Below are 260,359 nucleotides of genomic sequence, written 5' to 3' on the forward strand. Positions count from 1 at the left end.
TTGCAGGGAAAAGAGTTGGAAGAGAGAAGAAAGTCTGTTTCCTCCCACCAAATTTGCTACAGAAAGCAAATCCTGCATCGAGCAAGAAGAAGAGATACAAGAGCCAAGACCCTGTCTGGAAGCTACTTGTCCTGTCAGCTGAGCAATATGTCACTGTCAAACCTTTCCACAACCCTGCTGCTACTGGCTCTTGAATTAGGTGCATGCAGCATTAGCATCCAAAAGTCCTCTCTGGACTGAGCTCATACTCGGGAGGCCTGGCAATAGACCACACCAAGGACCAGCTCCACATCTGCATCCCACAGAAGGCATTCTCTTAAACAGAGCTGGTGCAGCACATGGGGTCAAGTCTGTGTCCTGAAGCACTCTCATTGCAGTTGACTTTTAACTGGAATGGAGATGACCCCTGGAGTCAGAGGCAGAATAAGCTCTGCCCTTAGTTGCATCTGAACCACTTACATAAAAAACTGGCAGAGCCCTGGGAGAAGCAACCTGAAGGACTATGTAAAATTTTATTGAGGGAGGAGAAACAAGAAGGATTTCACTAGCTAGCTACCAAATATACACGAGAAGAACACAATCCCCGTACTTCAACTCAGATTTAGAAATACTGTTTTGCCCTGAACTCCACTTACCCCTATTTTCCCCAAATAATAGAAAAATATGAGGTTTACAAAGGAAGAAGGCAGTTTCCTGGAATACATCAGCTCCTGTCCTCATTTTCTATGCAGTCACGGTCTCAGTCACTGAACGTCTTCTGAAAGCAGGTATGATTCTAGCAGCAAGAAAAATGATGTTTTTCTACAGTTTTAAAGTTAGTTCCTGAAGTTTACAATCCATGCTGGGGCAAGAGACAAAATTAAAATGTGAATTTACCATTCAGCTACCAGGGACGTTCTTTCAGCTCAACACAAATTAAATGTCAAGGAGATGCAATAAAAGGGGTACAAAGCCGGAAGCGGTGAAACTGTATCTCATTAACATCATTATTCACCAACACTGTAACCCATTGATGTCCTTGCAGAGCTGGTCACATACGGTGTAGAAGAGATTTCTTTCATTAACAGGGCAGATAAGAAAAAATGAAAAGATGCTGGAGTGCCGGGGCAATGGTAGCTCGAGGCTGCCTGACGTGATACATCCTAGGGATACCTGTGTTTGTGAAACAGGCAGGTTGCTTTCTGTCCTCATAAGGGTGTGCATCTGTCTTGCCAGATAAATGGCAGAGAAAAGCATTTATGGGTAACAAATGTGGAGAAGGGACTCACTTGGAAGCCATAAGCATGGGCTTCTTACTAGGGTGTAAGCAAAAGAGAAGCACTGTGAGCTGCCCCAGCTATGACTTGTCTGTGCCAGGGTGTACCTCAGCCTCACACAGCATCCTCCCGGAAACAGCTTTCCCAATATTGTTAGGGGTTTTCTTCCAAATAGGAGAAACACATATTGCAGACCTTTCTTAAACTGCGTTTGGGCATACCCTGTTAAATGGGTTCTCTGACAGGGCTGATACTGTAATTATGGCATGTGTTGTGCGGTAGCTCTTCCCAGTCATTCCTAATCTGCTGGGCCAGAGGGGTAGGGAGAAGCTGTCAGTGGTGGTGTGCAGCAGCATAACCCAGCTCCCTGGCTGCCAGCCAGGGTGGATAATAGACATTTATTCAGTAGGTGTTCCTCTGACGGACCCCAGAGAAACTTCCCAGCGCATTTGTGGCACTGGAGCAGCAGTTTTCACCACCTCCACTGTCCACAGGTATTGCCGCCTCTTGCAACACCCTGCTGCCACCTCACTTTGGAGGACAAACCTCCAAGACTCTCACACTGCACAGCGAGGCTCTCAGCAGCCACTCCTCTTCTACGAGGACTGCTCTTGCATCTAGTCAAGTGACCCTTGCTTGAAGATGTGGACTCCAGCCAGATCATGGATGAGTTTCCATAGCACTGTGGATTTATTGCTTGAATCGGTTGCATGCCAAAACCCATTCCTGCTGCAACTAACAGGCATTGTTATAAAGGGAGTAAAATTTGGCCTTGCACACTCTTTGGTGAATTTCAACAGGAACATTCAGCTGATAGCAGGTTACTTCTCTGCAAGGATTTCTCCTGCACAGGGAAAAATCCCTCTTCCACAGGATTCCCAGGGAGCACCAAATCACACCAAGCTCTTAGACCTTATCTCCAAGGTGCCAGCAGGTCTCTCCTCCTCTCAGAGGTCCAAGGGTCGGACGTCAACAGCTGTGCTCTCGAGGCATTGCAGAGCTGTCTGTGATAAGGGTGATGTTCACACATGCATAAGGAAGAGCTACAGTAGAGGCCAAGCCCAAGTTCACCAAGGGTATAACCCAGGAGCTGATGGCCACCTCAGATCTCAGTGCCTTCTGCTCAGGGAAGAGCATGCATCCTTCACCTTGCCTTTGCCATAGCAACAGGTACCCAAACCCCACATTTGGTGTCCTCAAAACAAGCTTGAGAAAACCCTATGCTGCTGTTGTCGAGGCGGCTCTGTGTGGGTGACGGCTACCATGCTGATAACGGCTAATGAGTTTACAGAGTATCTCCAGCATGATAGCAGCAGCTGCAGCCGATCCCAGGGACATTCCCCAGCCACTCAGTGAGTCGGCAGAATTGTTAATCCTGGGGCATTAGTAATCTGAGGAGGAAACGATGGAAAAGACACAGGCTGGTGCTTGGTCAGAATTATGGGTTTTTTTTCCCATTCCCACCCTCAACATAAAACTCAAATAGAGGAGCTGTAAAGGCTCTGCATGTGGCAAGCTTGGGAGGAGTGACGGCAAACACTACACTTGCTGCATTGTCTTGGTTTCTAAAGCTTCTGGCAGATTTAAGACAGGGTTTTGTGAGGCAAAAGACTGCTCAAGGGCGGTGGGTTGTCCAGGGAATGCCCAGACCCAAAGTTTAGAGAAGGTGGGTGGGGATGTTGATCATGGTTGGGATGTCGATCATGGCTGGGGAGGTCTTGGCCACAGGTCTCGGGATACCTTCTGCTGTTTCCAGACATCACCTGCAGTTTCAAAAGCAACTAAAATACCAACATTGCAATTCCCAGTCTCTCCTCTAACATGTAGGGCTCTGTTTTTACATGTCAATGACTGTCTTAGACACCACTGTAAGTTTTGAATTCTTCTTATTAAACACATATTCCCTTCAGGAAGCTGATGCACGTGGAACTGTCAGAGCAAGCACTCTTTTCCCACAGGTCATGCTAATGAGCATTGCTGAAACATCCTCACCCCTGAGCCACCCCAGCAGGTCACTAGCCATGCTAAGTAGTATCATGCTCCTTAGCAGAGACAGATGAGGGCCAGGCCAGGCCATAACATTCAAGTTAATGGATTTGACCTTCAGCTGATCTTCAGGACACCCCTAACAGCCCATGGAGCAATGCTCTGCCATGCAAGCTTCAAAGATGCTGTAGCCTCTGTTGTAATCCAAAATATTCCCAGCATACTTCTTCGGTAAAGCTTAACACTTCAGGGGATGCCTGCATGGTGTGGCTCTACCACAGCTTTCACTTTCACCAGGTGTGACATCTACTTGACAATTTATTTTCTGAAAAGCCTCAATCATTTAAAATCCTAGGGTGCTGCAGAAAATAACTAGGTGGGTTTTTTTTCTTTTTTTTCTTTTTTTTTTCTTTTCTATGGATAATTAAACTTTGCTTTATTCAAAGCATTTCAAAGAACAGCTGGCAGAAAATAAACCCTCAAACTCCAAGAAATTAAGGAAGGGTTGCTTTTACAGATACATGTAAATTACATCCACTTCAAAAATGGAGCACTGGAACCAGCAAAAAGGAGGCATTAAAATAGGGATCCCTTGTTCTGTGGTTGCTAACAAAGATGTTACTGGACAGTGCTGCAAAGCCCTTTTTTAGCTTAATATAAAGAGCCTTGTAAAATCCAAAGAAGTCTTTAAAAGGTTATCAAATTAGGGTAAGAGAAAAATTGTAGCTACATTACATTGAAAGCTGCTCTAAAAGCCAAGGGGAATGTCTCATGTTTTTGGCTGTATTTGCTTCTACAGTTGTTACTCGTCATTTCTGGCTTACCATTAGTCACGCTGGGATGCTGTTCCTACCAGACGCATCTGCTGAGAAGAGGCAAATACGAAGGGCTTCCCCTCCAGCACGGTGCCCGAAGGATACCTCACCATCTAGCTATGTAAAAGGAAACCTCACCATTTTCAGGTAATTCCTGCATTTTTTTTTAAACTCTGGTGGTGTTCACATCAAGCTTGAGGAAGAGGAGGTGGATTAGACACAAGCTTTTGTTTGTGGAAAGGATTCTTCAGACTCGTGAGCCTTTTTCCATAGCTGTGTCCCACAACTGACTCATTACTGCGGGTAAGGAGCATGGAAGAGATGTTCAGTAACACAGCCCAGCTTGATTTAATCAGCAGCATTTTTAATTAAACTTTACCATTAAAGCTGTAGCAGGAGCACACTTATATAAAAAACATTTAATGAAGATTTCCTTGGCATCAAAGAGGAAAGGTGTGACTTCAGCATAATTACTTAGCCGAACAGAGGTAGAACGTGGATATATCTGAGAATTGGTTGCAGGCAGTGTTCATAATTCAACCACTAAATTAAAGATGCAAGCAAAGGCATTTGCCTTCACCCCGTGGCTGTCCTGCAGCATTTACGGGCATGGCAGCTGTACAATTTGATGGCAGCTGAGATACAGCTCTTGGGACATTTTTACTGTTTACATTAAACGATTTATTAGACCCACAGTTACATGGTGATAATTGCTAGCCAGGAAGAGAGACTTCTGCTCTAAGCAGGCAGGTAATAGGACATGCCATAATATTACGTTCCCTTTAAATTCTTGAACCAAGAGCCAGATTTAGGAGTTACCCAAATCTTCCTCAAATGTAGCTGGGAAATTTAAACCTCATGGATCCTACCATGACCAAGGTCCATTATCTCTGTTGGAGGGCCTTGTTGCAGAAAAGAGGAGCTGGTGAAGTTCCCCCTTCCTAGTTGTCCTTCCAGAAAGGGGGCATTTGTCTGATTTGTGACTCATTGCATGCCTGCAAGTAATGTCTAATTTTCCTGCTCATTGCCAGACACATCCCCAAGCTCGTCATTTTCTACCAGGAGGCAGAGGGAACAGCCATTAAACCCAGCAGTGAAAGAAGAAAATCACATGCACAATTTGCTGCCTGTGCCTCTCCCCTGAGACTCCAGAGTTTAATGCAATTTGGTGTATCCCAGCCAGTGGTGCTTGGCTGCTTTTAATTAAAAAAAAATTAAAGGATTTATGTTGGGATTAAATGGGATAATTATTGATTGATCTCTGCCTTCTAAATTGAAAAGCATTTGGATTAATCAGCTTTTAAGTAGGAAATCACTCAGCTCTGGACAGGAAGCCAGCCTCAGGCCCTGCACTTTGCCTCTAGCAGTGCTTTATTTTGCCCTCGGCCCCCAAACCCAATGTGAAATGTTTCCTTTCTTCCCTTCTTCTTGATTCATACTCACAGCTCAGAAGGAAACTGCTTTCATTGAGACAGGCTCTAGGTCACAAGTGTTAAGATCACCCTAACTTTGCAGGTTACCATGCGCTACCCACAGAGAACATGTGCCAGCCTCTGTAGCATCCCGATGCACCTGGCCAGGAGGTCTGCATCCTCCAAAACCCTTGTGCTGGGAGCTGGGCAGGCTGCCTCCCAGACTGGTCAAGCCAGCCCTGAAATACTCCATGGATGGAAAGAGGATGTTTGTACCAACAACGATGCTGGTAGTTCTGCCTTGTAAGTCAAGCAAAGCAGATGGCCAAATAGACAGCTCAACAGTCATAAGGGAATTTTAACTAAAATGGTGTAAAACTTGCTCTTGGTTTAGTTCTTGGACTGTGTATATCACCCCATCTCTTCAAGCAGTTGGAAATTAGGTTAAGCAGGTGAGGAAGGTGGTAGGGCAATATGAACTAAAAATAATAATGGCACACTCAAAATAATAGTGTTCTCCCTCTTCAGCTGCAGAAGTAGGCTGCTGACCTCAGCACTGTGTGTTCAGGTTTCCGCATTTATGCTGGAGCAGAAATAGTGTACTTGTGTGACCCTCATCTCTACTTGGATTATTCCACCTGCATGAAAACAAGTCATGTTATCTCCCAGGAAACCCCAAATGGAGAATTTGGAAGAAAAGATTTGTTGTTTCAGGAGAAATATTATTTTTTTAAAAAATGGGGAATTTCAATGGGATTTTTCAGCCTCTGGATAAGATTCTTAGTTCCAGTGAGTCATGTTTCCAATGTTAGAACTTACAAGGAAGTTCTAACTTTCCCCTTTGTGAATGAGGAGAGTAATGTCCACATCACAGTCTTTGTTTTCTAATTTATCTAGTGTTGGGAATTTTTCCTGTTTTATTTTAAAAGGTTCCTCTTTCCTCTAAAAAAAGAATCCTCTTTCAAAACTTTTTTTTTTTTTAAGATTCCCCATCAGAAGAAAGGAAGATATCCATCCAGGAAGACTACATTTTTCTAGGAAGCATTTCTGCTGAAGTACTCCAGTCACTGCGATGCAGCTCCAGCATTGATTCTCCCGCAAACCTCCTCCACAGCTAATCTACCAGAGGTAGGTGACCTGGCAGCACAGTGGCACGTTACATCCCTCTGCAGATGTAAGGTAATTCATACCTGAAAGGATTATTTGAGTCCCTCACACAGTAGTCAGCTCTATATTAATTGGAACAAAAGACCTTGCCTCAGCTCAGTGAAAGCCTCTTCCATGGACAACCAAACTCAGAGACCAAAGCACCCACATTGTTGCAGTCCCAGTCTCTGAGCACCCTGAAATTATTACTGCCCTGGCCTTAACCCCTGAACAGTCCCTTCTGCAGAGCTTAATTAGGAAGAGTACTCAGAGCCGATCAGCCCAGATCATGAACATGTCAAGAACTACTGATGAGATTAGGTAATGATGATATAAAAATGGGTGACCTGTTAGTTGAACTCTGAAGTCACTTGTCTCATCTCAGTTTGAGTGAACAGCTAGTGCATTTTCTAAAGCAGCCAGATCCTCAGACTTCACACATCTTGGGTACAGGACTGCGATAGGTTCCCTTCTAATGGACGTCAAGAAATAAACGAGCTCTGCCAAATGTTGACCAACTCCTGCTGTGCCAGTCAAGCCTCTCTGTATCATAGTCCTGCTTGATGTACTGGTTTGCCTTTGGGGAAGAGCACAAGGGAGACCAGTCTTGTCTACACGTGTATGAATATATGTATAAGTCTATACGCACAAGTCTATGCAGGTGCATGAGTGCCTTAAGAAAGGGTCCCTGCATGCCTGCGTGTAGCCAGCATGTCTCACCACTCTGTCATATAGCTATTTCCAGGGCTAATTTGATCAGGTGCAGCACTCAGATGCAAAGCTGCACATGTCTCTGTCCCCAAAATGCTGTTCTCCCCAGCCCTGGTGCTGCAGAGCATGTGGTGTGGGATGCAGACCCCAGAGGGTCTGGAGAAATCACTTCAGACTCCGGAGGGCTTGCTGGGCCCTGTCGTACCCCAGCTCCTTCTGGGCAAAGCAGCTCAGGTATTTTCACTAGTTTCTGTTTATCCCATGATGGTGACAAAAAAAGGGACTTTGGTTATCTTTCTAAGAATAGACTAAATAAAACAGTAAGGCACCATAAATTGAATTGTTTAGAGAAGATAGTTGAACATACTTTTCTGCATAAGAGTCAATACATTAAAAATATGTACAAGCCAGTAACATAAAAAATTGAAGGCTAGACACTAGACATGCGACTTCAAGCAGGCAAGAAGGTGTGAAATCGACTCCTTTTCTTGTCCTTTTTCCAAAGTAAACAAGTGGAGGAAGACTAAGGAACTTGGATTTTAACATCAGAAGAGTGCAGAACCAACATGACCACCTGCTTGAGGGAAATAATCTTGCTCAGGATCTCTTCAGACCACTTCACTGTGCCATTCCCCATGGTGAAACTTAAACCCACTCTCAGAGCTGTCAGTCAAAAGTAACTGTCCTCATTTAACACCTGATAACCACTCATCTAATGACCTCCTGGGCTGACCAGGGGGAGGCAGCACATTGAATCCTTAGTCCCAAATCAGCTCCCCTGCCTGTTTTGGGAGATTAAAGTCACCTGGACCACCCAGGCAGCTCTTCTCCCAGACTACACATGGCAAGGAGAAGCTGAAGCACTCCTTAGAATCTTCATTGGACTTGTCCTGAGACTTAGGAGACTGGGACCGAATTTTACTTTATCAAACAATGTGTAGCAGAATATTTTCTTAAGTATCTTAAGGCATATTTTGTCCTCATCCCCCCAGTGCTTGCTGGGAGCCTGGTGTTGTCACCTCAAAAAGAAGCGGCACAATCCTACCAGTCAATCAATGACCTTTTCGAATTTCCTGCTTTCCGATCTCAGAAGCTATACATACCAGGCATCAAGTGCCGTTTAAAAGCCTGCTCATGTGCCAGCTATTACTTTCCCTGGAAACAAGGGGAGCAGACAGCATGCTGGAGGTCAAAGCTGCCATTCAGCCAGAGAAATGGGCAGACAGGACCCTCACAGATTGCAGCAAGAGCAAATGCTTTTGCAATTTGCTCAGCATGAGCAAATGTCCCAGTCCTACATCTGGGGCAGAATAACTCCACACAATCAGACCAGCTGGGGACTGACCAGCTGGGGGAAGCTTTGCAGAAAGGGTCCTGGTGGGTAGCGAGTTGAACAGGAGTCTACAGGGGTCGCTTGCAACAGTGAAGATCTGCCACATGTTGGGCTGTATGAGCATGAGTAGAGTCAACACGCCCCGGGATGTAATTGTTTCTTTCTCTCAAGCCTCATAAGATTATCTGGATTACTGTGTCCAGTTTCAGGCTTCCCAATTCAAAGGGCATATGACAAACTGGAGCTCATCCAGTGGAGGGCCATCTTGATGGTTAGGGTGCTGGAGGGCACAGCATGTAAGAAGAGGGGAAGAAAGCAGGTTTTCCTCAGCGTGGAGGGAAGAAAAGACTGAGAGGGGAACACACTCCTGTTTTTATCTACCTGATGTGGGATCAATGAGAAAATAGAGCCATATTTTTGACCAAGGAGCACAGCAAAACAGTAAGAGTCAACTGCACAATTTGCAGCAATGAAAATTTCAACTATATATAGGGGAGGAAAAAGTCTCCAAAAGATTGATGCAACCTGTAACAGGGTCCCAGGGAGGCTGTGCCTGCTCTGTCCTTGCTGATATTCAAAACCTGAGTAGACAGGGCTCTGAACAACCTGATTTAACATCAAACGCTTGAAGCAGACCCTGCTTTGAGCAAGGCATTGGACCTCCAGAGGTCCTTTCCAGACTAAATTATCCTATGATTTTATGGCATATTACTGACTTCTACTGCAGAAATCAAAGTTATAAACAATGGATTTTAATGTAAGAGCTTCAGGCAATCTTTCACATCCCTTCAGTTCATCCTTTTAAGTGCCTGTGAGGCAGGGACTAGAGACTGTGACTCTGATCTGATATTCCCTGGGCAGCATGAGAAGCAGAGGAGACCTAATGTGTGTGCAGGAGCTGGTACCACCGGGGAGACACGCAGCACCCTGCAGTCTGGGATTCCCCATGTGCTGAAGCCTGTGTGCTGGGCATATTGCACTACAATAGCTGAGAGGTAGTAAGAAGCATTAGCAGACGAGCTGGGTCACTGGTCCGTAGAAAAGGATATTTGGGCAGAAAGAAAACAGAAAGACTAAATTTCTGGGTGATGCTCATTGTGGGTTTAGCAGGTGTTGCTCATGGTAGGAGGACACTGTGCCCAAGGAGCCTTCAAGGCAGCAATGGAACTGCTCCTGCAAGTGGCTGTAGCACAAAAAAAAAAAAACCTTTACACTTCCTTGCAGGCAGAAATTGGGCCAAGCAGCAGCTACAGACATCCCTGCCCACATCACTGTAACCTGCTTAAGCAACTGCCTCTGCATTTAGAGCCGGCTCCAGTACAGGTTGGCTGCACGCAGAAGGTAACCTTCACCCATCTCCTAGGAGCCTGGCAATGCATTTCTTTCTTCTCCTCCCCCATCACTTTTCCATGACCTCAAACTCCCCCTGGGGACTGTCAGAGTTCTGAATGATTTATTCCAGTAATGGCAAAAGCCCTGCAGAGCCCAACCGCTTCCTCTCAGCAACTGCTGGCTGCTTGGGACAGCTCAGGTCACCAGAGGGTGCTGCTGGGGCCCTCCGAGAGCCGGCCTGGCAGACTGAAAACAAAATAAAGGTGCTTTTCTGCCCCCGCTCCTCTTTTTCTGTGCGGTGACCCGTGTGTTTTCAGGCAGGTTGACCTTTTCTCCTGCGCACTCCCCAGTCCTGCGAAGGTAGGTTGTGTAAAACCACCTTTCTTTGCAACCTCAGGGTTGCAGCATCCCGGGGAGAGGTGGTGTATGCTCTCCTGAGGTTTTGCTCATGCTCTTTCAAAAAGTCACCTGGCAGCCCCTTGGTGCGGGAGGAGCAGGAGGGTCTGTAGGGCTGAGTGGTTGACCAGGGTTACACATTAAGAGGGTCTTCCACCACCCCAGAGAGGAAAGGAGAGGAGGTGTGTGTATCTGTGCACGTGTACTGTGCACAAGCACACCCAGAATCACTTAGAGCCAGTAAAAGCCAACGCATTAGTTCATGGAGCGGCAGGGAAGTCCGTCTGGACCTTTTGGCTTCTCATGCCTAAAGCTGCTGTTGTGACAGATTATCCTAGCAGTTTCTGAGGCATGCTTGAATTTAGTCTTACATGCTTCTATACAGTTTGGTTTCAGCCAAGTTAATCCTGGCTGTCACTTGAGTACAGTTAATGATGTTCTACTCAGGGATTTGCAATTGTGCATAATGGGGCTAAAGTCCCTCCCTTCGTTCTCGACGCTGCTTTCAGAGAGCTTCTGTCGGGCACGCAGGAGTCACCAAGCATTTTGCAAAGGAGTGCCTGAAAATGAATTCTGCAGTCCTAAATGAGCTGCTTTATAATCCTTCTATCTGCTTCAGGCTGTCTCAGATTAATGCTATTTGCTAGTCACTTCCCCTTCTCTCTAAAAAAGACACATATTTTTAGCCTCTCAACAAATCTGACACATTGGAGTTTCCCTTGCGTGTAATCCCACCGTCATCATTTCTAAGTATTTTTTTTTAAACTCTTCTTCATGTAGTCCAGGACTGGGAATTTAAGATCAGTAGTTCGAGCAGATAGTGCCTATGGATACATGTACGTTTATAATACATGCAAGAGACACAGTCCCCAAATTGCACCAGGGGAAAAAACCAACAACATAGGTTTGCAGAGTCACAGAAAGGCTCTTACTCCAGACAAGCTCTGCGGTGGAGTCAATGGCTCCCTCCTGCCCATGGTTTTAACGTGTCCAGCGCAGGCCAATTGCGGTTATATAATACTGGCTCCGGAGCAGATGCTGCCGTGTTCGGGCCGGGAGATTATAGCTGGCATGCACGACTAATGGAAGCTCTCTGACAAATGCAGCCATCCCTGCCAGGCGGGGGATCGCGGCGAGGCAGCCGCTCGCCAGCCTCTCGCTCGCCGACTCTTCCCCGCGATCCTGTGCAGCTGGGATGGAGATGGGGAGCGGAGCCGGCGTGGCCACAGCGGAGGTTGCAACGGGACAGAGTGCTCCGTTGGGCAGCCTTCCAAAGCAACAACAAAAATCCCCCAATAAATTCAGCAAATACTGTCCTGCTCGACCCGTGTATGGCTGGAGGTGTACTAGGGGCTGTAACTGATGGACTGTAACAGTTGTCAGGCACGGGTGTCTCATTTGGAGGAAGATGATATACCGTGTCCAGGATGGTTAGTGTGTTCCTGTGGTTGAGTATCTGATTGAATATTTCTTTGTGTTCCTTTGTGATTCACCACATGTTTGGTGTATCGGGTGTCTCATTACCTTTTTCAGCACCGTGACTTGGCTTTGTGGCATGTGCAGCATAATGCCACCACGAAAATGGAACAGGCCCTTATCGCAGTGTTCTCGGTGCAGCTCCGAGACAGGCTTTAACACTTAGGTATCAAAAGGCTACCGTAACAATCCCAAATCCGCTCTGACTCTGCTTCAGAAGATCTCATGTGCCATCTTTTGGTGGCATGGGCTTTTTCCAGGCAGGTAGGAGACAGGAGGGAAGCAGAAGGAGAGCCTCCAGCTGCTGTTCACTACAGCGCTACTCCTGTCCCCATCCTTGAGAGACTTTCTATGTCTGATTGATCAATGCCAATCCCTCCTACCCTCCCAAGCATCCCAAGCGTCCTGCAGTGTGACAGACATGGCCGTTGCGGTCTGCTGACTCCCAGCACATCCCTCCAAAACCCTGGGCTGCTACATCATGTTAAAGTGATGGACAAGGAAGACCTGTACCCAGCTGTACCCAGCAGATTCAAAACACTTCTTGTTAGTGCTTCCTTCACATCTGTATCCCATTAAGAAAAACCACCCAGTTTGGATACCCAGTAAAGCTCATCCAGGCATAAGACTAAATGAGAAAACATTTCTAGTAAGACCAGTATTGTCTGGCTTGAGATATGTGCTGCCAGTGATGCCCTTATGCTACCTTTACAGAAAAAGCTAAGCCATAGTAGGAATAGCAGCAATCTGGATCCTTTTCCTCATGAAAAGAAATAACCAACAGGCCACCTCTTACTTATCCCCATTTAACCGTTTCCAGTTTCACCTTTTCAGTTGTTTTCTGATGTCTAGCAAAACAGGCCTTTTGCTGTCACCACCTGCATCTGAGGAAAGCAGGGACATGGGAGGGGGTGGTACATCCTCACGGCTTACACCATGGGACATACAGAGCTGTGGGAGAACTCCCAACTCACCGCATCCATTTCCTAAATCCCCACTGAGAAAGGGTATTTCTGAGAAGGAAAGTAAAAGGGGATCTGAAGGCATGCAAGTGCCTTAAATTTGCCTAATAATGTCCCTTGGACAGGTCTGCCTAGGAGATTCTTCCTGCCTTCTAGGCTCAGCTGAGTAGCCACTTCTCCATTTAAAGGTCAGATATTTTGGAGCCTCAACCAAGGGAAGATTGGACCTTTCTGGGTTGCAGACACATGTATTAACTTTTAATTAACACTTCAGTTATTCCTTTTTTCCCTTCCACCAACTCCAGGCACCCACACTCCATCCACCTATTTCACAGAGGGCAGAGAAAGCAGATAGATCCCTCAAGGGGTTTATCTGCAATGTAATTCTTTGGTTGCACTTCAAGATCTTCTAGGGCTAGGTACCAGTGGTACCTGAGCTTGTTTTAAACCTGCTGGCTTGCAGCAATCTAGTTAAAACAACACAGAGGTCAGAATGGGCTGCATAACTTACTCAAGAAAGCAGATGAATCAGTTTGTAGAGGGGTCTGTGCTCATGTCTCTGGTTACATTGCCACCAGCACCTGAGCTATGTAATGCCCATCTTGCAAAGGCATGTCTACATGATGCTGCAGCTCCCAGCAGTGGTGTTACCAGAATAAAATCTTGGGCTCCAGCCACTGTACAAACCACAAAGCCTCCCTTCCCTTAGTAAACAGCAGCTGCTTCTCTTCCCAGAAGTGACCACATTTCAGCAATGGCTGTTGCAATGTAAATGTTTTCTAACCCACTAGAAACGTGTGGGCAGACTGTACTTAAGGGTTTGTATTCTTAAAGTGAGAGATGCAAGAGTGGAGCTGGATGGTCTTACTGGGTTTATTTGTCCACAGGGCACGCAAGAACAAGTATTTGCTGTTTAAGAGCAGCACTGTCAGCTGAATCCAACTACAAACCATTCAGTCAGTTACTTACGCAATAATATTAGAAGCATTGAACCACAGGAGGAAGAGCAGCGACCCTTTCATGAACTTAATTGTAGCAGAAGAGTGGCAGCTCCATGAAGCCCACGGCATGTGTTTGCACCCCAGCTCTTGTGCTTCACTTGGAAAGCAACAAGAGATGGGATTGCAAGTCATTGTGACTGCATAGGCTCTGACAGTCCCACAGCCACAGCAATACCCAGAGGCAATATTTCCCTGTGTAGCTGGAAGGAGGCTACGAAAGAGATTATTAACATGACCACTACCACCAAAATCCTCTAGGACTGTGGTCATTTTCTTAGGCTTTTCTGGGGAAAGAAAACATGACAGAGGAGCCAAAAAATGTGATGGTAGGTCAAGCAGTCTTCAGGTAATAGCTTTCAGTTGCTGCTTCACAGCAGGGTACTTAACCCTCTTTTTCAAATTCGTACAAAGCTGGATGTAGTTCAATTGTTAATAGCATATGAAGAATATCTCCAGTCATTTGAAGAGATATTAGATGACCTTGGTTCTTCATAGCATCAGCCACCTAGGGCAAAGACTGTCTTTATTCATGGCCAGGGCCGGGCTTGACATACGGAGTCCAGCGGTGCATTTGCAAAGGCACAGGCTGGATCTGGGCAGAGCTGGGGCAGCTCACCTGTCTCTGCAACCAAGTCTGCACAACGCTATGCTGCAGCAGCTCACGGCTCTCCGCTCACTGCTGCACTGAGCAATGTAGGGGTGCTCTCAGGTGCTACAAAAACCCCAATGGGCAACGGAGACTTTCACCTCCAGGACATGGTACAGCTTCAGGCTGCAGAGCTGCTAGAGAGGAATTAAATTTTCTGCCCTGTAGCACTGAGAGTAGCACCAGGGACATCTGACGTGGGCTGAGTGCCCAAGCCCCACTAAAATCTAAAATTCTTTTAGCCTGAATCTTCATGAAACAAAAGGCAGATAAGGAAACTGCGTATTCAGAGACAAAACTGAAGAGTCCAACTATTTGTGCATGATATTTCAATATGATGTCTTCAGCCAAAGCTGCCCTTAATAAATATACGTGTAGTTTTGGTTCAGTCAAAATGTTTAATATAAAGTTGACGGAAATATTTGAATTTGGGACTTCGTTCAACTATTGAAAGAAAAATGTCTTTGGCTGCACTTTTCTCACTGAAAGGCAGGGAAAGTCCTGGCAGAGAATCATTATTAACCAGCAATAAGCTGGAGACCTCCATGCTGAGAGCTGGGGGGACAGAAAGAGAAGAGGAGCTACGATGTTTCTGGAGAGCACGTCAGCATGGCTGATACCCCTGGGCTGCCATGTGGCCTTCTGGGAAACATCCCATGGCCTCCTGAGCCTCAAACATCATCCCTTGGCAACGCAGGACTGCATCTGCCCCGTGGCTAGAGGACATCAGTTGTCAGTGCTCTTTGGAAGGCATCTTGCAAAGAAAAGGGGAATCCTTGACTTATTTCCCCATCTCTTGCCGAGCATGCAATCTTTATAGAGATTCCAAGCGTCAGCAGAAAGCTAACTCCTGGAGCTTGCCCACTGCTTCTCACGCTGATTTGTGGCAGACGATTACAGTTGCTCTACATAAAAGCCTTTGCATGTGCACAGCTGAATGATTACCCATTTTTAATGTGCTATGACAAGGACGACTGGGTCTTGAACCTTTTGGCCCTGCTGCAAGATCACTTTTAGCCTGCAGTGCAGTTTGAGTTTTCCTGCTGAGTGTGGCAGGAGACATACCAAGATTTCTTAGATGCCTCTTTGCTCTGCACAGAGGGACAGCTGCTGTTACAAGAGATGCCCAGAGCATCCTTTATGGATCAGCTGTAGTCGTGCTGTACGCGGGGAGAGGAGTAAAGCTGATTTACTGCTGAGTCAGATGCATTTGTCTCACTCTGGCCTTGGGTCCTGTGATGATGTTGCTGTCACTAGCAAGATGAGTTGTCTCTAGCACAAGGAGCCTCTTGCCTCCCGCTCTCATCCCCTGTAAACAGAAAGGAAAGAGATTTAGCAAGCAAAAAACAAAGATAGCAGCAAACTGCACTTACATCTTGGGTTGCCAGCTGCTTGGGGCAGGTTTCTAGCCCAGCAGGTTTTCTCCCCAGGAGTGGTGACAGCAGTAGCCAGACCATACTTTGCATTCCTTGTGGTCATCTTCTTGCAAGCCAGCAGACATGTGAACTTCACCAATATCAGATTTTGTGGTGACTTTGTAATACAAGTGTAATTGAGCTCTTCTGTGGTTTTGGCTTCATTAATGTTGCACTCATTTTTAGAGTATAAAATAGCCTATCTTCTCCATCCTCTAAAAATGAAGAGCATGTTTTGGCTTAGATAAATATCCTCAGATGCAGATGTGGAGTCTTCTCCAGGTAAATTGCTCTCAGAAATTCCTCCTGCAGCCATGCATTTCCATGTACACATATACACACGCACGCATGTACAGCTTTGATTCTCTGGATTTATTTTTACAGTATGATGAGATTGGTGAGACTTCTGGGGGGAAAAAAAAAGTCATCAGACATCCATTTTCCAAAGTCCGCAATTCCAAGGAGCCTGCCAAGGAGAACTCTCAAACCAGAATACCCCACACTTCTTGGTGACTTGACAAAACAACCAGGTTTCTCACTGGGACAGAACAGATGGAGAAGCAGCCTGTCTGGGGAACTTCCCCGGTTGCTCCCCAGGTGTATGAGCCCTTTGTCAAAGTGGCTATTCCTATACCACTAAATGAGACATGGCTAGGTGCAGACCTCAGTGCTGGCATACTATCATCTGGACTACAAAATTGCTTTGAGCACTGCACCTCTTGCTCCCTGTGTGATTTCTGGTGGCAGTAGCAGCTTGGCAGCGTCCCCAGGTCATCCTGTGCCACCCATATTTAATCCCCCTGTACCCTCACACCCCTTCCTGTTTCTCATTCATTGTCTTCCATCATCAGCTTCCTATTCTACCTCCATTTCTTTTACCAGCAGCTGTTTCCCCTCTTGGGATGTCTTGAAGCTTTAGTAGAGGCTGGTCTAGCAGCAAGCTCTGACAGGTGAACAGCGAAAGATCCCTAGAACTGTTCTGATCTGGGTCAGCCTGCACCTCTCAGACATGTTATTCAGGGTTTAGACTGGCCAAGGCCTGCTCCAGCTAAACAGGTTGGAAGGTGAGACCCTGCCCAGGGAGATCAGAATTTAGTCCTGCCATGGTAGTTAGCCTCTGTGACTCATTGGGGTTACCAGCATGGATGTAACCTCTATGAGTTGGAAACACAGCCCAAGGTGTGGCCCACACAGATAAACAGACCTGCCTGGCTCACTGCCCCAAAACTACTGATGTCTGAGGTTGACAGGGAGCACCTTTTGATTGTGTTCACCTAAATCCTACAGCCAAAGTAAAAAACCCAAGAATCAGAAATTAATGTATATCCTTACAAACAGGGAAATCGACAGAAAACTAGTGCTTGGAACCATTGCAGGGAATCTCAACCATTTTGGAGGGGTGGGGAAATGAAGTGTGTCTCATGCTGGATGTGTGGCATTGCTTGTGCACAGTGGCATAGCGAGGGCTGTAAGCCAAGGAACGCTTGATTCGTATTGAAGGGACCACCTTCTCATAGCTTTTGCCAGTGATATGACACCCTTCAGAAAATCTATGTCTTGCAGGCAGACCTGTCTGACCCCGTTAGCTTGGGAGGGAAATGAGCTTTTGGAATGGAAACTCTCATCCTGACTCTTTCACAGACCAATAAGACAGAGCACCAAGGTGCAAACATCAGAGTGACTCATAGCAGGCTGAGCTGAAATAGAGATGATAGCGAAGCATTAACAACTGCATCTTTGCACCGCAGCGTTCAGAAAACCAGCTTTTGTGATGGCAAAGCAGAGTAGAAAGCAGACTTAGAGGGTAAAAAATGCTGCTTGGGGGCCTGGCTGGAGAGCATGAAACCTCCCTCCTTCAAAAAAGGGATTTATTTGCTGAGTAGGTGAAAACATCAAACCGACAGCCCTGGAGAGACAGAGCATCCCAATTTAGGATAGTGTCACGAGTGTGTTTTGCCAGTCGCTATGAAGGTATTTACATGCATTTAATCCACGTAGTCAGCTGGTGTGAGAGTCAAAGCTCTCAAATTAGAGCTGGGTAAGGACCTTAAGTTTCAGGCTTCAGGGATTTGGACACAGCTCTGCGACCAGAACCGTGATACTTGCAGCCTTCAAGTACCTACACAAAGAACGGAGAGGATTACTAAAGCTCAGATTGCTAATTGCAAACATCATCAGATAAAAAGATTCCTATCAGATCATGTTTTATCTCATTCTTTACTCTGGGAAGCTCCCTTTAACTTTATTTGGAGTTTGCTCCAGGACCGATCGCTAAGGAAGACACACCCTGGCTGCCTTCATGGAGGCGATAATATGGTTTTACTGAAAATCCCATTTTGCCCCAAACAAGTTCTGAGCACATGAACTAAATTCCTTTCAAAGGAAACTAAGGAGGATGGCCCACTCTGAGCGCGAAGGGGTGTGCTTTGTCCACCCTTCCCAACTCACGTTGTTGCGACACTGAACTGACTGGAGAGGTGTAGCCAGCAAGCCATCCCCCGCTCCCCATGTCACGTACAACCTTATAAAGCAACAGCCCTTCTACCCCTGTTAGATTTGGACAGGGGCCACGTTTACCACCTTCTGGAGCCTGGGTAGCCCTTCACCTTCCCCCTGTCAGTGTCTAGGAGTGTTTCTACACCAAACACTCCAAGAATGTGAAGGCCAAGTAATCTTCAGGCTGATCTTCCCACTCTTCCCAGGGAGGCTGAGGTGTGAGGAGATCGCAGCTGCCGGCTAACAGGTTCACACTCTGGCCCCTGAAGCTGTTAAGTCCTTGAGATCTTACCCAAAAATAAGCTTTGCAGCCTTTGTGGATTACGGTTCCCAGCACGTGCACACCATATATGAAAGGTAAGACCTTCTCCTTATGGAGCACAAGAGCATAGGTCAACAGCAGGGTGACAAACTGGGCTTTGTCCCTGGTGGGCACACCTGACCCGTGGACCCTGACAGGCTCCCCCCTGCACCATGCAATCCTGTTTTCACAGGGGACAATTTCTTTTCAGCTACACTAAGGCAACCCAACGTCAGGCTCAGAATAGGATCAGAAACATCACTTCACCGAACTGAGCATTTGTTTTTTGGGTTATCCACTAAAAGCTTGTGGCAAAATGAAGACGACCTCCCTGGAGTCTAGCAAACCTCCATGTGAGAGAGATTAGATAGTTTCTCTGCTGGCCTGTTGTCTTCTCAGCGGAAAAAGTGGTATCACTCATTTAGCCCAGCCCTATTGCAAATGCTATTGCAAGGAGCTGCTGTTTTTGCCAGGCACACCACTCCTGGCAAAAGAAATTTCACTATGGCTTGAATGGCAAAAAACTTAGGCCTTAAAAGAGGGCATTTTAATTGTGTTTTCTCTTTCTTACCATATACCAACATCCATCCAGCTGTGCAGTGTGCCCTGTTATATGGAAAGGAGAGAAACAGCTTGGCTTACAACTAACAGGAGTACCAAAACTGGGGTTGAATATTAAAGGGTCTCAGAGGGGCTTCCCTCTGACAATGAGGAGAAAGAGGACTTGAATCCAAGTACCCCAACACAGCCCTGAGTTTAAAGAAGTAATGAAAGGGGATCTTATTTCCTGTGCATGTTTTCTAGCCCAGCTCACCTTCTCTTTTGACTTACTGTATCACAGTACTTTCTGACACACTTTCTGGGAGGTGAATCCAGCCATCAGAGCCCCACAAGCAGGAGCACATCCAGACTGCTGCCCTCTGCACCTCCCCACTGCCTGGAGAGGACAGTCAGGGCAGCCTTTTGTGCAGTGAAACCCTCAGGCTGGAGAGCCTGCCCAGCTAAACCCTGCAACATTTCTATGGGGATAAATGAATACTGGAGTGCCAGCCATGCAGATAAGCAGTTATCTGTGCTGTGCACACACAGAGGCATCCGTCACGGCCCTGCACGCAACCCTGAGCTGCTTACAAGTCTTCATCGCTACTGATGTTATCGAGATGAACATCGCCTATTGCAAGCGATTTATGCCAATGCCATCACGACGGAGGCACCGCTTAGCTTGCCACCACACTATTCAATAACTGCCTGTACCAAAGCAAATCAAGGTACTGGTATTCTTCTACCCCCCACCTTGCTTCTCCCCATATTTTCTCAACTCCTCAAACCCTTGATGAGAAGCACTTCACAGAATTGTGGTGAGGGAGAGAGGCACGCAGGCTGATCTTACTCCTAAGGTGCACAGCCATCCTCCTGGCTCCTCACAGAAAGCAAAAAGTACAGTAGGTTCTGCCTCAAGCAACTTCCCATTCAATAGCAAAGGCAATCCAAACAAATGTTGAAGTACCAGAACTAACAGCGTCTGATTTCCTGTGTTTCAGGCCATGGAATTGATGGTCCCTGGTGGTTAACAAGTGCAAATTAATTGTTTCCCCCACAAATTGAAGCAATTATAAGATCTGCCCTCTCTGTGAAAATGTTCTGTCTTTCCTTAAGACATGAGTTCTTCTATAACCTTTCCAGCTTGCTGAAGCCTCACAGTGGATATTTCCCCAGCTGCTGATTTTCACAAAACTTGTAGGAATTCACCTATCTTTGAGACTCCCAGCCTTCCATCAAACCAGATTGAAACAGGCCAGGGGGAGAGACCCAGGCAGATGGACACGGACCCTGTGAGCATGCAGCTTGTCTCCACAACAAGCCAGACAGATCCTCAGAGGCACCTGCCCTCCTTTGAGAGCTGATATCGCCATCAGCCTTCCCATTCTGGGCAAGGGTACCCTTCTATTGCACAGCAGCTATCTTCACCCCATTAAACCACCGGCTTTAGAGAAGACCCTGCACACCTGCAGCACCTCAGCACAGTACTGCAGAGGCACTTTTCCCAGCTACAAACCTCCTCCTGCAACATCCAGAGCAACCCACCTTCAAACCACAGCCCAAACATGTCGTCACAGGCTCAGGAGGACCACCTTCTCTTCTGCTTCCCTCAAACCAGCAAACCTCACACCAACTCTAGACCCCACAAGAAACCCAGCTAAGCCCCAGAGCATCCCTTCAGTCCTCACTTCCATAATAAGAGAAAGGAGCTTGTTTAAAGCTGCCTAGCTTTCTCTGCATTGCTTAACCTGTAGGGTAAGACAAGCACAGGTGGAAGTGATTTCCACTCCTCTTTAAAGTTTAATGTGGCTGTGACTGCAAGTTGTGGTCTGCAGTCTTCAGCTGAGTAAAAGAAGATTAAATTCCTTTGAGATCAACAAAACACCCTTCAGAAACAGTAGGTATGCCTTCCAAGCATCGCCGTGCTCTGCTGTGGGAGAACGCAGCCCTTTGCACCAGCCTGTGGAGCAAAGCAGCCCTAGAGGTGCACTGGGGATTTACCCTTCCCTGCAGACCTCGCCCCGCTGGGGCGCAACTGGGGAACAGCTGCAGGATGGAAAGCATCCTCCGTGACATAAAGTTGCAGAGCAGACATGGGGATGTGTGGGAAGGTGTAGGGCTTTTTGGGAGAGCGTCTGCTTTAGAGCACAAAGCGTGAATGAAAGCTCTGCCTACCCTGAAGCTCTTTAGCTCAGCCTGTAGCACTTCCACGTCCGCTGGGAGCGGGTTCAGAGCAGTACCTGCGGTCACGCAGCAGGTCTGCAGATCCTGCAAAGAAAGGGTGTGAACAGATTTGCAGTGGGCATGTGGTTTTGTCTGGAAAAGGGCCTGTATAAAGGAGACTTAGGGTCAACTTTTTCTTGTGCCTGTCTGTAATTGCACAAATATTTCCTAAAAAGCCAGCCCTGCATGATGCAGTGGAACTTTTCTCCTCAGACATCTCCAAGACAAACCATGCTCCTGGTTTACCCCTGGTAGGACTTAGGTGGTCCTCAAAAAAAAGCCAAAAATTTATTTGCCCTCCAAGATGTCACGGAGGCCACCAAGGTCTGAACTGTTCTATGTTGCCTTGGGCTCCATGACTCCAGGTTCGTATCCTCCGTAGAAACCTTTATCACCTGCACAGCTTGTCCCTGAGCTAAAAATTAAAATTATTTTATTTGTGCTTGACCAGCAGGTCTGGGAAGATTAAAAATTAAGACAAATATGAGCAACTGGGACAGTTTACATGAAAAAAAGGGGTTGGAAACCTGGCTTCCCTAAGGGCAACAGCTAAATTCCCTTTGGTTTTAGAGTAACTGAGCTTTTACAGAAAACACAGATATTTTAAAGTACAGGTACATCGTTCAAGTAACCTTTTAGCAGAGAACAGTGTTTTAATTCTTTTTAGGAGCATTTTGTGTGGTTTTATCATAACTGTCTCAGTCTGTTCTTTTTTTTCTTAAAGCCCCAGTATTTTTCTTAACACAGTTTTTAGGAAAAACAGAAATATGAAAATATGACCAGGACATACCCTTGAAGGAAAAAAAAAAAAAAAAAGAAACAAAAAACCCCAAACCAAACCAAGAGGCATTACTTTTGAATTAAAATCTCACTTTTTAGGCCACTCCGGTGAAGTCTGAGCACTGGATTGTGATTTCTGGGGCAGTGCAGTATTCAATATAGTTATTTTCTAGGGGAAAAAGGCCTCCCTGGTGCCATGGCCCAGCAGGGACTCACTATCCAACGTACAGCAATGAGATTCCAGGGACAACAGCCATGGCAGCGGTCTCGGAGACTTTGCCGGGGCGAAAGCACGTGGCCAGGAGCTGCTCAAAGTCCTGCTTGTCAGCTGGCTAAAATAGCTCGGGCAGAGGTGCTGACAAACCCCTACCCACACTGCAGCCCAACACCTCCAGCCCTCGCGGGGTTATCGGTGACGTTTGACTCCGAAGCATTTTTTTGCTCGCTGCCAGTAGCTATTCCCCTTAGACTATTTGCTTTCACATGCTTTCCCTTTGACACGGCTGCTATTTCTTTGTAATATGTAAACACTCAGAAGGATTTCCATGTTTGTTCTTCACCCAGCATGGAGAGTCTTTCGCAGCTCGCTGGGAGATTTGACGTGAAGAAGCAGCCGTTTCGCAGGTGTTTGGTTTTTGGGTTTTTTTTCTCGTGTTGCGCTCCTGTCTGTTTTCTGTTGTTTTAAATCCAGTTCTGCTCTTGTCTGAGCACCCCGGCGCACAGCAGAAAAATGCATTGCTGTTGTCAGAAACATGACACTTACTGTCATCCTGCATGGGCGTCCTTTAATACTAGAGCCCAGCGGAGGCTTCGTGCAGCAAAGCATTTATTTTTTCTCTCTCCTCTTCCTACAGAAACTTTTGATGGTTATAAAAATCCTCTTTAAATCGAAAGCAAGCGGCTAATGTGTGGCTTTTTCTAAGAAAACTGCCTGAGTTTGCCTGCGCCGCTGTAACTGTCTATCTTAACGCAGACTTGTTTCCAGAATGATCCTAGTATTTAGTAAGATAATTTGCTTTGAAAGTAAGAAGGAACTGAAACCACTGAAAAGTCGCAAGACGAACATGGAAATTGCAGGCCCTGACTCCAGTCTCATGGATTTCATACAGACTTGATTTAATAGCTTTGAGGCTTTGAAAAATCAACATAATTCGACTGATTTAAAAAAGAAAACAAAACCAACCTATAAAAATTAGCATTTACAGAGGAGCCAGTCCTCCAGGTTCCTTGCTAGAGCTGGAAAACAAGAAATCCCTTTGGCAAAATTGTTTTAAAAATTTCATCCTGAAAAATGGAAAATCTGAAAGCTTTTAGAAACTTCCACAAGATCTGTATGAAAATAAGGAGAGTCCTGTGACCCAAAGCAGCCCCTCGCAAAGTGATGGGAACACATGTATAGGAGTTAGGTGATTCTGGTAAACATCTAGGCGTGGACGTTTTCCTGGTAGGGATTATGGCCCTGAATTTCCTTCCTATGGGAATTTTGACCACAAATTCTAACCAGAGCTTTCCTTAACTAGCCTGACGTGTCTCCGCAGAGAGGTCTCATTTCAGCAAACTGCTCCTTCCAACCAAAAATATCTTGCTGCAAAGTCTTCGGGCAGATTGTCCTATACACACGATTACTCAGAAGTCATGTTATTATATGACATATTTCAGCAAGTGCTTATTTAAAAAAAAAGTCTTTTCCACAAGTCAGACTGCCCCAGGTTAATGTAAAACATGATTATAAACTGATTTTATTAAACCAATTCAAAGGACTAGGTGGATTTTTTTTTTTCATTGCAGTTTAAACCAGCTCAGTTTTGTTCTGTTTTAATATGATTAGGAACCTGCCACATTTAAATAAAAATCAGAGCACTGAGACAGGGTAACCAAATTGGTGCTAACCTGGGTGAAGATAAGGCTGATTCAGTCAATGCTGATAACAGCTAAGGGTCGTCTGTGTCTCTTCTGAAGCTCTTTCCAGAATTAAGGCACGCATGAGTTAGGAAGGATGTTACTCTTTGTTTAGTATGAATTTTAACATATGACTAATATAATAATAACCAAAATGAAAATCAATATAATTAAACTGGAAAGACATACATATTATCACTAAGAAAATCTCATTTATGTATATATTTTTTAATCTCTAGGTGTGATCCCAAGTTTCCAGTAAAACCCTTCCTCCTCCAGCTAATTCTACTGGGCAGCTTTGGTTGAAATATCAATGCCGGACTCATCCTATAAATTACATTATTTGAAGAGCAGCTTACATGCCTGCTTCAAATTCACTTGAAGTACTCAGAAATTATCCACCGATTTCAAAAAGCTTCGGCTCAAGCCTTTAATGCCCCGTAGGTAGCCTTACAATGCAAGACGAACTGGAGGGGTTTTCACTGACAAGCCTTCTAACAAAAGTCACCATGCATTTCCCAAACAAATGTGCTGGAAAAAAGTCAGAGAAATAAGAACATAAATGTTGATACAATAACAAAACAAAACAAAAAAAGCACAGGAAATATTTGTTATCCTTATTTATTTAATAAAGAAACATAATAAATTTGATTTTTTTCCAGGTACAAACAGCTTAATATGTCCTATGATATTGGCTGATATTTTCCTTGCTCTTTTCATAGCTTGAGTGATTCATGTGGTAGCATTTATTGAACAAACCAACAGAAAAAAATGGTAGCACTCACCATGCTTATAGACAGTGTGGGCCAACTATTGAGTTAGTATCTTTAACTAAATCACTGCACCGGGAGGTTGTATCATTGCTAGACTTGGATCGGCATCTCCATTAATAAAGATCTGCAAGTGAGGTTATTTGAAGTTTTTGAGGGGAGCTCTGCATACCATACAAAGATACCATTCCCTCTTCAGCTCTAAAGAAATGTGCCACAAAACAATAGAAAACACGATAGAAAACCAACCTTCCAGTTACAAAGGTTTTGAATGTAATTTACAATTCGGTTTTAGAAAGTTGCACTGTAAACATCTATAGTTAAGACCCTCTTTCGGATTTTTTTGCATTATGTATTTTTTTTTAATACAAGTTTTGGGTAGAAGACAGAATCATTTGTAACTGCATCAGTACTATAGGGTCTCACAGCAATGACAATAAAGTGTTCAACGCAAGGGTGAAATGACCAGGGGAAGAGCTCTTATCTACTATGATCAGTGACCAGCTCATCGTCCCATTACATCCCGTTCATTACTGGGCCTGACTCTTAATAAGAATATCAGCTGAATATTTTCTAATTAGCTGCAAATAATTAAAATATTTTTAATACAGCATGACCGACACTGCACTGCTGAGTGCAGGCTGGCTTTTCCCTTGGGTTTTGAGGAGTTTATATTGTATGTGAAAAATTGCATAAGAAATGCTCCTTTTTCTTAGTATTTTCCCCTCTTTCTTACTCTAAAGCTTTGAAAGAAAATAATTTTACCAGTTGTCAGCCAATAACTGCTTGTTCAGCAAGTAATGAATGTACTATTTCCTAATTAAACAGTTTCATTATAGGCAGCAGCTCGTTGCTAATGATCAATAAATCCCATTGAGAAGAAAACATTTTAATCCTTAAGTCGTGTCCTCTGAGTGTCAGCCACTCTATAAACTCACAAGATACATATATATGTATAGATATACGTATGTGTATATATATATGCATATAAATATAAAAATCGCATACTCTTTCTGGGTGATATGTACAGTCAGAATAACATTACAGCATAAATACACAGGGAATCTGTATAAAGTTTCTCTAATTTGAGAAGCTTTGAATTTTGTTTTGGGGTAGGAGGTTGGCGGCGGGGGGAGGGAGGAAAGAATAAAGAATGTTTTCACTTCAAGGAACAAAGAGTAGTTCCCTTAAGTTAGAATCTAATTACATACAAGATTTAAAGGCAACAAAATCCCGAGAGGAACAGCCCTATGTTATACACCATAGACATGGGGTTAAAAGGGCAAGAGAGCATGATTATAATAATACTTATATAGTACGTTTCATTCCCTTATAGCACTTTGCAACCAGAAAGTCTTACAACACCCCTTTGAGGTAGGTAAGTATTATTATTCCCATTTTACAGATGGGTAAACTGAGGCACAGATAGGTTAAATTATTTGCCTAAAAATCATGTAGTAAGAATCAGGAATAGACCCCAGGAATCCTGATGGCAAATCCTCTGAATTAATCGATAGACCACTCTCAAGTGAATGCCTGAGACACCTCTCAATGAATGGAGAGAATATATTAGCCCATATTTACACAGATACATCGTCATCCTTTTGACTTGTTGCTATTACATATTCTGACTTGGGACACATAACAATGGCCACAGATAAACTTGACTGTAACATGTTGCTTTAATTCTTGTTGCCAACCCCGTGTGGATTTTGACTCCTTTACAACCTGGGATGTAACTAAATGTCAGTGACAATACACCTTAAATACATTCTTGATATCTTTGCTTCTCCAAGGTGAAAAGCACAATTACTCTTCCTTAAAGTGCAATGGCTCATTACAGAAATCTCAAGAGTTTCCATGAAGTCCAACCAAACCCAAGTGCAATCAGTCTGAAGGTGAAAAAGAAAGAACTTGTCTGTAATGACGGACTTGTCTCTATAGTCCATAAATACTTTCTCACATTCTATCGAGGCTGAAAGTTTAATAATAAATAATAATCCATTAGCACGTAAAACCTCTCATACTTTTCTACAGCCACACATCCACCTTTCACCCCGTTGTCATTTCTTTGGCCTGAAGCTGATGGACACATCTACAGTAAATTTTACTTTGCCTACAGGAATGAGGATATATCTATGTTCTAGTAGATTCTTTTTATTGGTTCCTGCACTTCTTGTCCTTCCCCAGTAATTTAACTGTACCATCTGAGGAAAGGAAAGATGGACACTGAGTAGAAAGGATTCAAAACCTCAAAATTTACATACAGATCCAGAGGCAATTCCCCTCCCACCTTCTTGATCACACTGTCGCAGCCGTTCTGCACGGTCCAATTAGCATTCTTTTCACTAGCAGTACTTTTGGAGTAATATTGATGCACAGAGTTTCCAATAAGGCTGCTTAGCTCAGCGTTCCTGGGGAAAACGGAACCTATCCCACTACCTTAACAGAAACTTTGCCAGCGTAGATGGTGCTTTGGAGCACTACACACAGACGTGATGCACTACTTCTATGGCGAGTTTGATTGCAGTATTCAAAGCAGATTCTTGAAACATACTAAAAAATTAGTGCTTTTATTAACAATTTTACAAACAGAATCCATTACTGCCTAGTTTCCTGAAGGATAGAACAAGCCATTTCTCTCATTATTTTGACATAATTTCCTTCTCTGGTTTTTTGTACTTCTGCTGATGAGCAGTTGCAAGTCCCAAGAGGGAGGGCTTAGAGTAATAAACAGTTTAAACGTTGCTAATTTGGTAGTTTACTTTGCAACCACTTTCCTCTTGAAATGATGGGGATCCCACAAATTCCTATTACCTTGACTCAGAGTTCATCATGAAGAGTGTAAGGATCATTAATCTTCATGGAAAAAGAGACTTTTTTTTTTTTTAAGTAAAAAAATATCAAATATAATAAATTTATGAAAGACCATTCACAACATATACAGTAAGTGTTACATTTTGCTACAGCAGCTGTGATATTTTTTTTTTTCTTTTTAGAATGCAAGGTCATACATCGCCGTAAGTAAACACACTAATATGAGTAAGACCTTAAATGAATGTATACAGCCAGGCTTTATCTGTGGATAGATATACACTGTGTTTACTGTTTTACAGTCTAGAATATTCTTATTCACACCATTGATATAACAGCTGTGACCCTGCAAAGATTCTTCCTGTGCATGTATAAATATAAATATTGAGCCAAGTCAAAAAGAGCAGGGTCAAAGGTTATATGACTTGTTAGACTCCTGTAGTTAAGGGTAAAAACTCCATTGTTTCTTTTGCAACTAATTTTTAATAAGAAGGCTGCTTCAATCATTGTGTAGTTACAGCATTACATTCTGTAAACAATATTTTAAAGCATTCTAAACAAACATTTAAACAATTGATTCTTTATCCTTGTCTGGTGAGAGAAGACAATCTATAGCCTCATCACTTTTACTTGAGTCCGTCATCTTCAGCTGGAGATTATCACTCGTACCTCTGGTGACGCTGTCATAGGATGGAGGGAAAGATGTCGAGGATAGAGTTTCTGATTTGTCTATTGGCCTGCCGTAGTTCTCGTTCATCATGAACGCAATAAGACCCTCCTTCTCAGGTGCATCGTCCTCGAGGATGCTGCCGTCAAAAGTTCTGTGCCGGTACAAGTAAGATGCCTGCTTCATGGAGCGCCGAAACAGATGTCTCCTGTAGGCCCGCTGGATGATGGTGGCGGAGACCTCTTCTTGTTTCCGTCTGAGAGTTGTTGTAATCGGTTCATAAGAGATCTTAGACGGATTCGCCGCCATGAACTTTTCTTCCATCTGTATTTTAAGGGCATCCATCTCTCCGGATTCTCCTAGCACCCTTTTTGTAAAAGCAAACAAAATATCCAAGCAATGGATCCTGTCTCCACTGACCATGGGCAGGTCCATTGCTATGAGTTTGATTTTGTTTGGTTTCGCTATGCGCAAAGGTTCTGACAGCGCATCTGCAAAGTCTGAAAGTGCAGAATACTCAATAAACTGAGTGGCTTCAGGGTCAAACTTCTCCCAGATTTCATAGAACATATCAAAATCATCCTCGCTTAGAGGCTCTGTACTTTCCTCAGTGGCTACACTGAAGTTCTCTAAAATAATGGCTATGTACATGTTTACAACAATGAGAAATGATATAATGATATAAGTAACGAAGAATAAAATCCCTACGGCTGGGCTTCCGCAGTCTCCCTTTGAACCATTTGCATTCAGAAGGTTTGGGTCGCAATACGGTGGTCCAGTATTTAAAATAGGGTTGAGAAGACCATCCCAGCCAGCTGATGTTGTGATTTGGAAGAGACAGAGCATGCTGTTAGCAAAGGTTTGGAAGTTGAACATGTCATCAATCCCATGCTCCTTCTTAACATAGGCAAAGTTAGCCATGCCAAAAATGGCATAAATGAACATGACCAGAAAAAGCAAGAGGCCAATGTTGAACAGAGCAGGTAGGGACATCATTAAGGCAAACAGGAGAGTTCGAATTCCTTTGGCTCCCCGGATGAGTCTTAGGATCCGGCCAATCCGAGCCAAGCGAATGACTCTGAAGAGTGTGGGAGAGAAGAAATATTTCTGGATTATGTCAGAAAGTACGGTGCCTTGAAAAGAAGAGAGACAAACAGTGAGTTATTACATGGGAAATAATCCCAAGCTTCCCTTTAAAGCAATTGGTCAGGATTATGGACAAAATCAATGAAAAATTCCCCAAACGGAAGACCTATGAAAACAGAACGGCATTGTTGTTAGCATTTTCATGCCCATTTAATCCATGCAAACTTCTGAGACTATGAGCAAAGATGTCAATTGTAGACATAGTTTTATTAAGAGAAAGTCAGTCAATTGGGAATGAGAAACCAGGATCAACTCAGCAAGGACATACCGATCTGCAGCTTTTGGTCATGCCTTTTTGTCACCTGAGCTACTTATTCTGAGTGTAGCTGGTCAGAAATTTTCTGATTTGACAATAGTTTTGTCTCTAAAGTGTTTGTGAGTCAGCACTGAAAAGCTGCTAAGCTGGCCCTGTTTTTCTGAGCCACCACCAGAACAGTGCAGGTTTCTACTGGAAATCCACTTGGTTGGTTGGTTGTTTATTAGTTTTTCCAGTTTCTCTGATGTGCTGGGAGGGAACTAAGGGCTAAGGTTGTACTAGCAAAGAAATGAGCTTGCACCCCTGTAGCTAAACTCTTCCGCAGAAACAGAACGGCTTAGTCCAGAGTACCTAATGCCCAGAGTGCCTGGCTGCACTGAGCCATGCTGAGCTCGTGTCTCCCAGGCCAGCCTGGGAGAGGGCTCACTGGCATGGCACAAGCCCTCTGACACTGCAACAACCTGGTTGATCACGGGGCAGCGCTATGACCAACGTGACAGCTCTGGTTAACTGGCTGCTATGGGCATATCCTGAGCATCCAGCATCAAGGCTCTGATGACAAGCTGTATCGTAGTGATGTTCGCATGGGTGACCCAAATCTCTGAAATTCAGGTGCCCTTGGCTGATGCAAGGCCCCCGAAGCATGGGCTGCTCCCTGGCACTAGGGATTTCCTGCACTGGGACCTTGCAGGTTCTCCAGTCCACCAGAGAGAGTTTAAAGTAACAGAAGCATCAGTCGATGAGAAGATGGCTCTGTTTTCCTACCATGACATTTTTTCATTCACCTATTCCCTCCTTCAAAAAGGAAGCTATATTGGAAAAGTCAAATTTCTGAGTTCCTTCTGCTCACTGGATCAGTTGATCATCTTCCAGTTGCTACTTTATTTCCAACCTCAGTGAAAACTCTTTTGGCAGGAATTGAGATTCATATTCGACCTGCACTTCTGTAGCACCTGATAGATGATCTGTGGTCGGGGCTGCAGGACAGCAAAAGGCACAAATCAACAATGCAACCATGTGTCTCTGCTTTGTCCCTTGGGCTGACAAGGATTTAGAGCTCCAGAGACAACAGGGCTGCGAACAGCCACACTCACTGCATCTGCCCACACCTGCCCTGAAGGGCTGTTTCATGCTGATGTATTAAAAGGTAAATAGCAAACCAACAGCAGCCTGCATGTGCCCTTTTCATGCAACTCCTTCACTTCTCTTTCTTTGGCTGTTATGCAAAACTGGGGTTAAGTGTATGGTGCCAGTTCTGGACCATGTTTTATCACCAGGAACCATTAGGTGTACAATGAACCAATACTGTGTACGACAAACCTCATAATTTCACTGATCACCCAAGTTATTGTTAGGCAGTATTATGTTGTATTATTTAAATGTTAAAAAAATATCACGAGGATTGAATTCTCTGAGTTAAAGTGTATTTTATGGCATGAAGCCTTCAACTTTGTATAATTAAATTTATGTCTGCCTTTTTAACTTCGGAGTTTGAGTGAAAATCCAGATTCACCTACCTACGATAGACAGAATCACCACAACAAAGTCAAATATGTTCCAGCCATTGGTGAAGTAGTAGTGTCGCAGAGCCAGCATTTTGATGATGCACTCGCCAGTGAAGATGGCAACAAAAAGCATGTTGATTTTATGGAGGATGTTTACTTTTTCTTGACTTTGGTCATCTGTTTCCACCATCATGGTAACCATGTTAAGGCAGATGAGAATCATGATGGAGACATCAAAGGCTTGTTTCGAGACGACATCAAAAATAAAACCTTGGTATTTATTCTGGAGGAAAGGAGAAGATTTAGTTAGGAAATGTGAACTGTGTCAAAAAGATGACATCATTGTCTCCTGATTATTCAGAAAGTAGAGGAAAATAGAGAAGGTACTACTTCTGATTAGAACTTCATAAACATAAAGATGATGATGGATGGTTGGATGATAGAGTTTTCAAACCCATTTACTCTTAACGTTTCTTGAAACTACTATAAAAAGAGCTTGGACTGGGGCATGAATTCATTCAACGCAGGCATGTGGCCACTGCCATGACGGCATATGTAAATTGGACTTTTAGTCAACATTGCAGAACAAAGGGAATTTTGTACCACACAGGTCACTGGACTTGCAAATGCCATCCAAAATCAAAACATGTAAATACTAAGTGGCTTTCATCCGGGAGCAATCACTCTTCTTACACTGGGAAGTTGAATTGCATTCATTCTATTAAATAAACAGCTGTTACATGTAGTTCAAGTGAATTATGCCATTCTTACCAGTGGCCTTGGGATTGGTTTTTGAGGTTTCTTAGATCCCAACTTTTTCATTGCATTGTAATACTTTTTCTGTTCTTCTGTCATAAAGATATCCTGGCCACCTAAGTATAGGGCAAAAACAAAGCTATTACTTTTGATGAAAAGAGGTCCACTGCCTCCATCCAAAGTTCAGGGCTTCACCCTCTTCTGTTTTCTTATTTCCCTTTCCATGTAGCTTTCATCAAAGTATCTGAGAAAGGCTTGATGAGGTGCAGCGCTGGGAGCTGCTTGTCGCATGGAGGTGAAGGGCAGGAGATGCAGAGCAGACGAGGCAACCAAGGAGGAGCAAGGCTCAGATTCTGTCTGCACTCAGGGTGGGTCCAGGGCAAAAGAGGAAAATAGAAGCAGCTCAACCCTTTGTTTAGAGCCTACAAAGCAGCGAGAAACACAGCTCTCAGGCCAGGCTGCTCCTCCCTGACCCTGGCTGCACCCTGGGACAGGGAGGTGATGGGCTGAGGAGAACAGGCTGCCCTGCTCTGAGGGATGGTGATGTTTGTGCATGGGGGACACCAGGGTGGTCTGTGTCTCTGTGGCGGAGTTTGTGCCAGAGATTCTGCCTGGAGCTGCTTCACTGCTTTCTGCGGGGAATAGAATTCCCCAGCCTGTGTTTTCAGGATGCTCATCCAATGGAAACATTAGAGACTGCTACAACTGTTTCTGTAGAAGCCCTGAAAAGTGGTTGCTGTGTCTGCTCTGTCAATGCTAATCTCAAGGCTGAGGTGACAAAGCCACTGCTTGTAAATCTGTCCCTTGCCCTGGTCTCTGCAGCAATCACAACGTGATGTGTAGCATATGCACTACTTATCTTTTTCTTTTGTTGGTTAAAATTGTCAATGATGACACCAATGAAGAGGTTCAATGTGAAGAAAGACCCAAAGATGATGAAAATCACAAAGTACAGGTACATGTATAAATTACATTCCCATTCAGGCTGCTCCTCACACTGCAAAGGGAAAACGCAAAAAATGACACCATCTCTGCACATATCACAATATTAATGCAGTTAAAAGAAAACTGTCCATCAGCAATAAAGATGATGAAACAGGAGAAACAGCGTAACTCCCACTAGCAGAGTCAGCACTCCATGGTCTCTGAAGTTTACTACTGGCACCTGCGATGTCACAGTCATTTCAGCTACATTTCACATCATCACAGCGATCACACTGCTTCAGGAAGTGCAACGTGAGAATAAATCCTATAAAATGTTCCCAGTCTGAACCCAAAAGGGGAAAAGAATCAGTTTTCTGGTTACCGCTTATCTTACTTGAACGAATGGTACTTACAAAAAAACCCCAGTATGATGGCAGGATAATTAAATTCTACTTAAAAACACTGTATTGAGAGTCAGTACATTTAGAAGTAAGATTTTTCTTTTATGAAGGGAGGAAATGAATAAGATATCTTGCTGAAGGACCGAGCCTCAAAGCACATGTACCACATTTGGCAAAAATGCTCTAGGTATCTAACCAAAATGCCAGAAGCTCGCATTTCCCTAAATGCCACATTTTCTCATGGGTAACCCATGTGTTTCGTTCAGTAGTGGGGAGGGTACACACACCTGTACATGTAGTTCAAGAATAAATCAACATCACGAGCTGTGTTATGCAGAGGTACTTCTCCACTCCTTTGATGTCACGAGGGGTTTTCATCCTTTATTTATCCATTTAGGGCTTGACTCCCTGTTACCTAACTCAGACTGCTAAATTCCCAGTACCCAGTGCAATCTTGTCCCTTTAATATTATTAAAAGAGCTATAACATCTCGTTCAATAAAGACCAAAACCAAAACCAAACCATGCGTGATACAGCAAGGGAAAAACCCTATTTTAATTTTTGTGCTTGTTTGTTTTTAAAGGAAACCTGAAAGCTGGATGGGATGTAGGTGGGAAACGGTTGCCCACGCAGGGCAGTGACCAGCACCCAGAGCTCCAGCACGTCTCAAGCCAGAGCTGGGAGTTCACACCATCCCCTTTCCCTGGTTACAGACAAAAAATTGCTGAAGGTGAAGTTATAGGGGGGGTTGAGGGTGGGAATTACAAGGGGATGTAATTTAAACCCAGTGCTTTTAAAGAGGTTCCAGTTATCACAAGTTAGATCCGCAGAAAATATGGCAGTCAGAGGGGAGAGTGGAAGAAACAGAGAGGACAGTTTAGGGTTTTGGTAGACTCAGTCTCACTGTGGAGGTGCCTCTCTGTGCTGGGAGCTTTGCAGTACGAATAGATAAATCAATTCTGTAGAACTGAGGGCTGCATTTATTTCAATCTCAGGGTCATAATACTTCAGTACCAGCTGCTTAAAATGAAGGTCTGCAACTGTCTCAACCAGAGTAAGACAGGGACTGGCAACCTGCATGTATTTTGTTGTTGTTAAACACCATGAATGCTGCAAAAAGCAATGGAAAATAATAATTAGTGACCTACCTCCCGTGAATCCACTGCTGCATACATAATGTCCATCCAACCTTTAAATGTGGCCTGAAAGAGCCCCACAAAATACATAATTAGGCATATTAAACAAGCATATCTTGAAATGATATCACCTCTGTGATGAGTTTTCAAAATGCAATATAGAGCATGCTCTTCACAGTTAATGAATTGCCTTTCCTTTAAAGCAATAGGTATCCATGAGTTTATGTTCATTTAGACATGTAAAACCTTTCCAGTTTTCTGTTTTTCTGCAGTTGTAGGGATAAACCAGAGGTTTTTAAAAGAGATTTTAAAAAGGAAACATAGCAATTAAGCCTTTGGAAGTTTTGACCTTAAGAAATTCAAGTAATGAAGAGAGATGGCTACGCAGGACAACTCAGAGTGCTGTCCTGCACAAGTCTCAGACCAGGTGAGATGGGGCCCAGCCGTGTTGCTTGCTCAGACTGATGGGCAGTGGCTACATTGCAGGATCCCACTGAAGCTTGGATTCTGCCCTCTTTTAAAATGGGGTAAATCAAGGCAATGTCAAAGCCCAGGGAGATGCATAAATCACAGCTGATTTGAAAGGAGCAAAGGCAATAAACACCTCCTGTGAGCCTGGCCCTGGAAGCTCCATCTGCTTTACTGCCCAGAATTGCTTTAAGTCAGGGTTTCTGATTATATTTTTTTTTATTGTTTAAACAAGGAGGGACTCCGCAGAAGTCAGTGCCTGTTACTGGAACCTGGACTGGAGAAAGGGCAGTGACAGTGCTCCTAGGAGAAACACGCAGCAGTGATTTTTATTACTCTGTAGTAAAACCATGACTTTTTGCTCTCAGTATGTGCCTCCCATTAGACCCAGCCTGATGCCAAACACACCTGGCATTAGGTCTGACTCTGGCCTAAGCCATATTGCCTTTTGTTAGTCCTCTGAGGTTGTTTCTCATTTGACTCCTGACCCGTTTAGACCTACCCTGGATTTAAAAGCAGCGTTAGCAGATAATGAGGCATTTTTAGATTTATTGATTTAATCAGATTTACACTGGCAAGCATGAAAGATCCATGCCGAGTATTATTTTGAATCCTACTGGCACTTAGGTTGAATTTTCTCCGTGGTGTGCAGGCACGCAGTTCCAGGTAACGTTAATAGGAATTTGGCCAATGGTTCCTAGGAGAAATCCAGGCATTTGTGTTGAGCTTGGTACATCCAGCGGTTTTAGAAACGCTCCATTATACGCTCTTTATTATTAAATTGAATCCTGGAGGTAATGCTGCCTTCCAGTTTGCCTCTGAATGCTACTGAGCCAGGGGAAAATGTTGTACAATGATCTTTCTCATGAAAGTATATATAAAATCATGTTTGAAAGGTCGCATTCATTTTTATCTACTGGTTAAAAAAGATTATGCCTCCAAAATCAGAACTCTTTGGAAAATCTGTTCCATGGTACTTTGTGTTGGAAAACACTTCAGATGTAAAGTATTTATAGGAAGGATCAGCAGTTTTATTGAAACAAAAAATTATTTCAACCTCTCCTGCTACTCCTCCTCAACTGTTCTAATATTTTCCTTTTTTGCTGTTCTCTTTCTAATCTGATGAAAGATTTTCTGGTGTCATTAGTGTCACTTGCAGCTTCCAGCTCAAAATGCCGTTCAGGAAGTGTGGATGGGATGAAACAAGAAATCTTTTTCCCTGTGCAACAAAACGATATGATCTTAGCCTGTACTTTTCTCCCACTTGGGAGGAAGTCTTTTCTCTTGAGTAGCTATTTTACCCCTTGATGTGTACCACAGGCACAAGAGACTCTACTGCAAGACACAGTGGTTTATAGCAATAACAGATGATGAAGTGATCTGACAAAAATTAATATTAAAAGAATGAAGTACTGTGATTTTCTGTTTTTCCTAGTTGTCCAGAAGTAAGAGAATTAAAAATCCCCAAGGCTTCTGGAAAGCTTCCCTAGACACTTCATCCGCAGAGGGTAAAACATACTGAGAATGAAAGAAATACAACACTGGGAAAAGAAATTATTTATCTGGAATTAGTAACCACTTACGCTCTGGATAAGGAAGTGACAAAATCTTCATGGGAGTGTTTGTGATATTATCCTGCCTGGAAGCTATCCAGAGAAACACCATTTTCTGCTGAAACTGTCATGTGATGAGATTATCTACTCATAAACTCATCTTGGGATGGGATTACATTTTGTTATTTGACTTGTGGTTAGAGCTGCTATGCAGTAAGTGAGTGGGGAGGAGGATAGGTGGGATGTCTCTGGCTGCCCTCAAACCATTTATTGTATAACCAAATGGTGCCTTAAAATAAAACAAGCCCTTAAATCTGTGAGGGGATTTTTTTTTTTTTTTCGAGAAAAGGACTGCAATAGTGCAACAAAAATGGTTGCTTTTGACGGCAGAAATACCGGTCTTCACATTTCTGAAACGTTTCATTAAGCATTACTATTGGTGAGAGAAACTTCTTAAAGCTAAAACAGCCACCAACAGCACAGCCGAACCGCACACATTTAAGCTGGCTACGCTAACTCCACTATCTGCTGGCTTTTCTGTCAAATTTTTCAGTTTTTTCAATTTCAGCATGGCAGCAATTTTATACTGAACATTTGTTTTATGGGATTTTTTGTGTCTGTGTTAAGATGATTTTCTTGGGAAGGCACCGCTGAGCATTGGACCCGCCAGAGCACCCCAGAGGTCTGCACCGTGCTCGGTTACACGGGCCCCAATGGCACTGCCTCTGCTCCCCTTGTATTTCCACCAGTAATTCCTCATGGAAATACTGCATACCCCTGATCTTTGGACACATGGAGGAGTCTACCCTGGTGCACCAACTTATGGTTTGTTCAGAAGTGCAGAATTTTTTTTGCACATTTTGCATCCACAGTGAAAGTAAAATCTAGTATTATAGTTTACAGAATTGCAAGAGATCATGTAACTCAGTAACTTTAGACACACACCGCTGTCTCATGACCATTTTGTAACTGATTTATGAGCCCAGTCACGACTTCAAACCTGGCATGAGGAGTTGATTTAACTCTACAGCTCCTGACTGCTGTACTGGTCTAGGAGTGCTTCTGTTATCTTCCCATTCCTTATCTGGAGTCCCAGAGTGACAAAGAATTGTAGGACATATTAGATGTAAGTCTGTTCCTGTCCAAGAAGAACTTTTCCAAGCAAGCCAGACGCTGCCTGAGAGACCACTTGTTTGCTTGGTGTACTTCAATAGGTTGCTGAAATTTCAAGATATGTTGCAAAAAAAAAAAAAAAAAAAAAAAAAAAAAAGGAGGTGATCATAACGTGAAGGGAAGGATTCTGTGACAGAAATGAAAAACACCTATTGGAAATTTAAGATATTTCTTTGTTCAGCTCAAATATCAGATTTATAGAACGCAGGTGCTGTGGTCTACAAGGCAATTCTGGGAATATAGAAAAAGCATTACTGAAGCACTGGGTTGTAGCAATAATTTTTCCTGATAGATTAGGGTGTTAAGGGTGTTAAATCCCCAGAAGAGTGAATCATCCTTCTTGCAAATTAAAAAGTCATGGTAATAAAGGTCTTTTTCTCCCTATGAATGAGGCATTTCTCTTGCTTGTAGAGCGAGCAGAGGCTACCTCCTAGTTGAGTAATCCGTTGTGAGACGGCACGTTTGCTAGTTGGAGAAGCCTGAAACTTGACCGGCCGCTTCACATTAATGTTCCCTCAGACTCATTAATTCAAAATGGCATCTTGAGACCAACATGATGGGTCCTAAACAAGGTAGGAAGAGAGCAAAGGATATTTGGGGAAAGTTCCGTGAAGCTCTCAACCGCATTGTCTGAAAGTTTGCCTCTGGATAGTAGTAAGCTGTGAAGTTTCCATAGTAGGAACTTCTCATTTCTTTCAAGGATGGCGTAGAAACATAGACAGACCATTAGGCAGCCAGATTTGTTTTACGTATTTCCATTTGGATTTTCAGACACATTCAGTCATCCAAAGGTAACTTCAGAGTCATTTAAAGGGTGCGTTGCAGCAGCTGAAAATGTCGAAAGACAGTCAAAAGTCAAAGTCCAGCTTAAAAGCTCCTGTTTTGGATCCCAGAGGGTTGTAACCAAAATGCTTATCTCGTCACTACTACGCACTGTCTCAGCATGCACCAAGATGCATTGCTGTGTCTGTCTCTTTAGGAGAGCTGAGCTGTTAACTGATCCCCTGCAGCTCCTATGGTAGTTTGCTCATGAAATGCAACCCCACATGGAGGATATTTGGCAAGGAGCACCTGTAACTGACACTCCTCAGCTCGAGTCTGGCAAAAGATATCCAGATGTTTGAGCCCCTTCTCTATGGGTGTCATCTTTACACTTTATTGCTTAAGACTGTCATTAGCAGCAGACATAAGAGCTCCAGGTGCAGGATGAAAGTTAAAATCAATCCCCTAATGGCATCTGGCTCCTGCCGTTCCTCCTGGAATAAGGAGCCAGCACCTGCCATAGAAGCTGAGCAAGGTTTTAGGGCTCCCTCATTTCCTGTCATAATCAGTTTGTCCAGCCTGCACAGGCTGTACATTTATGGTACTTCTTTTGTACTTCTGCAACTAGAAAGCATACTTATCTGCTACCCAATACAGGATCACAGTTTTGAAAGAAACCTGCAGGGTCGTCAGGTCCATTTTCAGCTGGAAAACAGCAGTACTAGACTGTCCCTCCATAAATGTGCTGAGATCCGCCTTACGACGAGTTATGTTTTTGCTGCCATCACTAATCCCAACAGAAGGCAGTCCCACCTGCTGAACGCAGCCAGTATCACCAGTGTCAAGTGCCCAGGAACTGATACTGCAGAACAGCAGAAGAGGCTGCCTCAGACACTCCTTAGGCAATGCCAGTTTATGAAAAGTTCTAGCTCTTCAGAAAGCTGGAGCTTGAGTCTTATAAAAGAAATGGTGAAGGAATAACAACTACTCTGATGGAGTTTTTTCATCAAACAAACTAGGCATCTGTTATGCAGTCATGGAGGAGATAAGAAGGTGAGGCATAAACCTGGAAATTTTTGCTCAGCTAGATTGGATGTTTAAATAAAAGACAAAGAAAGCACTGTATAGAACAGAAAATCTAATTAAAAGACATTCAGAATGAATTAATCTACCCTGCATGCATGAACTGAATATCATAATTACATGCAGAAGATAAAAGCTCTTGCTCTCAGCAAGTTCCTCTTCATGCCATGGAAAGAGCCAAAAGTGGCTGTGCCCATTCACACCTTTCTGCTTTCCGGAGGGTATGAAAGTGAAGACTTGATGGACAGTGGTCCGAAGATCTCAAACTTAAGCCTAGGCGTACCAGAGACAGAGTATATATGGATAAGCATTTCTACAAGAAAAGAAAGCTACTTCATGGAGCTATTTCATGTGTCTGTGACAGAGAAAAAAAAAAAACTGGGAGAAAGCAAATTTGCATCATAGGAAGGAGAAGGGCTGGCAGAGCTGATGGGGGACCTGTGGGAGGCTCATGCTCTCTTGGAAGGGCAGGTGGGGGCCTGGGGCAGTACCCTACTGCATTGCAAAGGGTGCATGACTATATGTGACAACTGAATTGAGCTCCCAGCATGCAAGATTTTATCCCAGAAGCAAGGAATACCATCACAGGTGCTTCAAGACAGTAACCTCCCTGTCCAAGATGTAGTGAGGGACTTGTTTCACAACAAACAAAGCAAACACTTCTAGTGCGTATCAAGACCTTGTCATCACTTCAGAGCAAATTAGGAACAATAGAAATAAGTATCATGACCACTATTTCACATGAGGGCCCCGTGGAATTGAAACACAAGGCAATTTATCTAAAATCACTCAGCAGTCCAGCAGCAAAGCCTGGACAAGAAGATGGCGTGTCCTGTGGCTCTATCCATTAGGTTGCATTGCATCACGACGCAGTAAATCTCTGTACACACAACCCGGTTATCTGTGGTTTACATTTGCTGATGAAAAAGGTGGTAAACATGGCTTACTTCTGTAATATTGCCACCATCTTTGAACCTCAACGGTCCCTTCTCTGGCGTGCTCGTGCCACCTTTCCAGAGAGAGCAGGCTGCATGGAGCTACAGCTATATGAGCACCACCGCATTTCATAGCTAGGTTCAATGCGACTCATTATGTTTAGCAGGTGGAAGTGAGGTGGGGAACCAGAATGAGAGGCGCCAGTGGCCTCCTTGAACATCTCTTTGGAAGGTAAGCAAAGGACTGTAAATTAAGAGTCCCCTGTGACTCGAGCTTTAGGCAATAACTTCATCTGACTAACTGAAGGTACTGTAACTTCATTTTTTCCAAGCAGGGTATAGTGAAGTCCCAGGCAGTTCAGGAGGGCCAGTGTGACTCTGTCTGCATCAACAGTCCTTCCTGGGCTGTCACTTTTTTTTTATGGAACTGTACTTTGCTCTGGATTACAATACTGACAAAATGGTCTTTAATCCACCTCAATATTCCAGTCACCTCCCAGAGGACTACATTAGTGATGCACCAGAAACTCAGATTAAAACCACAAGCTGCCATAAATATCTCTAGGCCAAAATAATACGCCAAATATGACTCATTTACACTTGAGGAAAGGCATTCCCCTAACAGGTAAGGCTGAAAAACCCAGAAAAACATAGAGGTTAACCTGAGCCTTTAAGCTGATTATTTCAATGGGAAAAAGGAACATTAGCCCGTTAGTTTAGTTTCTGGTTGGTCACACTTACCACTTGTAGCAGAGCCAGGTAGCCAGCACCAACATTATCGAAGTTAACTTTAACTTTTGTCCAGTAAAACGTGCCTGACACATTATAGAGTATACAGTCACTCATATTGTTTATAATTTTAGAGTCTAAAGGCATATCTCCTTCTGTCTTATTAATGCACTTCCCGAATTTCCCAGCAAACAGGTTCACTCCCATGATGCTGAAGATGAGCCAGAAGATGAGGCAGACGAGCAGAACATTCATGATGGAAGGGATGGCTCCCACAAGGGCATTGACCACCACCTTGGGCGAAACAGGAGAGAGAAAACACAATTAATGCCAGCACTTGTACGGACACTTTCCTAACAAGCTGTTGTGCGCCCTTGGTTAAGAAGGCTGAACCCTCGCACAGTGACAGGCGGCTAACTACTAACCCTACCTAAGGAGCCAGACCACCATTAAAGGCTTCACACATGATCATTTTTTACCTTCTGTAATTGAAGAGCTAATCTGTTGGCATCCCCCTCATGGGATGATGTTTTTTCAAGAGGAATCTTTTAATTCAGGAGCAATCTGCGAAGTCATCATGACCTCTCAGATCCTACTGGATAACACACTTCAGTCGAATCATCTCTAATATTCATACGATTAATTGGAAATGGATGGGGTACATCACAGTTCCTCAAAATAGACCAAAAAAGATTTCTGAAATCTTTTACTGAACCATAGTCCTTGGGATATGAACTCTAGCTGTGATAAATTTCACTTATTTAAATAATTACTGATTGAGACATACTGTACTAAGCCAACTTCCCCTGTGTGATCAGTGTGCAGGATTAAAACAGTGAAACCATTCTAATTTAACAAAAAAAATGTACTTTTTTTTCCTGTGGCACGCTGTAAAGTTCCTGCGCACCAACCTAGGCAGGGCTGTAAATCCCTGTGTAAAACCATACATTTCCTGAGGGAAGCACACTGTCATAAAATGTAGTTTTCCCCTTCCTATGTCAGAACGGTTTCCCCATATTCACAGCTTTTGGAGATGCTGCCGTGGCACGGTCCAGGCAAAGGTGCCTGACAGCGTTGCTGCAGACACCAGCCCCACTACATGGATTTGTCTCCATCTCCGTCTCATGCTCGGGAGGTTAAAATCTGATAGGCAGACACTAAGCTCTTCTTCTTCTCCATCTACATTTCTGAAACTGAGACAAGGTGATATTGATCCATAAAAATTAAATTTTATTCAATTGTGAAGCTGATTATGGAAAATGTCAGCTCTTGTTTTCTCTCGTATTAGTGTCCAATTTTCTGACAAGCTAATAATGTAACATTCGTTTCCCCATCATTTTTGCATTGCCGAGGAAGAAAAATACCCGGAAGAGTGAAACGGTTTTCATGCATCTATAGCAGCAGCTTCATCTACAGTACACAATACAAAATTATGTAGATCTTTCAAAACCCAGATTTATATTTTGTGCTTTTATGAATGAAGCTAATTTTCACACAGGAAAAGCTGCTTGACCAATTTCTTATTTTTTCTGTATAGGCCCACTCCTGATGACTTTTCAATTTCTTTTTTTTTCTTTTTATCTAATTTTATCTCTTAGTTTTGGATGTTAATCAATTTCTAACTTCATTGTTTTAAGACCAAATTTACTGAGTTAACCGAAGTGCGAAATAATTTCCAAATCAAGGGCTCGTTTGGATATAGCCTTGGCCCTTGTCAAAGTAGTTTTCGTTTGCTGCTGTGCGGGACAATACTTTTGTTCAGTCTTACTCCATGCAGCACAAAGGCACTGCACTTGTGTTACACGTACTGCTGAGCCCAGCTCCCACCCGCCAGCCCTGTGACAGGACACAGACGCCCAGGTTTCAGCAGTGCAAGCGATGGCCATGCCTGCATCCTGCTTTTTCCCTTCTGCTGCAGTATGTTCGACGGCGTGTAGATAACAGGACACGACATGAGGCTGGAGCAAATCCTGTAACACCTCTCCAAATGAATTATTAACAGGGGGTTTCATTCTTCGCTCGCTGCTTCTGCTCTTACACCGGCATGATGCCATTTGGTCTGTTGGAAGCACTCCTGACTTGCACTGAGACAAGTGAGGGGACTTAAAGACCTGAATACATAAAGGCAAGTTGTTATCATAAATTTGTGCTAAAAGTTCAGCTGCAAACGTTGCCATGGAAAGGACTGAATTTCTGGTGCATCTAGGAACAACAGCCATGTATAAGAAAAAGTTACATACCTCTTGATTTCCATCAATACCTTTCTAGGAAAAACCACCTCCCAGGCCACTTCTTTAGGGATAGCTGAGAAACTGAGCCACCCTCTGCCCTAAGCCACAGTGGTGAAGATCTGTAGCTTGTGGCCTAGCTATAGATTTGGTGGCCCACCTCTCCTGATCTCTTGGCCCACCTTTTCAGCCAAAGCTGATTCAGATTTAAAAACCAGAAATAGACTTGCACAATGCGTTAATCTTCCCTTTGCCACAGCAGAGCCCAGCAGGCTTTCCTTAGTAATTTCAGGCCCAGGCTTTAACTCCTACCTAAGCCTGGGCACAGCTTTTGCAAAGACGTCTGATTTACGGTGCCATGATTTCAAATAAAGAACAAAAATTTTATTATTAGATAATCTATTCCTGGTGTCCTTTGCCCTCACTGATAGAAACAGGTGCTGTATATTTAGGTTGAATTTGTTGAACTTGAGACAATAGTCATCTGCTCTTAGACAGCTTCTCCTATCACACCAGGCTTCACTGCGGGTGAGTTGCCACTGAACATTACTTTGGGTAATGAAAACAACAGAGCTTCTTTCTAACTGTCATCATTCCTCCAGGTTTCTAATCATGCTGCAGAGACTTTCCCATCTTTAATACTCCATTTCCAGCAGTTTGGTGGAATTCCAATACTGAAGCATTGCTCGCTCTGTCTGTTTGTTGGGTTATTTCCCTGTGTATTGAGCGATTGTATTAGTTTACATTTGTTGAGGGATTGTTTAGTTTATTTATCACATCTGCCCAAAAGCTTGTGTCCCGTTGAACAGTCATCCCGATCCCTAAGTCCTTCTCAGCTGCTCTTTTCCAAGAAATGTCCCCCCAAGTGACCTACTTTCCTCTTCCCGAGACATACGATGGATGTGGTTTTATTAAAATGCATGTTGTACCATTGATCTGTTTCTCACTGTGATCCAGATCAGTCAGTATAATTCCCTTATCCATAATATCACTTACTTCTCTGCTCACTTTGTGTGTTGTCAGCAAAGATTTTATATTTTCTCCCAGGTGCTGTTAAAGTCCAGATTAAGGACAGTTCTTATTCTGAAGGATCCCTCACCCTGAGACACTCATCACCGAATTTACAGTGTCATCACTATTTACAATTACTTTTCAAGATCCATCACCCATTTTAAATTAATTTAAAATATGTTTACTTGGCTTGGTACAAAGCTCGTGTTTTCATCACAATGTCCCGTGGTATCAGATTCCTCTCTGAAATCTAAGGATATTATATCAGTGCAGTTACCGTCATCAGCATAATTTGTAATCAAATCAAAGGACCATATCAGTTTTACAAGAACTATTCCCATGAAATCATGCTAACTAGCATTAATTATGCTATTTCTTTCCTGCATGTATCTTGTAGCAGCCTCACGATGACTTTGCCTAGTATCATTTTCACATTAAATGGTCTATCATCATCCTGATCATCCTTTTAAAATACCACAATAACCTCCCTTGCTGGGAAGAAACTTGAAGGGAAGTGGCACCTCTGAAATAATTCCCTGATGGACAACAAATGAGGAGACATGGGAGACTTCATGATTTGGGACAGACAGACCTAAGTTAATTTATGCTGGGCTCTAATATGGCCTGGAAAGTGGTGGGTGACACAGGGTGGTGGCACGTGCGTGGCACCCCCAGGGTCTGCAGTGACTGTCAGGTGGGATACTGGGCTTACTGGGGTCTTTTCTGGGGACAGAAGGGCAAGATGGCAACAGTTCAGCCTTATTTTGCAGACCATTCATGGGATTGGAGCTGCTGAGACTTTTCAAACTCAGACAGGCCCCAGCCTGTTCGAGATGGAAAAGACTGGACTCTGATGGTAACAGGTCCTCTTGGCCATCCAAGTGCTACTCTGTGCCTTTGCCTCAGACCGATTGTTTCCAAAATGTAGGTACAGCATCAATGAAATAAGTCTCTTACTGCAGTGCAAATGAGAAGTTTCTTGTACTATTCTAGCCACGCAGAAACCTTTCAGTTATTTAAGAAAAATACATTAAAATAGAGCAAACTATTATTATTTTCTTACTGTCAGTGTTTGCTTCTCAACATTATCATTATTTAATCCATCACTGTGCTGGCAATTTTCCTGTGCATTCTGGAGCATACGAACTCCTAATAATGAAAGGTCTAACTGTCCCTAGTCATGTTAAGTGTGGTTAGAGAAACTAGAAATAAAATTATTTGATTTTCCAATAGCACGTATTCTCAATTACACTTTATCATAGTTTACAAGCTAATTCACTACCTCCGATAGCTCAGAAGGACTGAATATATTTCAGCTGCAGCAATGGTAAAAGGGTAAAAAAGGGGTGTTGAGTCAGGGACCAGCAAAGCCTACAAGTATATGTTAGAAAGAAAACTTCCTGGCCTGATCCGTGTGTCTGCGCCATGTAGGATCTCCACCAAGCCAACCTCTTGCTATTCGCAGAAAACCTCTCGACAGAGGCGTGAATTTTTCACATGATTTCTTTCCTATTTCAGTCTCACTTTTCCAATGCTTTGGTCTAGTCTTCCCACTGCTCTTCAGGTCTGAAGCCAATTTAGTTAAACTGATGCAAAGTCATGAGTGAACATTCTTATGTCAGCTTAGAATATGTTAAAGGGGTTTCACTTGAACTCGCAAATCCACCAGTAGAAGCTAAGCTTTCATAAGCCAGATTTAAATTGATTTAAGGGAGTCTGTGCACAAATCACTCTGGTAATTAAACTAGTGCAGCTTTTGCTGATATCAACATTTGCCCAATTTGTGTATGTTTAATAAAGTCTTGGAGTGAGGTCATCAGATGACATAGGAGTGAGAGCTTTAATTAATGTCAGTAGTGCAACATCGCTTTGTGCCAGCTGAAGATCTGCAGATTGCTTTTGTTTTATTTTGTGAATAACCTTTAAAATATTGCCCGTGTATGCTGAAAAGATCATGGTGAACAGAGCAATGCAGGCTCGGGTGCCCAGATTAATAGAGCTTCTCAAGTCTTTTTGTCTTAGTACTAACACAAAGGAGAGTGGTCTGCAACTAGATTTGTCTGATTTTCATCCACAGAAATAATGTGATTTAGACAATCACAAGGTCTGTCAGACAAAGCCACAGATCCCCAGTTCTGTTCATCCACAGAACAAAGTATGGGTACGGGGTCTGCATAAATTGTTCTGTCACCATATTTCCTGGGTTATCTCTGTCATTAGGCTCTCTAGCCTTCCGCCTGTCTTACTGCAAGGTTATTGCAATGAGAACAGTTAATTGTTCGGAGCTCAGCACATGAACTACACATTTTAGTCAATGATGATTCAGACCAAAATTTTGTCTACAGAAAGCTTTACCCTGAATATACCTCAGCAGTAGCATTTTCTTTGGCCTAGTAGAGAGATTTGGGCTCATCAGACCATGTAAGTTGTTTTACGTGTAATTTTGTCACAGATTTGCTTTAATTTACTACGCAATCTCAGGATTAGCAGTAACCTCAGCTCATACAGAACACAGTTGTCACCATCTGCAAGTCATACATGGTGAAAGGAGTTAAATAAAGTGTTTATCTAGACAATAATTGATTAATGTAGCAGGTAGGCTTAACAAATAAACAGATGTGCTATGCTGATATAGCCACTCCGGCAAAGGAATGCAGAAGGGAAAGAGATGGGTGCAGAAGATGGAGCAACAAACACAAGCTACATGGTTTTAATGTTAATCCTGACACTCCATATTAAAACTGCAATCTGTTCAAAGTAAAGATTTTATATAACCATTCATTTGCTTTCCCATCTTTAGCATTTCTAATTTTTGCTTTAATTTTTAGTGAAAAAGTCCTTAAGAACTTTCCCAGTCAGTTTTGTTTTAATGCATGTCAAAAGCAGGGAGCAAACTTGTAGCTTGGTTATTCCCCGGATACACCTTATAATTGAGAGGTAATTGTTAGCCAGATGCTTCCTTGGCCCAAAAAGCTGTTTTTTAAAGTGCAATATGACAAGTTAGGCAGCAGGATTAGTTTATCATTAAACCCACCAGAGGATAAAGCTGTAATGATACAATTGCAATCAAGACAAAGGAGTGATTTCTGATTTTGTTGTTTTGGTACAGCATTATCATTCATTTCCTTTTGCAGACCAAACAAAGGCAAAAGCACATGCAACTGTTCCCTGTTACATGCTTGATGTCACACAGTTGAGCTTTGATTGATGCTTTATATACTCTTACCCTCATCCCTTCAAATCGTGACAATGCTCTTAATGGTCGCAGGGCTCGCAGGGTCCTGAGGGATTTAATGGGACCCATCTCAGAGTATCCAAGTGTGTTGGCAATGAGGCTTATTAAAGAGACCTGAATGGAGACACGAAGCAAAAATCAAGACTGTGAGTACACTCCTGCCACTTTCTTTTCTGACTTTCCTTCCTGAAAAGAAACATCCAGTTAGTTGGAAACAGCTGGAACAGTGTGGGGAAACAAAAAAAACCAACTCACCTTAAATGGAAGCTGCTAATTAGACCAGCACAGAAAAACAGAGGTTTTTACAACCACACATACACAGAACCCTTACCAGCCTACAAAACCTCTGTTTCCAGTCTAATGCAAGGTTCATAGAAATACGGGCATTCAAAGTGTCAGTTTTCTTTTAACTAAGCACACAGAAATCCTCTTAATGTCAGCTTGCACGAAGCTGGTGAGAAAAGAGATCACTGTTTCAAAACCACCCCTCTGTGACATCCGTGCTGTAGGTTGCTGTACACTCCTCGAGGTGTGTGTGTCGTCCGCTATTGAAAATATGATGAGTCATGTAAGTGTTATAATTTAGGGCTTTCTAGTTGAAAGCACCTGAAAGATCCAACCACTTCCAGCAGAGATAAAAGATTTTAGCATTAACATTCAATTACCGATCTTAGACTTACTAATTACAAACAAGTCTTCTAGACTGCTGATAGACATGACTTTATGCCATAGACTCTAAAAAAATGATGTGCACGACTCTTTGATTCTGTACTTTTTCACTTTTTCTGGTTTTTACACAGCCTGTAAGGGACAAAGAAACTTGACAGGTGCTCAACGTTGAGGTTCATACCTCTCAAAGACTATTTCTTTGAAGTAAACTATGTATTTCCAGAACTGGAGACAGCATGGATGGGTTCCAATGCTCTTCATGGTCTCAGAGCTTTTGTAGTGCCCAGCTGGTCAGATATGTCAGTGCTAGAAGGCACAGGACTGCAGTCTGGATGAACTGAGTGGCAGTGGAGATTACGGGTCAGGTTAACCAACATGTGGAACAACTGCATTTTGCAAGCTCAACTCGGTGCTCACAGCCTGAGAATTTAGGGAGTGAGAAACAAACAGCTTTCCAACGCCATAGGAATCATGCCAATTTGCATGGATTAAAAAAGGAACCAAAATTAATCCTCACATATTATAAAATACCCTTTTCTTAGAAGAGAGAGCCTATGCATATTGCTCATCACAGCTCCCTTACTCCCATCTTTAGCTGTTTTCGCAGCCCCAGTTATCGTGGTAGCGGATTGCCTCGCACTCACCAATGTGAGTGTGCAAAGCTTACCCGGAGGGGGTGTGCTTTATTGTCATTTTAAAGATAGAAGTGAAGTCTAGAACCAGGGATTCTTGTACACTATATAAAGAACAGATGCTTAACATAAAAAGAATCTCTACACTCTCCCATGAAAACAGACAGCTCTAGTGGGAAACCTTCCTTTCCATTTTAGAATGGGATGATTTTTCCTCTGGACCCCAATGCTGGCTGACCAGCCCAAGCATCACCCATGAGGTCTGTGATAAAGCAGGGTAAGATGAGCCTGGTCCCCTAAGTCATGACCTGTTCTCTACGGAGCAACCTTTCTCCTGTGTACTCATTTATTTATGCTCCAGCACCGTCTGCACAGCTAAGCATCTTTGTAAAGCTTACCCAATTTGTTAAATTATTTACCTATTGGCTTTACTGCAGCATGTGGGTGACAGCAAGCCTAAGGGCAAGAGATCTGAGAGACCCCGAGCCTGGGCTGGATGCAGCGGGCTGGATATCTGCCAGGATAAGGCAGCCGAGGTCTGCAGATGACGAAGTGGCACAGAGGCTGACTGTCATGCTTTAACATGTCACTCTTTAACAAGGAGTGACACAAATTCACCTCCCATGTACAGACCCATCAGCTGCTGTGGAAAGAAGGTCTTTATAAACACTTCTGCATTTTATTGGTGAGTGTGCTATAAAAACGTCACGCTAGACAGGCGGACTGGATTCAAGGTCTCATGTCTTAGGATCTTTAGACACTGGGAACTAAAAATCATCAGTGAAGCTTTTGCTTCCATCTCTAAGAAAGCAGATCTGAATTCATGATGTAAGTATGCCTAAGAAGTTACTTTAGAGTAAGGAATGTTAGAAGTTTGACATATATTCACTTGTAATGCTTTTTTCACCTAAATCCTGCTCAGTCAATGCTCACAGATGAAAATCTGGGTTTGACTTCAAAACCATCCTAAACTCACCAACACTTCCAAACTGGGGCAGCACCCATATTCTGTCTCCCCTGTTTCTTACCAGCCTTCATTACATCCTGTACTCTAAAGATGCATTAACATACAGTCCAAAGCCATCTCCTGCCATTCACTCTCCCAATTGACTTAGTTGCCTAAATAAGGAGAAAGGGCTGAAGGATTTGTCTAATGGCGGTAAGCAAACGCACAGCATACTTATACACTAAAGCCATTCAACTAAGGCATCTTAAAACTGTAATATAATTGGCATTATTGACATATTATAGGAATAATGGTGTGGCACATGCTTCTGTCTTTGGTCAAAAATTTAGTGTAGAAAATGGCCTTAACCCCACAAGGCCTTGGAGCTCCCTATCCAGAAAGGCTGGAGGTATAAGAAAAGCAGCCTAGCGACAGCATGCTCAGTGATAGAAACCAAGATCCATACGCTCACATACCAAAGGAAGCTCATTCATTTGTGAAATAAATGTAGAGATTTAAAAGAAAATTAATCAAATACAGAGCACCCGACACCCTTCTTTGCCAGCTTCACCCACAATGTCTGAAAGTCAGACCTTCTCAAGGTCTTCAAACTGCCTTGGTTGGTGCATCTACATGCTTCCTCCCTCATATCCTATAAACCCCCTTTCTCTCAAGGCAGAAGATATTCTGTTCAAATCCTGCAAGGCCAGACTTCAGGTCTGAGTGGGTTACCATTTTCTTTAGAGTGCCGTAAATGTCACCCTGAAACTCATCACAGGTGCTGTTGTCCTCCTGACACAGATTTACACAGCATTAGATATCTCTTCAGAGGATTAGGTCATGAAGCTGTGTGATACCTGGCAATGATTTACAAGGCTGGAGTCAGAACTGAGTTTGAGACAACTTGTTTAAATGCTCGGCTATTGGTTTTGGAGGTATCCCCATCGAATTTTATTCATAGGATAATTACTGACGCGGAGACTTGGCCATTTGGACTTGATTAAAAGTGACCTGGAAGGCTATTTTTAGGGAAAAAGTCAAGCAGTTTTCAAAATTGGTGCTGACTGCCCCACATAATCACAGCAAACGGTGAAGTCAGCTGTTTCTGTTACTTTTTTTCCCTGTTAAAAGGCTGTGCAGCCCAGAGCTGCTCAAGGTTCTGCTTTGCGCTCTTCTTGGTATCAGAAACTTGCTGGTACCCAAAAAACACCTCCAGGGTCAACTTAACCTCTGGATTCACAACATGGCACATGTTTCTCATGTTTTCTCTTTACTGGTTTTTCAGGAAAACAAAAATACCTCTGAAGACCGAGCAGCACTGTAACATTGTGGAAAGCAGGAGAATCCTAAGGAATCACTATCACTTAGAACCATTTCCCATAAAATGTACAGCCTGCTGTTGGGCTTGAGCTTTCACATGGCATGTGTGCTAACAGGTTAAGCTACACTCTGTCATCCTCCTGTGCACTTCTTCTGACCCAAGAAGCCTTATTACTGTTCTTATATGCAGATGCTTTGCTTCTAGCTTCTCCCTTGAGGGTCTTTGCAGAACCTGCTAGGTCTTCCTAAGAAGCTTTCACAGCTTTCTGGCTAAACCTTCCTTCCCTAAACTTAATCAAGTAATAATATTCTCCATATTAGGTCTAGATGGTTCCTTATCCCCTTGACTTATTGTTTATTCGGCTCCTCTGAAGTCCTCAGGGTGATGTCCTCTCTGCAATTTGCTATCCAGCATAAAGCCCACTGTACAACCTGGCCAGCAATGAGGGTCACTAAGGTGGAGAGTGCTCCTCATAATTCAGTTATACAATCCTGCCTCCACAGACATTAACAGCAAAACTCACCAACCCCATGGGCTAGGATTTCAATCACGTGGCAGCTCTTCCCTTTTGCTTCCCTCAGGCCATCTCAGCACACCCAACAAGAGCTCTGCCTTAGTGCTGTCAGTGACTTCCCAAAGTTTATTCCATCCCGAAAGAGTGGGAACCTTGAAAGAGTCAACATCTACTGACTGCCTCAGTGGAAGGGTTTCCCAGCAAAGCCCAGCTGCAGGCAAAGCCATGTCGATGCTACCTGCACACCTTGGCCTCTTCTTGTCATTGTAGACACACAGGTGGTGTTGAGCTCTCTTTTATGCTGGCATTTAAAGAAGTTTGTTGCCCCATTCCTTACCTTCTTTGCCCAAATATAGATATCTATATATCTATATAGCTATCTATAAATATATACTATCTGTATACCTATATACCTCTATTTCTATATTTCTGTACTCCTACATGCAAGTTTATCTGCACAGATTTTACAGTGGTTTGTATGGCAGCCCCCTAGAGCTGGGTAAAGGGAGAGATAAATGAACCCCACAGCTTTCATTCTTGCCATTTTCAGTGTTATGCTCAAAGGAAAAATGAGAGCTTTTAAATCTTGTGACTGCACTGAACACTAGTAATACGAGCCATGGGGATTACAGGCCCTGTGGCTGGTGTTTTGAAAGCCAACCTCTTGCCATCTATATGGCTTCGCAGCTCGGGTCTACAGGGCCCCATTGTATGACTTTCATATGTGTTTCCAGGGCAAAACCAAGAAGAATCAATGAATTTAGACTTCTAGAATACAGGCAATGATCTCTGAAAAAAGACTAGCCTCACTGATAACTGTTCAAATTATTGCTAATATTTTCTAATGAGATTAATGCCTGAAATTCTTAATTATTTTGACAATCTACTACTAGATTATATTTGACAAAAAAAAAATATCTTGTCCAGGAACCAGGACCTTTTTTTAGTAAATGCCACTTTTTTCTTATATTATTTTAGTAGAATATTTTCATTCTTGAGATGAGAAATAGACTCACGTTTGTACGCCGGCAGCACCCATGTGGTGTTAGGTACCCGGAGTGCTCACTTTGGCGCTCACAGCTATGCAGCATTTCTGGGCAATTAAAATCGTTCACTATGAACACACAGAGGTAAACTTATACAATGGGTATATATGCGTTCGCTTTCGGACAGTGACTTAAGAAATCAGTGCTGTAAACCAATGTAAACCCCAGTAAAACTGTCAGAAGAGAATTTTAAGGCTGCAGAAAACCAATTATAAAATAGGAAATGCAATAATGCAGCTTCTTTTCAGCGCACACAGGGGAAAAGGTCTTTAATCAAAAGGTCACAGACTTTTCTTCAAAGGAGCTACTGCATTTATAACAGTAGTGGGGCTCCCTCCTATATAGATACATTTTAACAGCATATTAGTAGCACGCACAGACTCCCGAGCCATGAAATTGTGCTGGCAGCCGTAAGCCGAAGGGTGCAGCCTTTGGGAGCGATGTTTCACCTGAGTATGACAGAGTTTCCTATAGCGAGGAAGTGGGTTTGAGCTGGAATAGGGGCTGCTGCTTTGTTTTTCATGTCCCTTCCCACCAGCCTAACAGCACATCATTTCAGATAACAAACGAGCATCCGCTGGACCAAGCTGGAAGCAGACCTGGGCAGCACCATTTAAAGGCACAGGCTACTTGGCATATACTGCATTTTTGAATTAACCCCAGATCACCACTGAGATGAATTACTAGCAGAGCCCAGGGAACAAGTAGTTCTGCCCGGGCAATGGTCAAAATCCTCCTTGGCTGGCCATATACAGACTAAAACCCATGAGAACAGAAGAATCTCTACTAAAGGTCTGCCTGTTGCAGCACACATCTGTAAGCGATATCCTGCAAGCTGCTGTCTCAGAGAAAAAAGAGACCTCCTCCCTGGCTTGGGCCACAGCATATGTTTTATACAGCCAGGGATTTCATCAAATTAACCTGCTTGTTCAAAATAGAGGGGAGAGAGCGGGGAAAAAAGGGCATCTGAAAGGGAACACAGCAGCTGAGTTGAAAGCTCTGACCACTTACTTAAATAAGCAGTTTCAGCTAATGCAGGCACCCAGTGCTTTCAAATAGCTTTTTACATGCTCCAGGAACACCTGTCTCTCCCTCTCCCTAATTGTGCTTTAAAAAAAATGTAAAAGAAAGAGAACTTGGACTACTTTGGGTGCCTCTTTTCAATCCAGTCTGGTTTCTCCTTTCTATTGCTGCCAAGGATGGCATTACCCAAGGAAATCTTAGCCCAGGCAGCAGCCCAGTGTCCTTTAGAGCCAGGTCTGGGGTCCCAGGTTGCTCCCCTTGATTTGAAAAGGGGTAAAATTAGGTCTGCATCCCAAATTCAAACTGGAAAAACTACAGGGAAAGGGGAATTGCAAATAAATTGAAATACATGGAACCTCTTATTGCCACTGTGAAACACTGTTGGGAGAAAAGGGCTTGTAATGAGGTGGTTATTCCCTTTAGTATCTACCATTTCCGAGCAGATGTTTATTATCAACATTTTTTTTTAATATCTCTTTATCCTTTCACTCTGACATCGCATTTTCTGCCATATAGATGCCGAACTGTATGATTATACCTGCCAATCCAGAAATTGCATTTTATGAATGAAGGGCATCAAGTTAAAGGAAAGTCTTAAAATTAGGACACTAGAGACAGACTAAGGTGACCTAAACCATCGCTGCTGCCTGTTTCCTTGAATCACAACCCTCACGTCCAGGTGAAGGCTACAAACGCCTCAGGGCTGCTCTGGAGTTAGCCCATGGCACGGAGATCAAAGCATGTCTGCAAACCAGTTAATGAACAGCTTCCCTCACCAGCAGCGGAGTTCATTACTGTTTGTGGAGTGCTCTCATGTAGTATAATATGATGGGCTACGTGAGTGCCTAGCTTAATTATAAACAAAAATTATCTCCTGTAAAGCCTGACACTACTTCTTATAACTCAGGTTAAAAAAGGGTTTTACATCATCCACTGACATTTTTTTTTTTCTCCAGGATATTTCCTCTTCTTCTTTTATGTTTTTGTTTCCCCATCTACTACTCAAACTAAGGCTGTGAAACTTTGTTAATATTCCATCTTCTCAGCTTGTTTCCTGGCCCTGATGTCCACACTTTTTGAGGCAATGTTTCCTTTTCAGAGGGCAGCCTTGTTACAAACAGCATGTGCCACTCTTGTTGGCTTAAATGCTTTTAAATAAATCATTCTTGCATCCTAATTGCTTCCTGGTGGTTTCCAGAAGAACCTCTTTACGTCTCGCTGTTCTCTTAATCTGTCACCTCCTTTACACCTGCTTAGGCTTTTCTAACACCACCAGTCAATCCCCAAGGCAGATGGCAGCGAATCAAGAATTAAACCTCAGCTAATTTCTGAGGGCAAGTCGAATAACCTGCTGCTGCGAGCTTACATCCAGCGAGACGGCAAACTGACTTATTGATCTGCAGTTTTCCCACCCCACCCTTTCCAAATGGATTTTCAGCCTGTCTCAGTTGACCTTTTCACCACAAACAGACAACCTTGCCAGACCTCTGAGTCCCATTTACCAGCACTGGGTTGGGATGGATGAGGGATCACTGTGACTTTTGGGGACCACGTGGCACTCCTTGATCAGCCAAACTTTGGCCAACACCCAGAGTCTTTCTCCTTCTTGCAGCAGCGGTAGCTGTGTGGGTGCAGCTGCCTTGAAAAGTATGGTATTTCCACCAGGATTTAGAGCAGAATTTCTTCATCATCAACTACATTCTGCTTCTCATCCAGCCGCCATGCAGAGGCGGCCTTTATTTAGGGCAGCTGAAGAAGAAAGGTATTCTCCCCTTAAAAAGCTTTCCAAAAACACTGCACAATTCATCCCAGGGTTCCTCCTTGATGCTGAATGCTGTTGTCGGGAGTAGATGGGTATATGCTTGATTATTATTTATTACTTGAAGATAGCGTTATAATGCCGGGGTGTGCACAGTGATTACTGAGAGAACATTTCCCTGGGGGCTCAGCCCCATTGACTCTGATCCATTTCCATCACAGCCGGTGGGTTTAGGTGCTGAGCTGAAGGGATGCTTATTTCTGGGCAGGATTAGGATCAAATTTACTTAACATATGACATGATGCAAAAAAAAAAAGAAGAGAAAAATTTGTTTCGGCTGTTTCCACAAGCTCTTGATTTGCTTGATTCCCTAAAGTATTTATTTAATCAAATGTTCCAAATCAATATGAAAAATACCAAGTTGGTGTGGGAAATATGACAGTCTTGGCTTGAAAATCATCTCTGTTTAGTTGTACTCTTGAACCTGAGTTAATCCTGATATTGTATTGAATATGCTAGGATGGAGAGGGACTCTGAAGAATTATATGTTCCTTGATTTCTGCCAGCAAGGACAATGGTACAAGTTGGAGTACATACTACAAGTCCTCATCTTTATTTGCCCAAAGCCAGCCATACCAGGGTAGGAGGCCAGCACAAAGTCTCTAAACCACTGCCATACAGCTTTCAGGTTACATCCCAGTTCCTTCAATCACTCACCCCACTAATAAAGAATCCCTGACCCCTCTGTGGGCTTCATCTCCCCCTTCCTTCTCCCTTGTCCTCCCACCAGTCTCTTGAGCAGCCCCTGGCCATCCTGGATGGAGCCACAAGGGTGGTGGGAAGATGCTTTGCAGTCTGCAACAGTTGGGATTGTAAAGGTGCTGGTCTTCAGGGAGAGGAACTGTAGGGGAATCCTCCTCGGTCCCTGCAGAGAGTGTGGGACGTCTGGACAGTTAAATACAGTGCACATGTCTGTCCCAGGTCCGATCCCCTGTGCAAGGGAGAACATCTCTGTATAAGGAATTTGGCTGCTGCACTCCCAGCAATGGGAAGGGCCAAGCAAGCTGCATCCAAGAGCTCAAGGGTTTTACTCATTATTTTCTTTTTAAGCATATTTTTCTAAAAAGGATATTGAAATGTGTTCCATCTTTAAATAAATTCAGGAAATAAAAATGGCTGGTAAACCTAGTTCAGCACAATCTGAGCTGAGATGGGTCTTTTACACCACTTTCAAAAGTTGAATTTCTCCCTCGGTAATTGAAATTCTTCAGTAATTCCAGTAATTCTTCATATTGCACCCATTTTGCAAGGCGTAGGCAGGCAGTGAGCTAGGCCTACTGCTGGACTTTTCTCCTCACCTTCATTTACTGTCCCTTTTCCTCCAGCTGCAGCATGCTCTGCCCTGCTGTGCCTTGTTTGAATCTGAGCTTGTACTTCCACTTGGCAAAGCCTAGTTGCTCTCCTTTTAGCATCTATGCAGTAACTAACATGAGGTGCAAACCAAGATAAGACAAGACATTTGGATGTTTTTGCATGTGTTATGTTGAGATAAAGCGTGGGGAGGCAGAAGGAGATTTACAGCATCCGCTGACCTGCTAACACACATTAAAACCGCTTATCTCATCTTCATGGGGAATGTTTTTTCTTTCACTTATCCTGAATTAGCCAATATGTAGTAAACCAGCATTTTTTTTTTTTTCTTTCTTTTTCTGCAAAACCAGGCTCCCTGGCTTCTGGAGAGATATTCTATTTCCTATCAGTTGTCTGCCATCAGCAGAGGCCCAGAAGATTGAGCACTGAGACATCTTCAGAAATCCCACGAGTATTTGCTTTGAGGAACTGGAAGAAAACTAGTAAAAAATGAACTCTGAAGTAATAATTCTCTGTTGTTACCCGTGGATTTTTGATAACTCACAGAGAGCACTAATAAGTTCACTCTTAAGATGCTTCTCTGAGTGACAAGCTGTATTTTTTTTTACTTTGCCTCAGCAGTATTCTTGTCATTCTGTTCCTGTGTGCTTTCCTGAACAGAAACTAGATGAAATTCACATGCTTTTAGGATAGCTTCCCAAGAACACAAATTGGATTTCAGTGCTGTTTGGGAACAACTCATTACAGCAGATTGTGTAATTACTGGTAAAGCAAACAGAAATCACCTTGCTAATCAACAGGGGCTACAGATGGAAAAAAACAATTAAAGTAATCAGAAGTCATCAATATTTACTTCACACAGCACATTTTTAATTGTCACTTAAAGACAATCCAACACAAGGGCATAATTTAATTCAATTCCATTCAATTTTTAACTAGGGATAGGAAGATTGTTTTAAATTGTTCACCTCAAACTCAAAGACTATTAGCTGCTTTTTAATTTGCCTGGCAGAGAAGTATCCTAACTAGAAGTCTTAGAGGATGTGTTTTCCAGGAAACTATCTTGGAAAATGTAATATCTGTATTTTTTTTAAGGATTCAGTGAAAATGCTGGTGCATGTAATGACTGAACATCCATGAGAAGTCCTCAAACAAGCAAACAGGAAATTTGGCAGCAAACGGGAAATTTGGAAAGCTGCTCGCTGGGGAATACAGACCTCTAGGTACAAACCCAGCAGCTCCAACAAAACACCAGAAGCCTGTTGCGTTATAACCACTCACAAAATGCAGGGGGGGAATCCTACATATTATTTTACGTTCATAAAAGCATTTACAAAATCCTGCCTAGTGGACTTCTTGAATAGCTCATTTAAGATGTCTGGCCTCAAAATCCACTGCTGAGCCTTGCCTGAACTATTCTGCAGACAGATATACTGCTTACGGCTGCTGCGAGCCCCTGCCTCCACGGCAGCAGAGCAGGCTCTCTGGGAAAAGGGATGGAAGGAGCAATCTTGCTGCATGGTGACTCAGCTGGAGAGAAACTGGTGGGCATCAGGGCAAAAACTGAGAACTGGAGATGATCTTCCCCTCCCCGCTGCAGGACGTCGCATTAAGGCCCATTGCTGGAGATGACTGAAGGAACAGGCTGCCAGCATCTTTTAAAAAGCAATTGCTTAAAAAATTACCTTTCCCAAGTATCAAATCTTGAAAGATGGGCTAATCTGAGAAAGAATTGGCGGAGAAACCCTCACCTCCCCTCACCTCTGAAATCAGGAAATGGCAATCAGTTATTTTTAAGCCTGGGTTGGGACTAACTTTTGGTCAATTAAATTGAACCTAAAAACTGCAATGGAGACGATGGATTTGTGATAGTGGACTTTTGTAGAGAGATGACATCAGTGCCCATTTAAGGGGATTTTTCTGCGTATGCCACAGGCAATGAAACTTGTCTGTGACTTTTTTTTCTGAGCATTCTTACTAAAGAGTTTGGGATGTTACGTCCCTTTCCCAAGAGCTTTCTCATGACATCTTCTGTACGGTACTGGTGTCTCCCCTCTGCCTTCAGTGCATGAACAGTGAGCAAAGAAGCTGTTGACTGCAGCACCTCCCATCTTTGAATGATGCTAAGCTCCGGATTGTTGCCTTTCCCAAACTGACCACTGCAATGGAATAATCCATCCCCTGTCAGCAGAGACTGGGACATAGCTCAGAATTAATTGGCTGAAGCTCAAACTAGATAAGCACAAGATAATATTTATAGGTCAGAAGAAACAATTGAAAGGAACATCAAACATGAGACCAACATGCACAGCCGGAGGAGTTTATCTGCCCCCCCCAACTGTCTGCCTGTCGCAGAACAGGCCTGGTTGGGAGCAGTTTTCATAAACATTTGTTTTGAATGCCATGTGCCTCTGTGTCTGGCCAAGTTCAGGCTCCTTGTTTAATCTGCTTTGTATGAAGAGGTTTTGATTGCGTGAATGCTTGGAAAATATCTATTCTTTGTAAAAATATTTGCCTGTGCATCCTAGTAAAAAGGGTTGTGCATAAACACCATTCATGATGGTGATGTTGATGTCATTCCACGCTTCAGATATACTACGTTCTCTGCTTTTCCCTGATTTGAAAAAAGCAGTGGACTGAGCGGCCATCACGCCAGCTCCTGTGCATAGAGAAGCTATATTTGCAGTGTAGAAGGGGGTTCCTTTTAGTAACCTTAGTTACTTTAGTAACCTTTTAGTACACTTGCTATTTGCAGGGAGGTAACATATAGGTATACATTAATGCTTTTTGTTCAGTATATCCAAATTTCAGCAGATATCTAAGGCATCTTTCCCAGGTGCGCCAAGTTGAGATGAGCCTGTATTTTGTGGTTTGATTACTCCTTTCTCCCTTCCTCCCACAGAAATCTGTTGCAGCCTTGTTGATAAGACTTTATTTTATTGCAATGTATTTAAAAGCGCGCTCTTATGGTTTTGCTACACTAGCACGCTTCTTTGAGATGCAGAGAAGCCCATTATCAGAGATCATCCTTTAGGGATTCTACATCCAGCAAAAATAGCTCTCAGTTTGTGGATTACTGGGTGTTTTGATGTTCAGGCTTTGCAAGACAGAATTTTCTTTAGTAATTGTGAGATGGAGCCTTTGCTGCTCCACAGGCCCAAACCACTGTCAAAGGTCTCTCACGGGCAGGGTAAGTACAAAAAAAAAAAAAAAAGAAGTAGCAATATGCCTATACCCCCTCTGGGTTCACTTCCCATTTAGAAATAGTGAACACTTGCAAATTTTGAGCTGGTTTTATGAATTATTCACAACAGAAAAAGGATTCTGAGCTGCATTTGTAAAATGAGAAAACACAGATGATAGATGGTTTCACATGTCCAATGAAAAATCAACCACCACAGCTTGAATTTTGAATACTGATACCAAACTGCTAATGAATAATTTGCAGATCAGGAATTTTTAAGTGAATAATTTTAAACAAATAAATTTGAGAAAATCAGACAAGTGGTTCATCTGCTTCTTTTGGAGCAGCTAATTCACCCATTCACTCCCTTCACTGCTCAGTTGCAGTGATTTGGTTCTCAAAGGACCAAAAAGAAAATGTAAATTGAAGTAAAAAGTGTGCTCGAGAAATGATAGCGTGTTACTCTGCCAATTCAGAGTGACAGGGTGGGTGAACAATAAGGTAGGAGAAGAGCATCTGTGAAACCCGCTAAAAATATAGTACCAGGTTCTCATCAACTGCATTGGGAAATGACTGAAGAAAAGAATGGAGCATAGGCAAAAGTTTTATTCACTGAGAACACTAAAGGGCAAGAGATTTCCTAGAATCAATAACTAAGACAACTCAAGGGTGGAGCAAAGTTTTGGCTAGATTGGGAGCCTGCAAAACCAACATTTAAATGTGCGTTAAGAAAATAAAAACCTCTAGGTCAGTAAGAAAGCTCTGGGGTGGATTTGCTGGGGATACGGGGAGTCGCAGGGGCCCCTTTCCCCCATAGCACTGTTTTATGCCATAAGTGCTCTGGATGTGTGTGGGGGCAGGTAAAGCCCCTTTCCCCAGCCCAGCTGTGGTTGCCTCTACAATATGCCATTGTACTCACAAGCCCCACACTTAAAAAGCAAACGCGTGCCTACATTTTTGGGTTACGTACTGACTTTGCATTCTCATGTCCCTCCCAGGGGGGCTTTTTGCATGGAAGACAGGATTTAGCTTAGTTACTGGTTTACTCTCTTTGATATTAATTAGCTGTAATGCTATAAAGTATGTATTTCTAACAAGTGTGGAACTAATTTCAAACTTCTAGTGATTCAGCAGAGCTCCAAACCGATCAGTGAATTCATCGTGAAATTTTTCCTGTCAGGAAGACCCCTACCTATAGCCATGACAATATTCAGCCCTCATCCAACCCTTCTAGTTTTCAGAAGCTCATTAAAATGATAACCCCAATAACAAATTCCTGGAAGCCCATGTAACACTTCAGGTGAGTCCTATTAGTCCCATTTTACAGATGGAGAAACCAGGAAAGAAAAGCTCTGTCACTCGACCCAAACCGCAGTGAGCACAGTGTTCAGGGTTGGGCTATAACTTAGGACCTGGTGGTTTCCAATTTTGTGGTTGGATAATTAAACCAGGCTTTCCTCTTCTGTTGAATCTAATCTGTGAAAAACGAGTGCCTTCCCTTTAAGAGGTTTCCAGGCACGTATGCAAAGAGGAATTTATGATCTACAATTTATGTAAAGAACTTCCTTTTCATAAATCAATTTGTTAAAGCTCTGGAGGAGCTTCCAAAGGCTCTGGTCCAGCAGCGCACTTAGACATGTCCATAACATCAAACCAGTAAATTGTCCCATTGAAGTGCTTTCCTGGACTGGGGCCAAAGAAAGTGCAGTTCTCCCCTGAGTCAAGGTTCAGATGTAAAATGGGGGAAAATAATTTATCAAAAGTTTAGTAAGTTACACAGTCATGTCAGAGCTCTGCCAGCCTTCCACATTAATACCTCAAGCTAATAAGAAATGGTCTCAGAGAAAGAGTTGCCTCCTTATTGATATGCTGTGGTGAAATGTTAAACCTCACCTGGAGGATGCGGTGTTGCTGGCTTTTCCTGAATTTGGCAGATCCCACATCCAGGCAATGAGAAACTTCAGAGGGGACATGCCTGGTACTGGCAACACTCCTGGAGCACGAGCTCCCTTTTCTTCAACTATTACTCCCTTTTATGGGCTATTCCTCATAAAGGAACTAAGCATTGTGATATTTCAAGGGTTTAGAGTATTTCGTAAAGCTTTGTAATAGTGAAATCACTTTGACAAGAGAAGTATTCACACCTTCTTCTGGACTCCTTCACTGGTAAATACCGGGAGGCGGTACTGAACATACTGTTATGTGCCGCTGGCAGCCTCGGCAGGAAACTACGCCAAGGACAGCTTCTCTAATCTGCTGAAAGAGTTGTGTGTCGAGGTCATGAGCGGAGCAGTCGGAGGTAACCGGACCTTGTGCTAGCCGGGAGCGTGGAACGAGATGTTAAATGCTAAAAGAAAGAACGAGTTCCTAGGGACGAGAAGGGAATGTGACTCAAATTAGCAGGGTGACACCTCTACATAATGACACAAAGCTGTCTTCTCTGCTCTGGCACGCTGATTCCTGGGGATGCACGGTTACATATCAAGGCCTCCTTCGAGCTTTGCCTAGGGTTGTTACTCAGAATCAGAGTGACAGCTGTCATTTTGCAAATGCAAAGCTGCCAGACTTCAGAGCCCATTCTTATGCATTATAAAATCCAACTCAAGAAGCATCACAGTTCCAAAATGATACTTACATCTACAATAAGGAAGTCAAGCCAGCACCAGGCATTGGTGAAATACTTCTTGAAGCCATAAGCCACCCATTTCAGGAGCATCTCCAGGACAAAGATATAAGTGAATATTTTGTCAGCATATTCCAGCATGGTTTTTATGTTTTTTCGATCTTCAAGGTAAATATCTTCAAAAGCCTGGAAGTACAAAAGATTGATTAAAAACTTCTCCTAGGCTGTGCTGGAAAGCATCGGTCATGCACTATAGATCTGTAGTAGTATTTTATGGGATATCATGTACTGTCTGTGATTTCTGATATATTTTAATGTTACCATCAGAAAGAGTGCACAGGCACAAACAGGACTGATGCTAATCTAACAGGGATCTGTTCAGCTTTCCTTTAAAATGGACACATCTTAGCTGTCTCTCTCCAGCCTCCACTGGCTGCACTGACTAGATGTCCCTCGAGCGTAAGAGCTTAAGCATCCTAAATTTGGGAACATGAATCTGTGAGCAGGGTGCCACCCAAGCTGCCCAAGGGCATCCTGCCTCAGCTCCCTTTGGCTGTCAGGGCACCTCAGATGTCCCAGGGCATAGGACGCCTGTCTTTAGGAGGCAGAATCTGACCCTTACATTTAGTCCGATACATCTTATTGCTAATGATGACAAATCGGGTTATTAACTTGCCTGTGTTATAGAGTACTGGAGTTCCCTGGCTTCTGTTCAGCCATCACATTTCAGGTAGCTACAACCATCTCCCTCAAGAAATGCTTATTATTATTCACTTAACAGAACAATTATGTTTTAAAGGTCAAGGTATCTGTCTACCCGTCTCATCTGTCTCTCTAACTAATCTTATGCAGAGCATCATCAAAGGACTTTCAGCATCTGTATCAAATACAAGCAACTTAATAACCCCTTTAAAATATTTAAGATATAAAACAATATGCCTATTAAAATAAAACAAATAAGGTTGTCTCATAATTTAGCTTTCACTTTATAATGTACGTCAAATAAAATACAGGCTCCTAGTGTCAGGGTTGCATATATACAGCCCTTTTTGGGGCTTGAGTCAAGCAGTGGTTACAGTCTGCTTCCCCAGCTGCTCTGGCGGGTGTTGTTGCACAGGCTGCTCCCGTACCCCTGTAACCTGCATAACCCCAGCTTTGACACTGCTGTCGTCCCGTCGTGTGACCCAGAGAACTTGGCAGCAAGAAGAAACATTATTTGGGAGGGTCTGTGCTAATCATCTTAATTACCGGCATTTACATATTTCAAGATCTGTATCTCTTTCTGAGGAATTTCAAAAAGTTAGCAAACACCCAGTGCCTGGAGATACAAGAAGTGTGTTACTTGTCACTCGAGCAGTCACACTGCTCTTTTGCCTGCCAGGGAACAGTAATTAAACTGACAAGAAAGCCTTGGCAGCCTGTGCTAAAGCTTGTCCGTTTGTCCCCACACTTTGGGGTGACGTTCTCACTGCAACTCCGTCTCCTATCTTGCCTTCAAAAAAATGATATTTCAAAGGTGTGAAAGAGCCGTTGGAGAAAGCCAAAGAAAACAATACACAGAGCGACTGGAGTTTATCATGTCTCGTAGGGGCTCACTCACTATGTCAGGTGACTTGCTCTGCTTTGCAATTACTGCAAAAATAATAAACTGTTTAAAGTGATTTCCTCCCCTCCCTCCTTTGATCTCCCTATTTTCTACTAACTTGTCTAAAAGTACATTGTGTTTTGTTGACTAAAAGCACACCGTGAGGCAGGAAGCAGCTTAACAAGGGATAAAAAATATGTTACCTGAGTGCCTCAGGTGCACTGTACTTCTGCCCGAGCTGTGGATGTTACCCAAACGACAAAACTCTGGTGCTTTGCATTTTTTCACGGTGACAACGGATGAAATCTTTGCAATATAAAATGTCATTGAGGGTTATTTCTTCTGCTTTGCTTTGTGTGTTAAAAAAGAGTTAAACAGGATACCAGTCTGGGTCCTTACGGCTTAAGTGCATAAGAAGGGTTTTTGGATCTTTTGCGGTAAGTTATAGATATATTTTGATGGTTTAACTACCGCACACAAATATATACTGGCTTTTAAACTCCCTTAAGAACTTAGCATGTCCCAGGGCTGTAGCCAGATGAGCTCAGTTTTTGGAAGAGCTCACCCCAGAATAATAATAAGAAAGAAGTGTGTGTTGCCTCCAACATCTCCAGTCCAAATACTGAAGCGCAGTGCTGATACGTGAGAAAATGATGCATAATTTGCCCTTATACAGAATTGCACTGGCTAAATTTGCAAATCACAAAAAATAAATGAATGCATGCAATGAGAATTAAATGAGATTTATATTGCAGTGTTCAGTATCTAAGGCACTTTTAATTACATGTGTAAGGAAGTGTATTCATCTAAAGTGTATTATAGCAAGCGACATGCCCCCTTTAAAATGTGTTAAAAAATTAACATGCTGATTCTCAAGCTGGTGCAAAAACTGTCAGACTCCATTGATTTCAGCAAAGCTATGGCAATTTTCAGCAGACTACTGTTTACCCAAGTTTTTCAGCCTCTTACTTTTCGTAATAAAATAAAATCCCCTTGGGAAATTTCAGCCCATCCCTGGTGGACCTGGAGAACAGTCCATTCCTTTCCTTTTTGCATCAACATTTATGTGCTTCCACCTCCTTGTCTCCCTGCAGAGACTTTCTTTAAGCTACACAAACCCAGTACTTCTGCGTTTTCCTCTTTTTTTAGGCCACTGATAATTTGTGTTGCTCTCCTCTGGAGTTTCTTCAATTAGCCCATGTCTTTCCCAAAGTGGAATGCCCAGAGCTGAAGCCAGTGCTCCAGCTGAGGTCTCCTTGATGCCAACTGGAGTGGAAGAACATGCTTATTTTTATAGCCCAGTGGGGTGTTCGGCTTTCGTGCGGTGCTGTGATGTAGTTTACCCTGCCTTGTTTGTCACCTGTTCTCTCTCCAGCTCTTCTTAGTAAATCTGCTACCTTGCCAGTCACCCTGCATCATGCCTTTCTGCCTGTGGTTATTCCCGACAAGATGAAGCAGGCACCTTTCTAAGATGATGTTCCTCTTACTGTTTAAGGCAGGTTCACCTGTTTGGATGAATCTTGACCTCCAGAAAAACACTGGTAACCTGTCCAAACATGGCACTGCCTGCAAATTTAGTAGGTGTATTTGTTATTCCATCATGGAGGAGAAGATCAGTGGCCACCAGCCCAAAGCCTGGAGAACGCTTGATGTACCCCTTTGCTCTCTGCCCGGATTAAAACCGGAGCGAAATCCCACCAACTTCAGTGACATTCATGACAGGTACACGAGCAACACAAATATATGCTGCCATTGCTACGAAGGGCCCAGGGCTGATAATACAGATAGGATAATGCCAGTACGCAGTGGGACCTCAGGAGGAGAGGATCCCTTTTCAGAGTCCTGGGCAATGACCAAGCAGCCTCCATACATACGCATTCGTTTGGGTGCAAGCAGGAGCTGTCTGTGCGTGGAAGGTACGGCAGATTAAGCTAAGGAGTATTCAAAACATGACAGGCTCCCATGTGCAGCACTGATTCAGTGCCCCCTGTGCTTTTATGATCTTGCTTTATGATTTTTTTTTATGATTTTGCTTTGCAGGTTGCAACATGTGCCTAAAAAAAAAAAAAAGAAAGCAAAGAAAAAAAAGGCATCCCTGGAAGCACAATACAAGCCTCCAGATGGGAACTACCATGGAGCAGACATGGGATGCTGAAGTAGTAACTCAGGGATACTTCCTCACCCAGACCTTCTTAAGGATTTGCTTTTCAAAACATGTGCACATCATGATTTTATGTTACAAGAGAAGAAAGTTCCCCCCCCCCACTGTAAAGGCAGGTGAAATCAGAAAAGCAGATGACCTGTTTTAGCCCCAAACATGCTTTGCTTTGAGAAGCGAGCAGTAAGGGCTCCTGAGATGTTAGAGATAGCTAATTGGAGAACACCTTCTCTGAGACCCATGTCTGCTTTCAGCCAGCTAGGAAATCCTGTTACATTTACCAGGGCTCCACTGCTCAGCAGGATCATGAATATGATGAAAGTTTCAAACCAGTTGTGTTCGACAATTCTGTAGCAGGTTTTCCGCAGCCTCCACCAAATTTTGCCTGGAAATTTTGTGATGTCCACTAAACAGCATGGGAAGAATCGCACGCAAACTGAAAAGGAACAAAACAAAAACAAAGCAACTGTTTAAAAAGCCAATTTAATTCTTAAAGCTGCAGTAAGTGATTTCTTCTAGCAATAAGTTGCTGTATGGAGTCTTTCCTCCTTGTTTTTCTCACCAACCTCTTCTGCTCTGCCTTCCGTTTCCCCCTCTCACTCGTCTATTGAAAAGATACATACAAAATCACTTAAAATGTTCCCCAGTGATTTCTGCTAATGATTTTTATGATAGAGAATTTATTGGCCATGAGTCACCTGCGCCCTAGGTCGATGACACTGTGTTAGCTGAGCTCAGGCAGCACCCCTGCTCGGGACTAATGACTCTAGCAGGATATTACCAACAGTTTCCACACACTTTTGGATGGAGGAAGGATACTACCATACCACTGGAAGTGATGATTAAAAGTGGCAATCTGATGAAAGGGAGGTGAGGAGAGGAGGCAGTAGAGTGCAGATGGGACCAACATGCTGAATAGACTCAGACAGCAAAAGCAGGAGCAGATTTTGATCTCTTGGACTCTCATGAGCTTAAAGGAGGCATTAGAACAACTTTGGAAATATTTTTAGGTGGTTAAATCCCCTTTGATGTCAGCAGGAATTCAGATATCCAGTCCACAGCAGGTTCCCCACGGGTGCTTCATAGCACTTTCTGACCTTAGTAGCAAAAACTGTGTAATAGTTAAATCCTGTGGTCATAATGGGGACCGCACAAGGATTTCTGATAGGCAAAACCATGGCCATTTGTAGTTTCCTTAGCAACATGCATTTGTAATAGCAAAAGGATATTGTCATTGGCAATGGACAGATCCATCTGCAGTGCCTTGTGCTGGGTAAGAACTTAAAATTGTGTGAGGGGACACCTGGTAGCAAGGTCTCATCCTTTTCCAGGCTGGCCATTCAGCCTTATGTCAGATAATTTGACTCAAATTTCACAACATTTTCTGACGTGAATGACCCTCAGAACCTACTTTATTTTCAAAAAGCAAGCTTTTTACCCTACATTTAATCCACGTGTTTTATAGGGACTTAGCTATGGAGCTTTATCAGTCGCATCATGAGAAAAAAAAACACAGGCCAACTGCTTCCGTAGCTGAAATGTGGCCAAGGTCACTAACATGTCTTGAAGCATACAAGAACTGCTCAGGAGTGACAAGGGAGGACATCTCACTCTAGTGATGTAATGCAATGTTATTGCAAGTAGAAATAATATTTAGGCAAGGAAGCTCTGGAAGGAAAGAAAGTAAGTGCCAAGGTTACGCAGACAGCAGATGCTGCTCGTTCAAGGTGGCATAACAGAGGTGCTTGAGCTGCGTGTGATATGTGAGGAGACCAAATGCGACTCCCAGGATGCTGGAAGTGGGGTTCTGCTGGCAGCAGGCTCTGCCAGGAGGAAGAGAGCTGCTAAGCCTGCTGTGATCCTCCTGGCATTTACTGTAAGTTTTTATTAGCCCAGATCCCTGCTACAGAGCAGGGTGTTTCATACCTGAACCACTCCCAGACCTCCCTTTTCCCTCACATTTCTGTGACTTTTGGTAGGTGTAGGCTCTTGGATTTATGAGGTTTTGGTATGGGACTAACAGGAGAGTAAACTATTTTTGCAAAGGTAATGGTATAGTGATGCAAGTAACTGCCTGTCCTCTAAGTGCCTCCGTCACACGGACCCACACCCATTCCCTGTTTACCACCATATTCTGGAATTGGAGAAATTCTGGACTAGGCTGAAATACACTAATTTAATCAATCTTTTTGAGAAGATAATGCTAGGAGAAGATAGAAGTGTAAGAACCAGCTCTCTGCGTCTTTGTAGGTCAGGTACACTCCAACAGAGGAAAGCTGCATCCCTCTAAGCACTGTTTTATCCCTCTAAGCACTTCCATGCTGAACACCAGAGAATCATGTCAAGGGAATGAAAGGATACCATGTTAGTCACTATTTTTTGCTAAAACCAGTTCAGTGGTCAGAGACAGTAATGAGTGTGATTTGGGTATATTTTAGGAAGCAGATACATGGAACAGGCTTCAGGCATGGATTTCTGCTTGGTACCCGGATCCCTGAGCTAACTTACTCATATGGCAGCTCTGCTTAGAGATGCCATGCAGGACAACCCCACCAGCATGACATGGCCGTGGGAGCTACTAGCTGTACCTCTTAGCAGTGCTGCCAGAAAACTCTTACACTATTTCTCACCCCACAACCTGTATTCAGGTGTCTGGGCCACACTGTGCTGTTATGCAGGTACACTGGCCACCTCATTGTCAATGCAGCTTTGGATCAAGAAGACCAAAGACTTGGGCTCAGATCCCTTATTCGTCAAGTGAACGGCCTAATGAGCAGATTGTTCACTATGCAAGTGGGGATTTCTCCTGTTAAGCAGAAATCCCCTTTTGTACTGGAAGGAACCATTGTTTCTAGCAGAATAAGAATTCCACAAGCTTACCTTGTGCCCATAAACAGTTTCAAGTTGGGAAAAAATCAACTTTTTTTCTGACTTAAAAACATTTCTCCAGAAACTTTCCCCACTTTTCTCCTAAATTACTTCCTAGATGGATACTTGGCTTTTTAGTCTCTTAGATGAATGCCTAGGCTCAGCTAGTAACAGGCGTGACATCCTCTGTGATGTGCTTACGGAGTAGAAATTCTCTGTAAATACCATCGGGAAAGGTTAGGATCTTTGAGGAAGTGTTTTTCCCAGCTGCAAGATGGTTGGATGAATCATTCCCTGGAGGAGTTTGCCTCTGTCTTTCCACTACACAGGGAGCCTACACGATTACCTGAGCCCAGGCACAGCTAAAATTAGGGGATCACCTTCAAATTAAACACTAATGATCAGGTCACCATGAGTTCCAAAGTCACTTCATTTGTGATGGAAGTTATTTACAAAATGGTAAAAACAGGCTATTGCTGATTCAGCCAGCTTCCATCTGATAATCTACAGGTACAGAGAGGTATTTTATAGACAGGGAGCCAGATAGGATTGCTAACATTTTTTTAATGGCTTTCATGCAACTCTGATATGAAAAAAAAAGAGTCCTAGTTACTGACAGTAGTACCTTGAAAAATCCAAAATACCTTCTCAGATGAGTCAGCGCTATTAAATCCCATACTTTTGATTGGGCCCAATTCAGAAATGTTTAGACCTGATTCTGAGACAATTACTAATGTCAAGTAGCACTTCCGTGAATAATCATGCTGACTGCAATTCAGGTGAAATGCTATTTTTAACTATTCATAAATCAAACAGAAAAAAGAAAACTGAAGGAAAAAATAAAACTTACCACAAATAGGTCTTTTAATGAATTAGTAAAGTTCTATTTCCATTTCAGAATTTCTGATTTCCCTCACTGACTGTTATTTCATGCCTGTGCTTTTCTGAACTCTCCTGTAATGCTGGTAGCCTACTGTTCTGGTGACCCTGACCCAAACTTAAATGCTGAATTAGAAGCTTCACATAACCCAACAAAAAAGTCTACCCGACCTTGGTCAGCATTTTTTTTTTGTTTTTTTTGTTTTTTTTTTTCAATTTCTGTGAAATCAAAATATCAAAAACATTCCAATGTGTCTAAGGCGTGACTTAGTGAGGGTCTGAGCAATCACAACGCCAGATGGCTTCTACAACAAGGCAGGTGGTCAGCAGAGCCCAGCTTCAGGTTTTGAAAGCTACTTTATCCACAGGAAGAAAACTATGCATTAACAAGTTTTAGCATAGCAAGCATCGAGGCAGGAATCGACCCTTTGGTATTTCTTATTACAGCATTACTCCTACTGCCTTGTGTAATAGATTTGTGCTGTCCCCCTGAAATCAATGCTTGTAGGGAACAGGTTGTGCGGAAGAAGCTGACCACGTTGTGATTTAGTCAGGACTTAGTTTGCAACCCTAATTCATGTTGGCTACATCTTTTCTGAGAGCACTGGTTCTGAGAACTGACTCATTTCCACCACGGCCTTTTGGGTAGTAGTCTACTGCTCAACAGAAACAGAGGACAGCCGAAAAAGTCCCCCACAAAGGGTCCAGTTATTTGCTGGTAAAGCAGTGAAGCTATACTGAGCTGGCTGCATTAGTGGTGAACTTGTCCTAGGACAATGTCTGTTTTCAATTCATATTTGAACATTAGACACCATTTCTCTCGAAACAGAGAGCGATTAACCAAGAAACCTTTCCAAATGCATCAGTATACTATCATATTATTTACTTTTCATTTGTTTTTCATAACAAGGGAGTTGTTCCCTTCAGTCACAGGGGTGTCTTACGGCACAATCACAAAGTGCAGATTAAAGCGTGTCATAAACCACAAAACCACAGTCTCTACTGCAGGTGTGACAGAGAAAGGTTTTACTGAAGCATCTGCAACAATGATGAGCAAGTTACCAAAAAAAGAAAAAAAAAAAGCAGGAGGAATTTAATATACGATGCATTTTGTGTGAATATTCCTTTGGTTCCACATTCCCATTTTCTAGCCTGGTGCATTATAATCACGGAGCTGTTAGACCTGATTGCATTACCTCGGTGCACTGGGGGAAAAATTTCTTTGCAAGTGGGGGAGCTATACTGCAAAAGCTTTTTCCTGCATGCATGACAGCCAAGCCTATTGATTTCAGGCTTATGAGTAATGACTTTACAAATCCACTACTTGTTCACACCAATATATAAATTTAAATTTACATAAAATTATTAGATATGTTTCGGATGGATTGGGCTGCTGATTCTCTTCAATAAACCAGGAAGACCAATTAATTTCTTCTATACGGTGGTCCAGTAAGTCTAGTACCTTGTGTTCATACTGCAGTAATTTTGTAGCTACTTTGACACAGGAGTTCCCAATTATTGGGATATTCATTTTTAGAACAAAAATATTTTTCTTAGCTTTGAATGCTGATTACAGCATTGCTTGATTTGACACAAAGAAAATACAGCTTCTGCAGCATAAACTCAAGCAGACAGGTATTCATAACATGGTTTTAATATATATATGTCTGCCCAGTTGGGTTTCTAATGATCATTCTGGCTAGCTGTGTATGCTCAAGCACGAAAACAAGTCCGGTTGTGCTGTCCCTTCACAGGCCCCAGCTGTCTCCCCGTGCATGGAGGGAACCGATCCCTGCAGACCCTCCTTATTTAACCCGGTTGTCATCTTCTGGCCCCACTAACCCACTGGCACACATGGCTGGGTTTTAGCTCTAGGGCCAACACAGATTTGCCATCGCTGTCTCCAGCATTCGGGTACCTGAGACACACATGGAGATTTGAGTCTTTTCTCATGTACTACAACCGGGTGCTACCAAGACAGCATCTGACAAAGCCACAGTCTACCAGGTGTTTTTACTCTTCCAAGGGCTTTACAAGGGTACATTTCTTGTTTATCTGCTACTCTCCTCAAAACATATCCTCTCGGAGGTCACTACAAATAACGATGTGATGCCTTGAAGCAAAGGCAGTGGGCAGCCTGGTCCGCCACCAATGTCAGCTCCGCTTTGAGCAAGGGGGTGGATGAGTTGAAATCTAGAGGTCCTTTCCAACCTGAATTAATTTAATTCTGTACATGCGATAGGACTGTAAGGGTTTTATGACATCTGAAAACTGAATACAACAAATAACTAACGTGCCCTTCCTGATGGAAGAAACCCACTGTATCTCACATATTGCAGCTAGAGGAAAAAGATACTTTAAAACTTGTATTTTCCTGTGAATTCTTTACCTAGGATGACAGTTAATACACTTTGTTGGGCTCAGTTTAGTTTCACTTAGCTTTTAAACCTTATCTGGTGGCATTCCCCATAGTTTAGTTTAGATTTGTTCAGTTTAACAGTCTGCTTGAGCTCCTCTTCGCTTTTTTATTTCTAAATGACCGCTAACTGTGGTTGGGAAGGGCGTGTCACAGATCCCACCGTTAATCAGAGTAACTTCGCTGTAGTGCATGGCATTTCCAGCTGCGATAATTGCTCCTACATGGTCACGTGAAAAACTGGTTGCGGGCGTCCTCAGTGTCACGAGTTGCGATCAACCGCGCGTTGAGCAAGGTAGCTCATTCTCGCACGCCCATCTGATGATACTCCTTTGAAACCTTTGCCAGTGGGATGTGTCCGGGGAATTACGCTTGAGGACTTGGTGAAAACTCTCTCCTATTAGGGTCTGGGAGAGAGGAGCGTGCTGGGGCCAGGGGGCTCTCTTTGGATGACCTTCTGTGAGACACAGAAGAGAATGTCCAAACAGATAGCAATTTTTGATGCAGAGAACACATACCAATGGAGGTAACAGGACTGGAGTGTTGCAAGGCATCTGGAGGAAAAAATACCCAAATAGCTGGCATTGCCTAGCTGTTGCTTTCCCGTCAATGGCAAAAAGAACCATCTCTCCATTTCTATCAGGTTTTTCCCAGCAATACTTGCTAGCTGCCAGAGCTGTGACCCTACCTTGGCTTCACATTTCCTGACCCAAAAATATTCCCCATTGACCCTAATCAAAGCTATTTTGAGATGATAATGAATTAACAAGTCTCCCCAAGAAATACGACCTGTGGCTTATCTGGGTCACCCAACTCCCGGAAAACTGTGACCTCAGCAAACTTTCAGCAACTATTTCAAGAACATGCGTTATCTTTGTTGCCTTTGTTATCTGAAAAAGGGGGCTGAATCCGGAACATATTTGTTCAGGACATAACCTATGCTGGATGTGTTTAGAAATGTCATAGTTTGAATTTAGATAGCTGGTGAGCTAACAAGGTAATAACTTAATTCTTCCCCTCTTGCTCTTCCTCGTCATCTCACCTAATATCCTTTCACAAATATTAGCTGTTCATTCTCCCAAATATACCAAATATTGTTGTATCTCTGTATTACAAGACAGTAAAGGCAACACTAGATAAACTTGTGCAGTGCACGCCCCTCAATACTTCCATTTTAGTACTTTATAACCTTGTCATCTTAGCTAACTGGACTGTTGTTTGTTGGTTTGCTTGTTTTTTAACTAGACTGAAATGATAATTGCATGAGGTTTAATTGCAATGGTATGTTTGGGTAAAAATATCGGAAGGTATTTAATAGAAGAAGATTATAGGAAAACACTTTGTTTCCCTGCATAAATAAAAACAAATAATAATGTCATTGCAGTAAGAATCATTTGGACTTTCAGTTTATGGCATTTTGACTTGAAATTTTATGAGCAAACATTCAAATGTCAAGTTTATCCATTTTTGCCAAACCCATGAGGAATGTGATCACATTTAGCCTGCACAGTAGCCTCTGAAAAATCCATATGGACATGTGCTGCACAGGAAAGCAGAGCAGGTATGTTGGGGAGGATGTCACCTGCAGCTGCATCCGCAGTGCCCCCAGACACCCTGCACTGGGCCAAGGACTGGGAGCAGGTTCTCCTTCAATGCCCATTCAGAGCTCAAGGATCAGCTGGCCGTACCCTGGGAGGAGAGGAAAACACCCAGACTTGGACAGGGACTGGTGAGGAAGTAGGAGAAATGAGGAATAAAATGCAAAAGGCAGGAGCAGGGATGTTTAGGAGGATGGGAGCAGGAGCCAGCAGGGTGGATGTAACCCAAGGGTAAGCCTGGGGTTCAGCCCACAAAGCCTTTGCTTCTACTTTTCTCTGCTGCCAGGGTGATGAGTGGGCTTCACAACTGGCTTAATGTTTCCAGTGATGCTTCCAGAAGAGCACCACTTGCTACCCTGTGTCCCGCTGACAGCAAGGATCTGACAAACTGGGTTGGTCCTGACGCGGTCCTGCACGATGGCGTTTCAGGCATTCTGGTTATTCTAAGACAGAGCAAATTACAGAGTGCTAACTGCTCTGGGAATGATCAGGGATGGGCACTGAATGAAGTGATGGGCTGTGTGGTGTCTGTCTTATTTCTTTTAAAAACTGGAAGGCGATCGTGGCCAACCACTGTTTCAGAATTTGTAAACAGGCATCTGACTAGCACTGCTCTCACAGTCCTGGCTTGTTTAAGCAATTGTAATATAATTTCTCACTTTGCAGTGCACAACATAGATTGCTGCTCACTAGCCACATTAAGAAATATATTGTGAAAGAATGAAAACACCGGGTCTAATTTCTAAATGTTATTGTATGGGCCAGAGTAGTTACACCATTCTTTCTTCTGTCAACTGCATTAATTTTTGGCTACTGCTTTTAAGCAGAGCTGCCAAAAAAATGTTTAGATCCTAGGGACATTTGTAAGCCCTGCAGGGCTCCCTTACCTCATTCAATCATCTTTCTCACAGATATAGAGATGCACATTTTTGCTGACTTCAGGGGCATTCATATACCCAGCAAATCATCTCTGTCTGATCCCATTTGAGCAGCTCTGTTTTTATTTAAAATAAACCTTGAATTTACAAGGAAATATAGTACTATTCAGCTAACCCTATTTTTCCTAATCCATATTTAAAGGAAAACGAGGACTCTGACTGAAGTAATATTTGGAATAGAACTCACTCTAAGAAGAAATAACTTAGGATGTTATTTGCCTTATAGATTTACTTTAATAGGTCTCCTGATGTAGCTGCATTTTAAACCTGTGTTTTGGATCAGGTTGGTGTTAAAAATTAATAAAATGATGATGCATTTTGGTATTAAAAGTTATGTAAATGTGAGTTATTGTCATCTAAAATGATTAAGTAAAATACCCTTTACATAGTGCATCCCTGGTCAGATGAAAGTTACTGGACATGCTAATCTCAACACCCTTTAAAATAAATGGAACAGAGTCCCTGGGACTCATGAACTCCCCAGAGAGTTTCTGTTAACTGCCTATATACACTTAAGCAACAGAAACATCCTGATCTGGTCAGTTTTCTGCCAAATTTGATCATGCACACACGCTGGAAGGCAAAAATCTTAATTGGCCAAGTTAAAAAATCAACATTTTAAAAAAAACCCCACAACTCTTTATGGCAAAATTATGACCAAAAAAAAGCCTAGTGCTTTAGAAGCTGCACAGCCTTTTAGAGCATGCTTTTGGTTATCTCACCCTGGAAATCCAAAGACTAATGATAAAAAGTGATTTTGAGTGTGTGTTTGGAGCATCACACTATCTGATAAATGAAGCGCATCTGGTGAAATACTGCTGCAAGCAGCCAGAGCAATGTGGTATGAAGGTGGAGAGATGTTCATTAAGAGAAGAGAAGGTTTCTTGCCTCAGCATTCCAGTGAAATATGCGGGTCCTTACCTTCAGGGAAGCAATCTTCAGGCTCCATCAGCTCCTCAGCAAACTCGGGGATCTGCTCCAGCAGTTCCGCAGGATTTGTCAAATCCACTGTGCTGCCTTCAGAAAGACTGATTTCATCAAGCTTGTTGTCAACAAGAGCAAAGACGAGGAAAACAAATTGATCAATCGCCCCGAAGGAAGTAGCTGAGTTTTTATTCCACTGACCAATACCCCAGCTAAAGCCACCACAACAGAGACATCGCCATGCACTTCACATGGTGCCCGCTCCGCCACTGGCAGCTCTGCCCACGCTGCGGTGCGCCAACAGTTGACCCATCAACAAGAACAACAACAAAAAGTTAACACGTAAAACTTACTTTTTAAAACAAAAGAGAAGCGAACCATAGAAAGATAGTGAACAGCCATGGGCTATCAATGGTAGGTGGAAGCTTGGACTGACAGACCCACTCATGATTTTAAGGCTTGTATATCTTGAAGGCTCATGCCTTCAGGTGGAGGGGACTAGAAGTGGGTCCTGAAATGCTGAAGGATGAATTTCATGACCTGTGCTGGATTCCTGTCTCTGGGGCCTCATTTCTGAGGCTCCCCACCCACAGCCGATGGGTGAAATCTGCACCCTGTCGGTCAGGACCGTGCTGTGCTCCCTGCTGCCACAGCTTCTCCTCCAAGATGAGCAGAAGTCCTTCTGTCTGAAAGATTTGACACCACCATCTTAGGCGCGTTGTTTAAATTCAGTGTTTCTCAAATCCTCCTCTGCAAAATGGGGACAAGAATATTCCCACTCCCTAAAGCATTGGTTGTCTTATCTATTTAGAGCAGGAACTCTCAAGCAGATTTGGCTAAAAATTTCTGGGGAATATATTATTTAAAAAAAAAAAAAAGCTTTAGAGGCTGAATTTGCTATTAAAAGAGATATGATACATGATTAAATAAGCCACCCAAAAATGAAATAGAAATTTCATTTCAGGTCAAAACTTCCTTTTAACAGAATCAAAACGTTTTCTTTAGAAGAAAAGAGGAATTTTTTTCCCCATATTTTATTTCACTAGTCAAAACATTTCTATTTTGTGTTAATCTGAAATTGCATTTTACTTGATTATTCAGCTTGGCCACTAAAGTAAAAGATCTAATACCTGCCCAGCCCTGCTCACAGTTTGTTTCTGACTGTATTAGAGCACTATCTGGCATAAGTGGGCAACACCAAAGCTGGTATCTTCTATGGGTCATATCAATGCAAAATAGTTATAAGCAGGAGTCAGGAAAGGTGGGTTATTTGTTAACTGCCTTATTCTGTTCTCTGAGTACTTAAACCTTTTTGTGCTTTATCTTGCATTTCTATTGTCTCCATTTAAAAAAATGAGGACAGTAATACTTACCCAAGCTTTTAAACAACCCGTGAGATAGTTATATGAGAGACGGCACGTATACATAAAATATTATTTTCACAAGGATGATGGTGATGGAGTTAGGGAATAGGTACAGCTTTATATATTTATTATTAATGTGAAAATGGGCCCTCTGTTTTCCAGTATACACAGTCAATGCAAAATTTATAGCTGAATTCAGAGAAATGCTGAACCTGGGGTAAAATGGGCAAGACTGAACATTCCAGCAATGCTTGCAAGCGGGGATGGAAGCTACTTGTTTGCAATTAGCTGCAGCATCCAGAAGGTCATAGTCTTGGCTAGGGTTTTTAATGCTCTACTCAAAAGGACTGCAAATAATCGAGAAGAGACCTTTTAAAAAGAGTCAGAACAGAAAGCACAGGTCAAAGACATGGATAAAGCTTCTAAAAAATCTATATTCACAATGCAGCTGTTGTACGGAGCCCATTTTCTACAGACTACCAACGGCATATGATGGTGGAAAAAATATCATACCAAGTTTTAGCACAGTCAGAACTTTCTGATAGTGTTCATTAGGGAATGCATTTAGTCATTATCTATTCTGTTATGAAGACGTCAAAACACAGATCACTGAAATAGTCCCAAATCATATACAGCTGTAGGATGTAGAAAATAGTGGTTCCAATGAGAAAAGAAGCCTTGTTGGATATAATTCTTACCAATAGACAGAAATCAAAGAAAACCACGAGAAGAACGTCAGCTCAATAGCATTGTCAATGTGAGAGCTGGGTTTAGCAGAGACAGGTTAGGAAATTCACAGGAAATATGGTGCAATTACGATAGACTAGAAGGGAAACATCTTAAAGAATCAAGAATTCTCGAGAGTTATTTATCAGGAGTTTTCAGAAAATGTTAGAATCCATCAGCGTCAAAGGGAGATGGGGAACATGCAAGACAAAACAGACAGGATTTCTTCTGAAAAGCCTTCAAAGAAGAAGAGGGAGAGAACATGGATTCAGAAAACGTTAGACAAAGGTTTAGGGTCTGAACTGGGACTAGAAAAAGAAGGAACTACACAGATGAGAGAGGAGGGAAAGATTAGGAAAGCTTGTAGGGAAAGAAGCGAAGGTTACTCTTTGCCACAAAGTTTAAAGGGATTAAGAAGGTTTTAATGAACTCAGTAATGGAAAGAAAAGAGCTAGAGACATAATAACAATTGATGAGGGAGATATAACTAATCAAAATTCAGTTGCCTCAGAAAATAAACTCTTTTTAAAAGAACCCAACAGTGGGATCAATAAAAAGAGCAGGGAAAGCCTGCTAGAATTAATAGAAATGTAAGTAGAGAAGTATCTAGAAAACCTGAAACATATGCAAATCAGCAGACCTAGACAAGGCATATTGTAGGGCATAAAAGGATCATATACACCAAGATGACACACCATTAGCAGTCAGTAGTGAATGCTCATGGAAAACTGGAAACGACACAGGAGAGCAGCAATAATTAAACACAATACTGAGCTTAGAGAAGAGGAAAAGGGAATAATCATGGGAATCACGGATCACTAAACTCTCACTGTAGCTCATGATTAAAGTAAACTAAATAAAGATTTGGAGGAGGAAAGGAGAGTGTGTTCTCGGAGTGAAGTGTCATAGAGACATAAAGGTAGTGAGGTGGTTCTCCTGCTACTAGCACTGCGCACAAACAGGGTGCAACAAGGCCAAAAGACAGCAAAAAGGGCAAACACAGAACATTGTCTTTCTTTCCTGCAGTAAGCGAGTGGAGGAGGTGTACTAGGCAGCGATGATGGGATCCATCAGTAGACCCTTTGGGAGAGCTCCTGCTAGTGCATAAATTCATGCCGCAGAGGGTAGTTTTAAATGTGTTTCTGGGTGGAGTGGCTGTTCTAAGTACCTGGGCAGGGCTTCCACGCCCACTGCTGCTCTCTGTAATAGTGGCAAATTGATCTGAATGGTTTCTTCCAAAAGCCTTTAGCACTGAGATGCTGAAATCTCACTGAAAGTTGATGTTTGCTCAAGGCTTAACTCTCTTATCTCCCTTCCTCTCTCCCCTACCTCTGAAGATCACAGCCTTAATCTATCAAATTGACATATGATATATAAACTTTAAGAAAATATCTGGATGTCTACTATAGAGAAGTCTACTTTTAAAATAAATTGTAATTGACTTGGATTCACCCTTTGCTGCGTGGAGAAAAGCCATCCTAAAGACTCAAATATAGCACAAACTTTGTCTTCAGATGACGATATCTGTAGGGATTAGGGTCAGCATTATCTTCACTAAAGATATAGAAGAGGCACTGACCAATGTAATCCTCATGTTAGCCGCTAACATTGAATTGGAGGGAGTATTGAAACAGAGCAAGCAGAAAGGAAAGGAGAAGTGAAACACGGACAGGATATAGAAAAATGAGACTTGACTCAAAACAGTATAAACAAGACTGTTCAGGGAAAATTTCAGTGGGAATCCTGGAAATCTGTAACCTCAAGTCACATGGAGTAATATTAAAAAATTAGATGGGATTTTGCTATGGGCTATAACAATGCAGAAAACCTGTATGAAAGCATCATGGCTAGATAATGAAATACTATTTCCTGTCTTTACAGTTCTGTGGAAGTTGTATTTGTAATATTGTGATTACTTCTTGGCAAAACAACTCCAGAAAAGAACAGTTGAGGGAGTTGCAAAGAAAGAGGTAAAAATGTCAGATAAAGAGCACAGAGCTAGTCATTTACAAGACATAATGAAATGACAGAACAATGGTGTGTGACTTTAGGGGGTGAGCCAAAGACAAAAGGAAGCAAAGAACAGGTTATTAAATTAAGTGATATTAATTCATAAAGAGAGAATGATGGATACAATTGGTAAAAGAGAGTAATGAATTCATACTCTGAAAAGGAAAAGAGAAAAAAAAAAAGGCTGGTTGTTACAGCAATATGCCCAGCCATGAGATTTTTTACAAGCAAGTGAATTGTTCCCTGTGGTAAATGAGGAAATCCAAGTCGCCTGGTAGATTTAAAGGCAGACTCCACGAAGCTGTACAAAATATCATATGGGGCAGTGTTTTGACAGAGAAGCAGTTTGTTCTCTGAGGTCTTATCCACCTGTGACATCAATGATTTTATTTCTATGGTGTCTTTCTGATGATTTATCTAGGATGAATTTTTAATCATATCCTTTAGTGACAGCAAAGTGTTTTATTCAGAACACATTCAATGCTTCCTGTTATTGACGGAATCACTCAAAGCCCTGCCTCTTGGGCATACCAAATCTGTTAAGTTACTTCCTTGCAGTTGCTGGCTTTATTTGGCTAGTCGCAAGTTCTTGGGACATTCATCAAAAAGATGATTAGCATGTTCTTGTGTGCCAGCACAAAGATTACTTCTGAATAGGAGGGCTGTAAGTATGTAATGTCCACGCAAGATCTGGCCTTCAAAAATAGCATCCTTCGGGCTTTGCTCTTTCATGTTGGTATTCATAGCCTCATGTGAACTTCCGTTTGATTTCAAGTCATCCCTGGATTATTGCCATATTCCTCCACCTCTTTCTAAGCAGCCGCAAATAGAATCAATTACACTCTACTATAGAAAGGTGACATTTGTGTCCCAGGATCCTTTGAAAGTAGAGGGAGGAAATGGGGATTATTTCTTTATCACGATGTTGCTGAATATATCAAGGCTAGAATGTTCCTGTTTTATCATGACATTTCATTATAGCACTAAAAAAGGGCATCTCCATGTTAGGATCACATGGTTTATTTAGCTCAAAAAGATGCTTAAACATGAAGGATACCTAATCCCCTGACAGAAAAAAATCCTGGAACGGTTTTCTAATTCCTCCTGGTTGTAATGCTCCATCTCATTATTTCAAAGTTTTGGATTTCTTTGGTAAATATATATATATTTTTTTTCCCCTGAAACTGAGTTATCAAACATTTGAGTCTCCTTCCTCTAAAGTTCAGGACCTTCTTTTGTCTGAAGATGAAGTTTAATATGCCAAGAAATGTTCTGGCAAGGAGGATTGCTCCTTACAGAAATGCTTCATGGCTAGAGGATTTCTGGTTACTGTGAGTGGAATTTGTCTCACCTAAGTGTACAACTCACGTAGTTACCCTGGGCTCCCTTTATAGTCAATGGAGAGAAACAGGCACTTTTAGATGATGATTCATCTGACCTAATTTAAATGTTGATTTCAGTCGAGATGAGACGCATTTACCTAACTACATTGGCTCCAGATCCTCATTGACTATAAAGGGACCTCAGCTGACAAGTTCAGATGCAGATGTCCACATTTAGTTCAGTAAATTCCACCCCGTATGACAATATGAGTCAGCAGGTCTGGAGAAGATGAGCTCTGGCTCTGTGATGGCTGTTTCCTGTTGTCCTGTCAAGACTTCTCCATGGGATTGCTCCTGCTGGGCACAAACTTGCCAGCAGTTTTATAGCAGAACTGGGGGAGGTGTGATGCATGTTGATACTGTCATCCTTTTACTTTCACTAATTCAGCTCCCCAAAACCACCACTAGTTCCAATCTCAAGGGGCTGTAGAGTTCCCCAAACTCCCAGGACATCACACAAAACCTCCAGTTCCTGATTTCAAAGAGAGGAATCCATCACTCTCTAATAATAAAGGCAATGTTATGTCAATAAAATGCTAAATCTGAATGGGAAAAAAATCCCAACAAATCAGCAAGTAGGATACAAGGGATTTAAAGCCTGGAGTCACTCAGTGTAGAGTACAAAGACATGTATCTTATGGTATTTCTGTTTATAAGGACAACATAATCCTACAAATGGAAAATAAATGTCAATGGGTACACACTGAGAAGTAATGAGTGAGCTACACTTGGACAAATATCAGCTGAATGATACCAAGGCTTACTATTTAGTTAACATCTTCATGTCAACTACTTAAATTGCTGCACCTTTTTTGGGTCTATGTGTTAACAGGAAAAGAAATGGTAATCTGTGACAGATAGCAGATGCCCTCCAGTGAACTCAAGGTACAGACTTGCCAAGTCAGCAGATGCCATTCTTAGAGGTACTTTTCAGTGGGAAAACACACACATATTTGCTCCTAAAATAAGACAGTAACATTATAGATGACTGTGGTTTTTCAAAGCCTCTTGGAATCCCATCTTAATTTATAATGTACTTTTTCCAAGCTTTCCAATCAGTTTTACAACAACAAAATCCTCTTCTTTACTAAGACTGTAATACCTACTATGTACTATTGCTTTCCTACCACTTGACAAACATGTATTTTTTACAAGCCATAAACCCCACATAAATTGGTGACATGCACTACGGAGATGGTGCAATGAATTGCATGCAGTATCAGGAAGCAAAGTTGTTTCTGTTACCTCTTTTTGCCCTACTGGAGGTGGCGGCTCAGCCTTCAACTGCTTATCCAAGTGCAACTCACTTAACTCTTCACAAATCTCAAAGTTCTGACTCCGGACGCCTGGGCTTTGGCATCGCTGCCCCCTCAGCTGCAGCTGTTTTTCCTGCTGGAAATAATCCTAGATGGGTTTATTTTCTTTTTCTTTGATAACATGCTTATTCCTTAAGGAGAACTCCCCAGCTAGAAGAGAAAATAGCCTAGACTATGCTTGTCAGAGGATGACATCTTAACGAAAAGTGGCAAGGAAGAAGATAACACAAGCTTATGCTGTAACTTTTGAGCTTTAGCAACTGGATATGTCAAGATATATGGCTGTAGAAATGAAAACACAAATAAGCCAACTTTTTTTGTGCTATTGTTCCTGGGGCAGGAGGAAATACCCTTGCAATTTTGATTCTGGTTTTGAGACACAAGTTTCCTCCCGTGACCCAAGGCGCACAGAAAGGTGCCTGCAGTTCAGTTGAATGACTGAGGGGTGTACTCTGAAGTCGCTCCAGTACTCGGTGTTACAGCCAGAGACAGGCCTGAGTGCAATACCCAATGCTGTGCTTGAAACAGTGCTTGAAACAGTGTGGGAAAAACCACACCCAGAGGAGCCACGATACACATTGAAGGGGAGGAAAACTCAAAGTTCACAGGAAGAGATAAAAGGTACCTAAAAGTAGATGTGGAAAAACTGCAGGTAAATACATAAATGTGTGCGACTCCTATTCAGCAAACACTTAAGACTACTTTACACCCACTGGTGCCAACGGGACTTAACCGCAGGTTGAAAGGAGAGCACATCCTTAAGTACTTCACTAAAAAGGGATGGACTCTGGAATCCGAGCAAAAATTTTTTTTCTGCAAACACATCTGACTAGCCCCAGAGCGTGCTAGCATGAGTGGTGCCATTAAATCCAGCCCCTTCTTCCTGGGGTGATGATTATTGCTGCTGAGTTCACTAGAAGTACGCCCAGGACTAACGGCAGAGGAGAGCATGTTTGCAGGGTTGGTCCTACATCTGGAGGCCCAGGTTCTCTGCTGGCGTAAATCAGTGTGGCTTTATTGATTCACCTAAGACAGGGATTTCTCTGAAAACTCCATAGCTCATCACAGCACTACCATCGTTCATGCCATTACTAACGCTACTACTAAAATATTAATAAAACTCTAGCCGGTCTCAAATGTTTGTGCTGAATTGCTTACAGAAGGACTTCCATGCTGAGAAAAAAATTACAAGCATAACAGGATTTCAACAGTAATTGTTTAAACCTATTTATCTTTCACTTGTCCACCTTTTTTTTTTTTTCCTTGGCTTGACTGACATTCGGTGTTATTCGTGTATTAAACGAGTTTCCCTTCCCCAGGGAGCCGCAGCCTACCTGCCTCAGTTCTAAAGCCACATCACCACAGGAAGTCCCCCAAGAGGTACGAGGAGCTGAAAAACACTGTATTCCAAATATAACTATCTGAAAGTACAGATGACACAAAGGAAGCAGTTGGTTAAGCAAATTGCCCTCCGTATAAATACTTTCGGGCTGTCAGGTTTGTACCAGTCCTTTCAAATGTCGTTCCGTGTTTCTAGCAAATTAATTTAAAATCAAATTACTTGTTTCCTGCTTCAGAGGGCATGTGGTCTGAAATATATTCTAACTTTAATAAATTAAATTATGCATGCCCAAGCCTGTGCCCTCTGCATAAGAATGTATTACATACAATTTCTAGGCACAGTTTAGCACTGATCTTCACAGGCCAGAGATCGCTCCATAATCATCAAGTTACAGTTCTGTTCCTGTTCATGTTCTGTTTTGTCAAAAAGTAACACTCTTTAAGGCGCACCTTTGGAAATGGTGTAATATTCAGGGGAGAAGCTAACATGGAAGGCACAGTATGCACGAGTAAGGCGCTCAGTCATAGAAAGGGCGTTTTTTAATGCTATGTACGTACAACCTAGTACCAAGCAATCTTAGTGGCATGATATTGGTTATAGCACTAAAAGAACAGAAACAATTGTTTCATGTTAAAAGTGCAATGCAGTCTGCGGTGACATCTCAAGTTCATTTACGCAGAAAGGTTGCGCCCTCGGATTCATTAGCAACTCTGCAGTGTGTGAGAGCAGGCTGTGTAACTCGGTTGATCTGACGAATGCTCAAGTGTTAAGCAAATTATTGCACTAAGCTAAAGTCAAATGCCAAACTTACACCAATTCTCTCTTTACTAACCCCCCTGTGTGGTACCAAGACTTAGCAACATTCTCCTAGAGACTAAACTCCAGGAAATGTGGACCCAGCTGCTTCCCAGAAGTCACACTTGTACCAAGTAGCTGGTGAGTTAACATTAATTAAAATTGACGAAATATATCCTGGCAAATTATGGCGACAACAGGCACATGTGCTTGGGCAAGGTTTTGGTTCATCATCGTGTGTTTTCAGACTTGTCCTGCAAATTTATAAGGTGAGAGATTATCTTTAAGAGAAATAGACTCTTCAGAAGAATCTGATTGTTAAGACTGATCCCAAAAGGAGCGTCAGGGAATCCACCGAGTTTTCGCAAGCAACTGATGCCAGCCCTGGTAAGCCACTCTCATGGGATGCAGCCGTCTCATTTCCAGCACACAGCCCCTGAAGATCAGCGCAGACCTGTCTGGGGAAAGGTGCCTTTGGTTTATGTTGTTTAACTTCGGACTGTTTGCTTTTGTTCTGATTCCAGATGATTCGCTCTTCTGGCAGCCGCGGCAGCAGGTTTATCTCCTGCAAAGCTCCCCACCGTGGGTGGTTTATATAATTTGTTTTTAATTTTTGTATCAAGTGCGATGTTGCCAAGGCAATACACATTATGGTAATATTTATTGATTCAGTTGTTTTCATGATTTATAAAGTAAAACCATTCACCAATATAAAAACTTTCTGTGTGCAAACAGAAGGTTGGGAGCCCAGGGCAGACCTCAGCTCCTTTAGAGCATAAACTAAAAGTTTTCTCATCTCTGCTCTGATCTGGGCCCTAAAAAGAGGTGATCTACCAACACCGTAGCAGTAATTAACGCATGGAGGAGGATGGACCCAGCGTTGTCCCTGTGCGTGCTGTGGGTCCGTTGTAGCACCAGAAAAACAGCAACCAGATTGAAAATAGAGCTAATCTGGGTGACATCTCAAGTGTGTTTGTGCACAGACCCACATACTTGTTTGCTGACACAAATAAATACAAAGGCTCCACACTGCGTTCTGCCGCTGAAAAGCACAGATCGGCTAATTGTTTCAGGCTCAAATGGGGATTAGTGCAAATGCGGCTCCTTTGGAAAGAGGACTTGCTGTTGGCAAAACAAGACAAATACCTGTCATCAGCACAGATTCACTTTATTCCTTCCCCACGGAAATATCACTTTTTCCATCCTGTACAAACAAATTTAGAAAGAGGATGCCAGGACCTGTCTTTCAGATGGTCGTCAACTCAAATGGGTTCTCCTGATGCTTCACTCACTCTCTGGATCATGACCCTGGCTTGTAACATTTGTTCCCTGATTCCCTGGCCACGGCTGTTGTGGGAAAAAAGACGTGCAAAGCCTTTGATAGCAGGAAGCTTCCTCTCCCAAGCAGGTGGGGAGGCAAGAAATGGGAATTGGCTCTGGAGCCCTCCTCCCTTGCAACTGTCACTGCAGAGCCAGCAAGCAAGGATTGAAGGATGTGGCAGGATAAAGCTGATTTAAGCTATTTTTATGAGCTGTACAGGGTATCCCTTGTCTCTGGTGGGACAGTGCAAATGCAAACTACCGTACATGGTGCAATGGGAAGCTTCAACCCTACATATCTTCTCTGCTCCCCACCAGGCTCATGAGTCCTTCTGCCTCTTTGAAGGCCAATTTTGAGCCACTAATGGGATCTCAGGGATGTCCAGGTTCTGCAGTCACTTTGCAGGAATGAGCTGGTCAGGACATTTCTAGCTCCAGTTTCAAAGTAGTGGAAGCTTGTCCTGCTCCCCCCACATACAAATCTGCACCCACTTGGCCGTACAGGTGGGACCCTGCGTCACCACGGGACACTGCCCATCAGAGGATGCATTAGCAGCAGCTGAGGATGCTGGAGATAGTGATGTCTCTGCTTTAGCCATTCATAGATGACTGACACTATGAAATTGAGCCTCCTCGAGAAATGCAGCTCAATAGAGCAGCAATTAGTCCTTTAATAGATGACAAGATATTTTAACATGCAAAGCTTCCTATAGCTGATTTTTGGATACCATAACCAGAGTCTGAGGAGCTTTTCATGCATAGTAAACCCAGTTCAGCAGGGTGACACACATAGTTACGAGAGGACTGTTTACTCTGTAAAGTAATTGTTGATGTTTGTGTTTCTCCTCGCAGACAGCTATGGATTTCATAAAATTGCCGTGCCTGGTAGCAATTGGCATCCTTTCTCAGCAACAGTTTGCGTCTAGTAACTGGCAACCTTCCTCTGCAAATGAGCCAAGAAGTAAACGATCGCAAAACCCAAACTGTTTATATCCTACCTCTACATAAGTGGAGAAGCAAGCAGATTGCAATGCTGCTGAAATACGGCGAGCTTGCATTGCTGCCTGGGTGGCACCTGTTTCATGTGTAAAGTAAACAGGAGACTACTGTCTGCAGAGCTGTCGGGCTGACAACTCTCAGATATGCTGAAGTCAGTCTTTCTGAAAAGCCTTGAAAAATCTGAGCTAAAATAGGAGAGAAATAAATAACCACAAACTGGGGAAACAAATAGTGGGCTCTTATTATCAGAACAGACCGTTTCTGATCTTGCTTCTCCTTTTTCACAAATAAATGTAAATCCTTGTAGCACCAATAAAATCAGCAGATTTATTTTTCTGCACGTTTAGCATGAGAAGAAGAATCACCAAATGCATCAGGAAAATCCCCTTGCTTCCTTAATATGAGAAGGGAAAGATTAATATCACTTATTCTGCTAGGAATAAAAGAGGGCTGGTGTGCAGCTGTCAGTTTGAAGTATGCACATTTGAGAATCTCTCTACCCCAGCTTGAAGAATTGCCTCTGTAAAGCAGAGTTGCTACTGCTCAGTTTAATGAGAAACCGAGGAAAACCTGGCATGGTACCACACCACAGCACTAGGATTGTAGCTAAGACACAGGGAGGACTCGTGCTACACTACGTTCATTTACAAGTGCACTTTATTATCAGTCTGAAGTGTTTGCAATAGTAATATAAAGCTTGTGAAGTCCTACTTTATGTTTGCAACACATGTACGTAATTTAAGAGCTGCAGATTCCTCAGAGGGGGTATCAAAACAGGAAAGGGAAAGTCTACTCTTGATTATTTGAGACTAATCATCCCCACTCTCCATCCTACGCCACCTGGTCCATCATTCCACTCCAGCAGAAACAGCCAGACGTCAGACTAGCTTAGTAGACTGATTTTTGTTCAGTTTTTCAGTCCTCATCTACCCCTCCCAGTCTTTCCTCTTGCATTCATCTATGTAAAAGCCAGAAACAGTCTGGTGCAAAGAGAGCAGTCAAACATCAGGGTAAGAAGGTGCTGCCATGTGAATACATCTGGGTTTTGTTTTTTTTTTTTTTCTTGATGACCCAACCTTTAAGGGACCTTGTTTATTAAAACCCAAATCACCAACACATGCATGCAGAAGATCAACATGGGCAAAACAGGTTAAATATAATAGTCTCCGAGTTCAGAAACAGCTCAGGCCTGTTGCCGAGCTCCCGGTGAATGTACCAGTAGATGAAATTATGCCCCTGTACTTGGATGTCAGCAGGTCCCAAGGGAGTTTCCAATTGAGCTGTCATCTGTCAGAGTTAATGCCACTGTAGTTTGAACTTACACCTATGTAGCTAAACACAGAACTTGCCCTCCTGCTGGGCCTCAGACACACATTTTTTTCCCCTGAAAGTTGTAGGATATTTGGAAGAAAGTAATGCACCTGTGAGTACTTAGCTGGATAAAAATACCAGAATCTGGCCCTTAAAATTCAGAATGGTAAAACTAAGGCTGGCCAGAAACCACAGCTGCTCAGCAGAGGATGTTAACAGCAAAACCTCCCCTGGAACCAGCCTGCCTGCGTATTTTCTTTCATTCTCAATAAGGGTGAATTAAACTTCACCAGGCAAACATCATCACAGCCACTAACTGCTGGTCTCTGCACAAGCACTGGAAGCTTTGCCAAACGTCATCCCTCAAGGAGGGAAACAACAGCTTAGCAGCGCTCCTTCTCAGATTAATCCAGAATGTTTTAAGCATTTGAACTCTGGCCACGGAGGAGCAAGGCACGCTGCTGTAATGGCGTCTGCCTTGCCGGCCTCAGATCTTTCCCCACACTGGGCAACACACTGCCCATAATAAAACATAGATTCATTATTCCAAGGGTTGACTCTTAAAATTAGTCTAAGTGGGAGAGCTTGGCAAAAAGATGGACTGCCAAAGTTAATTTAGCCTGTTATCAATTCAATAGGCTTAAATAGGCAGTGAAAGCATTTCATAAGTGTTCATTGTTCAGAGTTCAAGCTAATACCTTCTGCTAAATTGCATTTTGAAGTTTAATCACAACCTACTTTATGTTTCTTTTGGTAATTGGGATCTCTCCGCAGCATAATATGACGAACTCAAACTAATGGGCTCCTCTGATGGAAGTTTAAGTTTTGGAAGTTTGCCTCAAAGTGCAGTAAGTGACAGTGCCTGAAATAACCCGGAATCTTTCACCCAAATAAGGTGTTAATATTTTGATTGGTAAGGAAGTATCATATTCTTACAGGCAATAGCAACAAAATAACCATTATTTTAAATTTTGTTATTTTGGAGCATAACTAATGGGAGCAACCTCAACCCCCCGACGCATGCACGCACGCACTGTCTCCCTTGGCACAGGAGCTGTTGGGGATCTGGCTGCTGTTCATTTTGTCCAAAATGTTAAATGTCGGCATTTTCTTTACCAAAGGGGGGAACGACGAGAAATGCTCATTTCTGGGCAGCATTTTGCTCTAGGGAGGGATATGGATACTGGGAAATGGCACCCAGTAGGCTGTGACTGACGTGTAGTCCACGGTCTGGGCACTTGTCCAAATGCATGTTGTCAAGTCCGCTACGCCTGATATCGCTTCTTTCAATGCCAGGATGCTTTTTTTTTTTTTTTCTCTCCCCCCTCTTTCTCTCCTCCATTAGCTCCCTGTGTTTCCTGCACCTTAGGCATTATGCTGTAGACAAATATATTTCCCTGCCACCGTGCACTGAATAAGCACCCTAAAACCTTTGTTCGCAGTGTGACTGCTCTAATCACGTCAGCAGAGATCTGACATGGAGTCTTCTCCTTCTGCCCCATCGTTCTGAAATAAAATAAACACCAATGTCTGCCCAGATGTAAAAGCAAAGACACAGACTTAGGTGCTTTAAATCTGCCGTGATTTACAGTCCTTTTTCTTTCTCTAATGGCCTTGGTGCTACTCTTCTGAAGACAGTAAATACAGAAAGATTCTATTGTATTGCTAAAAATGATTAGCAAATCCATGCAGTTTTCAAGAAATGCAAAACATACAGAAGGGAGAAATCTGGGCAAACTATGTATGTAGTAATAATGAAAAAGCCATGCTATCTGATATAATGTTCAGAAAAATATTTGCCCAAATAAAGCTGACAAGGGGAATGCGGTAAGATTTATTGCGTGCTGCACACATGTATACATGTGGGCTCACTCTCCCGCCAGTAAGAACTGGGGAGTCATCAACTGACTTCAAAGATATTTTATCCTGTTGCACTAAAAGAGAACATATCCCACAGACTGAAACTGAAACCAGATGGAATATAAATACTGTCTGAAAGGGCATTATGGTTGCTGACAATAAAGTATATTTCCTGCAGTAAAAGGCTGAAATTAATGTACCCTGTCAAATAAACACATGACTTCATGGTATCTCTGATTTATAGATGTTAGAATTATTAGGAGCATAACACATTGTCACAAACAATTTTATATCAAAATCTTTATGCACTGGCATTTTTATGGCAATTTGCAATAATTCCAGCTACACTTATGTCAACCTGGAATAATTCTATTGACTTTTAAGAATCAATTCAGGTTTCGGAGCAGGTCTGTAATGCACAGAAATTGTACGGTAAAATTTCCACTGTATACAAAGGAAACAGATGTGGGTCCAGATGCAGGTGATGAACTCTCTGTTACCTGAGACATTTCATTCTTTTCTCTGCCTTACAAATGATGTATCATAGTTAAAATAAACTCCCAGGCTCTGTGCAGAAATTATCGGTTGAAGTCTTTGAGTCAGTGCTATGAGAAAGCAAAAGCATGATGATCCTAATGGTCCTCTCTGATCTCAACATTATGAATCTCTTACTGGTAGAAACATGCAAAACAGAGCTATCAGAAATAGTTTCACCTTGTCAAATGAAATAAAATGAGTCAGTAATTCTGAAATAAATAAGGGGACGAAGAGAATAAAAGCTTGGGGCTTTCATCCATTTCAGAGCAATATAGAAACTGTACAATTTCCGTAGTGCCTGTAGTGGCAGCCAGCTCTGTCACTGACATGTACAGAGGCAATTACTCGTCTAACATCTGGAAAACTGGTTTTCCTGGCAGATGTGTTTGGTGGAGCCCAGGCAAGGGTATACACGAGGGGAGAACTGCCAACTGAGAAAAAAATCTGAATATGATTGAGAAAGCAGGGTGATAAATACTCACCCTGTGTGCAAAATCCAGACAATGTTATTGACTTGGGTCTTCTGTGCAGACCCAAACCCCCTGACAATCACAGCAGAGGTGCTGCTCTGCCTTGGAGGGGTCTAGAGAGTGCAGCTGTGCAGGTGGGAAACTGGGCAGCCCTGAGAGGCAATCAAAGACACTGCCCCCTTCCCGCAGGCAATATTCCCTGCCAGGTCATGGGAAGGTGAGCCCTAGCAGGCACAGCAACAACTCTCTGCTATTTAAGGATTTCCACAGCCAGAAGTAAGCCTTGGGCAAGAGGACGGGCCAGACCTCCGCCTGCTTTGCAGTCCCAGGATGGCACAAATCAGCCATGGTGGGAGCTGGGATGCGGCCGCCGTGCACGGAAAGGCAGCACTCCTGCAGCGTGCGTGCCTGGTGTCGAGGAAGGGGTAAGAAGCTGCAAAGCGCTCCGTCCTGGCAGCAGGCAGCCAGCACTTTCCATATGACCCAATTAGGCACTCCCTTGGAACAAATCAATAATGGCATTTTCTGAAGACAAGCAGGCAAGTGCTGCTGCCTCGGCACTACGCTGCATGTGAAAATACAAAGGTCTTATCTCTGCGGAAAGCAGCATCCGTGCCTGGCTCTGTCACTGCAGAGGGGGCGAATGTGAGGTGTGGCCAAGAGCCACTAGCCACTGCAGCATGGATTTTCCTTTCAGTGTCATGCTATAGAGATCAAGTCGAGGGCAGTAGTTTGAGTAAGGCAGGCCATGAAGTAATTAAATTTTAGAAGGAGGAGAAAGCAATAGCAGCCTCATTGGGCTGACTCAAAAAACAAGGAAAGGGTAAAGCCATTTTCTGAGGTTGTACTAATGAATTTTGCTGACTGTAGGAACTCATCAATGCACAAAAGGATCCAGATACCGTGCAGAATGACTTGGATGTTGTTGATGCTTGGAGTAATAGAAACAACACAGAGTTCAATGGAATAAGTGCCGGGCACTGTACTTTGGGGACTGATTCAGGACACCCAGCGTTACTCATCTGGAACCTCCTTTTAGTCTATCTCAGGATTCCTCTGAACGACAAAGTGATGTCACTGGAAAAGGCACGCACCTTCCTGGGCTACAGCAGTGGGCACCTTGAAGGTTAAGAGATACTAAAGTAGGAATTTTGAAGAATTAAACTTTGCCTTACATGACTAATCTAAATGGTACGAACCCCTCTGATTTAGGAAACTTTCAGTGTAGTTAAATTGCAGGTAAGTCCTGGTAGGATCATCTGTGTCAGGTGGACTGGACTGTGCATGCTGGATTGTTCCATCACCTTACTGCCCCATAATCTGGATCTTACTCCTTCAAGAGACTGAAAGTTGGTGTCAGGTATGAAGAGGTGGTCTTTATAAGCAATTACAAGACAGTCTATGGAGTTTCAAATAAACAATTTCCACATTTTAGTAATTTAGGAAGCCAAAATGAGAACCCAAAAGATCCTTAAGAAGATGCAACCAGCATGTTGCTGCGGTTGCTGCTGAGCTTTTGGGAGCTGCTTTCCTGCTAGGACAACCCATATTTGGGTTACACATCTCAAAGACAGAGGAAAAATGGAAGGTAGTTTTAATGTAATAGAAGGTTATTTGGACACCATGTCTAAAGAATGACTGGATGGATAACATTCATGTTGTGATTATTCTTGTTCTCGTTATAAGGCTAAACTTCTCATCAAATCCTGAAGAAATCTTGTGGACTAACAGAGACTTCTCCAGCACTATGAGCAGAGCCAGGAAGGGGTTCAGGTAAAGCCCTCAGTTAAAATGTGGCAGTGACTGGCATCAACACACGTATCACATAATAAAGATTAATTAATTAAGTTCAAGGCGGACCTTTCTCAGCCCTCTCCTCTGCTGCCAACTTTTTGCACCTGTGCTGACTTTTATTGTTCAGATTCTTTCTGATCCTTTCACCATATACGTCGGCTACAGGCACATGTCTCCTGGCTTTGCCAGTCGGCAGAGTATCTCACTTGCATCTCAGTAAAGAAAGGAGATTTAGAAGGTATCAGGTGGTTCTTGCTCCTTCAAAACCTTCTCAATGACAGTTCCACAAACTGGTAGCTTTCGGGAAGACGGCTGCTGCCAGTGTAAGCTTTGATAATAGAAATGGCAGCTGAAGTTTAAACTTAGACATTTCTATTACTCAGACGAAAATGTGCAGTCACAGAAGGATTTCTTGTCATCTGAAATTTCAAACTGCTGCGTGTAATGCTGTGGGGCCATTTCCCATAGCCACAATGGCTTACTTTAGTTTTGTGACTTTCCGGGAAGAGCCCAGCGTTGGTACAGGAGCTGTAAGCTGAGCTGATCATCACCCTAAAATACCCCATTGGGATCAACAAGTCTGTGGTTCTGCTTGAAGACCAGCCTCCCTTTAGCCTCTCTGTAATGACGGATGGGTCTGGATGGCATGAACACAGAGTGAATAGAATATGGTCCGGGATCTTCATCTGACAAAGTGTAAAGAATATGTAACGATTGTGTAGAGTTACCTAGCCATGCACTTGAGAGGCATGCATACATATTCTCCTTGTTTATGCATCTCTTTTTGCCTCTTCTCCCATGCTATTGCACCAAAATCTACATGCATGAGGAGAAAGGAAGGTCCTGGCAATGTTGCCAAAGGGCTGCTAAATCCAGGTCAGCAACAACTTTAAAATGAAGCAGGGTACGTTGTCTTCTCCTGAGAAGTAAATATACGTACACATTCTCTTTGTACATGCTAAAATATTTAAATATGTAAAAATATGGATTATAATTAGGGGAAAGTTAGAATAGATTTGAATGTTTAGTGTACCCTTGGTAGTTCTTGTTTCATTTCTGTATGATGCCCTCCACACAAAAAGATACTTCACCATAATTGTGCCCTTTCAATGCAATCATGTAAATTTTGCTCTTGTTCATGCTGTTCTTCTGTTGCGAGCTCTGCCGCGGTTATCGTGGCCATTGTGGAGGGGAGGAGGTAAGGACCCCCATGGAGCTGGGGCTCGCAGATGTAAAGCTTCTGGGACTGAGTGGGGAAGTTTATTCCCCAGGGTTCCACAGGGCTGCCCTTGATACGAAGGTTAGCAAGCTGTAACGCTGACAACTCCAGGGAACTGGGATTTCATTCCGATGTCCAGGTGCAACAGTATCTTCTGCAGTAACCTACGTGTTAACCAAGACACTTTTTTGTGGGCCCAGAGATCATACGTCTTTGGGATGGGCACCGTTAAAAATGGCAGATCTTTGAATCATTTGGGATCTGCTTTCTCACAGCTCTGCTCCTTATGGAGACACTTACAGCTGCACAAATTTATTAGCATTTTACAGGAAAGCAAACGCAAAGCTCATTACACAATTAGAATTTCTGCTGTTGAGCTTCTTCCTATTTTTATTTATTTATTATGCCAATGTATTTTGAAACTTTGAGTTGGAAACCCCTCACGTGCACACATTTTCCTCTCTAGAAATTTGATAAAGTTGTTTACTGGATATATAAACTGATTTCTGGTTTGGACCTCTTCAGCAGTAGACCCCTCAGGCCTGTAGATGAAGGCTGAAAACCATTGGTCAAGGCTATGTGCAGGGGAACAACAGAGACCTGCAGCAGCTGTTTGTCAAAGCTTGGAAAACGCTAGTGACAAAGCTAATTAATACATTTCTCAAGTCCATGCCTTCTATTTAATGCACAGGCTAGCAGTGAGCTCTATTATTTCACTGCATTTCAAATATGTTGTGGTAACATGACAATGCTACTCTAATGTTTATTGCAAATTGTATTAAAAGATACAGTGTGAAAACAGTATTTTGGTTTGCTTCTCCTACTGGGTTTTGTTTCCTCCTATTTTGTTTCACTCTGATTCCTCAATGTTTATAGTACAAAGTTTTAGCATTATTGAAACAATTTGAAGAATTTTTCTTAATATTTTCAAATCAACTTTTATTCATAATGTTCCATTTCACTAAAATGTCTATATTTCTACAGCAGTTCTCTCCCTCTTGCCTCTAACAGATCTCACTAAAAGTCTAATTCCAAATTTACTTGCTGTTCAGCATGAAATGAATGGCTACCTGTTCCGTCCACTATTATAGACACAGGCACCTACATGGGCACGTTGTGCAGCTAAACAGAAACCCACATCTATACTTTTAAGGTCCTGTAAGATGTAAAAATCCCAGACCCACCATGATCACAGAATCCCAGAATCCCAGGCTGGAAGGGACCTCAGGGATCATCTAGTCCGACCTTTCTAGGAAGAGCAGAGTCTAAACAAGATGGCCCAGCGCCCTGTCCAGGTGACTCTTAAAGGTGTCCAACGTGGCCGAGGCAACCACTTCCCTGGGGAGATTATTCCAATGGTGACTGTCCTCACTGTGAAAAATTTCCCTCTCATGTCCAATCGGAATCTCCCCAAGAGCAACTTGTGTCCATCCCCCCTTGTCCTCTCCATGGGACTCCGTGTAAAATGGGAGTCTCCATCTTCTTTGTAGCTTCCCCTTAAGTACTGGTACACGGTGATGAGATCCCCTCTGAGCCTCCTTTTCTCAAGGCTGAACAAACCCAGCTCTCCCAGCCTATCCTCATATGGCAGGCAAACTGATCTATGCTGCAGTTATCTTGCAATTCTGAACATTGATATTTATCTTGAGGAAGGTGGAATACAGTGATGCAAGATACACACGTGTGGCACACACATACGCGTGCACACACACGCACACACACAGACACACACACACGCACAGACACACGTTTCCAGACCTCATGGACACTTAAGTGCTGAGTTTCAACAAACTTTTGCTTTGCACTGTGAAGGAAAACTCCCGCACTAAACACATTTATATACTATTAAACATATTTATACTAGTCAGTGTTTGCAGATTGGCTAATATCAAGAAACCCATCTACTGTATTAATACTTCATTTTTCAAGCGTACTCTGCTTGTAGGTTTAACTAATACAATGCTGGGAATAGAAAAGGACTTCAAAGAATAAAAGTAGATATTTTCCATGTTACCCACACCGATCCACAGGTCATTTCAATAAAAGTATTCCTTAAAAATGATACAAAATGTCCTTAAAAGCATTTACCAAAAATTTCAGACTTCTTTTTTGCTACCTAGGTGTTTATTTGGACAGTGGGACTTGGTGACAAAGTTTTCTGACCCCTTGCCTTTCAGCTCCCCAAGGGGATGGTCAATGTGTAAGACCTGCTGGTGAGTGGATGCACTAACACTGTAAAGATTTCCTCAGTGAAGCCAGAGAAATTAACATTTAGCAGCCAGCTTGTGCCCACCTCCTGACACAGAGTCCTTCCTTGGGGCTTTTTTAGGACAGCCCGTCTCTAAGGACAGTTTTGCTTCAAAACTTTCTTCCCCCCAACTGAGAGATCGGGGATCCCTCCTGACAGCTGGATCTGAAATGGGAGCTCTGATCCAGTGCCTGCTGAACTCCGCGGGTCTCAGCCGGCGTCAGAGGATGTTGGATCAAGGCTGGAGGGTCTGGAAAACTTTAACTAGATATGGTGTGTGGAGCCAAGAGATAAAGCTGGTAGAAAGGGGAGAGGGGGAGGAGAGAAAGAAAAGTGTTCCCATGAAGATTTTTCTTCTCTCTTTTACACCAACACTTCAAAACACACAGAATTTTTCAGCCTTTATTACTGAGTTCTCTGGGGAATATGAAAATCTGCAATGTCACCCCAAAGAACAGGCAAATAACTATTTTTCCTGTCTGAATATATACAGTCACATATCTCCTCTCTTCCTCTGGTGCCCTGTCATATCAGCCTCTGCCTCGTTGTATTTCTAAGAGAACTACGTGGCCCTCGATTCTTGCTGCACAAATCAAACAGAGCCATTGCCCTCTTTTGCACACTGAGAAAACCCCCTGCTGTACTCAGAGGACCTAAGATTTGTTCTGTAACATTCCCATGATTCAGCTGAAATTAAAAAAAAAAACAAAACAGGCTCCTGTGTGAGAAAGGGTTTAACTGCTCTGGTTAGAAAAATTAATCTAGACAAGCACAAGAATACAAAGGGAATGCCTCTTGTTGGAGACTGAATTTTGCTCTTAGATATGCACGCGTAACTTCTTCTGAAGTTAACAACATATCAAAGGCAGGATTAGGCCATAGGAGTTTTGCATCATAAGCCATGGATCCAGAGCAAGGGTGGGAACAAAGACCAGCTTAATAAGCTGCAACCAGTAAATATTTTAGTTGCCTACCTGGTCCATTTCCGTAAAGGTGCTCTGCTCCTCATCTTCCTCCTCAATATCCGACTCTCCCACAGCAATAGGAACACAAATGGACAGGTCAGGATTGGTCATAAAATCATCGTTGTCTGTAATTCCTAGGTGTTTCTCCCCAATTTTATTCATCCCATCCTCTGTATGGTTCTCTTTGTGATTCTCCATGTCTTTGCCGAACTCGGCCGTTGTATGACTGTTCACACAATTGTTCAGGGCACCTGTGTTCTGGGCAGCAAGCTTCATCATTGCCTTCTTTTCAGCCGTTGTCTTGGGGTGCCGGAGGACATTGCAGCAAAAATGCCACGTCGTGTGTTTCACGTACTGAAGACCCCTGTTGATCCGAGCGAAAGCAAGCTGCAAGTTGTTCATCTCCCCGTCCTCATCTGGTGCCGAGAGGTTGTCGGCACTGAAAGAGCTTAGCAGCAAGGCAAGGAACAGGTTGAGCACCTGAAACCAGTAAAGTTAAAAGGAAATCAGTGATTAATTTTGGAGGGTCTGAGTCTCATCTACTCTGTGCCACTGGAACATCACCAGTCTTCATGGAACTATGTAGGTGATTTCAGTAGGAAAAGAAGGCGTGCAGATATTTCCAAACACTCTGATTTCAGGTGCAGAAATTTAGCATGGACAATAACACATTCTGACATTCCTTTCCCTCTCCAACACCCCAAAACACAAAAAAGGAAAGGCAAAGCCTAGAAACAGAATATGGGATAAAATTTTAATTGGAAGCTACATAGTGTAAATATTCTTATAAGTGGTGGTATAACGAATTTCCTGTAATTGCCAGTATTCCGTCTTGGAGAAAATCACTAATTGCAACACTTATTGACATCCAGAAAGGTACTGCTTACATGTAGAAAAAACTATAAGAAGAACGTTTTCAGGATCTTTTTTGTTTTTACTGTGTGAATAATGTTATTTTTATTTCATAGCATATAAGGATATTCATATGCATGGCACTTAAACCAAATAGTATATCTGGAAACATTTCTAAACATTTGTATGTGTTTTCACCAATAGTCTTGATTTAAATATCCTCTGGGCCATGGAGAAAAACTATTACGACTGTGAATAAACACCTAAAAGGTCTCATAGTTTCAAAATGTTTGCCCTCCAGGCAAAAACAAGCCATCACACTCAGGATTAATGTGGCTAAATTGGAGCAGGGCTCACCCCCAAAGCAGGTTTGGCCTGGAAATGCTGCTACTAGTAAGGAAAAAACTATTAGAAGATTTTCACAGATGTGTGAGAAGATCCAAACTGAACTGGAGACCATAAGTTGGCTTCCTCTTGTTTCTGCAACTTCAGAACTGTCTACCTTTGCTCGTAGTGCCCTGCAAGATTAGACACAACTACACATTTGGGTGTCATATTTGGTGATTTAAACCTCATTTTACCTTCTAGCTGGTTTTAAATTTTTTTTTCCCAGAATATACAATTATATCCAATAAATAAAACCGGTTTCTTCTAGAAGGGTATTCCCAGTAATACCTCTTGCAGGCTGATCACCAGCTGCTCTGTATGGGAAGTTACACCTGCTTGTGGTCTGAGAAGGAATGAATTACAGCTTTTGTGCCAGATTGACAAGGGCAAGAAGCTCGTACTGGAGATAGGCGCCTGGGATGATGAGAATGGAGCAAAGGTGACTCAAACCAATATTTACCCAAAATAAGCTAGGACCAAATTGCCTGGTATCAACTCATCTGCTGCCTGTACAAGGTGGGTGGGCGCCAGCTCTGTGGCACTGCAAGGGAGACATCAGTGCTGCAGCACTCCTGACATTTTAACAATAAAATGGACATAATGAAGATATTTTCTCAGTGGTCTCTTAATGCTACGAGAAATACTTGTAAGTCCCCTAGCTTCTGTCTTTCTGATAGCATTTTAAATGGATAAACTCTACTGGACCAAAATAAACGGTGTAAACAGTACTGGGCCTTACCAAATAGATTTTGCTATAAACCCCTCACCCCGTTCCCCTTATTTTAAATATTCAGAATATATGAGCCGGAATTTTGAAAAGTAGCCTGGTCTTAATCACTCTGGTGACACTGTATTTGAAGTGTCCCGTCAGTCCCGTTTTGTAAAGTACTCTCTGCAATCACCATGATTATAAATGAAAGCAGTTGGTAGCGCAGCAGATGTCCGTGTCCGTTATGAACTGCTGAATAAACTATTGCTGCACTGAGCAATACCCTGCTCTAAAGTAAAGTGAGATTAAAGCTAATTGTTTCTTAGCTGGTCCATCTCACTGGGGTGTCACTGACAGCTCATGTGGGTCTCCTCTTAATCACAGTGGCGGTCTCGTATGAATCGATCTTCCATTACATAGCCCACTCAGAGGTATTGCAAGCGATGTTGTCTGATAGGTAGTTGAAAACCAGAGTATTGGATATACTGCCAAGCAGGTGGGAGTCCATCAGCAAAAGAGTCACCGGCAGAATCACTTTAGCCATTTTCAAACAAATCTGATAGAGGGATGAGGTCTCAGAGATAACCACATTGCTACAAGCATCTTGAAAATAAGCATGTGGGTAAAGAAGAGACATTGCCCGGGCCACCAGTGCAGACAAAGCTTGGAACAAGCTGCAGCACATGTCTCCTTCCCATTGGCAACCTATGGACATGGGAAGGAGCTGGAGGAGGGAGTGGATAAAGAAATCCAGAATAAAAATCTTCTGGGCTTTATAGGTTTAATTCAGTTTCCTTAACAGAGGTGTCTACAGTTGTTTGAGGTTATCGGAGACATCTGCACAAGACCTACAGGAAATTTGTGTCCTCCTAAAGCTGCAGGTTTCATCTAACAAGGACATGATGGGGTGTCACAGCAGGCACCAGATTGGTGGCATTTAGGGAACTGAATAACACTTCAAGGATGGCAGCTGCCTCCAGACTCAGACACCAAAGCTCGAGTGTCTAATGGGGCATCTAAGCCCAATTTCAATCAAAAGAGGTTCATCGTGTAGACAAAGGAGCCTGACCAAATACAGGTGACCACATTAGGGCTGCATGCAGCTGCCAATATGTAGTCATCTAGTGCCAACAGACCTTAGCGTGCCCAAACTATCCTGAGGCAACTGGCTGACACGGCACACTATTATGGGAGACCTGTGCCTCGCTGCATGCCAGGATGGATACCTGACAGCACCCCCAGTGGCATTAGACAAAACTGAGTCAAGCCCTAGATCCCTGTCAGCCTGTAGTGGTAGCTGAGATGTGTTCTCCATACATGAATACCTCCATGTAGGCACCCAGATTTTGTTATCTGAAGCTGAATTTCATCTTATACTTCATTAATTCTGCTCTTCACAGAATAACTTGTTTGAAAAGCCTTGTTTTACTTTTCTGTATTTATTTTATATGTCAAACTACAGTTCCATAAGTTTATCCAGATACACCTGCAGTTATGTACAATAGGTGGTAACATTCTTAGTGTTGTTATTTACCATGGATTATTAAGGCAATGTTGTTTGCTTCCCAGAAATGCAGCTGACATTTTGCACAAAGAGCTATTTGCACTTCATGCTTTTAGCCAAAAATAAATCTCAAATATAATTCCCTCCTTCCTTTATGAGCAGGTAACCTCAGAGGTGTATTGCTGGGTGTTCAAATAGAGTGAACTGCTGTATAAGCACTTTATGTTTACTTATTCCCCCCATTTCACTGCACACTGCATTTTCCACAAAAATATATGCTCAACCCATGACACACCACATTTCCTGTAAAAGGTTACTAATAATATCCAGTCCTCCTGGCTGCTAACGCAGTGCTTTCAGTTTAAGTAAAAGCAAACTAAAGACTAATTCAGATTTCAAAAGCAATGGCATATTTGTACATCGTATGGATCCCCTTAAAAAGAAATCTGCTTCCCAGTGACACCAAGCAGCCAGTCTCTGAAAGCAGGTAATTTTTTTGGTCTTTAAGGTTAGGAATCAGGTGACAGATGCACTCAAAGAAACCCCAACTCCTTTAGCATAACGATGTTTTTACCCTAGTGACAATACACCACGCCTTCATAGGCTTTCTCACTTTTAATGCCTTTCCAGACCTAGTGACTCTGGTTATGCCATTATAAAGCACAAAGGATCAGACCAATCCAGCTTAATGTCAGGTGTCTCCCTGAAGTGTTTAAGTTGGAGGAGTTTTCCTAGGATGTCCATAGATGATGGAGACAGTCTGGCATCCCAGAAGATGCTGAAGAGCTGAACCATTGCTGGTGGTGCCTATTGAAGCCTAGGCTAGCTTGGGTTTAGTATGTCACAGGTAGATTAAAGTTAGGGCACTTACTGATGCTGATCAAATAACTAACACAGAATCATAGAATATCTCAAGTTGGAAGGGATCTATAAGGGTCATTGAGTCCAACTCCCTGCTCCTCGCAGGACTACCGAAAACTAAACCATTTGCCTAAGAGCATTGTCCATGACTTGTCAAGCCCAGCCAGGTGTCCAGAAAGTCCTTCTTCATGTCAGTCTGGTACTCCATGCTCCAGGCCAGTGGTGGCCAACCTTTATAACCAAGCAACCTTCACCAGGCGAGAGGAGAGCACAGGATGCTTCAGCCCTGTCCTGAGCTGAGCTGCAGCACACAGGTAGCAAGCCTGGCATTGCACAAAGTGCTTGCGGTCACAGCAAGTGAAGAATATAGAGGCATGGAGCCATGAACTAATTCCTAGGTCCCCAGCCATGGGGAGAAGGCAGGCTGCTGGAAGGACCACCCCTTCCCAAGGAGCCCTAGGCAGGGACTGCTGGTGGGGCCTGGGAGCCACATACACTGCCATGGTGGGTTGCAGTCTGAACACCTCAGGTCCATCCCCTCCTTTTGCTTTGGCCCTCACAGTACAAAACCAGACAGCGTAATTTCAGATGACACCTTCTGATTAAACCCTCTTTGAAGATATCTGTCTGCAAACTCTGTTGTTGAAGTTAAAATACTTTTGGAGAAAAAGCATGTGACTGCTCCCTCATCTCCCTTCCATTCTTGTGTTTACCTTGATTTGTCAAAAATGGAGGGGTATAAATCTTTATGCATTTAACCTTCCACATGTCATTCAGTGTCCAGCCCCTGCAGTCCTCCTGCACTCCTGTGAATTTATTCGGTAATGCATTTGCTGCCCTGCACTCTCACTGGGGTCACGCACTGCACTGAATATGGGCTGAAACCCACTGGAAAGTCCAAGGACATTTCTTAGCAGATTGAAAATAGTTCTGTATTTTATTTAGGTAGGAGCAAGAATGACGTTGCACCTGCACAAGTTCAGAGACGAGGTTAAGCCATCTCCAAAGTGAAGTCCTCAGCTACTGGACTTGCTTGACTGCAGAGGACCTAATATTTGTTCACCCATGTGGCTTTTCCTGGAGGGGGATCTGTCTTGACCACACACTGCCAACAACACAAGGGACTTCGATTTTCAAACCCCATGTCCTTTCCTGTGCATGAAGTTTAATGAACTTCACACTGAGCAGAAATTAAGGCCAGATGTTCTTCTCTGCCCAGACCACACAGGACAAATCCTAGTAGGCTGGAGTCAGAGATGGGATCACCTTTTCAGGTGGGAGGTTCATAAAGCAGAGAAGTTCAAGAGCTGCTCTCATCAGGTCTTGTTTGCTTGTAAGTCCACAGGACCCTTCAGACAGCTGAAGATATTCAGACTGCAGATGTGTACCGTCATCTCCACTGCAGGAGATGGTGGATAGGAAGGACAGCTGGGGGCACCTCTGAGGGACCTGCATCACCAGAGGGTGCTTCCCTGTGGAAGAGGAGTCTCCTAGGAGCCAGCTAAGCAGGCTTTTCTATAACAGGATCCAGAGCAGAAAACACATCCCATCAGTGAATTCTGTCATGCAAAAAAGAAAGCAGTTAAATCAAATTGTATCCCCGTGGCAGCACGTCGTCACTGCCGTCACTCAGCTGCATAGAAAAGCCCAGGCAGAGCAGCATGGCGAGGTACCTGCCAGGATCATCAACTACTCATCTAATCCTTTTTCTGTAGATAAAACAAGACCCAAACACCTCAAGCTATTCAGACTCGCTTCTCCAGCAGTGCCTGTTAGACACAGAGCAGCAAGAAGCTCTTCAGACACTCTCTGACCAGTGGAAGAAACTGTTTCTTCCTGTTTGTTTTCTGATGGCGGTGGGAACCTGCACTGTTCTTTGGCTAGCACAGATGGGAAAGATGCAGGTTTCTCTTTGCAGACCGTGATGACTTCTAGCAAGCCTATTACAATATGTATCAATTATTTTATCTCATTTACTGTAGCAAAATCCATAAAGCTGCAAAGAAAAACTGCTCATAAAGGGGCTTTCACTACATCAAGGAAGTGAGAGATCTAAGTTGAAGCCAGAGACCTGCAGTATTAGGTCATCTAGTCCATCTCTCCACTACTGGAGGATTATTTCTTCCCTTGGAAGTGTATTTTCCAACCCTTTGTAAATTTTCGTCCCAGGGCAAAGTTTACCAAGAAAGACTGCTGCAAAAAGCAATTTACATGTTCAGTGTTTTCTGTATTCCCTTTTCTATTATTTCAGCTATTTCTGCTTGGATAAGAGGCTTATATCCTCCCAGTCCAGTTTCTCTTTAGCCTGTGGTCAATCTCATAATCCCATTTTCGTCATATCTTAATTTCTTAAGTTGAAATGATTGCGACACCACAGTATGTCAGGAAATCCTTGTGGCCAGGGTGCAGGTGGGAGATAATATATGTTTTTTGCCCACGGTCAGCTGGGAAAACACATGGAAATGGGGAGATGGATTTCCTGCCTTGCAGCCGTACAACTTCCCAAGTGGACTGTGTTTGATCCTGCAAGGCAGGCTAGCAGTTGCAGATGAGGGGTTTGTGGGCCACTATAGTACCTGTCTGTTGTAACAGGAATTTTTTCTTATCAAATCCATATTAAACTGTTCTGTGAAATAACTAGTTTATCTATTTAAACATAAATAATAGTATAAATAATTTTAATAATATAAAAATAAAATTTATTAAACCAATGCCCCAAATTAGGTTTATTTCCCATGTAAGATCCCTAAACTACTTTACGCTAGTAATGAGAGTGGATGTTCTCCACAGGAAAGAAAAATGGCAGTAACATGGTAGGAATAATTTTCTGATATGCAAATACAGAAGTGATTTCATGCAAATGATTTCCATTTTCCTGAAGAAAGAGGAGAACAGGGCCTGTTTTTTCCCCAGCCTCGCAGCTACCATGTGCATTTCCCCGGCCTGTGCAGAACAGCACTCGCAGACAGTGTGCTTGGAAAGCGCAGCCTTGGGCATGGCTGGCATTCACACTCCCTTTAGGGGAGTCAAAGGCATCTAGGGATCCCTTTATAAACAGGCTAGATCCAATCATATGGTCAGAGGAGCTTGGTCCCAACATGCCCCATCCTAAAATCGATGGCTGCACTGGGTGAGATGAAAAAAAGGAGTAAAAATGTCTTTTCTTGCCATCGACTGTGAAGAATAGGTGCAGCTGTAGCTGTCTGCACAGTAGACTCTAGAAACTGGGTGAGATGAATGTCATCCCCCCCAGTGCCATCAGTCTTCTTGTGGTATTTACCATAAGTCTAAGAGTTTTGCTGACTGCTCTCAACTTCGGGTATTGATATTACATTTCCTCGCAGTTTCAGTGGTCTCTTGTGCAGCCGGTTGTCTTTAAGCAGCACAAGGCAGAGAAGTGATGCTGGATGGCAGCTGTGCTCGCCCATGTTTGATGGTGTGTGCATGGGTGGGGGGAATGGTCACCCTGTTCCTCACTTCAGAGTTTAAAGGCATATGTATAATTAATGGGACAGGTTCCTCGGTGCCATTCTCACCACTTTGCATAGGAGTAAATCTCCTTGAGTAATGGAAGGGTAGATTAAGCCCGTTAATTACACTTCACAGCACCTTTGTGTCACATAGGAGTTTTCTGAGGTCATCTAAAGCTGCCATTCATCCCCCCCTGCTTTCACTGGAGCTGCGCTAGCATTGGGGTACGTCAGACCTGGCACAGGTACATCCTATTGAGAGCAGGGGGCAGGCAAAGGGCACCACAGCAACATTGTTCTTGCCACCCGTCTGACATGCTGGACCACACGGTGAAAATGCCTCTTCAGAGAGGGACGCTGAACTGGGAAGGGAGACTGGTGTTTGCCCCGCTCCTGTTTCGCAAGGACCAGCCACTAGCCTCTCCTCTCTCCCAGCCAGCCTCTGCAGCACTGTGAAAGCAGGCAGAACGAGGGGACCTACGTCCTTGTCACCCCGAAATACAGATCTGAGGCAACGCACGACACTTCTTACCACAAGCGGGTGGAACCCTCATGTTGACAAGACTTTTTCATTTTCTATCCACCTACGTGGGTATAAACGTGCACACAAACTGGATCACTCCAACAGCTGGTCAAAAGCTACTGAATTAAGGTTATGGGTTTTTTTTATTTTAGCTGATTTTAGTGTTTAGCCAATCAGTGTTTTTTGAAAGTAAGTCCCTTAGAAGTATCAGAAGACGAGTCTCTGGAAACCAAGTGCTTCCTGTTCTGAAAATCTTATTCTCCAAGTCCGATTTGAGAGAGGAAGGTGGGATGGTGAGTGGAGGCAGAAATATTCTTTCCATACAGCTTAAAAGCAAACATGTTCCCACAGGTTTTTCATCAGATATCAAAACCACACTAATTCACCAGCATTGCAAGAGCTCCATCAGAGCTGCTGTGGACTTCTCAAGCCACTGTCTAGATGGCCAAACAATGCTATAGGGCAAGTCCAGTTGCAAACCTCTCCCAGCAAGACAGCTGTGTTCCCGATGTTAAAGGCTCAAGATACCCCAAAAGCAGTAGGAAGACTACAAAAAGTTTATGGATTACAAACCAAGAGCGAATTACCTTCATGCTTAGTCAACAGAAGTATTTGGCTGTCATGGTGGTGAGGATGTCAAGACAACTAGAGAGCAAGACAGACTGAAGAGGCTTGGACTGATGGTACACACTTGAGAGTCTTTGCTATTGCTGCTCCCAGCAAGGAGTGATGATTGGTGAGAAATGCCCATATTATCCCTGGAATATTTTCACTATTTGTATGCAAACACCACCTCATCAGCTGCGCTACCACTTATTATACAATGACTAGACTCAAGATAACACCCCCTAATTTTGGAAGTTTAAGCTCTGCAATTTTTACCCAGAGGCCACACCAGCCCTAACCCTGTATGACTGGGCTTATGTGGAGGACACTGTCGGGTCAAGGCCAAGTGGGATCCCTGGAGTCATCCCTTTAAAAGTCAGATCGTACACCTCCCTGAGCAGGGGACACCCAGCCATGACCAACGGCTGCGCTCAGATTTGCACTCAGTCATCTACAGGCCATTGTGTCCCTTGGGCAGTCAGGGCTGGAGATCAGGAGGAAGAGGTAATTCCCATTCACACATGGCAGAAAACGTCTGGGGAAAGGAAAGCCGCAGGGAACCAAAAGGACAAAAGCGCCCCTGGAAACAGAATAGCAGAGAAAGAAAACCAGTGAAAACGGCCATAGTAAGGAGTTACTTCCCTGCATTGAATATATTACACCAAAACAAAATCCATAAGGGGTAGGCCCAGAGACTAGAAAATTAAATCAGAGAGTCAAGAAATAATTTACTAGCTTTTTTTTTTTTTTTTTTTTTTTAATAGGGAGGGGAACACTATTTCCTTTAAAAGTTTTCTAAGCCATTTCACAGGCTTGATATTTTAACTTGGGCTCCATCACAGAATCACACTTTTCTCTTAAGTGAAATGTAAAAAGGATGCCTATTCAGTGAATTTGGGGGGTGTAAGGAGGTTCTGACTGATTGCATTTTGCAAGCGCAGATTCCTGGGAGGGCAGGACAGTGACAGAACTGTCTGCCAGTCAGGTGGGCCTCTTTGAGGAAGGCTACGAAAGAGATTTCTACTGGTAATTTTGCACAGTATAAAATCTCCTGCCTTCACAGCACACGGCTGGGCTTGCAGCTTTCACATACCTCTGCTGGAGAAGACCGATGACTCAAAAGCAGAACAAAAGCCTATATTTAAAGAAACGGGGCAGGAGGGTTTACGGGCAGTGCTGCCAGTTACATCTCCAAAACGAGAGCCACCCTATATTTGCAAGGCAGGAGGTGCTGACACACGTGCCTCACTGCTGTCCTAAAAAGTGACCCATTTCCTCTGCCACCATCTGCCCCTGGCTGCCATGGTGTCCCCCGTCTGCAGCCTGTCCCCTTCGGTCTCTGGCTTAGCTGTGGCTACTTCTGCAGCTTTCTTAGTGTTTCCAAAAGACCCAAGGAGATATCCTTGTTCTTTTGCAAGGAAGGGAAGGCAGTGGATGTCCTTTCTTCCTGCAATATATGTCTACAGGATAAAGCTGGCTCTGAGGTGTGTTTTGCAGAGAAGCATGACTAAAAATATAAGAAAAGCACTTTGTGGAGGACTGGCTACCAGCATCCTTCAAATCAAGTCATGCTCAACTGCATGATCAAAGCAAACTCTTCTTTCCAGGCATGTTGACCTCATCTTTGACTACCTTCTTATATCAGGAAATACAAAGGTATTTAGCTAATGTGGAAATTTGTAAATTATTTTATTTCTTAATTGTATTCAGTGTGCGTGGCTGAAATCCCAGCAACTGGGGTTGGTCAAAATCTTCTTTAGTGCAAGATGGAGATAAAATTGGGGAAGCAAAAGAGACAGTCAGTGGTGCAAGTTGTCCATAAGAGCATTTTTATGAGTTTATGCTCACCGTCAGTCCCCTAGAGAGAAGAAAGGAATTGAGACCTAGGCAGCTAGTCCATTTTATGATATAAAAATTGCATCTGCAGTAGTAAACAAAGGCAAGCCAAGGCCTGTTCTTCATCCCTGAGGGTAGGCAGCTGAGGTCCCTTCCCTGCTTTTCCCCCAGGCAGGACTGATTCATGGCTGCTGGCCCCAGCCGGGGCTGTCCCCTGAATTCCCAGGCACCAGCTGCAATGGGTGGCCAGGGAATGTCCTACCGAGACAGGGAAGGGACACATTTGAGTTCATGCTCTGGACAGTTAACAGATGCAGCCACCTGCCTGTGTTTTTAAGCAGAGAGGCTTCAGGAGGTATTTTGCATTTGCTGAATCTCTGAGAAATGGGATGGCATGACATCTAAATGTGGGAGACGAGAATTACAGGGGAGGAGAAGGGACATGGAAGTCCTCCTAGAAGAAACATCCATACAAAGGAGTTTGTAGCACAAAGAGCATGAGAGTGGTCTTAGTTGTGCGGTTGCAACAAATAAGTATATGTGAGAGGGGCCAGAAAGAGAAGGGAACTGGTGGTGAGGAGGAGGAGGCAGCAAACAGAGGGGAAGAGGGATGAACTGAGAGTAGAGCTGCTAAAAAAATGCCAACCCCCAAAGACAAATATAAGTGCCTCTTTTCATCTCCATGAAAATTCAGTGTGGAAAATATCAACTATACTTCAAGCCAAACCCTAAGATCAGTTAGCACGTACTCTTTTCCTCAGAAAATATGACTATGACCCACAGAAGGCAGAGCTTCTGTAAAGAAATTGTCTTGGTCAAAAAAAAAAACAACCAACCACTTTTGCATTGAAATAATTACAAGAATTTCAAATGCTTCAGGACAGAGATTTGGAATTTTCTCATGCATTGGGAAGGGTGAAGTCAAGATACACAATGAGATGGAGCTTGCAAAAATGTCATGAAAGGCAGAAAGCAAAGCAATGTTGAAAGTGGAGATTTGCTCAAAGCATGAGGCCAGGAAGACTACAGCAGAGATATGTAGCAATGCCAAAGAGGCGACTGCTATAATCAAGGCCAGAGTTGACCAAAAAGAAAGAAAATACATTTTAGGTAGAAGAAAAGTGAAGGAAGGGCAGATTTGGGTCTTATTCAATGAGAACTAATGTAAACAAGAACCTGGCTAGGGATGACCCAAACAAAACAGGAAGAATAAAAGACAATGCATGAAATCAAAGACAGTGAAATAGAAGAAAAGAGACTTAAACAGCATCCAAGGAAAAAATTGTTAAGAGGAATGAAGATACAACAGGTCTGATTCTCTTTTCCTTCGCACTGTTTGCAGTAATACAAAAGCGATGGAGCAGATCCATATCTGCTGGGGATTCTCCTTGGCAAATGTGGGCCAATGGTTTTATTGGATTTGAAAGAGTTTAACAGACTAAGAGCCAGCCAAGCCGACTTTTGGGAACAGGATGAAATGTGGAATGGCAGCAGGACACCAAAGGCAGGGCGTCTTTGACCACAGGGATTTCTTACTCTTCAATAGGACCCAAAAAGACAGGAAACTGGCATCTAGTCCTGTGTACTACATTTAGCTTCTGAATGTATTCTTCAGCATATTTCCTTGGGAAACCACAGACCATGTTGCCACTTATATTCTAGGTGGAGAAATGCAGGTATGAATACGCACTGTACATGAAAAAGATAAATTCTAGTCTCCTTTAAAAATCATACACCTCCTAGGAAGGTTAAGGTTGTCACGACTAACTGATTGTTCACATATCCCTTTTAACAAGCTATTTCTAGAGGCAACTGTTAGGATGAACTGCTCACTGCTTAGTTTTGGTGGGGAGAAATAATATTAACTGATTTTATTTTTAAATATAAAAGTATAAGATATTTAGGAGTAATGAATAATATATTAAATTTGTACCACCTGGCCTATTTTAGTATTAAAACCTTGTCTACCTTGTCTTTTTCTCAGTGCACACTAGGAAGAATCCTGCTGTCATTACCCTTTCAATGACACCCAGACAACTCGCACAGTGACATTAATAAAAAGAGACACATTTAGTTGTACCTACCTTTGCACACTCTTGTCCAATTAAATTTGACTCAGTGTCTTCTAGATTTTTAATAACTACCCAGCTATTAGCAAGAACTTAACCACTGACAAAACCCTACTCACACTATTAACCAAGGACAGATGTAGTACAAAAAATGGGCAGTATTTTACCCTACCCTACTATTTTAACAGAGCTGCGGTTTTTATTTTGAAAACTCAGCTTCTCTTCAATCCCCAGAAAACAACTAAATCACAACAAAAAATTCACTGGAAGCGTCTTCACAAATAAAATATATATATATGTACATGTATGTATGGTGGATCCTATTAAAAATATTTCATCTTGCAGCAGTTCATGTAATGGAGTCAATGCTTAAGCAATATTTTTAGAGAAATATCTCTGACTTGGAAATACAATTAGAACAAAAGGCATAAGGATGGTTTCCAAGGGGCAGGTTGATTGAACTAATGTATTAGCATTCTTCTTCCTCTGTATTTCTAATAAGTCTCACACCCGTGAAGGTTAATGAGATATAGTTTCATATTCCCTTATATACATACCTACAGAAAAGCACTAGCATTATTATCAGATCTTATTCCTCTCTGACACATCTCAGTGACTCATTTATAGATCAAGATGCAATACTTATAATTCCACTGATGAAAATCTGCACCAAATGCCAAAATCTGTCACAGCCCACCAGTGAACCTGGTTTGAATTATTGCTTTTGGGAATGCCGTATTTCACAGATGAAAAAAGAGCCTAAGTCCAGTTTTTGTTTTCAGCCTCCTTTGAACTGCATCAGAATCAAAAGCTCGCTCCTCTTGTGTACACTGACTTTTATTAGGATTCTGGCTATTTGTATTTAAAAAGCCCTACCTTCCTGCAGATGGATCTTGCAGGGAAAAAAGATGACAGATTTTAGTATATATTCAACATGGACACCATATAGTACCTTGAAAACAGGAACTGAACGCACTTGTCCCCTAATACAAGATGTGTGCTTGGATTTAGTCACCAAGTGCCAAGCAAGATTCAACTCTTCAGAAGAAACAACTGAGCCTGTGGCACGGTACAGAAACTCATAAATCTGGAGTGACAGAAGGAAGCAGCTTACTTTTAAGGGATACATTTTGAAAGTAGTTTCTCCTCCCATGTGTTCTCAGGGGCATTTGCCTCACATCTCTTGGGCAGAGCAGCCCTATACCTCCCAGCTTCGAATGGACTCTACTTAATTTACCATACAATGGCATTTTTGAAACCCATCAGCCTTTGATGGACCATCATAAATATCCCGACACTAATTTACCCAGACTTTCTAGCACCAGTGTGTGGTGTTATACATGAAGGTAGGATATATCTACTCAGTAAAATAAATGATAGATATTTATGTGGGCACTGATAAATCACACAACTTTTAAAGCCTGGAGTCTTAGGGAAAAAGTTTGTCTTTAAAGTAACCGATACGAGGATGCAAGCTTTCCATCTCTGCTAGGAGGCATCAGAGGCAACTGGACTGATTGATGGTTGGTGTCAGGATATTTTTTTTTATTCATGACATGATGCTGTTTCTGGTGGGCCTTTCTTTACTCTTGAGGATGTTTAATACTTAAGTAGATACAGCCAGATGTTTGCTCAAAAGTATCAACTATCTGAGTGCTCTGCTTCCCGGACACTGCTCAAGCAAGGATGGATAATGGGGAACACAAATAGCAAAAATTGCTCTGGGACACATGGACTATGCAGGTAGCTGGCATGAAAAATATGAAGGGAGAAGCGGGGATACATGCTGGGGTTTAGCTACTTTCCTGTGAAGTTTCAGTTCTCCAGTATCACACTAAATGTACCTCCTGCCAGCCGTAAGCATGCAACAATGAAAGCAAAAAGGATGGTAACATGCTGACAGTTGATTTGACTCTATTTTGTGTGTGTCCCCAAATGTGCTTATTCATATATTCTGGGCTGCTCTTCTGCAAATCTGCTCATGACTCGAGACAGAGAATTCGCCTCCCTTATATAAGTGTCCGAGTTGATGAGACAGACCCAAATGACACTTCCACTTTTCACTAATGATCCCTTGGGCTTCCTGGCTTCTTCTGGACCCTCTAACTCTCCAGGCCCCATCTCCAGTATTTCCCCAGTTCTCATTATGGCTCCTGCAGCTTTCTGATGAGTCCTCCTCCTCCGCGCACCCCACACGCACTCCGCTTGCCGCTTTGCAGATTTTGTGTGTCCTGACGATGACTGTTACTGACATGCCTATTCTCGCCTGTTTGTCTAGTGGCCTTCTCAGCTGATGTAACCAAAACACAAATGCACATTTCCAGAATGTTGGGAGCTGCTGAAAGAGCAGATAAGGTGAACAAAGGCATCTAGGACACGAACATAGGGATGCAGAGAGAGCAGAGGGAAGGCAGTGCTCATGCAAGACTTGGGACAACATGAACTTCTCTTTGAACCTTCTGTGGATGCTCCTTTCCTTGAAAAACACCATAATTCCCCAGCTTTATATAGTTGCATCTTATCCCCTATTCCTTCCATCTGGCAAGAAGTGGAACTGGTGGGCCCCAAGAAGAGCACCTGCTTGGTGGTAGAAGTACAATATACAAAGCTTGAGGATTCATACCTCTACTGTCATTTGAAGATCAAAAAAATAAAACCTAAAATGTTGTAACCTAGGCTTGTAATATCTTCTCTCTAAACTTCCTTGGATTTCCAGCAAGCAAACCTAACCTAGTATTTGCAGTTAGAAGGCACACAATATTTTAAAATTCCAGTTCATTTATATTAATTATCAGATGCAATATAAATACCACATTTCCCTCCAAGGAGATTAACCTTTATTCACAGAGTGGATGTCTTCAGTGACCCCCATGAAAAAGAACATGTTTGTCAATAAATGCAAAAATAATTGACTTGATTCAGGGCAGCAAGTCTGGCTGCAGCTCTTGAATTTCACATTTCTTTAGGAGTAGACAGTAAAAACCATGAAAATGGGGCTTTGGCAGTTCTAGATTTGTATGTAATTTGAAAAGAATATAAGAAGATAGCTGGAAATGCGCTATCATATGTCATTAGTGTTCCATTTTCATTCATTTATTGGTGCAAGAAATCTTAATGAACGAGTCCTCGTTCCTTTGCGGTAAAGCAACCCTTAACCACCCTGTAAAAAGTTTCATGGTCTTGAAAGCCCCTGGTGTAATGCTCCATGTCTTTTAGAAATGCCAGAGTCTTGATGTAGCTTCTTTCAGTGACGGTCCCTTCATGTCAGGAAGAAATACAAGTCTCATCTGAAGACCTTCTTTGACCATCATACGCTTTTGCTGTATGAACTCTTGAAATATAAAATTGTAATCCACTTTTTACTGAGGCCTGTTAGGTGCCTAGCTATTTTGCTATTACTTGTGATTTCACCACAAGGGACAGTGATAGTTCTCTATATCCATTTCATTTAAGCAAAGAGAAAATCTGACACATTACCATAAACCTCTTTCAAGCCTGGCTGTGATGTGCTGAGAAATTTGCAGTGATGGAGATGTATCAGTATTGGGTGAGACAGGACTTTATGGCTACTTCTACACTAACAAATTAAATGTGCCCAGGAACATTTTATGACACTGAGGACAAATGGAAAAGGTAATTTTGCTCCATATTATTAAACTTCTTTACACCCTGTGCTGACCACAAACTTCCAGCTGGGATAGTCCCTTGCCTGTGAAATTTTTGTTACATCCATACAGTTGGCCAGCTGATACACACTTCAGGATGGGCTACCAGCCTGCCTACACAGTGGTCACATACACTCCCTCTTACGTTCCTCTGTTAGAGGTCGTGGTCCCCAGGTAGTAGCACTCAGTAATTAACTCTAGGAAATAGTTTTACAGAAACAAATCCCCCATGCTGACTATAGCCCCGTCTTACATGTTTATACACTATACACCACAGCTACCTCCTTTTTGAGATTTTGGTTGTTTGCTTGACTTCAAACACCAAACTAAAGTCAACATTAGCAAACAAAGCAAAAAAAACCCAAACAAAACTAAGCAGAATTCAACATTTATCACATGCCTTTACTTTGTTCTTAATGTTAAAAAAATAGGCAGGAAAGAAAACAATTGGTCTGAATGGACAAAGATTTGCAGGCACACATAGGAAGCGACTGCCTAACTGTAGTACAGCCACAGCTGCTGAATATTAGCCACATGGGACCCAATGACTCCTTACGTTACTTGGGGACTGCCACTTAGGAAAGTGGTCCAGGATAGGAAATTGCTATGAATTTCTTCTGATAGACTAAGCTTCACAGATAGAATCATAGAATCGTTTAGGTCGGAAAAGACATTTAAGATCATCGAGTCCAACCGCTAACTTAACCCTGCCAAGTCCACCATTAAACCATATCCTCAAGCACCACATCTACCCATCTTTTAAATACCTCTGGGGATGGTGACTCCCTATGCCTGTAGTCACTTCTCTTTGCCACCCAAACAATCCTCCCCATCCCAAATCTCTCTCTTGCACATCTGTCAGGCCAAGATCTGTGGTAAATGGCCCTTCATCCCTTGTGCCTTCTCCTTCTTCTAGGATATTTATTCACATCCAGATTGCATTGGTGGTGCTCAGGACAACCTTTTAGTGGTAGGAAGGGAGACTCATGCTGAAGTAGAATTACTAAGAAGTTATGCACTGCTCATATTCCCCGTACACTTGATTTCTTTCTCTTTCGCCCTGCTGCAGAGACATGTCTCTGTCAGAACAGTTCTGCTAATGTGTCATTTTATCAAGAGATTGTGGCTGTTAAAGATCAAACCGGTGGTGAATGAGGCCTAATGAGTTTTTTTCTGGTGTCTGACCTGCTTGAGGATGCACAGGTTTTAACCAGATGGAGGGTTTTGCAACATTTTCCCAGAATACCTGTTCAAGGAATTGTCCTATACTGACTTGCAGGAAGGGACAAACCTCTTTTTTCCAAGAATGTGACATTTCAAGATTTCTGTGTGTTACAGTCACAAGCTATGTTAAAACAGAAAAAATATCCATTCAAGTTTCCTGAGATACAGAAGCAGAATAAAAGGACAGGCTCCAGGAGTACCTGACTTTTTCAGAAAAAAAGTTTCCATTGGGTTTAACCAAAGCAGGCCACTTCAGATCTCACCCAAACCATGCTGAGCAGCTCTGCTGCCAGGCACTCAAATTACCATAGGAAGACAGGACTGGAAGGTCCTCTTGGGTCACCAAGTCAACCCCCCTGCTAATGTGGGTTGTTCCTTTCACAAACTAATCAAGCTCCATCTCACACGCTGCTGGTTTGGGGCTACTCAGTCTTGCTGGAAAGTCCTCCTTAACAACCTCACTGCACTGACAGTCAGAAGCCTTCTTTCCAATCCCATTCTAAAGGTACCTGCAGTGATTTATACTGCTTTGTTTTGGGATGAGCAGTATCCTGTCACTTAAACTGTTCTCCTCCCATGCCTAGCTCTGCATTCTCCTCATTAGTTATCTCAGATGTAGATGTTCACTGTGACTGATACGTATACTTTTATTATCCTCTCAAACATTTTCTGTTGGTAAGCTACTTGATCATAACATAAATTCTTAAACAGGGAGGAGTGTATGACCTTACGCTTTGTATTTCATAATTCTATGCATCACACATTAATTCAATTATAATGGTTATGTAATTCTTCCTACAGGGTAGCCTGATACCCTAGAAATTGGTGGTGCTTTCTACCTTTATGTACTCAGAAAATGTCATTAGTATTTTCCTGAGTGAATAGCATTTCCATGGACAGTAGGAAAAAAAAAAAAAAAGCAAAAAAAAAAGCATAGGACTCATCCTAAAAGAGCACTTCCAGCCTTATATTTCACCTTTCAGGAAAATTCTGAAGATGTCACTTCCCTGGTACATCTCGGTATGCCTGTGACTCAGGAAGGCAAAATCCAGCATGGAAATGCAGCAGTGAATTACCAGCTTGTGGTGGATCGGGGAACGGTGGTGTATGGAAGCACTAGGGGATGTTCATAAATCAGGCAGAGGTGAGACAGCAGCAGTCCTGAAACTCAGCCCTGCGGGTGAGTTAATGCACCACAGCCATTAGCTTGGGTTAACATAACACTAACTGGTGCTTTTTGGGTGCTGTCTATGTCATAGGCAGCCAAATCGGAGCACGGGCAAAGACAGTGAGTGCATGTCTGTCCTGTGTCAAGCAGCCCTTCAGTTGGTGGCATTTCAGGAGAAGCTTGTAGAAAACAGGCTTCACCCGGGTGACTGGGAGAAGAAGAAAAGGGTGGCTGGGCCAGCGTACGTCATGCGCACACAAAGAGGTTGGAAGGTTGTCCCTTCTGTGATTGAAGTGTCAGTTTTATTCATGCACGTTGTTAGTGCCCAGTACACACAATTGTCCCCTGAGAAGTGGCTGCTGTCACACTTGACTCCCGCACTGGCTGACCCACCAGAGTAGGGGCCACCGGGGCCTGCCTCGCTACCCAAACTCCCCTACATCTTCTTAATAATTCCTGTCTTGGTGATTTTCCTTATTAACCTCAGTAACATAAACATACGTAAGAAATACATTAAGCCCTTTATAAAACTTAACAGTAAGTGTAATTATTCAGTTAGCAATTTCAGAAGCTCTTTCTTACTAATGAGGGAGAAAGTGTTTTATTATCTCTCTGGTTTGGCTTTACCTTCCAAAGCAGCTTCAGTGACTCTAAAAATGCATTCTGGCAATAGTAGCACAGTGTTACTGGGCAAAGGGCAGTTGCATAGCACTTAATTTTCCAGCTATGCTGTAAAGTTTAGCTCTTTGAAGATGACTCAAATATCAGCTGACTGGTAATAAACATAGTTTCATGCGGCACTGCACTGGTCCAAGACATTTTCAGGATATATGAATACAAACCAAAGATTTAAGATTTACTGAAATCCCTTTCAACAGCTGGACTGCTCTATGACATGAAGTTGCCCAGGACACTTACTAACTTTCCTTGCTTTTCTTCCACCGTTCCTTTGAATTTATGTTAGTGAGGCTCGGTGAGACCCGCAGACCAAATCACTGAACCTACCGCAGAATCGCAGCGGTTGTAGCTCTTCCAGCACACGTCCGCAGCCATTACTTTACAGTAGTTAAAGAGCAGGTCTGCTCTGCAACAGTTAGCCTTGCAGTTGGGAACGTGACCACAGATCCTACCATAAATACTGACTTATATGACAGATAAAAGCATTTAATCTAGATGAACACGTAGGCCTGCTACATAGGGAAAAACAAGACAGGATTTCCTCCATGCCTTCAGCGACTAAGGCGGCATTCAGAGTCCGCATGAGATACAACCTCAGGATAATATTTTCCTTATCAGAAGTGATTCTTGAAATGCAGAGGAAGAATGAGGATCTCAGCAAATTAAAACAGAAATTCTGCTGGCACAGATTGCAACGCAGTTACAGGTAAAAGACTCAGCGCTTGAGTCTTCTTATCTTAAAGGGTTCATGGTGCTTTTCAGCTACAAAAATGTTTGGGTCTGATGATGTTCAGCAAATAAATGAGTTTGTGAATTTAATCCACTCTCTCTAATGAAAACAAGAATTTTGCTGATACCAGAGGAATAAGATGACCTTCTCTCTACCTGCTAATCAACATCATGGAATCTCCGTGTAATGCAGCTGACACTGGATGAGTCTTATGATTCAGACTCTGTTGTTCTTTTAACACCTATGAATCATTTCCTTTTGGTTTTTTTTTTTTTACAATAATCATTCCTATTTACCAGTCTTTGCACATGCTTAGAGAAATGTTGGCTGAAAAGGATAAAGCTAGCATTTTTGCTTTCAGCCAACCAATAACTTCAGCTTATCCAGGCTGACAGAGGTTTTCAATACCTGGTTTTACATCTGGGACAGCCTTTTTTTAGCACTGAAGGTTAAATATATGTAGATATTGTTAGTACAGTCTCTGCTGAATCAGATTTTATATTTAACGGAACTTATGCGTGCTGATGAGTGTTAATATCTAAGGGTATCAGATGTTGCAAATTCACATCTTTCAATAATCCATGAATATTTCAAATGTTAACATTCTCCCCAGAATTTATCACATATTATTTTCAGGTTTCATTACCATACACTGAATCCATTGCTTGATGGCAGGGGGAGATTAAGTTTCTGGATCTCAGGCTAAACTCCCCCAAAATATATGCAGAAAGTAATAATTTGCCTCAACTCCTCTAATCGCATTTAGTTCCAAGAAAAATCTATAAAAACAGGAAAGTAGGGAAAAAAAAAAAACCCAAACATAAGTAATTTGCCACTTTCAGAGTAATTATACTTTAATCTTTTGACTTGTGTAAAAAAAACTTATAAAATTTAATTTGCTCTTGCAGTCAACATTTTCTGTGCAAAACTGTGACAATATAAATTAATGTAAGTAAAACAATGTGCTTTCTTTTTCAACTTTCAAGCTTTCAAGCTCTTTGAAGAACTTTTCTGTCCCAGCAGCCGAGAACCAAAACATAGGGTACTTAAAAGCAAAACAACCATTAAAAGCAAACGGCAGCAGACCCCAACATTTTTTATAACAACAACTACTGTTAAACAACTCACTACATAAACAGTAAGTCCATTAGAGCCACGATGTCAAAGATGCTCTGTAAGCTGAACAGGCGAAACATTTCCACAATGACTGCAAGCCAGCAAAGCGCTCCATAAGATGTCAACAGGGAAATACAATTCAGTCTTAATAGGTTCAGAGCTTATGTAAGCCATGCTTATGGGATACTCTATTAAAAAAAGCAAGCGAGCAAGTGACATTACTGTAAACGCAACCTGCAGCTTCCTAGAAGATGCAGGCTAAAGACATTCGAAACTCCACTCAGGGACACTGTGCTAGCTGTTAGGCTCACGTGTTCTCGACCAGAAATGAAGGGAAATCAAAATGTCTCCCGATACAGTGACCACTGAGGTGATATCCACCCCTGTATAGGAGAGAGACGTGGAATCCCTTCAGCCCCATGAATGGCTTAAGAAATAAAATCATTATAACCGGCTCATGTGCCTTTCTTCTAGTAAAACATCATCTGCTCTGCAAAAAACAGTCACCCTTCATTCCTAATTAGTAATGCAATGCTACCAATTTCGTACTTGGGATATGAACAAGTTTCTCTCGCTGACAACTCGGTTCATCTAATTAAAGCCATGGAGCAATACGAGATTTGCCATTTCTGGATTAAAAAAATGGTTCATTTGCACACGTCCATCAGAAAAGGGAGAAAAAACACCTCAGGAACTCACCACCAGGTTTCCTATCACCATGACCAACAGGAAGACGAGAAGGCACAGTGGCTGCCCAGCTACTTCCATGCAGTCCCACATGGTCTCGATCCACTCCCCACACAAAATTCGGAAGATGATGAGGAACGAGTGGAAGAAATCGTTCATGTGCCACCGTGGCAAATTACCAGTTGTGCTTATCTTCTTCACGTTGTCCATGTAGCTTTTCCCAAAAAGCTGCATTCCTACCACAGCAAAAATAAAGACGATGATTGCCAGCACAAGAGTGAGGTTACCGAGGGCACCCACTGAATTACCAATGATTTTAATGAGCGTATTTAAGGTCGGCCAGGACTTTGCCAATTTGAAGACTCGCAGCTGTGAACAAAACATAAACAACAGTGTCAGCTCGCAGAAGCAACAGACATTTCAGCCAATTAATTATTAAAGTGGGTAACGTGAAAGACGTTAAATGCCACAGTGTGTGCGGTACAAGGTGATTTTAGCCATACTTCCTGTTAACCTCACTTCAGCTATTAATAAAATATCAGCTGGCTTCTTGGATGAGAATTAACCTTTCCAGAGCTATGCTCTGCCTTGTAACATAGACATGCTTTTAGAGGCTCATTCCCCCAATATCATGGTGGGGAGAGGATGGAAGGAGGAAATCTCCGGTCTTAATATTTTCTTTTACATTGTTTTTTCTCCTCAAATTAAACAGCCTGGCAGGCACCCGGGGAAAGGGGTTTAGGGTTCAATCCCACAAAGAGAGAAGCAATTCCTCTGTGTTTCTGAGCGAGCCTCAGCCAGATGCTATTAGCTGGTAGCTCCCAGGGTGAAAATCACCTCTGTGCTGAGGATCACGCAGTCTCCGCACAACCCACGTCCCACTTAAGACCTATTTTAAGAACGTAAATGATTCCCAGCCCTTGTGCTGTGTTTTCAACTGAAGGTTTAATTTCAGCCCTATTGAAGAGGGGTTGCTCAAAAACTGACAGGAGACCTAGCAGCAGTGGTGAAAAATTTGCATTTTTGAGCAGCACTGAGAGATTTGGAAGAAAAAAAAAAAGGTATTCTGCTAAATGTAACCATAAGGGCTTATTTTCCTGGTCTTTCCAAGCCGTGAAGCCATATCATGGCCAGAATGATTAGCATGGACATCCTAGTACATGAAGTGCAACATAAATGTCAGGCTGGCAAGGAAACTACTTTTCTGTTCCAATATGTCAACAGTCTCTCATTAATAGAATACCACTATCCTGTGCATAACAAAGGAGCTGACAGCTAAGGAGTTCCCGTGAAAGACAGATGCTATGTTATGCTGATCAGTTCTAGAAAAAATAAAAATCACTCTGTGAATAATTCAAAGGCATTTTCTTTTGACAACATTTAGAAGAATGGTGGCATGTTTATAACATAATTTAGGAATAACAACTTCTAAAAACGACAAGTTACTGGCTCTTGCATTTCTTGGGCTATCAATTATCCTCTGACTATGCTAACAGGTGCACAGGTATAAAATGGCAGATTTTTATTACAAATTGGATCTCAAACATTTTAAGTGTGCTACAAGTACCTGGCACATCTAGGAGGAATCAAATTATGTTCTCATTTACCCTGATGTAAATCTGGAACAATTCCATTTATCCCGAAGACTATAATTACTGTCATGTACTGTTCAGGAGTTTGCAGCAATTAAAGTCTTTATCGGTAGATGCATTTTTAAGAAAATATGTTGCATTCATGTTGGAGTTTATATGTAATAAAAGACGAGGGGTAAGAACAGAGTAAGACCGTTACCAGTCGAAAGGAGCGTAAAACAGATAGGTTTCCCATGCTGGACAAACCCAGTTCCATCAGGCTTAGTATAACAATTATGCTGTCAAAAATATTCCAGCCCTGCTGAAAATAGTAGTAGGGGTCAAGGGCAATTACTTTGAAGATCATTTCTGCTGTAAAAATCCCAGTGAAGACCTGCAGAAAGAAAATACGAAGTCAAAGTAACCTTTTAAGCACGCCTCCTTGCTTGCAGACTTTCCACTGATACAGGTAAACACAGCAGAAAGCCAAAAACATTCTACAGGCAAATGCTTTATTCTTCATGGCTGATTCTTTATCACTATTACAACTTAGTGTAGTCTTTTCACAATAACATTTGATACTGTTATAAACTTACAATGATATCTGAGTTCAAGCTCTGGACTGGAACATACATTTCCACCTCCTTATGTCATCTGAATAATCCCAGTGGTAAAAAAGAAAGTGAAAAGGTGCCTTTTATAAAGGTTAAATCTATTCATTTCAGTGGAGAAACCCAAATGAATGTAGTGGGAGTGTTAAAGGGGTATTTGGGTTGTAGTGTACCCGCTGTATTATCCCTTTTTATTCTGTTATTATTATCAATACCAGGGCAATGCAAGCCTCCAGTCGTTCTGAGGTTATTGCTGGCAGCGAAGGTGATTAGAAACTCTAATTTCAGTCCTAGTCTTTTTTTTTTTACAAATAGTCACGGCAATTTTCTTTTCACAGCATCTTGGGAACACATTGCTTGTTTATGACCCAGTTCAAATGTCGGATGGTGGAAGTTCTAATTGGAATATTTTTCTTTAAAACAACATATAAATATTACTTAGGAGGCAGAAGGAGAGGGAGAGGGAAGGCTGCAGACAGCAAATTCAGTTTTAATACATTCCTGCAAAGTATCTCAGACAATCAGATCTTGTCCTGTCATATGCCCTCCTTAAGTACCAGTCTAAATGCACAACGCAAGGCTACAGTCAACTTAAAATAACACAATGTGCACATCAAGTTCTTCATATATTGTTTTACTTTTGTTCCAAGTCCCAGTACAACGCGCACAGAGCTTTGTGTTTCTGAAAAATTCTCTATTGCACTTTTCTATTAAAGCACGTGGTTTTCCACAAAACAGCCAATATCAACGCACTGTGCAGGTCAAAAAAGAGGGGTGAATCCAGAGCTCACGTATCAGTAACATAGAGTCAAGGAGAAAAGCTTTCCTTCCAATAAGCTGAATATTTACGGCAGTATCCCAGCAAAACTGATCAACTCTGATGAACAAAGATGAGAAACCCATTAAGATTTAGAAGGGAAAAGCTAAGATTGTATAATTAAGATAGTAAGAACAAAAATAAATTATCATAGACTGCATTTGAGGAAGGCTTGGCTTTTCTTTGTAATGCTTCAAGGATTAATTTTTCCAAGTGGCCATTTGACACAATTCCTTATGTAAAATACCTTCTTTTTCTCTTCAGGAAAATAAAACCTTGGGCTTCAACAATTTTGGCTGTCATTCCATCAGCGTCTCATACCAAGAACCCAACAAAATGACCTGTCTTATATTTCTAACTAGCCAACAATTTCTGAGTCACGGTGGTCAGATACCAAAGATCCCCACCAGAATGCTCCTGTTTCCCTTAGGACAGAGAACAAGCTAAACTGGATGTCAGTGAAATTGTATCCAGGGGACTGCCTTAAAAACCACGATACCATGCTGTGTATATTATGCAACCATCTTGCTGAGAAAAGACTCAGGAGGATCACTTTCTTTGCCTGAATCATTTTAATCAATAGCCTTCTGAGAAGGAAATGTCACAGTAAGATAGCAAATGACTGAGTCTTCCTAAAGGCATCAGAAATCATGTACGCGTACCAGCTACGAATTTCAAATGGCAGTTGCCAAATCACCGGCACCTGGTACGTGGCAACTGCACTTGTACAAGAGGCTGGATGCTCAGTATGGTAAAGGCTGGAAAGAAAACAGGAAACTTAACATCCCACTGGTGCAAATATGACACTGCTGATTTGGAGGACTTTGCCTTAAAAAAATTATTTGTTTATTATTTCAGCTATTTAAGGTCTAATATTGCATAATGGTATCTCAGTTTCTAAAGGAGAACAAAAATTGGGAAAAACTTGTTCCGTCTACCTATTTTTTAAGTAGTGGCACTGCACAGGCAGATGAACCGTGTAAAGCTGTTCATGTGCTTGGCTGGCTGCCTGATCACATCTGAAAATGCTGATTCCTGTAAGTGATGAACTGAAGGAGTCTGAAGGTAGCAGGTGCTGCATGAAGTAGACGGACAATCAGAGCAGGAGATCTCTGATGACTGGCAGCAGACAAAGAATTGCTCTCAGAGAAAGGGAATCCATATTCCAATTTCATTCTTTCATTTCTCTCAGAAACATTTGTTTTGAGGAAAAAATACCAAAGATCTGCCCTTTTTAATATTTCCCCCCATTTAATGCTAGTATAATCACTCAGAGAGGGTTAGATGCAATGGGAAGATGAGAGCCAGCGTGGGGGCAGAGGAGGGGTCTGGCAGTCTGTGGCTTAGGGGATGCAGTCACCCAGCAGCCTGCCCTGGAGCTGGGACTCCCTTCCCTTTCAGGGGGGGTTGCAAAAATTCTCGATTTTCATTACAAATGACTTTGCAAAATCCCTTACAAAATGGAATTACCATCCTCCGACCTGCTCTACTCGTAATCAATCCAGTTATGCAGGGATTTAGTAAAGCTTGTGAGGGGAACCTGGGACAGTCTGGCCTCTCACAGATCCATCCTGGGATCTCAGGGGACAGGGAGCCCCGTGCCATCAACCTACTGCAAAAAATATTAACAGGCTCTTTTACTTATTTTACACTTTAGTACAGAGAAGAAATAGCTCTAGGCAATGCCGAGAAACTCATAGTGAGGTAATTATATTTTTTTTTTTGCAAAATTTTCCTAAATTTGCTTTGCAATTCCTCCCTCTGCTCATTGTCTCTATTTCCTTGTTGGCACCCAGCACAGCCCCACTCATCCCCAGAAGGTCTGCGGGAGCTGTGTTGGCAGGTGGGATGCCAAGGGCTAAAGTTTCACTGCCTGTGGTCTGCAAAAGGAGAAGCTGATATGACAAAAGCAGAGCAGGGAGCAGACACATCTACTATCCCCTGTGCCAGAGGGGGAAACAGCAGCATTGCCACCTGCTCTGATGGATACTGGGTCCAAAGGAGTTTTTTTAAGTCATCGCAGAAGTCCGCAAATTGTTGAGCAACAGCAAGGAAGGCTGGCTGCAAAGTGGAGCTGGATGCACTCCTGTGAGATCACTTTCAGAGCTACCCTTATCTACTGCTTTCCACAGAGGGCAAGAGCATGGGTTTGAAGCAAGAGAGACCCAAACAGATTTTTGCTTAGCACAACAACAGAGGGAGATTTCCCACGACACAGGAGCTGAAAAACGGGAGGCTGGTCCCACAGCCTGGGAGAAGAACCTCAACGTGCCCAAGGAGGCCCAGTGCTAAAAACGACAACCAGGGTAAAGAAAAAAAAGCAACCTACGTTATGTACCACATACTCTAGGACTGATACAACAAGTCTGATCATTGCTACTACCCACCTAAACCTGCCAGTGTAAGACGCTTCCCACTAAAGGCAGACATCACATCTGTAGTGTCTCTGCATACTCCCACTATAGTCCACAGCCAGTACAGTCACTGGCCTCCAGGACATAGTTCACCTTATCCAAAAGTAAATGTCTTTAAAATATCACATTAACTGTGCTTTAAAATTGTCCATTACTCTCCATTGACTTTAAAGGGAGACAAAGGCAACCAGCTCTGACAGAGACTCCCACGCTGTAAATACTTAAAGTTAGGCAAGGTGAATCCCCCTCTGAGATACTGCAGACTTTGGTTTTATAGAAATCAACGGCTTTTCTCATCTCTGCTATCAACTTCTCAAATTCAAATTTAGCAGCATCCACGTTCCAGGCTACTCCAGACTTACTTATGGTTTCCTATAGGATATCTCTCCTTCTACCGCAGAGATTTTAGGGATAATTTTATCATGCCATAACTAGATGGCATGTGACTTTTCCAATACAGACTACTCTAATATTAAAAGGGTTTTAAACAATGAGTTTTAAAGCAGTAAAACACAGTAACTTTTAAACATAAACACAGAGAAAGATGATTAAAGAAAAAGCTTCCGTTTTGTAGTAACTGCAGAATTTTAGTGGTCCCCTGGGTTAACAAATTGTACCATATTGCCTCTGGAAAGGCTTTTCTGCTGTCCCTGCAGCTTGGCTGTAGATCTGTCACTCTGCTTTTCCTCGGAGAAGTGCAGTCTCTGCTTACTTTGCAGCTCTCTCTCTGGCTGCTCCAGCTTGCACATTACGAGTTTCCCCTCGAAGCATCGGCCATGCTTTGCTCCACGTCCCCTCTGCCCTGGGGTTTGCATGGGACACAGCACATACAGCTGGACAGGGCAGGGAGGCACAGCAGGGCACAGAGGGACCTATAGCAAATGTACCATCGGCGCCTTCTCACATACATATCTAAATATGCTCAAACACCACTCTATTTCCCTCCAAGACCTTGTCTTGCTATTTTATGTAGGGTTTTTTTTAAACTTAAAAGTCACTATTAGTCATCAAGGACTGATCCTTATCATTGCTTCAAAAGAAATCCCAAATAAACCTCATTAACCTTTCTCTTATTTCATTTTCTTAAACAGATACAAACTAGAAACCTACTGGGAACAGCCCAGAAATATGGCTTTAATGGTTACTAACAATATTAGAATATGTTAATTTAATAAAAACAGACCCTTGTCCTTCATTCATTTCTCTTCACCCCCAGAAAGAAAGCCCAGAAAGTGGCTATGTGGACTCCCTTGACATGTCATAGGCAAAGCGATGCTGACAGCATATCAAAATGGGTCTTCCCAAGCCACAGCCAAAACTCCAAAAAGCAGGAAACAGACTCCTCAGGTATCACGTCAAGTTCACGTTCACTTACCAAATTGCCTATATAAAGCATGTGGTCAAACTCCTTCGTCATCTTATAATGCTCCAAGGCCATGAAGAGCGTGTTCAGCACAATGCAGAGGGTGATGGTGAGGTCGGTAAATGGGTCCATTACCACAAACTTGACAAATTTCTTGATTAAAAGCCAAAGCGGGCAGCAATCCCAAATGAGAAATTTAACAGCAAAGTGGTTCCAGCAGGGAGGACATTTCTGGTGTGATTCCTCAAGCTCTAAGTCACAAGCAGTAAAGTAACGGTCAATTCACACTGAGTTATATGACAAGGGAACACTTAAAATGACTCATAACATAGAGGAAGGCCCCTGAATTACCCCAAACTTTTTTTTGGGATGAAAATATTTCTGTCCTAACAGGCTGGCAAATTACGCACTTTGGGTTTTTTGCCAGTCGACCTGCACTTAAAAGACAGTGACCTATTCTGAAAGTAATAACCTTTTAGAAGTGTCACAAGCAAAAATGGAGAATCACACTAAATATGTAAAGTCTAGTATTATATATAGGCTCAGTTTTTCACTCTGTTTTCCATTTTGGCAAGTCCAAATGGATAAGAATACACTACCTTCATTTAACTTAGATTGGAATATATTTTTTTCATTCCCAGGTTGCATTTTAGAAGTATCTTAAATCAGTTAAGAGATGAAAGACATTAAATCCAATATTTAGAGCTGATTTAAGTGCTTGAGAGCCAAGGTATCACTGGTTATCAATAGGGTTTCTGTTCTTGATGTATAGTGCAAAACGACATTAAGCATCTGTTTGCTTCTGAAAGGGGAGTGCGTAAGTCCGTTTGAAAATGCTGCTAGAGCTCCGGCGTTCTTTTGAAAGGTGTTTTTAAAATATTACCTTAAATACAACTTTTATATGTTCATTTCATTTGAGAACCAAAGAAGTGAAATAGCTTCATAAGTATAATTTGTGCTAAACAGTGAAAAAGAAACGCCAAAAAAGACAGTTAATGGCTGGATGATAATGATTAGAGGAATTGCTTAATGCTTTCCTTTTCCGATTCCTTTATGGGCATGGAATGCTGCATAACGGTTTTAGTCTATATAATTAGAACCTGTACTGATAACAGGAAAACTTCAGCCATGGCTGTTATTTCAATCAGTTTATAAACAGCCTCCTCTCTCAAGCCAGGATGCATTCTCTGTGCATTTTCCTTTATTGGACAACAGAACTGTGGTATTAGGTGTCTTCTAGTGAGCTTTCAAAATATCGGATGATCTCCTCCATGCACAGGTTTTGCAGGAATATCTACACTGCTCTGAGATCTCTGCGAAACTAAATTACTCCCAAGAAGCAACTACATCTTTCCAGCCTCCAAACAGAGCATTTACAGGTGATTAAATGATGTGAGAACAATCTGTACCCCAATTTCAATGCAAAATCCTAATTTTGCATTTTTTTGGAAACCCACCTTAAAGGAATAAAGACTTTGGGGAAGTCACTTCCTAAAGGAAGTAATTTTCCAGGCAAATCCAGAACACATCTGTCTATATCCATACTCCTCATAATCACTTCTAACTGCTTATACCACAGTTATTAATTCTGGGACCTTCATGGTGGATGCACATCAGATGTGTGACTCTTTCTCTGAGGCTCCACACTCGACACAAGCCTTTTTATGTCCAGGTTGCTGCTGAAAGGGGTAGTTTCATCCCACTCAGCCACAGTGCAAGGTCCTGCACTTGGGCCAGGGCAACCCCCAATATCACTACAGGCTGGGGGATGGAGGGATTGAGAGCAGCCCTGCCGAGAAGGACTTGGGGGTACTGGTGGGCAAAAATCTGGACATGAGCCAACAATGTGCTCTTGCAGCCCAGAAGGCCAACCATCCCCTGGGCTGCATCCCCAGCAGGGTGGGCAGCAGGGCGAGAGGGGAATTCTGCCCCTCTGCTCTGCTCTGGTGAGACCCCCTGCAGTGCTGCCTCCAGCTCTGCAGCCCCCAGCACGGGAAGGACATGGAGCTGTTGGAGCGGGTCCAGAGGAGGCCACAAAAATGCTCCAAGGGCTGGAGCACCTCTGCTGTGAGGCCAGGCTGGGAGAGCTGGGGTTGTTCAGCCTGGAGAGGACAAGGCTCTGGGGAGACCTTATTGCGGCCTCCCAGTGCTTAAAGTGGGACTATAGGAAGGACAGGGTGACCTCTTTAGCAAGGCCTGTTGTGACAGGACAAGGGGAATGGCTTTAAACTAAAGGAGGGTAGATTTAAATTAGATATAAGGAAGAATTTTTTTACTGTGAGGGTGGTGAAACCCTGGCCCAGGCTGCCCAGAGAGGTGGTCGATGCCCCATCCCTGGAAACATTCAAGGTCAGGCTGGACAGGGCTCTGAGCAACCTGATCTAGTTGGGGATGTCCCTGCTCAATGCAGGGGGGTTGGCCTAGGTGGCCTCTAAAGGTCCCTTCCAACCTAAACCGTTCAATGATTCTACATTACTTCTCTGTCCTTTTGCTAGCTTTTTTTGCTCCTGGACCTTCTGCGTGAGCTGGTTCTGCTCACTGATCCAGGTGAAAACCAATTGCATGTACAGTCAAATCAAACTGCAGGAACACAGCAAGGGGAGGAGAAAGGTATGACTGTCCTCTTTTGGCAGTGATGTGGCATTAAAATGTTTTAAAACAATTAAGAGCCCACATCGTTTTCCCAAAACAGGTGCTCACAATGGGTGACCTTTAGAAATCACAACAGATTTAATAGTTTTGGAAAGACATCTGCAAAAAGAAAAGTAAAATTAGACTGAACTGCTTTTAATCTGCTACTTTATATTGTTTAAAAAAATCGGTCAGAAAAACACAAAGTATGTGTTGGAGGGAATTTTCCTCTTATGTTTAAAAGAAATAAACCCTAGGTTCTTCCTTGTCTGCAAGGCTTTGCAATATCTGGGTAAAAAATCGGCAGATGAAGACTACCCAATTGCCAGGAGCAGAAATCAGGTAACTGAATGGGAAGGGATTTCTGGTCTGTCTGTTTCACACAGTTTGGCACAAATCATACAGCTATTATTACAGTTAAAGCCTGTGACACATTTTATTCTGATTTGATATTCCTCTTTTTGTTAACAAGTATTCAATTTCAATGACTAATCAAAGTCTGGGAGTTAGAAAACCTTTGATAAGGATTGAAACATCTTTCTTCTGTATGAGGCTAAAGATGTACATCCTCTGAGTTACCCTAGACTTGATGGTCTTTATTTTTGTGGTAAAAAGAAGTAATAGGAAGTACAATTAAATAAATAGGCAGAAATTCAGCTCAGGCCTTTTAAGCATTCTTAACACATTACAAAGAAGCAAATCCATCACAAAGCTAATTGCTAAAAACCCCACAGAAAACAAATAAAACTTTTCCAGACTACACCAAACACTGGAATATACTGAACTGATTATTTACCTATTAAGAATACAACTCTTTATTTATTTAAACATATATATATATCTGTTCTGGCCACAATACTGCTGAATATAACGACAGAGGATGGTAAAATGCTGAGGACGCAGAAGGGCTTTGTGGTTTCACGCTGGGCTTTCTCCAAAGTGCTATGCCCAGTCCCTTTCTGGAAGGCATCTCCCAGACAAGCCCCTCTGTCTTGCTTTGCCTTCCTATTCATCAGTAACACAGAGAATAAGGCTGCAGGAGAATCCAAAATTTCCCTTGCTCCACACTGCGTTCCTGAAAGACATTTTTCTATACTCTTAGTTGCTACTTCCTATCTCATCTCATTTTACATGTAGGAGACACGAGGAACTCTAAGAAGCCCTTTCATGCTGCATGTAAAGAACCTAGAAACGTCATGTCTTGCTATGAGTTGTCTCGCTATCAATAGATTTGTAAAATGGAAATGCAAAGTTCCTGTGTATGGAAAGACAGAGAAGGGAAATTATGGAAAGACAGAGAAGGGAAAGCCTCCTGCACCTAGTGAGAAGCCTAATGAGCAATGGAAAAATTTGCTGAGAAATATATGAACGGACAAATGGGTCCTTTAAGCATCCTTAAATTTCATGGTGGGATTTAAACACCCCCTAAACTGTTGTGTTCCACTAGCTGCTCTGCAAGGAGAGACTTTCCTCCTTCACTGCTTGGAAGTTCTGCATGTAGCTGGTGACTGTACGTGCCAGGCTTCCCATCAGCTCCAGAGAGATGAGATATAAATGTATGTACAGTCACCCAAACAGTCTGGTGCCCCACTACCCTGCATCTTGGTTAGCCATGTGTAATTCAAATGCCATGGGGGCACAAAACATTACCAGATCTGACGCTGACGGCCAGGATTTTGTCAGGATTTTTACAAGTCCGTGGGTAAGATAGTGGTTATATTGCCTTCTGTTACAGCTTCACCTATGTTTTAGGGGTTGCAATAGCTACCTATAATGCCTTCTTGCAAAACAATAAGAGTTTAATATCAGGGTCATTTATGTCACTTTGTTCCTGCCAGTCAACATGCATATGGTTTTGAGTCAGGGAACTACAGATGTGTCTTACCTTCCAGGGCACTGGTGATGATGCTGACAGCACTTACTGCCCTCTGCCTCTGAAAGGGTTCGTCCGAGTGGTCCACCGACGGGCGGTGGGGCATTAAAAGCTGCTTCTTGCTTGCCTCGTCCGAGGGAGAGGTCTGCTTAAACGAATGCATTGGATCAGCAGAACAAAACCAAGGCCGATATGAGGTAGTGTTTTCAAAATTGCCTAAGCGCTGGTTTTCCCATCTGAGAAGTCCAAAGCTCACTGATTTCCCAATTAGACACAGGCTGATGGGGTACTGTTTTTGAAAATGGTACTTTGAGCAATTTTGGAAACTTTGCCCTGCCCTTTACTTTCATGTAAATAGGAGAAAGATGCAGGTGAAAATAAAAGGACACTTCTGATGCCAGAGAAACAGCTGTGCTGCTTTACCTTGCTCTTTGCTTGTGAAAGAAGCCCTGCTTAATTACATTAATTATTCCATTATTTCTGAAATGTGTTCACTGTTTAATTATACTGCTAGAAGAGGAAAAGGGGTGTGGGTAACAGCTCCATTACAGGCCTCCGATATCATAGCAAGCAAACTGACTCTTCAACGCATGTTTTTTCTTATTCTGAAACACTGCCAAATCTCAGGAACATATTGTCATCCTGGTGATCTTTGGTATCATGGATTCTGAAGCTCCATAATTAGCAGAGAATCTCAGCTTCTTTTTTCCTCAGGAAAAATAAAAAATAACCCAAACGATCTAGTTCTCATCTTTCTCAAGTAGAAGCTCATAAAAAACCCCAAAGAAATAAAATACCAGGAAAACAGAACTCCTGAACTGCCTTTATCTAATGTTTAATTTCAAATTAAATTTTTGCTTTTGGAAGGCTTGGGTTTCTGAAGTCAGCCAGAAACACAGTATAGCTGCAGACACATAAAGTATTAACTACTTTATATTGTCACCTCAGAGGAGCAAGATGTTACAACTTTTATTATTACAAGCTCCCACTTCACACAGAGACAAATCCTGCTTGCTTTACTCCTCCTGCTCTCCCACAGGTAGGAGGAAACATGGTGGTTAAGGTGTAAGGATCTGGGAAAGCCAAGTTCAATGCCATGCTCTGTCTCAGACCTCCTGGTTGAGACACTCAGTCTCCCAAAACGAATGTTTTAACAGCCCCCATCCTGCTCCTCCAAGCATACAGACTGAGCTCCGAGACACTACGTAAGGAGAAGAGATGCGCTGTAGATAGGTTGGTCCTGATGGCTTTTGCTATATAGCTCCAGGAAGTGTGAAAGGAGAAGAGATTCCGATCAAGATGGAAACCTCTGGTTTATACAAATGTAAGAGTAGCTGCTTTTGCTTCTCCGTAGTGAAATGAGCTACAGGAATTGGATTCAGTCTTCTGGATCTTCTCTCATTACTTGGGTCTGAAATGGCCCTAACCACCCTGAGCAGCAGCCAGGATGCAAACCAAGACTTGCCACGGGCAGCAACTCCACAGCTCTGCTGTGTGTGCCTGGGACATGCACCCAGAGGGACTCAGGATCCCTTCTCTCGACCATTTCTCTGTCAAAAATGCTCTTCAAGAAAGGCAATTCCATGAGAATGGCAGGAGAAAAGCACTGAAGCTCTATGATCTGTCTTTCTGGAGTGTGACCTCTTCAGGACAGGGGACATCCCCTTGTCAGGTGGTTGCAAAGGACAAAGCCACTTGGCCACCAGTTGACACTGCAAATAGCCAGGATACTGGTCTCAGGTCACTTTGATATTGCAGTTAAAAATACCAATCACTGCAAGATGAGAGAAGAGTATGGACTTTTAAAGCAAGCACTTCAAACTTTAGCTAATCCAGAAAAGCAGGAAAGCATTAATGCTTCAAAACCGCTTCATTTTTTTTTTTATATAAAATGTTCTTTATTGTTAAAACAATTGTCTCATTGTCCATTGAGTTACTGACGCAATCATCTCAAAAGGAGTGGTGTAATCAGAACCTATTCAAAGAGACTCCTGCTTCTGCATAACATAACAAGAAAACACTATCCTTGGCATAGGAGCTGGGGAAACCAGGAACGGTATTTCAGATACATTAGTTCACTTGATTCCCTTCACCTCAAAAACTTCCAATAAAAGACAAAGAAACAACAAATGTTTTATTAATGAAGAAAGCATCTACAAAATTTCATAATAATTCGTAGCAGTTTGGAGTACATAACAAATACACGGGACTGAAAAGAAATAACTAAACAAGGAGATAAAAAACATGACGGGGATAAATTTCTAGGTAGAATAAACGAAAAAAGTAAAATCAAAGAAAAAGGAAAAAAGCCAAATAAAAACCCAACTCTGGCAGTTCCCTTTGTCTGTAGAATGAACCATATGAAATACCTCACGTTCCAAATTCCTCTGGATCATCTAACTCTTTTTAAACTGTTTTTAAACCTTCCCATCCCGTCTGACCCAAAGCTTAGGACATACCAGTAACCTGTGTTTAGACAACCTCAACCCCAGAAGTACTCATCTTCTGACTGTCAGGAAAGATCCTATAATTCCTACTCATGCATGCAGAAGTGCTTGCAGAAGTTATGGGCTGGTGGGCTTTGTCTGAAAGCCACCTTTTATTCACAGGTGCAAAGAGAATTCACTGCAGAGGTAAAAAGTCAAAGGAAAAACATTCAGAGATTCATTCTTCCTATTTTTTGATTCAGTTAAACCAGGGTAAATGAAAAGCCCAAGTTAAACAGGTTTGGCATAATCTTCATAAAGAAAATGACAGGGCACTGACTTTTTCCCCAGGTTTCATGTGATATTCCCAATCCGACAAGTTTGTAAAGTCATTTTAATTTTCTTTCCAGCCCAGAATCCTCAATTCTGCCACCTGTGTCATGAGAAGCAGTCCCCAAGACTTCAGGAATCCTGCTGGAGTCAAGGGCACCGTTTGCAGTGTGGCATCCTCCGTGTGCAAAGGGGTATTTCTGAAGAAGACATGCACGGCTCCTGCTTTCCTTCACCTCTACAGGGACGAGGCGGTGCAATTTGCTGCTGGTCTGCATTTGAACTAATGCTGCCACACGTGACAGCCACCCAGCTGCATGTGCCCCCGCCGGAGGGCAGAGCCGAAGCCTGGGCTCCCTGCCAGCGGCTCAGCAGCGGGCACATGGTGGACATTCATCCCCAGAGCCGGGACGCGGTGCCCGGCAGGCAATGCCCGGGTGTAAGGAACACTCCTGTGCTCTTGCAGGTGGATGTGGTCTCTTTACCAACAGGGCAGTAACTCTACCACACAGCAGCTTGCAATTTACTATAGAGTATTTTTCCAGGAAAGAAAGTTTCCATCCAGGTGAATTGCTTAAAATTACTGAAGTTATTTAGTGAAGTTTATGAGCTTTTGTTCTTTGTAAAGAAAAGAGATGTGAGGGTGTTTTTAAATTTACTTTAGAACAGTTAGTTAATAGTCACCCAAGGAACTGGAAGGTTTTGCGCTCTGAGATAGAGCAGTTCCAGGAACTGGACAAACAAGGCAGCATAAAGGCTATTATCATTAGAGAGAGAATACACACAGCCACAGTTGTTCTTCGTACTCATATTTCTACAGAAATTAAGCAAAAATAACAACAGTCCCTACAGTTATGCAAGGAGTCTCCTTAGGATCCAGGTGGGAAATCACAATGGCGTTAAACACAGGCACCTCCAACAGGACAAGATTATTTGTGTTGCTCCCTGATTGACTGGAAATGCTTCTCCTTTGGATTAGCTAAATTCTATAGGGACAAACATACTATGCAGTAATTTACATGTAAATGAGGGTGCATAACATTGAAGAATTATTTTCTTCTGAGTGCCTACAGTTCTGAGTTCTGTCAAAACTGTTATGTAAAGATAGGCTTATTCATGGCAGCATTTTAAAGACCACATTGGGGAACTGGGACAGGTTTAATTTTCCTTGTACAGTAAAAATCTTTTCAAGCATAAAAAGAGGTGGAAAGGCCACACCATGAACAATGGACCCAGTAAGGTACTAATACAAATATTTAATGAGATTGAAGATGACCGTAATAGCTCACAGCATTAAAAAGAAGACATTTAATTTTGTGGATACTTGATTTTTTAAAGAGAGGCAATGTAAACTGAAACCACTTGCAATATTTGTGTCAAATATGAATGATTTATGCTTAGGATGTGCTAAAGCAAAGTCTGAAATGAGCAGAAACTAGTGCCATGGTGACAACTCTCTGTGTGACAGTGGCAGAGGGCTAGCCAGCTTTCATCCCAATGACTTGTTGGCAGTCAGTTTTTGATGACTTATTTTGTTGACATTTTTCTGAACATGGAAAAACTGCTAACACTTTGCCTTTTCACCAGTCCCATGGCAAAGCAAGAAAAGGAAAAAAGAAATTTTACCTCGAGGTGGTTTTAGGGTGAACAAGAAATCCTCAAACCATTGTGGTCAGCAAAACAGTTTTATGCTTTGCGAGAATGAAAGCCAAAGTCTCTTTTTTTTTTTTTTTGGTATAAAAAACCAAAGAAGTTTATTTAACGATAAGCTTCTAAATCATTAGTTCAGCACCTCGATAAGCACCCTGGCCTTTCTTAAGGGCTCGTTCCTGAGTCATTTTCACTCCTGTCAAACTAGCAATACTTGGCATTTCTAGTTTTCTAAAAGAAAAAAGTATGTGCAACCAAAAGGAAATTCAGGAAGGATTGTATGTGCAAGAGGAAGACCCCAAGTGTCTCCAAACTCCACCTTGCTGCTCTTCCCAAAGCCATGCCGTGGGTAGCCCTGCTTGCTGCTGGGCTGATGGGAAGCTCTGGTAAGTGAGAGAAAATAAAGCAATGGAGACCACCAGCTAACAGCCAGCTGCCCACTTGCAGACAAACACCTCCTCAGTCCTACGTCCATTTCTCTGCCACTTCTAATCCCCAAAATAATTGGAATTTCAGGCTAAACCAAGAAACCCCTGTGATAACCCTCCAGAGTTACAGATAGGGCTCCAGTTGGATTTAGGAGGCAGGAGGGGATGCTGCCTTGTGTATTGTTTAACCCTAAAGAAACTCTTGAAATTCACAGGCAGCATCTTACTCATCCTCATCAGCCCGCATGGATAAATTGAGCTCCAGATAACAGCTCATTAACTTAATCCAATTCTGTTCAAACAGATCAATACCTTGTTGAAGGGAGATGTTATTCTAATCTCTTAGTTATCTAAGAAACACCAAGACACAACCGAGTAATACCTGGCTACAAATAAATACTACAAGAATGAGTAGAAACTTTAGTTTGTAGTGTGCCCTGAAGTTACTCACATGATGTATAGACTTTCCCTAAAAGAGGCAAAAGGCCAAATTCCCAGCCCAGCAATCAGCACGAAAACTTATCATTTTTCAAACTCCTCAGCCTCAGGACAAGCCCCAGAAACTTAGGACTTAAAGCATAGTGACCAGGTCCTGCCTGTGTCTTATTTACACTGGGGTAAGTTTGATGAAATTGGCAGGTGCACCACTTGAAGAAAGCTGGTAGGAGAGCAGGACCAGTCCTGATACAGTCCTCTGCAGGATACAGCAGAGATTTCCAGGGGAGTGACTAGGACTTACCATGAGTTTCTTGGGACAAGCTCCCTGCACCCCTCAGACTTGAATACCTGTTGCTCTTCATGTCCAGGCAGACTTCCTGGCCCAGAGCCACCTTTCTGGAGGGTGTTTGCAGACCATACTTTCATATTGCACTACTTTGCTCTTCATACGACCACCGGGGGCTTCCTAGCTTGAACACTGCCATGTAACCCTCTGTGCTGCCAAGGGCAGCTCCCCAGCAATGCTGCCACCACTCCCTGTGGCTCCTCTTATGTGACACGGGATCATCAACAGGTGTAGCAAAAAGTGCAGAGAAATGTAGGATTCCTGCAGAAGAGAGGATGTCCCTCCTCTTGCTCAGGCTGTGCACTGAAGCCCCTGGTGTCTGCATGGACAGATGCCATTCTGCATGGACCATGCCATCCATGGCCAGCAAACCTGCTGAGCAGTCAGACTACCCCAGCTGACAAGACTGATGGGCCTAAACACCATCCATTGAGATTATTTGAAATCTCTCCTGTTTCACTAGCTGAATATAGGGATTAGGGGGAGGGAATGGAAAGTGGAAGCACACTTGGTTTCTCACAGCAGCACACCCACAACTGCAGCCAGGCCCATATGAAGAGTATTTGGAACTGGCTTCTTTAGCTTACGTGCTCTTCTTCAGCCAAGTGTCAGGAGTCGACTCTTCTGAGTCACTAGCCTAAGCAGTGGGATAATCTGCAGCAGCCACCTCTCTCATGGGAAAGGGAACAAGCAGCATGGATACCTTCATGTCAGCTCAGCTGCCACCTGCAGCCATTCCCATGGGCGAACAGCCCTCGGCTGGGACAGGGGTTAGCAGTTGCAGTGACACAAAGGCATGAAAGCTGTTCACCGTGGTCCCAGGTACTTTGCCTGGGGTAAAATCTTCAGGCTGAATGTTGCTAAAACTGGTCAGGCTAAAATTCTCAAAAGTGGCTAGTGACTTTTTGTACTTTCCCTGACAAACCTTAGGAAGGCCCAGTTTGAAATCATCTGCTGAAACTATGGTCTGCTTAAGTGCTGCAGGTTGGAAACTCAAAACCAGATCTTGTTTGATGTTTACTCTGTACTTTAAATCAGAAAGTCTTTTCCAAGTTTTCCCTAAATAAGAATTCAGCAGTCTCCCCCCTTCAGCAATCAGACAGGTCTGTATTTTGCTCATCTGATACTGCTGAGTATCACAGAGGGACCTAAACAAATGCATCTTCAGAACCTAATGCTGTAAAACATGTTTTGTCAACTCCATCACCTCAGATGTTTCATTTACATCAGTGAAGCCACACTTACACCTCAGGAAGCTGCAAGTCAGGGCTTAATGCATATTTCAGTGATGCTTTTTCATGGACTGGTCCTTCATTTCTTGTCCAGGGAAGATAAACAGACAGCACTAGTGGGTCCTTTTTCACCATAGGCTTACGCTTGTACAAAATAAATAACAACAGCAGGGTCAGCGGGGTTAATGAAGTAACTTCAGCTTCACCCTGCGACATCGCTCTTTTGCCTCCCCGAACATATAAATACACTATAAAAAGAAGCCAGAGCTGCTAACAAAGAGCAGACTCAACTTCAAACTTTAACAGGAAAAAGGTGAAAATAGTCAAACACAGAGCCCAGAAGCATGTTGATTTACCTCCGAGCACGCTGAGGTGTTGGATTTGCTATTCCTGTTTGCCTGCACTCCACAGCTGAGGCTGCACGTTTGTGCCCAGCGCTTATAGTTCCTGTAGTGAATACATCTGTACAGCAATGGGCTTCTTGCCAATTAGCTTTTAACTCCAGCTCACATTTTCTGGATGGATTAGATACCAAACCTGTTTTGCAGAAGACATCCTTCACACTGCATCCCTGGATGAGCGTCTGTTACTATACTGCCCGGGTGTTATTTCCTAGATGACCAGGGAGGTGCCAAGAGAGCTCACCCACCCAGGCCATTTAATTTTCAACATCCATTTTTTTAAAAGGCGGGAAGCTGGCAAATGAAAAGAAATGCCAGCAGAGCTCAAAGCCTCCCTGTCACCTCAGGGCCCAATCCTGTAAAATACCAATATTGCCTGTGAAAGATTGAGTGCTCTCATGCTTTGTTAATCTTTTTTTTTGACAGCTGGGAGAGCCTCAGCAGCCTGCAGAGCTGCTTTCCTTTCAGAGAAAGGGGGATATCCACTGCTCATCTGCTGAAGCCTTTCTACTTTGGTTCAGATTATTTTTAAACAGATGCACAAACTCTTTCTTCCACAGTTCCTTTCATGCACAGATTTTTTTGCACCAAGCTAAGTCCAGTAAAACTCCACTATCTACAAACAGTGTTTCTGTTGCTCAGCTGTCTAGAGACTGCTCTCAGGCCTGGTCTTCCTTGTCTGCAGGGAGCAAAAATGAGAGTATCAAAGTCCCAAATGAACGAAGGTGTGAAAATCTGAAAAAGCAGCAACAGCCTCAAAACTGTCAACAAAACAGATAATTCTTACACCACCCAGCTTCCCACGCACAGTATGGCCCCTCCTCTCAGGTACAGTGTGAGAGTCTATTTGCAGGACTACAGGGAATGCCTGGGTAGGCGAGGAAAAAAAATCAATCCAAGGCTTGAAAGGGAAGAAGCTGCCTGGTTCAGGAGAAAAAAAAACAAACCCTACTTCTCAATTTACTGATAACTTGACACAACGGCTGGGATCCATCTCACTCGCCTTCCTCTTCAGGAAGTACCTTGCCTAATACATGTTAGAATCACATTTGCTTATTTCCCCACCAATGTAACCCATTTTTGGCACCTTGTTACTCCGAGTGGGTTTCATCTCACCTGACTTACAACACGTGCAATACAGAGTTATTCACCTTGGGCTCCCCTTGTAGTTAAAGTGAACAGAAAGGGACACTTTTAAGGGAAGAGATTATTCTGATCCATTTTAGATCTCTAAGATGAAATAAATCCTGCCCACACTGACCGTAGTGACTAGACCTCCATTGCTTTAAAGACTGTTGAGACTAATGAGCTCCAATGTAGATTATCTACATTAAAAGAGATAAATTGCCACCATATCAAACTGGCAACCTGTCAAAATTGTCCTGCCTGTGTAGAAGCTATTTCCAAAACACCATCTCATGGTTTTCCAAGTGAATTCATGCTTGGGTCCTAATGGTATCAGTCTTAGTAGCTTCATTTACAACCTTATTAAATATTTTGCAGCAGTGGTGCCTTGCGGTAGAAATCCTGGCAATCTGCAAAAGGCTTGAATTCTGTTGATCTTCTGCTCAATTTCATGGGTGTTATTTGAACTGGATGATAAATCTTTCTGGGAACTACCTTTGGACTGTAAGAACAGCCCTCCACAAGTAGCTATATGGAAGACCAGAGGTTAGATGCAAACAGATAGCAGCCAGTGGGAGAAAACGCAGTCTCAAGATCGTAAGACTACACCGACTCATTTTAGAAACATCATTTTCTAGCCACCGGACAATGTCAGATATTCAAATGTCAAAAGAAACCAACTTTAAAAGTGTCCCTACAAGAAAAAAAAATTCATACGAAACCCAAGATGTAGTTATTTGTCTCCAGCCAGCTCTGAAGAGTAAGTCTCACCAGAAGTCATGAACCTCTCTTACGCAGCACTAGACACAGGCTGCTGTGGGAGTTAGCCCATTGTATTCCCACCCTGCCTCGGATGCTGGGTCTGGGTTTCTCACTGCAGACTTCATATCATGTAAATCAGTTACAGCAAACTCCAACAACATTTAGAAGGAAACAAGAGCGTGAATCACATACAAAAGTTATAAAGTACTCACCAGGTCGCCTGTCCCAGGTTTTTCCATAATAACTGGGGGGAGCAGTAACCCTGCAGGAGAAGTAGGGTCTGGGTTGAGTGCCCCGGTGCCTCCTCCTATCAGGGAAACCACACCATTGCAATCCACTGAGCTGTTCCTTTTGCCCGTCTGGGTGTAGTTGGGAGTAGTAGGGTGAGAACTATGGCTCACTTGACTTTGCACGCTCAGACGCCTCCCAGATCTTGGAATTAAGAGAGAGCCCCGGCGGCTTTCATTTTCCCCAGCAGTGCTGATCTCATCATCGGCAAAATCTGTTTCGGAGCCAGTGTCTCTGCCACGGAGTTGGAAACTGAATATGCTTCCGTGGCTGGTTCTGCGCTTCACCAAGTTTGCACTGGGACCATAACTAATGCCAAGGAGAGTCTGGAAACCCCCAGAAAGGAAAAATGGGAAAGAGAAACAACATTTTGCAACATGTTTTCAGGAGCGAGGAAGGTCTGGGGAGAGCGGTAATTTCCATTTTAAATCAAGTGCTTCAGAGAAAGACTTAATTACACGTATTCAACCTTCTCAAAGTTAAGAGGTTGAATAGTCATTCCTAGCCATTAGGTATTTGTCTAATACTTGACAGCTAAAGATGTACTGAAATAGGAAGGGTCAAGGTGGCATTCGCCTCGTAGCATGATACTTCCTTCGCTTCTACTCCCCCCGTCTGATAAGTGCCAAAGGACCTGGGAAGGCAGCACAAGGAGTGGAAGACAGGAGCAGGGGAAGGGATCCAGCTCCAATTTATCGCATTATCACACATCTTCATAACAGCTAGGGAAGGAACGTTGCAGTGGGAGAAGAAGAGATAAAGAAATAGGGCAGGAAATGAACTGCAGGGAAAATGAGAAGAGGGAAGAAGAAGAAGAAGCAGAATACGACGGAAGAAGGTGATAAAGGAAAAAACAGAAAACAAGAGCAAGAAGAGGGATATGGTTTATTGGTCTGTCGAATGATTATCCCAACACACGTGGCTGCTTTAAGAGGTAGGTAACCTCAACACACAGCAATCTCCCTCACACTCAAATTATCATCTTTGATGATCCACTCTGATGTCAGCTAGTGAGAGTGTAACCCTGACAGAGCATCAGCAAGATGTATCCAAGCACTAAACACACCTAAACCCTGGCAGGGTAAAAAGAATGTTCAGAAAATGCAAGTCTACCCCCTTCCCTCCTATCTGAAGAGGAATTTATTGGAATAAGAGCATTTAGGCAGAACATGCTTTTCATTTTATGGCCTGTACAGAATTTTCAGCTTCTTCAGAACTTTCTCATAAGCCAAGTATATATGAAGAGAGGTCAGATATCCACAGCATCCACAAACCAGACAAACCAAATGAAGCCTGACTTCATGTCGCACTGTAGCTCACACCACTGAGTGACATAATGATGCTATTTTGTGACACTGGTACAAGGAAGAGTACAAAAACCAGGCCCCTTCTGACTAAAAACAACCCTTTTGCACTGCTACCAAATTTTAACGGGTCAAAAATCCATGCCTGGGTTTCCATGGCACTGTCATTGACACTGATTTCTGATGGCAACACACTTTCAGCTGCTCAGATTGCATCTGAATGATGACTCAGCCTTACTCCCTCCAACCATGCCAGATGTGCCTTGCAGAGAAGATTTACTATAAGCTTTGAAATGTGTCTCCCATGTTTCTCATGCATATGACATCCAGGGGCGAAAAGTGAAAACAAGAAATATTAATCTAAGAAACTGGCAATGCACAGCTCCAATTCACGGTCATTCTGGTACATGGTGTCTTGAAACCCACCCAGAATAAAGCTAAAGAGCAATTCTAGCTTTAACAAAGGTGTTATTTGTAACGCGAGCCACTCAACCAATGAGACAACAACAAGAATATATTATATTTAAAAATGCATGTCATTTACAGAAATCCAGCTCTGTGTGGATCTTGTGAGCTGGGGAGTCATTAATTGGTCACATTTACTTACATCACTTACATGTTTTCTATGAGCATTTTATGGCTGCCAAATATCCCTAAATTCACTGGCAACAAAATATAAAAAGACTTAGCCCATTACATGGCTCTTCAAAACCAAAATAAACTGATTTAAACTTTGCCCTCAGTTAAGCAAAGACAAATTATCTGAAGCTTTTTACGATCACTTGATACAAGCAGCATGTGCCAATTCATATTCATGCATGTCAGTAACATTTATATAAAACCCTATTTAACAACAGTCTCACTCTATTTTTCCCCTGCAATGGAAAGTAGAAACAAGTGCCACGAAGTTTTGACTTGAAGGCAGCTAGCAAAGGAGTATAAAAATGTTAATAATGTCTTTGTATAGCATTCAAAAAGCCCTCAGAGACAAGTTTCCTCCTTTTCTCCTCCTCTCTTTTCTTTTTGAGCTTTGGAGGTTTTTTCTAAGAATTATTTTTCCTCTGGTAGGGATAGGATAGATATAATCAGATGAATGAAATTAAAGTAAGAAAATAAACCAGACTGTGGGTAATCTTGAAGAAAAAAAAAGTTTAAAAAATTGAAACAAAATAGATTTTAAAGAATGTTTAATGGGTATTTTAAATTCATTTTGAAAATAAAGTGGTAATAGGTTTCCTTCCACTGTTCTAACACAGACTCTGCACATCAGTTATGCTATTAAATATCTGATTCTTCTTTACAGCTGAAAGTTTCGGCTTTAATTGCCTATTCAGAGCCTGGCCTATCCAGCAAAGTGCAATGTGAAATAAGTGACATGTCAGACCATAGCTTACCATTCTCCTCTGACCATCGTCATAGTCACACCTGGGATTCCTTTGGTCTTCCCCATACTCCTCTGTCCCCAAAGATTTCTTTTTCTTTCGCCTATTTCTTCTTTCCTTGGCATTTTTGGATGCTAAAGGTGACATTTCCAATGAACTAAGTGACATTGAATCAATTCCTTTAGCAGCTAGTGCCTAAAACAGATGATGGTAGAAGGTGTAAAATTTATTAGAGTTAAGGATCTTGGTGAAAACTAATAATTACGCTGCTCAGCAATTGTTCATTTTAAGGTTGTGTAGGAGGTAAATTAAAAATTTCAGGTGGTCATTAATCATAAAACTATATTTCACATGGCTGGAACTGGTCTTAACCTGTTTCTAATATCTACATTATCCATAGGAAAATACACAACAAGCAAGACAGGTTCCTGGTACAAATGCACACATGCAGATCTGCCAACCAGATCCTATGAGGGAGCACTGGGAATGGCTGCATAAACCAATGTGATTTATGTAGAGCTCTCACACAGGATCCTTCGACAACTCGTGAGAGGAGCGGCTTGTGTGCACACACCTGCAGGTGTACGCTCCGCACACATCTCTGGAGTAACACTTCTGGTGCCAGTCAAAAAAGATCTCAAGCTGGGGAAACTCAGATTAAGCCCTGCCCTCGACTGCAGCCCCTTGAACTGGGAGGGCTGGACAGGACGGCAGCCAAGCCGGCTGCCAGGATTTTTCCTGCCCTGTCACAGAGGGATGCTGGGAACAGCGGGCAATTCAGCCGGAACGTTTTTGTAAACACTTATCCCAAGCAGCAGCGCAGGCAGCTACGATGAGAGATGCAAAGAGAAAACTGTGGGCTTAACTGGAGATAAGGTGGACTTTGCTTCGCCGTGTGCTTCAGTGCTGTGCCGGCCATCTGGTGGGATCGCTGCGGGAGCTGACTGATAACAGACCGACTGCTAGAAACCCAGCAGAAGCCGAATGCAAAAGCCTGAGCATGCAAAGCCACAGCCTTGGAAGCAAACGAGCAGCCAAGAGGAAGAATCGAGAGGCGCAGGGAGGAAGCTGCAGCCCACACCAGTGCACTGGGTCCCCATCCCTGGTGCGGGAAGGAGGAGCGAGGGGGCACAAAGCACAGGGTCAGGCTGGGAGGTGCCGGTGTCTCAGCGGTAGCCACATCAGTGTCCTGGAGACAAGCCCATTTGCAGAGCTCCCAGCCGAAATACATAAAGTGAATAAATTACAGTAATAATAATAATAAAAAAAGCCTCTCCAGGTTCCAAAGAACAGGAGAAACGGATGAATCCTCAGTGCTATTGTCTGTTAGCCACTAGAATCAAACAGGCAATCAGCCCTCCGCAGCAAAATACTCCCTTCCTCCCACAGGCATCAGGCCAAGGAAAGTGAAGGCACTTAACAGTTGTGTAAAGAATCAATCATGTATTTCAAGGAGCAGCGGTAGCTCTATCAAGCTGAGAGCACAACAAAACTTAATTCCTGTGGGAAATATATTTCATGAGCAAGCTGCTTAGATCAGAGAGGAGGAGGGCTCAGACACTGGTCTAGGCTGTTCTTTTTCTTTTTTTTTTTTTCCAAGTCAATTGATTTAATCGCTATGCTGAAGTGCTTTCTCTTCATAAAGATTCAGCAAGTCTTTTGGTGTTAAGTTCAGGTTTAGGAATGTGTTAGACCAATTGTGTAAATTGACTGATAGTCCCCAAGCAGGTCTATCAATTATATTTGTGCTCTTTATACTACACAGTGTAAACGCTGGCCTGAAGAGTTTTGTTTTTCCTTTCTGATCGCCATCATATGTTATTGATCTAGAAAATATTGTAGGCTGTGCTACTAAGCATGCTGTACTCTTACTGCAAAATAAGCTGATTTTCAGTGTCTTAACATATTCTTACCTGTTGCTTGAGCTGAAATGTTTCTGCCCTGCGTACTTTTTTTCCGTTGTTGATAAAGGATTCAGACCAGATTGTTTCTCAGGGCATGGATAATGTCCCCATGTCCTGTCTATCTACCCTTTCTGGCTGGGTTCCCATGGCTGGACTGTGCCCTGCCCCTCAGGCACTGCTAGCCATAACCCACTGTGATAACTCCCAGGGCAGGGAAGGAGTTTGGGACCAGGTAGGTCTGGTGAGGGTGGGATGAAGGATGGGAGAAAAGTTTAGCTCACACAGCCCTGTCCTGGGGCTTACACAGTCCTATCTCTAGACTCTCCTATCTCTAGGACTCTTGCCTCAAGGCAAGAACTTATTGGTATGGTGAGAAAGTCAAAACTAAGAACTTGCTAAAGGCTTGGAGAGCAAGATTAAAACTGAGCAGCTCTGACAGGGGTGAGACACCTGAGAAGGACATCTGAAAGCTACAGGGTGTAGCAGACCACTCAATTCACTTTCCTGAGCCTCTTCTTCCAGGTGCCTAATTTGAGATGATGTGTGCTGATTTGCAGAATTACTGAGCTTCACTAATGAGCACGATGGACATCGATTGCTCTACTCCTAAGTTTCCTTCCCATAAAATTGGGGTAATTCTCCAGGAATATTGCAAATACAAATGCATGTTTTTGAAGCACAGCAAATCTGAGCACTGACAAGAGGCACTAAAAAACCTCTGAGGATATTAGTCATTTTGTTTTTGAAGCAGGCTTTGAATGCCTGAGTCGGGAAGTCTGCTCAAGCTGGCCTAAGGCTACAGAACAAATTATGAGAAAGCGAAGAGCTGCTCTTGAGTCATGCGCTGTCCACCCTTTGTACTGAGCAGGGCACAGGAAAAATGAGATGTGGTCAGCTGAAGAAGAGACTGTTATAAAGGGTATAGATAAATGGGAACAATTTAGGTTTTCACGAGCAACCTTCGTTTTGACACATTCTGAATTCCACGACTTAACGTTCCTTTTTTGTGTACATACAGGTTTAACTGAAATCAAAGGCTTCAAAAAGAAACTCTTAAATACCTTTAATTATAGGTGGGGCTACCGAAGTTGACTATTATTAGGAAGAGCTCAGCTGGAGTCAAAACACATGAAAATTTGTATAAAATAGGTACGAGTTGGAGCTCAGTTTGATCCCTTAGGTTATGGCAGAAAGTTACTCTGTTCTAAGTGCCTGTATATGGACTAAATTGCATTTACCTATTACTTAAACCACCAAAGAGGATCTTTAAAGGGACTTAAACGATGTATAAGCCTCTACTAGCACTTTGTCAAGGGTGAATTGCATTTTCTATTTTCTTTCCAAGGATTTAAATGGGTTTTGGATTAGGCCCTGAAGCTATATGTACCCAAAAGAAAATTATGTATATTAGTTTATATTGTGTATCAAGGATTTATTTCTCTGAACTACAGTGCTACGTGTTATTTCAGACTAATTTTCTTATTGTCTTCTTGTTCACAGCACCTAAAATGTTCTCTTTGGCTGTTTAATAAAGGCTTTCTGCCCCACACAAACCACAGGCAAATTAACTACTGCTATTAAGGCTATATAACTACATCCACCATTTGGCCTCCCTGTTTTGTTTAATCCTATGACATAACGTTAAACCCATATCCTTTGCTTAGTTTGCAAAGCTTAACCTCAAGATCTGCTTGTTTACTTTTTCAGGAATGAAGTTCTATGTGCTTCAAACATGTTATCCTACCTCTTTATCTTCATTAGCGGTCAGCTGGATATTCATGGCAGCATGAATGAGACAGTGAGGAAATGAACACAAGCTAAAGTGATGGTTGGAGAAGGTTCAGCTGAGCTGCCAAAATAGCTATTCTGTGCTCAGATGTAGATGTAGTTATACTAACATTAAAATGTCTTATATGACAACCAATAGAAATTCCTCTGCTGACATAAGCGGTACAGTTAAATCAATACAACCTTGGATATATAAACCCGAAATGGCCCCAGCCTAGCAGCCAGAGCCATCCTTTTTCTTTTAAAAAGGATTGTAATAGCTCTGTCCAGGACAATAATCTTTAAGCCGCTTTCAAGCAAACTCTTCGGTTATCACGTAAATGTAAAATAAAAAGAATGTGAATCTCAAGGTACTATCTGTTCAGGTTACCCGAGGCTAATCATGTCACATCATTTACTGACCTCCTGCTCTTTCTTTAACATCTCCATGGCCTCCCGAAACTTTCTTTCCTTCTCCTCTGTTTCAGCAATAGTGGCTTGGTTCTGCTCTTCATACGCCATGGCTACAACAGCCAGAATCAGGTTGACGAGATAAAATGAGCCCAGAAAGATGACCAGCATAAAAAAAAGCATGTAGATCTTCCCAGCAGATCTGAGAGTCTGTAAGCATGAAAATAAAATCACTAGCACTTGTTTACAATGCTTTTTTAAAAGAAAAAAATATTAATAATTTTCAAAAACTTAGAATTACAATTTAACTGAATTCAGCCTTTGTTACTAGCCCAAACAGAAGCCTTCTGATGACAAACAGCAACTACATGCAATGAAATAACCTTCTCACTTTCTCAAACAGATTTTTATACCTTATTCAAAAATTATGTCCTTGCAGTAGAATTTATTTTTCAAAAAAAGAATTCTTTCCTCCTCTACCAAATTTCTCTGCTGTTTTCTTTGAGAATAGATAATCAGCTGCAGTGAAAGCTTCCCCCACATAGCTCAATCTGATTTTGTCCAGTGGATAGAAACTTTCCAAGAGGGATTCGTGTTGTATCCCTTCAGATGTCTACAGGCTAGGTCCTTTACAGTCAGTGGGATGAAAAGGATACTTTCAGGGTGCAACTCATTGGGATGTTATTTAGACATCTGCCCTGGGATAAGACGAACCAAACCTTGGGCGCTGTTGATGGTATTGCCTGGTTCTCCACCAGATTTACAGGCATAACTGGAGCTTAGGGTAACAGGCTGAGCTGATATTACAGGTGTGTCCCATGGCCAATGACTTGATGCTAGTGACAGAAACCACTGTGTGATATTATAAGGTCAAATAATAAAAGGGAGTGATGTTCAGCCTTATTTGCCATGACAGTTTCAGCCTTCCAGAGTTGTACATGCAGCTCTGTGCCAAGTAAGCGAATATAGTTGTTTAAAGAATCTTCAGTATAATTATTTTACATTTTCCTGAAACGAAATTGTATAACCGGCTGCATGTGAAGCTGGAATCCCCAGTACCTTTAAAGACATCTGCCTCACTATCTTCAGAGTAGTATCTGTCAACACTAACTCCCTTGATCTCCTTACGAATATGCTTTGGTTTTTGCAATTTTGAGACACAGAAGTAAATCTTCAGTGGCTTGACAGGCAGAGTATGCAATTCAGTACCAAACTCTCACATGCAGTTCTTTAGCATTCGCATACATTTCAGGAATGCATGCTACAAGGAGCATTTCCTAGCAGACCACCTCGCACACTTGACTGTAAGTTGAGTGTCAGTTGCCCATGATGAAAAGTTTGCAGCAAGGAGAACTGAAAGGTGCCGGGTAGCCTTGCCATCTGGTGAATCTGTGTTCGTTGTCATGCCTTGCAAAACCAGATATGCCAAGTACACATGTGCTTCTCTAGTCCTTTTTTGAGCTGACCTCAAGAGATTAGTTCACATTACACCAGCCACCAAAAAAATCATTAAGTGGTGATGTTGTGATCTTTCTTAAGCAGTGAACTTCATATAGATTCAGGTGAATTACCCATTCAAAGTGTCTTTCTCAGTACCAATTTCCCTGCCAAATATCCAGCCTAAAGTCTTCTGCTATCATCACTCCTAAGAAATGAAATTAATTGTAACAATTGACGGTCCTTGCACACAACACACAGAGAACAATTTACCTAATAACCAGCATTTTTTCCTTGTTTTCAATTATTGGATATATAAATGTAACATGATTATGTTTCTTTTATATTTTTTAACACTAATAAATCAATCTCATACCTGTTGATAAAGACGTTCCCAATAATCTTGAGTCATAAGACGGAACAAAGAGAGAAAGGCCCAGCCAAAAGTATCAAAGCTTGTGTAACCATGGTCAGGATTTTCCCCAGCTTTCAGACATATATATCCCTCGGGGCATGTGCTGCAAAACATGAAAGGCAATACGTGGAATGCATCACAGACGGCGTCAGCATGGAGAAACTGATTTCCAAGGGAACATATTGAATGCTCTTTGGGCACAGATCCTCAATGGTAAATTCCTTCACTGGGTGAAAGCACACGAAACAGGTGGATACTAACTTCACAACTCCAAAGATCTTTGCAATCTTACTTTTCCTTTGAAAGGATAAACTGGAAAATAATAACCATAGCTTGAGCTGCAATGGCAAATGAGCACCTAGCATTTCAGGTGTTTGGAATAGACAGGACTTAGGTGCCTAAACAGGACTTTAGTGCTTAAATATGATTTCTCTTGGCACTTATTCCTAAATAAGGATCATAAACTTGGTGTATCCTGTTACAGTTGTGGGTAATACTGTGATGGTGAACCTGCTTTTCTGGTTACATAGTCTGACGCTGGCTGGATGACATCAGTGTGTGACATCTGAGCACCTTCCCGATTGCTTACTCTGCCTGACCTTGCACTCACCCCCTGAAATAGCTAAATCTTTAATCTAAGAAACCAGCCCTTTGTTCCACTCTGGGCCATAGTCTGGAGTCATGACATGTTTTTCTGTTTCTGCCAGGAAAATACTTTCCTTGTGTGTCGTGCTGATTCATGTATTAAATGTCATGTGTATAGTACGGATTTCACTGGCTCTCATTAAACTTTCAGACTCTTTACAAGTAATTTTCTAGCCCCGTATGCCAGAAAAGAAAAAGAATGCTCTCAGTAGTACTATGTAAGTACTGAATTGCATGATCAAGTGAAACACAAAGTAGAAGAGATCCTGGATCAAGGAGCCACCCTCTCTCCCAGATCAGTGCAATATGATTAGTCAAAAGACCCCACACCTCTTGCATATCACAAGCCTCTTTCAAAACATAAGCTATGCACCAACAGAAATCTGAAGACATAGAGCAATATGCAAAGGCTTGCTGCTGTATGTAAAGTAGGAAGAGAATGAGATCAAGGACGTTGCCTGTGTCCTGGAGCCCTAGAGTATTTGGGAATTTGTTAGGTGGGAACCATCCAACTGTCTGGAGAAGCAGATCTCAGCAGAACTTGCAGCAACGCCAGCTCTCTCTGTTCTCCTTGTGCTTCAGATAAGGATGAACCTGGTATGATTCAATGCAAATTCTAGCTGACACAACTAGGGATGGTTGGAACAAGAGGGGTTGTGAAAGCACTTTCTCAGAGATCAGAGACACTGAGAGACCAACTTCCAGGCAGTGTTTTGATAACAGACCAATACCCTCTGTCCTGGCAGATGGCGAGCTTGATGCTCTGCCTGTCAGACAGAGGAATCAAGGTTTTCTGAACTGCCTTCGGATAGGATGATTATTGTAATATCCCACCATTTTAGACACATCACCGGTCATGTAGAGTGTGTCCAATGTGTACAGCTTTCAACTTTTTTTTTCTCTCAGCAAAAACCATAGACCAGCAGAGTGTTCCAGTCACTGCTATTTTTTACCAAAGTAGAATATTGCCACAAATTAAAATGCAAAGCAGTAACATAAATAATTTTTTTTAAAATGCTACCCAAAAAAGAAATTGAGGCTGAGAAAGCAGAGTATGCCTCAGTATGAAAATCAAGGATTTTGTTTTAGATATCAATTTTATACTGATATAAATCAAATCTCTATGCCACAGGATAACAACTCTTATTGCATGCCAAGATGATAATGCATTGCTATAGGTTTTGAAGTTATACAAATCTATGGTGTCACCCACCAACATTAGACACTCAACACGTTAAGAAGCTTAATTTAATGTCATTAGTCAAGCACAATTTTTTAAGTACGTCTGCCTTGAACGCTGAAAAAAGGATTGCTGAAGCACTGCAAAATGTGTATATATCGTTGTTTGCACTAGTCTTCAGAAAAAGCAATACAAAATGAAAAAGAACACTTGATTAATGAATTAAATATGACACACAAGTAAGAATATAAGAAGTGATTCTGTCACCTTAGGTAGAGCCAGGCTAGTTTATATCAGTCGAGAATTTAGATAATAGTAACTATATCTCTGTCCTGGTTTCAGCTGGGATAGAGTTAATTTTCTTCCAAGTAGCTGGTACAGTGCTGTGTTTTGGATTTAGTATGAGCATAATGTTGATAACACTCTGATGTTTTAGTTGTTGCTAAGTAGGGTTTACACGAGTTAAGAGCTTCTCAGCTTCCCATGCTCTGCCGGGTGCACAAGAAGCCAGGAGGGAGGGGGCACAGCCAGGACAGCTGACCCAAACTGGCCAAAGGGGTATTTCATATCAAATGACGTCATGCCCAGTATATAAACCAGGGGGAGTTGGCCGGGGGGCGGTGATTGCTGCTCGGGGACTGGCTGGGCATAGTTTGGCAGGTGGTGAGCAGTTGCATCAATTGTTTTTCCTGGGTTCTGTTTCTCTCTGTCTTGTTGTTTTCCTTTATACTACTACTACTACTATTATTATTATTATTATTATATTGATTATTAAACTGTTCTTAACTCAACCCATGAGTTTCCTTACTTTTGCTCTTCAGATTCTCTCCCCCATCCCACCGGGGGTGGAAGGGGAGGGTGAGCGAGCGGCTGTGCGGTGCTTGGCTGCTGACTGGGGCTAAACCACCACAATTTCACAACGAGAAAAAGAGAAACACTTCTCTTTTTTTTTTCCCCTGACAGCCTAGAAATGCATCCTTCTAGATCTTTCCCACATTCCCTACCTATTTTTTCCTGGTAAGTGCCACATTTGAATAAGAATTACAGTAACATTACTGAGTTAGAAGAGAATAAAATACAGAAATCTCAACTTTTTCCCCCCCCTAAAATATGCTGATGCACACTGAATCTCTTTTGTATACCCATGTCCTTTTCTGAGGCACCCTTTTCACTAAAACTCCTCTCTCCCAAAGGCAGCATCTGCTGTCACTCTCTGCCATAGGGACATGAGATTTCTGCCTATGATCTGCTGCTGCAGACAGCCTTCGGTGCCCATGACATGCTGTTGACACTGTTCAAGAGCTCTGAGAAATGGATCCTCTGGCTTCCTGAGAAGGAATCCCTTTCCGCTTGCTTGCGCTAAGACATCGTGTCCAGACAGGACATGAAAATTTTTGTAAGGCTTATTATTTTTACCGTGACAAAATGACTGCGCTCACACACTGTGCTTGGCTGGAAGCTGAGAGATCATGACCAGAGGTGGACAGACTTCCCTTAGTGGTTTGAAGACTGGTCTTCCACAAAAGACCAATCCCAAGTGGCTCTGTTGAGCTGGTTTTATTGTTCATATTTTTACATGATTACTAACGGCTAAAACATCTGAATACAGCTGTGAGAAACTTGATGGTGATTGCTTCAAAGGTGGACTTAAGCCTAGGCAGGGAAGTCAGTTGGAAATTAGGTTTCATCCAGAATAAGTTGCCTAAAACCTTAGGCAAAATTGAAATTTTTCCATTAATTTCAGCATGGGAGAGAGAGGCTTTCCTCTTAATCTCTTCAACATTTTGAACGTGAGAGTCTGAAAGAAAGGAGATATCAGGAGCATTCACTTCGATGTATTTTCATAGGAACCTCTCAGCACCATGAGATTAGAGGTTACAAAGTCACTTTTAGGTTCACTGCCAATGTTGCTTCCTGGGGAAGCAGAACAACATTCCTGTTTTGAATCAGAAGAATATTAGAGCAACTGCTCAAAGCACTTTACCACAACTACTTGGAAAACCCTAGGACATGGAGATGCAACGCCTCTGACTGTGAAAGTGAGGAACGGTACCTCAGACCAATATATTCTGTTTATAAAACAGTATTTTTTCATGTTTCATTCTGTCTTTATGTGTCTCAAACATTTTCTACTCAGCAGTAGATTGCTGGTTTGAAAAGATCTCTCAGACTCTGCAGTGGATGTACACGGTTCTCTAATATTATGTTCTGGCGTAAGAGCATTCAAATGTCGTGTCTTCAGGACAAAAAGGATGAACTCCAGCTCAAAAATGCTATTAATGCTAGCTCACATCCTTCTTATGAAGACTAGACACTTGAGACACAATATCCTACTTTTCAACTCCTTATTATTGCTCACACTCTTTCATAGCCAACAGAAGCGATAACCCATGGGGTGTGGGAACGCGTTAAGAACACTATGAGGGAAAAAATGCTGCTTTCCAGAAAAACACTCTACAGAAATTTAGGTGTAAGACTCTCATGTGAGAATATTATTCTGCAACTGACACCGTTTCCTCTGAGGATTTTTTTAAGGAGTCTCAAGATTTTGCGGAATTGTCTTAAATGTGTAATATTAAGCCTTCCCCTTCAGATTTTTTAGTCAACTCTTTAGCTTCTTTTACCTCGGGGAAGCATTTCACAAGATTGCACTCTCTTCTGATGCACAGGGATGGGCAACAACTACAAGCTACATAAATATAACATCCTCCACAGGAGCCTCACAGGATGCTGGTTCAATTGATCACAATAAAATTAGTGTCATTGATTCAGAAAAGTTAAAAGCATCAGTCTACCTACCTATCCATCAGGCTGTAATCACCACTGTAAGCTGGCATTGGTACAGGAAATTAAAGAACATAAGAAACAGCTTTGTTTTAAATAACTCAGACCGGGAATGCCAGACTTGTAGCTGAGGGGCATAATTACAAAATGCTCTGGCTCAAGAGTTTAATCTAAGCAAGCCAAGTAACCTGCTGATCCAGGCTGTAGTGGCCAACAGGGCTGTGCAATAAAAGACTTGTAAAACAACCGTGTGCTGGATTGTAACGTTCAGACCCTGAAAATACAGGGAGGGTTGTCCATGTGTTACCAGGAGTTAGCTTCAAACAGCTGCTCTCGTTAGCTATGACTTCTGTAAGTTAAAGGCTGCGCTTTCATTTAGCACACTAGGGCTTGCTACACTAATTGCTTATGCCAGAAGCAATAATGGGAGATAAGGTGCATACCACAGACACACCAAAAATTAAAAAGCCAAAAACATGTTGTGGTAAGGGCCCCTTAGTGTTTCTGCTTAGGTCAAGCTTAAGCCCAAGAATGCAGAAATCAGTTGGAAATGTTTCTAGGTGATGCCTTCAACACATGGCTAATTCCAGAGGAATGGAAACCACCCTGGTGACCATGGGGTTTCAAAGCCTGGCACTAAGAGCTGGAAGGAGAGATGGTGCCTGTGGCCTCCAAGGCTTGTTGATGTGCATGGTAGAGTCCTCCTCAACCTGTCTTTGTGAAAAAGTTCTCAGACCACAACGGAGACGCTTAGATCTTTAGGTCACAGGCCTGAGGCTTTTTTCTGCACTTCCCATGTTTTCTCATTTCTCTTGGTTTTGAAGGAGAAGACCATCAGCCAAACAAGGAGTGCATACTGTGCAGTGGCTGGGGGGGAACACATAGAGATCCTTAGGCTAATGTTTGCTCCTACCTGACAAGATGAAATTACTCATTTCGAAACTGGGATATTGTAAAGGCCATGTAGAAGAAAAGGGCTGAAAGGCAGCAGCATGCCAGCCAAAGCCGGGCGTTGTTGGTGGTGGATGCTCTGTCTGCCTGAAAGTCACGGGTCACTCTCCTTCCCCTGCTCTTCCTTGTTTTGTTATATTAAAGACTAATATGGTTAGAGGGTCTGACTTACAATTCCCCATTAATTACCATCTAAGAGCCAACATCTGACTTGCAGAAGCACGCTTCATGTCGGATAGGTCTGACTGGCAGCCCCCAGCAGCTCTAACTCCAGGCATCTCAGGGGTCAGAGAGAATTTGAAGGGCATTTTTTAAAGCAAGGGGTGCCAATGGACTGAAAGGAAGGAAATGCAAGCAAACCCAACCAAACATCACAGAAAAAAGAATTTAAACAAAACAAGGCCTCAGAGTCCAGAGCAACATTGACCAGATGCTGAAAGTGGAGGAGCAAAGAGAAGGGGGTGTCCATGAGCAGGCTTGCTCACAGGCTCAGAGCACCCACTGACCTGTGCATGCTACGGGCTTGCATCCACAAAAATAGTTTCTGACTGCCCCACTGGCTACTTGTTCAGGCAGATGGAAACCCACTGGTTTCAGCCTGAGACATCAGGCCCCTCTCTGCACGCATGCAAGCAGCGAGAGGCAGAACTCCCTCTGCTGCAATGTGGCTTTTTTTTAGACTTCATGTTGCAGCAAGGCAAGTAAACTCTCATTTCTTCTCATTCAGTCTGGTCAGCAGAAACCAAATCTTCTGCCTAACCCGTCAAACAAAATGTAGGGCAATAATTTATCATCATAAATGTAATGATAGATTACTGTTTAATGAAAACTGTAGCCCATAGTCAGCCTGCTTCTGTCATGAGGCTGATGAGCTTATTACAGTTTTGACTAAGAGGTAATATTGCCCATCCTTAAGAATTGAGTGATTTGGATTTAATCCCTACTGCTGCTGTTTAACCAGAGACATGATCTTCCAAATACACAACCGATCCCTAGGAGTGGGGACTGTTATTGTTGCCCCTAAGCCTATATAATACATGAAGTTATGCCCATGGCCCCTGCAGCATCTTTCAGGTGATATACTTGCTTTCTGTTTTTTGTCATACTCAAATGAGAGGCTTTCTTGCCATGAACAAACCATCCTCATTCATGTGTCACTGTAACCAACACAGAGTAGATGGAAAAGGTTATGTGATTTACATCAGAATCTAGCTAAATTCATTTAAGGTATGCTGTATAGACTGAGGGTTTGTAATAATTCGTTAATTCATTATAATTCATAATAATAAATCATAATAATTCATTATCATTGCTTACTAATCTGGGGTGTAATTACATTATTAGCTCTGGTAGTTTAAACAACACCTTCTTTCCAAAACACCCTTGCTTTGGTGATATTTGAAGAAGTCACATTTGGGAAGTATATCCCCTTCCGCACTCCACCAGCCTTTCCAGCCCTTCCCATCCATCAGACTGAACTGGGTGAGTTTTACAAACACACCAGTCCCACTAGGCACAAGCCAAAGCTCCCCAGGAGCCCATTCCCTGTGATGGACCCATTCATGCAGCAAGTTAAACACACACTGCCAGACCATGATCTGCCTGACCAAGTTGGTTAGTCCAGAGATCCCCTGGTTGCTTCTCCTGACCTTACCCATACCTGTCAATCCCCAGAAGCACCACCTTCACCCCAAACCATCCATGAACCTCACCCCTGAAATGCCAGCCCTCCAAGCCAAGAGGACTCTTACCCTACTTGTCCAGCATCCAGCAGAGCAAGGTTTGAATCTGGGGCCTTCTTATTTTAAGAAAAAATTATAATAACAATAACAATAATACAGATTTAAGTTCAGGCAACTCAGAGCTGCAGCGGTCCTAATTGCCAGCAGCAGAATAAAAGAACCAACTGGGTGCATTGTTCTCTGCTGCAATTCCCCAATTTCCAGAGCAGCTGGGGTTGTGTTACTGGGCACGTTTGCTTGTAGTCAGGGGACTAAGAGCTGTTGGAGAGCCTGCTGTCTGACATATTCTTCTGGCAGACATACCTGTTGTTGCAGGCTTTCTGCCTGCCAAAGCCTGGGTGAGAGCTGCAGCGCTGGGCTGTGCAAGGCAAAGTAGGGTTGGTGGAAGCGCCTGATAGCAGTGCTGCTCCTCAGTACAGTCCATGTTTCTTCTCTACCCTAGAGGGGTGTGATAAGCCCTTGCAAGGGACTTTAAATCGTCACACTGAGGATGCATAGTGGCACAGGAATGTTACCATAGCTCAGAGAGATCAAAGTGCTGCGTGGCTGTTCATGCCGTAATGAGTATGCTGAGAGTATGGCGGAGTGGACAGCCTACCATACAAGTGTTGCTTCCAGTATTCATGGGGACTATGAAAACAGGCAACTGATGCAATTTCAGGTATTAGTATTAATTATCTTAGTTAAATGCCACAACACAAAAGGAAACAAAGTTTTTTCTGATGATGTTTTAGAAGAAGTTAGGACTCACTCAAAAACTTTGAGGAGCGCTTACACCACATAGTCTTTCCTTCATCCCTTGTATGCAATAAGCTCAGTGACAGCAGAATTTACCAAACTGTATAAAATCTTGCCCCATGCTGTACATTATTTTAATGTACCCTGTTAAGAAAAATCAAGGTCATAGTGAGGATAAAGGTAGCTAAAGTTTCTATAGCAACAGTTACTAGGATGCAGTTGCCAAAGGTGCTTTCTTGTTGCATCCTGAAGTAGCTTTACTGGCTGCTTTTCCTTCCCATTCACTAGTCTTTTTGGTAATATCAGTACAGACATGATGCAAACGTCCTTTCATTGTCAGTACAATCTTGTAGACTATTCCTGCCCATGAACTGAATACACAGGACGTATCATGTGAAAAGGAAAAAAAAATTAACCAGTCTGACCTTCAGAGCCAAAGGGGAGGGACAATTGACTTAAAACAAGCAGACTTTTCTGAAAAGCCAGTTCCCTGTTGTAGTTGCAAGTGAAAAAGTAAAAAGAACAAAGATAAGTTTCTCTTTTTTCCTGCTTGTTTACTTTGTATACTGATAGCATCTTGTCTGTTTCTCTTTCTCCTAATGGACAAATTTCCTTGCTGTTTCTACTGCTTTTCCAAACCTTCAGGCAGAAGAAGAAGAAAAAACAACCGTCTGTGCACAGCAAAAAAATGCCCCTGTGAAATTACAACAGGATAAAAGTGGAAATGCTTTAGAGCTGAAATGTATCTTCCTTTTCCATGGACAGATAATTCCAAGCTGCTGTAGCCCCCATAAGTCTTTACTCTGTGGGGAAGCGTGGAATTTTGCAGTACTGGTCATTTCATCAAGATGAACTGTTAATAGTCATGGAAAAGGAGCAAGCCATAGTTGCATGGGTGGCATGAAGCAGGTTGGTGCAGCCTGACATGAAATGGTCCCCACAGCCCGCTCACTGGGAGATCTGGTCTGGTGACCGCAGTAGGGCAATGCCTTGAATTTGAAATGCAGAGAGTGCATGACCATCTCAAGTGAAAGCAGGACATCTGCAAGAGCAGAAACGCTGCTGGTGCACTCTAGCAGGACGTCTCATTGGATCTGAAGGTGGGATCAGGACCGCATCTCCTCCCGACAGCTGTGCCCTTGGAGGCTCCCTCACTTCTCGCCTGGTGTTGGCCATGTCCCATTGCCTGGGGCCAGGCACAGAGCTCCTGGGTTTGCTCTTGCTGTAGGCCCCTGAGCACACCCTAAAGCACTGCGCCCAACTCCAGGCCTTTCCTTTGGCACTATCACCATAAACACTCATCTGTGCGTACGTGGTAATTTTATTCTCAAGAGTCACTTTCACGCAGTAGGGTAGGTGCCTTCAAAAGGCTCATGATGCCTGATTATATACAGTGTATGGTGCTACTTGCTATCACCTGCTGTTCTACAGCCCTTGCAAAGCATAGTCCACTTGATGCTACAGCTGGATTTCTCAAAGGCTAGAGGAGCCTTCAGCTTCTGCTCCTAGGTAAGGTCTAGTACAATTTGACCGTTGTACTAGATATTTACTAGACCTTCCTCAGGACTAAAATGAGGTGTTCAAAACTGGATAAGCTATGACACTAGGAATTAAATTGAAAAGCAAATTTATAGAATTTGTAATCCCTTCAAACATCAGACTCTCTGAGCTTTCTCTATTTATTTTAACCAAATCAATTAAAAGAAGATAAAATTGCAAAGAGAACTCACTTGGATAAATCCCAGTGCAGCCACATCCAAAAGAACAACCAAAACTAACCATGAAACACATATAGAAACATGAATAATTCTGAAAATATGCTAAATTTTTTTCATTAAAAGAGCCTTGCTGTTAGCACTGCTTCCAGTCTGACCAATCTGTGACACACATCTCAGAGCAGAGGATTTTTCTATTAATGTAGTGCTCTGAATGTGCCTGTTGTAAAACACTGAGCACACATCACTAGCATTCACTTTGAGCCAAAGAACATCTTTGATCACAATCATTTGATTTTCTGTCTACTCCAAATATTGCTTCTTATTTCCATTGGACTTTTTGTTCCTTGTAAACACAAAGCAAATTCTTGCAGTACATCAAGGGGAAAAATGCAGTTGGATAAACAAAATGGAAAAACAGCACAAAATTCCTATTTGATTACATAAAGAAAAATCAAATTTCAGGCATTGTGAAGAAAGTTTCTGAGGCATCACATGGGAAACCCCACAGACAGGTTAGTCCTTGTGCAACCAATAAAAATGCCATGTCCCCAGTATTCATACCCTGTCTCTGCAATGTGATTTTTGAAGTAGCTCCTTGAGGTTGCTTGAGCATACCTAAAAATATAAATAAATATGTTCTTTTTTTTTTCCAGCTGCCAGTTAAAGTAGTAGACACATGTTTGGTGCTTCTGAGTGACACACATCTATCCAAATCCCTTCTGAACTGGAATCAATATTAGCTAGATTCATTACCTCCTGCTTTATTGGCAGTTTGGGTGCTTGTTCAGAAAACAGTCCCTCCTAGTAATGTAATCAAGCCCCCACCTTGGAGATAATTAGGTTGCCTGAGATATAGCATCCACTGATGATCATTTCCCTGCTGATTTTGGCCTGCTGCTCCAGCTCAGGTTGCAGTCTCCATCACTACACACTCTTACATCAGACCATCTGAGTCTCATCACCTAATAATTGCCATAGTAGATTCATTTAGATATTTTTTTTCCTCTTCTGTAATAACAGCAATGAGCCAAACCTCAGAGTGTCATTAACATGCTTTTAAAAATGCACTGAAATGGCTTTGTCAATTACCTCGAGATTTAATATCCTGGTCACAACTCAGATATCCCTCACGCTAACAACAAATCCCTCTAGGAGTCCACATGTGACACCACCCTTCCCCGCATTTCCTTTGGGTCCTCAGTGTACCCCAAGAGGCTAATAAATTCAAGCTCCAAACTGGGAGCAGAAGGAAGCTCCAAAAGGGCTGTGAACATTCAGACATGGCCTTGCTAACTATCTTTCCCTGCCCCTCTTTCTGATGCCTTGATGGGTTCCCAACTTAATCATACTCACTTGTCATTAATTTCATTACTAATAGATGGGGCAACCACAATCTGATGCATCCACTCGCACTTAACTCACCTCCCCTGATCCTGTGGTGCAACCTGTCCCAAAAGGTCTCACACATTCATATTTGGTATTTTACTTTGTGCTATGGAATGCACGTGCTCTTGGCTTTGACTGTTGAAGGATAAGAGGAAACAAATCCCACTCTGTTAGATTTGTCAGCCTGTAAATGATGGGCTCTCAGTACTAACAGGTGGGAATAGATGACTTCACAAGTCCCCTGAGGCCTTAGGATCATCTTCCTAATTATCTTCATGTCTTTAAACGATGGGATGACTAGCAGGAACTCTCTGCCAAGTATAGCAATGAAACAATATTTACTAGCCCTGAGCTAAAAAATGGTGTAAGTAGGAATATTTACTCCCCATTTTTAGGCATTTAAAACCAAACCTTACTCAGTGGTATTAAATACTTAACTAAAACAGGAAGAGGCTGAAGAAGAAAGAACTGATGCACAATGGGAAAAATGGATTCGCTTAATGGCACAAACACTGATAGTTTTGATGGGTTTATCAAAACAAGCACAAGGACTCTAGGTGTGGAGGTGGCATTTTCCTCTTCTTGTACATGAGAGCTGGAAGTTCTCCCTAGGCTGCTCCAGGCTGTGAATCTCTCATGGGCACAGTGCCTCCATTGGAGGCTTTCTCAGTTATGGCTTTTTGCTGATACATTGCAATTTATTGACTTTCTAGGGAAGGAAATAATGGTGGGTTTGCTACTAATATATAGATACTCCATGGATATTGGATTGGTATTTAACTTCCCACCATTTGGACAATTCCAAAGGAGTAGTCCCTAAACTCTACCTCACAAACAACCTCACAAACTAAGGAACCCTTCTGACATTGCTCATGACCTTAGCAGCCTGCCACCACCATGGTTCAGGTCATCAGGGAGAACAATGAATATTTCATGATGTGCAAGATATTGTTGCTGTGCTGAGCATTTTTTGCTCAATATTGTTGTCTATTGGCTAGCAAAGGCATAGAGTCCACTAGCACAGTTAGATTGCCAAATCCTGGGATCCCCAGGAAACATCCCAGTAGTCTTGGAGTCCAGCCTGAGGCTGGATAAATGCAATGTATTACAATCAACAAAGCACTTAATTAACGAATGCTGACATTGTACCTTCCGTGGAATAAACAAAGAGGAAAGCATGGCCCTCTGCCCAAGGAGCTTACCGTCTAAATGAGACTGGCAATACAGATCAGACACACCAGACATGCAGAGGGAAGTCTGACATTTCAGCTTTCCCTTTCTTTTATGTAAATACAGATAGAGACAGTGGCAGCAGAAAGTAAAGCATCTCTGTCCAGGGCCCCGTGGCTTTTCTTGTCCTCCTGTCCATAAGCAAGTCTAGATTTTATCTCCCCTTCATCTTCCTGTTGTCTCCCTGTGCACATACGCCTCTTTTCACATTAAGTTCTTCCTAATTTAAACCCTCTTTTTTTCAATCTCTCACATTTAGTTCTACCAACTCAAAACATATCCCTCCAAAAGTAGATTACCTCACCTCCTCCCCTCACTTGACCTAGGTCATCCGCTTCCCTGGTTCAAATACTGACACATATTTAGATCAAAAGTTCATCCATCCCACCACTTCGAGGTCTTTTCTTCCTTTTCCTACAACTCATAACAGCCTACAATCTTTGCACGGTTTATAATCTTCTCTGCCTACACAAGACCCCATCTCTCTCCATCCCAGCTGAACTCTTCCATTTCCATCAAGATCATGAGAACCTGTCAGATAAAACAACACCCTCAGACAATGAGCTTAGGCCCTGAGGACTGGATGCAGGAGGAACCATTAGCATCTGCAGACGGTAGGGATATGAATAAAGTCCTTTACGCCGAGTATACCACAGCAATTATTCTGGATCTCTTCACTGTTTATACAATAAGAAAATGAAATGTGTAGTCTATAAACATATCATATACAAATGTAGATCACAACTCAAAACCGAGTACCTTCCCACCTCCAAAGCATGTTATTTTGGGAACTAGCATTTGTTGATTTGTTTACCTTCCTTTGCCAAAAGCCAATAATTCATCATTGGTCTAAATCCCTCCAGCTTTTCTGTTTCCATTCCTCTTTCATTTCCTTTAAAATACTCTCCACTCAGCCAAAATGTTACTTATTTTTCACTATTTTTTTACTGAGAAATTTAAACGTATTGAAAAAGAACTGTAATAAAGCCCCTACAGATTTTAGACTTGAATAAGTGACACTCACAAACTTATTTTCCCTGCAGTTCAGAAAATTGTATTACTATGCACAATATTGTCATTATCCTCTCTTCTATTATGACTGACACAAGGAAGGTGAAATATCTACTTCATGCTGGTGACAAGTGGACAGAACTGAAGGAAAACATAGCCAAAAAAAACCCCTGCAACAAAACCAAGTCAGAAGTGAAGATATTTTTAAAGCACTTACCCAGCATCTGTGCTATTGCCGCACAGTAACACATCTTCCGTACCATTTTTTATGAAATAGTTCACTGCAACAGAAATAGAGAAATGACTTTTTAACAAGTACATTCTGGGAATGATAACATACACAAATACAATCCACTAACCAGCACATTCAGCTGGAACAGTAATTGAGGGATGAATACCACGTTTTTACTTTGTTTTGCTAATTTTAATTTTATAAATTGTAAAAACAAACATATTTTTTTCAAAGCTCTTCAGGCACTTGCTGTTTGTTTCCAAATTCTGACCAGTTTAATAAGGCTGCAGCAGGGCTGTGGGCAATGTTTGTAGGAAACGTCATCTAGCCATGTCCCTGGCTCTTCTAACCGAGAACGTTGTTACTGAATTCAGTATAGCACTACGTAGTGAAACCAAACCATAAGCTTGCCCATAACTTTTAGACTCTACATTGATGAGATACATATTAAGTGATGTTTGTGATGATAGAAATTCCTGACTCATAGGTTAAAAATGCAACTGGCTATAAGCCAAAATGTAATAACACTAACAAAGCAGCCCACTCCCCCAATCTGGTGCATTTTGGTCAGCATAGGAAACATATAGTATAAAGCAAAAGAAACAGTAAAATGCACCCTGTTAAAGATCAAGTAAACAAGGAAGTATTAATCAAGACAAATATTTATCAACACAGTAATCTGTAATGGCAATGGAGAGAGACAGACACTTCTCGAGGGAGACTCAGAGGAGCAAGCTAAATTTAAGTGCTCTGGATCATTCCCTGGTTGACTATCAATGAGGTTTAAGGAAATTAGCATCCCCAGGCTAATGAGAGCCTTTGTGTACGCACTCCCTCTTCTATCCCCAGCCAACAAAGTCTAACATTCAGAGAAACAGAACGGGCGGCCAAATTCTTCTCAAAAGGATAAGTAAAATCAGTTTTCCAGAGAGAATCTGAAGAGATGTTCTGAAGGAGCATATCTGCAACCTGAATGGCGGCATGGAAGAACAGATAAAAGCATTGATTTAGAGACATAATAAATGCAAAACAGAGGCCAGCAGCTGACTGGTGGAGGGTAGATACACCAGTGTGCTTTGCTGCAGCAGAGAGGATGGGATCCCCTGTTGACATAAGACATGATGGTGACAGCCTTGCACAGCATGCGTTTGTGAGCAGAGGGGCCTCTGCAGATGATGTTCAGAAGAGGTTCTCCATTATAGGCTAACCCTCTGTTGTGAAATGTTTTAAAAATCAAGAGTGACAGCTTATCCAGGCAGGCTATGCAAAGAATGCTCAATGGCACAAGCCACCGAACAGATGTGCTGTGGCTTTCTCAGTAAGCTGCGAGCACTGGAAAAGCCCTGCCCTGCTGCATGCCAAGAGGGAATTACTGTCCATGAGCTTGTGGTTACGAGGGCATGTGATGGTGTTAAGAAGTTATCAGAGTATATATCCTGCTCAGATAGTATGCTTTTTCACTTTGGCTTACATGAGGGCTTTCTATGAGAGCATCTTGACAGACAGAAACACACAGGTAATCAACATGGTTAGAGACCTGTGATCAAACACCACAAATGGGGGAAGGATGTCATGTCTTCCATCTCCTTTCACCCTCCCCTCTACTGGTGAAAGACCTCTGCTTTTTTCCGGGCAGATGGTATCTTATTTGGTATACATAGTGACACAAACCCATAGAACTCTGGGGTACGGACAAGATATGGCACAACAATGAGCTGAGATAGACAACTGCAGAGGTTCTGCACCTTGGCATGAAATGGTCACCATATGGGGTACCCTGAACTTCACAAATATGCACTACTCCCGGGGAGCTGCAACTTTTCATACTGCAGATGCTAAGACCAGGAGGACTGTAGACCTGTCACTGTGTGTTGACCACTTTATTCGAGGAATGACTGAAGCTCTGGAGCACAGTGCTGGTTGGAGACCGAACCAACACCTCCTGGCCAGCCAAATCAGATGATGATCAAAGCACAGAAGTCAGGAGGAAAAAGAGACTGTGTGCAAACAAGAACAAACAAAATCCTGTTGTCTGCTGTTGACTTAAACTACATTTCTAAAACAAGCAATGAGGTAGGTGCCAAAGAGTGCTATGGAATGCATGCTGAGATAGTAGATCCCAGTGCGCAGATGCTGCTGGGAGGGGGTATCTTCATGGAGTCTGCAACTGTGCAACAGACCGTGCCAAACTTCAGCTTGAGGAAGAGCTGAATTGCTGATTCCCTACTGATAAATGAAGGGGGAATTGGAGAATTATACCCAAGGAGACAAATCATTGTATTATCAAAAATGTGCACAACAATCAATTTGTCATTGAAAACAAGTAGGTTTGGATTTCGTTCAAGCATGCCTGGCAATCAGAGGTCTTTAAGAAGCAAAAAGTCATCAATTGCTTATAAGAACAAACTTCCTTGGTATCATACTAACCCATGGCCTCAGCTTTCCATTAGGTAACTCTAACATGGACAAAGAACATAAAACTCTTTCATTTACAGTAGAATTTCCTTTCTGAAACATAGATGGCTCAAACTTATCAACATCACCTGAAAACACAATGATTTTTTCATTGTCTTGGAAAAGTCCTGTTAGCTTTTGTTTTGTTTTGTCAGTTTTTTACTGAAAAATTTCTGCATGTTAGTGGGAAAAAAAAATACAGGAAAACGAAAGTAGAAAAAAAAACTGAGGACTTCCATATTAGATTTTTTCTCAATATTTAAAGTAAAATCAAGACAAAACCATGACATTTGTATGCGTGCATGTATGTACATAATCTTATTGCAACATGCCATTCCTTCCAAAGGAAATTCTTGGGTTTTTTACTAAACTTGGGTCTTTACTAAAATGTTGATGCCACAGTTATGGTGCATGCAATGCCGTTGAGGAATATTTCTACAGGAATTTCCAGAGTAAGATGACTACTTGATCATAATTAAATAAATTTTTAAAAAATGGTCAGAATAACACTGGCTTCATATCAGTTTCTGGTCAGTCATACATTATTTATTCCACTGTTGCCAAATACACTCATCTATTTTTCAGTAATATAAAACCTTTCCTGTCAGTACTCAGCAGTCAAAAATTCAACAGAAATATGTTATCTTCTCAAAACTTACGCATATTTGTGCCCGAGCCTTATAAATACATACTGAGACCCTGTATCTCCAATGCTCCTGACATAGTATTACTTGTGTTAGATCGATTCTGTTGCCATTAAATAGGTGTATGATGAATCCATATGTTGGTGTTGTCTTCTCAGGGCTTGTGCTTTACAGGTGCTGAGTTCAGTAAAATAATCCAGTAAAGTGAGTGCTCACAAGCAGAGTCTTACAGAGTTTTGTCTGCCTGCAAAGGACAGCAAGATGATGGCAACGCCTTCAGCCAAAGTGGCTCAAGGACCAGTAACATTAAAGATATGGCCCAAACCCACATCCCTTGCTGTGTGCAGGCTGTGATGAAGCTCACACTACTATAACGTCACTGCAACTTATACTTTTGCCAGTTAGCTGGAAAATAGTAGAGGTTTACTTCCATCTACTGTGAATCACGTCTTCCTTGGCATTGACATAAACACAGCTGTAACACCAAAGAGTAAGCATGCCTTTAATGAATTCCCTCAATTTTTTTCAGGAAAGGGTTAACAACAAATATTACTCAGCACAGTTGTTGTACATTACATTACTTTTGATAGGCACTACTGATGGTTGTCTTCAGATGTGACACAGAGCCCAGACAGCAAAGCACCATGACTGTGGAGTGGAGTAATGTCTGGTTTTCCCATCACCAGCAAACAGACCTTACACTAAACACAGCCCAGGAAATAATGTTCACTAATCCAGCTCTCAGTTACATTTACATCAGCCCAGAGTAATTCAATCTCTCCAACATCCTCACAGCTCCTGGCTTTCCAGGGACAGCAAGAAGCTTGGTAGCAACCCTAATGATCAGCAGTCCCTTAAAGCTTAAGTTTGCAACAGCATTAGGAAGATGAAAGCATATCACCCTATTTTTTTCCTCCTATAACACCATGAGTTCCTGTGTCTCCTGCAAGTCCATGCTCTGCCTCCCACTCTGCTCAAGGCACACACTGTTAGCCCTGTATGCAAGCAGTGAGGAAATACACAAATTCCTCTAACATATTCTTGCAATGTCCTCCTTCCAAAGTCAATTCTTCAAGGGTCTCATAATTTCTGCTCTTTCATCCTATACTTTTCCTGACTTATCAATATCTTTCAGGTTTCTGCATCGCTCCCTTCCACACCAGGCAATTCTAGCAGAGCAAACATTCACAATGGCTCCACTTGTCAAGGAAGAAAAAAAAAAAAAAGCAAATGTCCTCAAAAAAAATAATTTATTCTAATTAAAGTTATGCTCCAGCTTATAGTTTCCACACCTACATCACACCATTGAGCAGAAAGTCAGTGGGGTACATAAAGCTGCAGGGTAGAAGTCCTCCTCATTTCTATGCAAAGGAAAGGAAAAGTTTCCAGTTCAGAAAAATGGAAAAGGTTAGAGCCAGCTTAGCAAACATGGTTTCCAAGTCCAGCTTCTCTTCCTCCTTTGAAGACCCACTGAAATCATATTTTGACTTGTCTTATAACAAATTCATTCCAATTTGGAAAAAAACCCTATATATTATCACAGTTGCATAAAGAGCAGCATTTAAATATCATTAGTCATTGCCCAGAGTAGAGTCCTCTGGCTGACTTTCTAACAAAAACTTCAGAGAGGTGTCTGTTATCTCAGACTATTTATTGCAGCCACACGGGTGCTCGCTGGTCGGAGGCTTTCTCCCTGTGCTTCAGCTGGCATGGAGCACTGACAGCCACCAAACGTCCTGATTCCAAATTTAAAATGCAATTCAGAAAGCCCCGTCACCTTACAGTTGTGATACGTGACACAGAAATAAAATAGATAACACCCCCTCCTCGCCCTTTCACCCACCGGCACAAACACACTGTACCTCCTGGTAATACATAATAATTAAAACGAATCCTTGCTGCACTTGCTGTGTGCACACTGTGCCACACACGGTGAAGTCTCTAATAAATGAAATTGAGTTTGAAGATGAAAAACATGCCTCACAAAAGCAATGGAACAGGATGTATTAAGGGTATTATTAGGGAAGAATGCTTGGGAATAAATGGCACCGCCAGTTAGTTCTTCCCTGCTAAAAGGGGTTGCAAATAATTATAATAATCGGTTACTCTCCTGTTGCTCACCCCATGACAGGGGATCTGGCTCTCCTCTGCTGTCCCCTGGCATTTGCTGCTGCCAGCCTTCCTGCCAGGTTTCACAGGCTCTCGGGTGCTCTCCTCTCCCTTCTTCCTTCCCAACCGTCTCTCCCGCTTCCCCCGGGCACTTGCTTCCGGCCCAGCTCTCTCCTGCCGCCTTACCCCTCCACCATCTGGGAGGACATTTTCAAAACTTCAGTTAAAAAAGGAACAGGAGGAGTTAATTGCGAGGATGGCTGGGTGGGTAGAGGGGCAGAGTCTATGCAGCCAACTTTTTATGAGGAACTTATGTACAACATCGGCTAATACATGACTTCAGGGTAACTACAGCCCTGAATGAGCTATCCTGTGGGAGATATGGAGGGGTTGGGAAGGGGTCGTAGAAAACGGTACAAGGTGCTGAGAGGAAAGTGGTTTCCTTAAGCTCAGGTGTCTCTGGTCTGCTCCTATCAGTGCTTCCCCCCATGCTTGAGACAAGCCAAAGAAGCTGTTTCCCAGCTAGGGCTCAGCAGCCACCATAGCGCAGGAAAAAACGTGTCCAATTTTGATAGTACAGCTTTTTCCCTCTTTGAGAAAAAGCCACTAAAAATATCAATCAAGCCCTCTGCTAGATGGTTCCCATGCACTGGGAACAAGCTCTGAAAGCCTCAAAGATCCACAGAACCTGGTTTGTGCTGCCTGTACAGAGGGAAGGAAAAGCGTATCGAGAGTGTTTGGAGCTGCAGACCAGAGGGGAGCGGAGAATTTAGATGCTCCGCCAAGGCTGTCAAATTGGCTTGGGGACCACCCCAAGTTCATGAGCATCCCAAGGAAGATGAGGCAGGAGACAATGACTAGCAATAAATACACATCCTGGCTTTTGAACATCTTCAGATAACCTCCTTCCCTGCCTCGGTGTCTGACCAGTCACGCAGACTCACACTTAGGGGTGTAGGCTGCAAAGCACGTAACTAAAAGCATATTTAGTACTACTTGTTTAGGCATATGCTTCACATGACTAGGCAACAAAGTGCTGAAGTGTGCGCTCTGGAAGTTTTGTAAAGGTTTTGCGCTCTGTGGAGTTTTTTTAATATGTTTTGCACAAAAGAATTAAAATCAAAAGCTTTTACAGGGTCGAATGCATTTGTGGTTACAGATGGATGCCAGAAAAATAGAAGAAAATACTTCTGCTTGTACTGTGATAAAGAAAACAAATGAATTGGATCAAAAACTGACTAAGAGCCAGAAGACAAAGGTTAAGATGAAAAGTCAATGTGCAGCATCTCTGCAGACTAACAGAGGGCTGCATCTGCACCACTTTATTACATTTATAAGTACAAGGGAAAGACAGGGTGAGCAGAGGGGTGACAAAATCTACTATACACAGTATTTCCCAGATAAATAAAGTCCAAGGCCAGGACTGAAGGAAGAACACTAGAGAGGCATATCCCACTTTAAAAAAAAAAAAAAAAAGTGTGGAGACATGCACAGTGTGATATTATATTGTCAGAATGTGAAATAAAGCAGAGGAGAAAATCTCACCCATCCATAACCTTGTCAAGTTTTAAATTCCCTGTATTGGTTCAGGTAAGAGATACGGATTATTTAGGGACCTTACCTTTAGCCAACACTTTAATGTAATATGAAGCTGTGATTGAAGAAAAATCTAACACTGAGATGCAGGAGGAACAAGGTGGGGCACTATACAGGAAACAACCTATAAACCAGTGGCTTGCCTCATCCAGCAGGCAGACCACAGCATTGCTTTCCGTAGGGTAACTGCTGGACTGGAGGGTATCGAGAAGAAGGTAATGAGAATGACTGGGAAAAGTTTAATAAGAAGAGCAACTGAAAAAATTGAGATCTTTTCTCTTAGAAAAGAGGTGGCTATCAGAGTCAAAAATAGTATGCGTTCAGGAAAATGGGAACAGGGAGCTTTGTGTGCTCCCAGTCACAGAATGGGATAACAATGTTTTTTGCCTTAAGAAAATGGAGGGGTGGGGGAAAAAGAGAAAAAAAAAAAAAAGAAAAAAATTTCAAACTAAAGATAAAGGAAATATTTTTCACTACTCTTGCCATTTCAGCTGCTGAAGTTACTGCTGGCAGGCTTCCCCTGTGGCCAAAATATTCAGAAATTTGTTGCTTATGTAGATAAGGATACACAGTGTTATTAACTTCACATCAATAAAAATTTAGAAAAATATCTATACTTCACGCTGTATTAATTTTTTCTGGAACACGTGGGACTGCTCTGTGCCACAGACAGATGCTGCTGTAGGTATAAAAGGCCACACTGAGCCTGGCATTTTGGTATTTTATCCCCACCTCACTTGGGTGAATTCAGCATTGATGAAAAGTATCAGGAAAAATGATTTCTCTACTTATTCCTTAAAACCAGTGCAGTAAGAGAAAGCAGCGATGCAAACTGTTCTCTACCCATGGGCTCGCGGTGCACCTGGGCTGACTGTTCAGAGTTAAAAGTGGAAACTACTGCTTGCCTTTGCAAGGCACGTTATCGCTGAACCTGGCACAAGCAGAAGGCCACAGACAGGCTCCAGGGTGCTTTCAAATGCCCCTTTGAATACCACTGTGCGACTCAAGTGGTATATTAGTTTGGTAGTTTATGAACAATTGGAAGGTGCAGCAAAACTCCGAAAATGTTCAGTCTGAATATTCTGTGGCACATCTTTCCTCTAGTAGATCTCCCCTTTCTGTGAGCAGTAATGCAGTGATGAGAGAAAAAAGATGTATAGGGGGAGAAAATCCTCCTGTTTCACAAACTGTTCCAAGATAAGAACTTACTCTTTCACCACGAGGCCAAAAAAAATTCCTTTTGAATGGTGGGAAGAGACCGTATTGGATACAAGAGTACCAATTCCGATGTTTTTCTGATCCTTGCACTTCTGCTGCACCTTTCTTTTCCTATTTAGCTTAAAACATTAAAGTGCACAGGTACAATCCCCGTGTCAATAACACATCAGAGCATTACCATTTGAGTCAATGGATCAAAAGATCCACAGCACCTGAACAAAGCCACAATATTTACAGTTAACAGCAGAGTAACGTGAATAGATTCCATGCTGACAAGCACAGTCTGAAAGCCCAGAGAGGTTCTTTGTCTTAATCATTGGTTCACATACAATCATACATAATAAAACACCTATTCCAGTCTCAACCTGATTTATTGCTTCCCTCTTTCCTCCCACCTCCATAATTACTCATCAAACACTCACTCTCTTCTATTACCACCTCAGACAACACCTCAAACACTTCAGCTCTTCCCAAACTTGCTACATTTATTATCTGACTTGGACATCATTATTTTCTATACAGTTCTCATACAGTTTCAGAATATCTGTTCATGCAGTTCCATTTCAGTGGTTCTGAAAGCAAAAAGGAAGCTATTTGTCAGGCAGAGCTAATAAGCAGGCCCAGAGCTTAGAAAAAGTATACACACATACGTATTTTTATATATTCACAGGTATATGCCTCAACATCCATGTCCATTTATTTCAACAGTGCATTACACCTAGGACATCAAGGGAGGGTGTGAAAAGACTCTAGAATTATTTCACATCGGTCTGGAACCACTCCTGATTTATCAGTTCCGTGCAGTCAGCGTGGCTCTAATTGCATTTATACCACGTGCTAGACCAGTTGCTTCCCACAAGACTGTGATCCACTTCTCAAGTACTAAGAAGACCATGATTTGGATGAGTATCACATCAACGTTCAGCAAGTTGCTCTGCAACCAAAGGTCATTTATGAGGAGTGCTCATGTTCCTCAACCCTAGGCATCTAACATGGCTGGTTTGGTTGGACCATCTCCCTCGGCTGCCTAGTACGATTAAGGGATATGAAATCAAACAAGCTACTTCAGATATCTCCTTCTCCAGATCACTGCTATCATTTTGCTGGATGTAATTGGGAGCTGCAAAGACTAGGAACCTAAAATAAGGACCTAAACTTAATGTATTTATCCATCTTCCTCAATACAGAACCTGAAGCAACCATAAGTCTTCTAGGTCTAACTGGAGATGACAAAACAGATACCACATTTATCTTTATCTGGATTTTTTTTTTTAATAATTAAAGCTTTTTTTTTTTTTTTCCCCTCAGACCATTGGTAACTACACAATTTGAATTCAGAAGAAGAGAAAAATCACTGATGTGAAATGAATGCCAGAAACTAGTCTGGAAGGTAAAAATAACATCCTTGAAAAGTCCTCCTTTAAGCTATAAAAATGGCAGTTGATTCCTCCCAGTAAAAGGTTAATAAATCTTAAACCTTTTTTTTCAACATTCTGGACAGGATTATCTAAAAGAAATTATAGGGTTTTATTTTACCTTACAAGATACTGATTTTGAAAGAAAACGTACATCGAACACTTTGAAGACAGGACCCTTTCAGAGTGTCTTAAGTAGGGTATTTAGTTTAAGGAAAAAAAAAACACTGGGGTTTGAGACTACCATTTCAAAAGTGATTTTATAGTAATTTTACTATATTTTAAGTGTTTTTTCTTAAGTGTTTTTTTTTGTATGCATTCAGCACTTAACATTGAGACCTGCTCTACAAAAGGAGACGCTATTTAAGCTCAGATTTCTACGTACTACTTACTGACTAGTCAATAATCCATTTTAGTAATGGAATACATAAATGACATTAAAGATTCTACAATCACCATCCACGTGAATCAACTACACTCAGTCTGTCGGCACATCTTTTCTCTCCCTAAACCAGTGACATATCTGACATCATATACCTTTCAATCCACTCTGACTCACACACTCATCAGGCTTCACTTCATCAAATACATCTTTAATTTAAACACCACAACCTAAGACAGGCTTTCAAGCATGGTATTTGCAGCTGCTTTCCTAGAAATCTTTACAGATATTGGAATTAAGCTTGCAATTTTCCAGTCAGCTGGTATTTCTAAACTATTAGCTCACCTAAAGATAACTGTCAGCTCAATAACTTTGATATTGATACACTGATCACTTAATTTTCATAATGCTGTGGATGTAAACTATCACTATTTTGTACTTTTTTTCCTTTATTTCAATTTTTAGACATGAGCACTGCTCTTTCTACATCTGCAGATTCCCAGGTTTGTTATTATTAATGCCTTAAAATAATCCTTCTTGGGCTTATTGATTGCAGTCCCTTACCAAATCTAGAATTGCAGGTAGGAAAATAATTACACACCAGTAGCCAGTGTTTCCCAGATGAACAAGCTGTGCCTCCATTTTAACCTTACCATTGACATTTGAAACCAAGAATTTTTTAGTCTGATTTTATCTAACGCTCAGCTGTCCCCCACCCCACACTCCGTTCACCCAGGCAAAGAACAGTCCTACAGAGGAGGCTGGGAGGCCTGATGAGCTACTTCTGCCTCAGTCTTCCTTTTTCCCCTTCCTAGGTTTGCAGTGCAATGTAATTATTCATTGGAGGCAAAATCAGACTGGAATATCTTTTCTGAGAAGCCTTCTTAGAGGTTGGTGTGTAAATTGGGATGACCTAGAGTCATTTAAATTGGTGGAGAGAACAGAAGAATCCTCCTGTTCATCATGAGATAGATGTGCCCACCAAAAGGCAGATTTCTGATCTGTATCGACACTGTGAGTTGAGGAAGGCATACACATGTATCTCACCTTGCCATGACCACTGTGCCCAGTAGCTAAGCTGAGAAACCAGAGGCACCTGCAGTAGCTTAGAGGAAGTTTCTTTCACAGAATTAAGCTTTTAATGACAATGCCCAGAAAGTCCCCTTTTTGATGGTCTGATTGGGAATATTCAATGTCGCTTTTGTATGCTAGGACTTGGTGATTAGTGAAGCTAAATGGAAGAGATCTCTCACTGTGAATTTTCCCACTGAATCTCCATGTTCCTCCAGCTGCAGAAGCCATTGGAATGATAGAAAAAACAGGCAAAGTGTTGGGTGGATAGGTAGGAAATCCTTACTCCTTATGGGATTTAGTTTATGATTGTCTCATGGCAGGTGAACAGAGGGAGGAGAGAACCCAACAATTCTCAGCAAAGCTAGCAACCTTGCAACGTAGGATTGACAAGTTCATGCAAGACAGATTAAGTGGAAGCCAAAGGCCTGTAAGGAGAGGTGGTGGGGGCTCACTGCTCATGGATCTATCATGCACAGAAATGGGCCAATTATTTATTTATTTTTTCCAGATTTAGGAAAAAGAGATTTTTATTCTGCCAGCACAGTTCCTGCCGCCACCACTACTGGTGCCAGCATGCTGCCTTTACTGGTGTTGGAGGCAAGAACAGGGGTAGCAGGGAGGCTGGGAAGCACCTGCACCGTCAGCCAAGATAGGCCTGACGACCACAGTGGTAGAGTAGGAAAGTACATGTAGGTCTTGAGTGTGTAGCTAAGGGAAGGAGGTCCTGAACCTGGGGCCATGGTGAGTATTTCCTCAAGGATCAACTGAAAAAATCAAATGTTACCACATAATTGTGTTTAAGCCAATGATGATACAAGCGAAGATTATAAACCTACTTTTTTCCCCACCTATAAAATAAAAAGAAAGAGAATTGAGAAGACAGATGAGAAAAAATTTCCTACCTAGGACTGAAAGGAACTAAGGAAGAGGATACAATTTAGTCCATATACCAAGTCTGTTTTGAATGAAAAAGCAGAGCTGAAGCTATTGCAGGCCTTCTACAAAACCAAAATGTCTCCTGTACCAAGTGCCTGTGGCACACAGTTATTTGAAACTAAAAAAAGGCTCAGAAAGACTGAAAACCAAGTTCTTATCTTTCTTTGCACATCATGACTAAGCCTCTCAGTTATTTCCTCTGCAGCACCAGGCAGTTCTTCATTGTATTACCCTTTTATGGGGTTCTACTCGTTCTTGTTTTTCCATTCATGCAAAAAAGGTTCAGAGGCACGAGAGGAGACTGATACCATTTCAGAGGCTTCCTGCTGTCCTTTAAAACAATAAAATTCTCTCAGAGTCTAAAGCAAACTTTTTCTCTCCAAGAAGTGCAGAATTGGCATATTACCTCATTTTGATTCTCTATTTTGGTGTCCTGATGAACAGAATTAACAATTAATTTTTCCAATTTTTCTTTTAAGTGTTTTTCACTCCTTTATTCCTTTACATCCCTTTTTTTAGTTTTTAAAGTATTACTATGAATCTCTGCCAGTACTTTATGTTTCTGTTTTTCAGATTAGTATCCCTGCTCCAAACTGACTCAGCCACGTTAATTTTGAAGTCTCCAAAGAGATTTTGTAATTGTCTGTGCTCCCTTTGAGTGAACTCTACTATCTGAATATGTTGCCCAATTTTCTTCTCTAGTTCTTCTTCAGAATAAACACTGACACTACTCTGTTTCTTAATATATTCCTCTTTTTATCTAATTTGGACTGCCTACACTTTAATCTAGCTGTATGTATTGCTTAATTCCCTGCAGTACTTGAAATTTGGACTGTTATTAAATTGTGGTCAGTACTACTCTGTTAAACAGTCACTTCATTTCACCATAATACTTATGCAAAATGAAATATAAAGCACTATCCCATCTAGCTACAAAATGAGCCAGTCCTTCCATTTCTGAATTGCTTTAGTGCAGCAGTCAACATTAAATGAAAATCCTACTTAATATTGTTCTCCCTAGCCTAATACCTAAGCCACCTCCTCCAGAATTTCAAGGAACACTTCATTATTCTTATTCAGCAGTCAGTACATTTTTCCTGTAAATCTACTTTTCTTCTAGCTCTTCAGTGGCCTACTGCACTGACTCAACACTTCAACTATTTAAATAATTTTTGTCCATCCACCATAACTGATGGTTGTTTGCCATAATGCACCATGCCTTTATTTTCAGATATTATGAAAACATTCATTGATATTCATTATTACTTACTATTAATACTACATGCTCAAACTTTAAGTCACTTTAATCCATTATCTAACCAGGTTGATTATCTTTGTAATAGGTAAATCTCCCTTAGTGATAACAAGTATATTTTCATGACCTTATTAACCATTGCTGGATTTACTAAATGGATTTATGGGAGCATCTTCCCCCCCCCCAATCAGGACTACACAAATAAACTTGCTCGCGGTATGCTGGAGCAGCTGTACAATTCCTCCCATTTAAAGCAGTGTTGCAGCTGGCCCTGACATTAACTATATTTTTATAGAGACTCTCCAGTGGTACATTTACCCCTACTGCTGCTTCCAGCAAGCCAGACTATCTTCACAGCTCCATTTCATCCTTTCACCTTTACTGCAGGCCTTTATATTTCCAGCCATCGCTATTTTATCTCTCAATGCCTCTATGAGAGAGGGAGAGCAGCACCTCACACAGCTGTCAGTTATCTGTGGGTGGAGGAGCCATGAAGTGCCTTAATCCACCACAGGTGACCACAGGTGCAGAGGTATCTTTACTAGCTCCATGAGGACTCATCTCCAGGCTAGAAGTACAGAGACCATGGGTGGGCAAACATGTCAACAGGCTCATCACCGGCCAGCGTAGGTCCAGTGTGGGTCTTTAGCTCTGGTACAGAGCTCTTTCCCCTTTCAGCTGACAAGGGGGCAACACTGAGGGGACACATAACCTGATGGTCGGGGTTATTCCTGAAGATTGCCCTCATTCAGCCAGAGCTTCATGAGCTGCCCTTCCTTAATGCTGTATCAACCACATCATGCATTAAAGACACCAATGTTGAGCTTTTTATTCCTTGAATGAAACCCTTCTAACACCACTGCTTCCAGGGCTGCTCAGACTGCAGGGAGAGGAACTGAGCAGAAAGGCCAGAAGTCACCAGTGGGGAATGGTGGGACTGCCCTTGGCCCAGTCCCTGGACCATGTAGCCTGGCTGAAGACGTGTACAATGCTAAGAAGCCAGCAGGAGCTGGAGGCAACCTTGTGCCAGGCATTCAACAGGGTCCTGGATCAAGTCAGGCAACTTCTGGGAGTTGGGCATGGGTTTTTTATAGTGCAGAAGGCTGGAGATATAGGACTGAAGAGTCCACATAGTCACAGCAGAGGCACCCCATGATCCTATGTCACTTCTTCCCAATCAAATTTATAGTTCATGAGTTGTCTATGTCATTCATTCTTCTCTATAAAATAAACAAAATACCAAAGGCCACTGGTCCTAAGTTCCTTGCAATGCACATCAGTCTGGCTGCTTCCTGCCCTCAAGAGCATCACTGAATTGTTCTAGGTGTGAGTCCAAGTCCATCGCAATTGGTGCGGGTCCTCCGGTGACTCAGAGGGATTTGGAGCAGCAACAGCTGGGTCACTTGTTTACATTCTGAAGTTTATTTACATGAAATGCTTACTTTTTAAAAATGTTAATAAATTAGTTCAGTGAACCTATTTCATTGTAATTCAATGTATAGGACTACAGGGTATTAAAAATTGCTTTGGCCTACAAAACAAACCTTTTGATAATAAACATCAGAGCACCAGATACTGCAAGATGGCCCAACCCAGATAATGAGTTTGGTCCCTAATAGCATAATATTTCCTTAAAAAAAATGCTCTTGGGATTTTTCAGTTTAATAAATACTGAATTGCTCTGCTTCACTTTTTGATTTTTTTGAGACTTAATTCAAATGTTGAAGTTTTGCTAGAAAATGCAAGAGCTATAAACTGTCCTACAGAAACATTGTGCAAACTAGACCCACACACAGGGTTGAAATTTTCATGTGATTGCCTAATTCCAGGAGAGGGAGCTTAAGAAAAATATCATAAGACACCCTAAAACTGTGAAAATCATCAACAATGCAACAAGTACCTTAGTTTGTATCATAGGAAAGCACCAGAAATATTCTCAGCATGGACTGTGAAGACACCACAGAGATCAAAAAAAAGCTACCTAGATCTTTTGAAATGACATCGACGTTATGAAGAGCCAGTAGTCACATAATTCTGCATTTGCTGATTCACATGTAGATTTTGGTCAATATAATAATAATAAAAAATGACAACCAACAACCAGACAACAGGGTGAAGAAGCGCTTACCTGGATCACTAAGAAATTCCTCTGAGGTATTCCACATCCTACCATCCAAGTACAACGTGCCATTGGTGGAGTTAAACTTGGTGTAGTCCCTGACACACTTGTGTCGCAGGTTGCCCATGAAGAGCTGGAGGCCTATGAGGGCAAAGACACTCAAGCAGAAAACGGTCAGGATCATCACATCAGCAAGTTTCTTAACAGACTGGATAAGTGCCCCTACAATGGTCTTCAGTCCTAGGGAGATAAAAGCCAAGAGTTTATAGACTGAGAGGCTGAAACATGTCTGCAGATAGCTGCTTTTCATGATGAAAAGCTCCATGAAGGGAAAATCGGAAGGGTTTCTACTACATTTTTGTAACTGGATGGCAGAAACAAGAGACAGGGGATCACCAAGAATGTGTAGTTTGGCCTATTTTTGTCTGGACAAAAGCCTTGGCATTACTCTCACACAAACACTGATTTAAAAATGGAGGGAAAGAACTGGATGGAGGAACAGTGAGATACAAAAATATTAATGGATAAAGAAAATACAGAATGTCTTTTATATTTTCATAGAGCTGCAGTAAAGGCTGTAAAGTCTAAATCCCACTGAATTTTGAGAATGTGAATTAGGTTTAAATCACTCAGGTGTTTCTGATAACTTTATCCCTCACATAAACCGATGAAGAGGTATGGAAATGTTCTTTATTCCCTGATTATTTTACACATTTTAGTGCCAAATCCAGCTCACTGTCCTCTTATGAATAATTCCTATGCCTTCAATTAATTTGCTTAAGACAACAAGAATTTGGGATTAGAAGGCAAATACTATGGGCAATCAAATAAATCCAGTGGAGATTATTTGAGTAAACAACCTGAGGCTCCAATAATACCTGGGTGAAGTTAATAATTTCATAATACACTGCCAATGTAGATAAATCATCATATTACAAACACCAAAGGCTTGGATCACAAAAATTAGTTTCTCCTGTGTTATTTCACCCTGTAACACTAGCTTTAGTTTATTATTCTATAAATATACTGATATAAATAATTATACTGTTTTCTCAAAATATATTGTTTGCTTTTGAACTGTTCCTGGAGATCAGCGCTATTCAAGCTGATTGAATATTTCATGAATACGACAAGAACCACTCTTTTAAAAAAGACCCTTCTTCTAAATTTGTGTGCTGTAGTTGGATGTTAATATCAGCTGCACAATGGTAACAATTTTGCTGTTTCTTTCCTATTTATAGTTAATTAATACTCGATAAGTAGTAATCAGTGTTTCTGATAATCAGTGTCCCCAGTATGGCAGCAGTAAGAGAAATTGAGTTAAATGTTAAAAAGAAAATGCAAAGAGGAAACAGGAGGAATTCTCCTGGGCAATACTCAGAAGCATGTTGATTTGCTCACTGAATATGATCATACACATTAAATCTCAGTTCCCTAGAATTCCACCCCAAGAGTTTGGCAGCCACAAAGGTTGAGCTAGTGCTGTATAATTTAAAATAATATGAAAATGTACTTGAGGACTCATAGGAAGGCAAAATGGGTTTTGGTCTTGCTTAAAATTCTGTGGTTAAAGGAAGGTGAATTCATAGTTTCTCAAAGGAGGATGAGCTGCTACAATGACCATCAGGCCCAGCAGTCCCTGTGTCCAGCAGCCTAAAATATTCCACTCCTGCACAGGTTATTTGCCTCCAGGTAACCTGTGAATGACAGTAACATCTATAAAACAGCCATTTAACCAAAAGGGACTGACCCATCAGGTGTGGGTAGACCTCTTTCTCCACTAAATTCATTCTTTGCCTCTTTAAAGCTAGTTTGTGGCATGGTAAAGAGGGATAGGTCAGACAGCTCCCTGCTCTACCCAAAATTAAAGCAAAAAGTATTGCAGTAAGAACATTAGGTAAAAGCTGGATTTTCATGCTATCTGCACTCCTCACCAGAAAGAGATTTTACAAATGAGGTCAGTTCTATTCAGGTACCTAGAAAAAGGCCACCTTTGACCTTTTGAATCCATCTGTAGATTTGGCTACCTATTTTGATGCCTAAATAAAAAGCATACCTCTTCTGATAATCTAGTCTTGGGTGAACTTCATACCTGAGGTGAAACTAGTTTTAGTTGTAGCTGAATTCTGAAGCACTTCCTGGGGTCTCGCTCTTATCCAGTATTAAGAATAGAAAAATTTTAAGATAGGCAGGTCTTAAGCAAGTAGTGAGGCGGGGAAGAAGAAATATGACTTGTAGATGCACTAGAATATTTGTTTATTTTATCTAATATTCTGAAATATTTTATTGAAATTCTGTGAAATGTCTTTGATGTTTCTCATCATTGGCTGTCCTTTGAATGAACAGATGTTCCTTCACTGAAGCTGGTGAAACTTGGGAAGTCCAAATGCAAACTGAGTCTTAAAAAAGGGAAAAAAGCCAAACCACAAATTCTTTTAATTTGGTACCCTCTGTAGAATCCCTGCAGCACATTTGTTTGTTTGTAATACAAATACAAGCTTGGAGGCTGCATTTGTATCATCTAAGTACAGTAATTAATCTTACTCACATGGGCAAGAACAATGGGAGTCCTAACGTGAATAGCGATAATATTAGGAAACAAGACCTACAAAATTCTAATCACTAATAAAGACTATCTGTTTTGGAAATCAGGCCCCAGTATTGTTAATTTCAAGGTCATTTCATGAAACATGTTTTTCTCAGTTTACTTACTGGGGTTTTAAATAGAATAGTAATCCTATACTATCAGTTTTACAAGTTCATTCCGTGCAGGTATCAAATAATTTCTTTATGAGAGGGCTTTCTGCTTTACTTTCTTTTTCTTTTTCTTTTTCTTTTATTTTTTTTTTTGTTTTGTTTTGTTTTAATAGTGTACAGGCTTCTGATCAGTTTAAGAAGAAAATGCTTTAGTAATACAATTTCTGTAATTAAAGATCATTTAAAAATAACTTGTACTTTGCCTCCTGGACCTTTGTTTAAACTTTCCAGGAAAACCATTTGGGGAGTGGTATGCTTACAATCTATCTGTTTTTTTCTCACCCTTTAAAAACAAAATTTGCCCAGAAAATTAAGTAGCATCCATCAAGTTGCTTGGCATAACCCACTGCTAAGCAAAGTGTTTAAATCACCATTCATTTAAACTTTCTGTGCCTCATAAATGGAAGGGCTGAGGGGAAATAAGGACACCCAGAACCTCTTGTAGGTGCTCTGCATTTCTTTGAATCAATCCATGTTTTGCAAAAACAATGCTAGATACGTTCGAATTTAGAGCACTGTTAAATCTTCTCGATAAATAATCCTCCTTTGAAATAGTGCCAATGAGAGCACTGCAATATAGCTTAATAGAAGATACTATTTATGGGGCATTAAAGACATTTACTTAATTCTTGCAAGTCAAACATCAAACCAGGCAGCATGCAGCAAAAACTGAGGATCTGATCCAAAGCTGAGTAACAGCTACACCCATAAATGACAATGGGTCCATAGATTACTCCCTGTGGAGTAATCGATACAGGCTTTTCCTGAACCACTGATTTCTTTCCACACTTCTGGGCCAAATCCTGCTTGCGTGACATGAACAAAACCACGAGATCCAGAATCAGTTGAATGAGGGCTGTATAGGCAGCCTGACATCTGCAGAAAGCAAGAGGGATTTGGCTCAAACATTCCTGTTAATGCAGGTAGAAGTTAACACATTCAGAGGTTAATCAAATAATCAGTTTTCAAATGCAAATCAGAAACCATAGGAAATGCAAGCAACACCAAACAATGAGAAATGGCAAGATCCCACAACACCATCCATTCCTCCTACGAGATGTGAGAAAGTATTAGCATAATTCAGTATGACATCCATACCAGATGTTGGCAATCACCTACAGAACATCAGATGCTTTCATGCACAGTCTGGAAACGAGCAGGGAGAAAAAGCAAAGACAAAAAAGAGTGTGACTTGCACCATGATTGTCCTCGCCTTAGCCTGCTCCTCCTGGGGATACGTGTGTGCCTTGTAAATGTCTGCGTGAGTCATGGGCATGTAGGGAGCGAAGAGTTTGCTCCTGATGAATGTATTCTGCCGTTAGCCACTGACACGTGGGGCCACAAAGAGTTTAACAGCATGTTGGCAAACTTGAATGGTTGTCAGCATTTCTCTAGACCATCTTTGCATGGAAATGTGACTATCAGGCCAGTCTCCAAGGAAAACGCAAATATGTCATGCATTTCTCACGTCTGGGATAGTTACTTCACGAGTTAAGTGATTTACCCACCAGCAGAACAACATTTATCTCTCTGCAGAAGGACTTCAATGAGATTGAAGCAGCGAACAGGGGTCAGTCTCCTCCACACAGCCTTAATTTTTGTGCTCCAAGCTCTGTTCTGGCTATCAGTAAAGTACTGGATAACATTCACAGCCTATTTATAGCCTTTAGACTCACACTAACTTAAATGGGAGCTGGATCAGGCCCCAAAGTGCCTTGGCCCAATTTTCTATGAGGTCACCTTTTGCCGGTATCCTGTCATTTTATGTGAGATGTCCGTGATGTACACGCCTGTTCCAGAAAGAGTAGTGGAGCCGGATACAGAGACTTTACAAAATTCTGGTGACAATGATGCTGATGGCCTGCATTTTGCAGGCTTTTGATGAGGAGACATAGAAAGGTTTACCTCAGGGATTTACATTACCTCTGTTAGTAGTTATCAAAAAACATTGGTGATTTCCATGCAGATAAACTATGATTTGAGACCCTCTGTTGTCATGGGAAAGGTTTCTATTGAGTACATTGGGCCTTGGATAAACACTAGTAATGGGAGACAAATGAGTAACTTCAGTGGGTTGTTCTGCTGCTGACCGTGGTTCTTATCTAGATTGAAAACAAATGAATCCAGTTGCCATGGCAATGTGCAAGCCACTAATTAATAAATAAAATCACTGAGAGTTAAAGGTTTTACACTCCCATAGAGAAAATGTTATCCATTTCTAAGCACCTGAACATAAGGGATATATGAAGAAATTCAAAACTTTTTCCTTTTAATAAGTCAGCATAAACAGATACCTAGCTACTCTACAAAGCTTGTTTTCTCTCGATATCATGGGCAACTGGAAAACAGAAAGAAATGGGTGTGTTTAGTCCAGGAAAGGGAAAATTGAGGGGATCCATGAAGGTCCTCCAGCATTTTAAGGGCTGCCACAGAGGGTAAGGCACTGACCTGATGTCCTACGCAGTGGCTGTAGGGTGAAAACCAACGAGCTGATAACGCACCAAGAATAAGTGAGGCTGGATGGGGTCTGGATTCAGAGACAGGGCCTGCAGGTGAACCATGGCCCTGGGGAGCAGGACATCCTGGCATGATAGCAACAAAACTGAGCCCCAGCTCTCCAGTGAGTGGGAAGCACACGGCTTGCTGGTAGATGCTAATATTTCGGTTGCTGAATCTGGATGTGAACCTGTCCTCCCCGGGCAGATCTAACGGTGAAAGTGATGGGGTGCAGGAACAGACTTCTCAGGAGGATCATGAGACCTTCACCTTTGAAGGATTGTTGGAACAGGTCAGGCAATAAATATCAGGCCAGGTCTGAGCTATCCTAAAAGCAGCCTTAGGCCAGGGGAATGGACTCTGAGAGTTTGGGAGATCTTTTTGAGTCTTGTGAGCCTGTGTCCCCTAAATGTCCCTGTGTCTGCTTGCACACTTAGAGCAAGGCATTAAATGTAGGTGAGATTTTTAAAAGCAATACTTGTTAGCTTTACTGACTCCCTCAGGGGTCAATAGTGAAACTCATTGATTTCAAGTGAAGCAGAATGCCTTTGAAAACCCATCTCTAAGTGCTTTGCTGGATAGAAGCCTTACACCACGGAGGACTTGGCCTGTTACTTTCGGTAAACAATTTCACTGAGCTTGTTGAGTCCAAGTATGTTTGTGCAAACATAACTACCTGATGAAAAAGTGTGATCAATTTTATTGAGGAAAAGCTTAGATATTTGCAAAGGAGAATGCATCTCAGCGTTCTTCACCTAAGATGTAGAAGAGGAAGCAAAAATAACAACCTTCTCCTCATCTTTCTATCAGTAAAAGAAAATCTCATGTAAGATATTGATGTTCACCATCTTTTCATTTTTAAACCTATTGTGGAAAAATATTTCATCTCAGCATAAGCCTATGTTATCATTAAAAACTCATACTGATCTCCAAATAAACACAGCATATGCCCAAAATTCCTTTTAAAATATATGTGTCTAACTAAAAAATGAACCAACTCCTCTGAAATTACCTGCCAACATTAAATAAAAACCAAAACTTAGCTGTGTTTTACAGGCAGCTAGCTGTTCCTCGGCAATTGGTAGCTCTCCACATCTTTAATTTAAACATACCCAGGGCACAGGTAATCTTGACAATAAAATCTAAGGCCAGATATTCTATTAGCATATCTTCATGCATTTATGTCAGCAAATGATTTAGTTACTTGTACCTAAAAATGCAGTTATCAAAAAAATAATCAAATAGTCAGTCAGAAATAAAAAAAGAGAATGTGAGTTATTATGTATTACTCTAATAAATAATACTCCTCATTGGTTTGGGTTTTTTTTCTATTAACCAACAAATGGAATGACTCTGGTTTTAATATCACTGGAGGGCTTTGGTATATTTTTAATAAAGTTTTTCTGAATCTCATTACTCCTTTTCTCCCACTAAAAAAAAACAGCCAAAATTTATCATTTGATGTAAACCAAGCTTCTGCTCCATCTCTGATAAAGAACAGCAGAAAATTGTTATGTATAAAACTCAGCAAAATTGACGGGCTCTGCTCTGAAGAGGCTCAAGCTTGAGACAAGATGGAAAGGGAAAGGTGTCCCCTGGAGATGGCTGTCCCTCCACATTAGTCTTCAAACCGATAGCAAAGGAAGCTAGGAAACTCCAGATTTCTTTCTGAGTAGCCATCACTATCCCACACAATCTGTAAATCTGTGCTCAACTTTCTGTTTCCCAAGAAAAAAAATCCTTTCTCAGTGTAAATCCGGTTAGAGAAAATGTAACAAAACCTCTCTGCTAATGGATTTAAACTTAACCGTTTTAAACTTGAAGAAAAAAAAATAATACAGGAACTGATTTAAAGGAATACCAGACCTAAACATCTTAAAGTATTCTTTAAAAGCTGTATTTTGGCATACACTTTCAATGAAAAGTACCTTGTTTTTTCAATAATTTTACTGATTTTCATTACTGTAACATTGGAATGAGCCCTAGGCCCATACATTTGTTTTCTTAACACCTAAATTCCAGATTTCCCGTTTCTAGCTTATACTCCATGTAAGTGCTGTGCCTAACAGTTTACGCCACAGAATTTGTTTAGATCTATATTATAGAGTAGATGTGCATAACATGATGGATGGAAAAGCCTTTCTAACCTTAAAGAGCTGTCCGTGAGAATCTGAGCAGTTCTCTCCATGTTTTGAATATTTTTGACATGTAATTGCCAACATCTGTTCAGGATTATCACCGATAGGATTTACCATGCATGGTTTTTGCTATCTTGTCTACCTTGTCATGCAGGTTGGAGATGTTAAACACTGAGGCTGAATGAGACCTGTCCATAGATAATGCTTGGCAAGGAAGTATTGTCATACGGTTGGTCCTCAGTGGACTCATCTCTGCATAAATTACTTAATAGTACACATTATTTATTATTTTAACAAAGAGTAATAGACTAGCTAAAAAGCTATGAAAAAAAGAGCTTCTTTCACTACCAGATCTGTAGTAAAACACTGATTTTCTTTTGGGTTTTTTTTGGGGTGGGGGTGGGGGGGAACCATATCCTTTAAAATGTGAGAACATGTGTGTTGGTGAAATGCTGTATCTACCAAAATCAATAATGAAACATTTTCTGATCTCTTCAGGGTCCAAAATTTAAACAGTGTTTCTCTCACATGCAAATGGATAAACACCACAACAAATTAGCCTATCTATGCCGGCAGACCTGAAACCTCAGCTCATAGCACAGATTTAAATTCCTCTATTGATGTGCTCTTAAATATGAATATGCATTTTGAGGTCATTAACCTTCCATTTTTAAAAATCAATATCTGAAGACTTTAAAAGTCTTTCATTGCCATTTTCGTATGGTTCATGAATGAGTACTTTGTGTACGTGATTCACGAGCCACTGCATACTGCCATTCTTACAGCAGCGTTCACTTTAGTGAGGTCTGTAATTTTGGAAGCACTCTAACTCCTTCTGCCCACAAAAACTGTATTGGAAAACATATGAAAAATGTATTCTATTGACAGGTCACATTCCCTACATTCCTCCATTTCCTGATCAGTATCTATGGTTAAGTCGGTTGTAATTACTGTGTTTACTACTGGAAATGGCATGTAGGCTTTAACTGCAGCCGGAGTGTTTAACCTGATTTTCACCTGAAATGACTGAGATTGTTTTCAGCGCCCGCAGTACTCTGAACGTTCGTAAGGCTGAGACATTGCCCAGGTCCACAAATTCAGTTATGTATCTGTAACAAGGGAAAGTCACACACAGACAATGACAAAACACCAGCAAAAAAAAAACAACAGTCAAAGGGACAAAGAGAGACAGAGAAAGAATCACTTGTAGCTGAGAGCCAAAACGTAAGGATCAGGGCTTCTTACCTGGGATTACTGAAATAGTTTTTAAAGCTCTCAATACCCTGAAAGTCCGAAGAGGTGAAACACTGCCTACATTCACAAATTCTCCTACATACCTGTAGAATTAAGTCACAGTTATTTGGAATTATACAATAGAGTATGAGACTTGTCTGAATGAAGAATGCATTCATACATAACGGGAGTGAACGCAGCTGAATGAGAGGTGCATCCACTTTTCAGGCTGTTCTTTGATGCCATTTGTCCCAGGTTTGTCATAGCACACATTACTGCAAATGTTTCTTGAACTGTTAAATTTATCTAATAGGCATCAATTCTTTAAAATGACTGGGTGAACTTTGTTATCATGCTGTTCAGCAAAAAGTACTTTAAAGATCTTACCATCATGTAGTTTAATAAAAATTCTTTATGTTACAGGAAGCATTAAGAGTTATTTTGCTGCTCTTTAAAAAAATCAGAGCTTCAAATACCCAAATGTTTTTCACAAAATAGCTTCTTCAAACTACATATAGGACAACATGGGAAAATATCAGCGCAAATGTTTCTGGTGGGTTATTTGTTTTCAGATGCTGTACTCTGTGCTAAAGCAGATGTTGGTTTCAAGAGATGTTTAAAATTTTATTTTGTTTTGTACATCAAATCCATGCCCTTTGGCTTCAGGAAGATGGATTTTCAATGAATGTAATTGCAATCCTACTAAAAACTATTTATGATTAAAATACCAATCCCAGTCTTCAATGCTGTGCCTATTTTGGGCATCACAGAGACCCATGCCCCATCTGAGCAAAATGCTCCCAGGAGGGTCAGTTATGGAGTAAGTTTGTTTTCATCAGTGTTGTACAAAATTATTTCCTCCAAGTCAGTATACAGTAAAAGCACAGTGACCACTGTATCTTCAGAACAAAAGAACTCTTAGACCCTTTAAGTTCACTATTAAACTTCTATTAAATTTCATTTACATATTCTACTTCTTTGAGGCATTTGTTTTTACATGTTAAGGAAAAAACTCACCTGGTTATTTTACAAAGCCTGCTTAAGTGGGCTTTGTGCAAAGGCCTCTGGGGAGGACAGAGCATCCTCTCCATATCTACTAATCCAGATTAAAACATGGAAGAGCAATATCACTTCTCCTCTTCATAATCTCAAAGGGGAATCTGGGCAAAGATTTACCTGTTTGGTAATTCCTACCCAGGTTTATCCAGTGCTTCTCTCCCAAACTCTTCTACAGCATGCAAGGGTGGAACAAAATCATTTGGGGAGAAGCGATAGCAGGGGAATATGGTTTTGCTGACCAGAGATTTATAAAAACACATTATTAATATGTGAACAAGCATATGAAGCAAATATTACTGCTGTTGTTCACAATAGTTAATTAAGATTTATTTCATCTATTTCTTGGATGAAATTGCAGCAGGTTTCTCTGTATCAGGGAGCAAGAAGCAACTGGAACTCCCATCCCGAATTTTCCTGTTAGCCAGGGAATTCCTTATTGTCTTTAAGCTTTTGGCAGGACACACTTCAAACAAGAGTTACAGCTGCCACTCCCTCACCTGTTCTGGGAAGTACTTGCTTGTCTGGGAAAGAATGATCTAAGCAGGAGCAGTTTCATAATTTCCCCTGAACCCATCCATGGCTCCCCAGAGGGTCACAAGCCATGGCTGTGTCTGTTAGCACAGGGTGGGAGAAAAGCCCTGGAGACCTGCGGCACCTCTTACTCTCTAGGGTGCATTTAACACTACTCTCCATGACTCAATATGTGCTTTTTCTGGCCAAAAGAAGAGGTAAGAAGTTATTTTGCAAGAAGTTGTTTTGCAATAACTGTAAAGCAAGTGATGGTCATTTCACTATAACACCCACCACTGAAAGAATCAGATTTTCTATTAGCTCAAAACCCTTGGCCCATCCAGATCTCATGGCCCCTCATCAGGCCTTCCCATTTTGAACCCTCATGCCATCTTTGTTTCCAGGTACAGAAATATACCTCTAGCATCACACTAGCTACAAGCAAAGACACCATCAGTGTTACCCGCCTTACTTTAAATTACTCACAAATTGGTTTTATATGAAGGATAAATCATATCAGAATGCAGTCCATTTTCCAACACTCCCAACTATCTACTGCTTGCATACTTGGGAAGGAAGTTTCGTTGTACATATGAATGTAATGCTGCAGTCACTTTTAATTCTCACTGTGGCCTATGGGTTCAAGGAAACATTTTTCTATTTCTTTTCTGTTCCAGAATGCCAATTATATTTTTTATTCTAAAAATGTTAATATAATATGCCTTAAAGTAAGAAACAATAGGAATGGAGGGCAGTTCTGAAGAGCGCAGCCATTGCTATAATTTGATGTCCAGAAGCTTGATTTTTCACAGTTGTAGGCCCCCCTGTTTTAGGGATCTTCTAGCTAAGAGATGAAATATCATTTGGAAAGAAAATTGAAATGTAGCTAGGAAAGAAAGCACAGACAAGCAAGACTCTCGTTCAATAAGGCTTAAGGAAGTTTTAATGAATCCTTGGGCTGGACCACTAAGTGGCCGTTCAAGTCTAGAAGAATCGGAAAAGCAAAAAGACGTGCAAGCCTCTGGGAACCAAACCTTAGTTCCTACCTGCAGGGAGTGAATCACCTCTGGGCAACTGTCCACCTCAAGGTCTGTGCAAACCTTCCCGTCTTTCCAGCTCCCTAGGCCCCAGACACCCAGAGATAATGTGGACAGAATGTAAAGGGCTTTTTCCCTTAAATTTAATCCAGACCTTGTCCCACCCTGACCGTTCAGACTTGAATTTCAGTGACAGCAAGTGAGATGATCCCAGAGGGGTTCTGCAGAGCCGGGCGTGATGCCCCAACCTCTGCTCAAGCCGAGAGATGAGGGGAAGCAGATGCATTGCCGAGGCTGCAAGCTGCGGCTCATCTTGTCCTTTCCTCTGCCCCTTTCTGCCTCACTGTCAAACGCCTCCTTCCCCATAGAATAGAGGGAAACCATGCACAAAAGGTGCCCATGTTGTGCTGAATCCAGACATCTGCAAACAAGCTCACGTGTCTGATGGGCAGGAAAGCAGGCTGGTAACACCTTGTGTTGTTCTGTCCTACCTCTAAATGTTGCAGGAGAATTGCACTTAGCACTGCTTGGGGAAAAGTTCAGCTGAGAAAAATACCTCATGTGTGCTGACCTCCAAAAGCTCCTCCCCATCTGCGTTGTCTTTCTTTTTAAAAAGCTTATCACGATGGCCAGATGTCAGTTCAGCCAAATCCATAGGAATGTAGTAACAGATACCGGGGTCTGGCCTAGGGCTGGCTTTGATCCAAAGCTTACTAAAATAAATGGGAGTCTTCCTGATGAAGCCCACATAAGTTTTACACATCTTCATGCTGTTCCTTTGCTAAATGCTGCTAACAATATTAGTCCTGATCCCTGCAGCCTGCTAGAGTTTTACTACCAAATCCAGTGGCCCTCACTGGTGTTTGAACTCAGTTTGGTCGAATATTTTTTACCAATTTTGGTTCCATTTGAATGTCATGGGCCCAGGAGTTCAGCTGAAATGTCAGTGAATTATGAGGCTGTGAATTATGAGGTTTAAAAAGGCAGCAAGAACTAAACTAAAAGCAGAACGTGATATAGGATTCATTAAGCAGAAAATCCAGGGAGATCAGATAAAATTCTTCTATGATTAGGAAATGGGGCCTTTCAGGGCATCTCTACTAGCTTCCACTTCAAGATGACATGCTCTCTTCATGTCCTGCTCTCTCTTCTTTGACTATGAAGAAAATCTGGATTTCTAGCTCAGCTGGAGATACCAGCAGTGTCAGACATCTGCCTTTGGCCAGAGCTTGGGCTGACACCGTGTCTGCTGCGAGCGTTGGCTCTACCCCCGTGTATTTTTAGCTGTCTAGATGCCACAAATCCATCAGCTCCTTCAAAGCACCAGAACCCTACATGTCCTGAGTGAACTCTAATAGCCTAGGTGGAAGCACACAGCTGAAGGGCAATATCATGTTGGGGCCAACTTTCTGTTCCCAAGATATACAACAAGTTTCAGAGGCCTTTAAATTAATTCCCTATAGTAGTAAAATAGTAACTACTTTCAGGATGAGTAGGGTTTGTGAAGTGAAGAACACAAAAACAGCTTTTGTGGTGTTATGGATAAATTATAAATAGAGATTTAAATACATGGGTATTCAGTCACACTTCTAACACTTTCTATGCAGGGGTCTGAAACTTCCCAAAACTACATTAGATAGGCAAGTATTATTATATATATTTTACAAACAGTTCGCTCTGTGGAGCAGAGAGAGCGTAAATATTTTCTCCAAATTAGTCTAGTGAATTGAGAGAACAGAATCAAGAATTCCTCTGACTTCCTCATCTGAAACCACTCAGAAAAACAAACTCCATCCTGATATAATTTTTTCATTTTTTCAGTATAATTTGAGTGAAAAAAGAGAACAGCCAGACAATTTTTTTTAAAGTTCTATTCTTGAAATATATAAAGGAGTGCTACTTACGCCATAACAATAACACTGAAATCCAGCCAGTTCCATGGATCTCGAAGGAAAGTGAATTCTGTCATGCAAAATCCTCTTGCCAATATTTTTATCAATGACTCAAAAGTGTAAATGCCAGTGAAAGTGTACCTGGGGAATAAAGCGGCCAAGATAAGCAAAAGCATTAGCAAGCGGTAGATGGCAGGAACGGCAGAGGCACGCTCAACCCAATCCTGCTCACATGAGACACTCCTGCCCATCTTGTCGGGGCTGCTCATGAGTCATGGCTGCAGCACTGGGCTGTGAATGAGCAGCTTCATGTGTGGACCAAGGAATATGTAAGAAATGGGAAAGCGCTCATGACGGCCACAGGATGGAAGATAATTTTCACCACAGGGTGTACCGTGATGAATCCTCACTCATTAAGTCAGGCATGAACACTATGCTACTAAGCTGTGCTATTGACTTTTGACGCTCTGCCTGCAATCGCCACTGAAAGAGGAAGGGATTATGCCACCCTCCTTGTTGTTTGTCTGATTTGGAGGAGGGTGGTTGTTCCGTTCATACCTCTCATCTCTTCCTGTCCAGGCCGTTTTGAAGGATGGCAGGTTAAAAAATGTCACCACTAGGTTTTATTAGATAAAAAGCGTATTCTTCCTGCAACTTCTCTTGTATGTCACTATCCATGGTAAATCACACCAGCCCTCAGAATTAAACAACAGAATACCCTCACTGAAAAAGAGGAAAACAACTCCCACCCAAATACTATATGTAGTAATTTTCACCTGCTTGACACTACAAGAGACATGAGGGTGTTTTTTTTCCCTTAGTAAGGTAAGTTGTTTATTACCCACAGCCTCTTGCCTGTGATGATCTTGGATAGAACATACATCTTACCTTTTGTAATAAAGATGATGCTTGTAATAAAATTTAGCAAATTCTCCATGGAGGACAGTAATGTATCTAACTTATAACATTCAGATCTGTATTCATGCAGGGCTCTACCTACCTTCAGAGACATACTTCAGGGCATACAACAACTCCTTTTTAATGTTTCTACCTGAGATATCTAGCTCAATGGGACTAGGTATTCTAAGCCATATCTTAATAAAATTAATAAATGTTTAGTATCCACTACTGGCATTCCCTACCCCTTTACTCCAACTGCAGATGATACAAATGCCTATTAAAAAAATCAATCAAACACCTAAAATCCCATAAAAAAAACTCGTAAGTCATGATGCTCAGGGCTTTCACTGGAAACATCAGCTTGAGTTTTCTGTTCAGTCCCTAAACATCAGTAGCTATAATGTGTGCCATCACACACACAACATTTATAAGAGTTGGGATTCTTGTTTGATTAAAAAAAAAAAGGTGTAAGCAATTAAAGGTGGTATTATAAGGACGAACGTCATTGTGCATAAAAAGGAAATGTTTTCTCTTAGTTGTATTCCGCTGATCTGCAACTGGGTACACCTATAGGTAGTGGCAAATCTCACACCCTCCTGCCATCATGTCACACAGTAGAGCTAGATACACGTTATAAAACCTCAGTATGCTTCATCGTAAAATGGAGATTAGCAGGACTGTTTTTGTGCAACAATAGGTGTAAAATATTTCTCATATCTCCTCTTTGACCATACACCTGACCATTACCTTATATCCAGTTTTTCATGGCTCCTATTTAGTGTTGCTCTGGTATTTCAAATATAGGTCATCCACGTGACAGTCTCTTTAAGCATGTGTATTCAGTAATACATGCAGGAAACACAAGCAAAGAACTAAAAAAAAATACTTAACGGTACATAAGCTCATTAAAATGATAAAGCACTTGTATTTATTCAGCATGTCAGATGGTTTAATTGATTGTATAATCATCATCTAATTCTAAATGGATCGGGCAAAGTCCTCCCGCAACTGAACAACTCCTTTAACAACAGACGTCAGGATTTAAAAAAAAAAAATTTAGTTGGAAGAAGTTGAATTGATTTCTTTTTTAAAAATAATAAGGAAAATTTTTGAAAGGAAGATCTAGGACAAATATTTGCACAGGGTCACTCTTGTATCCCCTGTGAGTGTCTGGGACAGTAGAACAAAATGGATTAAATGTATCTTTTCCAAATCCGATATTAATTGATTTGAATTAAAGTTCATTGGGTTATTTTGCTTTTCAAAAGTACTTGCCTTTGATTTCATTCTATGCATTTGAGGAGGAAAAGCTGAGAGGTATGAGGGGACGCAGAAGAGAAAACATGGAATGGAAAGGATTTACTCCATGCTCCATGGGTCCAGTTGCATTTCTGCTCTACATTTCTTGCATGCCCTGCTTGATGCACTGATAACATCATCCACAATTTCCTGCCTATGGAAGACACAACAAGCACTTTGATGTTTTCCTCCAACATGTTCCAGTTCCTAGCTGTAGACCCACTGACCAAATTTAGACTCTCATGGATGAGATGTCCATGTTTCAGCTGAACACATCATGGCTATGGTACTGCATAACAGTTTTCAATAAGAAAAGGACAGTATCAGTGGAAAAGGAAAGCCGCAGACACACTTGAAGGTAGTACACTGTACAGAAATACATGAAACATCCTGGGATTAGGATGTTATTGTGATCGGATGAAATATTTGGTTCAGTGCTATCTATAATTAGTAATTTATGGCCTAGAAGATGTGCTCTGCATGATTATATGAGACCTAAAATAAGGGCATTTTACTGTCTTTCTTACAGCCCCTGAGTAGACCAACCACCAGGCTGCGGAACAGCAGATGGCTGTGTTTATCATATGTCAGTCAAAAATAAAAACTGTGTTCCGATTGGTTCAATGAGCCAAAATAATTGTTTAATGCACTGTAGGTTGATTAGTTTGTGCATCTGGTATCTTTTTCTGACAGGAGTATTTTAAAGCAACTTAAAGAAATGAAAAAGGCTTTCTGAAGCCCATTAGGCTCTTCTAAAATTATGTAAAAGAAGAACAAAAACCAAAACAAACAACCAATAAAACCTTCATGTGATATCTTTGCTATTTATGCTGAAGGTTTGACAAGCTAAAAAGACAGGATTCCCCATAAAAGTGTTCCAGACAATTTTATGCTTGCTCATAAAGTCTGCCTACCAACGATTACAAGGGAACGCTTCTCATGACACGCTCAGTCCAAAAGAAACTTTTGCTTCCAATAAGTTTTAGTTTAAGGACAGAACTAAGCATGTCCAGGAAGTATTTTCTGAAATAATTCAGCTTAAACTCTATCAGTCTGTTTTAATGTGTCCAACCATCAAATCTCTTGTATTGGGAACTGTGGAAGGCTGGCCAGTTTCAAATGGAGTTGACTTACTGAGGGAGTTCTCAGAGGCAACAAACGCCTGGCAAAATATTTTGTCAGGACAAATAGTATGGTCAGTTTTACTGGAATGAAATGAGATAATAGCAAACAAGATGAAAAGGATGGAAAAAAAATGGAAGTGGAAAAGGAAGGTCAAGATAAGGACAGGGCAGCTGTAAAATAGCAAGGATACTTACTCAACATATTTATTCCATGACGGAGTCTCTGATTGTGCCATGAACACACAATTAGTTAAAATAGTGCACATAATAAACATACTGAACAATGTAAATAAGCAAATTAAGGAAAACAACACATGTTATAAGAATTCATAATTTTTGTCATTTCACACAAGATATGACAGCTCTCACAATTTGCAAGATGCTTAAAAAGCACTATAGACATTTGTTTGCAAGTATATAAGGAAACAAATAATTATATAACCATAGAAAAAATAAGGGAATCTTCTCTGCTTTTTTTTCCTTTGCCTACATCTTTTACACATACATTATACAGCAAATAAACGTACTGACTCAGCAGTCTTTTCAAAACACAATACCCCAGATTTACAGCCGTGTCGGTCAGATGACAGTGTGCATAGGTGCACAACTTTGTATGAAAAGGGGGATTAGTCTCATTTAAGTATCTACAGAAAAAACCTGTGCCTGCAAATTCCCATTTTACTTTGCATCTTGAAACATTTCTCAGGCAGTAGGGCAAGTAATAAATCTGGTCTTTCTAATCTCTCTAATGGGCTTGAGGCCTCACTTTCGGTATAAAGTTTCACCTAAAGCTAATGTGAGTTTCAGAGCACTAATTTTAAGGCTTGGTCTGCAAACCCGGTTGGCAAATACAGTCTTGGTCTGCAAAGCTGACTGCCTCAGCTCAGGCACCAGTTTCCCTAATTGGAGGCTAAAATGAACCTCCCAAGTGAATAGTCTATGCACTTAGCTGCTAAGCTGAGGCCATAAATATGAAAAGGAGCACCCTAAATCGAATTCCTGAAATTGAAAACGTAGTTCACTGAACTGTTCTCCTAAAAGCACATGCCACTTTCTGTAAAAATGTTACAGAAAATGATGGGATTCTCCTGCATAAATAATAGCTCCCATGCTACTGGAGAAAGTTTAACTAATGAGTTTAAGTGGAGAGAAGGTAAGGCAAAGGAAAGCAGCCTACAACTCAGTAGGCTGGGAAGGAAGTTCTTCTCAAGGAAGAACAGTAGCATCCAAATGTAAACTTCTTTTGCTTTATTTAGGAAAAAAAAGGGTGTGGTTTTTTTTCAGTTTCACCCCTTTACTGATCCCATTGGTGTTTTTTTTGTTTAAGAATAGTGATCAAAGAACATAATTTCAAAGGCATGTCCTGAAATGTTTGCATGAAAATTGTCCTTTCACAGAACCAAAATCTCTGCGGAACACAGAGTGGAACGCTTTCCAATGGGCCGCATAAGCAACTACGAGGTTAAATTGGCAGTAACCATCCCGCATATTCCCCAGCGCCACCACAGAAAGCAGTAATTGAACTCAAAGGGACTGCTCATCTCACAAACATTTTCCACTTCTGGGGCCGACACCTCCTGCTGAAGGACTGGGAAGGATATCTGATATCCAGTCCCATTTTCTCAAGTCAGCCTGAGATACATTTCTAAAAGTTGTGTCTATCTGGTTAACACAATTAGGTTGTAAGCGGCAGCTAGCCTAGAAAATGCTGGTTTAATTTTTCAAATACAGTGAAATCCTATGAAATGCTATGAAAAATAATTGTAAAACAGAGTGGTATCTTCAGGCCAGGCCACACAAACACTATCATCCAATTGAATTCCAAGCAAGGAAATTCCTCTGTAACCTTCCATTTTAGGATCAGTGCCCTGATTTATACATCCCTGTTTCCTTGTGGCATAAGCTGAATCCAACAGCTTTCCCAGATACTCACTTATATGTAGGTGTCATCAGCTACTCACTGAAACACCAAAGAGAATATACCAAAGAACACAGGTTGAAAATGTGAGGGGTCAGCTTTGTGACGTCAAATGCACCATGAATTCAAACAGAGTTTCATGACCAAGCTGAAAACTACAAAGAACATAAAAGAAAGACACATTTCAGCTGGTTATGCAGTAAAGTGAGGGATCTGCGTTAAAAAGAAAGAGAAAAGAGAAATTCCCACAGAATGAAAATTGTCATTCCTTCCTGAAATCTAATGCAATTGTTTGCATTAGAAACAGTCAGTGATGATCTACTCAGAAAGAACAAAGGAAAAGAGATGAAATTGAGATAATCTATATCAGCACTATTGTCTGACACCTATCTTAGAACTGCTATTAATTCTAATTGTTGAAAACCTACTGATCTATGAGTTGACATGGCTAACACGTCCAGAAGTATGGGTTGGACTCTGTTACGGACCACAAACCAAATATACTAAGCTACTCATCAGGATCCTTTCTGCGATAAATTAAACCTATTCTTTCCAATTGGAAGTTATAGAATAGTCTTTGAGCAAACTGATTCTGAAAGTTATAAATTTTATCTTCTAGCACAAAGATACTGAGCGAAACAGCATACTTCTATTCTAGACTTCATTATGATGGATAATTGTTAATTAGCAGACTGAATACTAGAGGCTCTCTAAGTGATCATTGCCAAATTACATATAATATGTGCAAGCAAAGGTTAGTTCCAATCAATAGTACATATAATTGGTGCTTCACAAGGTCTTATTTTCCCTTACGGAGGAAAGTGTGTAAAATTAGATGGGGAGAAAAGTTGTGAGCAGAAAATATGAACAAAGATTGGAAATTCTTTAAGAAGATTTTCTTTAATGGGCCAGAATCTACAATTCTAGCATGAAGGAAGGTAATTTTGGCACAAACCCCATTCTGGATCAGTGGCGAACTGAGAGCAAATATCTGTAATACCTAGAAAAACTAGGAATAGTAATTGCTCTGGATTTGATACAGAACAGCAAACTGCTTGGAGAAACTAAGGACACCACAGAATAGTCCTTGGCTTGCAGGCAAGAATAACTAAGAAGAGTTTTTTAAGCATAAAGCATCAATGAAATGTTAGCAGTGGTTTAATCTTATTAATAGGTGGAGAGAGCAAATGAAGATGTTAATAATAGCTAATAATGATGCAGAAGGCAAAAGGGTTCATCCAATACTTCTATTCTGCATTTGATATAGATGGGATGCAGACACTCCCCATGTCCTTTGTGACAGAAATGGACCAGGGCCTTGTCCTGGGCAGCTGTCTGGGCCATGGTCCTTTCATGAGGCCTCCTAGACTATGAGGAAGAGGAGAAATACCTAGATGTTTAGAGGTATGTTGTTAATTGAAGTAATTCACATTACTAGGAGGCTGTGAATGTTTTTTTTTTCCCTTGGAGGGCGCATTTTTGAATTACTAGACTAATCAGGCTTGGCTGGAAGAGCAGTGAACATACAGGATCTATCCTGACTGAAGTCCCAGAGGAAGAACTCTATATACAGCTGCTTAACCAAGAAATGCGACCTCCACAGCTTCTATATAGGATGATTTTATTCTGTCCTCTCTATTCTGTTCTACTGTTGGTCTTGAAGGCACCGTCAACGACTGGAAATGGAAATATGGCATCTACTAAAGAAGGTGCTTCAGACACTTACGTTACAGGGCACCAATGCTCTTTTTTGGCTTTTGCCATGGGGAAAATAAAGATTGCTTGATTACGCTCATGCAAGACAATAGACCTGGTTCCCAGATTCATGTCTGTGATATTATCTGCTTGAGTACTTGCCGATTCAGGCTCCTTTCTGCCTGGGATATTGACTGCCTCTTCAGTCAATTGGCCTTTGTGTTTCAGGTTGATGTGAAAGGTTTATCGACAGAAAAGAAATCAGTGCCTGATGCAGGAATTCTCTATGTTCTCACTTCTTTTTTTTTCCCACTGCATGGACAACCACTGGGAATCAGGTTTCTTACCCTATTTTTCTCCCTAAAATTTGATAATAACCCAATGATTCTAAGATGCTACTTGTTTAGTATTTATTAGTTCTCTCTGGTGGACATGGGCATTGCAGATGAGGGATTTCCATCACTAAAACATCACATGATCCTCACAGCAGCATATGGAGTCTTTGGATTATCACTGCCAGGTCTCCCTTGCGCACAGCAGAGAAAGCAGGCAACTCATGAAAAAGGGTGTGTTTTTAGTAATGTTCACACACAGCTGAATATTTAGGTAAGTTTGGTCTTCCACAGACATGTGACTTTGTCAGAATATAATGTTTCTGTGGCCACATTAAAAAAAAAACAAAACAAGCCAAAACCAGCCACTGCATACATGTATATATATCTGTCTTGCGTGAGTTCAGAACTAGAACTAGGGGAAATCGGGCACCTCTTTTCCATTGAAAGGTCCAGCAGGTGAGCCTGTGCTTTCACTCCTAGCTGGAGTTTTGAAATAAACAATAAAATAAAAATAAAAATTAAATGTTCTGTTTCAGGAGAGCAAAAATATTCAGTTCTGAGGCAGTTCAAAATGCATATGGTGTCACAGACTCTTATCAGAGAAGTTGCTTAATTGCTCAATAGCGAAGCTCTCCGTCAGTGTGGATTTCCCCCGGCGTGCCTCCTGGTTTCTTTCCTAAGGTACTACACCCAGTTTCTTCCACTGACTCTTTACTAAACATGATCAGGCCCTTCACACCCTTTAAACCTGAGTAAACTCACCAGGCTCTCCAGTGAAGTTCACATTATCTGATGCCAGTAGTATAATATAGTTGTTTTCACAGCTCACATAACAATATAAAATGAAACAAAGCAAAAATCCAAGTGTGTTTCTGCTTGTGCAAGCAAATTCAGATGAAAGATTTAAAACAGCTTAATGAAATAAAATAGTTTCTGACTTCCATCCATCTGTGCTTAAAAACCATATAAAATACACAAAAAGGGAAATCAACAGAAAGGATATGAATGTACCAAAATTTTAATTGCTGCTCTTCTGATTGGATGGAAAGGACTAAGTATATACAAGGCAGGAGTGGCACTAAATCGAAAGATTGTCTTCCCTTTGTTCAGTACTATAAATGTCTGGAAAACAAAATAGAAAATGAGAACATTCAGTATTTGCATTTATGCTCAGCTTTTCCCAGCCCACATCCCACGGGGAAATTCCTGCCAGTATCCCGTACTTCTTCTCCACTCCCTCCCGAGATCCCCAAATTCCTTTTCATTCAGGGGAGAGTTTTGCCCAAGACCCTCCCAGCAGGGCTGTTGCTTGTCCTATTGCAATGTCCCAGTTGTCTCCTTCACCTCTTTACTCCTTCACTCCTTACAGGGTCCTGTGCCACCACGTCCACCACAGGGCTGGGAAGAGAGCGGGATCGCCTTTAAAAATAAAAAATTACCTGGAGACTAAAATGTGGTGGAAGGACTTTTATGATGCTCTTCTTCCCAGGTGCCGGGAACCTTACTATGCTGTTACTCCATCCTCTTTACCTTGAGAACTCTCTTGCTCTCAGTCAATATTTTTGGTCTTACCAAGGAAGAAGCTGCATGAGGCACAGCTCCACAGCAGGATCTGACCCTGGCACCGAGGCGTTGTCATTGTACCCAGGTTATTGTGGGCGGAGCAAACCGATACTGTGAGTTATCTTAAGTCCAAAGCAAAGGTGAATTGGATGCTGGCCCAATTTACAGAGCTCTGAAGATGCCCCACCATGCACAGAAGAACTAATATTCCCTCAGAGACAGGATCAGGACACCCAATAGATAAACTCTAAGCAACTCACCCGCCTTGAGTCTAAGACCTTCATGACACTAAAATTGCAAATTTATATCCTGCTGCTTGTGCCTGAAGATAGCAGGCAATTTAAAAGGTAAATTAATTCTGGCCCTTCCAGGTAAGTAATCTGTATTTATCCATTTAACTTTTATTCTGTAGTTCTTGCACCTGTTTCTACAGTTTTAATAGAAGTAGCATTGTGGTCATATTCATGTATTGTTAACAGGAAATATCGCAGCCCAAAATCAGGAACATCCAGTACCTGAAAGAACTGGAAGCTGCCTGAAAATACACCCCGTTTCCGAGCCTTATTTTGTCCCGTGTGTTACGAAATGTTTGGAAAGGGGAACGAACTGTAGTAAGCAACTAGCCCAGCTCCGCTGTCAACAGCCTTTTGACAGAAGCTGCAAGCACTGTTGTGGCTTTGGTCCAGCCTACACGTGATTCCTCATCAGGTGATGCTTGCTTTGGGATGCAGCTTACCCTTCTGCAAAGTGCCAGCATTGCACATGCTACTCACATCTCACTTCAGGTCTATTTTGGTCATCTTAAATGGAGTTGAACTATCCTTCAGCAGGAAAAGAACCACTGCTCTCCAGGAATGGCTGTGGAGGTGCCTAATGCTCTTACACAGAGTGCTACTGCAAGACTCAAGTCACCCAGAAGCCCTTAACGTTAAGGGGCTTAAGTGATAAACAGACCTGTGAAGAGTCAAGACTCATGCAGAAGGCAAGATAGGGTAGATAAAAACCTCTGGCTTAATTTGACTCAGCTATTGCTCTGCTCTTTTCAGATACTGTATATTCATGCTCAGAGTTATCTGAAAACACCCAAATTCTAATTATGCTTTTTATCCCTCTTTGCTTTCCTGCTTAGATGTTTTCTGGCAGGCCTGCTTATGCCAAAACTCTGATCCTTAATCTGGAAAAAAAAATATTTTTACTGGCTGTAGAAAAATAAAAACCAGAGCCCTCAAAACAGAGATGGTGTTTATGCTTTAGCAAAAGCAAAGAAGCAGGATGGATGGCTGGTGCTCACCTTACGATCATTGTAGAAAGGGTCAAGGTCCTCCAATGGCTCCCCAATGAGCTCTGGAGAAACAGTTCCATAGATATCAGGCAGTTTCTTGCAAGCTTGCAAATCAAACTGAGGCTGAGGTTTCTCTTCTTCGCCCAGCTGCTCTCTGTATTCCTGCTTTGCATTCCTTGCAAGCTTCTCCGCAATTCGTTTCTCAATAGCAGCCAAGGATTCAGGCGTGAACCGGTGGAAGCTGTTAGTACCCGGTGGTAACAAGAAGTCAGCCATCTTTTCATCCTGCTTTGTCTTTACTGGTCTTTACTCCTAGTAGTGGAAATGGCTGAAACAAAAAATACCACAGGTTAGTGACAGGAGCAAAGCAAGAACAAAGCCATCAGAATGAAAAAAATAACCCAAATAACTTGTAGGCTATTTATTATCAGGAGACCCTTCATCTATTTTCATGTGATTAGCAGAACAGCAAGGAACACAGAAATGACTGGAATTGTAATTTCAGTTAGGACTCATTCGTGATCAGTGCTAAAAAGACTTTGTAGATAGACTGTGGAGTATTCTTAAGCTTTCAGTCACTTGGGATCCTAAATCCAAACCAAGGAGTGACTTAGATTCATACAAGCTTAAGTTTCATAGAAAGCCATAGGATTCCTAACTCATTTTTGAAAATGCAGCTCTGGGAGTGGATGAACAATGTGCCTAAGATGACTGCAGGGCAGATTTAAATCAGCCGATCTCCAGCCACATGATGCAAACTCTGAAAATGCCCCAGCTGTTCTATTCCAAATTTAAAGAGTGAAGGGTCAAGTTCAGATTCTTAAATCACATAGAAATTCTTCATAATCTCTGTTTTAAGCTTCTGCAACATAATTTTTATTTTGCTTTGGGATAGAAAATACCATCGTCAAGATATCTGTCAAGACTTTTGAGCATTTTCTTCTCCTCCACACCCTACAACCTGAAGGACGCTGGAAGCCCAAATGCGCCTGGCAAAGCCCTGGGACCTTCATGAGAGCACTCCAAGCTTCTGAGATGCTGAATAGCCACTGCTGCCAGTTCATCACATCTGGAAAACAGGGTCCATCCAACACCACTTTGAACATCTAACCCAAACCTGTGAGGTTTGACCGTCTTGGGTTTGTGGTGCTTCTCTGTTAGCACTTCCAATCCCTGCCTGAATGAAATGAGTGAGAATTGCCACATCTCTTCAACTGAAATGAATAAAGCCAAGCGAGAAAAACACAGCAGAACAAACAGCCTTCTTGTGTCTGCACTAAACAACATGGATAGCTGTGAAAATTAATGTAAAACTACTGCTTGAAAAGGGATGAGGCTTATCCCTGTTCTGGCAGCCTGCACAAATCCATCCAAGTTCACTGAAGCCGTACTGTGCAATTTAACAGTGACTTTGGTGGCACTCCTTTCCAGCAAGAGAAACCCTCACTATGCAACAATTAAAACTCATTTCACAGAAGAAACACAGCTTTTGTTTTTCTACCACCACCATTCACACTAAATCAGGGTACAAGCTGGTGACAAATAAAGTAGTAGATTTTGAGGTGGGCTACCCTGTTGCATTTGTCGATGTGTGCAGGACACAATTCTTTGTTCAGCTGCAACTGTTGTTTTCTGCTTTCAGATGGTATTTGTCTATTTACAGTGGATAGTTCCAGATAGTTTGCTTCTATTAGGCTCTGTGATGACAGAATTTTTGTTAGCAAACAAGACTTTAACAGGACTCTGCATGACAAATAGCATATTTATTGACTCAATTTGAGTGAAGTACTCTTTCAAATAACTACTGTTTTTCCTATTCTGACTTAGTTTTAAAATGAATTCATTAAATTGTCATTGAGCGCAGCTTATCATACAGGAATGATTTACTGGGGCTTGTACATTATACTCCGCATTACTGCTTGTTAGAACAAGCAGGTCTAAAATTAATTAGCCTTCCTGGAATTTGGGCATTCTGACATTCTTCTTCATTGAGATTTATTTTCTTTATTCCTTTCCCCTCTACCCCACATCATTTGTTTTACCCCTTTCCTCCTGAAAAACAGGAAATTAGAAGCTTTCCCACAAATTGAATTTTCTTATGCTCAACAGTTTGGGACTCAACACCAGTGCAAGCAAATAGAATTTCACTTTCTATAAGTGACACCAGTGCAGGTGGCCAGAGAATTCTCAGAGGTTTTCTGTCATTTCAGTTTTTGTTTCTTCACATTGAAACCTGCCTCAGTGCTGAAGGTGACAGCAAAAATCGGTGGCTGATGTACTTCTGGAAGGGCACAGACTAGGTCTCTAAAACGAAGACGAGATCATTGCAGGCTGTTAGCTGAGGTCTAGATGATCATGAGCGCTATGAAGATGGTGAATGGGGAATGATTGTTCGCTTTTTCTTATAATACAAGAATGGAGAAACTTCAAATGAAATCACAGAGCAGCAGGTTTGAAACAACCACTGCAGCCACTTTCCACATGGCGCAGAGTTATCCTGTGAAACCTGTTGGCTGCAAATGGCAAGGATTCACAAAGCCACAAGACAAATCCATGGGCAAAAGATCCATTAATGGTTTTAAACACAAAGATGCTGTCTCTGACTGAGAGCTGCAGAACCTGGGTGCATGCAAGAAAGACTACTTATGTTTGCCCTATTACACCTACGCAGCCATTCCCTTTGCTGGAAAGCTGGTGGTAGCCAAACTCTGCACCACCTTGTCCATATAGCCAAACTGGAGGCATGGCCATATCGCCTGAGGGACACCAAGTACTTTACTGAGATGATAAGAGAATGCGTGGAATGTGTCTACTAAGTGCTGCAGTTTTCATGGGTGTTGCTTGATCACAGAAACTGAACCTTCACCAGAATATTCAGCATCATCTCAGACATCCTTTAAAACTTCTGAAAGAAGCCATTCTGGCAATAGAACTGGTCAAAATGTTTCAAAAAAGAAAAAGAAAGAAAGGGGATAGGGCATGGTGAGGGAGAGAAAATATCCAGAAAGTTTAATTTTTTTTTTTAAAGGGAATTATTTTTGCTTAAAGCTCTCTCTTACTAGAAAACCAAATCAACTTCAAACTGGTCAAAAACAGATCTTTTCAATTTTATCTGCAAATTCCAGAAAGATAGCTGCCTAGGAACAACAGGAAAATCCTACACAAACTTCATTAGAGTTTTTGCTACCCTTCTATTTACTTTTGCTTTTAAAAAATTACATTTTCCAGCATCCTTATGATTGAAAAATCTTGACATGTTTTGTCTTCATACAGTATATAAGTTAAAGTTCCAAATTTTAGTGTGTGCGTGTATATATATATGTATAGAGGCTAATTCTTTTTAAATTTCATATGCTTTCAGGAAACGGACAAGATAATTTCATGGGTCCTTTCTATGTCTAATTTCTTTTAATCCATGAATTGCAAACATTTCTACAAATAGCCAGGGTTAGTCCAGATGTTTCTTTAAGGGGTAAGAAAGCACCACAACTTAAAAAGTGGAAATCATCAATGACTGAAAGAGCTGGACTGCCATTTCTTAAGAGATAATAGCTGTTGTGACTCACGTTTTTTGCAATATGAGCCTAGATTTCCCCATTCCTCTCAGGCATATTTTTGAAGTACAAGGCTTCAAACACATTTTTTCTGTGATATCACCACGCACAGAATGAACATTTCCCTCTTGCTTTGTCTTTGTTAAATTCAGTTAACATCAGTTCTGGCTGATAAAAATGTACTGGTTCTGTAAACAAAATGTGCATATGAAAATAAAGCCCCAAGATGCATATTTTCTATGGCGTGGCAAGAATCAAGAACGGTACAAACAAATAAGATATTGCTAGCACCTGTATTTCTTCAGGTAAATGCCATTTTCCATTACTGTTTTAGCCTTACTCCCACAGGCTTCAGCCACCCTAGCTCTGAAGACTTTTTGGGTTCTCAGTACATGACCTGCATGCCCTACAAGCCTTTCCCTGACTCCCCATGGATGGGTGGCCATCACCCAAAAGACCACTTTGGGCAATAGGTTGCCTGTAGGGGTGTAAATACAGGGAAGGTGGGTCCTGCTCACCTCCCACTAGCTGTCCCCCTGCTCTTGCATGGGCTTTGTGGACTCAGACCACCACCCTAGCACCTACCAGCCCCTTATCATGGCCCAAGAGCCAGCAGGGAGGTCCCATCCCCCAGAAGCAACAGGCGAAGCAGAGGCTGCAGTCCTTGCTGTGCATTACACATGGCTGGACACTGACTTCAGAGAAGTCACAGCTTCTTGCACCGCCATCTCCTGCTTGCACAACAGCACAGGATTACTTGCCTGGTGTGGTATCAAGGACATGCATGCATACGTTTCAGACATTTGGGAATGATAATAAGAGAGCCAAACCTGAAGATGTAACATGTGAAAGTAGCACTCACAGGGTAAAGGTCAGATACCATCAGACATGCTCGTCTCAAGTAAGAGTGTTTCCACTTAACCCTACTGATTTCTGTGATACCACTCAAGAAGTTACTACTGACCACAGGCTGGGGAGATGGATGGTAGCCCGTGGCAGCAGGTATGTTTCCACTGCGATTCTGCTAGTCCTAAGTCTTACAAAATAAGTCCTAAATTCTCCTTTTGTTTAAGAAGTGTTTGTGACTAAATATAGACTTTGCATTCCTAACTGCTGTGGTAACAAAAAACAGTCATGAGGTTGGGTTTCTTTTAAATGTTTGAGACTACATGAGTAAAGTCATCTTTTTATCCCCCCCTCTTTTCCATATAGTCTCTTTGGCATTTTGCTTTTACCTGCAGAGCACTGCAAAACGTGAGAATAATAGGCTAGGGAAATAAAGAACAATACAATGACACATCTAGTTTAATGTCACTGGCCTAGATTCACAAATCATTATGCATAAATTTACACATACACACAAACATTTAATCACATTTAAAAAGACTACAAGGTGATATGGGACCGTGTGGAAGTTTTATTCCAACCATGAATAAGGGCTTCATGGAGAACTCCCGTTTTTAATGAAGATCAAAGACCTTCTACATAAAGATACATAAAGATCATGAGGCTAAAAGGGTCTAGGTGACATAGACAGTCTTCTTAATTTTACTGACAATCAACAGGCAACCTTTTGAGACTTAATTCACTTATATTTATATCACACTTCAATTCCACAGCTAGGAGGTGTCCTAGGAAATTCTCTTGTAACTGCAAAATTTCAGTTGCTATTATACACTCTGAGGGTCTGCGTTCTCACATCAAAACAAGGGGGAACTGAATAATACAGTCCTGGAAACTTTACACAGCACATTCATTACTTCTGCTTAGACTGATATGTGGTTTGTTTCTTTTTTCCAACCGGCATAATTTTGTCAAGACCATAAACAATGATTTTTTTCTAGTACACGTTCCTAACATGTAATCAGCCACATCTCCAGCTGGTGTAAATCAGCCCAGCTCTACCCATCCCAGGGAAGTCACAGCAGCTGGTTCCTGTCAGAACCAGGAATATTTGCATAGAAATGCTTTCCTTAAAGAGAGTAGCTTCACACCAGATCGTGTGTAATTGAGGTTTTAAAATAATGGTCTAGAAGGTAACTTTGTAGGGAGCTGGAAAACCTCAGTTTTTTTGCGATGTGTGAAGGCAATGTGCAGATGCTTCTTCATCCAGAAACATCTTGTTGGGTGAGCTCAGAGTTGAAGGTGCAGAAAGGAGTGCTGGAGACACCAGCGGGGTACCCCTGCCAGGGACCAGGCAGGCTCCTGTGGCTGCCCTGCAGGGGAAAGGTTTCCACAAAAAATCTGTTGGAAATGGCTGTAATGTTTAGCTCTCAAAGGACATCTCGTAGGAAAAGCACAGTGTTGAAATCATCCTCAAACCGGCACAGGAGGAGCTGTGAGACAGTGTGTGCCCGCGTCACAAAGCAACCCTGAAGGTTGATATGACATTGCATAACACAGATTTCCTAAAACAAGCCCTGTTTGTTTACCATGCATGCCGGGCAGGGGCAGTAATAAATAAGTAAGAGAACTCATTGCATTCACACTGTTGGGAAAAAAAACCCCAACACAAAATGTCCAAACCGAAATCTCAGAGTCACCGACCCACGAGCTTTCGTCACAACCAGCTCTGCCTACGCTGTATCTTGTTTTAAATCCAGTTTAATTAGTTTTTCTGGCATCTCACTCATCAGAATCATGGCATTCTGACATTATCAATGACTTATTGATAAGATAAAGTCTTCAGAAAACTAGCATGTGCTAAAAGGAAATGAATTCAGAAGATTTCGTCCCGATATTGAAACAGTATTTGGGGACGACAAATGTTATGTCAAGAATTAAATGCTGGCACTAAGTCTTCTCTTATGATAAAATATATATTTTTAGAGAGCTAAAAATATTCTGCTTTCTTTGCAGGTGTTTTTATTTCAAATTATGCAGCAACCAAATGGCATAAATAAGCCAGAGGGAAGTAACCCATTATAGTTACCAAAGCACATCTCTATATTTTGCTGAAAATTATAATTCTCTGCACCCAACAGGTTCTCATGTCAATTTTAATTAACTGGAGATTGACCTCAGAGTTACTTTACTATAAACTACTCAGCCTTCAGATCCAGGGAAAGATTTCTCCTTTGCTACTCTGAACCAACAGAGCTTGCAAAGAGCTACTGAGAAAGAGGATGCAGTCACTAGCTTTTAAACAAGAAATAAGAAGTCTACAGGAGAACTTCACGTTGTGCCAAATATAATATACACTGCTCACACCATTATGTGCTTTGAATGCTCACATGAATAAAATATATCAAATCTGGTCCATTTTATTCACAGAGTGTTTTGTAAAGACATTCTAATGGATATAGGAAGTTGTAAAACAGCTATTAAAATATATTCTGAAGCCATTATGGGATAGTTATGCTGCTGAAAGAAGGCAGGTTTTATGCTGGCCACCAGAAGCTTGGCTGTGTGCTGCCAGAGGAGGAGTCATGGCTGGAAAGCTGTCTGATGTATTACCACAAAGTTATAGGTAAGGCATCACTGATCCCCCGCCATCTAAGTTATGAAGGCACATTTCATCAGCAAGGAAAACCAACAGGCTTATAAAAGCCATCACCAGAACTGGCATGTTTACATTAAAAAAGATGGATGAAACTCTACAAGCAAAGCCAGGGCCTCGTTCACAATTTTAGCGTTGAACTAAAAGACAAACATGAATTAACAACTGAACTTCATTTTTAATAGTGAAGGGAGCAATATAGGTTTTCCTTCTTTCAGGTAACAGAAACAAAAAGAGGCTGAGGTGATGAGTCAAGAAAATACTGGATGTGAAAGGCTGGCAGAGATGGACCCAAATCATACACAGTTAAGCTGTGGGAGGTGGCAGGTCCCTCTCCTGCATCCTGCAGAGGTGAGACAGCAGGTCCTGCCACACCTGCAGTATCAGGAGCACTTTGCCCCACGACCACCACCCTTCATTGAACTCCGCCCCATCCATACACCTATGGTATGCCCAGCTTCCCATCCTTCTCTGCCTCTACCCCTTTCCTATACATTAGCCAAGAAAATGATCTCATCCTCCCACCTACTTTATCCCAAGTCAACACAACCTTTCCACAAACCTCTCCCTGTCCACAGCGATAACCCTCAAGTGACATTTACACCACTCCTGTGTGATTTTGGCATGGCTACTTTATCCTTCCCTTTGTCCTATGCAATGCATCTTTGTTTATCACGGCAGGTTCCCCTGGACAAGGTTGCACGGTCCCTATTTGTCTATGGTTTTCGATGGTGTTTGGTGCTGATGGAGCCCCAGCTACTGGCAGGCATTTTCAGTGCTTTTGCAATAAAATACACAGGAGAAAAATGAAAAGACACAGATTCAGAAGTGTAGTGGCTAAATTATCTTCCCTGGTAATGGAAATAGAGACTCACATAGGACAAATTGAACAGGCGTCCTATCAGGGAGTAGCTGGATGCTGCTTGCTGGGTTATATTGAGGATTTGATTCATTATTTAGTGCATTGTAAATTTGACAATAATAGTTGGATAAAGCTAGTGGATCTTCCACTCTGATGGAAGAGATTTCCCCCCCTGAGATGGAGAGAGATTATTGCTGTCCAAAGAGGAGGGATATTCTGCCCGTTTGCGATTGAAAACGGCCCCGGTTTTGTTGCCAAGTTTAGGAATCAGAGTTAAGAGCTTACACAGGCTCTGGGGGTGAAGTCCTCAGTTCGTGTCAGTCAAGGGGAATATTTTGTGTGACTGCAATAGGCGGTGGGTCAGACCCCTGGCATCCGAGAGACAGAATTATCTCGTATATGTCATTCCTTTCATATATGTTTACTTCAGCGACTCGGTGTAGCTTCATGGAAAAGATGTAGTGGATGCTGGTGCCAACCGACAGTGATTTGATTTGAATTACATAATGCTCTAAACCATTATGTAAATGAGGCAGACGGAAGCACAGAGGCAGAGAAGCCAGCGGTTTTTCATTGTTGTTTTGTTTTTTTTTTTTAATACCTTGTAGCATTTTATCACTAGCACCTATTACATTCTTCTAGCTACTACATTTTGCTGGTAGGTTGGCTGAATTAAACTTTATTTCTCCTGACATTAACCAAAACCTAAAGTGCATCTGAGTACATGATGGGAGCATCTTAAAGAGCGGTGAACGTGGATGATTTTAGAGGTAGATGAGTGAGTCACATCATTACCAGGAGTGGTTTGGGCTATGTCCCACTGATGTCAATGAGAGTCACACTTCTGAGAACCCTGTGGCTTCCCTGAATGTTCCTCCCCTTCTCCCCTGTATAATTTCCTCATCTTTTTACACGGAATATTTTTTCAGAGTAAATAACAACCAATTGCACAAACAATTATTTGCCAAAAGTCATGACATTTTCTGTTAATTAGCAATAATATAATCACCCAAATAAAACTGTTGGGGATATTGCATTTACTAACAAGCTACATCCAAATAGGCATTTATGTGTCAATGGTGCATGCTTGAGTGGTTGGTAATCCTCAGTTGGGCCTGAGGCACGATGTGCTGGAAGCATAAAACAGTGGCCTACTATTGCAAACCCTATTGTGGCTTCGTGCTTAATTTAGCTTATGGGACCAAACAGTCAATGAGTAAACCAGAAAATAATACATCAAGTGGCTTGTGAAAGAGAAACATCTGATGATGGTATCAAAGCAGGACGTTTTCTAGTTTTCTAATTTGCTAAATAGGAAATGCACTAGCTCTATAATTTGGGAACTTGCTTGCACCTCCTGAAAGAAAAAACACCACTCCTCAAAATAACTTTATTATTACTAATAGCAGTGATAAACAGCAATTGCACCAAGAGATCACCCCATATCTTGACCCTAATCCTCTCCTATAGCTAGGGCTCTTTCTGTGCTAGAGACCCACAATAATATATGAATACTGTGGGCAAGGTAAGAGCCCCAAGGGACATTATGTCTCTGGGGTATAATAGCACCTACTCTGATAGGATCCTAAATGATACAGAAGTGACGGTACTGCTTGAATATTCAGATTACTTTTGTTTTTCCTTTCTTGAGACAATTTCAACTAAAACTAAATATTTGACAAGAAAATGGAGGATTTTAGTGAGGTCTTTTAATTTTTAATCTGCCATGTAAGGGGTTAATAATTCACGCACTGCCTGCTCCTCTGTACATTCACCTTTATCTCTCTCCATCCTGCAGTATAGTTCCTCAGCTTAGACAGGACAAATTATGTATTCTGGCAATTTTTGGCTAACAAAATATGTATTGGATATGCAACTCTCGTGAAATAGCCTCGTACACAGGATAGAATGAATCAACTAAAATCTAGCTTCTCTGATGCATTGGAACAGATCAGCCAAACCAAAGAAATGCAGGATGTTAGGCAGTCAGGGAGAAGTAGACACTGTTAGGACATGAGTCATCTCTTCTGTTTTGCATGTCTACTTCAGTGAGATAAACTATGCTTTAGACCCTAACGAAGGCCCTGATGATTCAACTTGTTTATCAGGACACCTAAATTTAGGTGCTGATATGTACCTGTAGGTACCTGTGAACTCAGTGCCTACGCTTACGTGTCTGCTTTTCTCTGACAGAGTAGGGGCATCTGGGCTGAGACCCACCCCACCAAAATTCAGGCCATTATGGAATATGATGCAAGGCGTGTGATGGGTGTTAGCTTTTCTTCTGCTTGATTCTTCTCAGAAAAAAAAAGGACCAGCTACCTCTACGTGCATGGTGGTAAAGGAGCGGGTGGCAAGCTCTAACACTTCTATAATAGCTTTCCAGTGCCCACAATTACTTTACAACATTAAGTATAGATCTTCAGCTTCAAAAACTGCATACATTTAATTAGTCAATGACAACCACCTTGTTCCCAGAAACATGATCACCCAGGTTATCCTGATACTCCCAGACCCATCATGGGCTCAGAAATCTGGAAAATATTTTGTCTTATGTTCTGTTTTTATGAATTAAAGGGATGTTTGAGATCTGATTTGTGCAGTTACAAGGGCAAAAGTTGTGTAGAGTGACTTAGGGACTAGTGGCATCCATGACTCCTAGAGGACCACAACAAATCAACCCAAAAAAGAACTGAAAATGCACATCCATCCTAGTTCAGAGCCAATTTCCCACTCCAGTCTTGGGCTTGTCCTGCAGATTATGTCAAAGCATAGAGTGATTTTAAAAGCAGAACTAGTGGGATGACACAGTTCCTTTCTTCCCACGCAAGTGTTTAGCCTGGCTCCTGGATATGCCTCCCTGACTCTACTTTCCTTCCAAAAATGTTCCCAAAACTTGTAGTGCTAATTCCAGAAAAGTTGCCTGGGATCCCAGCTCTCTCCTGCCCATCTCTACTGCCAGACAGAGACGAGAGAAACATAAGTGGGGGAAAGAAAAGAGGCAAATTTGGATGGCATGTCACAGATTCCCTTCTCTATGTCTCCAGGCTATATTTCATGTTCTCCGAGAGCCTAATAACCACCCTTTATGGTTGGTTGTTATACGGTTATATGATGGTTATGTGTTAGGCCCCCTTTACCTGACAACCACCTATGGCGGGTTAATCCAATCTGAGGAGGGTGGGCGAGGCAGAGCAGCTTGGTAGGCGCCTGGCAGCCAGACGAGGTTAACCCACCACACCATCATTTACGGAAACTGCTTCTCACTTGATCTCCAAGTCAGTGAGCTGCAGAGAAGTTAAAGATGATGTCCTGGAAGAAATGGTCACAGCAGACCAGACTGCAGTTTTGTCCTGCAGCCCTGGGCTACGGCATGACTTCTCCTACCTCCCCTTTCCGTCCCCCCAAAGGGATGGAGCTGGCAAAGACAGCCATGAAAAATGCTGTCACAAAACACAGAAATGAGCCTGTAAGCCATCCCTTAAGTCCAAGCAAGAACATATAGCTTGAAAGATCAGACCATTAAAAGCACTACTGATCCTCTCAATTCTTACAATTTATAATATTCCCAAGTGAATCTAAATTAAATTCAAAGTTCACATTAAGAATGTAATGGGAAATCCCACTTCACATACGTAACATTTACTCTCACAGTGGCTTGCAAGAATAAGACAGTCCAGGACAGAGTTCTGCTGATTTATCCTAACGCCCTTCTCCTTACATAACCGATGCAGAAACCCATCTCAATGTCTGATCTACTTGTATCTATTATTTAGGTATGGCCTGACAGCACAGACATCACTGCCTCCATTTTACCCAGTACACACTGTCATGATCCCAAGAACTGACAGTTTAAGTCTGCTTGGCTTTCTGCTGGCTGGTACAGATGGGTAGCAGAGGTACATGCCCTGGTCTTCCAATCTTGCTGATGTTGCTAGTGATGCCATCAGCCACGGCCATCTCATATCTCGCTCATCCCCTCCTTCTCCCTGCCCTGGGTTTATCTTTCCAAAACTGCCTCCAAACCCAGGACCAAGACTGTTCACGGTGCTGACCCTGCTGCTCCTGCTCATTCTCACACCTCTGTCTTCCTTTGGAGGCTTTGACTTAAACTAACATTACTACAAACTAAACAGAAATGTTTTACTGCACGTGTCTAAAAATAGAACTGCAATCATCCATGCTTCCGTTACTTTAAAACTAAATTTATCAAGAGATTATTCTTCCGTGAGGTTTAGCGCATGAGAAGTCTTATGTTTTAAAGTTCAATCATTTCACAGTTATTTATGAGCAGAAAATCTTATGGATTAATTTTGTAAAGAAGCACAATCAGCTTGGGGATCAGATCTTCTTTTGGTGTAAATGGTCAGAATAAGTCTTCAGCCAATCAAGACAGTTTTTAGCTTTTTTTTTACTATTGTTTGCTATGTTCACAGATAATGTGTGGCTGAGCACCAGTAAGATAACATATAAGGGTTACAATTCTCTTTCAGAAAAATCTTTCGAGAAACGGCTAAGGCTCCTATGGCTGAATAAGGAGAAGAAAAAAAAAAACCCCATATATTTCTCTGGGGTTTTTTATTAGTTTAGTTTCTACATTAGACAGTTCTTTGAGTGCAATTGATTTTGTAGTTTCCTCTGTAGTTTCCAATTAATCATCCTCCCTGTTTGTGAGGATGTTTTACACAAAAACAGGAGACAGGAAAACATTTTAAAACAGGAAAATGTGCTTATAAAACCACAACAGTGGCATGGATATGCAGAAGTGCAGGTTCTGTATGAAACTACTCTTTTGAGAGGAAGGGGGAGCAGCGTTGCCTGCCGCATGTAACAGCTGACTGCAAATTTCCTATTGAAACCCTATTTCTATAGAAAAATGCTTTTCCAATAAGAGAAGCATTTTAGTAAAGAGCATTTACTTTGAGATACAAATTTCTTCGTACAACAAAGAAGCCTCCAAACTGAAAAGGGAACAGATTTCTCACAGAAAATCTCAATTTTTCCTGCGGAAAAAATATACTTTCTCTCCAAGCATGATGGGAAACAAGCCAGAAATCACCCTAATCACATCCCCTTGCTGGTTCTCCCACTGGCTTGACATCCCTGCGGCTGTGTTTTTAAAGTATATGAAAAAATTGGGAACTTTACATAGTCATTTTGATCCCAATATAAAAATGTATTTTAAAATTACTCGGTTTTGATCAGACAAATGGCATCTCTTTAAATCACAATGCAATAAATATGACAATACCTATTCAAAACCAGGAAAACACACTTTTTCTTCTAAAAGTCACTACTAGAATCTCATCCAAGCATAAAACTTTTGGCTGAGGATAAGGATCTTTTGGAGCTTTGAATGAGTAACAATGGCATTATTACAAAAATAAATAAAAGATGAGTAAACTGCCACTTAAGCTATGGATTTCCCACTGCAACAGCTTCGAAACTTTCTTGAAACACAACAAATGAAAAAAAAAAAGGAAGGCAGACAATAAAGCTTTGTCTAACTGATAGCATGAAAACATCAAGCACTTTGATTCAGATTAATAAATAATGATGGCGTGTTATCCAGGAAACAGTGTAATGCCAAGTCTGTTTGATCTCAGACCAACTGTTGGGTAAAAGTATTTTGAAACGCTCTCTTGGGCAAACGGGCTAGTCGTGTCTCATCTCTGGGACTTTGATTATTTAAATGGGGCTTTTATTAAAAGAAGGAATTTTGTCCTAGAAGAAATTTTATACCATATTACCTTCCTAAAGGAAACCTCCAGCTTTACCTGGCTTATTTGGGAGGCTGGGGTCATAGGAGTGTGAGAGCTTGGAGCATCCTCTGGTTTTGTCCTCCTACCTCCTAAATCAAGATGGAAGCAATGGGAAAGGAAGAAAAGAGGGAGACTTGTGAGCCCTGTCCCTTGCATTTCAGGGCTGTCCCAGGAAAGCCAGAAAACCATCCTCACTGCAGCTCCCCCAGCCCACACCAAGAGCTGTGAACTCCTGGAGGCATCTCTTCCCCCTCGGCCCTGCGCAGCAAAGAGCATTACCCTCTTTTTATGGCTGGGAGCACATGCCAGCCTGGCTTAGGTGCACAGGGATTTTGAACACTTAGTGGTACAGTGCCATGGCACAGGGAACAGAGAACAAAACTGGGGGTGGATGTATGTCCTCAGTCCTCCTGGAGCCTTCTCCTAAGGTGGCCACATGGCTGAGACACCATGTGGTGTAAGGAGGCATTCTGGATGAACCAGCTAGACACTCTTCCCTGGCTCCAGTTGCCGTACAACCCCCTCCATTGCAAAGTGTGGCTCCCAGCCTCAGTCCAACCCCTAAATGACATCCCAAGGCCGACAGATGAGTTCTTCGCAGTCCACTTTCAGATGGCAGAAAGTGTTGCCTTCCCCAGGGGCAGCCTGCCCCAACCCACCTTCTCTCCAATGGAGAGTCCGTCATCTCTCAGACCAGCACTTCCATTTCACACCCAACTCTTTTTACAGGACCGTTATCTCCCTGTCCTCAAAACATCTACAAAACCTCTAAGTTTACAAACATGCATTGCCCAGACAGGTGTTTCTGGGCTTGTTCGCTTTTTTCCAGCATAGTCATTCCCCCCGTGAAACACTCCATTGGGCACATGGCTCTTTCCCTACCAAACAGGGTTTCGGCAGACTGAGAGCTCAGCTGAAAAAAAAATTAAAACCCAAGCACTAATGCAGGAAGTGTAAAGAGATCTGATAAATGCTCCAAAGCTTCATCTTCCAATAAACATATGAACTATAGCAACTGCCAAGAATTATGACTGTATGACATTACATCCAGCAACTTGCTCTTATTAAAAAGTAAGCATGGGTATCCAGTGTGCAGATGGGCAGTACCACACAATCTGCTCTGCTCCAAATTCTATGTATTAGTGGATACTCATAGGTTGTCACAGAGCATAAGTTTTCATCTTGAGGAAACACATGAACTCAGCAAACAGCTGCTTTTCGGGTTTGCAGCAGTAAATGGACAAAAGTTATTGTGGACTTTCAGTCAGTTTTTGTGTGCTGTGACACAATGTCTTCCAATCTCTTTCCTACTACAGAAAATATAATGGACTCTGATTGTTATTTTTAAATACAGGAAGTTAATTTGCAAATTTTTTGTAAGTGAAAGTTAACATTTTTGGAAAACACAAATCTGAAGAGCTTCCTTTTGAGCATGAGAAGTGACAAGGTAAGATCTAGACCCCCAAGATTGCCAAGATGGTGCATGCTGATCTGGCGAGATCAGCTCTAGCATGATGAGGATTGTTTTATATTCATAATTCCTGATCTTATAAAGTGTCAGTTTATGCAGTTGATATCGGCTTACTGAGATCTTTGCATGACCACACCAGTAGCACTTGGCCTCAGTACTCGTGGTTAATAACAAAGAGATGATGCTTTGGAGACTGTGAATATTAAACTGATTTTAGTCCATCAGAAACTTTTGGCACTATTAGCTGCAACCCTGAGCTGTGAGAAAAATATTCTGTGCCTTTTTAATAATAGTCCTGATCTATCCATCCTCAAATTTCCAAAACTACACCTGATCCAAGGTGGGATAGATGGGCAAAGAGGGATACAGAAAGAGTTGTAAGCAGGAAAAGTTTGAATTTGGCGTTCTTTAAAAACAACACCAGCCTTACTGTACTGTCAAAAATAAAGGTGCACTGCCAGCATCAAATTTGCATTCCCCAAATTTTGTTTCTGGAAATATACTTCCATCATGTTTGCACTCGCTCTGAGTAGCAGTGCTATGAATCTTTGTTGAGACTGCTCAGATTTTTCCCTTGCTTCCATGGATGTTGTTCCTTGGTACACTTCTTAACAAAAATAGGGCAGCATAATTTATTAGAAGCGATGGTATTTTGGTCTGTGACCATCAATAAGTCTGTGGCCTTCAGACCAAACCCTATTATCAAGCCATCCATTGAACTGGAAACAGCATTTGAGAAGAGACAGCTAACTCGGCATTAATCAAGACTTTCTGTTCTTCCAGTATCTGAAAACTGCCATCAGGCTTTCTGATAATACCAAACCTCTGGCAATTCCAGGTGATCACACACTGATTTATTAAGATAGTCACGTAGACAGGTGACTTGTGATACTGCACTGCAAGGGTAACATCTGAGATTGACAGCTAACGTAATCATTTCTAGGGTTATGCGCAGGGTCCAACGTTCACATCAGATTTTGCATGTCAAAATTCAGGAAACTCTGCAAATAAATAAGATCATCTAGTCACAAATTTGTCCTGCTCTACCAGCAACAGAAATTAGACAAGGTACGCTATATATTTGGAGACCAGCCCTACCTCCTGAACAAGCCCTTTAGTGATCTAGTGGAAATCACCTGTATAACTAGCATGTTTGCTTCTCTGCCTGACCACAAGATACCACCCTGTTACAGACCCAGCTAAAACCTTAGCTTAACCTGCATCTACAGGCTTTTAAACCTGGAGGTCAGATTGCAGTTGTGTTGGTCAGCTGTAAGAAGGGCATCTCCATCACTGTTCTGCACAAAGACATTGTTAGTCTGGCTCTTTCCACCTTTCTTAATATTTATGTATCTGGTCTGGCAGCATCCGCCATCGGGGTAGCCTTAGTAGGTGCCCCAGAGGGATGAAATAATAGCAGTTTTAAAATGAGACACAAGATGAACCGGAATAAGGAGTGTAGGAGGGAGCTAGTATGAGGAGCCTTTCAGAGTTAGGTTATATGAGGCTATATCTGTTGCAGCATAGGAAGATAAAACACCACCACAAATTAGCAACAAAGGAAAACAATGAGTCTGATCTGGCTTCAGTGGGGGTTGGAGTGTGAGAAGCATTTCGTAGAAACATATACAGAATATACATTGTCAAGGGATCAAGGCCTGGGTTGAGGCATAAAGTACTTCGCAAGGTATCCTGCAATCTCTAGGCATGGGCAGTGACCCAAGTCTCCCATAAACCAGCCCAACAAAAGTAGGGGCAGGAGATATCTGTTCTCAATTGCCTCTGGAGAGCAAATTGCCAAAAGGCAGCAGCTCTGCAGTCCTCAGGAGGAGAGGAAATGTCAGACTTCAGCTGGGAATCTGCTTTCTGAAACTGAGCCATTTTCAAAGCTTTCTTCTGGCTGCAGTGGGAGATGCTGGGGTTCCCCCCGAGCTGTGCACCTGATGTAGCCAGGGTAAAGGCGGCTTGGTCCCTCCTGGACATCAGGCTCACTGACAATGACCCTTTTGAGCATAGTGCTTCATTATGCACACTGGATTAATTCCCTCCTCCCAGTCTTCTCCAAGAAAGAGCTTGGCTGAATTTTTGCTGCATAGTCAGGGGCTTTAGATTAACAAAGACAACAAAGCAAATTACTAATCCTGAAGACCAGGTATGGTACCAAGTGTTCCTTCACAGTGTTAGGTGCCCGGCAGAGGCGGCAGGCCCGGGAGGGTTTGGTGCACAAACTTTGAGCCTCTGAGCTGAAGCCCAGCCCCAGAAATTCCTGTTGCTATTTTTCATTCTCTGACAACAGCACCCAGAGCCCCCAGATGAAACTACTTTGCTGCTAGACGCCGGACAAATGCACTGTGGACTGAACAAAGGGCGAAGTTATTTGCATCTTCCACCAGCAAGATGAAGGGATCCCAGCTCTCCCCAGCTGTACCCAGCGTCTCATCCTCTGCCTCCTCCTGCAACAAGTGCAGCTGCACTGTGAGCTGGTGTCGGACACACTCACAAGGTCTGAAAGCCCAAGCAAGCACCAGATGAAATCTTTTCCTTGGCAGGTGTGAACTTCATCTGGTGTCCACCACCTTGAGCAAACATGTTGTCCACTATGTCATCCAAATTCCTCCAAACAGAGTTCAAAGCACTGATTTTGTAGGCCAAAAATCCTCTTGTCCCTGAGGGTGCTCAAAACTACAGGTGCCCAACACTACAGGTGCAGGGGGACAAGGCAGTCTCTCGAGCCTGTCTTCTGGAGCTCATTCCCCATCCTGCTCTGGAAAGCTGCCTTGTGGGCCTCAGCAGTGCTCATAAGAGCTCAGGCGTGTTGTGACGGCTGAGAGGATGGAGATGTCAGAGGAGCAGGAAGGGAGGGAGGAGCGCTGTAGCCCAGCTGGCTCGCTGGATTTGTGTGCGTGGGCGGCAGGTTCACAACCAGCTATTCTTTTTATTTCTGGATTTGTGTGTCTGCTTGAAAATTTGTACCAGCTCTGCTATATAAACAGGAACATAGGAAATTGGGCTAGAAATGCCAAATTAACCCAGAACCCCAAACCTGAGCCTCCTACCTTTCCTTCATGTTTCAAAATCCATCTCCCAGAACATGCCTTTATTTAGCCTGAAATTAAATTCTATGTCTTAATACCTTCACAGGCTTTAACCATTTTATTTCTTGCAACTGAGGCTGGCTTTCATCCCACCACCCTTCTTTCACATGAAAGACTCCATTAAACCCAACGCCTTCCCAGCACTTCTGGATCATGTGATCACAGTAAACCGAGTTTGCTCTGAGATGTGCATGGGGATCAAAGGATCATCGGCTTTGCTGTACATGCAAAGTGGCAAGCTCTTATCTAGAGACCAAGCACAACACCTCAAGGACTTCCCCACCTCCCGGAGTCTGTAGAATGCATTTATAAACTAGACTGGCAGCTTCTAGACAGCAACATGTTGCCCACTGTGAAAGGTGCCAGTCAAATATATATCTGGGGCTGAGGTGGGCTCAGCCTCATATCCCTACTCAACTAAAATATTTCCAAGTTCACACCTAGACTGAGAAGAAGCAGCAAAGTCCTCATCAGCTGCTTGAGGATACAGAATGGCCAACCCGTTCGCTTGTCTTACAGCCCTCCAACAGTTACTATTCTACGGGGCTTGTCTCCTGGCAGCTAAATCCTGTTTTGGGCAAGGGTTTGTTCAGATGTGGATAACCTGGAGCCACTTCTCATGCACACATGACAAATTTCAGCTGCGGAGACAGAGGAGACTGATGCCACATCACTGAGATGACCACATTCAGTATTGTAGGTGTAATGTAAATAGTTAGAGCAAAGGAGAGCAACACTGATGTATGTGCTGCATCACTCATTTGCAAATACTCAGAGCTTCCAGTATTAACGACCACAGATGCTGAAAAAACCCGGATGTACAGAGGACATCACAGGAGTCCTTGCACTAGATTTTTTTTCCCTTTTTAGCCTAGTTTTCTGAGGAAACAGGCTTATCTGATCATGCTGTCTGTCTTTTAATCCCCTCTAATAACTTTGAATCCATTGGCCAATTTCAACCACACTTGAGACAGAAGTAGACATTTCAGATATAGTAAATGCCCACTCATCCTATCGAAATGAAGAACTAAGTAAAATAAATCAATGGTGTTAATGCCCCCGCTATGGTGTAGCTCAAACGCCTTATCTGTTCTGAGAGATGACAGTCAATATGTCAGCCAGTTTAGGGGTGCAAACGAACCCTCAATAAGGACTGCACACATTACCATTTATCCCCACAAATAGTCAGGAAGAGACTATGGGCTTGGAAGGGTAAGTTAAAGATAAAAGAGCTAGATCCATAGGAAACAATACTGAATTAGTTTTGTTACTCACACAGAAACAGGAGCTTTATTTTTCCTGTTTTAGGTTAATAACCTTAGAAGAGTAGAATCTCTGTGACTGTGCAGGGATTAATATTGTGGCATCCTCTTTTATCCTCTTCTGCCTTGAAATAGTAATGTCTAAAACTTACCTCCTGAAGAAAGAGGAAGAAATGAAGACTGATAACATTAATCAATCCCTTAAAGCATCACCATGCAAAATAGTGAGACCATGAAAAGTCTTCAGCTTCCCTAGCTGTGTTCAGTCCTCATTTTCGTTCAGGGGTAGTAACTTCATGCAAAGTCTCTGACCAGGGCAGCAAAGGAGAGGTGAGACACTCCTACAGGAGCCTGATTGCTGGGCTGAAGTACTACTCTCCCGAGGGCGGCATATCGTACATGAGAGCTGCAAAAGCAGCTTCTGAATTTACACACACTTTTAGCTTTATTTCCCTGAATACACACACCACATCATAGATCTGTACCTAGAAACAGGACCTTGGTATCTTAACAAGAGATCTCGTGCATGCATGCACAATGTGCTGAAAGCCAGTGTTAAGCCAGGAGCAGAAATATGCTCCCAAACTCATGTGCCTTTGCTACAAATGGATGCAGACAAGCACAGGGCTAACAGGACTTTTTCCCACATGGTAAGCTCAATGTGTTTCAAAGCTTCCACCAAAAAAAATCTAGCTCAGCTGCTATATATCATGAGAAATGGCTGGTGCACCCAGCACACTGGCAGACTGCCTGGCTACCAGCTGTGGTCCGATTTCTAACCCTGCTAAAAACAGAGGTCTGCCAGTGGACACAGTGCCACAAAAAGTGCAGAAGACAAAGCCTGCCTTCGGATGTGTCTGCAAAAGTGCTTCCACGGCCAACAAGTTGCACACAATGCCATGAGCAACACTTTAGGCAGCTGGGCTCTCTTCACTATGGCTAGCAATGACCTGGCATCCTGGGAGTCAGCAGGAAAACTCAATTCTGGATTCTGCCTGGAGGGCAAGAAGTTCAAAGGACTCCAGGCTGGCCTGTGGCCAGACTGAGAGGAGTGTTTAACTGGGTGCCTGTAAGAGGCATTTCAGATATTCCCATAAAAATGCCATTTCCATGTAAGTCCTACACAGGCAGGCTTGCTCAGCTCCTCTCCCAGTCAAGGAATGCAGCAATTATGCCCACAATGGGAGGTCATCTTCCCGCTCAACAGCTAAGCTGCTTTCCCAACAGTTAAGCTCTGGTTCTAGAGGCAGCTCTGCCAGGCAAACCAGAGCTGCTGGCTTTGAAAATTGGAAGGATGAGGTACAATTTAGGTGCCTGGGAGGCCAAACTGGACTTGGTGAAATTGCTTTTTGTGGGTTGGTTGGTGGAGGCCTAAAAGATCAGTCTCCACGGTCTCTAGGTTCCTTGGGTTCTATCCCTCTCTCCTTCCAACTTAAGCACTTCCGAGGCAGCCTGTAGACATTCTTCTGATATATTAATCCACAATTATTAACAAGGCTGTGATTTGCAAGGCCACATCTGCTGTACCTGTCTCTGGGATTCAGGATTTACTGTCTGCATGTCCTACAAGTCTTGTCTTGAAGGCAGCCCCAAGGCCACCATCAGAAAGCAAGGTAGTACGAACATTTTTCCCCCAGGATGGTTCATCTAATTGCTCTTTCTCTTTATTTCTTTGTCTTGTGAACACCTTCATTCAGGTCAAGATGCTGAGAGGAATTTGGATTGGAGTCATATACACCTTGGTTACATAGTTCCACCATGAAAGACAATGACATTCTATTTTGCAATCCTTTTCCAGAAAGTGCAGCTCACTTGTCTCCCTGTTCATCCAGTTCCTGGAAGAGACGGGAACCTTGATGAAAGCCAGGTGATTTTACCTCAAATAAGATAAATCAGAGTGATGTCCAGCAGAGAACTACCTTCAAGAGCTTTTAACAAGAGTAATATGGCTTTCTCCTCCCTCATCTTATCTTTTCTGGCATGTGTCCTCTGGGTCATTTGCAACATGGGCGATTATTTCTGACTGCGCTGTAGAGGAGTGCCTTTCTTTCATTTCAGGTGTCCAGAAGTCCATTTATAAAATGGAGTTCTCACTATTGCAACGCACTCAACTTGGGGCTACCTTTTAAGACTGTTTTGTCAAGAATCGAGCAAACCGCAATGTGAGGCTATCTGCCTTCTGAACAAACCAGACCACCTGAGTACATTACATGTGGGACACGCACATGTCTGACTGCTAATTTGCCCCCGTTTCGTACTTTTATTCAGCATGAAAGTGCTTAGCAACAAACTCAAAGAAAGATTTGAGTCCCAGCTGTTCCACTGCCCCGATGCAGCTCTTTGTAATGGAGCTGAGCTGTGTCTGTAGGACAGGCCTGACCTCCAGAATTCAGCCATATTGGGCAAAACATCTCACCTCCATCCTGGTTGAGTTCAGAGTAAGATAAATAATGTCCTTCTATTCATTTTCAGCTGAAAGCAGGTTTCTCCTTAGATTAATCTCTGAGCTGCTATTTGGGATCTGAAGACAGCTGCTGCTGTGCCCTGCCCAGCCCTAGAATAAAGATCGGTCCTATCTTAACTACAGCAAAGTGAACCTCAGCTGTAGGGTGATAGGTGACTTTTAAGTACTCCCAGCAAAATAATACTACCACTTGAGGCTTGACTTAGCACTTGGGCTTGATCAACACCCAGTTCAGAGGAGGTGGGAAACAAAGTATGACCCCACTTTACGTCTTCACCATTTCCCCTACTTGCTAAACATCACTGTATCTGCAAAGGCGGTAACTGGTGCCTAGCTTATGTGCCAACATGAGCTGCAGTTCCCTATGCTCACTGGTTTATTGCTAATGCAATAAATAGCCTTGGGTGTGCAGTATTTGTTGTGACAAGCTGGAAGAAGTCCATGCATCAGATGATGAAGCTGTTGTTGCTACTAGCAGGTACAGTTGCCTTTTCTGCTGAACTAGCAGCACACTTTCTTCTCCTTTTGCTCTTAACTTTTTCCCCTTTTTGGCTACTTTTAAACTATTTTACAGATGTTGTACGCTCATGACTAAGCTCTCCATCACATTTTCAGCAGTTTTGTTGAGTCTGCATTTGCAGGGTCTATACATGGCTAGGAGCAGGGTTAGAGCTACTCATGCCAACACACTTTGAATGCTCTGTTATTCCTACAGCATGATCTCAACATGCATGGCAAATTTTATGCAGAGTAAAAGCTAGGCCGGGCCCTCGTAGAGGTCCATTTTGAAGACTGGAAAGCAGCATAGGCCTTGGCTGGAAACCTCGGCATCCCTGAAGACAAGAGCCTTTTTGTATTTGATCACCTAAGCAGTGCATTTTAGCCATCCTACTTCAGCAAAGCATGTGGTGAGAGCGCAGATACTCTAGGTTCATACGGCACTAGCGCAGAGACAGGCACCTCCAGGCGACGTCTGAGGTCATACAAGAGCATTGCCATAGTTGTGTTCTCTCTCTGCACCTGATTAACTGTATCAGGCACGCTCACACGCAGTTCCTGTTCACAAAAAGCCTGGATCTAGTGCTCTCTCTTGGAGCGGGAGCTGCTCCTGCTTGGAAGGAAGTAAAAGCAAGGTGATGGGGAATGTCCTAAGCAGAATTTGGGGCAGGAGTAGAAGGTGTTGGAGGAAAAAAGAAATGAATAGTAGTGAAGACAGAAACTCTGGAGAGTTATGGGTGGAAAGATCCTTCATCAGGCCCCTGGGACTGGAATGTGCATGCTAGGGCTATCTGTGGAGGTTTGAAGAGGTGGTCCAACAGTTTGTTTGCTAGGGTAGGGTGCAGGGACATCTCTCTGCTGTGCAGTTTCTACAGGACTTTGGGCATGCAATTTGCCCTCAGCTCTACCTCTGTAAAATGAGAAAAATGGTGCTCCCTGAGGTGGAAGGACACTGTCTAAATAAACACAGGGGATGTCAATTTTTGGTTTTGGTTTGGTTTTTCCTTTTTTCCTCAAGTAATTAATTTAGGTAGGAGCTATCTCATTTTCTCTTCATTAAGATCCAGTCCCTTGATTTTTCCATCCCAATTTGGCAGCATTGTCACATGCCAGGTACCTCATTCAGGTGACTCAAAAGCTCCATCACTCTTAGAGTGATCTCCACCTCCCATTCTCAAGCAGACACAGGCTATCCCCCCCTGGAGAGATGGCCCCCTCCTCCAAAATTACCTCAGTTTGCCTCAGCTGCTGCAGCTTTTCCTTTGGAGGATATCTCAGCCCAGGCCAAGCTTCCTTGAGGCTGGCTAAACTGACAGTAACTGCAGAGCTTCCCAGCCCAAATGGGTCAGTCTCTGTGAAGCTCTGTCTGACCCTCACTCCAGCCCCATGCTCAGTCCGCCCTGCGACTTCACCCATTCTCTCCACCCAGAGAGACAAGTGAAGTGTCACAGACAGTAAAACCCAGGAACAGTGTTTGGACAAGCGAAGCCCTGCCCTTAAAAAATAACTTTTGAAAATAATGGCAAGTAACACATGAATACCTCTTTTGACTTAAAGCTAACCATGCATGCTTGCGCTCACAGTACCCAACAGTAACATCACATCGTCATCCAAAGCTTTTACCTCCATAATACAAACGTTTTGCCACTTCCAATATGAAATTGTTACTTTGGTAACAAAGAAGATGTCTTTAGATTTTCAAAATACAGACAAGGTCTCTATGGGCTATTCGGGCATAAAACTCACCATTTAGCAAAAGAAAGTTTTCTCAATCTGTATTTAAGCATCTCAGAAAGAAACTGGCCTCACAACCAAGATCTTATTGCCTGGATCAGCATTTTAAACATGGAGAGGGGCGGAGGAGTAGAAAACTGTACCAAATGTAAAATGTCAAGAAACCATTAAAAGCTCAATATATGGCAAATGTTCACTTTAGCGATTTGAGGCTGTAGAATGGGAAAGGTGAAAACTAGCAACACCAAAACACACAAAACATAATTTATATTACTAAATCTACAGCTGTGATAAATACTAGAAGGGCTACAGATAATGTTAAGACCCATTATTTTGGCCATGGTAACAGTTTTAAGACAGGGGGTGGAACTCATGATGGGTCAGGATGAATAAGAGCTCTTTCCCTCACGAGCACTCTCTGCATTTTCCTCCACCTTCCTCTGCCTCATCCTTCCTCTCCCCCTCCTGAGGCTCAACCCATCAGAGGAAGAAGATGGGATGGAGTAGAGCAGCCATGGCTGCAAGAGTCCCGGGCCCAGTGGTGCAGGGGAAGATGAGCCTGAGAAACCATCCTTTGTCCATTTCTGATCTGGCTGCTCTCAGGTTTCCCACTGGCAGCAGCAGGGGATGACTCACTGCTCACCGAATCACCGAATCCCCTGCACACCCGCGCTTGGACTGAAGCACTCGGCACACACATGCTGAGTCCGCAATGGAGCAGAAGGGAACCCATGACCTTGTGCAGTGATGGGGACCACGGAGGCGTCCCTCCCTCCACCCCTCCCTGGCATCCAACAACACGCTGCAGGATCCAGCATAAGGTAGGGCAGGCTGCTGGCCTAATTCCCCAATCCTCCCAGTCCACAGCACTGCAATAAACGGCTTTCCCAGTGCAGGGGATGGTGTCATGCTGAGCACACCTAGGTCATGCAGTGCAGAGCCCTGCTAAAGATCCCTGGACCGGCTCCAAATGAGTAAAAGCATCCATAGTACATAATACAGCAGCACACAATGATAGTAGGTCAGGTCCTAGAAGCAATAAAACCACATTAGCAGCACGTAAAACTATGTTAAGTAGCCTCTCTGGTTGTGCCCTGAAAAAAATAGCCTCCTCTGGTAGCTCTTTACTGCAACTGCTTACATGAGCGCCTGTGATGTTTTAGGTGCACAGTAAAAGCTCTTGGGGCATGGACGGCCCCTTGGGTGTAGTGGGGTAATGATGGAGGATATGGACCCTCAACAGCTCATGCAATCAGCCACAGGGAGATACTGCTGCGCTTGTGGCAGAGCTTCCTTGCACTTGATGTGTGACTGCCTGCAAGGTACCTGGGGCAAGAGGCTTTGGGGCACTGGAAGGAGCGATGCCTCCTGGGGGTTAAGGGCACTACTTTGGCCAAGAGTATAGGAACCTGGCTGCTTCTGAACTGGAGGAGACACCTAAACCCAAGAGTAAGATTTAGAAATTCTCAAAACTAAAAATACTCTACTTGCCCAGTAAAGCCAGTGAAGAACAGCTTTCCCACAATGCCAACTTCATCATTATTAATATTTATTATTACTCTTAGAGCACATTAGAAAGGTAGATGGTCCCTGTCACAAGGTGTTTACAAAGACCCTAAAGCCTTTACACAGAACCCCTGTTTCTTCCAAGGGATACCATCCTACAGCCGATACTAGGGTGAAAGGGAACCCAGCAGAGACTGCATTTTTGTTACACATTTTTTCAGCAAATAACTGATTAAAGTTTGCATTCCAAGTACAGCTATGCTGTAGGCTTATGAAAAATCTTCTCATTTGAAAGTAATTTTCCTCCCCTGCATCTAGGACAATCAGCAGCACAAAATAGAAAATAATAATAAATAAATATGCATCAGCCCAGAGTTCATGTTCAGTCAAAGCCAGGAAGCTTTAAAGCGTCTCTCGCTGAAGGACCCCAGTAACAGTGGGTTTGAAAGACTGAATTCTGATACTTTCAGTAAATGGAAGAAAATCTCACTGGCTTGTAGAGGTTCAGCCATGGTTTGGGAAGTTACCCTTCCTCCTCATAACCCTTGGTGTTCAGTTCATTGAGCTGGTGCTTTTAGCTCACCTCCCAGCCCGGGCTTTCCCACAGAGCAGAGGGCTCCTCCTGGAGTCCTGGATATTTCAGCCCAGCAAGAGCGTGCTGAGGCCACTGACTATCCCCAGGATGCTGTCTTGTTGCAGTCTCCAGCATAAGATGAAGTGAGAGCGGAGCGATTTACTGCTTGGCTACAGAAAGACAGTGGCTGTAGGATGATGACACTGGTTTTGACCCTGGTATCATTTTCCTAAGTCCCAGTTATGTGTGGGCTACTAGCAGAAACACAGAAGAAGGTGGCATGATATTGCAAACACATTTCATGGGGGAAAAAGAGCATATTTGCAGTTGCCATCAGGTGTTATGATGTGGGAACACATCCCAGGCTGCTCTGTGTTAACGGCTGGGGACTTGTGGCCCCCCTCAGTCTGTCCTTTATTAAAAGCGATGCATCAAGGCTTGATGATCTGAAGCAGATCTGTTTTGCTGAGGCTTTTTGCAGAGAAAGGATTTTACCCTTAATGAGATGTAGGGGACTTTTCCCTTTCCTAGTTTACCAGCTCTCTCCAAATACCCGCCTGCATCGTCCTTCAAATCCCGTGATGGCCCTGTGGGGCAGAGACTGTACAGCCATGCTCCCTGGCACCGAAGGGCTCAGAAAAGTTTCTACTTCCTATCCTATGTCCACCAAAATGTCTCACACGGTGCAAAGAAATGCTGCACACGCTCCATAGTGCAAAATTCTTTAAAAGAAAAGAAAAAAAATAAAAGGAAGTCAAGAACAATACATGTAACTCAGGTGCCAGTGGTAGAGTAGAAAGACACAGTGAGAAAAGTGCAGCAGGAGACTTTGCTGGCCTTTTTAAGGAGGAAACTTCTCCTTCCTTGAAAAGAAGAAACATTTCAAATACATAAGGAACAAAATGAACCCATAAATACTGTCAGGCACACCACCATGGAAAGGGCAGAAATATTCAATACATATTTCTGTTCTGTACCTGGGAAAAATCCATGTGATGGAGCAATAATATGCTGAGAATTACATTCTTTCCAATTTAAAAGCGATAAAGACACACGATATACACCAGCTTCTTTAGCTAGACTTTTAAAATCAACAAGTCAGGATAATTGCACCCAAGAGTTACTACAGACTTGGCCAAGATGTACTCTGAGTATCAACATTGCTCTCCTTGGTATTGGGACCCTGTTGTAAAGCACCAAAAGAAAACCGTGGTTGCGGCAGTGGTTTATACAGATAAACAGAAAAATCTGAGTGGCTGTAGGCCTCTCTGCTTTCTGGGCAAAAGAGCAGAATAGCTGATGCAGGCCTTGGTTAATCAGGGCTCAGAGGACAGTAATATAATTTGATGGGAACATCACCCCTATAGACCATTTCAGTTCTGATATCCAAAACGCAAGGGTTATGGTGACAGATTACAAAGGTTTAGGGGAGTATCACTAAGGACAATTACGGGCTGGCAAACAGGCCCACAGCAAATGCTGCAGAGAGCTCAATCATACCAGAGAGAGAGTAAAGGGATGAATTAATCACTGTACCAGCACCCTTGGACAAGCACAGCTACAACAATACTGCTACTCCACATATTACAGAGTACTTTTCAGTCTGTCAGTCTAAGATGGAAGAAATCCAGTGGCCAGGAACTGGAACAAAAGAAATATAAATTAGGTGTAATTTTCACACTTCTAAGAAAATAATTTAACTGTGGTTTAGCAAAGACTGATAATTTACCAAAGACTGAAGGATGGAGAATCCATCCCCCTCAGTTCCTGTTCTCTAGTCAGTGTATGCTGTATCTCAAACAATGCTAATTATGAGGAACCCTCTGCTATTCTGGAAACAGAGTAGATGATCACAGTTTTACTTTACTGTTTTATAATCTCTAAATTATCAGGTTAAGCTTAAATTTTATAGCCTTTTTTTTTTTTATCCCACTACAAATGAACAGCAAGGCACAAGCCAAAATCCCATACTTGGGCTTCAAAACACCGTATGACACAGCGCGTATGAAGCTCTGTTATAAAATGTGATGGGAGGGATGAGAAAGCTAACCAGTTAAAAATAAACAGATGCAACGGTGAAAAATAAACATTACTGCAAAACCAGACAGGCCCAGGGTCCGTCGCTGCAGAAAGATGGCTCAAATCTCCTTTTCTGCTCCAGCGCCTACCGCAGCTCGGCTGCCGTCAGGGCTGCGTTATGGACAGGCGAGCGTCGCCTCGCGACACCACCTAATTGGCACCCAGCCTTCCAGGGAGTGGGAGATAGTCAGCCTAAAAATAGGCTGTCCTCTGTTTTGGGCTCTCCCCTCCCTCCGTCCCCCCTACAAAGGCATAGGGCTGGCGGTCCAGGGAAAAACATCCAGAAACGCAGCAGCCTCAGTGGAGGGAGCCGGGCGGTAGTTTTGGAGATGGAGGAGCGGGATGGGATGCTCTGGGGGTGACAGCAAGCATTGCATGGGGGATCCCTGCCTGACCTCCAGCTTCTGGGAAAGAGCGATTTCCACCACCTTTAGCTGCAACCCGAGCCCCCCCAGCCCCGCTGGGGGTGCAGGGACAGAGTGGAGCCACGCAGCCCGTCCCTGCCCTCCGGGATGCTGTCCCCAGCCGACCCGCAGCCAAAGCAAAGCAGCTGAGCGTGGCTCTCATGCGGCTCCCGCGGCAGCTCCCCTGTTGCTCCGGGCTCGGAAACCCTCTCCAGCCATCCTGTTGTCCTGCAGAGGCCTTCGCTTCAACAGCCTGTGCAATTTCTGGTTCAAGGAACCAGCATTTACAGGCAGCAAAGCCTCACAGGACAGTTTTTAACAGGAATTTCATTGACATTGAAGATCCTCATAGGACTTTGATGAACACTTGAACTTTAGTCTGACATTTAAGTGCCTAAAACTCTGTATGAAGCCCAAATTAAGAGCTCTCATACTCTGCTATTGATGCTTTCTCTCATATGCAGCTCTACAAAGCTCCTGAACATCTGTATCGTTTCAGAAAGCATTGGTTCTGCTTTTAACTGGATACGAGAAGTCAAAATCAATTAGAGATTGATCTCAATTCTGCTTTTTTTTAAATTTACTTTTAGTGTGCAGTTCAGTAACCAAAGTGAAGAACTGCAATCGATGAAGGTAACTTGCTTTTTAGCAAAGCTATTGCCTAGATTATAAGACATTTTGCAACGTTTCCCAAGCTCATAAAGGCAACTGTATAAATAATGTCACTTATTGAATTCTACAGAGTGCTCTAAACGCAAGACTGATGAGTAGCCTCACACACTGTGTAGTTGCTATAAGCAATAATCTCCTGTGCTAATCACAGCTTTCACATTCATTAACATTATAGGAATCTCCTGAAAGAAACTGTGTACCAGGGAACCATTCGAGCATATGCAAAGCTAGCTATGACTATAAAACTAGCTTTCAAACTGGCATTGGAAACAACTTAGCTAAGATATTTTACATCTCACAGACCTAAATGTGCTAGGTGCTGCTTTTTGAGTCCTGCTCTGGGCCACGTCGTCTTGCAAATCACTGTGCACGTTCAGCTGCCACAATTTAAAATGAGCATGAAATGACAGTGTTCTGCATTCATGGTGAGATCCTGGCCCACTGAAGTGCGAGGAGAAAAATGCCCTTGCAAGAGCATTCCTCCGCGTGTCACTGCTCAGCTTGTTTCCTGCCTGAACAGGACTTTGGGTTAACATTGGGGAGGGATAACTTGACAGACTCTCAAAAGTTATGGCAGTGTTACTCTTTGGCCACCCCCAGGGACCATCTCACCATAAAAACAGTACAGCTGCCACAATCCCCACCTTGGAAAATAAACCTAGCCACCTCGGGGCCAACGGGTCTGGTTGTTGGTGGCTGTATGGTTGCGCAGTGCTGGTCGGCAGCACTCCCTGCTTTACAAAGCTGCTATTGACCCAGGGGTGAGAAGCTGAAAATGAAGGTTCTCAAGGGGAGTGCATGGGATGAGAAACCTCCCAGAAAGGGCTTGTCCATACACAGGGAAATACCCTCTGTATTTTGGGGCACAAGGGCTGCTGGAGCTGATGGACCCTCCAGAACATGTTTTAAAACGTCTTCCTCCTGGTCCTGGCAGACAAGCAGTCCTCCAAATAACCTCTCTAACAGAGATAAAACTTCTTAGCCAGGCCACCCCCTGCAAACGAAATCAGAGGAACTAGCTTGTCATTAATATATACCATTTTCAGTGCTGGGTGTGTACATGCCTGTGATTTCCCTGGCTCCTTGTGACCTTTTAAACTCCAAAAGAATGATGTGTGCAGTTCCCTCGTGCGCCTTTCCTCCTAGAGGGGGCTTGGCCAGCAAGGACACTGCAGAGAACTGGGAACAGCTCATGACACGCCTCTGCACTGGATCTGCCTGTGACAACCTCATGATGGTTCCCAGCCTCACGCTGTTGTAGTTTATCATTTGGGGTCAGAAGACCCTGTTTTGGTTCATCAGGAAAAAAGACAGCCAGCATATGTTCATGCCCGTCCCCGAGCGAGATGCTGAAGAAAGATGACTGTATGCCAATATAGTCAGTGATTATATGCCAATTATTAGCTCAGAAAGCGCACCTGGCCATAAACACTCGATGCAATATATAGGGAAAAAAACATTTTGATCTGCAGCCGACTGCCCAGGGTGGGTTTGATTTATGAGGGAAAGCAAAGTCTGTTGCAGAGTGGGGCGAGGAGGAGGGGCCCGAAAGTGGCTCTCGGCCACCTCCATGCTCTTTGATCCCGGGGCCATGCTGGCCAAAGGCCAGTCCCCGCTGTGGGCGGTGTTAAGCTGCGCTGGCCGCGGGTGCCTCCCAGGAGGCTCGGTGGCAGCTGGGGATTACCGGGGTCAGGGACACCCTCCATTTTCCCTTCCTCGTACCAACTCGCAGCCATGGTCAGGGCAAGGGCTGGGAAAGAAACAGCCACAGTCTCTCTGCAAGGGTGCACACATGTAGGGGTTTTCCTCAATGTATCCCCTTCTGCCTCACATCCTGGGTTGCCACCAGCTTCTTGCTGGGCACACATGTCCCATCTGACACCGCAGTTCCCAGCAAAATGGGGAGTATGCAACTGGTGGGGCTGGCAACTGCATTTTCAATATCCATGCTTCATTCCTGATTTATTTTTACATATATATATATGCACATACATATGGTTATTAATCCATACCTGATGCACGTAAGCGGGCAGAGGTGCCAATACGCCCACGCAAGCGGAGAAAGCCAGCTGTAACAGTGTGTGGGGCAGGATTAGAGCAGGAGGGCCATGGTCTCCTGAGACCTCATCTTTGTTCCTCTTTCATCTCCTCTGGTCTGTCAACAGGACCACAGGCTCTCTCACAGCTGGGGGCACCTTTGGTCCCTGGCTCATGACACCCGCTCTGCAGCAAACAGCACATGCAGACCTACCCACAGCCTCCTGAAGCCAACAGGCATCTTTGGCAGGTCTGGATCAGGCACTAAATCCATATGATGGAGCCTTTTCAGATGTGATTTTAAAAGGGGCTGAGATCCCATGACTTTGTTTCCAAGTTCCCTTTAAAACTACACAAGTACAGTCTTCACTGATCTCATGAGCCTGGTTGATGTAGGTTAAGCAGTCACTGGCCTGACAATAGAATACTAAACATAGAATACAATAGAATACAGTATAATACAATAAAAAATCTGTGAACAACCCACATTAACTATGCAATCTGCTTCCCTGTGGATATATGGTGGATTCATTGTTGTGTAGTATGTGGCTGAATCACTCTACAACCACTTTCTTACATTAACACTCCTTTGAGTCTCTCCACTCTCTATCTAGGAACATCCTTTGACAATGCTTGCAAACCCCAAATATCTGTTAGCCCTGAACCTCTGAATCAAATTGTCCAGGGGTTTCAAGAGCTACAGGATAGGACAGATGTGTAATGAGAGCAATGGTAAACCAACTGGGCAACAAAAGATGAGTTTCTATGGCTTCCGCAATAAATGAGTAAATATATAGACAGAATTTCCATGCAACAAAGTAATTATGCTATTTCCTTCTTATATTTAACAATCCAAGCACTAAAGGGTTACAAAAGACATTACATCTGGCATATTACTTAATAAAAAACCACCTAAAATACAGCTTTAGAAAACTCCAGGGAGGAAATGATGTTTCAAATTGTAATGCAGAATCCAAAAAAGTCAAAGGAGCTTTACCTTTGGCTTCACCGAGCTCTGGATCAGGCCCTTAAAATAGTTCTGGAAATGTTCCAGAAAACTTATTTCAGCTACATTTAAGCTCTGTGCTTTGGAGCTATTCAGTAATTTTCACTGAGTGTGTTAAACTGTCCGGGGGACTTTTATGCTCGTAAACAAACCCTCCATCGCCCTCATGTTGCTTTTACGTTGACTCTGCATCACTAACTTCAATAAACAGTCTCCTGATTCACCCTGTTACGACACAGCGAGCAGAATTAGGCACCAGACATGTGTCTAAAAGCCTTGGTTTCAGGTTCTGAAAATCACTTTAGCTAATTAATAAAAGAAAACCACAGCCCAGAATATTTCAATATTTTCAGACCATAACCTCATATTCAGCCACTTGCTCTGTTCCCAGGGGTCTAGAAGCATTAGGACTTTTTTTTTCAAATCATTGTTATTGTTATTATTTTGGAGGTCTTTTTTTGCCATTCTCCATGTTTCTTTAATAAAGGCAACGTGTGACCCCGTGCAATGTTTCTAGGTTCTTTCTGGCCTGCCTTGAGAAGCAGCTAAAAAGCAGAGAGCTTTGCTGGGTCCTGACTGTGATGCTCACAACACCCAGAGCAAGACCTGCCAGCCCAGCACCGCTCAGCTGTCACAAAATGGGGAAAACCTGGGGAAAGCTGGAGGAATCTTAACAAAAAGAATGATTTTTCATGGATCCAACAGCACATGAGGAGCCGTGCTGCAGTTCATAGCTACAAGAGAAACCAAGTTCTCCAAGGCAGCCAGAAGGACGTCTGTACAACCTTGCAGATGCTTGTTCAGACACCGTGTGGTCATGACAAAACTTTTGGGGGTCGTCGAGTTTAGGCAACATCATAGAAAAGCAAACTCAGTGTAACTCAAGCAAAACTTCCACTAAGGGCGAAGGAACCCAAGAACTCAGAGACTTTCCCAGGAAAGTTTCTACCCTAATTCCATCCTCCTGTGGAGAATTCAGGGCCTCGATTCAAAACTGCCTGGACCCAGCAGGAACAGGAGCACAATGAACCTATGGGAAATCTGTTCTAGACTAAAGTACTAAAGTACTTCTTTAGCTAAAGTACTACCACAGAAGTATCAAGAAAGGATGGGACAAGGGGGAAAAGCACAGAGAGGAATTACCCTGCCTTCCTCTTCCCATATTCATATGATGATTCCTTTTTTGTTGTTTGCTTTTTGCTATGACGTGTGGTTTCATAACAACTATTTACTTTTCTCTCTTTATCTAACAGCTGTCTGCTCTGAAAGATGGAAAAATAAACTAAGCATGTTAAAAACGAGAGAAACTATTCATATGCAATGTATAATTGCATGCTATATTTAAATCTTCATACATTATCTATCAAATTATATTTAGTTTCAACACGAGGGGAAAAAAATCCCCCTTTACTTTCTAAAATTAGCAACAGAATTTGTATATTGTTTTCAAATACAACCGCTCTTCCTCAGAAACTTTTGCCAGGGAATAATTAATGATTGGAGACAGGGAATCTGGGTACATCAGATGTATTTTGACATTGGCCCACTAACAGTCACCTAGAGCAAAAATCTGGGGAAGTCCTCAGGGAAAGTGCCGTGTAAATCTGGATTAGCTCCGCTGAAGTCAAATGAATCAATCTGGATTTATGCTGGCGGAGCCGAGAGGAGGATTCATCCCTCTGTTTGGTGGACGCAGGGAAGAAAAAAGCTACAAGAACTTCAGCAAACCGGGGAAACTTTGCCACACGCTGCAACTCTGAAGGGGTTATTTCCTAAGAGACACACAGCACACGCCGGCAGCAGCCCCTGCGCTCACATGAATGAGAACTACACGCATGCATCGAGGGAGATTAGACCTCTCGACGTGAAACACTGTTGAAAAGAGGTAAAGGAAAAAAAAAAAAAATTCTTAAGATACTTGCAGTGCTTTCCAGACTCTCTTGCTGCAAACATCGCTGGCAACGCCTCCAGCCCCTCCAGTAGCACGGGAGCCGTGCATAGCTCGATGTCGGAGGCTGGAAATCGAGCTGGGGAGGCAGCAGAGACGATGTGCTCGGCCCCAGGGAGGGAGAGAGGGCGGCTGCGTCACGCCGTCGCGCTGGCTGTACTAATATGGGGAGCAGCGGTGGCCAGAAACCCTCGTCCGGAAGGAAAGGACAACCCCTGTAACACGAGAGCCGGCGCGGGAGCGCGAAGCGGGGAGCAGGCACACAACCTCGGGGGGCTTTGGAGGGATTAGGGCTTCCCCGGGCCAAGCGGACGGCACCGTCGGCTGCATCTGACATGGCAGGGAGGGCAACAGGCTTTGGTGCAGGGGGATCCGGCATAATTACCCTGTTATAATCAGGCACGTATTTTAAAGAGGTTTTAGTGTGATTTTATAATTGTGCATTATGTAACAGCTACTAACGTGTCAGGCCTCTGACAACAGTAAATGCCTGTCTATGGATCAGGCTGTAATACTTTCATGATGCGTTTCAGAGCTGTTCAGTTTGGGCTGAAACTGTCTCATGATTTCGCCTTCCCCTTCCACTCCCATCCCCATCCAGGGGCTTTGGCTCGGCAGAGCTTCCTCCCATCACCAAAAGCCTCCCTCTGACATTTCTCTCCATAACCTTATGCCCACTTTTGGTGGCTACCTCATGGGGGAAAATGAAAACTTCCTCAGAGTTGCTGCTCTTTACGAGCTTTCCAAGATGGTCAGGGTTAGTTTGTTTGTTTTTTTATTTAATCATAACTTTTTTTTAAAGTTCATGTTTTTCAGGATTTCCCAGGGGCAGTGTCTGCCCTTGTACAGCCCGGCAGCAGAGATACTCCTCAGAGGACTGAAATGAGCTGGCAGTGGGGCATAAAATCTGAGCTGGCTCTTACAGGGGTGAATTTTTGCTCACATAAAATCACAAGAAATGAACACTCTGTCCTGTCCTATTTGGATTATCCAGGACCAAGGTTCTGTAAACATGGAGCTGTGATGCACTCAGAGGTCGTTAGACCCCTTTTCAGCAGGCTGCGAGCCAGCTGGGAGGAACGGTGGCATATTCAGCCACCAAGAAGCTAACAAAACCATCCATTTCTTTGGATAAAGTGACCGTTTCATTACAATAAGAAAAAGGATCTTGGAAAAATCACTTTATAAATAATACAGCCTTTGAGAATGGATTTTGGCCTAAAATGTTAATATGTAATCCATCTCCAGCTAATGGGTCCTGAAAGAACCCATTCATCCATGGGCAAGATTTTCCATAACTTCTTATTATTTAGATTTTTCCATTTTCTCTAAAGCCTTTAGAAACAACAGCAACAAAAAAAACAAACCCACAACTCCCCCCTCCCAAGGCCCCTCCAAAATCCTCAAACCTAGTTTATTGGTCAAAATGAGACCACAAATGCCAATGATATGGAAAGAGGCTCCTTGCTTCTAACAGGGACACCTTACTTGTGTTCAGTTACTGAACTCTTATACACTTAAACATGAACCTGATGTCAGTAAGACTTTTAAAACATCCCATACTAATACTGGAGTTGGATTAAAATTAGTAAAGCACAACCTGCAAATACCTTCCAAGTAATAACGTGGATGCAGAGCAGTTTTAGTACCTTAGGAATTTAGCAAGCTCTAAGAAGAATCTATAACCTGTTGGTAGGGCTTTCATTGCCATAGAAAGCCTCTTTCGCAGAAGTTTATTGAGCCAGGAAAGTTCAATTCAAGCTGAAAGATGAAACAAATAAGCTGGTGAAGAGTGGACTTATTTTTTCCAAAATAGAAAAGAGTTTCATTTTAAAATTAAATTTTAAAAAGGCAAAAAGAAAACTCACAGCTTAACAGAATTTTTAACTTTTTCTGCATGTTTTGGTACACTGTTATTTGGTGTGTGATATCTCTACATTTAAAAAGCTCTTGCAATATTACGATAAAAATAAAAAGCAAGCCATCCTTGTCATGCAGAACTGTGATTAAAAAAGCCTTTGTTCATTACAATGAGCAAGGAGACATGTTTTTGCCATGGAAGATAAGGGATCTTTTGACATCAATGAAAACTTTGCACACAAAACATTCGCAAGGTGACCTCCTCACAGGAGGCCACGTTGCGCCTCCTCAAAGGTGGGCGTGATAGAAGAGAGGGGATTTTTGTGATTTATTTGCCACCTTTCATGGGAATACGTTTCTGTGAACTGGGACTCATGATAAACCTAAAAAGGAGGGGTACAAATGGCGATCATGAGGGCTGGTACTACATGTATTTAACAAAACCGGTGTGTCCACCCTGTCCCCAGCCTGCGTAGGGACTGGGATGGGGGACAATTTTGGTAAAGAGCTCCTTGTTCTTCTCCCGGGCTGAGATCTGGGATCTCACCCACTGCAACCAGGCAGCCTGCAGCTGGCCCAGAAACAGCATCCCAGAATGAGTAGGAAATAATAAGGAAATGCTATTAATCTAAGGAAAAGAGGGTAAGAGTGACGACATCACCTGCAGCTACACTTAAGAAAGTCACTATCTGTATAATGGAGCAAAAGGGTCCTCCACAACAAACTTTCTGAACTACCTGGATCTCTTCAGTGACACAAAAACCACAAGAAGGAGAGAGGGTTAGGGACATTCCAGTTCTGGGAAAGTTTTCTTTTCCTCATTATTAGCAACTCTAATTACTTTGAAAGAAGAGCAATGAGATAAATCCTGCAGAGCCAGAAATGTGACCTGATTTCCTTCCTGATTTAGAAACTGTCACTTTGCAAGAGAAACCCAAAGAGACAGAGCCAGGTCAAAGTGGGCCCATCAGTTTGGTTTGCAAAGTAAATAATAAACCAAGATCAACAGAAATACAACCAGGGTTTTCTTTTGGTAGATGCTCATCAGGGTGATGCTATTTAAAAGATAAATACATGCATGTTTGTCTATCTGAACTGTTTGCAGTCATACATGACACCATGGAAGAAATATTCACTACAAGCGAACAGGAATATACCCAACTGGCTTCATGTATTTTCTTCCAGGTTAGACAGTCAAAGTGAGAAGCAATGACACAATTTCAAATATAAATTGCTTCATACTATGATTAAGCCCCTACTTCAAGACTGCGTGTAAACACAAAGCAGGAAAGTCAAGCATGTACTTGAGTGATGCTGCCTCTGTGATACCTGAGTTTTATTTAAGGGAACTGAGAAATTACTTGTTGTCACCTTTTAACTATCAGAGCTATAATTTTCCAGAGTAATTCCTGAGGACAATTGGTGACAACTTACAAGGTAGTAATTTTCAGGAAGAACTGAGCACCCACCCTCTGAAAACAACAGGTCTCTTCAATTTGAGCTTCCAAAAACTACAGCATCTGAGGTGATAACAGATAATAATCTGTTCCTTCTGAAAAGTGTGATGAGGATTTCCGAACGACCGCCCGATACACAACCCAACGTGTCCTGCACAGAGCATTCCTTCAAAACACTAAACAGAACATGGAAAAAAGGAAAGGAAAAAGGGAAGGAAAAGGGAGAAAAGGAAAAGGAGAAAAGGAAAAGGAAAAAAGGAAAAGGAAAAAAGGAAAAAGAAAAAAGACAAAAAGAGAAAGGAAAAAGGAAAGAAAAAGTAAAAGAAAAAGAGGAAAAAGAAAGAAAAAGAAAAAGAAAAAGAAAAAGAAAAAGAAAAAGAAAAAGAAAAAGAAAAAGAAAAAGAAAAAGAAAAAGAAAAAGAAAAAGAAAAAGAAAAAGAAAAAGGAAAAGGAAAAGGAAAAGGAAAAGGAAAAGAAAAAGAAAAAGAAAAAGAAAAAGAAAAAGAAAAAGAAAAAGAAAAAGAAAAAGAAAAAGAAAAAGAAAAAGAAAAAGAAAAAGAAAAAGAAAAAGAAAAAGAAAAAGAAAAAGAAAAAGAAAAAGAAAAAGAAAAAGGAAAAGGAAAAGGAAAAGAAAAAGGAAAAGGAAAAGAAAAAGAAAAAGAAAAAGAAAAAGAAAAAGAAAAAGAAAAAGAAAAAGAAAAGGAAAAGAAAAAGAAAAAGAAAAAGAAAAAGAAAAAGAAAAAGAAAAAGAAAAAGAAAGAAAAAGAAAAAGAAAAAAAAAGAAAAAGAAAAAGAAAAAGAAAAAGAAAAAGAAAAAGAAAAAGAAAAAGAAAAGTAAAAAGTTCAATCCCTTTGTAATATCATAAATACGATTTTTAAAATAAATTGAAACTAGCTATATTTCATAAATCCCCTATGCCCATCAGGATGTCATTTCCTATCGGTGCATTTTAAAATATAATTTTGACCACACATTTAAATCAACAACACAGCAACTACTCAACATTTTCCTGTAGCCTCTAAAAGTCCTGGATGTGTTAGCTGGTGCCACAGGTGTTAGTCCATCGTAGTGAGAACCAAGGCCAGTTTCTGATTCAAGCCAGCAATATAACGCTTTCCACTCTGTTGCCGTTTTAAAGTCCGTACCCAGAAGCTGCCATTCAGAGTCAGGAAGCCTCATGGTCTACATACACCCTTCATGGTCAAAATATTTAGGCTACATACCCAATGATGCAACTGAATACCTCTGTGAGCTCTGACGAATGACTGAGGGTATGAAACAATACCAGTTCTCTACCATACTGTACAGGGGGGTTGCATGCTTTAAATCTGCAGGACTCCTCAGAGCATAAACTACTTCTTTGTGCAAACACAGGCATCCGAATCCGACCCTCTGTGTTTGTAAAACCCTTTGAGAGACTCAGACAGAAGTACGACGCTGTATTATGAATGGATTCAGAGTGAGTGTCAAGAACTGAGAAAAACCACGTTACAACATTGAACTCCAATCACGTACACGTTAAGTAACATTCATCTATGATTATTTCTGGCAGTACTGTGATCTCCTTCATACCAAAGCTTACATCAACTCCACTACTTCAGGGTGAAACCTTTTGTCACACAACTTACGGGACAGGCTTCCATTGCTTAAATGTTAAGACACCTGCCCCGAAAATACATGCTTTTTTTTTCGTAAGGACCCTGTATTTTTGAAGCCCTCTGTCAACCGGGTTTGCCATTTGAAAAAGCTATACCAGAAAAACAAATTACCAAAATCAGTGGACATCAATCCAATCCCATTTGCATCATTCCCATCCCATCCTGACACTGAGCTCCTCTCAACTTTTTTAGAAACAGGTATCTCATTGGAGGCAATGCACTCAAACCAGCAGCAGTGACACTCTCAAAACCACCACTTTCTTGGTCCGCTAGAACCAGGGGGTTTCACTCCTCACTGCCTCACAGCTCTGACCTCTCCAATTCTCTGCCACCAAAAGCTTATAGGATCTGCCGGATCCATCTGCGGCCCCACCTGGCCTGCTTTCCCACGCCAAAAGGACGGATCAAATATACGTGTCTGAAAACACATCCCTGCTTTCTCTTTGTACCATCCGAGGGGGAACCCAGCCCCCCCACCGGTTTCAAACGAAAGGAAGCCTCCAAGACCACTTCTGCAAAGCCCCGAAATCCTGGGAAATCGCAGCAAAATGAACTTCAGCACCTTGGACAGGACACACGGACGGAAAATCGCCAAAATCGGCCCATCGGCCCTGAAAATGCTGCGCTTGGACATGACCCTCTAGGACACATCTGCGGGCCTGTTTATTTTTAGTATTGACAAATCCTCTTTGAATCGCCGCGTTTATTCCACCATCCGCCCTGTATTTCGGAAAGAGCTGCTCGCCAACCTGGCAGTGGGAGAAATTGGGGCCACCGGCTCCGGATCCGATGCCCGCCTGTGGGATCAGCGGCTGCCCCAGTTGCAACTGGAAAAGCTCAGCTCAAGCACTCACAAAGCTCAGCTCATCCTCTCCAGGCAAAACGGGACCTGTTGCCGTAGGTGCGCGTGGCTCGTGTTTCTCCGCTTTCTAGAAGCTCATCTCCACCTCCTCACCCAAATCTCCAGGAAAAAATAAAATGAAAAGGTCTGATTTATTCCCATTGCAGCCACACTTTGGTTGCATAAGTTTTGCTTTGATTTAGCTTTCATTCTCTCTCACAGCGCTCCCAGTATGTCACTGCTCCCCTCGGGGCTGCCTCGATAAAATCATGATCACCTTGCTGGAGTGCAGCACAGCTCTCCCCGTTTTTCTTTGATTTGCATAAGCTGAGTTTGTAATTTGTGCCGGTAAAAAGCTCCAAATGCTTTAAGCAGAGCTATTCTACAAACAGCTTTGAGGCGAGTGGTGCCATTAAGATATATACCTAATATATGTCAGTTCTTACAACAAGTAATACCAGTAATATTCTCACGATACAGGAGAATAATACATTTTCCCTGCCGCCGCAGAAATACCCCTTCTAGCTCACATCTTCCCTTCAAAACGTGCCACTAGATTTCCACTCCAACACATCTGACGCCACATGACATTAACCGAGCGATTTGCAGAGTATTTTCTGGGTTGTTATTTCTTTCCGGCACTTCTGGGTGCGGAAACGAGCTGGAAACTAGACCAATTCCCCGCCTGAGTTACCCATCAACAGCCAAACATATATCTATCTATACCCTCCGCTTTTACGCCCCGGCGCAAGCTTGGCTGAGCCAACTTCTCTCTGCTCCGGCCCCCGGCAGGCTCCCCGCCACCCTGCGCGGACGGGACGGTGCCATCGCTCCTCCCGCCTCGAGGGGAAAGTTTGGGGAAGGGAAAATCCCGGCACTACCAATTCCTCCTCCACGACACGCTCGGAACCGGACGTCGTTTTGGCTTTTTTTCTTTTTTTTTTTTTTTTTTTAATCCTTTTTATTATTATTATTTTATTAACAAGCAAACAAAAAAGAGGAACTTACATTGGTTTATTTAATTTTTCCTGCTAAACCAAGAGTCCCAGAGCCACTTCATTGTATCCACAGAGTTTTAGTCCCCGAGCGGCGCCGTCCCGCGGGAAGGGCCCGGCCGCCGGGCGCGGAGGGCGCATGGCTCGGAGCCGCCGCCGAGGGTCTGCGGCGGCCGCGGGAGCGCAGCCCCGGCCGGGCGGCGGGGGCGGGCGGGAGGAGGAGGAGGAGGAGGAGGGAGGGAGGAAGGCACCGCCCGCCCGCCCCGCCCCGCCCCGCCGAGCGGGGCCGAGCGGAGCCGAGCGGGGCCGAGCGGGGCCGAGCGGGGCCGAGCGGGGCCGAGCGGGGCCGAGCGGGGCCGAGCGGGGCCGCAGCGCCCCCTGCCGGCGGTGGGGGGAGGGAGGGGGGCTCGGGGACGGGGGGGAGGAGGAGGGAGCGACGGGCAGAGGCGCTGGGGGAGGGAGGCGCGGGGAGGGGGGGCGAGGAGGAAGAGGGAAGAATGGGGAGGGGGAAGGATGGGGGAAAGGAGGATAGGGAGGGATGGGGAAGTGGGAGGGATGGGGAGGAAGAAAGGAGGATGGGGAATAAGGAGGGGTGGGGAGGAAGAAAGGAGGATGGGGGAGAGGGAGGGGTGGGGAGGAAGAAAGGAGGATGGGGAATAAGGAGGGGTGGGGAGGAAGAAAGGAGGATGGGGGAGAGGGAGGGATGGAGAAAGAGGGAGGGATGGGGAAGGGTGGAGAGTAAGAGAGGGAGAAAGGATGGGGATGGGGGGGATGGTAGGACGGGGGAAGGACGGGGAAGAAGGCTAGGCAGGGGTGAGGGGCAGGGGAGGAGAAATGATGGGAAAGAGAGGAGTGGGGAGGAAGGAGGGATAAGGAGGGCTGGGAAGTAGGGAGGTATAGGGAAGAGAAGGATGGAAAAGAAGGCAGGAGAGGGGGTGAGGCAGGGCTAAGGTGCAAGGGGGGATAAAGAAGACTGGGGAGAAAAGTGGGAGAGGGAAGAAGTGGGGGTGGAGCGGCAGCGGAAGCAGGGGGTTGCCACAGGGTGCTTGGAGAGAGGGTTTGGCCAGGGAGAGGGGGCACGAGGGAGAGGTGCTGGGGTGCGGGATGCGGTAAGGCGTCCCCAGCATCCAGGGGAAGGGGCAGGCATGAGCAGTGCCAAAGCGGGACCTTCTGCTCTCCCCACGGCCATCCCAACCCAACGCCTCCTGCAGCTGCCTGCCCCAAGTGCCTCGGGCCTTAAGCAACAGGTGCCTGGGTCACGCTTACAGGGCAGCAACCCCAGCCAGCGGGAACAGCAGATTTTACTGAAAATAAGCTGCCCAGCAATGATGGGGAGGTCACAGATGGATGCTCATAGGTGGAGAGAGGGATGGCAAGAGTTTGCTGGCAATATTGAAGTATTCGGGGTGCTAAAACTGGAAGAAACTTCTGAAGAACTGTATAAAGACCTCAAAATACTGAGCAAGGTAAAATAAGGTATACAGGGGAGATGGGCATCACTTTACTGCTCTGTGATGGGCTGTGAAGTGGCTGTTACCACTTCAGAAAGAGTCTGGAGCTGTAATAAACACTCCTGTGAAAGCAGCTCAGGGCTTGGTAGTGATCAAAGAAAGCAAGTGCTGGGAAAGGAGCAGATCATGCAGGAAAAAAAAAGAGGAGGCTACAAAAAAGCCCAGCAATGCAGCAGAGGCCCTGGGAGGGTGGATGGAGAGCAGGTCTCCACTGGAGAACAAGTTCATGCTCAAAGAAGTTATTGAGTGAGGGAGTCAAAGCATGCAAAGATGCAGAACTGGAAAAGCAGCAAATGGAAAAGTGTTTCACGAGGAAGAGCAGGGTGAGGAAGAGGAGGAGAGAGGGAGCTGAGAAGGGGCAGAGGTCAGACACTGGAAAACAAAGACTACAGATGAAGGGACATGGAGGGGAACGAAGACTAGGAATGGCAGAGGAGGGTGGGCATGAGCTGCCTGTTGGGAAAACAGCCTCTGAGAGCCTAGGGTAGTGCAGAGACGCAGAACGATGTGCAAGGTAAGAGGTAAAGGAAGACAAATCCTCAGGGATTTAATCACTCAACATGAGGCCGGATGGCTGTGCAAAGGAAGGGGTGTTCTCACGAGGACCCAAAGTGCACAGAGGACAGGCACGTTTTCAATATCAGAAAGGCAAACGGGGAGTCCCCGGCAGCTCAGCCCCTGCTGTTGGACCCCTACCACTGTACCGGCACATCTCTGCAGGTCATCGCTACAAGAGGAGCAGCTTTTTTTTTTCCCCATAGAGTTTAATGGATTTCCAATACCATTTTGGGTTCAACCAGAAAAAAGGAATTCACACCAGAGTGAAAATGCTGTGGAGGGATTGCTGCTGGCCTGAGCCCAGTGGGCTGGGGTCGCGTTGCTCATCGCAGCTGCACAAACCCAGTGGAAACTCTCCTCGCTGGGATGGCCATGGTATGGCCCCACCATGCAGGTTCTCTCAGCACCCAGAAACACCCCTAGCTCTGGGGCAGCAGGTCCAACATCGTCACAGGGGGCCTGGACCTGCACAGAGTCCTACCATGGAGCCATGCCCTTCCACGCTTCTGAAAATGGTACTTCTTCCCCCAAATCACCCAAACAGATAAAAACTACCATCAGGGCCTTCATGGGGAAGTTGGGCTTGTGCAGAGAGAGGACAGGTGAAGCTATTGCTTCTTCCTATGGAAGAAACCTTGGCTGTGGTATAATGCTCTCTGTGCTGATGGCAGGTAAAGGCATATATTTTGGAGCTGATTCACATCTGTATGCATTTGAAGGAATTTTGAGGTTAGTCTATCCTCATCTGTGCTTTCACAGACCAGAGTTTGCCTCTGCAGGTTGATGTTACACAGTCATTGCTGGAGCTTTAACTTAAATTCAGGAATTTCATGTGGAAGGGACCTTGGCAGCTAAAAGTAAATATTTTAGTCTCTTCCGTCTGTTTCTTGCTCCACTCACAATCCATGAATGAAGGTCCTCATCTCTGTCCTCCCTCCTTCCTTAGTAATCTCAGTGGCAGTGGTGTCAGGGTTGATCACAGAAATGAAGTGGGATCGGACAGGGGGAGCCAGCAGGGTCCCAGTGTCACAGGTTTAGTGTCACAGCCACACAAAGGAGGGGAAAGCCCTCGAGCTTTCACTTGATGTCCCATCCACTGTCCCGTCTCTTGTCTCTTGCAGCCTGTAATACCTAATGGTACCCTAAATTTTCAACTCTACCGCTTGTTTGTGGAGGGAGGAAATACTGTTAAACCCTGTTGAAGCACCAGGAAGACCCAACTCTGTTTTATCTGTCTTTAGAAATTGAGAAGTTCTTCCTAACAGGTAGGAAGAAGTACAGGAGGGGAAAGCTACCTGTCAAATTTATTCCATGCCAGTAGCAGGACTGAGATGGTTCCCCCGTTTCCTACCCCCTAGTTCAACTTGCAGCCCAGAACGCCGTCCCCACCCCCCAGTTTTTAGTTCAAACATGTACACGTTATTTGGGTTCTTGCTTTTAATTTGCCTCCCTTTGAGCATCACATCAGAAGATACAGAACTGTGACCCAGGAGCACACGCTGAAGGCGGCGCTTCAGGGGTGGGTTCCGCGTCTGTGCAGCATTAAAGGTCTCACGAAGCAAGTGAGGAGCATCCTTGGCACAGAAACAATTCATAATGCAAACACTAATCATAAAGTAACCACGTTAATTGGAACTCTATAGACAGACTGATCAGAGAGAGGAAAATTGATTAAACCTGTGCTGCCTTGCCAAAATCTTCCCTTCTGCAAGAAACATTCAGGTAATGCTGGCTTACTGACTGTCTGAAAAAGTTCAGGCGAGTCAGCTGAAGCCCAATAAATGTGCATGTCAGATGGAAGTAAGTACCAGCAGCCAAATAAACACTATGTGGGAGATCAGCTGATGTCATCTTTCTATTCACTGCTCTCCAAAAACATACCTTTTTCCCCACAAAGCAATCACTGCTTTCTTAAAGGGATTATAGACAGCAGTGCTGGTTGCAAAGAGCCATTTGTTCTTCCAAGATGTTTGTAAAGCCTTTCTTTCACCCCATATCCCTACACATTTGTTGCTGCCTTTTTTAAGGAAACAAAGAAATTGAAAAATGTGCAGTTCTTGAAACTGTGAGAGTTTGGAGAACACTTTTAGTTTAAAACGCATTCTTTGTTTTTTCTTAAAAAAACCCCCATGCTTCTTTAGATATACTTTTCTTGCAAAACTTCATTTGACAAAAAAGAAAAAAAAGGTATTTTTTCTTCAAAATTTGAAAGGTTTTTCCCTGCCCTCCCACCTTGCAGGTGCTCAGTGGAGTGTTTTTTATTTCCAGAGACCCTGGCTTTCTATAAAGCATTTCACTGCCTGGGATAAGTGCTGTGAGAAGCTCCCTTAGCACTAGATGCCATGAAGTTGTCGCACGCAAAACTCAGTTTAGCCAATACTTCCCTCTACTGGGAAAGAAAAATACTGCGATTTGTTGTAATTCCCTTTGAAATAAAGGGAGATAGCAGGACGAGAAGGGTTTTCCTGTCTAAAGATGATGGGAGATTCAGGGTGCGTGGGATGAAGAAAGGGCATCAGGTTCAGCATATCAACAAGTTGCTCGTTTATTAACTGGGCAAAAGGGGTTTGGCCATCCCATATTGGCCCCCCTTCAGTGAGGGTCCCCCACAAGCTCTCTTCCCCACTGGCCTCCCAGCCCCTCTGCCAGCAAATGCAGCAAACTGGGCTGAGCCCCCTCCGCATCCCCGCCTCTGTGCCATGCAAAGCTTAAGGTCAGGCCACTGTTTGCATTAGGACTGAACCCACCCCTGGCTCACATGAGGGATGGTGCTAAAGCTTCATTCTATAACATTGTCTGGGATCTGGGCTTGTTCCTTCCTCTGTAATAAGAGCCCTGATTTCTTCTCATCCCCACTTCAATTTCAATAAGCAAAGAGACCCTGATATAAACCCAGCTGTTGTGTCAGGATACATCCATATCAGTCTTCAGCTTCTGTCTTTTAATTAAGTGTATCATCCTCGTGGAGCATCTCTCATCAGGCATCCATGGGGAAATCCTGTAACGCCTGGCTAAATTGCTACATTTGTTCAATCAGACTCAAAGATATAATCCTAAAGTGAGCTAATCTAATTTAATGGGGGAAAAAAAAATTACAAGCAGGCAGTGCCTCTGTCAACGAACGTGTCCAAGTGTGAAGAAAGCGTTCAATGCCCTGATAGACACATAACAGCTCACATCATTAAAGTAAAATTTATTTCATCTCCCTGAAATGGCTCGTCCTCCCTCCCCAATTAGCCCACTGTGTCATACCAAAATAAAGCTGCATGTTAATTTAGAAGGGGATGAAGGTTATGCTGCTCTGGGCTGAACTATGTTCCATTACCACACTCTTGCTGCCTGTGGACAGCACAAATATTTGGTGATTAAGCAGTTCAGAGAGCAGAGGACCACTGCTTTGCTAAGTGGGGAAAGCATTTACATGGGGTTTAGTGATTAGCAGTGTCAGACAGGCAGAGCTTGGGTTTCCAGCAAAGCTTTCTGCTCCTCCCGTGTTCCCTGCATCCTAACGAACCGCAGGCTGGATGAACTTCTGACACCCAGAAGGTTGAAAAAAAACTTTACCTCGCATGAACTTTCCTTTGCTAACTTCCTCCGAAAAGTGCGCCTGCTTTCCCAGGTTTGGTAAAGCCTCCTACAAGGGAACGGTCACATCTTGAGCCTTTGCAAAACCACTGAGAAGTATAAATATGTTCCCTCCTTTTTGAGACAAAAGCACCGAAGGTGCTTTACGCCTGTGACCTCTCTTTCAGAGGACACTGCCACCTCTCCAGTGGCTCTGAGGAGCTGCAAGGCTTAGTCCACGTAGGGAACCAAGAGACCTCGTAGGTACAGCTAGGCTTTGGGTGCCTCAGGGAGATGTTTTAGGAAGGTGAAATCTAAGCTTTGCCAAGCTCCATGGGAGTTTTGGCTGCGATCTCCATAGGGAAGGGCTTCAAAGCAGACCAAAGAAAGGTTAACCATTTCTAGAAGAAGTTTCCACATAGAGTCTAAAGCATCTAGAAATGTTGGTGCTTTATAGATGCTCCAAGATCAACCATAAGTAATGTAAAATCACATTTGATTTGTGGCAAATCACATTTGCTGCATGATTTCCTTCCCTTGGGCAGGCACTTTGAGCAAATCCTTGCCATCCTTCTGCCTCCAGAGCCCCCCTTATACATTTTACAGGGGACCTCCAAGGTGCCTGACTGTTGTTTCTAGGCTAAAATTAATACTGGCTTGTCCTTTGCAGACACCAAAAAAAAAAAATCTCTAACAGAGTTAGGGAAAGCTGCTTGGTTGGTTTTGGTTAAACACTACCTGCAAGCCTGCAGTTCGGTATGTGCCTTTGGGTGCATTGTGCAGGCACAGCTAATGACAAGACCCTCACAAGGACTGGAGGGAAACTGAAAATTATAAAGTGATTTTCTGTATTTAGTACACCAACCCTTCTTTCTTTCATTGCAGTCCGCCATGCCCTCCTTTCCTCCATTTTAACCCTAATTAAAGACAAGCTTCCTTCCAGTACATTTACTTAGTATTTTACAAGAAACGTGAATCTTTTCCCTTTCTTTTATTTTTTTATTTTAATCTTCTAAGTAATTGTAATGCCTATTAGTTTGCATTCAGACACTGTCATTTCAGTTTTAAGGAAGTTCTTGGGGTAGAAAGACCCAAAGTAGCTAAGCAATAAACACCACAATGTCTTTCAGCATGGAAATAACCCTCTGGAAATCCTCTGGAAATTCCTTAGGACTGCTCTAGGCCTGTTGATGCTCGCATAGGGCAGGTCTTGGGCAATTTGTGGTTGCAAGTGGTTAAGTGACTCAGGATTTCTGACAAAAGCTTGACAAATCTGAAAGAAATTAAACTGAGCTATCCTCCTGTTCCTTTTCTTGTAGGGTTTCCTGTAAGGTTTCTACATCATCTTTGTCCTTCAGTGCCCTTTCTCTGGGGCTCCTCACTGATGTTTTCATCCTTACACTTACTAAGCTGCAAATCCAGGGGTTGTGGGCTGCAGGGCTTTGTCTGCCCAGGTTAGTTAACTTGCAAAAGTCTCCAGTCCACCAGATCACTTCTTTCTAGTCACTTTTCCCCAGCATACCTGCTTCTCCATCTATTTCCAACCCAACCCTACTGCAACAGCACAGAGATGTGATAAAACAGCCTTCCCTTCTAAAAAGGGGAAGGCACGGCTGAATTCAGGAACTGTCATTAACATTTTTCCAGCACCTTCAAGCCGAGCAGCTTAAGGAGCCCCAGGTGGACATGGGGCCTGCCCTGAAGCTCTTTCAGTCTAAAACTCTTATCCTGATACCGCAAGTACATGGGCAACTTGTCTGTCCCCCACTGTCTTTGGGGATCGATTGCATGAGTGCTGGTACTCATCCTCCTGGTAGGATGAAGGCACAAGGAGGACGGGTGGTCAGCAAAAGCCGGGGCGGAAGGTTATAAGTAGAAAAAGATTCAATGACAATCAGGCAGTCAGAAACTGGTGGTTGTGTTGGGCTGACCCATTCTCTGCTTGGGGAATACAAAAGGTACCAACAAGACCAAAGAACAGGAGACAATTTCATGTGCAGATCTCCACCCTCCACCTTTGAGTGAACACTACACAACCAGAAATAATTACCAAACATATCCACCAGCTGCCTCTTTTGCCCAAGTGAAGAGTCAAGCACGAGCCCTCACACGTCTTTGGGCTTTGTCCGTCTCTCTTTTGACTGCAAGCACAGTCTGCAAACATCTCCCCCCTCACCTGCTTAGTCCCACTTCCAACTCAAAGCTTCCATCAGGTCCTGCCAAAGCTTTCCCCCTCATCTTCCTTTCCCCAGCAAGCAGTTTTAACACCAAACTACTGAGACTAAGTTAGAGCCTTTACAAGAGGACCCTCCAGCGTAAATCACTTGTAACCCTAATGTAATAAACCAGCCTGTCACTCACAATAACATGAAAGGGCAGGAGGAGGAGAGCATTCAGCCAGGACCTGGCTGCTAATGCAACAGGCCCGACGGCCTGCTGGGATAAACTACAGTAAAGTCACTGGGACCTCCAAGCATCCAAAAATTTGCCCTGTTAAAAACTCAAGGAATCCTTTGAATCCTTCTGGTTTGCCTCTTTGGAGAAGATTTTAAACAAAGCTATAATTGCTCAAGGCTCTCAGCTTTTCATACTTCGTCCTTAATGCAATATCCTACCTCTGACAAATGGAGCCTTTAAGAACTGTACTGCCCTTGACTGGAAATCTAGCATTAAAGCACATCAATGCGCACACTGAACAACCGCATTTTGCTTTCCAAGCTGACCCCCTCTGAGTGCAGGGTCACACCCTTGCTGGATATCGAATGCTCTCCTCAGCATCAAGCAAAGTCCAATTTTATTTTTTTTCCTCTGCAGACTTTCTGAGTGCTCTCTCAGAGAGGGTTTTTTTATTTATTCTTTCATCCATTTTCAAGCATTGATTTGGGGGTGACTTTAAAAGGGACGGGACTGGGGCTTCTGCCAGGTGCTTTGAAGAGAATTGCTATCCTCAACACAAACACAGCCACCCACGGACAATAACACAAAATCCTAACAATTGACTTCGGACTCCGGAAGAGTTGGATGCGTTCAAGAGCGGCCTCTCTTTGTGGGCATTTGGGTGTCTGACAGAAAGGATGGATGCTGGCGAAGCACTTCTCGCTGCCTGCCGCTTTTCAGGTTTTGCTTTTTCTAATGGATTTTCACTTCTGCTTTTTCTGTAGTTGGGTTCATATCAAAAGAGAAGGGAAAACAACACAAAAACTGGTTTAAATGCATGGTTTGAAGTAAAGGAAAACTTGAAGTATAAATATATGTAAAAGGCAGGTACCCATTTCTGACAGTTTTCCCCATTTTTCTTACAAGTAGGGTCACCACTTTATTATTTTTGTACAACACACTGACACTAGTAACTCAGTCATGTCAGTCCCTCCCCAAGAACATCCCACCACTCTGCAGTCTCACTTCACACCCCAAGTCTAGTCACAAAGACAAGCGCAGCTACGAAACCCAGCCTGTACAATGGACGAAAACTATCATTTTTAACCAAACAAAAGCAGTTATTTCTTCCAAAACAAACAGCAGGATGAACTCTCCAAATCCACATGCTTTGAATGCCTGGCTCCAACAATATTCCCAGCAAGGAATTATCTGAGAAATACAGCAAAACATCTACCGCAGCCCCATTATCTCATTAGAGACAGAGGCCATGACTGGTTTAGGGCTATAAAGTAGCACAAGAAACCCTGAGATGGCAGCAAAGGAGGGTACTCACTAGACTAAGCAGATCTGGCCTACTGCAGAGTCTAAGACTTCCTCCTAAAATCATGGTTGTCCAGTAAACCCATCAGAGGTCGGTGCTTTACAATTATGAGGTTTGTGTGTTTTTTACAGTCCCTTAAGACTTATACTGGCATTAACCCGCTCCTATTAAGGTGTCTAAAAATTAGACAAGTCCAAATCTGAATAAGTTATATCACGTCTCCCCTCCAAAGTGTCAGTGCAGAGATATGTGTGATTACCCCTCTTGTAGATGGTTATCAATTAACCTCTGGAGATGCCTTTCTCCCTTGCGTTGACTGTGCCATGAGCCTAGAGCTGGGGTTGCACTATATTACTGATAAATTGTATTGGGTTTCCCTTGCCACATAAACCCAGTAGATAAATACGTAGCTCTTCCATGGGGTTTCTCCTGCCTAAACTGACTTGTAAGCATTAAGATATATTGTCATCCAGTCCCAGCCCTCCCACTTGCTTTCTATATCTTGAAGAAAGTCAGCCAGAAATCTCAACATTATTTTTATTGAATTGGGATTTATTTAAGTGTGTGTGTATGTATATATATGGGGGTGGGGTGTTGTTTTTTTACCTTGGTTTTGTTTTTTTTTCTTCACGTCAATGAAACCTTACCCCAACAATTCAATTTCTTCAGCAGAGGTGCTAAGAGGACCAGTTCTCCTGGAACCGGTAAGTTCTTGCCATAACAAAGCATAACCAGAAGACGCCGATTATAAAGTAACTGCTGCCTCAACGGTGCCCATTTTGTAAAGAATTTTTTTCTGTCATTTTGCTGTCTATAAGAGCCACCATACTTCAGTTTTTTCTCAGCTTGAGAGAAGGGTGGAGCCTGAGCAAAGAACAGTGCATGAAGGTGCACTCCAGAAAGAGACCACAGGAGCAGGGATGGTGCCCAGAGATGTCAGGACTGATGTCAGCTTATGAGCTACTAAGGTTTGTGCAAAAAAATGAAAAATGGATTTTTAAGGAAGTTTGCAGAATTTAAGTAATAAGAGGATACAATAGTACTCACTAAAAGGCTTGGTAATGCACATAAGACTGGCTCAGAATGCAGTTTAATCAAAATGGGGAAAAAAATCTGGATTGTTTTTAATGTATAAATTTCATATTGGCTTATCTCATGACTGACCAAAAAAAAAAAAAACCAAACTCCACAAACCAAGAAAACCCAACAAATCCCAAACCCCCATAACTTCGGTTCAGTTCATGACGATTTTAGCAGACAAGGTCCTCAGCTGGTATAAATAGGCTCAACACCACCAATCAAATTGTACCAGCTGAGGGCCTAACCCAGGAATTGCTTGAAGAAATGAAAAGTGGGTAAAAGTTTCCCAGACAAATCAAAAATGGATTAACATCTGAAATTAACTTAATTCTGGGTGATGGTGGATACCGCTACAATTTTTCTTGCTGCTGTGCTGTAGCCTCAATGGAAGAGGGAACTAATTGCCATATGGACCTAAACATTCACCAGCTGCCTTTTCCCTGAAAAAACTCACTCAAAAATAAGTCTCAAAAAACTTCAGGGAAGAACAGGGTGGGCGGGAGGGGGGGAAGTAATGCTGGAAAGAAAGTATTCAAATTGAGTAAGACCTTTGTCCTTAGGTAAATGAGGTGGGATAAATTAAAGTTGTATTTTGCACCTGCTACACATAATGCAGATGGCAATGGGTGCTGAGCAGCAAGGAGGGGCTATTTGCAGTGTCCTTCCCATCCCCCCAGCATCAGCGGAGCAGCTTAGGTCCATGCGGTTTACATCAAGCACCCTGCTCCCTGCCTAGAGATTCTGACAAATGCACTTGCAGCAAATTTGCCTGTGTATAAACCCAAGTGTGTGATACAGCATGGTCAAAGCTGGTGGGAGGAACAGTGTGAGGAAAATAGGGACATCCTCACCCCCCCCACCACCACCCTGGCTGCTCACCATCAGTGGTGGCAGCAGCACTCGCTGATATATTTTGCAGCAGGGCCCAAAATAGCTCTTTTTGGTGGCTGTTGTAGTTTCAGTCATCTTCCCAATTCATAGCACGGGCATATCCAGTCCCGCACATGGCTTTTTCATGGGATTTGGTTTTACCTGCGTAGACATCTTTAGCTCAGGAGTGAGGCACATGTTTTTCAAGGGCGTAATAGCAACCACTCTTGCCCACAATTGGCAAAAGCAGTTGAGTAGAAGGGAGAGTTTTGGCATCCTCCACTTTAAATAGCTTCATTCTGCAATCAATGCCAGCAGACACAGTGTGCAATATATGATACCTTGTCCACGGAAACATTAAAACTGTTGATGGATTATAGCATGCATAGCGGGTGACAGTCCCCCACGTCACCGTGCTTCATTAATGCCATGGCAGGAGCACAGCTATGGTTGAACAAGCACCTGCTGATGAGGTTGCCCTACACTTGGGTGTCAGTGGAAATGCTGTTGTTCCATTACACATGTCTTAGCACCATTTCCTGAATCCAACTATTTGACAAAGTCGCCTCTCTCCTCTGCCATTCCTGAGATATCTGCGGCAGAGGATTGCTCCTGCGTTGAGCCCTGTGATGTAATATCACATCAGACCCCTGGTTCTCATTTCAGAATAAAGCCGCGATTCGCACTGTGAGGGGAAACTTGAAAATATGACTTGAACCTCACTGACATAAAAAATCTGCCAAAACCATGAGCCTGACGTGTGAGCTGTGTCCTGCGTGTGACTGAGCTATGAACTCTGACCTTGCTGCCCCGGGGACTCTCACAGCCAGCAGCGGGTTTAGCCATTGAGACGTGCCAAACCAGAACAAGGGAATAGATCTATTTGAGATCTTCCCCATTTTTTGGGGGTGACAATGGGGGTGTAAAAGTTGCATGAGATGGTGTTTGAAGATCACAGGTAGTATGATCTAAAACTTAACTAAGCAAGGGCTCCTTACACCCAGGAAGATATTTCCTTTCAAGATTAAATATTGATTTGAGGGGAGAAAATATGAAGCAATCCAAACACTTCCATGTTAGTAATCCTATGAAGAGAGATCTTGACTGAGTAAATTTTCGTGTTTTAGACAAGTGGAAACATATAGCATTTTGCTGAACAAGCCCAGCTGCCTCTCCTCCACATGCTGCCAGACATCCATTTTCTGGGCTGGCTCAGACTCAGCCTGGCCCCCTCATGGCACAGGGTCATCTCCTCCCACCAGGCAGTTTGACACCAGAATAAAACACCAAGGTACTCCATGGCTTACCAGGGTAGGTGGGTCACCTCCTTGAGATCTTCCTACCCACAGCAGATCACACCTTACCCAAAATCACCCAGTCCTTTTGAATCCATTCAAGTCTTCCTCAGATACTAGTTCTCAAGCCATTTCTCCCCCCCCAAAAGAGCACCCAGCTCTCCTACACCTTAACTTGACAGAACTGAAACACCTTCTCCCAAGTATTCACCTCTGTCCTAAGTAATCATCTCCTCCCTTAGATATATACATTTTTTTTCCTGATCTTTTATCAGGTGCAGCTGGCTGCTGATGGTTGAATGGGTCAACCATTTCCCTGCCACATCCAATAAGGACCCTGAGCTGTTCTTCAGCTCCCAGAAGGAAAAATCACTGCATACCATCAGGGCTATCATGATCATGACAGGCTGTAGCTATGCCATTTGTGGGTCAGATGTAGGAAGGTGCTGGAAAGAGCCAAAAGATTATTTGACTAATGAGAAAAATGCCTGTGTGAGAGGCTTTAAGAGGTCATCCCACTCACATTAAAATAATAGATAGAGAGGTGGTAGTGAATAAGTGCCTTCACTGAATGAAAATAGCAGGTACTAAATACTTCTTAATGCAGCATTAAAGCTGTATCAAGAACCAGTGTCCTGGAGCTGAAGTCGAGCTAATTTAAATGAAAAGGTAGGCTTGTGATTTTAAGTGTAAGGCTAATTAACTGTGAAACAAATTACCAGGGGACAGACTTTCTTTTTGATATTCATAGATCAAGATCTATAACCCCAGCTGGACAACTTATTTTAGTCAAATGCAGCCAACACTCATCTGCAAGGTATTTGTCAGCCTTTAAACCTGTGTTTCCAGTTCTTTTCAGTGGAGATGTGACATACCTGTAACATAATGACCTGCACTAAGGTCGCTCAGTTGGTTTGTGCTCATACTATCCTAAAGCAGACCCTCTGGGCCTGCTTTGCATATCAGCTTGCACAAACCTTAGTTCAGTGTCTGTCCAAAAAGCCTCTGCATTTAGTTGCCTGCAATTATATTAACACTTGTCCTGCACATGACTTGTGAGCATGCCAGCCTGCTCTGCTACACCCTATACCCTCCTGCAAAAATTACTTCTTGCAGGAAAACCTCTTTCCACCTTCTGGTCTTGCTGTCCCAAAACATACGAGGTCGTGGTGAGGGACCATCTCAATTGACTGGATGGAATAAGCAAACACATTTTGGATGATTGGCTCTTGCTATTCTGGAGCAACTTGTGTTTTGAGATCAATAGGGTAGGGATGACATATTTTCTAGGTGCATTTTCCAGCTTTCCTTCGTGCCAGATATCTGGCCCATAGCCATGGGATCATGGAAAGCGTTCACAGGGAAAGCTCACCGCAGGGAAACTGCACTCTCCCTACACACTTGGGAGGAAGGGTGGTTGATGCAGGCTGTATTCAAAATAGGCATTGCTCAGTGATCTGGTTTAACCCTCACTGACATTTATTCCCCTCTCAGGAACAGTCACGTCTCTCCTCTCGACTTTCATTTTGCGGGATTAAACAAGCTAGGATTCCAGGCTTCTTTCTAAAGCCTTTCTAATCCCCTGTCTATTGTAGAAGCCTTTCAATTCGTTTGATTCATATGAATCTTTCTTGAGCATCATCTACCAATGCATGCATAGGTGCAGATGTGACCTCCCCCGTGCCTTCCCATTGCATTAGCACATCCTGCGCTCCACAGGCTGTCTCTCAGCTGATAGATCTTCACTCGCATTTCTCTGTTTCATGATTGCATCACATTGCACATCACAACCATTCTGTTTCAGTAACTTACCCAGGTCTCCGCAGTGCTCTGCTGCTTCCATCACCTGGTAGCAAATGTCCCCGTTTGGCCCCCAGTAGAGGACTTTATGCTCTGCCCTATTACATTTTGTGTATCAGTGTACCAGTGGATAAGATATACCACATTCTTCCTTCTTAGTAAACAGATTTCAAACCCATTTTATTCAATTTTCCACTTTCCTTCAAGTCTTGAATTATTTCCCCTTCCAAATGCATTCCAGAGCCCTGCAACAGGCTCAGGTCAGATTAACAAGTCTCTGATCATGTGAATTGCTTGTTACCTCCTTTTCAAATACAAGTATCACATTTGTGCTGGATTTTGTGGAATTTTTTTCCCTCCTGCTACATTTCCCAATTTGACAGATTCTCACAAAATCCTTACTGACAGATTTGCAGTTTCATGTGCCAGTTCTCAGCAGTACTTTTAAAAAGGGGTTATACTGGCCCCCGACTCCATTGCTTTAATTCCCTTCTGTGTTCATCTGCGGGTGTACTCACATTTTGATCCAAACATTTCTTGTTAGACAAAGGAGAGAAAATCCTATACTGAATATTGTCTTCACTGAAAATGAAGACTATTTACCTGATCTTTATCACATATATATAGATAATCATTGACCCTAAAGATGTCCAACACCTCATCCCTGCCCCACTTAAGCCAGTCCCACATCTCCTTTATTTTTTCTTCTTCTTTTGTATATAGCCAATGAGTGAGTTATTACTGTTTCACCTTCCTATTCATGGTCTAATTCTCTTTTTCACTGGTAATTCTCAAACATTTCATTTTCTGACTTTTAAACTGTAGCTTTCTTTTAGTACAACCCTTTCTCCCACTCCCTTTAAGCTCTCTGCTTGCTGCTAATACTCGTTTTTAAGGCAGTTATTTATCCGTTTGGGTTTCAATCGCTGTAGTTGAGATAGAGACCCCGACATTTTAATTTTTTTTTTTTTCACTTTAAATGTGTCATTTTGACCTAAAACCACTAGGAGGAAGCATTCAACAAGTTTCACTTGTCCTGTTGCAAATCCCAGTCTTAATTTTATTATATTCAAGGAGTTTTGAGCAGGAACCAAGGAGCCTGCTGGGTCACAGGTCCCCTTGAAAGTGCCATGGCACATGATCCCTTGGAGAAACGTATAACTATTCACCTTCTGATCAGACTGGTTTCTCTGCTCCTGCTGCAAAGCGGTTTCACAACTCCACCCTCGAAGAACAGAAGCCTCTTCTAATTTCCAGTTTTCCCTGATTATTCATCTTTTAAATGTTTTTCTCCATGGCTCATATTTTCCCACCTGTTTTATTTACTGAGAGTTATGATGCATCCTCTCAGCTGTTATTTCTAGGCTGAACAAACTAAACTTGAATCTCTTTTCATAACATAGTTTGTTATTCATTCTAGTATTGCTTCTCTGCACTTGATCCAGTTTTAATTCACACCTGTTAAACTGCAAAGGTATCTGGCAGATGGGAGGAAAAAACTTTTCTTTAAAGTGCAATAGGAGTCTCACGCTATGCAGCTCTATTGATTTGCCCAAGAGCTGAGAAACACTGAGCTAAAGTATCAGTATGGACCCATTAATAATGATTGTCTCAATGGTAATGTCAGTCCGGCTTATGCTACAGGTCCTTATTTTTGCTGAAGAAAATAGCTTTTTTTTTTGGTTAGTTCCACATCGTCCTTCCCCCACCACCACCTTTAACTTTTCTGACTGGAATGAAAATATTGAAGGCCTTCCCATTACTTTGATTTCCTGTGAAAAATGTGTGTGCTTTAGGTAGTGAAATTAAGCCCACTACAGAGAGATACCATTGTTCTGGTATTCTCATGTCCTTCCTTGCTATATTTGTTGTGCTACACCACTATCAAAAGAATTGACAAAATCATCATGTTACTGAGCCGGAGTTTCTCATGGACTGTCAAAGGGAAAAGCTCTCAGCCCTCATGTTTTTGTTGTCTCTATGAATAACCTTTTTAAAAATGCAATAATTTGGGGTAAAATTAGTAAGTGCTACATAGATTCCGGAAGAGGTAATTGTTGAAGAGACCAGGCTGTTAATGTAATGCTCTCAAAATAGTGGCTGAAAGGGAGCAAGCACGTAATGCGTTGTTCAGCATGACCAAAAAGGATGGCAATCCGTCTGGAACAAGACTAGGCCACTCAGCCATCACAAGAAACTAGCATTTTAGCCTGGACATCAGTAGGATCCAAAATTAAGAGGGTTCAGAGGACAACCAGAAGGATTAAAGAACATAGCAAGGTGCTTACCTTCCCCAAAATGATATCACCTTTACTCAAAAGGGTTTCTGCAGATGGTGCAATTCACCCTCGGGGGTACTTGTCATTTCTTGCACCAGTGAACTAGTCACTTAGGGCAGCAGCTGATCTTTTGCATCTGCTCTCCTACACTGGTAGAGCTCTGACTCAGCTTCAGGGTGGCCTTCCCGGACAGATGGAATTCAGCAAGGCTTGTATGTAGCAGACTGTGAATAAACTATTCTCACAATCAAAAATACCCTTTCCTGGCACACAAACTGGCAGAGATGAGTTGCACTGCCTTTGGATATGGATGTATTTAAATACATAATCTCCTGAGAGGATGCGATGTCAGGACTGCTCAGTGCACACCCAAACCGATGAGAACGGTGCATGTAGCTCTTTACTGCTTCTTGGTAGACTCTGCACATCATGGGGAAACGACATCGAACAGGCTGGAGCTGGGAAACACCATCTCACAAGTGCCATGTAGTCAAATCCTGACCTGTGGTGGGTCGCAAGCTGGGTAAGTGGTTTAAAAATCATTTTAGCCAACTAAAACCTTTTCATTTTATTTATTATTTTAAATTGTTAGTTTAATTTTTTAATGTGAAATAATAGAGTCCCCTGGGTTCCAGCGGCACAGAGCTGTTGTCTTCTCTGGTATAAAGCAGGTTCACTGTACACCTATCTTAAAACTTGAGGGAGTATTAGTCAAAACTAATTAAAAATGCTATGATGGCTAGGAGAAGCTAAGAGAATACAACAGAGAAAAATAAAATTAAAAGCTATTATAAAATTAATTTCCAATCACTGTTCAGACAGTATTAACTGAAATCAGAGTTTCGTTATTAGGGTGCAATTTACCATTCATAGTAAAAGAGAATTTCTGTCCAAAAAACTCACAATCTGAAGAGGTGAAAAAGGCAGAAGAAGAAGAAAGAGACACAAGACAGGCCGTGTAACTGCCACCATAGAGAAGGGGTGTTGAAGAGAGTATGCAACTTGCTGCAGGCTGCAAGCAAAGTGTACAGCAGGTCCCACTCCATTGCAAAACCCAGTTTTCTTTGTGGCTGAGATCAGTGTGGAGGCAAAACCCACCCGAGCCTTGCCAGAACCTGCCAAAACCAACAGGGACCACACAGCTACAACCTTGCAACTGAGAAAAAAAAAGGAGTACCTTACGCTAGCTTCTGTGCAACATGTTT

General features: G+C 42.6%; 1 protein-coding gene across 1 annotated transcript; it reads right to left on the reverse strand.

Annotated features, from left to right (window-relative positions):
• Nucleotides 1–24,790: 24,790 nt before the first annotated feature.
• On the reverse strand, nucleotides 24,791–201,580 carry LOC104051585 (sodium channel protein type 5 subunit alpha-like). The gene is made up of 27 exons (XM_064445100.1): nucleotides 201,268–201,580; nucleotides 199,417–199,535; nucleotides 194,661–194,750; nucleotides 191,155–191,283; nucleotides 186,429–186,520; nucleotides 178,030–178,260; nucleotides 162,804–162,867; nucleotides 149,163–149,304; nucleotides 147,362–147,559; nucleotides 143,280–143,462; nucleotides 140,506–140,907; nucleotides 131,168–131,300; nucleotides 126,664–126,902; nucleotides 121,667–121,840; nucleotides 119,888–120,244; nucleotides 97,800–98,270; nucleotides 82,860–83,006; nucleotides 76,130–76,250; nucleotides 66,791–66,945; nucleotides 62,779–62,952; nucleotides 47,670–47,792; nucleotides 41,217–41,498; nucleotides 34,514–34,567; nucleotides 32,896–33,037; nucleotides 32,056–32,156; nucleotides 31,297–31,567; nucleotides 24,791–29,510 (listed from the first exon to the last, which is right to left on the reverse strand). Exons 1-27 carry the CDS (start codon nucleotides 201,532–201,534, stop codon nucleotides 28,276–28,278), a joined length of 6,096 nt encoding a protein of 2,031 aa, XP_064301170.1. The 5' UTR covers nucleotides 201,535–201,580; the 3' UTR covers nucleotides 24,791–28,275.
• Nucleotides 201,581–260,359: the final 58,779 nt, after the last annotated feature.

Source organism: Phalacrocorax carbo, chromosome 2, assembly GCF_963921805.1.
Source record: "Phalacrocorax carbo chromosome 2, bPhaCar2.1, whole genome shotgun sequence".
NCBI lineage: Eukaryota > Metazoa > Chordata > Aves > Suliformes > Phalacrocoracidae > Phalacrocorax > Phalacrocorax carbo.

Coding starts and splice junctions, on each gene's coding strand:
- LOC104051585 (XM_064445100.1), bottom strand. CDS start 201,534: ATGGCTGACTTCTTGTTACCACCGGGTACTAACAGCTTCCACCGGTTC. Junction 120,245..121,666: donor TTTTACGCTCCTTTCGACTG/GTAACGGTCTTA, acceptor TTTTGTTCACAG/CTGCGAGTCTTCAAATTGGC. Junction 41,499..47,669: donor CACGATTTGAAGGGATGAGG/GTAAGAGTATAT, acceptor GTTTCGCCCAAG/GTGGTGGTCAATGCCCTTGT.